At 43.9% G+C, this 280,992-nt stretch overlaps 16 protein-coding genes across 29 annotated transcripts in view; 6 read left to right on the top strand and 10 right to left on the bottom strand.

Moving 5' to 3' along the window:
- Window positions 1–28,643, bottom strand: part of NUP188 (nucleoporin 188) — a 30,262-nt gene extending 1,619 nt beyond the window's left edge. The window contains exons 1-42 of the mRNA XM_059828770.1: window positions 28,618–28,643; window positions 26,651–26,705; window positions 25,975–26,048; window positions 24,528–24,612; window positions 23,755–23,835; window positions 23,236–23,280; window positions 22,531–22,623; window positions 22,269–22,388; window positions 21,688–21,899; window positions 20,774–20,888; window positions 20,051–20,251; window positions 19,227–19,316; window positions 18,596–18,661; window positions 17,946–18,065; window positions 17,366–17,492; window positions 17,090–17,245; window positions 16,565–16,691; window positions 15,838–15,925; window positions 15,680–15,756; window positions 15,402–15,516; window positions 14,950–15,070; window positions 14,647–14,713; window positions 14,091–14,219; window positions 12,751–12,884; window positions 12,237–12,343; window positions 11,229–11,435; window positions 10,417–10,586; window positions 10,005–10,074; window positions 9,289–9,356; window positions 8,471–8,666; window positions 7,874–7,951; window positions 7,453–7,538; window positions 6,868–7,013; window positions 5,511–5,692; window positions 4,670–4,870; window positions 3,899–3,991; window positions 3,524–3,682; window positions 2,591–2,728; window positions 2,103–2,177; window positions 1,169–1,378; window positions 267–398; window positions 55–125 (exon numbers count right to left, since the gene is read on the bottom strand). Of these exons, the coding sequence (XP_059684753.1) occupies window positions 55–125; window positions 267–398; window positions 1,169–1,378; window positions 2,103–2,177; window positions 2,591–2,728; window positions 3,524–3,682; window positions 3,899–3,991; window positions 4,670–4,870; window positions 5,511–5,692; window positions 6,868–7,013; window positions 7,453–7,538; window positions 7,874–7,951; window positions 8,471–8,666; window positions 9,289–9,356; window positions 10,005–10,074; window positions 10,417–10,586; window positions 11,229–11,435; window positions 12,237–12,343; window positions 12,751–12,884; window positions 14,091–14,219; window positions 14,647–14,713; window positions 14,950–15,070; window positions 15,402–15,516; window positions 15,680–15,756; window positions 15,838–15,925; window positions 16,565–16,691; window positions 17,090–17,245; window positions 17,366–17,492; window positions 17,946–18,065; window positions 18,596–18,661; window positions 19,227–19,316; window positions 20,051–20,251; window positions 20,774–20,888; window positions 21,688–21,899; window positions 22,269–22,388; window positions 22,531–22,623; window positions 23,236–23,280; window positions 23,755–23,835; window positions 24,528–24,612; window positions 25,975–26,048; window positions 26,651–26,705; window positions 28,618–28,643 (4,913 nt within the window). The remainder of the gene's footprint in view (window positions 1–54; window positions 126–266; window positions 399–1,168; window positions 1,379–2,102; window positions 2,178–2,590; window positions 2,729–3,523; window positions 3,683–3,898; window positions 3,992–4,669; window positions 4,871–5,510; window positions 5,693–6,867; window positions 7,014–7,452; window positions 7,539–7,873; window positions 7,952–8,470; window positions 8,667–9,288; window positions 9,357–10,004; window positions 10,075–10,416; window positions 10,587–11,228; window positions 11,436–12,236; window positions 12,344–12,750; window positions 12,885–14,090; window positions 14,220–14,646; window positions 14,714–14,949; window positions 15,071–15,401; window positions 15,517–15,679; window positions 15,757–15,837; window positions 15,926–16,564; window positions 16,692–17,089; window positions 17,246–17,365; window positions 17,493–17,945; window positions 18,066–18,595; window positions 18,662–19,226; window positions 19,317–20,050; window positions 20,252–20,773; window positions 20,889–21,687; window positions 21,900–22,268; window positions 22,389–22,530; window positions 22,624–23,235; window positions 23,281–23,754; window positions 23,836–24,527; window positions 24,613–25,974; window positions 26,049–26,650; window positions 26,706–28,617) is intronic.
- Window positions 28,644–31,851: 3,208 nt separating this feature from the next.
- Window positions 31,852–33,783, top strand: DOLK (dolichol kinase). Its single transcript, XM_009808460.2, has one exon. The coding sequence runs from the start codon at window positions 31,949–31,951 to the stop codon at window positions 33,518–33,520; it is 1,572 nt and encodes a 523-aa protein (XP_009806762.1). The 5' UTR covers window positions 31,852–31,948; the 3' UTR covers window positions 33,521–33,783.
- A 2,266-nt stretch (window positions 33,784–36,049) lies between these two features.
- On the bottom strand, window positions 36,050–43,516 carry PHYHD1 (phytanoyl-CoA dioxygenase domain containing 1). Of its 2 annotated transcripts, XM_009808456.2 has the most exons (11): window positions 43,456–43,516; window positions 42,471–42,629; window positions 41,847–41,922; window positions 41,675–41,722; window positions 39,748–39,803; window positions 39,503–39,565; window positions 39,385–39,406; window positions 38,894–39,022; window positions 37,197–37,313; window positions 36,923–37,049; window positions 36,050–36,739 (listed from the first exon to the last, which is right to left on the bottom strand). In XM_009808456.2, exons 1-11 carry the CDS (start codon window positions 43,486–43,488, stop codon window positions 36,694–36,696), a joined length of 876 nt encoding a protein of 291 aa, XP_009806758.2. In that variant the 5' UTR covers window positions 43,489–43,516; the 3' UTR covers window positions 36,050–36,693. The 2 variants fall into 2 exon arrangements, with proteins under 2 accessions (XP_009806758.2, XP_009806759.2); XM_009808457.2 differs by lacking the exon at window positions 39,503–39,565.
- A 3,884-nt stretch (window positions 43,517–47,400) lies between these two features.
- On the bottom strand, window positions 47,401–70,564 carry LRRC8A (leucine rich repeat containing 8 VRAC subunit A). 2 transcript variants are annotated; one of them, XM_059828727.1, is made up of 4 exons: window positions 70,542–70,564; window positions 68,725–68,850; window positions 56,362–58,525; window positions 47,401–52,975 (listed from the first exon to the last, which is right to left on the bottom strand). In XM_059828727.1, exons 3-4 carry the CDS (start codon window positions 58,516–58,518, stop codon window positions 52,700–52,702), a joined length of 2,433 nt encoding a protein of 810 aa, XP_059684710.1. In that variant the 5' UTR covers window positions 58,519–58,525; window positions 68,725–68,850; window positions 70,542–70,564; the 3' UTR covers window positions 47,401–52,699. The 2 variants fall into 2 exon arrangements, with proteins under 2 accessions (XP_059684710.1, XP_059684708.1); XM_059828725.1 differs by lacking the exon at window positions 70,542–70,564 and adding an exon at window positions 70,449–70,479.
- A 3,297-nt stretch (window positions 70,565–73,861) lies between these two features.
- KYAT1 (kynurenine aminotransferase 1) lies at window positions 73,862–85,172 on the top strand. 2 transcript variants are annotated; one of them, XM_009809495.2, is made up of 14 exons: window positions 73,862–73,926; window positions 75,916–76,037; window positions 78,513–78,571; window positions 79,539–79,689; window positions 80,003–80,152; window positions 80,527–80,613; window positions 80,719–80,847; window positions 81,180–81,300; window positions 82,005–82,081; window positions 82,329–82,418; window positions 82,790–82,976; window positions 83,198–83,274; window positions 83,578–83,664; window positions 84,095–85,172. In XM_009809495.2, exons 2-14 carry the CDS (start codon window positions 75,954–75,956, stop codon window positions 84,161–84,163), a joined length of 1,368 nt encoding a protein of 455 aa, XP_009807797.2. In that variant the 5' UTR covers window positions 73,862–73,926; window positions 75,916–75,953; the 3' UTR covers window positions 84,164–85,172. The 2 variants fall into 2 exon arrangements, with proteins under 2 accessions (XP_009807797.2, XP_059684936.1); XM_059828953.1 differs by lacking the exon at window positions 73,862–73,926 and having other exon boundaries at window positions 76,008–76,032.
- Window positions 85,173–85,960: 788 nt separating this feature from the next.
- On the top strand, window positions 85,961–91,764 carry SPOUT1 (SPOUT domain containing methyltransferase 1). The gene is made up of 12 exons (XM_059828954.1): window positions 85,961–86,002; window positions 86,083–86,125; window positions 86,333–86,452; window positions 86,783–86,942; window positions 87,578–87,667; window positions 88,002–88,051; window positions 88,294–88,424; window positions 88,858–88,930; window positions 89,301–89,399; window positions 90,085–90,187; window positions 90,751–90,898; window positions 91,080–91,764. The coding sequence occupies exons 1-12, from the start codon at window positions 85,961–85,963 to the stop codon at window positions 91,170–91,172; spliced, it is 1,152 nt and encodes a 383-aa protein (XP_059684937.1). The 3' UTR covers window positions 91,173–91,764.
- Window positions 91,765–91,853: 89 nt separating this feature from the next.
- On the bottom strand, window positions 91,854–94,465 carry ENDOG (endonuclease G). The gene is made up of 3 exons (XM_059828955.1): window positions 93,953–94,465; window positions 93,270–93,379; window positions 91,854–92,591 (listed from the first exon to the last, which is right to left on the bottom strand). Exons 1-3 carry the CDS (start codon window positions 94,448–94,450, stop codon window positions 92,306–92,308), a joined length of 894 nt encoding a protein of 297 aa, XP_059684938.1. The 5' UTR covers window positions 94,451–94,465; the 3' UTR covers window positions 91,854–92,305.
- Window positions 94,466–94,855: 390 nt separating this feature from the next.
- Window positions 94,856–107,675, bottom strand: TBC1D13 (TBC1 domain family member 13). Of its 2 annotated transcripts, XM_059828855.1 has the most exons (12): window positions 107,653–107,675; window positions 107,456–107,529; window positions 106,771–106,811; window positions 106,212–106,273; window positions 105,816–105,915; window positions 104,337–104,419; window positions 104,022–104,181; window positions 103,009–103,216; window positions 102,155–102,318; window positions 100,442–100,602; window positions 100,153–100,210; window positions 94,856–99,130 (listed from the first exon to the last, which is right to left on the bottom strand). In XM_059828855.1, exons 1-12 carry the CDS (start codon window positions 107,673–107,675, stop codon window positions 99,065–99,067), a joined length of 1,200 nt encoding a protein of 399 aa, XP_059684838.1. In that variant the 3' UTR covers window positions 94,856–99,064. The 2 variants fall into 2 exon arrangements, with proteins under 2 accessions (XP_059684838.1, XP_059684839.1); XM_059828856.1 differs by lacking the exons at window positions 102,155–102,318; window positions 103,009–103,216.
- Window positions 107,676–111,632: 3,957 nt separating this feature from the next.
- On the top strand, window positions 111,633–125,614 carry ZER1 (zyg-11 related cell cycle regulator). The gene is made up of 16 exons (XM_009821629.2): window positions 111,633–111,752; window positions 113,680–113,943; window positions 114,795–114,945; window positions 115,248–115,684; window positions 117,269–117,445; window positions 118,553–118,667; window positions 119,181–119,327; window positions 119,568–119,741; window positions 120,442–120,657; window positions 121,344–121,385; window positions 121,705–121,824; window positions 122,298–122,413; window positions 122,545–122,733; window positions 123,703–123,800; window positions 124,198–124,300; window positions 125,414–125,614. Exons 2-16 carry the CDS (start codon window positions 113,786–113,788, stop codon window positions 125,469–125,471), a joined length of 2,301 nt encoding a protein of 766 aa, XP_009819931.1. The 5' UTR covers window positions 111,633–111,752; window positions 113,680–113,785; the 3' UTR covers window positions 125,472–125,614.
- Window positions 125,615–132,937: 7,323 nt separating this feature from the next.
- On the top strand, window positions 132,938–137,412 carry ZDHHC12 (zinc finger DHHC-type palmitoyltransferase 12). The gene is made up of 5 exons (XM_059828837.1): window positions 132,938–133,022; window positions 133,446–133,582; window positions 134,587–134,673; window positions 135,931–136,097; window positions 136,690–137,412. Exons 1-5 carry the CDS (start codon window positions 132,938–132,940, stop codon window positions 136,997–136,999), a joined length of 786 nt encoding a protein of 261 aa, XP_059684820.1. The 3' UTR covers window positions 137,000–137,412.
- A 2,793-nt stretch (window positions 137,413–140,205) lies between these two features.
- On the bottom strand, window positions 140,206–159,542 carry PKN3 (protein kinase N3). 2 transcript variants are annotated; one of them, XM_059828686.1, is made up of 22 exons: window positions 159,522–159,542; window positions 155,824–156,106; window positions 155,113–155,261; window positions 153,489–153,618; window positions 153,224–153,375; window positions 152,651–152,846; window positions 152,152–152,343; window positions 151,787–151,896; window positions 151,147–151,290; window positions 150,103–150,178; window positions 148,928–149,114; window positions 147,724–147,835; window positions 146,780–146,856; window positions 145,232–145,298; window positions 144,540–144,631; window positions 143,997–144,173; window positions 143,845–143,907; window positions 143,226–143,302; window positions 142,493–142,635; window positions 142,142–142,249; window positions 141,490–141,570; window positions 140,206–140,579 (listed from the first exon to the last, which is right to left on the bottom strand). In XM_059828686.1, exons 1-22 carry the CDS (start codon window positions 159,540–159,542, stop codon window positions 140,367–140,369), a joined length of 2,850 nt encoding a protein of 949 aa, XP_059684669.1. In that variant the 3' UTR covers window positions 140,206–140,366. The 2 variants fall into 2 exon arrangements, with proteins under 2 accessions (XP_059684669.1, XP_059684670.1); XM_059828687.1 differs by having other exon boundaries at window positions 155,113–155,272; window positions 155,826–156,106.
- Window positions 159,543–164,976: 5,434 nt separating this feature from the next.
- SET (SET nuclear proto-oncogene) lies at window positions 164,977–172,958 on the bottom strand. The gene is made up of 8 exons (XM_059828799.1): window positions 172,731–172,958; window positions 171,239–171,296; window positions 170,070–170,212; window positions 169,256–169,359; window positions 168,969–169,082; window positions 167,260–167,430; window positions 167,019–167,165; window positions 164,977–166,017 (listed from the first exon to the last, which is right to left on the bottom strand). The coding sequence occupies exons 1-8, from the start codon at window positions 172,801–172,803 to the stop codon at window positions 165,994–165,996; spliced, it is 834 nt and encodes a 277-aa protein (XP_059684782.1). The 5' UTR covers window positions 172,804–172,958; the 3' UTR covers window positions 164,977–165,993.
- A 16,011-nt stretch (window positions 172,959–188,969) lies between these two features.
- On the top strand, window positions 188,970–197,120 carry DYNC2I2 (dynein 2 intermediate chain 2). Its single transcript, XM_059829061.1, has 9 exons — window positions 188,970–189,242; window positions 190,008–190,262; window positions 191,026–191,135; window positions 192,905–193,062; window positions 193,500–193,609; window positions 194,383–194,550; window positions 194,991–195,223; window positions 196,019–196,176; window positions 196,762–197,120. Exons 1-9 carry the CDS (start codon window positions 188,970–188,972, stop codon window positions 196,998–197,000), a joined length of 1,704 nt encoding a protein of 567 aa, XP_059685044.1. The 3' UTR covers window positions 197,001–197,120.
- A 47-nt stretch (window positions 197,121–197,167) lies between these two features.
- Window positions 197,168–249,625, bottom strand: SPTAN1 (spectrin alpha, non-erythrocytic 1). 5 transcript variants are annotated; one of them, XM_059829056.1, is made up of 59 exons: window positions 249,596–249,625; window positions 246,377–246,427; window positions 240,733–240,972; window positions 239,983–240,108; window positions 237,315–237,455; window positions 235,999–236,145; window positions 235,244–235,377; window positions 234,363–234,507; window positions 234,114–234,268; window positions 232,726–232,861; window positions 232,061–232,162; window positions 231,148–231,285; window positions 230,589–230,699; window positions 230,085–230,162; window positions 229,756–229,911; window positions 229,174–229,378; window positions 228,862–229,043; window positions 227,790–228,033; window positions 227,342–227,464; window positions 226,340–226,557; window positions 225,501–225,593; window positions 224,994–225,128; window positions 224,328–224,476; window positions 222,934–222,993; window positions 220,463–220,661; window positions 219,092–219,196; window positions 218,260–218,283; window positions 217,817–217,852; window positions 215,935–215,982; window positions 215,174–215,265; window positions 214,722–214,866; window positions 214,423–214,604; window positions 214,144–214,243; window positions 213,809–214,006; window positions 213,542–213,688; window positions 213,212–213,315; window positions 212,912–213,074; window positions 212,416–212,430; window positions 210,516–210,647; window positions 210,022–210,159; window positions 209,546–209,650; window positions 209,119–209,327; window positions 208,163–208,283; window positions 207,884–208,005; window positions 207,196–207,328; window positions 206,881–206,979; window positions 206,440–206,599; window positions 206,135–206,211; window positions 205,752–205,961; window positions 205,191–205,487; window positions 204,595–204,707; window positions 203,725–203,742; window positions 201,865–201,927; window positions 200,500–200,554; window positions 199,794–199,990; window positions 199,337–199,390; window positions 198,708–198,854; window positions 198,221–198,368; window positions 197,168–197,493 (listed from the first exon to the last, which is right to left on the bottom strand). In XM_059829056.1, exons 2-59 carry the CDS (start codon window positions 246,407–246,409, stop codon window positions 197,368–197,370), a joined length of 7,533 nt encoding a protein of 2,510 aa, XP_059685039.1. In that variant the 5' UTR covers window positions 246,410–246,427; window positions 249,596–249,625; the 3' UTR covers window positions 197,168–197,367. The 5 variants fall into 5 exon arrangements, with proteins under 5 accessions (XP_059685039.1, XP_059685040.1, XP_059685042.1 ...); XM_059829057.1 differs by lacking the exon at window positions 222,934–222,993; XM_059829059.1 differs by lacking the exons at window positions 201,865–201,927; window positions 222,934–222,993.
- Window positions 249,626–251,894: 2,269 nt separating this feature from the next.
- Window positions 251,895–262,903, bottom strand: GLE1 (GLE1 RNA export mediator). The gene is made up of 16 exons (XM_059828706.1): window positions 262,808–262,903; window positions 262,033–262,257; window positions 260,848–260,973; window positions 260,498–260,646; window positions 260,045–260,105; window positions 259,517–259,771; window positions 258,525–258,753; window positions 257,787–257,902; window positions 257,525–257,594; window positions 257,026–257,168; window positions 255,965–256,155; window positions 255,379–255,508; window positions 254,956–255,060; window positions 253,890–253,972; window positions 253,653–253,716; window positions 251,895–252,955 (listed from the first exon to the last, which is right to left on the bottom strand). Exons 1-16 carry the CDS (start codon window positions 262,901–262,903, stop codon window positions 252,887–252,889), a joined length of 2,112 nt encoding a protein of 703 aa, XP_059684689.1. The 3' UTR covers window positions 251,895–252,886.
- A 1,441-nt stretch (window positions 262,904–264,344) lies between these two features.
- Window positions 264,345–280,644, bottom strand: ODF2 (outer dense fiber of sperm tails 2). 5 transcript variants are annotated; one of them, XM_009815914.2, is made up of 19 exons: window positions 280,497–280,644; window positions 278,962–279,087; window positions 278,168–278,338; window positions 276,510–276,676; window positions 275,332–275,461; window positions 274,909–275,040; window positions 273,859–273,933; window positions 272,817–272,888; window positions 272,119–272,235; window positions 271,774–271,959; window positions 270,829–270,938; window positions 269,968–270,103; window positions 269,170–269,280; window positions 268,406–268,510; window positions 267,684–267,842; window positions 266,694–266,794; window positions 265,984–266,146; window positions 265,507–265,632; window positions 264,345–264,732 (listed from the first exon to the last, which is right to left on the bottom strand). In XM_009815914.2, the coding sequence occupies exons 1-19, from the start codon at window positions 280,602–280,604 to the stop codon at window positions 264,559–264,561; spliced, it is 2,469 nt and encodes an 822-aa protein (XP_009814216.1). In that variant the 5' UTR covers window positions 280,605–280,644; the 3' UTR covers window positions 264,345–264,558. The 5 variants fall into 5 exon arrangements, with proteins under 5 accessions (XP_009814216.1, XP_009814217.1, XP_009814218.1 ...); XM_009815915.2 differs by having other exon boundaries at window positions 273,859–273,930; XM_009815916.2 differs by having other exon boundaries at window positions 273,859–273,930; window positions 279,019–279,087.
- Window positions 280,645–280,992: the final 348 nt, after the last annotated feature.

Here is a 280,992-nt window from a genome sequence, read left to right as displayed (position 1 = left end):
AAGCATTAGCTTCTGCTCCCTGGCCATGACTAAATCAAAGAGCTCAAAACTTACTTGAGGGTTTTGGTTCCCTCTTGCATGTTCAGCCCTGCAGCCTGAGGGAAAGGTTCCTTCTTCTTATCCAACTTGAGAGGGGAAAAAAGACAGGCATTAGAGACAGGAAATAGAAAAGAGGATATACTCCTACTCTTCAATATATCAGCTGAATGAGCACTCGGAGATCACTGCAACTGCTGTGCTCTCCCAAACAGAGAAATGGCTAGTACCTCTCCCAGCATGTTAAGGGCCACATTGACTGTGGCAAGGAGGGTCCCAAATGAAGGTGCGACATCTGAATCAAAGGCTGGTGTGGTGAAACTCAAAACGAAGAGCACGTTGTACTCAGCAAGGTCCAGTGACTGTAGAGAAACAGAAAGAGCTGTGACCGACCCCTGAGGCTATGAGTATGCTATCGTCCTAGTAACAGGAATACCTAGTCCCTGTATCACCCTTTTTGTATGGAGAACTAAAGCACTGAGGTCATTTCCCAAATCTCAAGAATACAGATGCAGCAGCAGAGAGCATTCCGTACAGTACTGCACAATCAGACTATGTGGATCTCCTCACATGAATGAACCTTCTCCAACTCCCAAGCTGTACAGCTTGCCACCAAGTGGCAAGCTAAAGTAATGACTGTTTCCAGATTGTTTTCAAAAGCCCAGGTGTATATACCTAGGGGCAGAGGAAAAGGAAGTTTATCCAGTTAGCAGCAGGACACTGCCAGAATCAAGGATTAAACCTTCCTTTTCTGAACTTGGCAACCAACCATCAGATCACACCGACACAGGACAGTAACAAGAGGATGTCTTTTCTGAAGAGTGACATACTGAGGATATAAACCGAGCTGGGTTATTAGTCTGCTCCAGTAAGGTTACACGAACACAGTGCTGTGCAGATCACACAAAAGTCCAGCCAAGCCTTCCTTTCACACTGATCAGTGCCTGATTCCTAAGGGGAATTCCTTGTGTCCTGCCTTCCTGCTTTGTACAACAGAACAGCAGACAGATGTATGGTGGGGTCACTGCCTCAAGCAGGACAGACAGAATGTGCTTCACTGCATAGACCCAGAACATCACTTGAAATGCTGGAAACCCCTCTTCAGGAAGCAGCATCTCTCCCTTTTCTCTACCTGATCAAGGAGGATCTGGCAGACATCAGGGGTGAAATGGCGCAGGGCAGCAAGAGATTTGCTGAGGATTTTCAAGAGGCTGTACTGCACTGTAAGCAGTGCTTTCTGCTCTGCTGCTTCTGACTCAGGGCTGGTATGTTTGGAGGAGGCTTGGGGATTACGCTGCACTCGTGGAGTCACACTTGATGGAAGGGAATCACCATTTTTTGTCTGTGGAGAAAGAAAAAAAGAAAGTCTTGAATACAGATATGATTATTTTGCACTACTTTCAGAAAAAAAAAAAACAACGCTGTGAACAAAAGGAATGAGGAAACAAAGCACCCAAAGTCTGTCACCTGCTAAAAGCATGAGAATCTACACTTAGCGTGCACCAGGGGAGGCACTGCATTGCAGGGAGGCAGCTGCAGAGGCTATTTAGATTCCACATTCCGGAAAAAGAATCTCGAATCAACACACCAAGCCTCAGCCATGCTGAAATAACACATCCGTAGCAATGCATCTTCTCTACCTCATGAATCTAAGGATTTCCCAAGAACAAGAGCTATCTCTTAAAGAAATTACATCAGATCAAGGACACCAGGTCAACAGTGGCTTAATTAATGGCACTACAGAGTACTACAGCAATGCAGCTTTCTTGCTGCAGTGTAGGCAGCTATAAAACAATAACAGCACAATTCAAACACAGGCTGCTGTTTCTCTAGGACTCGCTTTACGCAGTCCAGAGTTTTTAGTCCCAACTACTCTTTGCACATTTTTTTGCTGTGGAGAAATGCAAATCCTAACTATTGATGACTGCCAATAATCATCCCTAGGATTACCGACAATCAATTCAATATTCAAGAGCCTGGATATTGAACAATATTTGCCTTTTAACAGGGAGCATGGCCATGCAATACTCCTAACTTACAGTTTGGCTTACAGTCTCCATCCTCACCTGCAGGTAGTGCTGGAGCATTTTGCGGCTGTGCAGGAGGGAGGTACAGGCCTGACACAGGTAACACAGATTCACCTGAAATAAATAAGGTGAGGAGAAATCTCTTAAAAGCTCAAAACCCATCTATTCACTACCCTTGGTGGAAGCTAGAAAATCAAGTTAAACACAACACTGTGATCACAAAGGATCAATGCAGTCTCTTGATTTCCCAGTATTTTCTGAGAGTCACCTGGCACTGAGAACTGAGAGCAAGACATTGAATACCCCAGGTTATTTTTCCAAGCTACCATCTGTCTGTCCCAAACAGTTATCTTTCCTCACTCAATTCAGACAAGGTACTGACAAAACAGACATTTAAATGACCTCAGCAATAGTTCCTATTAAAAGAACAGCAATATAAAGGTGATATAGTGCCATTTTCTGTTAACACATGCAAATCCCTGCGCTCCAAGGCAATGTATTATCCACAGCAGTATCCTGATTCCTACCTGCATGTCCCTCATAAGCTGTGGCAGGTGGAAATGCCACTCCTTTGTGAAATTCGAGAGCTGAAGAATGAAGCCAACAGTGTGATCAGCCTCTTCCAGACAGGCCAAGCTCTGTACTGTCCGTACTGCATTCAGGCACTGGAAAGGAGAGAGAAGTAAATCAGGGCGATTACAGTTAAATCACAAAAAGCCCATTCCCTTTTCTAGAAGGAAAAAACTGAAGAGGCAGAGGATGTGCCCTTCAGGACAGAAAATGCATTCATAAAAGCAGCCGCACAGCACACAGGTCAGACTCAGACCACTTTATATTCTTAGTCAGATGTCAATGCATTTTATGAGCTATGCTGCCATATGAGAAGATAGCTATTTGTCTAGGGAACATGCTTATAAACAGGTAATTCAGCACCTGTGTACAAACAGGACTCTTCGGCATGTCCGCACTGACACAGTGCAGCCAGTACAGGTATTTCAGTATTGCAGGACATGAGAGCTTTCTGACCTGAATGGTGATTGAACCCTGACCACAGCATTTTCATTATTTGAGCAAGTCTGAGTTGAAGCCACCTCCAAGAACAGCCCTCTCATATTTCTTTCCAGAGCAGACAGCCACAAAGTGAGTTCCCATCAAACTCTCACTTCTGCTCCTGTGTTGAGTAGGCATATTTAACACCTGTAGCGAAGTTATAACCCAAAGAGTAAACAGGATGAACAGATGGTGACTTCCCAGCTCTAACAAGTATCATAAGAATCATCCCTGCCTGACCGCGTGGCTTGTGTATTCTATCCTCCTTCTCCCACTATTGAATTATTTCTACCGTAAATCTTTCTGAGGCAGAAGCCTCTTTTCAATGCTTCTGCACTTTCTGACATGTTTCCACTGCTGTTGCAACACAGAAGCCAAGCGAACCATCACAGAGGAAGTATGTGACATACCTGAAGAATCCTCTCTTGATGGACACCAACAAAGTCCAGTGCTTCCGTCAGGAAGTTGTATCTAAGTGTTTTAAGAAGGCGTTCCATCAGTGACATGGAGAGACGATAGACCCCAGGCCAAGAGGGGGCATCCAGAGACTTTCGAGATGAAGCAGATGTCTGAACAAATCAGATAGAAAAATAGATGAGTTTTTTACACTGCTGCCCAGTGTGGCACACACCACAAACCCTTCACTCCATTTTCAAAGTCTCCAGGCTCTAGAGGTGGCTGCTGTCCTTTCCAGACCAGGAGGGCTCCGCTCCAACCGCAGCCCGCAAGGCAGGGCATGGCAAGCTCTCCTGGTGCATTTCCACCCAAAAGGAAGTAGCACCCACCTGAATGGCTCCATTAGTGCTGAGCTGGTACACGCTCAAGAGGGGCAGGCAGACACTCTGTGTGACACCAGCTCCAGCCACTGCTGCTGCTCCCTACAAGACACAGAACAAACTACTGTTAAAATTTGCATGTCTCTCTCCTCTCTGAGACTAAAGAGACTTACTTTGCATTAGATGTTTCTTGTCCTTTGCACTGTCACCACCCTTTTAGAGAACTTTCATCTACACACACTTCTTCTATGTTGTTAAAAATTCAGTATCAAGACACGCAACACAGTTCTTCCAGTAAAATATAACCTGCATAACTGTACCATGAATTCCATTTTGATATCACCTGGTTTGGTACACATATAATCTTTGAGAAGGGCTGGCTTTGGAATGACGTTGCTTTCACCTAAAGCCCCACACAAAGTTGAATTTGTAATAAGATAAATAACGCTTTATTACAACTAATGAGAAGGACAGTTCCAACACTTCATGCTGTTTTAACTAGGGGGGATAATTTGCATTGCAGAATACATCCAGTGAAAGTGCCTGCTCTAAATTACAGGTCTGCTCTGGCTGGCTCAGCTCTTCATCCAAGACATCCCATTATCAAGAAGACCAAGGCAAACTAGGCAGACATACATAGAGAACCTACTATTTGCCAGCCTCTAAAAAACCCCTCTATCTACAGATCATTGTTCAGCTGCATCGCAGACAGACTAATGAGATAAACAGTTCCTCTTAAAAATGTATAGCTATATGCTCTCATTTCTCTGCATCTCTCACCTGTTGAGTCCTTGCTAAGGTCAGCAGTAAATGTAATGAGGCCTCTGTGAAGTGAAGGTTTTGTTTAACTCTCAGGCTGATCTCCAATGCAGCAAAGATAGTAGGAAGCACAGGGACTTTCCTAGTAATCTGTAGCCAGTAGTCTCCATCTTCATCAACCTCACAGAGCTCTTTAGCCAGATGCAGACCCAGAACACACACCTGCAGTGACAAGGACAGGAGAACGAGGTATAGGCTTGACATGGGTACCAAGATGATCTTGAAAGCATTTACTAACACAACCTAAAGTTCATTCTCAGAATCATAAATTAAAGCACCTGGTATCCCTCATATTATACTCTGCACACTTCCTGGCTGTATTAGCAATTGTGACACCGTTTTTTAGAACGGATATGAAAGAGAGGCAGCAAGAGCCAATTTCCCAGACTGATGTGCGCCAAAAGACACGGAGTAATTCTGAAATAGAAACTGCCGAAACTTCAGGACAAGAGGAAACAGCCTCAAGTTGCGCCAGGGGAGGTTCAGGCTGGGTATTAGGAAAAATTTCTTTACTGAGAGAGTGGTGAAACACTGGAATAAGCTGCCCAGGGAAGTGGTGGAGTCACCCTCACTGGAGGTGTTCAACGAACGTGTGGACGTGGCATTGTGGGACATGGTTTAATGGGCATGGTGGGGTTGGTTGATGGTTGGACTTGATGATCTGACAGGTCTTTTCCAACCATAGTGATTCTGTGATTCCTTTGAAGGCAGAAGGCTGCAAGGGAAGTTGTTCCAAGCACACACAGAACTTTTGTTTAGAGAAAAGAAACATAGCTGCAAAGCAGATGAACAGGTCCTTTACCCCATCTCGCTGATCCTTGTGTTTAACTCGGGAGGCATCATCTGTTTCCATGCTGTCCTTGTCGTCTGTAGCATCTCCCAAGGTCAAGCTGTGTCGAGTCTGATCAAAGAGCGCAATGACCTCATCTTGGAGTGTTTCACACACGCTCAGCACCAGCTGGGAGTACTGTGGGATCTCATTCACTGTGACACACACAGAACAGACAACAGTTAACACACAATCCTTGTACTTAGCTTTCCACTTTAACTGATAACATCACTGGGCCACATTTCTTGGAGTTAGTATTTATTCTGTTTTCATTTCAAAACCTACAAAACAGAATGGGAGGAACTGTGACTAAGTTAGATGATTAAGCCTAGGAGGATATAATAAGGGATTAGACGGTCATCTGGATAATAAAAACATGTAGTTTTCCCAAGAAATCATATAAACTCATGACATTTCAAGGCACAAATCAAGCACTACTATGGACAGATTATTCCATAACTGCTCACTACAGCATGTCCTACCCATTTCTCCAGATTGCTGGTACTGGCCCATGCAGATTGGGTGCAGTCTATGTTCTGTGAGTCCATATAAATACTACATTCTTATCAAATCCATTATAATAAATTGCACCACCTTTTACCAGCATGACTGGAAACTCAAATTCAGCAGCAGAGAAAAACATTTAAAAATAACCCACCCTCCACTTTCTATTTATTTTCCAAAATATATGGCCTTGCAGGGCCCAAGCAGTGGGACAAGGAACATACAGAAAGGTAAGCTGCTACAATTCTGAACACCACAGTTGCCTTTGTATGTGGTGTACAGAGAAATAACGCCCAGATTCCACTGAGGGTCTTCAAGTGCTACTGCAACGTAAGATGTCCGACAAGTGACAGGGGTAATAACCAGACTACTTTCTCCGGTTTGTAACAAAATGTACCCTCAGACTTTCTTGTGTTTGGGTCTTTTGCTATCTCTAACTAGAAATTCATGTCAGAATCTAAGCTCTACAGTCACTCTGTGAGATGGCATTACTAGGGTGTCCCTTCCCACACCTGCTGAGCTATTTTCAAAAGCACAAGGGAACCCTATCTTTTCTCTATCGAACTGATCAAACACAGATTATTGTTGGGGAAAGACAAGAGAAGGGAAGACGTACACATACTGTGAATGACAAACCTCATGTATTTCTAAAACTAGCTAAAACGAGTAAGAAAAAAGCAGAGAAGTCCCACAGGTTGGTGACTATATTCAGCATCCTGTACTAATACTAACACCAAAAGCATTTTTATCTTGGAAACGCTAGAGTGTTAGGGTGTATTCAGCCATGGCAGCCTTGCTCTTGACACTTGTACATACACCACCTCACCTTTCATCTCCTTCATTTGCAGCACAGTGATAAGAGCTGAGAACACTTTGGCTTTGGTTTTCTCCATCATCTGCTGATCTGCCTGTAGTACTCCCTCCAGAATCTGCGTCAAGGAGTTTATGATTTTATCCACAGAACCCAACTCGCTGACAACAAAAAGGGAGAGCTCTTCAGATTAGACAAGATCCCTCAATAAATATATTGGCTCGACTGAGCTGTGTGTATCATAAGTTATATGATCCACATAAATAAAAGCAGTTCTTCAAAGTAAAATTTAAGTCACCACCTGGATCTCACTAAAGACATTCCACAGTACAGTGAGGATGCAGGACTGACTATCACAAAAGACTTTTTGACATACTTTTCACCAGCAAGCAGGAAGCCAAACCATAAATGTATTACTACAAGAGATTTCAGCAACAACCTACAGACATTTGCCATCCCAGAAGAGAATAATTCTGCGACAAGGTTTCAGTTTCCTCCCCAAATCACTAAAGGAATCTCACTAGAGCAAAACACTTAAACATTATCTCCCAAGTTTTTGTATTTAGTAGTGACTAATAATTATCCAAACAAAATACCTACCTCTTCCACTGTTTGAGCAGGATCAGAAGAAGGGTACAGAGCATAGACCCCAGCTGCAGGCAGGATACTGACATGGGAACTAGAAGCTAAGAAGAAATACCACAAGAATTACAGTTGCAACAGTCACGTGTAAGAACACTTAAGAAATCCTCAGCCCAAGCATCGCCATCAAATGACCAGGTTTGTTCTTCAGCAGCTAGCTGCATTGAGGGAACCAGAGTCAGGACCCTCTGCAGGGTCACTTAGTGATGACAAAAACAACACATACAAAATAAAGATTTATAAGAAGCTCATCGATTCAGCCCAATTTCACAGATCTGAAAAAACTATGATGGCAAGCAGCTGCAGAAATAGAACTCCTCGTAGTACAAAGGAGATGAGCAATTGGGAAATTAAAGAACTGACAGGAAGCAGCACCTACCAAAACCTTGGTCCCATTTAGCACATCCAGAAACAACTGCTGATGAACGGCAGAATCAGTCAGATGCATTATATCCGCCTACGATCCACAAAGACAGAGATCAATCAAGCACAACAAAAGATGCACCTTCTTAGCAGTCTAAGATCAGGCTACTGTTTTAATTTGTTACTTTAAGAATTCACCAAATTTTATAGCTGCTGAACGATGCAGTTTTACAGAAATCACTGAAGTATTACACTAACAGTTGAGAAGAAGTCAGCAATGACTACTTTCCCTAACGGTGCATCCCTGCCTCACTTGACTCAGCAAAATCTTTTCGGGATTACAGAATTACTTAGAATTGCTATAAAAATTACTTACTACCTTCCTCCTGCTCAGACAGACAATATTCTTACTTTGATCAAACAGCAAAACACCACCTACTCTAACCTCTTGTACCATGCTCGTGCCAACTTGTGTTGTACACATATATACAAGTAAATTGAAAGAAAAAACAGTCAATTCTTCATTATTGCTTAGGTGGCCCTGAGAAGGTGACACTGTATTATTCAAAATGTTAATTTCAGATTATCATGAAAGATAAGAGGTAGCTCTTACATGGCTAGTAGAGATTATCAGCAGCATCCGCCAGGCTGAGATCAGCATTTGATATTCTGTCACGGAGGCACAGCTGCTACCCTCTGTCTCTGCCACGTGATATGCCAGTAACTTCACGTATTCTGACCAATAGGCAAAGCGCTTTTTGGTGGAGAAATTCTTCAGCGTGTCTTTCAGGGACTGATCCAGTGAGCCCCTGACCAAATCAAGAGGAGAAGTTACCTTCATTTATTCTTTGGTCAGAAAATATACTTCTTCTGAGATTCAGGTAGGAAAGCCAAGGACACAGCTTGCAAGTGAAGGTTATTCCACATATTAGACCTGTGCAGGGAATCCCACTTTTTATATCAAATGTGAAGGACAAACACGATCCCTGAAGAAAATCTATGATTTTTTTTAAGCAGAGATTTTAGTTAATTGTGACTTTTCAACATAAATGACAGTTATGTTCAGAAAAACAAAATGAGTGGGAGAAAACTACTAAAATGTTATTCAGCAATCAGTACAGTAGGTGTACTTAACTTAGTTTACAATTAGTTTTAATAAATACTGTATATTCTCATTGCAGAGTACAAGGAAAACACTAACGTTCTCACCTACAGGCTGCAGAAATACTGTAACATCTCTTTCTGCAATTGGTGATTGCAAGAATCTCAAATGCACATTTGTGACTTGTTTATAAATCATGTTCCTCCCACATTTTCACAGGATTACATGTACTTTGTCCCTCAAAGCCTGCATGGTCTATCAAGACTTAACACACACAGTTTAGATAATTAAAAGGTACAGGAACAAAGGAGAGACTACCAAAGACTCACTTGACAACATAGTAGATCTCCAAACAGATTATTTTCATGATTAAGGCACAGGTATCCAAGACACTGAGCTAGAAAGACAAAAAAAAAAAGCAAAATCTGAGCACCTAGCTCTGCAGGGTGAGTAGAATTCTGATTTATCCCTACTCATCCACTTGCAGTGACTGATACTCCAGTTTTGCAGGAGACTTGTTTCTCCCACGATAGCAATAGTTATGTCATTTGACCATGGTCTGATGATAATAAGGAAAGAATGCTGTATTCAAAGAGGCACTCTGAGTGAGAGCACAGGACTTTCATAATGAAGGGGAAAACTCCCACAGAAAGGAATAATAACAAGAACCGTATCGATTCCTCTGTGATGCTAGTCAGCCTGAGCTATGCCTTAAAAAAAAGGAGAATTTCTTGTGCCAAACAGGCACAAGGTGTAGCATGGATACACTACAGACAGCATACCTTCTAAAGAGCGTTACCACATATGCTAGGTAAGATCTATTTTTGTTTCATATGTGAATAAAGAGCAGAGAATTTCAAAAGACAGTTCATGGCTGTACAGTCTCTGCAAAGCCAGAAAGCATTCACTTCATCTCTTGCCTGTGTTTAAACCACTTGATCGTACTTTCTTTTAGAAAACTGCAAGCAGAGGGAAGAGCCACATCACTTAGAACCCTTTTCTGAGAAGTACAAAACTACCTTCATTTTGTTTGTATGTAACTCACCTCTGACGATTCCGAAGGTGGAGGAAGGGTCCCAAAGAGGGGATTGGTTAAATTTTCCCAAAACTTTGGCCTAAAAGATATATACAGAAGTAAAATCAGTTATCTCCCCCACACCACATGCCTAGTAGCATTTTGACTGTTCCAAACTTCATAGGAAACATGCTTTAGTAAATACAAGCTTATATAGCTTTGTATAAAAGAAACACAACAAAATATATTTGCTTCTGAACATGCACATGCAGGCTTCTCATCTTCTTTCCTGAGAGACTAAGTTCAAAGCCCATACACTGCATACCCTTACCAGGGCACACAAAGACTAAGATGCAAACACCCCTGAAAAGTCTGATAAACCAAAGAAAAAGTGTTTTGGAAGAAAGGAAGGAAAATGCATTGCAGAAAAACAACAACTCACTTTGTCCTCAGAACTAGCATGGCGCTATCTCGACGGTCCTGCCACAGAGCATGCAGGAAGGCAATGGCAGCACGATGCAAGAGGGGAGGGCACCAGTACCTCTCCTGTTGTTTGGAGTCTATCAGCTCTAAAACTACTTGGAGGCAACTCCACTCCCCTAAGCTGAATTCCTAAAGCAAAAGGAAATGAGAGAGGTTACATCGCCACAGAACCACTATGTAGGCACCTATTAAAACAGAATGTGCTTGATTCCACTTGAACCATACACAGACAAATAAATCTTGAGTACATGATGCCATCATATATTTTGTATATAACTACAAGGAATGTAGTCATAACACAGGAGAGAAAAAAATATTTATGGGGAATAGAAAATGAGCTAAACTAAGACTTAGTAAGACCGAGTGCCTTCAGAACGTCCCAACCCACGAAGACGTTGAACTGCAAAGCACCAGAATGGGTATTCTGGAAAACTGGTATTGTCCATTGTACCTCAAACTTCAGTGTTCTCACTGACTGGCCACTGTCAGAGTCAAGAGGGTGGGCCACAGGGATCTTTGATCTGAGCCAGTAGATGTTCTTACGTTAACTCAGTATCTGCCTTGAAACATTGGGGAAAGTTTCTCTTTGGCTAGAGGAAAAAGTGAAACTGGGATAGCAGCACATCCATCAATTGCAAGCGCGAGCTGCATTTATCTTTACATCATGTTACATGTAAGAACTATCAGATTTTAGAGCCTAGTGCGGTAAGACTGCTATGAATGCTACAATAAAAGACCAGTGAGTCCTTGGGCAAATGTCTGCTATTCTACCTTTGACCCGTCACTGCCATCCTTCACTTCCAAGTTCAGGAACAGCTCAATGAGCCCAGGTTGTGTCTCCACCGCAACTGTGAGGAATTCCAGTATCATGACCTTAATACGCATGTCCTCAATCTTGCTCTGCAGGCGGGTGAGGAAGGCATCACGGATGGCAGCAGCATCACTACCAAGGCAAGCATAAACAGACATGGGAGCAACCTGCAAAAGGAAAGAAACATCAGAAGCAAGAATAACCAAACTCTACAGAATGCTTCTTCTCTATTTAAAAGGTGATTTGCATTCCAAATTGAAACTCCAAAATATTTTATATTGAATCTACAAACATATGCGAGGGAACTCAAAAGTAAGTTGTTGTTGTCATTAAGCAGGAAGAAACTTGCAAAGCGATCCAAGCTCTCCTCTTTGGCAATTCTGCTCTATCCCTCGCCTATTTCTCAAGGGTTACAACAAAGAGAAAAACAGTTTTGGAATAATGTGTCTTGAAATAAACAAACCCAGAGCTGGATTTATATGCTTTAATAAAACTGCAAATACATTCTCAGAAGTTTAGCAGACAAAAAGAGTAAGTCTAAAAGGCAAAGTTGAAAGCTCCCCATAAAAACTTACATAGGATCCTCTTCTCAGTAAGATGTTAAAGTGCCAGTTAAGAAGGTGTAGGAATTGTATGACTTGAGTGTGACTTGAGAAAGTTGCTCAAAAAAGTGGAAAGAGATCAACTGGAGGTGCAAATACTTTGCAGAAAACGCCCCACTCATGTGAAACCTCTCAGTGACTGAGTGACTTCTGAAACAGCAGAGGATTACGTTAAAAAACTAAGGGCCCTTTACGTGATTTTTAATGTGCTCTACCTTACAGCTTTCAGTCCACACTGTCTTCAACTGACTTGCATCAAGCTCCCTGACACAAAACAGACTGACGAAATTATCTTGAAAGAATTTCAGCGGTGGAATCAGTCACAAGGCGAGAAGCAAAGGAACTCTTATGTGAGTCTCATCTTACCGTAGCCAGTCGTTTGAGCAATTGGATAGCCAGGCGTGGAAGTGCAGGGTCATGCTTGTGGTAGATGTATTTGGCCAAGACTGCAATAAGATTGTTTCCATGAGCACCTGGATAGAACACAATTAAAATCAAAGAGAAGAAACCGCAACAAGATGTAACTATTTACCAAATAATGATTCCCATAGCAGAAGGTGAGAACTACGTCAATCTTCCAAAAGAAGAAGTCATGGGCCCAGCCGGAAGTACTAATGGCAGCTGATTTACTATATTCTGTAATTACACCCATCTCATTACAAAGCAGCAAACAACAAGCCATGTTTGCTTAATACTTCAGAAGCTGTCCCAGAGGAGAAGAATGCCTTAGAGGAGGGAGAACAGGCCTTCTGCCATCACTAGAAACCACTTTTTGGAACCTTGAAATCTTAACTACTGTTTGTAATGAGACACACACTGACTATTTGCAAATAACAAAAAAGCATAGCTGTCCAGGCTGTCCCCATGGAGAAATACATACCATGCTGAGTAAGTGCTTGTTCTAATGGAGATACCACACTAGAGGGGGGTTTCAACCGGATGACATTATTGGTAACTGAGAATGCCAGCTTAACTGTTTGGATCAGCAGTTGACCTTGGCCTTGTGATTCATCACTGTGTTTCCAAAAAGAAACCAAAGTAAGTAGCTGTGTTGACAACTGACACTTATTATTTGCACAACATTCAGTGAGGAAATTCTACACTCTGTGAACTGGGGGTTGTAAGACATTTTTACTCAGACTGTCACACCACCAGTAACAGCTGCTGAAATACAAACCCCCACATAGTCACAAAAAATAGTCTACCCAGCCCTGAGTTTTCAGCATCAAACAAAAAAGAAAAATAGCCCGACAGCCTATTGTCCCTTTTTTTCCCCTCTTTGGGACACAGAGATTTAAAATATGTTAAGACAGAGGAAGAAACTTTTACAGAACCAATCTCACAGAAATTACAGCGTACCGAAACTGGATGAAGAGATAAAACTGGCTCCAAGTCTGGTATTTTCCTAAAGCTCTCCTTATCAGATAAACATTCTAAAGAAACACTAAAGCCAAAAAGTTTTCTCAGATAGGTCTCACTTTCTCCTTAACAAGTCTGGATTCCCTTCCAGACTTGTTTTGAAAAAAAAAAAAAAAAAGGCAGATTATCAGAAACAACCTGCTAGCAAGTTTGATTGGCTATGTGTCAAGTAAGGTGGGCCAGGAAAAGAGAACAGAGGAAAGGAGAGAGATTCAAGCCTCAGTGAGAAGAGCCACATAAGGAGGTTAAGGCGCTCAACACTGGAGACATCTTCAATACTTCCAGAGTACTTCAAGCTGCCTTCAGAACCACCCTGAAAAGACTGATCATCCCTAGCACGTCCAAAATTACAGTTCAAGCTTTATTACAACCTATTCATGAGCATAGCTTCACTTGAACTATTGTGTTACTTGAAGACACAAAACTTCTAACATTGGCTCTAATCTTCTCACTTCCAATTCACTCATGCAATCTTATAAATTGGATTCAAGTGAATTCTTTATTAAAAAAATGTAACTGCTAGCAAACTTTAAACAACTGAGTACATTTACACCCACCAGCATGCTCCAAGTGTCATTTAGAAATAGAAAACTAAAACAACTGCATGAAATGGATAGTGCACAGAAAAGACTATATACAGATCTGGAACAAACAAGGCTTGTTCCTCCAGGCCATACAAGGCAGGCTGTCGCGGCGAGCCGCTATGCTGATTCCCCCTTAAGTGCAATCAATTAAAGCTACATTTCAAATATTATCATTTGCTTCTTTCCTCACACTACTGAAACGAAACACACGACTCACCTACTAGACTGGGAGGCCATTACCATATCAATAGTGTCCACACCAATTCCCATGATGTTAATGACAGCTTGCCCTGCTTCAGTGTTGGCCAGGCTGAAGATGCACAAGGACTGAAGGCTGGGGGCATTGCTGTGAGACACAAACAACACAGGACATCATCACTAGGAGCACCTGCAGTATTTTCCCACCTAGCACTTAGAAGACGACCACAAAGTAACCTCTTAATTTCTACACCCCCACTGACCACTACTTCATTCTCCCTCTACTTTCTTCAGAGTGGATACACCAAATAGGAAAGTGGATGGCAGTCTGTCCCAGGAAATCAATTTACTGTTTTCTCTTTCTTCACCAGGTATTCTAAAAAACAATGTCCCTAATCTTTTTCTACCCTTCCTGTACTCAGTAACACTGAAAAGAGCTGAAACCAGCACTACACAACCGTGCCAGTTCATTCCTAGTCATTTACATTCAAAAACTGAAACAAAAAGATAGCAACAGAGGCTTCCTGCACTGTAAGCCAGACTAGTGCAGATCTGAAATCCATCACCTGTCTTACCTGCTGCGAGGATCCATTTCAGGGCATAAATTCAGTATAGCGTGGATCAACTGCAGAATAAGGCATCCTAAAACAGAGATGAAATGGACTACTCAGTTTTCAGGAAGATCTGTTGCCTAGTTCCCATTATTTTCAAACAAATCACAGCATCTGGCAATACTGGTATATGTACAAAGCAAATCCCAAACAGCTGCTAGAAAAGGTATGATAAAAAAGGAGTAAAAAGTCACACATCCTCTCTGAGAAGACAGGTGATCCTTTTTACCCCCTCCTCCTCCCTCTCCGCGCCCTCGACATCCTTACCAATTTTCTCTCTCACTCCATGGGAGTTGTAACGCCATTTGTGGTAATTTGGTAACATCTCCTTCAGGACAAACACAATGCAGGGCACAAGTCCTTGGCTCTGGGTGCTACCAAGTTGTCCCTAGGAGAAACAGAAATGTTATTGTTCACCTTCTGGTTAAAAGGACAAGAAACATTTTGCATTCTCACACTTTAAAGTGTGAGAAAACTATTGAGCACGGGGACACAGATTCACAAGCAACTTCTATTCTTTTGTAGATCAGATTAATCAAAACAATTTTTTGAAAGAATCAGACTACCAAGAAAGCACAAACAGTAGTGCAGAAAGGAGTTTCAACCAAGGATTCTCAGAGACCTGTTGCACAGGGGATCTCAGACACGGCTGTATTTCACTGTCCTATCACACCAGCCTACAGCTGACTTCACATGCAGTCCATTCCAGAAGCACTCACCCGGACAAGAGTTGTGATCAGGTTCAGGAAGGAGATGGTAACACTGTACTCGCCCTGAGGCTGTTCTATGCTCATCAACAGGTTTCCATAGCCGCCAGCATTCATTCCCTCTGCGCTGTGAAATGAGCAAGAGGGTTTATTACAGGAATAGCAGGACTCCAGCATGAGTGAGAGATGTCAGATGCATAGATTACACATTGGCAAAAAGTTCTTACGACAGGTTATGAATAGGTTAGGCTACAAAAAAAAAAAAAAAAGGGCTGGGGGATCACGAATACCTAATCATGTGATTCATACTGGACACTGGATTGGCAACAAATGGTAAGAACCCGGTATGGTGAAGGTCAGTCCAAACCTGCAACAGAAGTACAGATATTCCCTCTCATTCACATATACATGTCTACTAGTTCTCAAATCCAGAAGGTTATTTCCTCACCTTGGCTGGCATCCGAGCAGCCAGTACTGTCAAACAATTGACACAAGAAGCAATAACATCCACAGGGGGAGAGATTACAGTTGTTAGCCTAGGAAAAAGAAGTATTATGCATAAAAAGCACTGCCATCTGTGGTCTAGCCTACATACTGTTGTTTTTATCAAAAAAGCTTCTCTCCCACTCAAGCACACAAGTATAAAACCTAACCAGGTAAATACAGACACCAGAATCTGCACTTTCAGTCTAGACTTGCCACCTCCCCCTCACACCTGAGTCAGATCAATTTACTGCAAGAGGCAGGGCTGGCAAGACAGCAGACTGTCACAGCGAACAATAATTACACAGCAGAATATCAATTCCCAGGCAGTTAACACTGAGAGGAGAGTTAACAAGTACAACTGTTTTAACACATGGAAATTACTGCTCTAATGATATGTTTTACTCCCCTTTCATGTAAATATAGCTACCAATAAAAAATGCCTTTAAATGGATAAAATTGCATGACATTCAGGAAAGACGTGGAAGAGGGGCCATTCTGCTGTATCAAAGCATTAAACAGTGTGTAGCCAAACAGTCTTGAGAACTGAACACTAGCCTTGGGGAGTTCAAGCACTGAGACACACTTCTTGCAAAGCTCTTGGCAAAATTAGTAATTAGCCATTCTTCCAGCTCATTGTATCTTCTCAGGTACCTCCACTGTTAGTGACTTCATGCCGGTCAGTGACTTACCTCTGCAGGAGCATGTAGATTCGCGACGTGATTGGCAGAAGGCAATCTGCTATCGATACATCAGTGCTGATGACTTTATGAACCAGATCAATTATTGGCTTGACCCTCTGGCAATGCTGAATCACATCTGGGTAAAGAAAACTAACACTAGAATGCGAAATCATACTTAAGCAGTAAACAAATCTGGAACAACGCACATTAATCTTACCACACATCCCCATGACCACTCCCCATACCAAAAAACATTTATTTTATCTATCTCAACTTTTCCCCCATCTAAAATTTATCTCATCTCACTGCATGCTTGTGGCCTTTTGCAGTGAATTTTACAGAAGAATAATAATAGTAATAGTGTAGTAGTAGTAGTAGTAGTAGTAATAATAATAATAATAATATCATCAGGTTTCTGGGAAAGTATTCCATGCTCTTTCAAAAATATTCAGAGCTGTTCCATCCTACTATTAACCTCAAATTGATACTGATTAACCATTATTTATTCTCTTTTATACTCCCAGTCTATCTCACCTGCTGTTGATACAACATGGAGCAGCATCTCAATCTCACAGGTAAACAGTGTCCAGCTGCTGTAGGAATACTCCCATCGTACCAAATAAGCCCGATCATCCAGCATCACTTGTCCCACTGTTCCCTGAGGTATCCGCAGATTTGTTTGACCTAGTCCTAAAGATTGAAGAAGCAGGTGAAATACAGTCACAAATTTACCCATGAGTTAGAAGTCAGATAAAGACCTAAATTCCCCAAAGCATTTCAACCTTTCCTTATTAAGTGCAGTTTCCTTACCAAGAGGATAGAGGAGCTTTGGAGCCTGTCTTCGCCAAAGTGTGCCATCTTCATGAGAGATCACATCAGGAGGTTTATGCTTGTATAGTTCGATATAGAAGGACATTTTATCCAGGAAACTGTATACCTACACACAGAGAGAGCTTAAACAACACAGTCGAAGAGCCAGATCTTCTCAAAAATTAATCAACCAGGTCATTTCCAGGAATAGGCAAGTTTTCTTGTCGTGGACAATATCCTTCTAATATGTCAACCCTACTAAAACATCATTAGACAGCCCACATATCCAGGCAAGTCTGATGTAATGAATCAGGAACTTCTTACAAGTAAAGTACAACCTAAAAAATTAGACAGTATCTTAATCTTCAGCCGGTAGACTTGAAGAGTTTTCTAAAAGCCAGAAAACAGTGTCCAGCAACAGCACAGGACTAAAAAGGAGCCCTGTCTACTGCTCTTTGACAAAAGCTTGATGTCTGTTATCTAAGATTGCAATTGAGATAAGCACATGTAATGGAAAGACAGAATCAGACAGCATTATCAGACAGCATGTTATCCCAGAGTACCCAAGAGAGATCTGTACCTTTTTTGCTGTAGATTTATCTGACACAAGGGCTTGGAGCAGCTGAAGGAGAGGAGTAAGAAGATGGGGGAACATCCCACACACACTGTCCAGGATAATGCCCAGACCCGCAGTAGGTTCCTGGTAGTGGAAACAGAAAACAAATGTCCTATTACTAAAAAGAAATGCTAAAATGGTCTCAGTACAGCACAAGGATACAGTTCCTTTTTAAGTTGTACATTTAACATTAATCATGCACAAAAGTATCACTCCAGTCCTTGCACAGACTAAAGCATGAGGCAGTGTGCAAGTATAAGGCAAGAAGTAAGACTAATGCATTACGTATCATCCTAATTCTGTGACAACAAAAAAATAAGCATGATGCTTTTGCCAGCAGTTAGTTCAATCCTTGCAACCCCAGCCCTGGTTTAAACTATCACCTATATTAAAACTTGTTCCAGTATCCTTCAAGAGTAAAGCCAAGGCTGTACCTAAAAGGCAGGAAAGGGCAAAAGTAAATCAAAGATAGGTACAAATGAACACTAGCTCCTCAGGCCCTCCTAGAAACTAACTAAATAAATACAATCAGTCTGTTCCTTTCCTAAAAGGTGATCTTTTATCAAGTTTTAGTTATAAGCAAGGTAGGTCAAAGAAGTTGCCAACACACTCACCGTCTTCCAGAAGAGCTGGGGAATGCTAGACGCTGCCAGAACTTCACATGAAGCATCAATTATATCCTTCAAAGGTAAAGAAGATGGAGAAAATAAAAGGTTTTTTACACAGGGGTATTTCATCCCATACAAGTTCTGCCACATCTTTGGAACTTAAGTTTCCGTATTTACTAGCCAAGATGTAACTACTTCCTCTAGTCAAAACAGAAGGAAACACCCAACACATCCAAACCCAGAACACACAGCCAGCCTAAAGCCATGCTCCTTATCACAAATGGAGTGGCCAGGACAAATATGTCCACTATATCTGCATGTCTTTTCAAACTTGGAAATTGAGTACGTATTATTTCCATTGCTTTGGAAATAACACATCAACAATTAGTTTCAAATCCATAGGACCTGAAGTGCAAGATATGCTCTTTCATTATTAATCAGCCAGTCTGCAGAGGTGTTTACTAAGTTTGCACTGTGTACATGCAGTAGGAAAAACGGCAAATCACTCCTTTAGATCTAAGTCACATAAAGTTTGCAGTCTCAAATGCAGGATTACAATTTAACAAAAGTAATTAGCATCAATTATAACAAGTTATTTTAAATTAGGTAACAGACACAATGAGCCTTGGATGCTTACCTGCTGATTGCCCAATGTATGTAATTCCAGTGACGTCAGGACAAAGGAAAGAAGTCCATAAATACACATACAAGCTGTGCTGGCAGTACACTGGAAAGAAAGAATACACAAGTCCATTATAGGAAAGACTATGAATTACAGAACACATTGTAACTGTACTCAGTCTCCTTTACAAACTGTGGGCACATCTGAGTAACTGCCTCTTTCATACATCCTTGCTGCAGTCAGCAGAGGGGCAGCAAAACAGGAAGCAGTCATTAGTTAAGCTCTGCATTAACATGAAATATTTCACCAAAATGAGAAATCTTGCAACTACCATTATCATTAGAAATGCCTTTTACATCAAAAAAAGAAGCACTCCATGTTCATAGAAATCAAAAGGATTTGCTTTCACTGGTTTCTGCCTACAAAGTAGTTTACTCTTATACAAGGTATTGTCCAATGAAACCATATACAGAGAATATTGTAGAGTTAAATCATCTAATACTCAAGATCCACAATGGCAAGCACACTTATGGAGGCAAATCAACAAATGTGATTAAATGCAGTCTATTCTGCTCAAGAGATGTAGTTCCTCAACTGACAAAGCTCTTTTTTTTTTTTTTTATTCTTTGGGCATAAAAATCTGTTTCATTACAGCTTGATTTCTGATCTTCACTGAAAGAAGGTAAAATGATAAAACATGATTTACTGCATGCTCTGCTTAAAACCAGATGTAGTTTGAAAGAACATTGGTTCAAAATCATCTGCTTCCCATCACACCTTTACATCAGTAACAGTTAAAAACCTTTAAGAGCTTACATATATGATTGTAAGAAACTCACATTCTTCCCCCCACTGCTTAGCGATCGCAGAAGCTTTGTCAGATACTGGAAAACATTCATCTGGATAGCAGTGCTGCCCATTCTCCTGATGATGTTTGTTGACTCCTCTGGGTTTACAGTGTGACGGAGCAGAGCCCAGGCCAAAAGCACCAGAGCATGATGTGAGACATCCCCCAACTGCAGCAGCTGATTGTCCATCTCCTGCACAGAGACAATACAAAAGCAAAATAATTGAGATCTTCTGAAAGAAGCTCATACTCAGCATGCATATAACTGATTGCATCTGCTTGTTAACAGTCACCTTTCCCTTGCAGATAATTATTTCAAACATGCAACTAAGCAAACTACATACTTGCAGCCTCAGTTTGTTTTTCTGCATTGTTTACTGACTTACAGTTGGTCTAACCTCAGATGATCTCTGTCCCAGAAGCCCTAACACTACAAATCTTTCATTTCACTCTCTTCTGGAAAGTTCACACTGCCTATTTCTTGGCACACACCTTTCTTTAGAGAAAGGTCCAAGATAACCAAGGAAATGCAAGTGGGAGAGGACTTAATTCTTATTTGCCCCAGAATGTCATGTAGATGCTAGTTCTTACACTTGGTCAACAAACCCAAGGATTACAAAATTACAGATATAATCTTTAAACAGCACTGCATGAGTAACAACAGTAAGTTCTGCATTGTTAGGCCTGACAAGGGGTTACCCCGCCAGTGCTTTACCTGGTGGATGCGCTCATTGTTGGCTAACTTGTGCTCCTCTGTCCTGTCATCCAAAGCACGCTCATGAAGGGAGTCAATTTCCATGCCTTCCACCAAAATAAGAGCACTGAAGTAGCTACAAGCAGGAAAAGAATAAAACCAAGTAGGTCAGAAACTTTGTTTAAGAATTCAGGGCGGGTTTTTTTAATTATAAGTCGTTAAAAAACAACCTTTAGTTTGTTTTTGTTCAGCTGTTCTTTGAAGCAATAAGAAATGACGTGAAATTAACAGCAGGTAATCCAAATTTTGTCTTGAAATGCTAGTATATGACAGATTACAATCTTCAGAACTGCCATTTCTGGTTGAACAGACAAAAAAAGGTCACTGAAATTTGAAGATAGCTTTTCCACCTTTGTACCTCTCTGCCACCTGGCAGGATTTTCATTCGCCCTGGCTGCAGCTCGAGTTATGTCCCATGCAGCAAAATGAAGGTATTACCGCCATTTTTGTACGCAGACCCAAAATAGCTTGAACTCAGGCAACACAGTTACCAATACAGGTCAGAGAGGGAGTCCTAGCCTCCATGCAGGTAGTAGCCAGACTACCAGCATAGGACTGTGAAGACGCAATTTCACTTTACCACTAGACCATCTAAGAAGGAGTGGCACTGTGTCTTCATTGCCACTCGTACCAGAGGCGAGATTGTATACTAGATTAAAGCTAGAATATGGATACATCTCTACCTTGCAATCACACCATCATTTTGCCACAAACCTCCAATGTGACCAGAAAAGCTATTTTGCCTTCCTCACAATAAGCTTAGCTTGAAATAGCAGTGATTTTAAGAGGCAGCAGCAATAATTACAAGTACTTTTTTACTGAGGAAAACGATTGTTTTCTTCTATACTCACTTCACAAATACACATGATACTTACCCAATACGATCCACCAGGTGATCCATGCTCTCATCTACCAAATGTCTGTTGGTTTGTCTAGTGCCAAATCCCTGTTCTTTGAACATCCTTGCAAACGCCAGAAGCTCATCAGGTGCCATTTCAAAGTATGCATAGTAGAGGAAGATGACTTCCAGGAGCATGGACTGTTCACGCAGGCATTGCACAAACCAACGGGAAACCTGTCGTTCTGTCTGCACAAGGAAAAGTTCTACCATCATACGTCGAAGCTCACAGGTCAGTCAAAGCAGTTAGAAACTGAGAAGTGTTGAAGCATTTCAACAGCTTGTATAGTCAGCGGTTTGTGTCAATAGCAAGGAAATCCACTGTAAATACAGAGTGGATCTGTTAGCCTAGGGCTATCAATGCATTTATTACAGGGAACAATACATTCCATGCAACTCTTTTGTTTCTGAGCAAAAGTGTGTTCTGTTAGAGAGAAAAGAAATGTTAGGTTTCTTGGTCCAGGAGAAACATCCTTTCTAACTGCATCTGCACATACGCGTTTTCCAATACACTACATATAAGGAAAGTTTGATAAATAATAGCAAGAAACAAAATACCATGAGATTTCCATGCGTTTCCCATGTAGGAGCTTCTGCTTTGTACAGCGCTTCAAACTGTTTCCGGTAATTAGGAACTAGTTCCTTGTCCAACTTTTCAACACACTGGAAGTATTGTGCCTTAAATAAACAAATAAATAAATAAACTTCTCACACGCACCCTCACATGCTTTTTACAATCACAAGTGGACAATTACTACACAACTAACATATTTAGCCTATTTCAATGACATCACATCCAGAAAAAGGCTTCTATACTCACCGTGTAAGGGTGCCTCTCATCCTGAAAATAAGTGAGTAGATGGAGGACACAGCGCAGAATGCAGATCCTCTCTTCATAGTAATAGTCAGCAAGCTGTGAATATATAGTGTCATGGATATCAATTTGCTATAGTGTCCAACTCCCATACACTTTCCTCTCCCATACACTGTCAAGGCCTTCATCACAAGAATATATAGTGCTCAAAACATTACTACAGATGGAGTTTCAACTAAGCAGTTTTTAAGTTATCTGAAAAAAAAAAATAATAATTAACTTTACAGAACTCAATAAAACACACCCATAGGGACATGTCTATAATTACACTGCTAAGTGAGAAAACTTGGAAAAGAAAGGCAAAAAGACAGAGATGATCTCTCACTCCTCATCCCTATTATCCTCTGTCGGATATGATCATCAGTCTCCATTTCAGAGTTGTCACAATAACATATAAACCTACAAGCTTTGGAAAACACGGGAGCATAAGTCTGCCCAGCTAAATTCCCTGATATTATGCCTAAAATGTTCTTTCTGTAGCAACTATTAACACTGTTCAAATCTTTACACACATCCCTCTATTTCAGAAGCATTTTCTAAAATCTGTTCTTTATATGAAGCAATACTTCAATTATTCCAAGATTTTTTGGATCCATAAAGTCGGCTGTCAACAGATCTTTTCAACAGAAAATACAAACGGAAATGACTAACCTTCAGCATCAGAGCCTGACTCTGCCTTTCATCCTGAAGAACTGTCTGTAAGCAAAACACAACAAAATAAAGAATTATCTACCGCAGAAATACCTACTGACAAAATACATACTCACAAAAAAACCCTGCAATAAACAAAAGACAATTTTTCTTTCCATTTCTTTTGGAAAGACAGATTCCAAAAGTACAAAGCCAAAACACTCATTTGCAACTACATATTTGTTCATCTCCACTCACACTCCTTCACAAATCTGTAGCTTTCCTGTATCCCTGCGATAGAGAGAGGAGCTGAGTTTCTGCAGGGACATTCAAGCAGGAAGAAGTACTAGAAAATTAGGCCTGGATATCTGCTATCACATTTCCTTAAAGCGGCACTTGAGCATTGTAGGTTCAGAAAAGAAAAGCTACAAAGGCATTTCCAAATCAGAACTCAAACTCACATGTGACCATATGCATCAACAAACTACTGGTATTAAGGAAAGATGTGGAGTAAATAGAACGTAAATGGGAGCTATGGACCTTCAGGGAGTCCCTTGTTCCTCTGTAATCCTCTTGAAGATAACACTGTAACAACTGCACACTCTGCTCTTCATCCAGACCCTGAAAAAGAGAGAGATGCTCTGAAACAAATAAAAGGCAACTGAATTCATTAAAGATGAAGATTCTCTCCAAATATTCAGGCAGCTCTTCTCTTCAAAACAAAGAACTTCCAAAATATGCCAAAAGAAATTTTTTTTCATCAGGCAGATGCTTGCTTTAGTCAGCACTTCCGTTTAAAGCAAAATACATAACCTTTGATGTCACTTAGATGTAGCCGGTTAAACTTCAGCAAAAGGAGCACAACAGTGATTTAAAAAAAAACAGTACCGCCACCAGTCACCGAATTCCAACTCCTGGCTTGAAGGAACATAACCTTGCAGGTAAACCGACAGGATTTTCACACATGGCAACTGATTTAAGCGACATCAGTTTTTAGCTGAGCAGTTTCAGATGTCTTTAAAGAACCCAAGAAAGACCAAAAGTGGGTGACTGCTTCTGAAAAGCCGGGCCCTTTGCCGCAGGAGGCGGTGTTAACCAGGAAACCAAAGCACTTCGAGGTTACTAATTGCTTTTTTAAATTTTCACCTACAGCCTTAACATGTACTTCTAACATCTTCTAGATTATTTTGAACAGAAAGGAACTTAAGTTTGCCTCTTTTCAACATCAAAAAGCTTACTTAAGTAACAGGATGCCAATAACAATGCATTCCAAGTGCAGGGATAAAAAATAATCAGAATGCACCTTCACTCACCAAAAACTTGCTGACCCTCAGACCCAACTCTTTCAGTGGAGCAGCTACATCTTTATCAGCTTTTATTTTTTCTGCGGAAGTTGTACTAAAGAAAAAAGAAATTTTAGTCACGAAAAATGCATCAATCCCAGGGAATGAACTAAAGAGGCTCAATTTCAAATATCTCAGTTTTATCAGTTTAAACTGAACATTTGTGTTTTCCTCAATGGCCTTTCAATATTTCATACAACAATATTCTGTAATCTTCCCACCAGACAAAACGTAACATTGTTCACAATTATTACTATAATAAATGCAGGCTATATTCATTCCACCTTCTCCAATGAGGGAATCACAGAACCACAGAATGACAGGGGTTGGAAGGGACCTCTGGAGATCATCTAGTCCAACCCCCTAGCCAGTGCAGGTTCACCTAGAGCAGACTGCACAGGAATGCGTCCAGGTGAGTTTTGAATACCTCCAGAAAAGACACCACAACCTCTCTGGGCAGCTTGTTCCAGTGCTCTGCCACCCTCAAAGTAAAGAAGTTCCTCCTCATGTTTAGATGGAACTTCCTATGACCAAGTTTGTGCCCGTTACCACTCATCCTGTCACTGGGCACCACTGGAAAAAGACTGGCCCCATCCTCCTGGCACCCACCCCTTAAGTGTGTATAAGCATTAATAAGATCCCCCCTCAGCCTTCTCTTCTCCAGACTAAAAAGACCCAAGTCCCTCAGCCTGTCCTCATAAGAAAGATGTTCCAGACCCCTAATCATCTTTGCAGCCCTTTGCTGTACCCTCTCCAGCAGTTGCCTGTCCTTCTTGAACTGGGGAGCCCAGAACTGGACACAGCACTCCAGATGCGGCCTCAGCAAGGCAGAGTAGAGGGGAAAGGATAACCCCCCTTGCCCTGCTTGCCACAATTGTCTTGATGCACCCCAGGATGCCATTGACCTTGGCCCCAAGGGCACATTACTGGCTCATGGTCATCCTGTTGTCCCCCAGGACTCCCAGGTCCCTTTCCACAGAGCTGCTCTCCAGCAGGTCAGCCCCTAACCTGTGCTGATGCCTGGGGTTATTCCGCCCCAGATGCAGTCCCCTACACTTGCCTTGGTTGAATCTGGATATCTTTCTGGGATGACTGAGTGTCAAGAGGAGTCACTTCTCCACAGACTGCACACTTGCACATGACAGCCGCAGCTCAGCAGAGGCAATGGTTAAGAGCTACCTAACATTAGCAATGACAGCAGAAACTGCTGTTACTTCTTTCTGGTCTGTATTTCACGCCCAAAAACGTTATGTGGATTAAGTACTTTCTCTTACTATTCCTCTTCTGAAATCTCAAGTCATGCAAGAGGGTGAAAATCTATTTTTATGTAATCAGAGAGAAATATTCAACATGCTCCTCTACTTATTAGGAGACCTCATTTTAGAGGTTAATTTCTAGTATCAGGCAATTACTATACCTTGGCGGTTTATAGTATGAAAGTCCCTCTAACAATCTCTGCCAGTGCTTGTTCAATTCTGCCGCGATCTGTGCCTGAAAAAAGAACCAAATACTACTGAACAGATTCCTCAACTTACACTGCCAGGTATCAGATTTGTTGAATTTAAGCGAAGCAAAGAAATTCCACCACCACAAAGAGACAGGAACAACACAAGACAAGCATCTATGATTCAGACTGATTCAAGGTGCCTATTGTATGAGAAAGCTTGCTGCCTTGCCTAATCATGGGAAGGGAGAGGAAACAGGAGGCAATGGACTAGGTTCAGAAACATTTGGATTTCCAACCTCTGGGCAAATTCTTGAAAGCACGGGCTCCATCCCAGAAAATAAGGAAGCAGGCTGTACCACTCATGAATACCCCAGGCCAGCCAATCTAGAAAGTAGCACCTGTGTCCGCTCCAGAAAGGGAATCACCTTTTCACATACACCCTTCCAGGTAGTTCATGAAGCAGCTATAAACAAGGAGTGGAAGAATGAACAAGTAGCGGAAACAGAGGAACAAAAATCGCACTGAGGAAGAGGGAAAAGCAGCAAAACATATTTTCACTAATATGCAAACAGATGTACAAATTATATATTTGGCTACGGAGTCCATTCAGTGACAGGCAAACCTGCTTAGGAAGACACAGACTTACTGGTTCTCTTAAAGCTGATCTGCCCAGAAGAATTGTCCATAATTCTCTGCTGCTCCTGTATATGAAAAGAAAAGGTGGAGAGTATTTTAATGATGAACACTATTTCAGGCCTCCGTTCAGCTTACACCTTTTCAAACCTGCAATTTGAAACTCAGAGCAGATCACACTGCAGTATAAGAAAACTGATTTAAGGAACACTGGTTTTTAGCTGACCAGTTTCAGACGTCCTGGGAGAAACCAGGAAAGACCCAAAGAGCGTTACAACGGATATAGCAATGCTTGCAAACTCATATTAAAAAAGCATCACATTTATATCAGTTTATTAGCTCAATTTGATTTTGCTAATTGGATGCTTGAGGTTAGTAAAAAGAAACCTAATGGAAGTATAGAGCAATATTTTATTCAGTTACATTCAGTGCTCTCCTCCAAACAAATTATTCCATAACAGTTTCATCCTTCACTCTAAATGGAACATAAAACTGGGTGAAGTGGAAAACTGCAACACCTTTACATAAGGTAGAATGATTTGCTAGAGGTCTTCAGAACATTTACCCTTGGCTTCTTGTTTCCACCCGAGAACCCTGTAGAAAAGCCAATCTGCACTGTAAGGTATTACAAATCAAATCCTGGCCCTGGCATATGCACCTAGAAAAATGAGTGTCCCTACAACAGCTCTGAAAAAGGACGTTTGCCAAAAAGAATATTTCAGGAACTTAGACAAATGCTGATTTGATAGCAACATAATACAAACCAGGAGTTAAACACCACAGTTCCCCACACAAAGACTGTCTACAAAGGCAAAAACAATCATTAACTTAATTTTAGAATAGCATCATCAAAATAACTCGCTATGGCAGTGAAAGTCATCTGCAACTTCTGACACATGGTGCCACTTACATGATAAGACCTATTATTTCCAGTACACCTACCAGCATAATTTCTACCTGCTAATTCCTCGATAGTTAGGTGCGCCTCCCTGTGTAGACGCTAACGAACGTCCCCATGACTTGGTCAGCAACCAGCTGTGGGTGCAACCTCTCCCGCCCACACAGAGCACCGAAAGGCCACCGAATTTTACCACGAAAAGAATCACATTGCAGAACTGCGCACCAGCCTTGCAGAGCAAACCCTTCTACTTTTCATTCCCTCCTAACCCCTTCTGTGAATGAACAGACCACGGTTTGTTGCCAGTTCGTTAATTAGGCTCCAAGACGGCTAAGGAAGGAAAGCTCTCTTTATGCGATCACACGTAACAGTGGTGTTCTTGTCCCCATTAGGGCTTACAGACATTAATTTAAAAAAAATTAGACATCTAGGAACACTCCTGAGTCTAAAAATGTTACAATAAATGTCAAAAAAAGCGCTCAGGACAAACGAAGGCACCGATCTAAAGTGACGATGGAACCCGGCATTCACTGAATAGCTTCCCTTATACATCTTCACATCTCTATTCTGATTTTTGTACTGGCAAAGAGTTGTCCAAAAGGTGACAATCAACCCTGGAACGCTCTGCACCTGAGGAGAGCAACTCCGGGGCCTGGGAGGTCTGACAGACGCCTCTGAAGAGCCAGCGCCAACCGAGACTTCGGCCTGGCAAAAGCAACGGCTTCTGAAGAGCTCCAGTCAACGCGTCATCCTTTACAACACGGCAGAACAAAAGAAACGCAGATGCACTGGGAAGTCACTACCGACACCGAAATCTCGCCGCCTGGGGGGTCCCCGAGGGGCCCCTCAGAGACAGACGGGGCGGGGCCTCGCTGCGCGCGCGGGGGGCGGGGCCAGGCCGGCGCGGGCCCCGCTGCCGTTAACCCTCCCCGCCCCGCTCCCCCCCTCCCCGCGGGGCCCCTCTCCGCCCCCCCGACCCGTCCTGGGGAGGGGGGCCCGCGCGCAACGAGGGATGGGGCCGCCCCCGCCTTCCCCCCCCACACACCCCCCCCACCGGAGCAGCCGCCGCCGCATCCCCGCACCTCGCGCACAGCCCGCCCGCCGCCATCTTCGCTCCCCTCTCACGTGACCCGCCGCACGGAGTCGTCCCCACCCTCCTCCCCGGCGCCGGCATCACGTGGTGTGGCCGGCGCTCCGCCTCCGGCCTCCTCTCCGGCGGGTCGGGTCATGTGACGGACGGCAGCGCCAAGATGGCGGCGTCCTGTGAGGTCGGTGCGCGCTCGGCTCCTGGGCTGCGGGGGGGCGGGCGGGTGGGGAAGGCCGCAGCTCCTCGGCGGGACCCGGGGCTCACCCGGGCAGCGGCTCCGAGACCTTCCGGGGGCTGTTGCGGCCGCCATCCCCGCCGCGGCTTCCCAGTAGCGAAGGCCGGGTTGCAGGGGGCCGGGGCTGCGGGGGAGAGGGGGCGGAGGGCGGCGCGGAAGGACGAGCCGCAGCGCTGCGGGGGACACGGGGAAGAGAGGGAGGAGGCAGGTGCTGCAGCGAGGCGAGGGCTACCGGGCGTTTGGGAGCACGGCAGGGGGAAGTTTCCCCGCCCAGAGCAGCCGGGATGCAGCTTACGGATCGGGCAGAAAACGCTTAGTCCGGCTTGAAACGGGGGGCGATGGGTCCCGTTCGGTGTGAGCGAGCGGGAGTGCTGAGGAGCTTCACGTTACCTGAACGAAGGTGTGGAGGAGGGAACTGCAGCAGGTACAAGAAAATGAAATAATTCGGCGGTGAAACACATCGTGTTGCAACTCCACAGGTCAGCGGCTTTCGAAGCTGCTGCATTGGAGTAGGAGACCCGCGTTCCATGGGGTGAAACTCTTCCTCGGCCTATAGCCCGGCTGGCAGGCTGCCTGCTGGGGCAAGCTGGCGTCTGTCGTTATTGATGCAAGAGCTGGGTTGCAACCTTAAAGTTGCCAGGCTGAGTGGGAAGTCTTTTTCACTCTTTGGCTAGCGTGTGGTATTTACCCTGCCTCTTCTCAAATACGCCTTAAGCTTCCCCCTCCCCTGTGCTCAGAAAGAACAAGGAGAGGGACCCCAGAACCACAGCCAGATATTGCCCATACTAGTTCTGTTTTATTGACTATATGATTAATTCTTCTCCTGTTCTGTTTAAACAATTAATTGTGATGGCAAAAAGACTACACTTGGCCTGATCTAGCTGTATAGCAACAGAAAATGTAATGAAGTTGTTTGGCAATCCAGTATTGGCTATACAAATAAGGATGCCAAAAAGCAATCTATTAATAATTAAGAGTTTTCAGTAAAAGTCATAAATAACTAAATGCTCCAGACCCACAGTGTAAGGGAGTTTGATGGTACAAACTTTAATAGTTACTCTGTAATGTTACTACTGAGACCTCTGTAGGCTTTATAATCTGGTGACACCATTCAACACTGGATGAAAACTGAAAACAGAACTTTATTTAAAGTTCTAGTCTTCCATGAGGGAGCTAATGTAGATATTAGTAATGAGACTGGGGGAGCAGAATTCAATAAGTTTGCTGCCAATCGGCTTATGCATGGGCCAGAACAGATGAAGCAATCCAAAGTTTCAGCTGGAGATATCTTATCCGGCAGGGGTACGTACAACTGGGTCAGCCATTCTATTGCCAACAGAAATACAGAAACTGCTATCTTCAAAGGACCCAGAAGAGATGCCAGTATAATGGCATTTGCTTACATAAGCTAAGACATAACATCAGGTTATGGATAAGGAGAAATAAAGGTTGTTGGAAAGCAATAAATGTTGGTGAGAATTGCACAACATTGTGAATGCCCACAGTACTTCGAAGATGATAAGATATGATTTAACCTAATAGAGTCATTATGTGCATTGCTGATTATCTCAACTATTTATCTTATAGTCCAAAAGTTTAAAGGAAAGTTTAGTTTGCAGTGCAGCTGTCATTGGCTGGGAGCCTTGATTCAGAGAAGGCGGAGTGCTGTAAATGCAGTAAATGTTAGTAAGACAAGGGAGTAAGGGGATATAGAAAACAACGACAGCTTTAGATCATGACCAAGAATGGCTTACAAGGTTTACTTACTCTTGAAGAATTTGAGGAAAATAGTGCATAGCAGAGGTTAAACAAATCATAAAGTAATGATGCATTTTGGGGATGAGACTTGCGAATATTTGTGTAGTGTCATTAATGACTGACTAACATTAAAATATTCCACTTATTTGTACAGATCTAGAGTCTATGTAGAACAGCAATGCAGGGTTCTCGCTTGGAAAATGGGACTCAAGATAGCTGACAGGGGGAGGAGGCTGTGCTATGGGTTAAAGAGAAATGAAGCCAATACCTTTCTTTAAAACTAAGGAAGAATAAATCAGACTCATTTACTCACATATGAAGCTCTATAATAGTTAAATCCTATGGCTACAGCACATCCTAGAGTTGAATGGAATATTGCCAATACGTCAAGATGGACTAGAAGCATATTTTAGAATAGATATCTTTGTAACAAATATCACCCAGCAGTGCTGTAGAAGCAAAACAAATTAAGCTGCTCAATACTAAGGATGTGATGAACATCCTGTCATGGCTACAGGCAAGATGAGGTCTGTTCATTTCATTTTTCTGTGCTCTGATCTCCAACTTAGCTTATCTTGACAGTTCTGGTAATAGATCAAAATTAGATAAAGTATGTCATTTGGCAGGTTTTTTAACAATTGTGATGTTTTCTTTCCTAATTCTATTGTAAATACTATGTAGCGTTATAAAACAGCTGCTGCAGTAGTGGACATATTCAATCATAACACCAGTAACAGGAGAGAAGAGGTACGTAGGGGGTTTTACACAGCAGTGGGAGGAGAAATACTTAAAAGGAGGAACATTCTGTAAAAATACGGTGAAAACCACATACAAAATTAGGTTCTAAAATTACTTTTAAACTTTCAAATTAACTATATTTCAAATTCACACCATCACAATGAAGCCTTTTGGGAATATTTATGGCTTGTTTGTTTCACATTTCAATTCAAAGACACTGCAATAGAAATATTTAAAACTGTATCTGAATACCCCCATATTCAGTGGTTCGTTTCCGTCACTGCAGGCTGACTTCTCTGATTCTCAGAGGGGGATAACAGTTTTGGCTCCTCCATTACCTCAGTGGTTTTATTTTTTTATTCACTTGTGTGTTGACATTAACAGTTGGCACATAACTACAGTTTAAATTGAGCTTAAGAACAAAACAGCTGTGCAAAAACTTTAGCTTTTCCAATAGTTGCTTTAATTGTTTGCTTTTTTTTTTAAATAGGAATTGCAGTAGCATGAAAGGGAATTTTTCCTAATGGACAACTCTTGAGCACATCAGGACTCCTGAGAAGGATTTCAGAAGCTTGAGCCACGTTGGACTGGAATCATGTTAAACAAACCAGTGCTGGTGGAATCCCTGATCGTGTTCGTCATCGTTCTCTTTGTGCACACAGTGGTGTGGGACCGGTATTCCTGGTGCGCTGTTGCTCTCGCTGTCCAGGCTTTTTATGTCCAGTTCAAATGGGACCGTCTGCTCCAGCTGGGTGGGGCTGTATTCCAGTTCCGTACAGCAGCAAACAGTGGCCTCCTGCCAGCTAGCATGGTCATCCCCTTGTTGGGGATAGCAATGAAGGAGAGGTGCAAGTCTGCTGGCATTGTGTACTTTGAACGTTTTGGCATAGTTGTAGCTTCCACTGGCATGCTGGTTGCTCTCTTTCTGTCTGTAATAGCGGTTGGCATCACAAAACCTGTGCCAACCAACACTTGCATACTTACTGGTGTTGCTGGCAGTATAATTATCTATACTATGAAGCACTCTTTGACTGTTTCAGAAGTGATAGAGGTCCTAGAAGTGCTGCTAATTTTTGTCTACCTCAGTATGATCTTGCTGTACTTGTTGCCGCGATGTTTTACTCCTGGAGAAGCATTGCTAGTTCTCGGAGGTATAAGTTTTGTTCTCAATCAGCTCATTAAACGCTCACTGAATGTAATCGAGGGCAGAGGTGATCCCATAGACTTTTTTCTTCTGGTAGCAGTTGTTGGAGTTGTTCTTCTTGGGCTTTTTTTCACTGTGCTCTTCATTTTCATGGATTCGGGTACGTGGATCTCCTCCATGTTTTTCCACATGATGACAGCGGTGCTAGGCTTAGGGGTCATCATGCCTTGGCTGTACCGACTGATCCGGAGAAACCCTTTGTTCTGGCTACTCCAGTTTCTGTTTCAGACACAGACAAGAGTTTACCTTCTTGTATATTGGACCTTTTTGGCTGCTTCAGCATGTGGCGTAGTTTTCTACCAGAATGCTAAGAGATCATCCGAATCTAAAAAACACCAGGCCTCAACTATTACCAGGAAATATTTCCATTTCATTGTTGTAGCTACTTACGTTCCTGGACTAATTTATGACCGCCAGCTTCTCTACGTTGCTGCAGTACTGTGTCTGGCAGTGTTTATCTTCTTAGAGTATATTCGGTACTTCAGGATCAAACCATTTGGCCAAACCCTTAGGCATTTGCTGTCTCTCTTCTTGGATGAAAGAGACAGTGGACCTCTAATCTTGACTCATATTTATCTCCTCCTTGGCATGTCCCTCCCAGTGTGGTTGTTCCCCAGGTCGTGTGCTCCTAAAGGGACCTTGTCTGGGGCAGGAGCACTGGTCCCCTACTCTGGGGTACTGGCAGTAGGGGTAGGAGACACTATTGCCTCCGTTTTTGGTAGTACAATGGGGGAAATCAAATGGCCAGGAACAAAGAAGACCTTTGAAGGGACAATGACAGCTATTTTTGCTCAGATCATTGCTGTGGCTCTTATTCTGATCTTTGACAGCAGCGTGAATCTGAACTCCAGCTATGCCTGGATTCTGGCATCTGTGAGTTTAGTTTCTCTTTTGGAAGCTTATACTACCCAAATCGATAATCTGCTGTTGCCTCTCTACCTCCAGATAATGTTTATGGCTTAGAAGCACTTCCAGGAACAGAGGTTTCTCCCTTTCTAGTGAAAAGTGGTAACAGAACATGCACTGTAATGAGACGTCAAAGCTGATCTAAACACTGCTTTTGGTACAGCAGATAAAATTGTTAAAAACAGAAATGAAAAAGACCTATTTAAAATAAAGGTTTTGTTTTGGTCTTGTTTTTTTTCCCCTGTTCAAAACAGCACGAGTTGATCGATGTTCTCACAAGAACACAAATGTGACTTGTAAATTGGATTATTAAACACAAATGCTATTTTTATGTCTCTTCTGGGTGCTCAGAGGTAAAGGAGGTAGAGGAGTAAGAGGTAAGTCAATGAGAGGGGGAAAAAAAAAGGAAACCTCCCAGATTGCCACCTCTATATTTCATCAGAGCCAAAACTTGTTTTACTGTACTGAGCCCTGACATCTTGTATTACTGCATATGCAAACTCCTCATTTCTGTATAAGCACCATTTAAAGCATGTTTTATAATGACGGTGGCCACCATCTACACAGAGTGAATACAACTGTCCCAATATATCCCGTCACCGTCAACAAGAGCCATACTAATGCACTGCCATGTATGAACACGACTTCAAATTCCATAGCTGTCGTAGCTAAGTTTATCCGGGGCGGGTGCAGGAGGTTTGAGAATGTAAGAGACTGTTTATTCCAAACAGTACTAATAAGAGAGTTGCAGTTTTAGCCCTGGAGATTTATGCAACAAGAAAAATGTTTTATCTTCAAGATTTTAATCGCTAAATTCATTTGGAATAGCATTCAATATAGGGGAAGAAGATGTAAGCAAAGTCACAGAAAAAAACTAATTACACATTAATCATGAAAGCAGAAAGTCTGTTAAAGTCAATAAACTTCTTTAATACTACTGTAGTTTCCTACTTTTCACATTTTTTCAGCTAGATGTTTAATCAAATAATTTATAAAATTGCTTCTGTCAACAAATTGAGTAAAGCCATTTAATCCTGTCCATTTAATTAGAATTTTAACTACCATGTTGTGGCCAAAGCAGCCACCTAATTTTTATGTATTAAACACTTCTGTATTGACAATCTCTTCTCACCAGTTTCCTCAGTGTCCGTTAGAAGACGACACATCCGCGCGTCCTCCCTGCCTCTTCCCTTCCCCTGAGAAGCATCCAAGCAGAATAGTTGCATTCCAAGATTCTTGTTTGCAGGATGAAGTTAACTTTTGACACTTTTTATTCACTTTTGGGAACAGTTTTGTGCGAGTCCAAGATAGCTTACACAATACTCCGCTGCAGTCCTAGCCCTGAGACTGTGTCTTAGGAGTGAGAATAAGACTGGGGGTGGAGTGAAACTAATGCGCTGGGCCAGCAGACCCAGCCAGCGAAATTGGCCCCAGAATCTAATATTGTGTTTGTCCCTGTGACAAGCCGGGACTCGAATAGCTGAGAGGCAGCATTGCCCAATTTACCCCCCTGCCTGGGCAGGGCTCCTGAGATTTGATACTGCTTTTCCTGAGGATGTCAAAATTGCCCAGAGTCGGTTTTGGTTAATAACGCAAAAAATTGTCAGATACTCTTTGTAGGAAACCAAACTCGATAATTGCGCTAGACTGAGTTTCCTCCACATTTAACAGGAAATCCTGCAAATCCAGTCCAGCTTCTTGCTTTTCTGTGTGCACTTGAACTAGGCGGTTTTGTACATTGCAGGTAGTGGTGCGTATAATCAGAGGACAAACTATCACTCCTCAGCAGAAAGGTGCTATTCTAAATTATTAACTCTTCTAAGGGAGAGACATGGAAAAAGCTTCAGCTGCTTCCATCACGAGCCACAGGCTTCACGACTGACTCTGGTGCTATTTTATGACATGAAAGGAAGTTACTTTCCCTCCACCCCACTCACAGCTTTCAAACAAACTGTAGAAAAGGTAGGGGAGGGCAGCAGCTGTACCTGCAGAAGCTTTGAACTCAAGGTTACTGCTGTTGCCATGACCCAGCTTCCTAATTCCTACAACAGCCACCTGATCGTTCCCCTGTGATGAATTCTTTGCCGTACAGAACCTATTCTGCATTGCCCAGCAAAGCCCGAAGGGCTGAAAGGGAACTTCTTGCCGTAAAGAAACCAAATTTGACTATTTCACATCAAACAAATGCCAGAGACAGGCAATACTTTCGAAAGGTATGAGCCAGTAAGAGCTGGGGCTCACTCTGCCAGGACTCCGCACAGTCTTAAGGTTACTGCGATGTAATTAGTGCATTGATGATGCCGGGCTCGTGTCTCAGGGTTGCCAGTGGAATTACACCTACACGGCTTCTGCTCAGTTTAGGATACAGGCTTGAGCTTGCCTCAGATGGAACTTATGTTTCTTAACATTCTCTAGGTTTCACCTTGCTGTAAGCTGGTTTGGTTTTGTTGGGGTTTGGGGGATAGTAATTGTTCTTACGCACATTGAGTTCAAATGGGTCATCAGACAATTTTGCACTGGCCCCATCTGTTGGGAGCAGGTCACACTGCGTCTTCCTCAAAGAAAAGATGAGGGAGATGAAAAGGAGAATTTCTATTTTTTTATTTAAATGTTAGGAGTTTGATTGGGGTTTGTTTTCATAATTTCAACGTGAATCTTTAAGAACTGTAGTATTTTTTTAACAACACGCCCAGAGATCAAACACTCAGCTACAGTTTGCTTGAAATACTTAGAAGTTTGATTACAAAAGTAGACTTCCTGCTTCATTTTGCCCAGAATAGGATAATTTTTAATCACTATTATTCAAACAAGGGTAAAAATCAGCCATCTTCACATGACATGTTCACCTGCATTGCTGGGATCAACACAGCCAAAAAATGCACTAGGCAGGCTCTTGACTTAAACAGAAGAAAATAGAGTATCTGCAAGAAATATTTCTTAACTGGTCCCAGTCAAGGTGCAATGGTCTTTAATGGTCTATTCTCAAGACTGAAGAAGTCTCCTTACCAAAGGGACTGGGCAACTATTCTCATGGTCGCAGGGCTCATGCTGTAGTAGAACCTTCTGTCTAAATGCAGGTGTATTTGGCTGTGTCAAGGGTCTTCGTTCTGAGAAGAGGATAAATTAATCTTGAGAGCTGATCTAGTGAAAGTTCTATTTAAAGGGAACGTGAACAAACGATCAGAAAGGGATATTGATCAGCTGTTGACTCCAGAAGCCAATCACTAACTTCAAGTGTAGAGTGATGGAAAAGGCAGTTCGGGAGTTGGCTGGAGCCTAGGAAGTAAGGAAGAGGTAAAAACGAAACTTCAGAGGCTATTCCGGTTCTATGGGTATGAAACCAATGCTGACTGAGGTACTACGAACAGAAACACGCAAGACCACTAATAAAAGTTTATCCTGGCTATTGCATTGAAAAGCTCTAGTTTCCTCAGCTGCTTGTTAGGATGGCGACCTTACCAGTTCTCTTTGCTCCAGCTGGTGTCTTTGGCTTCCATCACATGGAAGGTGAACACATGGCGAGAAGACTCCGAGCTGTTCAGTTCACTTTTATGGACGACTTCACCATGGATGAGAATGAGTCCACCTGTTTGAAAGAAACATCCATACGGCTTTTTTTGAATTGTGAGTGCCAGCTTTAAAATGTAAGGGAAGCTGAAAGTGTTAAAATACAATTTTAGCTCAGTTGTTTTTCTTGAGCTGTAAAGCAGACTTGTTTGGGGATTGTTTTTACCTTTACTTATAGGCAGAGGTATGAACTGGCTGTCATCGTAGGCTGGCTCTGACCCTACAAACTCTACACATGTTGAGGTACCTGGAGCTGCACGGACCATTCTTCGGGTAATTCCACCTGCAAATCCACAAAATAAGCAAACGCACATAAAACCGAAACAGCTAGCTACATTCTGCACAGCAGAGGAACAATATCTGTGATTTCTCTTGGCAACAATAGAAACTTTATTAATTACAGTGTATTAATTTTTTTCCTTAGTAATTTGGGTAGGTTTTTTTCATTAAGCAAAGATTTAGGATTTTCCAGCTGTGGCAGAAACTGATAAACAACTGCCTTTTGTTTGCCTTTCTGGCTCTTTCTGTGCATTGCAACATAGCCCTTTAGGAACACAAATAGTCATACACTCATGCAAAGCCAACCTTTGGTCCATTTCTCCATTCTAGAAGAGCATAAATTGCAATTGGAGTGCAGCTGACTCCAGAATTTATGAGGGGTGAGTGCCTTAAAAGTCGTAAGAGAACTACGATTACACTCACTGAGCGAATGCTTAGGTGAGCAACAGTTTAAAGCGGATTAGTGTGACCTAGAGGTAGTGAAAAACAGGGAACTCTGCTGGTAATCCAATAGTGGTTACGCACACACAGCAACTACCATTGGTCACAACAGCCATTACACGACTGTGCTGATCTGGTTTTGTCCGTGTGTTCCCCTGGGACACTGACAGTTCGCCCATGGCTTGGGTGGTGTCCAAATGATCCTTGCGTAGACTTGGAGGCTTTCCTTGTTTACTGAAATTCAGACCAATATTTGACAGTTGTGTGTGTGTGTGTGGAAGAGGATTTTTATTCCCCTGACATAGCGCTGTCAAGACTAAATTTGATTGGCCAGGGCAAAAAAGGGGATCATTGTGGAGGGGATGCAACCTGGAAAAGAAACAGTTTTGTGAGTGGATGGGGAAAAGAAAAAAGAAAAAAGGGAGATTTCCCAGTGTATTCCTACTCTGGAAGGCAAAAGGAGGATTATTACTCTTTGCAGTCCGGATCAGACTTGATGAACGTTTTCAAGGCTGCAGTCAAAACAGTGAAAGGAGCACCAACATGTAGCAGTGACCTGTTTCACTACAGGAAGAAAGGACCCAGTAGTTTAAGACCTTCCTTACATCAACATCTTAATCTCAGTGGCTTAGCAAGGAAGACTGAATCTTGCAGGGGAAGCTTCTGAGCGAAGCTTCTCACTGAAGCGAAAAGAAAAGATTCAGGAGCAGTTTTAATGGGCCTCCCCTTAACAGGTTCTGGAGTAAATAAAAATTCAGGAGGACTGTCCCTCCTTGGCCCAGTACCCTGGATTCTTTGTTTCTAGGCTAGATATCAACTTAAAACTAAACACAGTGTCAGTTGTATATACTATCTATTTTTCGTTAGAAAACATCGTTAAGTTAGACTCATGTGATGGACTGGCGGCCAAGAGCAAAGCGAAGCAGTTAATAACCTGCTGAAAAATGTGATTGTAGATTTGACAACAGCACAGGGGGAGATCCTTGTAGTAAATAAAGTCATCCTTTCAACAAACAAGAATAGTAGTGTGTTTCTGCAGGCACTGCACAATGCAGAGAACATAACACTCCCCGTGTTACCCCCCACCCTTAATCAAGACGAGGGAGCGCGTTTCACAGCACGCACCGAACTACTGTGACTTACTGGTGTGGGAGCCGGGAATGAACCACAAGCAGCCGTTCTCCCGCGTGGCATCCTCCAGGGCAATCCAGAACCCCAGGATTCTGCCCAAAGGCTCCGTGTGCAGGAAGGTGGCATCCTGGTGCGGGGTCACTGCAACAGGACACGGCCGTTAGGGTCTTTTAATGCCTGAGGAATTCAGTGCCGCTAGAAGGAGAGCGGGCTGCTTCTCCCTGACTTGACCTGACCTACCCTGCCCACCCTTCTGTCACACACATTAAATCTTACGTAAAAATACCACCTTTCAGCCTGCTGCAAATCTAAAAGTAGCTCTTTGTTCAAGTTGCATATGATGTAGAAACATTTCTGGAAAACGTGGGTGCTTTTTAATAATTTTAAGGTCTGGACCACAAAACTCACAGGCTTAAGTCTGATTCTGAGCCTTTTTCCTGGTGATATTCCTTTCCTAAAGGAGTATTATCTGCAGTGTGATACAGAGATAATACGAATCTCACCTTCACCACCAATGCCAGGTTGCTGCAAAGAAAGAAAGGTGATGTGTGAAGAGTTTCACAGCTTCCCACCTAACAGGCTCTTATTTCTTGAGTGACGAGACGACTTGAATTACTGTACCTTGAAAATATACATGCTTTGCACAACTACTGGTCTCTCAAGGCCTAGTTTTCTTCCCAATTCCTGCAAGAAAACTTTCCAAGATATATGTTTGTTGTTTTCTGCACACTATAAAGTATTGTTCTTTGAAGATATTTAAATTTTCTTTTACAGACAAAATTACTATCCTTGGGAGCCTAGAAAATTAAGATTAACTACTCCATCATTTTTTTCCCAGACCGTTCTAGGAAACAGTAACAGCTCACCTGCACCTTGGAGCAGTGGGTGATTTGCTTGAAGACAGGATCATAAGCATGTAAAGCTAAGGGGAAAGAAAAGGCTCAGACTGAAGATTTCATTAACAGAAGGGAACTTGGCAGCTCTCAATGATGAGCTGCAGAGGTGACAGCCAAGCAGATAAATTGCAGCCAGAAACTTTCATCCCTCCCAAGAGTGGATATACAGAATCACAGAATCATTCAGGTTGGAAAAGACCTTTAAGATCATCAAGACCAACCATCAACCCCACCATGCCCACTAAACCATGTCCCGAAGTGCCATGTCTACACGTTTTTTGAACACCTCCAGGGATGATGACTCCACCACCTCCCTGGGCAGCCTCTTCCAGTGCTTCACCACTCTCTCAGTAAAGAAATTTTTCCTAATATCCAGCCTGAACCTCCCCTGACACAACTTGAGGCCGTTTCCTCTCGTTCTATCGCGTGGCTTATCACACCTAAGGCGATAGAACACTTGTAGATTTGTACAATCTTCTTTAGAAACCAAAAATATAATCACTCACTGGCCACAAGCTGCAGCTATACAAAAATTAGTGTTTAACAGAGCGAACAAAAATTGAGTATTATGTGATTAAGTATTATATTATGCAAATGCTAACACAACCACCACTATACATGACCCTGAGGCACATAGCTGAATTCACCCTTTAGAAAACACAGTTCTTAAGACCTATCAGAAAAGTTATTACTGCAAAAATGAGCTAAGGCTTATCTTTGGTGCCCTTCGCAGGGGCCCACAGCCTGCGGGTCAGAGCTACAGCCCAGCTCTGATAAAACCATAAAGCAAAGTCTTGGAATCGTGGCTCCATCTCATCATGATGGAATTTGCCCAGAGGACCCATGACCAGGTCCAGCAGAGGCTGCTCCTGAGCAAGGGATGAGACTACACTCGACCAAAAGGAGTAATTACAGAAAATAAGTCAAGAGAAGCCTTTTGAATTGTTAAGTTGCTGAGTCAGCAGGCATCTACAGTTGTTTTCACTTCCCCCAGGGAAAAGCTAAAGTATAACAGAATGGCAGGGGGTGGAAGGAGGGAGAGTGTTTTTCTGAGAAAACCAAAGCGCTGAGAACACTCGGTACTGAATTTCCAAGTTTAGCGAAGTTTAATCTGAACAAAGTTCGTGTGTTTGGAGATGCAGTGAATCCTGTTCTCGTTTTCCATGTATTGTTTGAAAACAAAAGGGATCAAAATGCAAGTTTGGTAGCTGGGAGAGAGGAAATAGGTCAAACTGAAACCAGTAAGAGTAAAGAAAAGGTGCTGGTGACACCAAAGGAGGGAAGACAGCTTCAGCGTTGGCAACCCACCACCGCACAGGATACGGAAGACAGTTTGATCTGTACTGAATATGACCGGTCTTAGGTGGTAAATTTGTTAGAGCAATCTCTTACATAAAAGAGACAAGGGCTGAAGTCCAAACTTTCACACGTCAGTGACTCTCAGCTATGCATAGCTGAAAAACCTCCTTGAAGGGTTTTTTTTGTAAAGGACCGTAACAGAAGATTTTGAAGTCCTTTGACAGCAGAGAGAGAGAGGGGCAACACGGAGAGAATTGCAGAGACAGTGACAGAGCGATGTGGGGAAAAGCAGAATGATGTGTAGAAATCAAGTTGAAGAATTTAATGCAGAAACCCAGGGTAAGACAGCCCGGGGCTGCGAAGACAGGAGCTGCACGGCCACAATGGCAAGAAGGGGTGAGGTTTGAGAGATTTGATGCAGTAGTCCCCAGGAGGCACAGAGAAGCAACAGAAGAGGGAAGAAGTTACTTCTCTGCTCAGAAAGGTTTCAAGTCAGATGGCCAAGGTTATTTAGAGCGAGTAGGTCTGGAGAAATCCTCATGTCTGAAAACATGTCCCTTTTGTCCATCCCTCTCAAAACCCCATTCTTTAAACATACCGTGGCCAATCTTGCTGATGGATTTCTCCTTTGGAATTAGAAAGTTACCTACAAAACAAGAATTCAACATTGTTTGCAAAGCAGGGATCAACCCTAAGCTAGAAACTGGCCCCTGGCCCCTCGCTCAGCCTTCTCCTGTCCCCTCCCTGCTGTAACTCAGGCCAGAGCTTACCTCTCTCATCCAAAACGCCTTTCTCAAAGAAGAATCTAATCTTGTCTCCACTGGTTAGGAAATAATCCGAGCTACCCTGCCAGGGATAAGAGCCCAGTAAAGATAGTATCCTTGTAAGAACATAAATGAACCTTTGATCAAAGCGTTAATACTCACCTGCATCTTTCTCGCATCAGGCCGCAGCATAAAACAAAACACAGTCAGTAGAAATCACTCGTACAAAGGCTTTCCACAATACTAAATCTCTTGGCATTGGTTCGGATTTTACAAGAATCTCTCGCATAGAGGCTACCCTTGCTTTTCTTTTGCTGGCTGCCCGGAAAATAACCTATCTTCTGTCTGCAGAACAAGTACAAAGTGATCTATGAGAGCTGCTTGTGGCTACCTGGGGCGTTAGCTGTGGGGGCTGAAAGCAGAGCAGAGCCTCACGCATCCTCTCCTCCTTCGCCCTTTGGCCACCACCAGACATTTGCAGAAAGCTGCAGAGCAAATGCCTCTCACAGTGTTATGTTCTGTTAGAAGAGTCATGTTCCCTCAGAGTGAATCCTGAGCAGCTATTTGCTTTTTCCTTTCCCCCTTCTCCTTCCAGCGCTCTGACGGGGACAGCCCTCCCCTTCTCGGTACCTGCGCCTGGAGCTGCTCCTCTTCCTTGGTGGAGAACTCGGTGCGGCAGTGCGGTGGCACTTCCATCTCCGCTATGATTCTCTGAATCTGGTTCCTCATGCTGTCACACTCCTCGGCGGTGAAAAAATGCTCTAGGACAAGGAAGCCATCCTTGCGGAACTGGAAGAGAGAGGGTGGCTGCGCTCCTCCAGAGTCCTCGGGGGAAGCAGCACAAAGCAAGAGAAAACAGTTCTGGCCCTTCGCTGTGCCTCAGCTCAGTGCAAAAAGCATCCCAACTTCAGCTCTGCAGCTGGACAACCTGCTCTTAATTTTTAATTTCAGAAGGGGTTTCTATTGTAAAAAAGATAGTTCATTAACAGGCTTAGATTCCATACAGTTAAGAATAACGCCTCAGTCCACAAAGCAGAGAAGATATGATCACTAGAGCCTTTGTGGCTTAAGGATATCTTATCTAAGATGAGCAACCAGCAACTATTAAATTACAAATCCTGCTAACATGATCAGAGCAGTCATACCTGGATTCCAAGTAAGAATTAGATTCTTTTACAAGCTGGAAAGCGTTGTTTTCTCTAAGGGAAAAATCCTTGGGTGATTTCTCACAGTTGACTACACAATCCCGCACAAAATGAAGTGAACTCTGTTGGCATTACTGTTTCTTTATATAGAACACCCTGGAGATTAGCCTTTGACAGGCAGATTTCGACTTCAAGGGTGAGAGCTGAGCAGCAGAGACAGAAGGGCACAAGCAAAATTCCTCCAAGAGCTCTGTGGGACAAGTTGCCCTCTGGAAGAGTTTGTAGCCATGACAGGGTCCTCACACACTCAAAATGAGTGTAAGATAAGAAGCTGAGAAGAATATAAAGTGCTTGTAAAGCAGATCTTTGCTAGACCTGATCAGAGGTTAACTAGCAGTGACCGTATCTTACAAGTAGTGTCACCCGCCTGCGCTACAGACATGCTCCTTCCCCGGGGTGCCGTTCCTTACCTTTTGGATCTGATGCTGGGTTACAAACGCCATCAGAGGCAAAAGCTCCCAGGATCTCACCAGCAACACCAGGCTCTGCAGGACTGACTCCCCGCCTCTTCACGTGATCCTCTTCCCAGCATGTGATAACAGCAAGCGCTGGGCAGCCGGACTCTTGCACAGCCAGCGGAGCAGCCTCGCAAGGAATTGTGTCCCCATCTCTGGCCATTTGTTCCTGGCAGGGACATTTGGGGCTGCGGAGTTTTGCTTTGGCTCTTGGTGCTACTTAAAGCGCAGAAAAAAGTTTTGCTCAAGTGCGATCACAAACTTGATTCACTTAACTCCAAGGAGGAATCACGGTTGTAATTAATAACCCAGATTTAAAAACAGAGCAGTTAAGACGGTAAGCAAAGCAGTAAAATAAGATAAGGGAGGTAAAATAAGATTCGAGTGGGATTAAAAGATCTAAAAGTTTTGAAACAAATTTAAAGTGGCAATTTAAACTCCTACAGAGCCCTTTTTGCTCTGTCAGCGCTTCAGCACACTCACCTGAAAGGGACTTCAGCAGCCCCGGAGATGGCAAACGTCAGACTAAAAGGTGTTAAAGCTAAAGAGTTTTCACTAAGGGTTTGGTAAAATTCATAGGGATCCTATCTGTTATTTTCATTCACAGCTGCTCTTGGGCGATGCACACCTTCACTTGCTGGGTTCTCTCTCCTGCAGCTCCAGATGTGCGTGTGAATAGGTGAACCCAAAGCCACAGCTCAAACCAGAGAGAGAAAATGCAGAAACTAGCTTGAAAAGGCAGAAAAGAGCAAAGAATAGATGCCAGCCCAGCAGTGACGCTCCCCGCCGACACATCCCTCCCATCGCACAGGAATCCCTGGGGAAGGTTTTCCTCTCCAGAGGGAAGAAAAAAAAAAAACACCAACGGTTTGGCTCTTGTGGGAAACACCAAACCCATCCTTTCAGCAGCACTCTACAAAGTAACAACATCATGGGGGCAGTTTTATGCATCACTCACCTAGCCAAAAAAGACACCCAACAAAATGAAGGAGAGCAAAATGCTCCTGGGAAGGTGTTTGTCTACAAATACATTTGCTAGCAACTGAAAATCTATCTTGAAGAGATATTATTAGAAAAAACAAAGACCTCTATTTTGTGAGGGAATCAACTCTGGATAAAAATCCCTCTTCATCTTGTTCAAGGTTGGCTTTGTTTTTTAATGAAAAGGGGAAAAATAAGTATTTTCTCTTTTTGAGTATTTACAGCTTATTTTCAAGCTTTTCTCTGCACACAAGAGGACGTGAATTCGGTAGTTTAAAAAGCTAAATTTTGCCGGAGAATTTAATCACTGGGCTACAAACATGGAGGGGAAACAATCAACCTCCAATGCTGCAAAACTCAAATAATCAAGTAATTCCTCCTTCCTGTTAAAGGACTCTCACCAACTGAACAAGCTGAAATGTTTTTAAGGTGTGTAACCAGTGGAAAAAATCCCTGCTGTAGCTATTGCCTGTAAGTTGATCTCGTGAGGACCCACCTCACCGGGAGGCAGCAATCCTGGAGAAACATGCCTTCTGTACACACTCCTATGCCACTCCTCAGTCCCTCGGTTACCTCTGTCATTCGTAATGTCATGTACTTCTCATTCCCAGTCTTTTTTTTTCCCCAGTAATTTAGCACGTCATCTTCTCCACTCCCCACCTTACGCACAGGCGATGACTTCAGAAGCTGTTTTAGTTCATACGCATGACAATAAACCACAGCTTTCCTGTTCTACGGATTGTTTTGAGCAATATAAACAGATCACAGCACACAACACAGCAAGAGCAGAAGATAACTGATTGCATAAACTAGGAGAGGCAACACATCTTGGTTACAGGAGCATTCATCAGTGCCTGTCCTTAGGAGTCCTCCAGTTCTTTGCCACTCCAGACGTGCTCCTATTTTGAGGCTTAGAAAGACCTACTCAGCAAGAGGAAAACCACCTCCGCCACATAATGCCCAAAAAAGTCAAAGAGAAGGATGTCATCTTTGTGAATACCTTCTCTGCCAGTAAGTTTAAATAAGGAAGGTAGAAAGTACTTGGACAAAACCAGGAAATGACCCCCTTTTCCTTCCCTTCCTCCCCCTCTGAGAGCTCTTTTGAAGACTATTAAACAACATTTTCTCCTGCCAGCTCTGCAATAAAAACTGCACTTCTGGAAAACTCCATTGGAGGCTGCCAAAGCCCATCCCATGTCTATATGAAAGGTACAGGAGTGAGTGACATCTGGAACATGGACAACCCTGCAGCAGACAAAGCACAAGTGTTTCAAATGCCTTTTTGACTGGCACAATTATCCTCATTTCCTCCTCAATAACAGTTCCTATTGAAACCATTTGGACCCAAGCCAGCTTGCCAGTTCTCCAGAGCCAGTTTAAGCAGCTCAGCACTCTCGCCAAAATTGCTGCTGTTGGAGCTGCCAGGGTTATTAGGTAAGCGAAGATTTCAGCTAGATCTCTTATCACCTCTCCTGAAGTCTTCAACATTATCGACAAGTGACGGAATATTTAATGAGAAACAAGGGGCACAGGAGCAACGATAACAATAACAAGTATTTAAATTGTGTTGAATAGCATATTAGTATTTAAAATGGCATAGGTACTTGAATACTTTTTGTTTTCCCTGTCTTGGCAGTCCTTTCTTTCAAGTCATCAGAAGCCTCAGAAAAGCAGTAATTTTCCATCAAGAGAATTCTCATTGTCATCAACAGGTACAAACAAGATGGTTACTTTCTTCAAAAATCAGCAAGGTAAAAAGCTTATGGTGCAGTAGGGCTAGAGGATTTTACCGGAATAAAACCAATATAGTTCCAGCTGCCTCTATTGCATCTTCATGCTTTTCAATGAGCTAAGTAGAAAACTTGGAATTATCAGGATTAAAAGTCTTTTTCCCACGAAGACAGATCAGTTCTTTACCCTTGGGCTCTTTCCCCATCACTGTGTTAGTCTTGCAGGAATCCAGCAAGCACCAGTTTTCTTTGATGGTGCCTTTCATTCCTTCCTTTTGCTCAGCTATTCAAAGAGCTGGTAAATCCTTGCCAAAAGGAGCTGCAGTCCAAGTAAGCCTTAGATGACAAGGTGTGTTGTGTCCTCCCCCTTCTTGGTTCAGTCCTGCTAAGCATTTCATTAAAACTCATCAATGCCAATAAGCAGCATCTGAGACTACCCACCTTTCACCTGTTTCACAGCCTGCTCACATTTTCTGTCACTGAAGTGGGGCCAACATCACTGGGGAAAAGTAGTCTTGGACAAAGGAAGCAAGGGAAGGCAAAACACAAGAGATACCTTTCTATACAATAAATGAGCTGCACAGAAACTCAAACTTCCTTTGAAAGTTGCAGGCTGATTCTCTGTAACACATCATGAACATGCTCAATTAAGAAAGACGCTGTCTGCCAGCATTTTCAGCTGAAGAAGTAGTGCGTGGGGTAGGCAGACAGCTAGGAGACACACTTAAATAGTTTGTTACCAGCAGTTGGCTGAAAACATTATTTCTATGGCAACAGGCAGTTTTCTCCATTGACTCCAGTCCTTATCCCTTTCCTAAGAAAGGGGAGCGCAATATGTATTTTGAAAACCCAGCTGAGTTTCTATAGGTCTACGCAGACAATACTCCAACAATCTTGTATTTGGCAATGTAAACTGTTTCAGCCATTTGTTAAAGTGTGGTGAAATACATAAGGCAGTCCAGGCTTGCCACTGTGCAGAACCTCTTTTGCTGTACATCTACTTTTGGCATATTCATAAAGGAATGTCATAATCCACAAGGACTCATGTGATGAGTAAAAAACCCAATAATCCTACACAATAGCTGGAATTATTAACATCTGTCTTCTGAAAAGCGAGATCATGAAAGGCTAAGTGTCTTTGCATACAGAAAACTTAAAAGAAAGCAGACATAAAAGGCAAATGCAAATTAAAAATTAAAACTTTTATTCTGTTAAAGTGTCCAGTCTTACAAGTCTTTCAGAGAAAACAATAGCAGCCTTCAGTGCTTAAGGTGGAGGTGCTGTTGATCAGCTGCCCAATCCCACATACAAAGTGAATGTCATGATTCTGAAATGTTACATCAAGTTGCAGGTCTCGGATGCCAAACCACAACCCTGCTTGTACATTTACAAAATGGGAGTGAACAATGTTTAAGCCATGAGTAGTGTCTTACTTAAATGGACATATTTGTCAGCTGTAAAAGATGACTCAGGCTCATTAGCCCCCTTCTCATTAAGTCTCTCTAGAAAAATTTGCCCCATTGTTCCATAAACTTCCTTTAAAGGAGACCAACAGGGAGGAAGGGTAATTCCAGAAATCCTAAATTAAGCCTTTCTTTGCATGATTTCACACAAAATTCACTTTTGCTATTGGGGTCCAGCAATTCAAGTACAGCTACTTTTGAAAAGGGATTTTGGAGATGAGATTTCTGGAGGATTTCATACTGCCAAAGCAGTTTAATATTAACCTACCACTGCAGCTGGAGGGATGGAGGGAGAAAGGCCCAAGTCAAACAATACTCTTGTCCAGTTCCAAGTCTGCTTCACGCACTGTTAGAATGCAGGTAGGACAGAAAACTCACCCTGATTTGGCACGTGCTTAGTAAAACTACAGGATCCACTGCATGGCCAAATGGTGGGGGAAAAAATTTCCTTTTAAAATGCAACGAGAGAAAAAAAAGTGAAGTTTAAGCAATAATTTTACGAGTTAGCATTCACACAGCCTTACCTTAGGTAACATTTCAGAGTAGATGACTCTACTGTTTATGGTATGACAATATTGTTTGTCAGCGAGAAGTCACGCCAAAAGTTAAGAAATCTCTCCATGGTTGAAAGAAAATGTCAGAGGAACAGCTGGCTTCAGGCAGAGACTACTACAAACACACTTGAAGGAGCAAGTGCCTCTGTGGAGAAGTTACATTAATGCATCTCTAGAGAAGGCACAGCTATTAATGAGAAAAAAAAGTTACTCCTCCCCAAAGGACTAAAGAAATTTAAAAAAAATCTAAAGAACTCAAGCCACACAAGTCCCTTTCCAAAGCAGGAAAAAAGGTAAGGAAAGGAAACAATGTCACAGCTGTTGAATCAATAATATTTGAAATTTTTTCCATACACCTCATCCTCTGCAAAGGATGCCTTATTGTTCTCAAAATTCCTAGAATCATTTGTTAGAGAGGAAAAAACAACAAAAAGGAGGACCTCAGTGTGGTTCAGCAACAGAAAGCCACTTAATACTATTTATGGTAATGAACACCAAGAACTTACTTTAATTAAAATGAAGTGAGCTAAATGGAGTGTATAAATGGTAATAAAAAAATAAAAAATGAGGTAGGATATTATCAGGAAGTGACAATTAATACCAAAGAACACCACATCATGAAAGATACCTGTAACAGCTATTTAACCATTCAGACTGGCAGAGTAAATTAATTCCAGCTGCTGAGTTACCTGGGGACCAAATAATAAAATAAGAAAACAATCTTAAAGAACAACTTCAGCTAACATTCCAGTGCATAGTTTCAGAGATACAGCAAGATTTAACACATTTAATAGGTTTGGTATTCCTTGCCTTTCAGCTGGTTCAAAATAATCAGTTGCAACTTATTACTTTTTGGGGTATTTAGCAGGAAAGGTAGAATTCCACTTTACTAACCTTCAGTCCTAACATGGGATGAGTGTGCTTGTGATCTACAGGGGCTGCAAGAACTCATTCAGCTCAGAAGTGCTATTAAGGAAACAGATTATTTCAGTTCAAGTTGTTGTATGGTTTAGCAGCTAATAAATAATCTGGTTTGCTACTACTAGAGTGCTTTGAAAAGCCTGTCAGGAGAACAAGACACTGACCAGACAGTTGATTGTCTGCTTAAGTTGAATGTTTTTTTCTGAACATACAAATCCATGTCAGAAATAAAACCTCTAAACTTCAGTTTGATGGAAAATTAAAGGAAAAAAATATCATATACACTGATTGAATACTTGCAAATGAGGAAGGATTGTTGATGTAAGCTCATCCCTCAGAAACTGAGCAATCCAGACAAGTATGGGAAGTGGATGACTCACTCTGCTGTGGGTTGAGTTTTGCAGGAGTCCTGAGCAGTAAACACATTCAGGACCTCATGGTTTAGACCCTATCCTTGAAGTTTTAAAGCTTCTTCCTTCTCATCATACGAGACTGATACTCTGGAATCAGTATCTATTTGAGGGAAAACCAAGAAGCACATATCAGGAGTAAATAATACATATTGCTGTCTTCCAGAGTGGCAATGCATTTTTGTGCCATCTGTGTTTCTGGTACATGAAGTTATCAGACTGCTCATCCCTATTTTGCCACACAGGAAGCTATCTCGAGCCCTAGCAGCCATGACCAAAAAAAAAATTGAGCTTGGAATATTGTAAGAGCAGCAAAAAAGCTAGTGTTTTCATGCATGATCGATACTGGCCTGTCTTACAATTGCTTTGTAGATCTCGGGCATAGGGCAGTCTCTACTCAGCAAGCAGCAGTATAGCTCTGTTATTTGATCAGAAGTTAGATATAGTCTCTGACTTCTGGCAGAATAGCCTATTGTCCACTTGTCCTATGGACCCAGCACTGAGACACATGGCAATTCAGGAGGCTCGCAAGCTTCTAGAAGCACTGCAGCATACTTTTGCTTATAGAAACTTTTAATGTAGCTGTGTAAAGTTTAGTTTGTATAACTAAGACCACAACTAGAATCAAGCGTCAAAGCACCTGCCTACAATGACCTAGACATACAAAAGAAATCTCTCTACTCCTGTAAGCTAGGTGAAAATCCTGTGAGCTGCTTTGCCCTTTCAGCCCTGCCTCGACGAAAATAGATGTGTTGTAAACCAGTTTACCCAGTAGCCTTGAATACAAAACAGAGTTCAAGCCTCTATTCAGTAGCCATTATTCTCCAGCGCTATCTTTTGGCACAGAGTAAGGGAAAAAAAGTTTCCTTCACAATCCAAACAGCCCCCACACCCACCACGAGGAACTGACTGGAAAACAGTATTACTGTAGCTAAGCCTGAAGCCATTCCCGCTTTACTTAAGAAGCATTAAGCCCACCTAGCAATTTCTGCCCTCTCTGTTGATACAAAACGCTTGTGCAAATAGAATGAGGACAGTCCAAGAAGCATCAGCATCAGTACTTCCCCATCCTTTCAGCAGTGGCCCCAACTCTTAACACAATTTCAAGACACTAACCCTGTTAGAAACAAGAAGAGTTTTTACAGTACCTTGCCTTCCAGATAAAGAGATTTAATTATATTATTCCCTGGACTGTTTAAACTTTTCATAATGAATGGACTAAGGGAAGCAGAATTTACATCTTTCTTAAAAGCAGTTTTATAAACAGATCTCCTGGATTTTAATGTAGCTTTATTTAAGCATCTGAACATCAACAAATCCAGAGCCCAGTTAACATTGTTCATGGTTTCAGCATGTTTAGTGTATATATTTCATATCTTACATCTGATGAAGAAAGCCACAGTGTGCCTTATTGCCCCAACATCCAAGGGATCACCACGATTTGCTAAGCCAGGGCACTCGCTGGCAGCTTGCCAGGAACCACTCTGGAGATGGCTGCAGCTTCCCCCTTTTGTACACATGGGAGGCCTCCAAACTTCTCACGCCTCTGCTTGCAGCAACTCCACCTTGGAGCCAACCTGTCCGTCTGATGCAGAGTATTACAACCAGGACCTGCAGGTCCTTGAGCCTCCTCTTCCTTCTGATGGAAAAGAGCAGACTTAAGGTGTATTGTAGGCACACCTTAACCATCCCACCTTATGGACATGATTATCAGTAGCTATTACAAGTTATCTCCCTCTGCCAGTGCAGAAGGTTGGGGTTTTTCGTCAAACAATACCGAACAGGTCAGACTTGTTTCAATAAAGACTGCTCTGCCCCAGGGATCTAGAGGAGCTCAGCCCACAGGGGATTCTCATACTGCTCCTTAGCGCTGAAGGAATGAAAAGGGGAAGAAATAGGAGGACAGGGTTCTTTTCCAGCACCAAGTTCAATCAGCATTAGCCTCTTATTTACATCAAGAGGTGTAACAGGAACTGACAGCTGTTAAAGTGAGGAGGACAACAGAAAGCAGCTCTGTAGACTGCATTCATGAAAAACACTAGCAAAGCATCTAACAACTTGGGGGGGGAGCAAGAGGTGCAGAGAAAACCCGAGTGTTCCTCTTTGCTAACACCACCAACCCCAGGAGGCACCCTGACACACTGGCCAATTTTATGGTCATATCTGATATATGACAAGATATCAGGAATTTAAAAGTAGCTTAAAAACTTTAAAAGCCAGATCCTGAAGCAACTCAATGCTTCTGGGAGAGTAGAATAGACAGTCCGACTGCTTTTTATCCAGATTTTTCTCCCACTTGCACTATAGCCATCCATTTCAGAACAGGCTAAAGCTCTGGAATTATGTCAGTTAGTGCCTCCAGCACATCAGCTGGAGAAGGATGCTATGTGATCTACTCATCAGCACAAGCAACTTGAAACTGTTAAAATAGTGCAATCTTAAATGAGTAGATAGAGTTGGGGGGGTTTGGCTCCTTCTCCAGGGGCAGAGGAAAAGGTGTAGAGTGCAAAGGGGAAAGACAATTAGTAAAAAAGATCCTGCATTCAAGCTGATGTCAGAGAAGTTTATCCCCCAAATCCTTAATGCCAGCATCTAGATGAAATCAGCTGTCTGTATCCTATCCCACCCCACCGTGGGGCCTCACTGACTGAATCTCTGAGTCAGAATCTCTAAGTCAGGTGTCATAGTAAGAGACGGAGCTTCAAGAGGTTTCCTAGTCTCTTGATCTCTGCTTGCAGGACACTGGACACTCTCAGTCCCTGACACATATAAGCCCCATTTGGAGCAATGCAGCAATCCCCACATTTCGTTTCCTCCTCCATTCAAAGGTCATTTCTTCTCACCAGCACCATCCACCTCACCCCACTTCCTGTCCAGAAGAACAGCAACACCGCTTACTCCCACTGGCCCTTGTTCAGAGGCCAACTAATCTGTCCTGATCCTCATCCTGATCCCAAGCTTCCCCCACCCTGCATCTGAGGCAAGAAGTCACCTCATTCAGAGTCATGTTTGTTCAGGGACTCCTTGGCTAGTCTGGTAGTGATTGGAGGGGAGAAAAGGGAGGATCTGGGGAAAAGGGGACTGGAATGGCCTTTTGTTTCCTTCTAGTTGGTCAGAGGCTTCTCCCTTTTTTCAAGGGTTCAAGCTTGCTCTTTGTCTGCCCTCCACAGCCGCTCTTTGACTTCCAAGGGCAGTGTGTTGAACAGGTCCTCCTCTACTACAAGCCCACTGCGTTTCAGCAGAGGACATTCTCCCAGCTCCACTGGCAGGCACTCCAAGCGGTTCCCTCGTAGCTCTATCTGCGATAGATTTGTCAGCTCTCCAACCCGGGATGGAAGCGACTGCAGCACATTGTTTCCCAGGTTCAAGGTTCTCAGCTTCCTGCACTGGAACAGCTCTGGTGGGAGACTCTCAATCTGAAAAAAAAAGAAATCAATCATAGGCAAAGTCACCAGCAAACAGGACACATGCTCATAAGACACCGACAAGCCCACACAATGCTTCAGGGTTTACAGAGCGCTTGTTTTCAATCATCCACTTCTCCCTTGAGTGAGCTCCTGCTTTCCACCATAAGGACCGTTCCCAAAGTAAAAGTCACTACACCGTGATTGTATGGATTCTTCTTTCAGACATTCTATTACATTAGTTACAAACGATCACCAATGACGGTGGCTAAAGCAGAAGACATCACCAAGGACACGATTAGAGGACCAGAAACCTGCTCCTTTACTATCCTATACTACTGGCCTATACTGTCATATGCTCCCGTCAGTACTAGCTTCTTTCCATCCCAAACCCTTTATACCGTCATTGGATCATAGCCCCTTTGCTTTAAGTAGCCATTGTACAATTGGTATTATACTAAACACCATTAAGACTGGATTTAGTCAGTACTCCTAAGTTTGCTGTAATAAGAGCAGAGGCTATGTGGGTACGATCTCCAGGCCCCGAGAACTAGGGCTATACTTTCACCATTTCTGCAGGGCTTTGGAATGTTGCAAGGACTTTCTGGGCTCCAAAGCACAGGTTTTTTTGACAGTGCCAAAATGCAACCAAAAAAAATGAAGCCACCAGCTGTTAGCTTTCCCACCACCACCTTCATGTATCCATGAGTCACTAATTTAATAAGGCTTATTTCTATTAAAGCCTTTTAATAGTCCAGTCCTCCCAAAGAATTTCTAGGAAAACAATATGGCTAAGGTTTAACAAACACTGGGCTATGAACTAAACATAGCAATTCAGTATTCTCCCCTTAATTCAAAGTCTCATCTTGGAGGCTATCATTTGCCTTTAAATACAACCGTGTTCTTTTTGAAACTTAAATTACGCATTACATCATTCATGGCTAAATTAGACTGTAATCAGTTCCGAAAGAGATTGAGTCCAAGGAAAAGCCAAGAGAAGACCAGACCAATTAAAGACAGTTCAATTCAGTCATCGTTACTGGTACTGCCGAGTGTTTGCAAACAGCAACATGCAATCAAATGATCACAGACTCTTGAAAATAATAGTGTTATTTAAGGGACAAGTATTGGTTTAGGAAGGAAACGGTGTGCTATAATACAGCCCGCTTCCCAGAATGGTACACTGGTACCAGCCAACTCCATAAGTCTCTATTTGCTAAGATTGCTGAGCCAGGAGAGGACATTTGAGATAATTCCTGGCCTTGGGAAATGCCAGCCTACCAGTCCTTATGTTTCTTGCTGTCACTGTTTACTGTAAGTAACCAGGCTGTCAGAGCCCCAGGGCAACTGTGGCCTTGCCCAGGCACCTGCAGAAATACAAACAGCTTAGCTGTTTCACTGGGTCCTCACCACCTTTTGCTTCAGAACACACTGGAGCAAAGACTGCTCCAGCCTTCCTGTTGCATTAGCATTTTTTCAGAGAGAAATGGGTGGTGCCACACTGTGCTGCAGAAAATGGAGCTGCCTCTTGCTCCTTTTTATCCAAGAGAGGCTCCACCCCAAGACTGCAGAGGATACATTGCAGATTAACCCTTGGAAAGCTGTGCTAGGAAGGCTGCCAGAAGCCAAATGGTGCAGAATTATCCAAGTTCTGAACAGTAGCGTAAGAATCTTTACAACTCCCTCATCTTTGCTTAATGCCATCCTCAGAAACTGCCCATATCAGCCCTGCTTGCCCCCATAGAATATTTTGGCTTTTAACTTAATAGGAAATGATGCGTACATACCATGAAGTTTACCAGAGCTTAAGCCACCTGTGCAAACAGATGCACAGCCATCCAGTCTCTTAGTGCTGGGAAAACTGAGCGAGCAGCTATTAAACTGGGATAGCTGAATAGCTGCTGCTTGTCTGCCGTTACTCTTCAGTGGCACAACAGACTTGAACTTTCAGACACCAACTTCAAAAATGCTGGCTGGAGTTTTAGGAACCCTGTGTAATACTAAACTGGATTAGCAATTAAATACTTGATTTGAGAGCATTTCCCCCGTGAAAAGCCAAACCACAGTAGAGCTGCGCTGTCTGCCTCTCACAGGCAATTTGACAGTGTTCAGTTATGAATACATCTTGCCAATAGCAGTAAGGATCTTTATGTATGACAGTGAAAACTAGGACTGCTCCAGGACAATTCTACTGCATGTTCCCAGAAGAACACAGAAGCCACTAATTATATCTGTCTGCAATTTGTAGTTATGTTAGAGCCTTTTGCAACTTCAGGTGGTAATAAACTCCAAGAGAAAAAGAGCATCCCAGGAATTTGCAGACAGAGTGAATGAAAGCTTCAAGACACTCAGCTCAGCACACCAGTCCACAGTCACAAACTGATCTTTGTGATACATGGTAAATGAAGTCTCCTTAATCCCAAACACAGGAGCAAAGATTCAGGAAAAAACATGGGTACCATTTGCTTTAAGTAAATAAACACCCTCCAACACAAGAAACAACTTGTGGTAATCAGGCAGCATAGCACACTTGGTCATCCCCTCTAACCTGCCCTGTGCTTAGACAGACTTAGACTTAAACTATCTGGGATATTACACAAGAAAACCCGCAGCCATCATACTGAGACATAGCAAAGTGCCATCATATTTCCTCCTCTCTCAAAGTCAAGGAATTGCCACAGCTCACACTTTCACATCTAACTGACTACCAGTTGATAAACCTGGTTTAGTTCACTCTGCCCTGAGTAAGGACACTGCAGAAGATTGCTTTGCTCTATCCAAAGTCACCTTTGCAGAACGAGACAATGCATTTTAGAAGTGACAGCTTAGGAACCATTTTTCATAAGTCTGTCCATATCCAGCTTCTCACAAAAAAATGCATGCTTTCAAGACCAAACTACAGAGTATTCCCTGGAAATGCAAACTACTATAAGCAAAGCTGTAAGCCACACACATACATGCCCTAGGTGGCTGCTGCCATAATGTATATACATGGCTGAAGTACATAGGCTTAAGTGCATAGTTCTAGATTAAGACTACAGTTTCTCAGATCTCCATTTTAAGCCTCAAACTGATGCCAAGCTAGAGACTACAAGCTTCAACTGCAGAGAAACAACTGACAGGCAGGATTTCTAAACAGCCTCCAATTGCCACTTAGTAGCAGTTTCACTGTTAAAAGAGGAAATGCTACAGAACAAGGGCTGTTTGAAGAAAGGCTTGCCCCGCAGTTATTCACCGTGTTTTGCCTTAGATAAACCCCTCAGGGAGAAACAAAAGCTTGAGAATTTAAATAGAATGGCAGTGCCAGGAGTATTTCACACACACCATTGTAGCATGTTTAATCACACAGATAACAGAAGTGCCAGAGTTACTTTACTCACACAGCGACACTCACTTACCCTGTTGGCTGTCACAGCTAGATTCTGCAGGTTTTGAAGAAGTCCAACATCTGGTGGTATGGAAGTCAGGTTGTTGTGGCTGAGATCCAAGTACCGAAGTTTTCGGCAATAGAAGAGCTGGGTAGGGATCTTTTCTATCTTGTTGCGATTCAGGTAAAGGCGCTCTAAATTAGTTAAGTTGCCTATTTGCATGGGGATGTAGGCAATGTGGTTGTACCACAATTTAAGGCAAGTGAGACGATGTAAGTGCTGGAAGCTGATGATTTCCTCAATGGTCTTTAGGTTATTGTCCTTCAGGTCTATTTCCTGCAGATTGTGGAGGCTAAAGATAGAGTGAGGAATGCGTTCCAAGTCACAACGGATCAGCTCAAGCTCTGTCAAGTTGACCATTTTCTTAAGGCTGTTGAGAACAATGAGCTTGGTGCCCTCATTGTTGATGGAAAGCTTCTGAAGATGCACACCAACATCTGTCACCACCTGTGGCAGCTTGGTGAGGTTACTCTTCAACCTTAACACCTTCAGCCTCTTCAGCTCTCTCAATCCATCTATCACAATGTACCGGTTGTTTTCGGCACTCAAATTCCCTGTCAGATGAAGCTCCTCCAGTGTCTTCAGGCTATAAATCCAAAGAGGAATCTCCTTGATGTCTGTGAACTTGATGTGCAGAGATTTCAAATTCTCCCTTAAGAAGGCAAGGGCTGGAGCCTCAATTTTGGCAGCTGTGTGGTAGAGCCACAGTTCCTTAAGGCTGGTGAGCTGAGCAATGCTCGGGGGAATAGTGACATCGGGGATAAGCTCCAGCTTCAAGACCTCCAGCTCAATGAGGTCAAAGACCGTGTCAGGAATGCCACTCAACATGAAAAGATGCAGTTCCAGTTTATCCTGGGAGTTCTTGGTGATCCTCTGGCGCAGCTTCTCCAAAGTCCACTCATTGTTGAGGTTCAGCTGCCGCAGTTTGTTCTCACTCACCTCTGACAGAAAGACAGCAAAGCGCTTGGAGTACAGGGGGTCATATTGATCAATTAGATGGAGCATAAAAGCAAAGTCATTTTTCACATCAGGAATATCACTGTAACTGCTCTCCTCCCGGATAGACTCAAAGGAGTATTTCTTCAGTGATCGCCTCAGCATCCACCAGAGTGTGTACATGCAGATCAAGCCATAAAATATCACTAAACTGATGTAGAAAGATGCCAAGATTTTGAAAAGAGTAGCCAAAGGATGAGCACAGCGGTACATCCTGTAGCCAGTCAAGCTCTCAATGTCCACTTTACAGTCAACATCAAACGTTATGTTGTTGACATAGTAAACAGTATAGCAGATGATCAGAATGAACTTGATCACTTTGATGATGGTCTGTCTCATGTACAGGCGATAAACTATATCCCCCTCTTCCACGTGTGTGCGGAACTTCTTCACTTTCTCAAAGAGTGCCTTGGCCTGTTCACCTTCCTTTTTGTCCAAGACACCAGTCTCAGACCGGTCCACAATCCCTTGCTCAATTCGAGACTTTGTTCTCTGCAGCATGGGAACAGTGGCTTCCACATCCTCACTGACTGTGGAGGATTTCTTGTCCATGGAGCCATTCATTTTCCCAAATGCTGGCTTGGTATCACTCTCTTCCACCACTGTCTCAGATAATGCCCTCGTTGTCCATGGAGAGTCAAAACACTTAAGCAAAATAGACACAAAATGCTCCAGCTTGGAGCTCGTCCTTGGGAATTTGAACCAGAAGTTGCTACAAGCCAGGAAGATGAGAGTATGTAGCAGCACCAGATAGGGAAAATACTTGGCAAACCAGTGAAGACGGTTCTCGTAACACACCGCATCCACATAGTTATACTGGTGCCGATCCAAATCATATCGGATCCCCGTAGGCCCTGTATCAGTAGAGGGAACAAGACTAGAATTATAGTAGGTACGCTCTGGGGTTGTGGCTGTCCAACCTCTAACTGAGTCATTGCAAGAGTCTTTGGTAACCCATTTACAGGGCAAACAAATCATTTTGTCCTGGGTGACCTGAAGTGTCCCTCCAAACACTGCAATCATCAGCATCACTATGGAAATGTAGTCTGTGAAGACATCCCACCATGGCTTCAGGATGCGGTATGCCGGCTGAGTGTCAGCAAAGTAGCGCAATTCAGTGACTGGAATCATGATTCACCTGAAAGGAAACCAGAAGCAGCCATTACTAGCTTAAACTGTTTTGTTCTGCTTTTCAAGAGGGCATCAGGAAACTCATGTTTTACATGCTGGCACAGCAAGACTGGTATTAACCGAGGCCCAATTTCAAGTCACTTGGAAACAAATAAATGAGGCTTCCTGTGAGTAATTTGCTACAGCTGAGACTCCTAAGTAAGTTTGTTGCTGTCTTCCCTGACAGATGAATTGTCACAAAACATCAGAACTGCTACTTATCATTAGCAGTCTGTGGAGCAAGACATTCACACTTAAACAAAGCTCACAGGACAGACTGAAACTACCATGCCAGACCAGTATTTAGAAGTTTACTGTTTTATCTAGGGATTTTATTTCAGGGATGAAGGAATTCACCAGCACTGTTAAAAGTGATAAAATCCACACACAGAGCATATACATCGTGAGTTTGTTACTGTTTTTACAGAGCTAGAAAATAATAATTCTGCATTTGTGTTGTTCTCAAACTGTAGGGGCAAGGAACAGGATTTACATACAATACAGCTATATTTCCTAGAACCACTTCTTTGATGCAACTCAACACCACATTGATAAAGCAAGCTGGAAAAAAGAACAAAGTTGGCTGATATCATGACTTTTCCTTTCATATAAGGACTTTTGGCTTCCCCCCTTTGCATTAATTCTCCAAGGAAAGATTAGTTACTTGCCCTCTGATAGATTCAGTACTGAAATCCTGTAACAGCTGCTCTTTGCCTTATTAACTTCAGAAGTAGAAGGGGGAGACATACTTAAAAGAAGAATTCACTTCCTTGACAAACCACTCCCATCTAGAGTTCATCTCAGCTGGGATTTAAGTGTCACAAAGGAAATCAAAAGGTTCTGGGAAGCAGAGGCCTTATAGCAGTGCTTGTTCTGTCCTTCAGACTTCCAGATGAAACTTCGAGCACATTCTTCAACAAGCCACAGAAAGCCTGGAAGCCTGACTGATCCATGGATAACTGAGCTCTCAAAATTCACCTGACAGGCAACACAAGCAAAGAACATGAAGTCATCATAGCTTGTTCTAATGACGGTGAAAAAGCAGTAATATCACCTCATACTTGCTAGCAAAGTTCAGGAATAGGACAAGCACTAATCTTGCAGTCATTCTGAAACTCACATGAATTCAATTGTAAAGGAGAAAGAGCAAAAATTCAATCATGGTTCCCCAACCCATAAGATAGCATTGGTACAGAGAGTCTCAACAAGTCCTGGGGGACTGCAGGGTCAATAGTAAGTTTCTACACACCACTGGCTGAGAGAAAGCTTTCTTTGACAAGCAGGGTGCCCACACCACTTGTCTTGGTAGAACTCAAGTTCTTATTTAAAATGAACTTCCAGCACAGAACTGCAAAGGAAGCCCTTTCTAATATGAACTCAAAAAGCACCACATTCCCTAGAGACACTAAATACAGAACTTTATTCCCTGGTTTGCTGCTTACAACAATAAATGGTAAAATGCCAGCTTTGATTTAGTGCTACTTGGGAAGGCTCCAAGCAACTAGAGGTGGTAGATTGAAAGATGACAGCCATCTCTTAAGAAGTGATTGCCCTTCTGCCCATCCAGTTCCAATACTACATTAATCCATCACAAAAGACAGACTGGGGTAACTCCACATGCAAATTTTTTTTTTTGAGTGGGAAATTTTGAGACACAAAATGGCAGGACCTGTTCTAGAAGTCCAGTAAAACAAGGCAGAACAGCAAATCTATTAATTTATCAACCAGTAAACTCATGCAATCCTGGCACAGGATGCAGAAACAAGGGATGAAGTAGCCATTTACAGCACTGTCAGAAGAAACTACTGTCCTGTTAGGCTGCAGAGCACTAGCAAAGCAGCTGGCATGTCTCTGCAGAATGGACTGCACTGAGCAGATTAAGTCAAGAGGATTACGCATTCACAGGGACGAACAGTCAAAACTGAACATCTTCTGAAGAGCACCTGAGCAGCTAGAATAAGAGAAGCAACAAGGTGTTCAGAGCCCCACTCCTAGTCCTGTTGCTAGCTTGCTGCAAGGCCCTAGGCAAGGCATTTCAGCCATGCCTCAGCTTCCTTCTCTGAATACATCCACCTCAGGGAGAAGAGAGTCCATGTGCAAGATACATTTGAGAAGAGCTGCCTGTGCATACTACAGAAATATTAATTCCAGGATAAAACAGGGTATGGAAATTTTCTTTACACCCCCTGCACTCCAGGACACCTCAGACAAAGCCAGTAGTCAAACAGCTCCCTGAATCACAGTTCCTGGTGATGTATGTCTCTTCAGTTTGTCTATACAGACAAGAAAATTCAGAGTCAAAACCCATTTTATATCTGTATTTTCTGCAGGAGAATCTATAGCTCTGACAGAGGCCTTTAATCGCTACTGACAGAAGCCTTATACTATCCCAGACCCCTTACCCATACATTCCCTCCCTCCTCAGAAGCACCAAACAGGACACATACCTGATTGGTTTTTTGCTTTTTTGTTTGGTTGGTTTTGTTAGGACCCCTACTACACCAGGCTAGGAAAGCAAGACAATTCCTGGAGAAACTAGGAAGTTCAGCTACCGAAAGGTTTGAGAGCCAGGGCAGGACCACTAACATACTGCTGGACCACAAGGGAAAACAAGCAAGACAAGAACACACATGCCCTCCCTGTCACCCTCCGCATCCCTCCCACCCTAATCAGACTGAGGGAGCAGAGTCCTGCACTTCTACAGTCCAAACAGGAGAAAGCCTGGAAAGCTTTGCGAAAGGGGAACATCAAAAGCTACTGCGGTCATCTGCTGGAACAGTTATCTCTGACATGGCTTAGCTTCTGAAATCCAAATACGCTTGCAGGTGAGCACAGCTTCAATTCTACCAGACTCATAACCCGGCGGGACTTCGAGAGCTAGAGGTCTCACTACATACCACCCTAAGGCTCCAAGAGAGTCTAATGGCAGTCTCCCAGCAAGCACACATCTTAAAGCACTCTTGCCAGATGTAATGGAAAGCTTTTGTAGTGACTCCTTCTAAACTACATTTAAGACGTAACACAAATGCTGCCATATCATCCCTTGTTCTCCATAAATGCTACATAAGATCCTATTCCTCTTTTCTTTTCAGGAACATGCAGTGAAAACACTGATATTGCTCATAAAATAATTGCTCCCTATTTAAACAACTCCTTACTCCTCCTACCCCGCACCAAGGAAAAAAAATATATTTATCTCCTTCCCTCTCTTGCCTAGATACTACTTCTCACCAAAGATCCTTCCTCCTCCCTCCAGTGCTTCATCACTCCTGGTAGAGAAACTTTTGCAGGAATTGTCAGGCCCCTCATAGTTACCCCTAGTAGGCTTATGAAATAGGGAAGATCTCTTTTCAGGAATTGGGGTCTCATGGCTAAGGCATTTTCAGACTTGACTTGTGGTGCTGGGTTTTGCCCAATCCAGGAAACACCTAATTTCTTCTCACAAGAAATTAACCTTGTGCTCACTTTGATTTGTACCTCAAGATAGCTAGGAAGGAAACTAACAAGAGATTAGCACAGCAGGCCCCCTAGTTCCATTTACCAGTTACCTGGGGTAGGAAGTCTCCCTTTACATTGTGCACCTACAAGACAGCTAAAAAAAAGGAAAGAATCATCTGAGTCTCCCATGATAGTCCATTACAGCTCAGTGTCAGCAATTAAACCCCAGTAGGGTGGAGCAGGAAATCTCCTGCTTTCCAGTAACAATGACAGGGTCACTGGAGGAATAAAAGAATATTTATAGCAAGTCCCCACTCCTCCTGGCAGCAGTGGAGACCCTGTTCCAGTCCCAGAAGAACAATAAAACTAGGGACCACCTTTACAGAAGCTGGAATTTGCCATGTCTTATCTAATCTTACTCCCAGCACCTGCAGTAAAAGGGAAAATTGCCCACCAAAACCTTAAGAAAATAGGTGAGAAAGTTGCATCCCTCCTCACCCAGATTTCCCATGCACGTAATACATCTCTAGTTCCTGAAAGACAGTTCTGCATCAAGATGCAAACGTCATCTTTATTTTGTGGACTCCATTTTGTAATCATTTTAGAATGCAATTCTTGTTGCAACACACTCTTCTGGATTAGAGCAAGCAGTTTTGCTGCTGGGGTTGATGACAACAGCAGACTAACTCTGAGAAGTCAGATTCTCAGGGGCCATCTCTGTCACCTGATGCTCCCCTATGTGGTAGGATTCTTCCCATAGTGACTGTGATTCCAATCACTATATAGAAACCAAGCGGGTAGCTGGAACACAGACTCTCCCAACAAGTACACAGGCAGCAGAACAGGATGATTTACATGGAGGACATTATTCTGGCATAAGACTAGGAACAATCCTTGCATGAAGACAGCTGGCCAAAAATAAAGTTACCTCCCTTGTGACCAAGACCAGACCAAGCTCCACAGGACCAGCAGGCAGCAGACTGCAGAGATTTCAATCTTCTGCTCTTTTCAGAAGTTAACTCCAGTATGCTTTGTCAGCAGGAAAAGTGTTTACTGTGAAGAAGCTTCATTTGCTAAGTCAGTTTGTCATATAGCCTCACTGAAGGCTAAGCACAGAACATGTAAACTGAGTGAAGGAGTTTATAGACAGGAACAGTCATAACTGGAAAGGAAGTACTATGTCAGAGCAGTCTTGGTGAAGAAGGACCCAGGCTCCTTCATATATACTTCAAGTTGCAGAACCTTCCAGTTGGAGCTCAGAAACAGGTAATTTGCTTACAGTATAGTTACTTCTGCTGCATGGAAGGCATCAATACTAAGATTTTGAAAGAGTGTTTTACTAGTTTAAAGGCAAGTTGATTTCACAAAGTTTGCATAATCTGATAGGTAGGAACATCTCTGCCTAAACTCCTGTCAACTTATCAGAAGCATAAGGAAGTACGTTTTCCAAGGGTATAATTAAATAGGCAGGCTTCAGGTACTGCACACAGAGCGGGAAAAATAAAAAGTCTTACAAGTATCTGTCTCAGGTGTTTCAGCTTTTGCATTCCGCAGTGCTATCCTAGCTACCACACAGTCCCTGAGCAGTCCGTCACCACCCGCCCCCCAAGAAATTACTTTACCTTTGACAGTTTCAGCTACACCAAAGCAGCACTACTTTGAGCACTACAATTCATATCCAATATAGAACCACCTCAGGACAGTTATATAGCAGCAACATCTGAGATTGTACTGGGAAAAATCTGTATGCTAAAACGTCATTATCATACAGCAGGATCAATCCAGCCTAAATAAATACACTCCTGAAATCTTTGCACATTCCACATTTAGATGCTACATACCTCTTCAGTGCCTGCAGATTCACCTGGATCCAAGTTTGCATCCCACCGGGGACTCCTTTTGCCAGTTGATTATCCCTGCCTCAGCCTCCTGAGCACCTACATACTATGTGCAGCACAGCCTCATCATTAATGCTGAACAGGCTGATACAACAGAAGAAACAGCAGTTTCAGAGTTACATAACCAGCCTGCCAAACCTACCCAGACTTCAGCCAACCATAAGCATCACCAAGTACTAATCCTATGTTTTACTAGACACACCTGGAGAAGATAGATAATCACTCATGTTAGAAGAACAGGGACATTCTGAGCACACCACACCTAAATAGTAAAACCAGTCAGAAACAAGATTAAACATATCTAGCTAACAGAGGCATCATAAAGCAGCATGCATCTTACTAGATAAAGACTGACAGAGCTGAGAGCATGAATGCTTTCCACAAACCCCAGGACCCCTGCGATATTTAACAAGTTTGAGGTATTAACAGAGCAACTGCTGCAGAAGCAAACATCCTCTGATTTGGTCAATGCCTCTATCCAAAACCATCCAACCTAAACAAGTGAAGATTGACTTATTGTTGACAGACACCTGGCTGAGCAGCACTTGAAATTCCTGCCTGCAACTGCTGGCCAGCATTATCCAGCTAGGGACAAAGTAAACAGAAACAACATCACTGTTCTGTTTCACTGGCTAGTTTGTCAGGCCAAATATTCTATCCAGCCTCCTCTTTCCTCCTTTCTGTAGGCCATTCTGTTACTAATGGAGCTACTGGCAAAATAGGACTACATGCAAGATCTCATCACCTGCACAAGAATTTAAGTTTCCACCCTTTACTTCCAGGACCTCCCTGAAATCAGGGAAGTCCTCTCCTCACTTTTAGTGGCATGCAGCTTTCAAGTGATGCAGTCTCATAATACAGTTTTAAATAAGCAGACATGGATGCATTGTATGTTGGATCTTGCAACACTTTAGTTTCCACTATACATATTCTTAATTCTCAGTGGATTTCCCTCTAAGACTGTGGACTGCAAAGCAGAAGTCAAGCACTGGTGACAGAATTTCTCACTTCTCAGAAGCCCAGAGAAAGAGGGAGTTGTTAATGTGCCAACAGCAGAGGTAGAGAAGGGAAAGAAAAACCTTGATGCTGTTAAGACTATAGCCCTGATTATTGACGAGCTACAACACGTTACAGTAAGTTTTCAACAGAGCAGAGCTTCCCTCCCCAGCATGCTGCCACCTGAAATCCTGAAGAAGGGCATGACACAGAGCCCTTTGTTCAAAAACCAGGAAATGTAAGAGCTTTGCTGGTCAGAAATGGGACTGGGAATTTACATGTCTCCTCCCCCATATTTATTAGACACAGAATTAAAAAGAAAAAAAGGAGGCTGAAACAGAGCTGCTTTCAGGCACCTCTCAGAAAACGTTCCAAATACAAAGACAGCCATGTGATCAACTGGAAAAGTCCAAGACATGAGATGGAGCAACTCAAGTGATTTTGTCCTTCACTGTTCAGAAATAAGCAGCAGTGAAGCCAGATGACAAAGCCCTGACCAACCATTATCTCTATATCAGGTCCCTTCCGCATTCAAAAAATAAATCCCTCCTGTGGGACAAAATGTCTTCTGAGATAGAGAAGTGAACATGTGAAGTTTAAGGGTCATTTATGATTTAGACTAGAGGATAGAGTAGTGGAACAGCAGCTGCCAGAACTTACGCTCTTTGCTTCGTGGGTCAGCCAGTGAACTGAACACTGAGAGCAAGGTAAGCTGGTTTTCACACCACCATCCAGCAGCTGCATGCAACATGCAGCCCCACCCAAGCCACAAGATACAGCAGGATGAAATGAACTGACTGTGTCACAACATCTTTACTGAAGCTCACGAAAAAGAATAATCCACCAACACTATAGATAGCACTTTGTAATCTTTACAGCTACCCCTTAGTTGACTCTTCGTGTCAGATGCAGGACTGACCTTTTCTTAACAGCCTAGCGCAACAGCTCCTATTTACCGTCACACAAGCAAGCCTGTCCTAACAAGTACAGGGAAGAACATTTGCACTATCAGAACAATCCATGCTGGAGGCCGGGCTCAGCCTGCCACATCTTCTGACTTATGACAGCGTTTTGCCCCAGCTGCACAGAATTGAACATAGTCTGAAGTTATCAGCATCACTGACACTTGGAGCAGGGACTGTATGTCAGTGTCATACAGATATGTAAATTTAAGTGCTATCAGATGACTTGCAAGAGTGATGCAAACCAGAGAAAAATGTCTGTGTCAGCTTATAAATTATGAATGTACATGGTCACAGGCTTCCTATCCAAAATTAATTTTCTCTTTGCCATAAAAAGATGCTTCAAGGACAGGGCATTGGAGCTCATCTTGGAAAAGTACAACTGCCTTATTCCAACAGGACACTATGAAACACTCCCTCATACTGACTAACGCAAGTGATTGAATTAATTCTGTTAGTAACTACTTCAGACAAACAGACAGCAACAGCATTAACTTGCAACAACCAGAACAGCTTCAAGCACCTCATCAGCTGCAGGAGAAGGCTTTTCAGCATTTAATTCCAGCATTGAGAAGAGCCATACAAGAAAAGGTAACCAACTGTTTTCAGCTAAAGACAGAAATGGTGGACAGAGCAAAGCTTTGACATATCTAACAACAGATTAAGAAATCAAGACACTAGATTCAAAGCAAGTAAAAACTTTTAAGTAAGGATAATCTTGATTGTTGACAGACTGTCACAACATGCACAAATCGATGGGTGTTGCCACAGCTGTTTTCAAGCTCAGAGAGATGAGCCAGTTAAGATGAAAGAAGATGCATATGAGAGCAAAGCAAGATAAGACAGACATCAACTACCAGCACAATAATACTTAGCCTCAGTCTGAGGAAAGAAGAGGAATAAGTACATATTCACACATTCACCATATCCTATGAGCCTTGCCTTCAGGACCATGAGCTCCGAAACAGCTACTATGACATCCAGCTCAGAACATTCTCTGACTACATTAGTTGATTAATAAGGGATGGGCCACCTAACCTTTGATCACCAAGATCTGATAAAACCAAGACTCTAAAGGAGAACCTGTTAACTAGTCCAGTACACAGCTTTACTGTGCACAAAGGTAGACTGTAGCTACAGAAGCAGCTTGCATATTTGTCACGAAAGAGGAGCTTTGTGAACTGCCAAAGTCATTTTGTAGCAAATGTTAACAATTCTTAATACACAATGAGAAGGAAGCACTACTATTTCAGCGGAGACCTCATGACTGAATAGCTTTTAGTTTCAATTGCAGTTTCATAGCAGCAGGAGGGGTATGTATAATCCAGCTATATGAACTGGATTTCAAGTTGCAGTACAAATACATGCACCACGTCAACAGTTTAAGCAAAAAGCTGCTTGGAAGCATTCAAGATACGCTCTTCAAAGCATGTAGACTGTTAAACACCTGTTCAGTATTAGTGTGCATATCCTAAACTGAGGCTGTTTTTGAAAACACTTGGAAAAAATGCACAAAGGCGGCTCACCACACTGCAGCTGAATACGTTAACTTTTAAGCATTACCAAAACAATATCTAGGCATCCCCCCCCCCTCATATTAAGGAGCCCCACACAAAACTCCTAAACCCTTCTCCTCTGTGCTCCACCAGCACTCACCTGACATCGCACCTCTGTTTTCCTAGACACCAGTTAGGCTCAATCTAGCAATCTAACTCCAGAAGTGAATTTCACTTCCTTTATAAGTACTCTGCTGAAAAAAATCCTTCTTTAGGATGTAGAAGAATTACATGAAGGCCTCAAAATAAGCCTGCTCCAGTCACACATCAATAACACAGTAACTTACACATTTGACATCCACTGCTTATCTTAAAAAAAACAGTATCAAAGAACCCCAAACCACAGACCATCTTTCTGAATGCCGGTATTTACTAGAACATAATCAACTCTAAGCATTCAGGAAGTCATCACTGGAAGGCTTCAGGCACTTCACATTTCAAACATGGAAACATTAGCTTTTAACACATGGCTTCTAGCATACTTTAAGGAAATATTTATGCACATTGTCTTTGACCTACATGAATAAAGTTAGGGTTTCCAAATACCATGAGAGGATCAGTACAAAAACCAAATCAGTGAACTGCCAGAACACTAACCAGAACATCAGACAAGTCTTAGGAATACTTGTATTCCAGAAGCAACAAACTACACATCTCGCTGCGCAGAACACAGCCAATCTGGACAGCATTTCTCATCTTGAAGATAAGCACAGAATTCTGCAATACCTTTCATCACTATCCTAGTGAAAAACCAGGGAAGCAGGGAGTTTCTTGCAACTAGTTTCTGTCATTGCCTAATTGACACCCACACGGGTGACTAGCCAGTGTACTCCTAAGAATTCGCTGTGAACAATTGCCTAGGAGATGGCTGTACAGCAATACAAATACCACCCTGCAGGAAGTGGAAGAGCACCTACCAAAGTGAACAGTTCTCACTACTTCTCAGCTGCATTCTGTTTAGGCAGCAGTCACCAACCCATTTACTGGACAGCCTTCAAATATTTACTGTTTAGTGCAATGAGAAGTTGGGGTTTATGTGGCCAGGAGTTAGATGTATGGGTGAATATATAACGGTTACATTCTACTTTGGACAATGGTGAGTTCTTTTATTCTTTTTTCATCTTCACACTGACTAAGGGCTCACAGAATTTAATTAGCTTACCACCACTTTCCCCATATCAGCCTCTGATCAACCACCTTTCCTCCTTGCTCCTTATCAGCCACCTCATCATTGCCCTGTGCTTTGCAACTGTGTTTAAGTAGTATCCTGGTCATTTTTTTGGCTTTACCACTCAAGAGCTGGCCTGTAGCCCTTACCCTGCAGCTGGGTTCTGCTATCTGCACTTCAGTTCTCTGTGCTGGAAGTGGATGATGTTCCTGCGTGCTGGATCCTCAGCGGGTGCTGAAGCGTTGCATTCCCCACACTCCATGGGAACAGCTTCCCTGAAATGAAGCAGAAATTATCAGCAAAGAAGAGGGGATCAAGTTCACAGAGGGACCATGTTATGTAAAAGCTTCGTAAAGGATATCTAAGAAGAAAGGAACAACTCAGAGGGTCACTGGGAACCAGAAAGAGACAGCCTGATACCTGGAAAGATGGTCAGAGCTCTAACAGCTAAGTAACACTCTTAAGAAGGAATCTCCAACACCTGTTATTCCCACAGAAGTTACCAAAAAGCAGATTTTGCAGACCCAGACAAAGGAGATGCTGAATATTAATATTACAACTAAGTCTAAACTGGTAGGGACAGATTAACCTTTTGGAAGAAAAAGCAAAAATTTTTAGATGGGAAAAAGAATTATATAGCTTTACTACCTACTTTCTAGTCTGAAAATGTTGATTTTTTTTTTAAATGTTATGATCAGGAGTATCTGAAAGTGTCAATCACCTTTCTTTCCATTCTGGATTCAAGCAAATGTCCCCCTTCCTCCCAACACATATCTACCAACATGAACCTTTCTAAAGTGGCAGCAGTTTAGCACCATCAACAAGAATTACAACAGCTTTTTTTTCCTTGCTTCCTGCATGTCAGCATGGGGCATGGGAAAACAGACAAGGGAGCAAACCTAGGCTTTGAGAGATCTCTCAAGCGTCCAGCCTCCTAGCTATGTAGGAGAGGACTGCAAAACTTCAGAAAGCATTTCATCAACAATAGGGAAAAATGAAAAGGAAGAGACATCACTGGGAAAAAAAAAAACAACCCCATAATGGTGAAGATGTTCAAGAATACATTCCTCCTGACCCCAAAGTTACCAATAGGGCTGACAGGTTTTGAAGCAACCCCCTCATAATCAAAGCTACTCTATTTTAGCTGTGACAGACTGCAGCAAAGGAAGCGTTTAAAGGAGAGGACTCTCCGCCCTTCTCCCCCCCCTGCTCTCAGGCGACGGCCTCAGCACCAGCCCGGAGCCCGAACACCTCGGTACCAGCTCCCGCACAGGCAGACTGCGCCCCAGCCCCGTCTGCCCACAAGCCTGCCACACCACCTCAGCTTTCCAGAAAGAGAAAAGACACCCTCTATAAGATATAAATAAAAATCCCAACCAGCTTCCGCCCCCAGCACCGCTGCCAGGTAACAACCCCAGGGCTTCTCCCCCTCGCCGCAGAAGCAGGGTCCCTCGGAGGGGACACCCAGACGGGACGGCCCCGCCTCGCCCCACGGACGCGGTGGGGGGCCCACCTGCCCCGGCTCCCCGCCAGCCGCGGGATGCCCCGCCGCATGACAGGGCAGGGACGACGGGGACACGGAGGAAACGAATTACTGCCGAATTAGTCAGCAAATCCTCCCCGCCGCCCGGGCGGTGCGAGGGGAGCAGCTCGGCGCTCAGGCCCCACCCGGCCGCTGCCCTCCCCTCAGGCGCTCCCCGCCGCCGGACCCCAGCGCCGGCCCCAGCCCTGCCTACCGCGGGGTCCGGTCCCGGTCCCCTCACGGCCGCCCCACCCGGAGGAGACGTCCCCGCAGCCCCGCCCGGCCAGCACCCGGGCCGCTGAGGGGAAGGCGGCGTGAGCCGGGCCGCAGCAGCCCGCCGCCGACACCCACCTGGCCGCCTCAGCCCCCACCCTCCCTCACGCCGGCTCCGGCTCCTTTTGTTCGCCCCTAACCGCACCGCGGCGGCCCCACCCCGGAACTGACCTCAGCTGCCCGGCATGGCGGCCATCAGCCCGTCCCGCCGCCGCCGCTGGCGAGGAGCGAAGGAGGGCGCCGCCATCTTGGGAGCGGGCGTGACGAAAGGGCACGCCGCCATCTTTGTGCAGGGCGCGGTCAACCCCAGTGGGTGGGCGGCATTTATAGTGGCGGGGGGATAATGAAGAGAGGGAGAGGCGGGGAGGGGAAACTGAGGGCGGAGGCGCCATCTTGGTATGGGGCAACGCGCAAAGTGGTGAGCGTCTTAAAGGGGCCGCCAGAATTCCAGCCTCAGTGCTGAGCAGGCGAAGGGGAGGGTGGGGAGCTGAGTGCCTTCCCCTGCTGTGGCAGGACAGCAGGAGTTTGGAGTCCAGAATTTATTCTTTTTGTCAAAAAAACCCACAAGATTTACCTCTTTATTAAGGTTTATGACCCAATCATGATCACGCCTTCTGTCATTATTTCATTTAATGTCATTCTCAGTACAGCAACTTGGTCTCGCAGCCTGTGGCGCTGAGGGACGGCAGCCTCTGCCCCTCGGAAAGAACAGGGAAGAAAGCCAGGCCTGCCAAGGACCGCTTCAGGCTCTGATTCAGTCTGGTGTCACTGCTGTGAAAACACAGAAGGGTAAAAAATGATAGCTGCCATGCCCTGACATCGCATTGTTTCAGGTTTAGCCCCTCGGCATGGTTCAGGCCCTGCGGAGCCCTGAGAGAAGCGTCCGCTCAGCGGTCTGGGCCTGGTGCGAGTCACCTCCAGGCTCACAAAAATAAGGAGGCTGTGTTCCTTGTCCGGGCCCTACCTCCTCTCCGGTGACATTAAACCCTTTCCTTAGCTCCTAAATGGTTAAAATCAGCTTCACCTGCCTCTCTTTGTGGCTGTGCTCTGTGCAGGAGGAGGGATGGTACATAGCCCAGGCCTGACCACCCAGTCCTCCTCTCACACACCAGCGTAAAACTCTGATGCGCGCCTGGTTCCCATCCTTCAAATCACCAAACAATAACCGAGGCCACAGACATCATCCGTATTTAGGGACCACGGGCACATGGTCCAGATAGGTGGAGAAAATCTGGTGAACATCTCACCGGATGCCTCAAATAAAAAATAGTGGATACACCTAGTATGAACATTTAAGGCTAGTTAACAATAAGAGAATTAAAATAATTTAAATTGCAGCTTTTACCACTTTTTCCTTAAGAACCAACCTATGTGACATTTCTAAAGTGGCATATTTTGAAAACCCCATTCTTTTTCTCTAACAACAGCTCACCAGACTAAGGCCACTGAAAAATACAGCGTTTGTTTCCTCACAGCAAGATTAGTAACAGCGGTGTGTTACGAGGATATATCCAACAGTAATTTTGTGGTACCTGAAAAAGGCAGGCTGGTTCACTAATGGTTATTTTCATTTGGCTGACTCATTGGAGGGCACTGGGCAGCATCATTTTTTTAAAAATTCATAAAGGATGGTTCAAAGGCATTCATTATCATTTCGTTAGTGTACAAGAGGCAATTCTGAGTGCTTAAGTGCAGCCAATTTTAACTTGTATACACCCGTGATCACTGTTATAGTAAAATAAGCATATCTGTGGCTTTCTAGGAACATGATAGGTCTTAGCATCCTCCTGTAAACCATAGGCACAGGACCTGTACCAGAGGAGCTATGAACCTACCTGCCAGGGGACAGTGTTGTAGGCGTTCACCAGCCTAGGGCAATAGCTAGATTTAAAAAAAAAAAAAATCATTAAGAAGAATTGTCCATGTCTAGATGCACTTGTTAAATTAAAATGACTTGAAGAAAGGGAGGCTCTAATTCTCCTTGACTTTTACGGTACAAACTCCAATAAGGTCAGATAGTGTCCTTTTCCTTGTTGGCCACATGCATATTATCCACCAATTTCTGCTGAATTTCAAGAGGACATTAAGGTGAAGTTACATGTTACTGTTAAACCAATATAAAGGCCAAATCCTGCCAAAGAAGGTGGGGGCTCATGCTCTTGTCCATCCCTTCTTCTCCCCACTCCTCTCTGCTCTGGTCTCTACCCAGATCTCTATTTCCTTGCGGTGCCTTTAGCACTCACACCCACCCTGCCCTGAGCCAGTTCAACTCACGGACCTTACAGAAAGCTGTCCACTTTTCTGCCAGGTTGGCTTTTTGCTAATTCAGCTAGTCAAGTGAGCTCAGCTCAGAGGCAGACCAGGGAAGGTGCAAGGCTGGCAGAGGAGGGGGCAAAGAAAGCATAGCGAGGGGCAGCAGGAGAAAATGACATTGAGCTGTTAGATGGCTCAGGATGTGCTGTGTGCATTCTTACGGAAGCAAACACAAGTTTTCCTTCCATCTGTTTGTTTCAGTGTTTGAGTTAAACAGAAGTTTAGAAAACAAAGAGTTTGCATCTGCCCAGACTGACATTCCCTCCCGCTTAGTCATGGCAGGGATGCCCAGCGGTTGGACGTCAGGTTAGGATTCGGGAACATTTGGCATAGCGGACATCAGTCGCTTCCTTTCCCTGTGGCTCACTTTTTCCTTCTGTGAAAGGGAGTCATTACTCACTCAGGAGAGCTACATGACCTGATTCACTGGTGCATGTAAAGCCTTGTCACAAAAGGAAGAGGGAAGCCAAGAGGGGACAATTTGCTCTCCACACCTCACTTGAGCAATTGTCACCTTTCAAACGAGTGATGGAGTGTTCAGTTCCTGCATCCATGCACTGAAATCCTCCTCTGAGGCTGCTGCCTGTCTCCCTGCCCATCCACAGCCCCAGGGTCGGACGATGCTGCAGGATCCTGCTTTAGGTTGTATCATGGACAGTTGGTCATTATCCTCTGATGAACCTATCGCTGACGCCTTCACCTTCTGTACCTGTGATCCATTCTCTTCTCTAATAATATTAAGCCTACGGGGTGAAATTTCTGAGAGTGTCTGACTGACAAAAATTCATTTTTCAAAATGACTGAAGGCTTCACTCAAAGGGAAATTCCCTGCCGTTGCCATGCCAAAGTAATAGCCATACCACAAAAATTATCCCGCTATAATTATGCCAGTATGAGCCTCCATCTGAACAATATGCTGGGATATTTTCCTAGGCAGCGAAAATCCTCTGGCAGCTCTGGCTCCAACCCTCTGGAAGGAAGGGACCTGCTCCCAAAAGCCCTCTCCTCTCTCACCCTGGTGCTTTAGAAAGTGACACGAGATCTCCCGTTCCCCGGTACGATTTTCCGCATCAGAGTGTTGTAGCTCGACTCCTGCCTTCCTGCAGCCTCTCCGACTCCTCCCAGGAAGTCCCAGCTGCAGATGAAGCATTTCAGAGCCAGGGAGAGGGCGGCATGTGTGCAAATCCAGCTCGGGCAGTTGTGCCAGACTTTCGCAGCGTAAGGCAGCGTGGTCCAGCTTGATGTAAGTTGATTTTATCCCCCCACCATCGCTTCTGGGAGCTGCCTTGCGCCTATGTGTGTGCACTTGCTGGCTGTTGCTGCTGCATTCGCCCGTGCTCCTTGTGTGGTGTTGCACCCCACGGTGTGACGAGCTCAGGGGGGCCCTTGTCCCCAGACCCCTTTGGGTGCACCTGTGAGCGGCCAGGCTGGCCAGGACCGCGGAGGTGCTTGGGAAGCACCAGGACAGAGGAGACGGCTCGTGCCCGCAGGCTGGAGGGCAGGAGGTGGTGAGTGACCGGTCCCCGCGGTGACCTTTCAGCTGTCACCTCCGAAATCCTTGGTGTGCTCTGTCCTGTGCACCCCGCCAGGGCGAGCGGTGCCCCAGCTCCCTTGCAGGGAGTGTATTTACAGCACAGCCTGAAGTGCTTAACCAGGTGAGAGGCTCCCTGAGGCTTTCCCAGGCTTTTTGACTCTCCAGTGGCTGACCACACTCCAAAATGTTGTCCAGGGCTGGGGAGGTGAGGCAGAGCGCTCTGCCCTAGCCCCGGTCGGCTGCTCCCACCAGGAGCAGCACCCTGACCCTGGTGCTGCCTCTAGCTCTTTGCAGGAGCCTTGTGCACAGCTCTTACACCACCTCTGTAGTTTTCTGTAACCCAGTGAAGCCCTTTTTGCTGTCACACTTTTGTTTTGTCACCTGCAAGGTTAGTCCCCTCATTCCAGTACTCATTTGCTTTGCACCCCAAAGCAGTGTCCCCCCACATCTCAGTGCCTGTCCCCGACGTGTAGCCATCCCGTGCACAGGGACAAGGTGCGTAATTCGCAGTCCCGAGCAATATTATGCTGTGACTTCCCGTTTTTCCACAAATTGTGCTGTTTTTTCCCACCTGGGCAAAGAGATGTAAACCCCACTGGTCTCAGCTGGCAGCCCCTTTACACTTTTGTTAGAAATAACACAAAATGCAAACAGTGGGGACTCACATCCTGAATGGATGGAAGTACACCTAGCAGTACTGAGAACTTACCTGTGGGCTGGCCAGCTTCAAACCTGTTTTAATTTATTTTTTGGCAGCTGGGTAAATTAATCCATGGCTGGTCAAAATAAAGGCACATGCATCCTCCAGACTCACCGCTTTTATCTCAAGTACCTAACATAACATTAACTTATTTTAGCTTAAATACTGCATGTTTAAGCAATGCTGTAGAATAGTTGAGGGGACCTGAAGTGAAGGAACAGGCTGCATCAAGCACAGAAATTAATTTGTTTGAGGCCTTGAAGGAAAGGTGAACATGAAAATCACTTTGGATATGGAAGCTGACATGTTGTTAATCAGAATAAAATTTGTGACTAAACAGCCTGGAGTTGCAGCAGCTGAGAGGCCAGAAATTCTCAAAAATAGCCGCACTCTTGCTTTGATTTTTCTTTTTTGTAACCATAAGAACGTGAAGAAAGAGGAAGGGGAGGATTTGTGTGGAGTTGCTTTGCCCAGCGTACATCCATAAGGCCCCTTGTTTCCCTTGGCAGCCCCAAGAGGCAGGGTGTCCAAACAGCCCTGCCAAGGCACAGCCCCGTCGGCGAGGAAGTTGGAGGTGCTGCAAGGGAAGAAGGGCAGAGGCAAGAGATACCCGAGATGAATGAAGCTGGATGGGAAGCTGATGTTGAATACCGAATTCCCAGAGGATGCCCTCTCACTGGTGTCTGTACTGCTCCTCCCAGTGCAGAGGAGAGTGGGGGGAGCCTAGAACTGGGGAGAGAGGAGACAGAGCCCATGGTTGCCCTTATAATCCTGACTTTGTGTGTGTCATGCGCACAAAGTACAATCCCAGCGCTCTTTGACATTGCAGCGACAACACACAAAGCAGCTCGTTCCCCCTTTTCCTTTCTGTGGCAGAATAACCACAGCTTTTGGTCTGGATCTGCACTGCATCCCCAGGAACACAGCGCATTTGCTTTGCCCCTGCAGCCGTGGAGCAACTATCTCACCCCTCTGTTTTGTGTCCGGGGGAAATGCAGGTCCATGCCCACAGGAGTGAGACAGCAGGAGCCGTGGCATGCTCAGGAGAGCAGGACCGTCTCTGCGTCACTTCTTGCTGGAGGGGAAGGCCAGCGCTGGATATAGCTCGTACTCCAGTGAGGTATTGAATGCCCAGCGTGACTGTTTTTGGCCGGCAGCCCGGGTCCCTCAGGCTCAGGCTGCAGCGGTGTGGAGCCCGGGGGAGCTCACTGCCCAGGAGCTAGCCTTGGCAGCAATGGCAGACAGGGCATGTCACGACAACCCACACTGGTGCAATCTCCTCTGTACCTCCTTATTTCCATGTAGCCTGTTTAAAGGGAACATCTCATAAGCAAGAGAATATTCTTCATACAGACGAAAGCTCATTGTTCATGGGGTTGCTTCCACTGATGGTCTCTTCTACTAAAATCTCTTGGGTTGCAAAGTACTTGGGAAATATCAGCATCCCTCTTGGAGATGCAAACATGCAGAGCAAGGAAATTAGATGCGGCAGGGAGTCAGTGGTGGAAGGTTGTGGCCGCTAAGTCTTCTACATTTGCACTCAACTACCCTGTTTGGCTGCCAGGCAAATTGCAACTGGAGAAACATCATTCGATCTGGGGTGCAGAACAGGCTGAACAGATTTGGGGGCTGCGTGACCCCGAGCCTGTGTTGCTCTCCAGCCTGATGGGCAGCCGCCCATGGCAGCATCACGCAGGCTGGGGATGGGATGGGATGGGATGGGATGGGATGGGATGGGATGGCATGGCATGGCATGGCATGGCATGGCATGGCATGGCATGGATGTCAAAAGAAGAAAGTATTTGTCATTTCCCTTCCTGAAAGGGCTGGAGAAGACAAGGCCTTTCCTCAAAACTGGGATTTTCTAGGGTTAAGGCACCTTCTTCCCACTGACCCCCATCACACTTGCCAATGCTGTTAAATTCTCTGAACTGTGGCCAGCACCAGCCCCACCACAAGAGAATGGTGCTGGAGCTGTTAATATTTCACCTCCAGCTATCTTTTATTTACCAAGCCACAAATCCTTCTACTCCCACCAAAATCAGCTCAGGCACCGGGTCTTGCTGACCATAATATCCACGAGCTTGTGCAGAAAGAGCAAAGCAGGGGGCTGGGGGAGAGGAATGGGGCTCCCTGAGACCCGGGGAGGCAGCGACTTCTGCTCGCCCTTGGCTGCCTGCCCAGCACCACGGGGGAGCACAGAGTCCACCCGGTGCCCTCTGAAACACAGGGCTCCTCAGCAAGTTATTTGCAAAGATCCCTAGTGAGGGCTAAAGCTGTATGAAAATCCAAAGACCTCAACACAAAATATCACTGGGGCACTTTTCAAATTCTGGTGCAGCCCTCTGGGAACGTCAGAGGTGAGCAGGTAAGTGGGGAGTTACCACTGCAGCAGAACCTGGGAAGGGGGACTGACCTGGTATCCTCCCCACCATCCCGGCACGGCAGAGCACAAGACCCTATCCCCTCACATCCCAGCTCTGCATCTCATATCTCAGCTGCTCTCACGTGTCCTCCTTGTCTCTGTTCAAATGTATTTTATTTGCCGTGGTGATGATTGTTTTCTTGGCTTATTGCTTCAGAGACGCCCTCCTCATGTTCCCACACTGGCTTTTCTTGGTGCATTGAGCATCGTTTGTCTCTGGTTTCCAGTCCCTTCACTGTCTGGTTACCTTTTCCGTGCACTGTTGAGTTATTAAATTCTGCCTCTGTTGCTTTTCATCATCCTCATGATAAATTCCCCATCAAGCACATCTAAATTTCTCCCACTGTGTTTATCTGACTGGTAGGAGAATTTTGCTCTCAATGATTCCTACTGACCTTCTTGCCACCCCTGCTAGCCATGATGCATGTGGAAATCTGATATCCGTCAGGCAAATGGTACCTTGGTGTCTCCGTACATCAGACTGACACGTGTGCTATGCTCTTCTCTTGCCTGTACCCCGTTGCTGCCTGGTTTTGCCATGAACATTAGGTGCAGAAAACAGTGTTTTGTTTAGGATCTAGAGCAACTCCCTTCACCAAGGGCTCCAGTAGGACAAAGGAGTAAATACTACTTCTGCTAATCCTTAGAGCAGTGCAGAATAGAAAAGTTTTTTCTTCTAGGAAAAGGGGATATTTTGTGGCCTGTAGAGAACAAGGAGGTCCTTCCGATAGAGGACAAGAGAGGCTATGGAAGGCAAAAGCCTGAGGTCTGGGGTCATTGGCCTGGCTGTTACAGCTTGGCTGAGCTCATTTGACCCCATGATTTATTCCAGCTGAAAATGAGGTTTAAGCCACTGCCAAGTCCCCAGTGAGTGTACACACACTTCTTTTGTTCATTTGTTTTCTCAAGTCTTGTTGAAACTTGTAAATGAAACATCCTCTTCTGCCAGCTCTTGTCTGATTTTTCGTAAAAAGTATGTGAAGCTTCTTCCAGAAGCCACTGCATCAGCATTACTGCTCTAAGGTCGGTCAGCAACAACCCATGAAGCAATACTAAAGGGCACACCTTCTGTTGGGAAAAACATACCTGGGGCTGCCACATTCCCTTCGCACATGGCCCCATTGCCATTAATAAAAGCTTCAAACTCACTTTCTTTCTCTCTCTTTGCAGGCAAAAATGTCAAAGCCAGTGCAAGCTCGGAGGCTGGAGGGAATAGATAAGAATATCTGGTGAGTTAAGAGAATATCTGGTTTACCCTGGTGGTAGATGTGGTTTTAGGCAGCCTAACACCAGATAGAAACCACTGCAGCCACACAGCACAGAGCAGCACAGTCTCCCTTGGCTGCTTTGCATTTGTTCAGGAAGCGCACCAGGGCAAGTTTGTCCCGGGAGACTTTACCCTGGCTCAGCTCTGTACCTGCTGCTCACACTTTATCAGGTGTCCCGCACCATCCTGCGGGAAGACAGGCAGGAGCACCTTGTAGTGCACTGCACTCCATACGACCCCTCTGCCCAAATGATCCCAGCAGCACCCAAATCCGAGCCAAGTCATCGCAGCACATTGGCTTCAGCCCAGTGTCTGCTTCAAGCCCACCCGAGGACAGTGCAAGCAGAGAGGCAGGCGAAGGGATGCTGCAAATGCCGTTCCCAGCCCACCAGGCACAGGCATTGGGAAAGCTGCATGCTTGCAGAATAGATTTAAATGGGCTTTCACCAAAGCACTGCTATGCCTGCTTTCAAGGTACAAACTGCCGATGAGACGGCTTTTGGGTGAGGCAAGCACTGAGTTCAGCCTGCTTTTCCCTCTGCAGAGGCCTTCATGGTGTCTAGTTGCTAAATTTTGCAGAACTGGTATGAGCTTGAAAACTTCCGAGACCTCTCCTGCTTGGTCTGGTCTGATCAGAAGCAGTGCGCGGCTTCAGCTGCGACCACACACCCAAACAGCACAACGGCTGTTTCCTTCGAGAACAAATTAAAACCACCCCCCAGTGCAGTCGTGGCTTAACCTTGTTTTAATTGAAACGGGTCTGAAATGACCTGTGCTTTGTCCTGTCCACCTGTGAGCAGCGGGATGGCTCCACAGAAGGACACCAACCTCGCTCACTTCCAAAGGGCTGCTGGCAAGCAGAGCCAGTGCCAGCATGCTGCCCAGACCCTCTGTAAATGCTTGTCTTTCTCTCCCTTTCTTCTCTCCAGGGTGGAGTTTGTAAAACTGGCTGCCACCTACTCCACGGTGAACCTGGGCCAGGGCTTCCCCGACTTCCCCCCACCAGACTTTCTGAAGGAGGCATTAGTGAAAGCCCTCAGCGGGGAGAACCACATGCTGCACCAGTACACCCGTGCCTTCGTATGTGGACAGACCCCCCCTCCTCGGCAATACCCCCTTCACTCCCCATTAGCGTGGGCCACTTCAGGGCTCATCAGGCAGCAATAAACAGGGCAAACTACATGAAGCAAAACATGCATCCAGCCTCAGGCTGGGTCCCCTGTGCCCAGGACTGTAACACCCTGCTTTACCAGGGCGTTTGAAGCAGCCGGGCTGGAAGATGCCCCACACACTCAGTTGCAGGGTGCTTGGCTGCCCAGACCCCTTCCAAGGGCTCATCCACGTTTTAGGAGGCTTCTGCAACCCAAATTCCACCCCTCCTCTCACCCCACAGGGCCACCCACCTCTGGTGAAGATCCTAGCCCAGTTTTTTGGGAAGCTGCTTGAACGAGACCTGGATCCTATGACCAATGTGATGGTGACTGTGGGGGCATACCAGGCCCTTTTCTGCTGCTTCCAGGCTTTCATCGATGAAGGCGATGAGGTAACCCAAGATTTGGGCTTGTTGCCCAGGCAGCCTTCCCCCAGGAGAGCCCTTCCTGGCTCTAGGTCTGCCAGGGGTAGGTTTACATAGTCCTTCTGCAAAGCAGAAAAAGTTTTATCCCCATTCTCCAACATTTGAGCTTCCAAAGGAAAAAACCTCTCTGCTGCAGGGCACTGTCTCATTTCTGAATAAGCCAAAATAACCCTTTTGCCCTAAGTGATGTTGTTCTTCCCTGACACTGCCCACTGGCAATGCAGGTTCTCCATTACAGTAATTCAGGGATTAAAATCTCCTGTCCCTCCCATTGCCCTCTGCACCCATCAGGGGAGGTCTGAGCAGGGCCAGGAGGTTGCTGACATGTCCCTTTCTTCCAGGTGATAATCATTGAGCCCTTCTTTGACTGCTATGAGCCGATGGTCAAAATGGCTGGTGGGATGCCTGTGTTTGTCCCGCTCAGACCGGTGAGTGGGTCAGAGCAAAGCTGTCGAGGAGAGAAGAGATGTAGTGAAGTGAACGAAGAGGTGAGTGGTAAGCAAAGTAAACAGATTCCCCTCTGTTCTCTCTAGAAAGCTCCAAAAGATGGAAAATTGATGTCTAGTGCAGACTGGCAGCTGGACCCAGCTGAACTGGCTTCTAAATTCAGTGAACGGACAAAAGCCATCGTCCTGAACTCACCCAACAACCCTCTGGGCAAGGTAATGTCTCTAGCCTTGCTGTGGCTGGCCCTGAAAGCAGCTGAGGTGCTACAGCTCACCCAGCCACATTTGCAGTGTAGCAGTGACTTGACCTTCCTTGCACACAAGGGAAAGGGCTGTTGTGGCAGCACTGCATGCTGCGCTCACTCTTCTGGTGTTTTTAAGCCTGGTCGTTTGTGCCAGCAGTGGCTTTGCCCTGTTAGACCATTGCAGCCAGCTCCTGCCCACCCTGGCTTGGGACACGGTGCAGGCAGGGCACGCAGCCTTTGCAGAGAGGCAGGGGCTCAGAAGTACGCCTGCTGCATCTCCGCTCCACTCCCTGCTTGCTGCAGGTATTCAGCCGAGGGGAGCTGGAGCTCATTGCAGATCTATGTGTGAAGCATGACGTCCTGTGCATCAGCGACGAAGTGTACGAGTGGCTGGTCTACGATGGGAAGGAGCATATCCGCATCGGTATGGAGAACGGCTTGGCTGAGCTTGGGTGTCTTCTCTGGGTACAGCATCTTCAGGGAAGGAACTGGTGACATAGCTGGGGTCCCCTGGCAATTACATGGGCTGCTTGCATGCACAGCTCTACCAGACTTGTATCCCCATTAGAGGTATTTTGCTGCACTTCAGTCTCAGCCTTCAAATCAGGACTTAAACTGGAGCCCTGGCTTCCAGAGCTAGTCAGAGGAAACAGAGAGCTGGCCTCGCAGCATGAGATCCAGAGCAAAGAGCCCTTTGGTTCCGGTGAAACTGAATTTTTTTCCCATACTTTGTAAAACCACAGTTTTCTATGTGTCTCTAGCTTTGGGACATCCATTTCAACATGAGTTCAGAAGCCTGTTCTTCCTGTTGCAGTAACATGCAATCACCTTGTTGCAGGGTGAAGGTGCTTGGCACCTCTGGGAACCCCTCGGGCTGGTACATGAGTGTAAAAACAATTACAAAGAGATGCTCTTGAGAAACCTGGCTGCCTGCTTGGGATGTGCTTTGAGGCTCATCCGGGTGAAAGATGTGCTGTGAACACAAAAGGTCACCATGGATTATGGTGGGCAAAGAGCTGCCACCGTGTCATTAATGCAGCCCAGAAGCAAGCACACCGAGCTCTGCCATTGTTGTTTCTCTTTTTTTCTCTTTTTTTTTCCTTCTGTTTTTTTCTGTTTTGTTGCCAGCCAGCTTGCGAGGGATGTGGGACCGCACCGTGATCATTGGGAGTGCTGGGAAAACCTTCAGCGCCACTGGATGGAAGGTGAATTCCCCTGTGTGGCACCTCGTTGTCACCCCATCCCCATCCCTTTGCTCCAGGGCATGGGTCCCATTGCCACAGCATAGCACTGGGGACACCGCTGCCACACACTCAGCTTTGAGTCAGGTCTGAAAGCTGCTTTATGATAGCCCTGTCTGGAAAACACAGTGAAGGCAGCACAGGCAAATAAAGGGGAGCCCAAGCAGGTACCCAGAGACTTACCTCCTTCCTCCTCCTCTCCTGGCCGCAGGTGGGCTGGACTGTGGGACCCAACCGGCTGCTGCAGCACCTCCGTACTGTGCACCAAAACTCAGTGTACCACTGTGCCACGGTTGCCCAGGTAAGGCGGCTCTCTGCAACTGGCCCTGCAATTCCCAAACCCCTGAAGTAGGGGTAAGAGATGGTCCTTCTGCCCACAGCTGAACTGAAAGACACAGGCAGGGTGATGCGTGGTGCCCTGAAGAGGCTCCTTCCCCTCTCCCTGCAGTCGCCCCATGCCTGGGAGGAAGGGGAGAATCCAGCCTGCCTGGCCTTATTTTGCATTGACAAATCCAAGGGGCTATTTGGAGGGGCTGGAGGCAGAGAGCTTGGCTTGGTGCAATGAGAAACCACCCCCTGCTCCCTAATCACCTGTGAATTGCATCAGAGCAAATACTCTGGTTCTCAAGCAAGCCTTGACCATCTTCCCACCGGGCTCCTCTCTTCTCACAGGAGGCCGTGGCTCAGGGTTTCCAGAGGGAGCTCAGGCTCTACGGGAAACCAGAAAGCTACTTCGTCCAACTGCCCAAGGAGCTGCAGCAGAAAAGAGACTGGCTGGTCCAGAGCCTGGATGCTGTGGGGATGAAACCCATCATCCCTGAGGGCACCTACTTCTTGGTGGCAGACATCTCCCAGTTCAGTGAGTTGTGCAGCTGCGGTTTTGCTGAGGCAGGGCTGAGTATGGGGGGCCAGCTCGGAGTGGTACCACTAGCAGGGACAGGAACCTGCATAAACCACCACCAAAGCAGGGACAGACAATAGCGTGTTTCCCATCCAAGCTCCCAGAGGCCGTGAGTTTGGGGCTTGGCTGAGGCACACGGCAGCAGCCCCCACCTCCACGCTGCTGTGCTTCTCCTGCAGAATCTGATGTCCCTGATGTCCCTGATTCTGATGAGCCCTATGACTCCAGATTTGCAAAGTGGATGGTCAAAAACAAGGTAAATGCATCTGGCCCTTTCCGCCACGTTTGCCCTGCATGGGTTTGTGCCCTCCCTGCTGGCTGTGTTCACGGGAGCCAGCAGCACAACACCACTGCCGGGTCCGGCAGCTCATCCAGGGGGGTGCTGGGGGTGTCTGTCAGCAGCTGGCCTTGACTCTGGAAGCCTGAGTTTGAGCAGAGTGAGCAGACAGGGCACTAAGGGCATCTACAAGCCCATCCGTGAGACTTGCGATCAATAAGTGGATGGCTTTATGCCCACCCAGAAAGAGTAACCTCAACTGCACGTGTTTCCCCTTCCCAGGGACTTGCTGCCATCCCGCTCTCTGCTTTCTACTGTGGGGCCCACAAGAACAACTACAACCATTTCATCCGGTTCTGCTTCGCAAAGGTGAGATACGTGGCAGCATGAAGGAAGGCGAGGTTGGGAGTAATAATCAGGGCTGGTTTAATGAGATAAATGCCAAGAAGAAATGCAGAGTGCCTTGGGCATTAGAGCCTGAGCGTGGCATCACAGCTGGTCCAACCCCCTCCTGCAGGCATGCGAGCGGAGCTGGGGGCAGGAGGCGTGCGGGTGCCAGCCTAAGCTTTGCCCCATCAGCATCCCACATTTCTTGCTCAGGGCAGGGAGTCTTCTGGGTGCACGTTTAACTGCCCAGTGGCTATGCCTGCCCTAGAGATGCTGCGCCTGTCTCATACTGAACATGGGGCATTTGCGATGTTCTGGAATGAGAATGGGATTTTTATATGAATCATGACTGCAATGAGGGGAAAGGGGATTTGGCTGGAAGCCACTGACTGAACCTGCATATTTTTTTTAGGAGGAAGCCACACTGAAGGCAGGAAATGACATATTGCAAAAATGGAAACAGGAGAAAACTAGTCCCTGAGCATACTGGAGAGAAAACCAGGATCTCCTTGGTCCTCACCTGCCACAACCACTCTTCCTCCTCTTCCTTTGCTTGGCTATAAACTTTGATCCATCCGTATTTATGCTCAACCGCATTTTCTGTCAGATAAATGGGTAAGAGGTTTGCCATGCCCAGGGTCTGGGGGACACTTTCTGTCACTGTGAAATGATTGCACTGTTCCTTGCAAAAAGTGAGCCTTCACATGCGCTGCCAGTATTCGACATTTCTTCTTATTATGTTTAAAGACTTTGCTAATCAGTTCTGGGATGCATCCAGCAAGACACGAGGTAAGGATGGCTCCTGGGGGTTTTTCCATGACCAAATTCTGAAAAGGTGTTTCAGGACCTACCTTTAAGACTATGCTGGGGGTTACTGTGGCTTGTCTTGCTCCACATACCCACTTATGTACCCCAGGGCGGAGGACAGCGTTTCCACCAGCACCCAAGTTCCCCACGGGACTATGCAGTATCGCCACCTGTCAGTAGGTTGATTCCTACAATCCTGAAAATTATAAACCCAGTGAAATGCTGTTTCCCATAATTAACAATTTTCCTATTGTTTTTTTTTCTGTGCATCTCTGGGGAAGGTGACCACAGAATCTGGCTCCCCCAAGGAAATGGGCTTTCATAAATAGGCCGGCTATTGCCAAATCTTCCCCGTGCACGCCCCAAACCACCCCTGGCACTTTGTCAGGGTTTGGCAGCATCGTCCAGGCTGCAAAGCAAAACCTTCAGGCCTTTGACAAGTGCACACAGTGGCCGGGGAGGAAGGGCACAGTGGCCTCCGGCTGCTGGTGGCCCCTGCAGCCTCCCACCCGCCGGGCTGGTGGGTGGTGGGGCAACGTGAGCAGCATTTTGAAAGGTAATTCTTGCATCATTCTTGATTTCAAGCTGGATAAGAATGTAAAACAGCATCATCAATCACGCAGGAGTTATGTGCAACAGACCATGCGATAAGTATTTGTGGCGGTTAAATTATTAAAGATGAATTACTGCAATTATTGAAGAGTAAATGTCTCTGTAATGATTACAGGGCTGACGCAGCTCTCCTGAAGAGCTTGCTGTCACCCGTGCAACATCTGCGTTGCGTCTGGCGGTGGTGGCTGCCCGTCTCACCCAGGCTCTGCGGGTTTGCCGTGTCGGGCTGCAGCTGGTGGCACCGACCCCCGTGGAGGGGAGGGAGGGAGGGAGGCAAACACCCACCGCCTGCCTTCGCCCACGGGAGACGCGTCCCCTCCCACCTGCCTGTGCAGCCTGGGTGGGCGAGGGTGCTGCTGAAGGTCCTTTTGCACCCACACACGTGCCAAATGCTGGGAGCGCTGCAGTCACTGAAACAGATGAACGGCTGTGAGGTTAGATTATTAGCATAAAGATTAATTGCAACATCCCCCTGCGTGTGGGCTCTTGCTCTAGGCCATGACGCACCCCGCAAGGGGCAAGGTTCGTGTCCCCATCCTCCTCCACGCAGGCGGTGCTTGTGCAAAGACACCCAGTCGCGGGTGTCCGGATTTCACACCCGTCCCCGGCGAGGCTGAGCTACGCCCGCGCCCGCGCCCGCGCCCTCCCACGGTTCGCCTTAGGTCACCCATTCTCCCTCAGAACGAATCGGCCCCTGCTTAGCTTGACAGCCCGCGCCGGCGACTTAAACACTGCCCCCGCCCCCTGCCTGGGCATTGGCTCACGTGACGCCGGCCTCCGCCCCCACCGTGGGCGGGCACCGGCGCCCTCCGGCCAATCACCACCGCTGAGGGGCGTGGCCGGGGAGCGTGGGAAGAAGATGGCGGACGGCGGCGCGGCGAAGCGGCCCAAGGGGGTGCAGGTGGGGCGCGGGGCGGTTGCCCGGTTGCCGGGGGAGGCCCCTGGGGGCAGCCCGGCGGTAACGGTCGCTGTCTCCCGCAGGCTGAGGAGAGGAAGGTGGACTGGCGGCGCTGGAAGAGGGAGAGTAAGGCCGGGCCCCCGCGGGGGTGGGGGTGGGCAGGCGAACCGGGGCGCGGCCGCGGGGAGGCCCGGCGGGGTCCTGGGAGCGGGAGGAGCCGTCCCCGAGCGCTCCGTGCCCCGGCGCGGCCCTCCCCGCGGCGTCCAGGCCCCCCAGCCGCCCTGCTGTGAGCGCTCACGGCTCGTTTAAAGCGCGACACTCCTCTCCGTTCAGGGAAAGCGGAGAAGAAAAAATGGAAGGAAATGAAGCTCCTGAAGAAGCTGGAAAAACAGCGGATGCGGGAGCTGGCAGAAAAACAAGCTGAGAAGCCGGAGGAGCAGAAGGAAGACAAAGGTGGTGCCGCTATGAGCCGGTGGGGAGGCCTGGGTTGAAAGAGCTGGGAGAACTTGGTCTTCAAAAGTCAGTCAATTCTATGTATTGATAGGAAAGGTGACACTCGGCTTCATAGATCTGATACAGATCAGTGCACACACATAAACAGTCATGAACACGATGCAGCAAGCGCTACACAAGAGACCTTTATTAAGAGAAAACCCGTGGTTAAAATCTAAGAAAGAGAGGTTGCTTTGTCCCCCACCACAATTGCAGTTGAAGTAGTAACTAAAACGCTGTACGTGTGGTTGTCATGCTGTGGCTGTCTTCTGATGGCGCTCTGTTCCCCAGGGCGTCACTACACGCTGAGCGTAGCCCTGCCAGGCTCTATCCTGAACAACGCCCAGACGGTGGAGCTGCGGACATACCTTGCTGGACAGATTGCTCGGGCCTGTGCCATCTTCTGTGTGGATGAGATCGTAGTGTTTGATGAGCATGGAGAAGATGTAAAGTAAGGAAGAGCCATCCTGTTCTGCAGAAAGCGTTTCCTCTCTGCTTTCTGTTTCTTCAATCTCTTATTAAGCTAACCAAGACCAGGCAAGAACTGCATGTACCTCAAGCAAATGTTTGAGCCTCTCTCAAATGCCAGGATTACAGGGACCGCTATACCACTGGGCAAAACTGGCAGCTAGGATCGTTTATCCCAGCATGGTGATGACAAAGCAGCAGGAGGTGAAGTTTTCCTGTACTCTTAAATCTTGCTGTGGAGGGACAGGGCATGCCTACATCCTTACGGAAGATTAATTCCTGTCCTTCAGCTTTTCAGCCTGGACCTGCATCTGTATTAACTGGCCAAGCCATGCAATCCTGTAGCATCCAGCTCAGTAGCATCCAACTGCCAGGTTGTGTCAATGCACAAAGATCAGAAACAAACTGAAAAAGATACTTGGCTTCCAGAGAGAGTTCCAAATATGATTTGTTAAGTCTCCACCTCTGGAGTAGCCCGTTTATAAGGCAGCCCATTTATTTCTTAGGGGTGGAGGGTGCTGCTATTTTCAGATTAAGGAGCAAGGCTTGGTCTTCTGGAGACCCGGCCATTTGGGGCTGTGCAATCTCATGTTGAGTTCACAGGCTGCTCTCTTTCAGGAGCGTGGAAGGGGACTTTGAAGGAATTGGGAAGAAAGGCAAGGCTTGCGTGCAGCTGGCTCGGATCCTGCAGTACTTGGAGTGCCCTCAGTAAGTCCACCATGGTCAGACTGTACCTCAGATTTGCATCAGAACTGACTACCATGCTAGAGGTGTGGGGAGACAAATTCTGTTTATAATATTGCATAATTATGCAAGAACCCTGGATCTAATTGTTTTACACGTCTGGTTCAGGACTTTAACTAAAGGAAGAGTAGTGAATGCAGGATACAGCCTGCAGGACACGTTAGAGGTAGATCAGGGACTTGAGGGAGCTAAGCATGCTTTTCTCTACTCAGCTCCTTTCAGTCAGAACAGGGCTAGAACTGAGGGTTGGATTCCTTAGAAACAACTGTTTTCACATCTGAACCTTCTCTGATAACAGGTACTTGAGGAAATCCTTTTTTCCAAAACATGAGGATCTGCAGTTTGCAGGTAACGATTCAGTTGTCTCTGTCCCAAGCTGTTGGCTCCCCCTTCCCAAGCTCTGGCTTTTGTTTTGCATGGGATGCATAGAATTGAAAAAAAACTTTTCCCCACTTTACAGCACAGGCAGGGTGCTGTGCTGTGGTATGTGGGAACAGAGAGGGAGAGGGCAGCAGAGCAGTTGTACTTAACCTGTGTTCCCACAGTTTGTGTCCTCTCCTTAGCAGCTGCTTTCCTCTGTGCTGTTCTAGGGCTGCTCAACCCCCTGGACAGCCCCCACCACATGCGTGTGGATGAGGATTCAGAGTACCGAGAAGGTGTAGTGTTGGACCGGCCAACTAAGCCAGGCAAAGGCTCTTTTGTTAACTGTGGGATGAGGAAGGTATGTCTGTTACCCACAGATGCCAAAACAGTTTCCCCTGTCTCTCTGGCAGATTTGAAGCAGGCAGGGTGGGTACTGCTGAGTTTCTGAAGACCGTAGCAGGCTGGCATGGGGTTTAATGCTGTTGCTATCTTGTCCCTTCTGGCTTGTTAATGGTTGTAGCTTCCCAAGTCCTAGCAGGGCTGCCCATTCCAGCACATCATTGCTTCACTGCTGGAGGTGAACCTTTGAGCAGCAAAGTAAGTCTCAGACTGCTGACCCAGCCACCCTGAGCCTGCTCTGCACTGCATGTGCCATACAGGCCCTGATGGCAGAGCTCCTCATTCCTGCTCCTGGCCAGAACAGACCCCCACTTCCTCAGAGGGTTCCCTTCCTTCCCCACCTTCCCCAGTACTTCCAGAATGCCTGATGCTGATGGTGACTGTTGCTGCAGGAGGTGCAGATCGACAGACAGCTGAACCCCGGTCTGCGAGTCACTGTGCGCCTGGAGGAACCCCAGAAGCCAGGTAATCCACTGTTCCATTAGCATCGGTAAACTTCAGTCCTGCAGGAGTTGGTCCTTCCCTATGACAGCCTTCAGATTACTAATGTTTGAAGGTACCCAACAGCTCTGCGCATTCCCTTCACTCCATGCACAATTTTAATAACACCTTTACCATACCTCCCTAGTTAACTGGAAAGAACTATCAGCTCTTTGACCAACAATAAACAGCCCAAACGTATTTGCACACTTTCCAGAATGTGCTCAAAAGGGCGGTTCTTGGTTGCACACCAAGTCAGTGCCCAGCCCCAAGAGAAACTGCCGTATGTAGCTGGTCAAATCGAGCTCTCACTAGGAGATCACAGGGGTTGTTAATCTCTTTGCTTCCCTTCCAGAAGCTAAAGTGCGGAAAGGCACCGTGGTGTCCTCACACCACCCTCGGACAGTCTCAGGCTTGTACTGGGGTTACAGCGTCCGCCTTGCTTCCTGCCTGAGTAAGTACTTGCAGGGGCTCTCCGCGCTCTGCCATGTCTCTGCCTGGGCTTCCGCACCAATTTCAGGCTTACTGGCAGCACACATTAACACCTCTTTCTTAGAAATCTCTTTTGTCTCAAAGGCAGCTTACACATGCAGCTAGCAGGCATGTGGCAGTCACATTTAAGGACTAAAGCTAGGGGCGTGAATCACCTCAGTCGCCCACCAGTACTCTGCCCTGTACTTCTGCTCACCGTTGCGCCAAATGTCCACACTGTAGCAGGAGACAAGACTTGGTGCTCTCCATCTCCAGCCAGTACATCTCCATTTCCAAATACCTCGTGCTCATTCATATCAAAGCCAGCAGTGACAATTGAGCTCAAGAGCCCTGCAAAATCCTTTTCCTGTCTTCTGATTGATTGGATCTCCTAGGAAAACCATAAGCCATTAGTAAAGAAATGGCTCCTGGCACCTGTTTGAGCTTTGAGGAAAAGGTACTGCAGTTGAGAAGGGTGCCAGAGACTCCTGCAGCAAGGGAATTATGTAGGAAAGAGGAATCATTCTTCTGTCTCCTCGTGCACTAGTGACACCAAAAAGCGATTCCTCCTGCTGCTACCACTCACCTGTAGAGTGTTTCAGCCTGTCCAGAAGGCACACAGCATGGGCGAGGGCACCATATGAATAACCCGATACTGTGTTTCCCAGGTGCTGTCTTTTCGGAGTGCCCCTTCAAGGAAGGCTACGATCTCTCTATTGGGACCTCAGAGCGGGGCAGCTCCGTGGACCAGGCCACTCTCCCCTCCTTCAGGTTGGTGTCCTGCGTGCTTGGCCCCACTCAGAGCTCCCAGGGAGGCCTGGTGCAGGCAGCAGAGCTGCACTGTGGCCTTGGTGTTCTCCCAGGCAGGAACACTCCTAGGTATAAGTGCAAGACTTGGCTGCAGGCTCCCTCCTGTGCTCTGCTGCTCCCTTTAGCACCATTGCACATTTCTCAGCATGACAGAAGCTGGGGGAGGTATCCCAGGACAAGGCCAATTCCTTTCCTGTTTCTCTGGAGTTGGTAGCAGGGACTGTCGCAGTGACTAAGTGCTGTGAGGCTTTGTTAGGGAGGCAGTTGCATTGGGCATTGTCAGCAAGGGACACAGCTTCCTGCTTCAGCAGCACAGAGGAGCTTGAACACAGACCTGAACAAAAGAAATAAGTCTGCTTCTTGCAGATCAAGTTAAGAGAACTGTTTATGTGACACCAATTCTTAATCCACTTGAAGGTCCAAGGCATACGAGCAGCTCTCCTATGTAAAGCTTGTAGCATCTGCCTTGGTACAGGGCTAAGAGCCAGTCTCCCCTCTCACCCTGTCCCTGTGCTCTCGCCTAGGCATGCCCTTGTCATGTTTGGAGGTCTTGAGGGCTTGGAAGCTGGGGTTGATGTGGACCCAAACCTGGAGGTCACCGACCCAAGTGTCTTGTTTGACTTCTACCTGAACACTTGTCCCAGCCAAGGCAGCAGAACCATCCGGACAGAGGTAGGGCAGGCGGCTAAGGGGTGCGATGCCTGTGGGCACAGAGCAGTGCTGTGTTTCTGCCTCTGGCAGTGACACATACAGCCCATGTGTTCCCCACGGTGATGCCTCAGCAGAGAGCGGCTGGCTTGCCTGGTGCTGCTCAGAGAGCAGCGGTTCTGACTGCTGCCTGGCTCTGTTCCAGGAAGCGCTGCTGATCTCTCTGTCTGCCCTGAGACCCCACATCGATGAGGCTGTGAAGACACCCAGTGACAACAGAGGGAAGGAAAACCACTGACCTTGCCATCAGCTGAGGACTGCCTCAGGGAAGCGGCTGTTCAAACATGGGTGCTGGGCAAATCATTCCAAGAGCCTGGCAGGGCCAAGACACAGCGTGACTAAAGCTGGCAGCGCTGCTCGACCAAGTGTCTGGCTGCTGTTGGGACCAGCAAGTCAGTGCCCTCCTGCCTGCGTGGTCCAGCCAAGGGCTGGTTGCTGCCTCTGAGCAGCTGGGACAAGCCTGGCAGCAGACTGGGTCTCAGCAATTCAGATATCTGGGGTGGGGAATAAAGCAGTATGGAACCTCAGCTGCCTTGAAGTCTGTGTGTGAGTGCCTTGGTCTAGCAGATGGGCACTCAATGTCCAGAGATGCTCCACGTGCAGTGCCTCTGGAGCCATGTGGCCTTCAAACTTAAAGGAAGTTGAAAGTTAATCCTTATGCCAAGAAGCTGTTCCTGTCTCAGTTTGCCTGACTTCCCCCAGCCCCCCCTTCAACTCCCAGGCTTCATCCTTCCCAACAGCAGGAAGGGCTGGAGCTTCAGTTGGGCCTTGTTACAGTTTGGCTCCATCTATGATGCCTTAAGCTCTGCCTAGAGCAAGCTCAAACAGGAAAGCAGCTGGAAAAGTTGGCTCTATCCTCCCCCCTCCTGCTGACATATTCAGAGCTTTGGTAAGAGCCGATAAGAAACAACCAATACTGTGGATGTTCAAAGCTTTACTGCTAAAACCATCTTCTGAAAGAAAACAATCATACAATCCTTTGGCTGTAGAAAGGCAGGAACCGCTCCTTTCCTCCCCCTGTTCCCATCCTTCCCTGCTAAATAGCAGAAATTAAGTAACTTCCCTTTGTGTCTTAATGAGCCATACACAACTCAAAGGGAGCAATTACAGGAGTATGCTCGGTATTGCAGATTAGAGGCAAATTTTAGAGCCCTGCTACAGTGTCAAGTGCCCAGGAGCCTTCTGCATGACTGCCCTTGAGACCTGCCATGTGTGCGTGTTTCACTGTTACACAAAACGAGGCAAAGGGTAAAGAGAAACACAGGTTTGATTCTTATTTCCTACATTTAAAATTGCACAAGGAACTATTATTCTGCGGGTGACTGCTGTCAGTCCCTGCCCAGGGGCTACCTGGATTTGTTTAGTCAGGGTTCAACGCTTGTTTCCAGCTGTGATGGCTTTCAAGTTACTTGTTCTCTTCAAGATGTTTGGGACAAAAAGGAGCCCCGAGGCTCGCTCAATGCTCTCTATGGGAACCAGGAACCGTTCCAGGGGGATTTTCTCATCCACAGGGCTGTTGGGCATCACATACGAGCGCAACTCAATCTCCCCGCTCTCCTTTTCCAGGATGAGCACCTTGAAGAAATGGGTGGGGACGGCCACATTGTTCTTCCCGATCACCTGATACTTGACGTACATCTTCCCATCGGCCTCCATCCTGCACCAACAGCAACGTCCCATGTTACCTCCTACTCTGGTGCCCCATCCGCCCCCTCAGCCCTCCACCACTACCCCTAAGCGAGCCCCTGCCCCACAGCATGGCAGGGAGCAGCCCTACTTCTGCGGTAGAGGTGTAAAACACTGCTGAAACAGAGGCTACATGACACGGTGAGACTGAGCTGCGTATTGGGTCTGCTCCCCCCAAATCTCTTCCCTGCTGTCTCTAACAGCCTTTCCAAGCCATTTACTGCTGCTGAAGAGATCTCAACACAGGACAGCTGCTCTTCAGCGCTACATGAACATCTTTGCAAATAAAGTCATGCTTTTAAGTGGAGAAATAGTCCATGAAATAAAACCTAGAAGCTTTGTTCTGCAGGGAAGGGGTCTGCAGTCTAATCTGTTAATCTAGTAATCTACTACTACTAGATTGTTAAGGACTGCAAACAAAAGCAGCTTGGTTATGTTGTAGCTCAAGAAACCCACCTTAACTCAGGAAATAATCAATTGAATGGGAAAGAGAGAAACTAATCCTAAGAAAGCCCCTTTCCACAGAAGCTCTGTGCACAGCTGGTATCATCTACTGAGCGGGGCCTTAGCAGATCACTCCTGTCTGCCTGCATTCCTTTCCCAGCACAATGCATCTCGAGCATGGTCGCAGCTTGGCCCTCGTGTTTACCTGGGGAGGTAAAGGGGTCCTGTGCAGACATAGACGTTCTTGTTGTTCCTCGCCAAGCTTCTGCTGTACTTCTCAAGGTTATTCCAGGCATTCTGGTTTAAATGAGGATCCTAGAAACACAACCAGGGCAACACAGACGGCAAAGTCAGTCAGTGGGGAACTTCCTCACTGTTCAGAGTAATAACACTCGCCTTTTCTGTAACACGTCTCACAGCATCCCGGGCACTTTCCAGAAGCGATCTCCTCTATCGCCTCCGCTCCGGACGCTGCGTACGGTCAGGTCCTGGTTTGCAACGCCCAGGAACAGAACCCACTCACCTCAGACCATGATTTTTGCAAGCATCTGTCCGCCCGTTTAACTTCGTTCCTGCAACGAGCTGCACTGAACGGTGTCTCTCACAGCTCCAGAGGAACGCGCAGGCAGACGCCTTTGCAGGACCGCTGGCGGTAAGTTTAGCGGGACATGCAGCCCCCCCAGTGCCTTTGGCCACTTCGGGCCCTCTCTGCCTGAACCACTACAGGGACAAAGCCACGGAAGAGCCAGAGACTCTCCGAGGCGGCTTCCAGCGGGGAGCAGCGTCCGCCCTTGAACACGGACCGCTCCGGTTCCCCGCCCCGCGCGGGGCGAGTCTCCCCGCGGGCCCCCGGGGCTGCGTGGAGCCGGTGCCGGCGGCGGGTCCTACCTGCGGGGCGACGTTGCTGAGGTAGAAGGTGTCCCGCATGGCCTTCTGGCTCCACTTGTGGTTGGCGGCGGCGGCCAAGTGCCCGCGGTCGAAGCCGCTGCCGCGGTAGTCGCCGTTGGTGGCCCGGTGGTACTCGTGCACCGAGTCGTCCTCCTGGAAGTCGCAGGCGGCGCGGTCGGAGGTACCGCTGAGCGTCTCCCGGTTGAGCTGTTCGACGACCCAGAGCGCGCTGCGGCTCCGCGGGTCGTAGCACAGCACGTAGGACTCGCGGCTCCGCAGCTGCGCCAGCCCGGGCAGCCCGTACTTGGTCAGCTCGGCCCGCCCCGGGCCCGGCAGCGCCGGCGGACCGGCGGCCGCCACGGCGGGCACCACGGGCAGGCGGCCCAGCAGCCCCTCCGCCGCATCGTCCTCGGCCCGGCGGCGGGCGGTGAGGGCCGCCCCCAGCCCCGCGCCCAGCGCCAGCGAGGCGCCGGGCAGCAGCCACCGGCCCCGCAGCATGGCTGTGCGCTGCGCCGCAGGAGCGGCCGCCGCTTAAACGGGCCGCGGCTTCCCCGCAGCAGGCCTCTCCCTGCGCGGCCCGGCACCCGCAGGAGCATCGCCCCTTTAAGGGCGAGAGGGCGCCGCGGCGCCCAGCGCTCCCCGGGGGGGGGGACGTCGCCGTCCCCCGGGACCCGCCGGCGGCGACAGAAGCGGCCGCGGCACCGGTGTGCAAAGGAACCATTTTATTAGGACAAACGAGAGAACAGCATTAAACGGGAGTCCCGGAGGCCACGAGCGCGGCTCGAAAGTACAAAAATAAAGAGCGGAGCAACCAACGAGGCGGCTCTCCCCCGGCCGGACGCCACAGCGGCCTCCGGGCCCGGTCGGCCCCCGCCCCGCCGGCGCCGCTCTCCCCCGCGCCGAGAGCGTTACCTTCGCCGTGTCTTTCCCTGAGGAAAAACCACCGCTCCCCCGGCTGGCCCCACTCCAGCCAGGCAGCGGCGAGGCGGGTGAAGGCGAAGCAACACCATCTTGCCGAGGCGGCGGCGAGGGAGGCAGGCCTGTACCCCCAAACCCACAGCGCTGCGGGGCTCCGCGCCACGGCCTGCTGCTGCTGCTGCGGCTCGGTGGCTTGGCTCCCCCGGCCACGGTCACAGGGCACGCAGAAGTCGGGTAGTCAGCAGCTGTAGCAGCACTGACTCCAAGCTCAACACGGTGAGTCGCGTCCCCAGGAGACGCTTGCACAAAGCCAGCCGTTTAGTTCAAGGAAGCGTTATAAAAATAGTGTTTAAAAAGAAGCATAAAAGGAGTTTTAGAGTGAGGAAGTGTTCTCTAGACCCTGTGCTGGCAATTCTTTCCAGACAAGGTAAAAAAAAGAAAAAGTGTTACATGTTCCTCTCTTTCAAGGAAAGGGCATTTCAGAGTGCTCCAAATGGCTAAAACAAAGTCACTGACACTCCGTAAGGGAAAACAGCCTCTGCTTTCCCAAACACCCCAGACTCCCCCAAAGCAACTTCTGGCCTCCATTCTGCTCACTGCCAAAGTGTGAATAATTCTAGGTTAGGTCACAAAATTCAAACTCAAAAATCAATGTTCCGAGTGACCACCATCAATGATTTGATCTCTAGTATCCTGTTGCTTCTACCTCACTGGCAAAGCCACAAAGTTTCCTGAAGCCTGAATCACAGCCAGGTGCAGGTAGAGCAGAGCTCTTCCTCCCAGGGGAGGCTCATCTCTCCCCACATCCAGCACAGCGTCCTGTTTTTCCTCCCAGTTGAAGATGGGTACCCCTTCCCCTGCCTGGCAGTAGTCCTGTCCACAAAGAATGCGTTGCACGAGCTATTTAAACATCCTCTGTTTAGGCCCCTGTGAAACAAGGGGTCCCCAAGGCACCTCAGACTAACACCTCCCACCCAAAGAACTGCTGCTTCAGCCAACCTTGCTGCTCCTGCAGCAGATTAGGATTGGAAGAAATCAGAGGTGGAAACGTCTCAAGGGTGGAGCAGTCACTACTTGGCCACACAAGCAAGGAAGCACTAGTTAAATAGCATCTGACCTCAACAACAACAAAAAAACCACCACAAGCCTTTGAGGAATGAAGCCAAGGAAACTCATGAGGGAATTCAAAAGCTGGTAACAAGACTTTCTTTTCTCCCCTCAGAAAAATCTGGCTTTGCTTTTAAAGAAAGGAGAAAGTCTTGGAATAAAGAAACGCATGCCCCAAGTAATTGAAAAGTACAACTCCTTTCAACAGCCCTTTTCAACAGCAGGACAGAAGTCCTACCACACAGGAAGAAATAAGGAGGGACATAAATAAAACAGCTTTTCATGTAGGAACCAGCCTGCCTGGGTGTATCAAAGTTGTTACAAGTTCTCCCTGAAGAAGAACTCAATCAGTTCAGCAGCCATAGCCTGGATAAGACTACAGAATTTATCCGAGAGAACCTTTCCAGTAGCCAAAGCTCTCATTGCATCCCATTAAACCACTGCAGACTCCTTTTAAAAGCATTCACCATCACTCCCTGAAGAGAAGTAAGACAGCACAATGTAAGTCCTTCGGCACCCAGGCAGGGAGGAGACAGCGTAACACCCGTACCCAGACAGCCGCCTGCACTGCGACTTGAGTACCCCCCTCCCCAGCGTCTTCCTCGAGTGTTTGCAAGGCTACAGACCAGCACCTGGCCCAGAGCTGGGCAACGCCACTGCCGGAGGTCAACCTCAGGGCCCAAACGCTACTCTGAAAGCAAGCGGAAGCTCATCTACAAGTAATGCTTTGATCCCAATTTGCCTGCTGCCTTCTCAGTTTTTTTTTTTTTAAGGAGACTTCTAGCTATTCAGACCAGGAACCCTCATGGATGCTCCTGTTACCAGTGAGAAAATACAGCATAAGGGAACCCTGCACTTGCCAGGGGGACCCAAAAAGGACAGCCCAGGTATTTGGGGAGGTGAGAGCAGAGCTGGTACATGGAATGTGAGAGAGCTACAGCAATTTAAAGCAGTTCTGAGGAAGTGTTTGGAGGAGGTCCAATTCTACTTAAGAGTTTGACCCTCTGGTTCTACATTTGTGCCTACCAGCTGGCTGTTTGGCCATACAAGGTCTGACTACTGGCCTCTCCAGTGCAGGGTACCCAAGAGCTGAGACCATGAGACCACCTGGAATAGCTCAGTGACAGAAGGCAGGAAGAACATCCATCCAGTGGTTAGAGCAGACAGGATGCTTCATCACACAGCTGTCCTGGTCTATCAGTTCCATATTTCTTGGAGGAAAACTCTACCCTCTAGAAAGGATTGCAGCAGAGAGGGATACTGTTAGCCACAGGTATTAATTACAGATTGTTTTTAGTCTTCAGTTGCTCTTGCTCCACCACAGCAGCAACACCTGGCTGCACCAGTGTCACTCAAGCATCTTCTGAAGAGGCAGAGAGATTGCCTGGGATTGCCAATAAGAAGGTTGGTGCATGCATCAGCCTGTCCTCCCATCTCCCCATCCACCTTTGTGAGAATTACAGTAGCCTGTAAAGAACTGGCCTTCAGTGAAAGAAATAACACTAGTAAAAAAGCTGAAGGCTGACAACATCCCTCCTGCTAGGATGATTCTAGGCCATCAGCAGCTTAAGCAGATCTTACAGAGAAGACTGACCTTTAACAAATCAATACCCATAAATACCGAAAACTGCAGTGTCAAACAGCTATGCAGAGGTGAGCCAGCACAGCACAGAAAGAAAGGGAAAAGCACGCTGGATTAGTGTTCACTCAAGAGCTTCTGCACAACCCAAGCACCTGGGTGCTGGCAGTTTCGCCCTCCAAGGATTACAGTTTCTCATCAGCTTGCCGCTGCCAGCAGGTTAGCAGTTCTCTCCATAGCTTGTAGTAAATGTTCACCTGAGCCTGCTCTACTGTATTTGAAATGCAGCAGTTTCCCCTCTCAGGAGGGAGAGGTGACCAACTCAGGACTGTGACTCCAACAGGACTGGTACACAGAAAAGCGGATCAGCCCCAGCAGTCAGCTAACGATGAAATGCTTGCATGCCCACTGGATTACACCAGAAAAGGACTCTTACTTGTAGGTCAGACCTGTACCATGTCTTCCTGGCAAGAAGTACCATGAGACAGTATTGACAATATCAAGGTTAGTGTGACCAGAGCTTATGCAGGGTAGTATTATGCAAGCCACTGAGGCAGAAAACCCCAGTGCCATGCCTGTATAAGTCTCTAAATACAGCTGTCTTCATTGCACATGACTAGATGCCCATTTCTTGTATTTCAGAATCCTGATTGTAGCTGGATATGCTCCAGTTCAGAGCCAGGAAAGCAGTTTGTTGCTGCAGGGAGGCCTCAAGCTTCTGCTCTAAGGCTGTGTGTAATAAGGCTTGACTTCAAACTATGCTTCACTCACTGATTAAAACCACCAGAGTCTTGCTTTCAAGGAGACCTTGTTGATAAGGCGATTCTGGATTCAAGCAGTTTCAGTGCACAAAGCTGCCAGCTGTAATCGTGTCCTCCCATCTCAGCTTTTCAAGGTCTCTTTCCCAGGCAAAGGGGTCCAAACTGCCAGATGTCAGATGACAATCACCAGAAACTGATGCAATTATCTTCTTTGCACACCCCGTGGATGGCTAAGCGCAGACACGAAGAAGAAGAATCCAGAAGCTACTTGAATGGCAGGATGTGTGACTTCATTGGAATACATTCTATTCACAGGAGGAAGATCCTTCTATACTGACCCACCAAAATCCACTGGATTCAGCTCGTCCCTTCCCCATCAGAAGTCACTTCACGTGAGCTACTTCCATGATGCAGGAGTCCATCCTTCCAGGGATGCCCAGACAGATGGTTTCTTTCTCCCCAAAATTTAAGTCATTAAAAAAAGATACAAAGAACTGCTTTTGGCAGCACAGAGGCATTTGAGATTTGAAAAAATCTGGAGTGGAGGATCCAAGTAGATAGGGAAGTAATCAGTCCTTGACCTAATAAATAGAGCAGGAAGAAGTCTTCAAGGTGGCTAGTAGCCCAAACACAAAACCTGAAGTCCTGCAGAGACCCCTAGGAGCTTTAATGCGCCACACTGCATGGGCCATCTCCTGGGATCCACTGCCATACAGTTTCTCTGACACCTTTTGTTAGGCTCATGGACTATTTGGAATCTTGAAGTTCCTTTGCCTTCTTCAAAATCAGGTGAACATCAGAGATAGGATAATCCTATGTCAAAGAAACAAGTGATGTAAGTGACTACCTAGCGTATCTCGTACACATTGTTTCACTTAAGCAAGGCAAACCTTGACGACAGCATTCTTGGCCTAGTATAACATACAGCCACGTTCAGTTACTCCCTTAACAGCTAGCAGTTTCCTGTTTTGTAACTGATCGAGCCTCAATACCCTTCAAGAAGATTTTTTTTTTTTTAAATTTGTCCTCCAAGGGTACAGTAAGCTGGCTTGCTACAAAGGCTATCTTCATGCCAGAAAGCCTTATCAAAGCCAGTATCTTGCACAGCCCAAAGCAGGAACTGGCAGAATCAGAGATATCCTACTGTGCAGTGCAGGAGTTTTCAACCTTGAGCTCTCACAGACCTCAGAACTAAACAAAAGCCTCCGCCAATAAACTTAACACTGTTACACAGGGTTTCACGTCTTTGCTGGAAAAATACAAATTTTTTTGCAAACCAAAAGCTGTTAAAAACCTCTAGCCTATGATAATTTCTCTGTAGGCTAGAATGGGCGCCCAAGCAAAAGAAGGCTTTATTTCAATGGCAATACTGAGCTCCAGACAGCAGCACTCTGTCCCACCAACAGAAGATCAGAGAAGGAATATTATTCTCTGAAATAGGACCCATTGCTACTGTAGCACTAAAAAGGGGGAGGAAAGAGAAGAGATCCATACAGAGCTAGGACAACAAAACAGAGTGTACAGCCACCCTCTGCATGTGGAAGTGAAAACCCGGTTAGCAGCACAAGGAGCAGAGACACCACCACCAAGGAAGTTAAAGTAGTCATTTGTCAGGAGTTCAGTTTCCCAGTGGGTGGTGGGGACCACAGCATGCAAAGATTCATACTTCCAGTAATGAGCATGCTGCAAGATCCACCTTAAGATTTTTCTGCATGCAACTATCAGAAATCTGGTACTTCTATTCAGCCATGCATATCCCTGCTATCACCCTCTCTCACAGGACTATTTCAAGACTCTTCAAATTACTCCCTATGCCAACTATATTTAATCCTTACCTGCAGCAGCCTCATGTTCAGAGTGAAGTCTCCTTCCAGCAACTGGTCCCGGATTAGTCTGAAAGATGGACATTATTCCAGCTACTTTTGACTCTTTACAGAGGAACTTTAAAAGCAGACTACACTGTGCCCTTATAGAGGCCTTTGAAAACACTTTTGCTACCATTGTAACAAGTGACTATAACCTATTCTCCAGATGCCTTAACGCACGCCTACAGGAGGCTCGCGGATCCACAGATTTAGGTAAAGGAGGGAAAGAAAAGAGGAGGAAGGCCACCTCTGTACTTACGTCAACATGGCACAACAGACGAGCAGAAGAAAATCAAAGCGCTTATCATCAGCAAAGAGGGAGTCCCAGATACGGATGACATCTGGCAGCAGGAACTCTTGGGACAAGAGCAGCGTCAGCCAGCGGAAGGCAAAGAACTGGGGTTTGATGTTCTGTTCTTGCTGTCAGACATGCACCAGGCAAAGAATGAATATGTGCTCTCGGCCAGTTCCCTACAAGTAAGAGATGCACCCCATGTTTCCATCCCCATCTCCACCCTGATACTGCTCTAAGCTGTCAACTCATACTGCAACCGCAGCAAACCCAGTGCGTCCTTTGAAGGCTCTCACATTCAAGCTAGACTGAGAGAGATTTTAAGTGTAGCCACGCTCCATGTCTACAGACAAGCCAGAAAATGCTCCTCTGTCTACAACATGAAGTAAAGGAAGCTTTTCTTACTACAGGCACTATTTGTGTTAGTTCCATCAAACTTGCCAAGTAATTTTAATGTTCCCATTTGAACAGCATTTTATCTGCAAAGTCGCAGCCCTCCCCCACCAGCAGAGACACTGTTTTGTCAGGATTTCCTCTCCTTTCCAGAAGCCCCGTATTTATCAAAAGGTTTACTATTCACAAAAAGAAACAAAGATGGAACAGAGTTCACACTGATGGTCAGTAAAACATACTGTAAGCACTTCTAGCCTCAAGCTTCCTTGTTTTCTGCTGCTAAATCCAAGGGACTATAAGTTTAATCAAGATCAAATGAGTTCAGGATCCTACTGATATTCTTAAGGACCAGCTGCTGCATGGCCAAGACCATTTCCTGCCAGCTAAACTGTAAGCAATTTATTTTCTCCCCACTGAATCAGCCACCAGCCAATGCTGTGGGTCATGTCACTGTGCTAACAAACCATCTTTTGGATTATAAAAAAAAAAATATATCCTGATTTCTCTAAATGCAAAAAAAAAATCTCAGTGTGATTTGGTGAAGGTTGGAGTACCAAGAGCAGCTTTCCCTTCCAAATTCTCCTTGGACTTTCACACTAAATGGTCTATAAGACCTGAAGATGTTTTCAGCAAAAGCTGCCTTCTAGATGCTCTACAAAACCCACACCAACCCAAGGCACTCTGAGACCCTTGCACAAAAAAGGGTGATAGAATTAGGTGAGCGGGATGGACCAGCTTGCTTGATTTAAGTTTACTTCCTGAATGATCTCCATGCAGTTTAAGTTAGTGCTGTCAGGGCATCTGGTGGCAACAGAAGTGTTGGGAGGTGGATTGTTTTTTGTTTTGTTTTTAAAGACGGAGACACAATTCCTGTAACCTTAGATTCCAAGGAACTCTACAGCAAAACTCATGTTTTACCTGGTGACTAGAAGAGAGTAAAGACTCCAGCTCCAACTAGGTCTCAACCCAGGTGACCAGGGATCGTGGCCAAGTCACTTCGGACTCACAGCTGGCAGCTTTGCAACAACTATTGTTTGCTTCCACAGTCAGGCAGGGGAGGAAAGCCCTGCTGTGTCAGCTCGCTCTAGGCTTACTCCAAGGAGAGGTTGTTTCAGCTCACAGATAAGAGAGCCTCTATGCCTTACAGGCAAAGCCCTTCATACACTCTCTCAACCTTTCTATTCAAGCACAGTAACAGTTTAACAAAATTGGCTGACATTGAAACGCACTATTAAGCTCCACTCCTCACATTCCAACCGAGACTGAGAGAAACACCTAGGTCCTCACCAGTTTCAAATACAGCTCCACATCTTTTTCCTTCAGAGTGGAGTAGACCTTCTCCATTTTGTAGGTAATACCACACTGAGAATCATCCAGGCTCTTAATGAAGTTGTCCCGAATTTCGGCCATTAGATTGGTAAAGCAGAAAAATGTGTCTGCTTCAGCATGTTCTGGAAAAAAAAAATTAAAAGAAATGATGGGGGAATAGAGGAAGCATTACTGACAGAGGCACACAGACTTAGAACTGTTCTTGCTCCATAATCTGGTTGCTGTACTGGATTCAAGTAGCAGATCCCACAAGATCTTGGCTTGCTTGGACTGGGACAAGACTAGATGCTTTTTTTTTTTTTTTAAAACCAGAAATGTCTACAGAGCCACTGCAAATACAGCCCCTGTGTGCAACACAAGGTCTTCATGACATCAGGTCACAAACCGGTTATCTATGCCCAAGAACACCATCTGCTTTCCCCACCATCAGCACACACCCTCGGAGCTCCTGTGAAGTAGAAGCAACAGGCAAAGTACTCCCATTCCATTCTTTTCTTACCAGGTATATATAGCACGAGCAAACAAGAGCTTCTAAAGGGATTTTAAGTTTCACAAAGTGCAACTTAGATCCATGCAAAAAACCAAACAGAAATCCCTCAAAAATCCTCACTTCCCATGTCCTCTCCACTCACAGCCCATTCAGTTTCTATCAATTTGCTGTGGTTCCCAGAACTCCTCATCTCTTACTGTATTTGCTTTTTGGCCCAGTCAAAACAGAGTTGTTTAAAGAGAGTCTCATTCCCAAACCAGTTCTTTACACAGAGAGCATGCAGTACAACAGCCATTACTGAGCAGTCAAAAGAGTCTCTCACCTTTCCATTCACTGTTAGGATCTGTAGCAAAGGTGTAGTAAAGAGGCCCTACGATTTCATTCATCCCCTGAACGTACGCTATCCCGGGGTTCAGCTTGGCATAGATAAACAGGATTCGCTCCACTACTTCCCAGTGAGCTTCACAGCCGTTGGGTAGAACTTCATACTCGCTCAGAGAATTAGGAGTTGTTTTAAGAGGGGAGCTCACCTGAAGAGCAAGACAAGACTAGGGCTGATTCAGGATAACCAACTGGCACAGGAAGTTTTGTACACGTGACGAGCTTGGCTTTTAATACACATAGGCCCCCAAAAGATTTGGGCAGCTTATACCAAGCAGGCAGGTGTTCATATAAACTTGGGAAGCACAAAGGCACTGAAGTCCTAGTGCTGGCTATCCCTGAAGAACGAAGCAGTCTGTAGTAACAGACAGTTGCCCTGAATCACTGCACCACCTGATCCCATGCAGTAAGAAACCACAGCAGTTCCACTTCTCTATTAGTAGTATGAGGAAAAGTATAGATCCGTTGTGGTAGCAAGCCACCTTCCCCAACAGCATGTGGCACTTGTGCTGTAACACTTGTGAAAACGTAAAGAGACAACACACATTTCAGCAGATACCCAGCTCTTCTCCTAATTGCAGGTTTATGAGATCCAGTTCTGTAAGACTATGTAAATTCAACTTCAGTAAATTAACCCTTCAGTGTTTTGTTCCCATACAGAAAGGCACATCAAGCATAAAATACTCGCATCTTCCTGCAACTCCAACTTCCACCTGAAGTCAGGAAAAAATAATCCTTAAAATTAAATACACCTGTAATTCCCTACTAACTGTCAGGCACATCAGCTGGTTCTACAAAGCTGTCTAGCCACCAGAACACACAGTATATGCTGGGGTATTTGCCCAATTCCACCACACAAGCAGAGAGAAACAGAAAAAAAGCCTGAGAAACACCCTTCTTCCTCTTATCAGCTAAGATGCCTTGCCCCATGGACAGCCGCCACCGAGATCTCACATTTGTAACCCCGCTGCGGTTTCGCGCCACCGTCTGTGACTTGAGTGTCGTCTGCTCCACCCGCTTGCGCAGCGTCTCAAACTCATTTTGGGGATCCAGGATTAAAAGGCAGGGGTAGTCTGTTGGGCGCTGGAAGAATGCCATGTCAGGGTACAGCCTCCTAGGACAGATACAGAAAGAAATCAGGCATAAGAAGGAAGTACATACCCCATGTTGAACAGGAGGCTCAGTTTAATATTAAACTTCATTTTCAAAGTACAAAGCGTTAACCAAACCACTCGGGTTCAGAAGCCTGAATCATTATGCCTCACACACCTGACATCTTTGTCTATCTGGAGAAGCACTTCGTTATCCTTGAAGTAAGTATTCCATCGGCTGTCTGGGTTTGGATTGAGAGGCTAAAGAAATAAACAACAGAAACGGAACAAGCATGTTTCACACATATCAAAATCCTCAGTAAATATACACTGATTTAACATTCCTGCTGTCCCTCTGTCATCTAGTACCAGCATGCTCTTAACACATCAGATTTAATTTTTTCTCTCATTAGCTACATTTAGTGTTGTTTTTTCAGACAGCGTGCAGGAAGCAGATCAGAGCTTGTGAAACGAGTGAGCATGCAGGATCACTTAGAGAGGCAGAAGCCAATATTTCCAATCCCTTTTCATCTGCCTCTTAATGACTTTGTTCCCAAATCAGCTATCCTGTCTTGTGTCAACAAGATTCCTGATTGAAGCTCCAATCTATACTACAGAGATAGTCTTTGTACTTAGGGTAAGAGTTACCCACCCACACAGTACTTAAGTGTTGTGGTTATCAGTTACAAGTATCCCCCTCTATCTCAGCTCTGAGAAAGCTGATTAAGCACCACCATTGTGCCCAGGAAAAAGGAAATACATATTAATATGAACAGCCTATCCTGTAGCTGACCAGTTTTCCAGTATGACAAACTTAACTACCCCTCCACACACACTTTCCTCTCTCCACATCAAGATCCACACAAAGTTAACAACTAACTGAGAGGGGGGAAAAAAAAAAAAAAGCAACGTTCCAAGAGATTCAAAGATCACTGTAACCTGCCAACGTGTGGAATGTTACAAACATGCTAGTTTTACAGCACCAAGGCCTCCAGAGATCACAGCGGCACAGATGACTGTATGCTAGCAGAGAAGTTAACATTCAGGACCAGTCATGGAAGCAGTTGTATCATTTTACAGTCTCTTCTGATCAGTTACTTCATTCCCTCCCCCAACACATATACTCTTAACAGCACTTTCAGAGAAGGAAAAAGCCAAGGGATGCAGGAAGTAGTAAATTAAAAAAAAAAAAGCCAGCAGCAGAACTAGAAATAAGTGAGTCTCTTGCCTTCCACATCATAGTCCAGCTTCACTCTCCTGCCTCTTTTATATGCTCTTTTCAGAGTAGCCTGTTGAGTCCACTCATGGACCTGACTTCCCAGGAGAGCGTCTCTTTGCTAGAGGTACCTCTTGTGAGCCTCTCCCTTTCCCTAGGAGAACCGTAGCCTGGGCAGCTAGCCCCAAAGGAGGGGAAAAGAGATTCGCATAGCTGAAAACAGCTCTCTTCAGAACTATTGGTGCATTGCCAGTAAGTCACACTGAAGGCTACTAAGACACACGCACCAGGCTGGTACCTAGGAACTGTCCCTCCTGCTAGCAGGGCAAAGTTCTCTCAGTCCAACAACAGAGCCAAGAGCAGCCCAGGCGTCCAGGCTCCGGAACAACAGTTTATAGCTCTGGGGAATTTTCTGCAACACAAAGACTTAAGAGCACTTACGTGATCTTCTAAGGTGACATCTTCCCTTGAAACCCCCAGGTTGGCTTTGGCTATCCCAGGCTGGATAATCATTTCCTTTAGGAACTGGGAATACAGATCCCTTAAGGAAGAAAAGAGGAATTTGTAATGAAGCAGAAGATTAAGTCAACATAAGCACCCAGACTGAGTTCAAACAGATCTCTCAGCACCACCCTGCTTAGCCAGAATGCATCTGATTTTCTCTTCAGTTGAGTTCAGCTGAAGAGGTCAATCCACCTGACCCAGCAGACAGCCTACAGAACAGTGCATTCCACACAAGAACAATTCATTTTATGAAGGTACTTAATTATTTAAGGAACTATTCTCCTTCTCCGCAGATATCATTAGAAATAAAGGAACAAGCAGCGATGTCCTCACCTCTGTTTCTTCAGCAAAGAGCTCCATAAGGCTTTCTCTAAAGGGAGGTAGTTCAGGAGTATCTGTACAGAAGACAGACACACACAAATCAGTATTTGGAGAATGAGCTATTATACCTGTAAGATGAGCAAACCAAACGCAGCAGCTAAAACTGGCTCTCTGAAAATACCGAGAGCTTTCTCCAGAAAGCCCAGTACTTTGCCAAGTGACAGTCAGGAATATTTCAGGGACTGGTTTTCAACACAGACCTATTTTTAGGATTGATCAATAGCAAACCTGACTGAAATGCACTCCTAGCTTAACACTAAGGGCTGTTCTCATGCAAAGAGCAGACAACCACTTTCTCTCATCCAAAGAGATGGTTGTCCTGGGTCAGTAAATGCTATTGCAATTGTGCCAGTGCTGATCTCCACAAATTACTGCCAATTTTGAGTGGCTTTTAAGCTCAGGAATTTTTTGTTTGTTTGTTTACAATTTTAAGTGCCCAAAAATACTACGTGTATTTAAGCAATGCAAAGCATCACTCGCAAGAAACAAAAGCACCCCAAGGAAAACCCACCTTCCAGCACAGGCAGCGCAGCCCACCATCAAAGGGAATTCCTGTGGAACATCAGGCAGAGAAATAACTACGTTAGCCCCAGTTAGCCTCCTCGCCGTGGTTTACTAACGTCACCGCACACACAGGCAAAGGCAGCACCGCTCCTCCCCAGGGGGCAAGACATTTTCACAGGGACGCTCTGGAGGTTATATTATACACAGCTCCAAACGTGCCGCTGCCTGCCACGGGGCTGGGTGCCTGCGGCAGGCGTTGGGAGCAGAAAGCCGGGGAGCGTGCAGGTGATGGACAAGGCACAGCAGAAGCAATGAAACCCACAAGCACCTCCGAGAGGGGGAAGGAAGGGTTTGCCTGGAAGTTTGTGGCTGTGCTCAAAGGCCGGGCGGGGACCGCTGCAGCCTGACGGAGCTTGGGCTTGAAAACACAGCCGCCAGCCTCGGGTTTCCAACACCCGCCGCTTCACGGCAGCTCTAGGAGCGGAGTACTTGGCGGTAGCTGAGGCGGCCTTCAGCCGTCGGACACCCCGGGGCCGCACACCCCGTGCCTGCGCCTTCGGGCGTCCCGAGCCCCGCGGGGGCGGCTCCAGCCCGGGCCCACCGCCGGCGGGAGCCCCACCGGGGCTGGGGCCGTGCCCAGCGCCCTCCTCCCCAGGCCGGGGCCGGTCCCCGCCCCTCCCCGGGCCACTCACCGCTGAAGCAGAGATCGCGGAGCTTGGCCAGAGCCACCGTGGGTTCGCCGAGCACCTCCTGGAAGTCCGCGATCCTGAGGGGAGGGGAGCGGAGCCGCGGCCGTTATAACGCTTGTTACCGGCACCCCCCCGACCCCACAGAGCCCTCCCCGCGCAGCCCCGGGAGGGGAGAGGAGCCGACGGGCCCCAACACCGACCTGCTCTGGTGCAACCGCGACATGGCGGCCCCCGCGCCCCTTCCCCGCGCGCCGCATAAACGCTCCGGCTGGAAACCCTGCCCGCGGGGGGGTGGGCGGGGGTCGGCCAAACCACGCCCCCGGCTCCGCCCACCACCCCACCCACCCACCCACCCACCCCCTCCCCGCGGCGGCGGCTCCGCCCCTCGGGGGGGGGGGGGGAGTGGCGGCGAGCCCCGCCCCCGCGGCCGCCTCAGGCCGCCCGTGCGTTCCTGCCCGGCGGCCTTCTCACCCCGGGCCGCCCTCCCAGCTCCCTCCCGGGGCGCTGAGCTGCCCGGGGGCTCGGCCCCGGCCGCGGGTTGTGCCCTCTCACGGCACCCGGGGCCTGGTGGGGCCCCCTCCCCTGGCACCAGGTGCTTACAGCTGCCCGCCTTGCCCGCCTCAGCGAGGGCCCCGCAGGCAGAACCCCCCCCCCGCCCCGCCGGGGCTCCCCGGTTGCAGGCCCCGCTGGCGCTCACAGCACTGAGGGAACCCCGGAGGCGGTCGCGCCCTCCCAGGCAAGGTCTGGCGCCTACGGCCCCTGCAAGCGGCAGCCGTGAGCGAGGCCTGCGGGAACGGCGTCCGCGTGGGCAGGCGGGGGCCCGGGGCTCGCGCTCGCAGACCCTCTGGGCGGTGGCGGCGGCCGCGGCCCGGGCAGGGGGAGCCCCGGGGAGGCCCTGCGCGGCCGCCGCCGCCAAACAAGCCTTTGCGTGGTGGCAGCCTCGCGCGCTGAGCCGCGCCGTGACATCGTGCAGCAGCACAGCGCAGTCAGCGCCGCTGCCGTGACGTCACCACCACCGCACCTGGTGACGTCACGTCATTGCTGCGGGAGGCGGTGAGGTCAGTGCGTGTGACGGGGGCGGGGCCGGCAGGGCCCCGAGAGCCCCGCGCTGCCTTCCGGCTCCGGCGGGTGCCCGGGAGGGGGGACCGGCGGGCACGGCCCGAGCGTTCCGGCCTGGCCGCTGTTTCCGGGGGGGGGGAAGCGGCGGCGCTTCCGGTGCGGGCGGCCCGGCTGGCGGAAGTGACGGCGGGGTTTGTTGACAGCGGAGGCCGTGGCGGGGGGAGCGGGCCCGAGGAGGACGCGGACCCCCTGCCCGCCCCGGGGAGCGGCGCCGGGACGAGCCGGGACTCCCGCCGCCCCCCATCCGCCGCGCCGGGCGGGGGCCTGGCGCCAGGTGAGTGCCAGCGTCCCCCTTCTCCATCCGACCCGCGGGGCTCGCCCTGCCCGGGGGCACCGGGCCTGCCCGCCGAGGGGCGGGGAGGCAGCGCCGCCCCACGCGGAACCGCCGCCCCCGGGGAGCCCCCATCCCCTCCCCGGGACTACCGGCAGCAGCCGGGCCCCGCCAGGCAGGGCCCTGGGCCGCGGCAGCCCGTCCGGGAGGATCCCCGGCGGTGCCGGGCGAGGTGACCTCTGAGTGCCTCGGGAACGGAAGGTCGCCCCATGGAGCGGGGCCGGCGCCCCGTGTCGGCAGAGCCAGGGAGGGTTTGGGGTTGTGGCCAGACCTGCCTGCAGGCTGGTGAAAGGGCTCGCAAGGCTGTCAGAGACCATCGCGGTCTGGCGGTGGCGGATCCCCAGTGCCCGGGGAGCGGTAACCCAGGGGCTCCCGGGGGTGTCCTCGTGGGCAGGTGACCTTTTGGAAGGAAAATCTGTGATACAATTCAGTGAGCCGAGGGAGCACCTTTACTGCAGGCAGGTACAAAGATCAATATGTTTCTCAGCTAGCATGAGACGAGCATTTGCAATGTCGGTCTCGGCAGGCCGACAAGTTTGGAAATCACAGGCTTTGCTGGGCCGCAGAATAGTTCAATCTACTCCTACTTCAGCTTCCCTGCTGTAAGGCAGCGATGGTATTTCCCCGCACGAGCTGTGATGACCCATCAATTAATAAAAACACAGTGATTTGCAGCTGCATGATGCCAGCTAAAATGACAGTGCAGTTTTCCTTCAAAATGTAACCTGTGCCAAACTCTGCATTTACATTAAATTTGTTATTCTAAAGTCATCATAATCAGTTCACATCAGTGCATATTGTTTGCCCTCTCCTTGGACAAGTCCCTGATGCTGGAAAAGTCAGCTTTGCCAATCATTTTTGTAGCAACAGCGTAAACGTTATGCCGTTGGCGTGGAGCCACGGTGAGTCAGGCTTGGCTTTGGGCAGCCGCCTGGAGAGAGAAACTGGGAGAGAAGATCGGTCTGAAGTCCAAGGTAGAGAATATTGGCACGGGCAGCCCCAGGAGTGCCAAGAGCGGTCCCAAGCTTCGCGTGCCGGTGCAGCCTGAAATGTTGTAACAACATGGATGTAGCCTACAAATAAGCAATATTTGCCAAAGAGGCTGGCAGGACCGGGAAGGCTGGTGATGGGGGAGAGTGAAGCTGCATGTACTGCGGTTTCCTTTGGGTCTGTGGATGGTGGGAGGGTGCTGTTACTCCACGGAGAGGGCTACTTCTGGGGGCAGTTGGGTATACAGGCTTTTATATGCCTCCTCCTGTGTCTGCAAGGGATTCGATTGCTCCATGCATTAAGATGGAGGCAAATCTACTAGAGAAATAAATCAGAAAAAATATTGGCAGCCATGGTTCTAGTCACTTTTCGATTCCTACACTTGAATTTTCAGCATGTTTCACATACCTGTCTCTGACCCTTCAAAAACACACATGCACTAGACAGCTCATGGCCCATCATTGGAAGGCGCTGGTGACAGCCTGCTAGGCCGGCAGCTTGCTGATCTATTGCCTGAGGAAAGCTGCCTGAGGATAATGATTAGGCAAATGTTAATGATTTGTCAGCGTCTCTAGTTCATTTATCACTGAGTTTATAACTAGAGACAATATTGATCAGTGCAGCTATTAACACTTGTACTTCCATCTCACCCTGCCCACATGCCATGTCTTGAGTCTAACTGAGGAGGGAGAGACTAGGTTGTACCATGTCTTGTACAAAAGGTCCCAGCAGCAGCTCTGGGTGCTACTCAAATATCCATAATAAATCATGAGGATGAATGCTTTTCTTTGGTGTTATTTTACTGGGATGTTTTAACCACTTTCCTCTATATTAACCTTCTGTATGGGATTTTGTTGGTGGATCACGGGGAGCTCAGAAGTTAAAGGGCAGCTGATCTCTCCAGGGCTAGAATCAACCGGCTACATTGTGCTGGTCTCAGCAGAGGGGGAATAGAGGATTGTCAGAGCCACAGGAAGGCAGTCCTTGTCCTTTAGTGCTCTAAGCTGCTTGGACAAGTCCCAAGCACTGGCCATTTCCAGCTGCACGTGATAATAGATTGTCAATGAGAATTTGTTTTCGAGTTCTCTGGCCATCGGTAGTAAACAGTGGAAGAACACTGGCTGCGGGGACCTCCTGTCTGATGGCACAGGGGAACTGGTAGGGATAGCAGAACACGTTTCCCTGCTGGTTCAGAGCTTCCTGTTGATCTTGCCTTTCTGGAAAGATTCTCTCAAGCAAGCTTCAGGCAAAATCTGCGAGAGGGACTTGTTCTGGAGTTGAAGTGGATTTGTCTCCAAAGCAGACACAGTGCAGAGCACAGGACAACTTCCTCCCACCTGCATTCCCTTAGCCGGGACCTCACGGCCAGTGAGACAGTACTCTGCCTTCAGCAGCCCACTTCATCCTTGACTTCTCCCCTGACTTAACTGCAAAGCAGAGCACTGTGGATTATGGGTTGCCTTCTTTTTCAAAATTGAAGACCCACCATTTTACTCATTTTTGTTGTTTGTACCACATGTATCTCAAAGGTCTCTGAGCTGTTGTGGCACCCTTGAGGAGTCATAGTTTTGTGTTATTATGGCCCCAGCTCAGCACTCTGTGACCCAGAAGAGCAAGTTGCACCCTTCAGACTATCTCTTATGAGGGTGTTAAGTACAATTTTTGTGATTGCTGAGTTTTTGGTTTTTTTTTTTTTCCTCAGCATCTGCTTTTCCTTGGAGACCTTTTGCCTCTTGAGCCAAAACCAGCAGATAACCTGCCCGAGATCCCCACTGGAAAGGCTATTGGAAGTTGTAGGTCAGAACACAGTGGGTCAGAAGGAGTTTGGGATTGGAACATGATCCTTCCAGTTGCCTGCAGGTATAGTTCCCAAAGATGCTTATAGGAAGGAGAAACTGTGATCAAATTCAAGTAAAGCCAAAAGACAAGTCAAGTTCATTACCTGCGCCTGCTTTTGCCTGTAAGGTTTTGTCCACTTACACTAGAATGAGATTTGGCCCAGGGAGACGAGGCCCAGGGTGGGCGTACCGCAGGAGTGATCTGGCACAACCATTCCTCCATTGCTGAGCGAGGAGCAGTTCTGATGATCTCCACTTGCTTTTTCAGAGTCTCCTTTCTGTGTTGGGTTAATTCCTTGGCCAACTCTTTGGACCTGGTGCTGAAGCATGCTCTCAGAAAAAGAATTAATGAAAAAGAGAGGGAAGAAAAGAGCTTTCATTTCCAACTTGTGCTGCCTTCATGTTTGCATGGAAATCCATTCTGCAGCACAGGGAGGGATCAGAAGGGCAGGAGCCCAAGCCACCGGGCAGGCTCAGTCACAGCTGTGCTCTTGTTACCCATAGACACCATTTGGTGCCTGAATTTGAAAGGTTACATCATTCACAGCCTTAACTGATCCTTTGTACAGGTGTCATGGCCCAGGCAGTGGCTGAACAGAGCATCTGAAAGGGGAGGAGGGAAGGTGCCTGATCCACCCTGGGTGCCTTTGGGGGTAGTGATTCAGGTGAGGAAACGGAATTAAACTCTTCCATCTTGTACTGATACCGCAGGAATGAAGGAAAGAGAGAGCACCAAAGGCTTTAGAGAAGCAGAGAGCTGGAGACACAGACAAGTGTCCTGATCTTTGCAGCTGCAGGATAAGGATCAGAAACAGAATATAGTTAAGGATGTTTTGCAACAACTTCCCCAGCAATGGCTCCTCAGCTGTGGCACAGAGGACCGCAGCACTGGTGTTCTTGCTGCCAACAGGGAAATACTTACTGATAAGATGCAGGTTTTACATGAAAAATAAACATTTCAACACAATTTTTGTGTGAAATATGTAGAAGGGTGCACATTAGGGTTGCTTCTAATGTGATTCGACCCTTTGAAAGTGAAATGGCGTTGTTGGTCTTCAGTCATTTCTGCTAAACACCTCCAAGGCTCTAGCAAGCCCTCCTTCAGTGCCAGTGAGCGAGTCTTAATACTAGAGCCATGAGATTTTTCAAATAAGAAAATACACAGGAATGGCTTCCCCTAATTATCTGCCTTGCCCATCCTTCTTTATCCTGTACTAAAGATGAAGGAGGGCAAAAGTGTCTTGCCTTTTTCCGGGTCAGTCGCTCATACTTTTTTGTGACAGATTTGAAATGGTTTGGCTGAGTAAGTCCCACGGAGCTCCAGGTGCAGACGTCCAGCACGTGCATAAACCTTGCTTTACACTGCACTCAAAGGGAAGCCAAACCAGTCCGTATGTTTCCCTCTGGCTTCTGATCCACTTCACGGTCTAGTTCAAGGACTTGCGTGAAGCTTCTGGCTTGACGCTACAGAAAAATATTTAGCTAGAACATGAAATTTCACTTGGAACGATGGCAAACAATTACAGGCACGAGATATGGGGCCACCAGATCCCACTGGGGCTACACAAAGGATTGTCCCAACAGTAAATTTTGTGGTGGTTTATCCAGCCCACTCTATAGGAAACCACGCAATGTGGTTTCTGCCACTTCCCTTACAGAGGGCCTTTGTCAGCCAGATAACCCCTGCAATGAGGAAACATTTTCTTGCTGTGTAGCCTCATTTCCAAACATGTTTCATGTTAACTCATTCCCACAGTGTCTCTTGGGAGCGGGGATACCAAGGAATTAAGGGCATACTGCCAGAGAGGTCAAAATGCTGCAGGTTCTTTTGAGGTCAGCAAGTGATGGGCTGTAAATACAACTATCAACATCCTGCTGGTGCAACAGCTTTGCAGGACACTTGCCAATGTACTTTTCTCAATGCATCTTTTCTTCCCCTCTGGTTATAGCTGTCCTGATGTCCCTGTAAATTCATCCTGGAACTTCATTTGAGGAAAGGATCTACTGAATCAAAAGCTTCCTTCTGCTCTTCCCCTTCCCATAACTTCCCTCAAGATGGCATCCGATAGCCCTGAGTCACTAATGACCTTGTGCACAGATTACTGCCTTCGCAACTTGGAGGGGACTCTCTGCTACCTACTGGACAATGAAACTCTCCGGCTCCATCCTGATATCTTCTTGCCAAGCGAGATTTGTGACAAACTTGTCAATGAGTACGTTTCAGGCCTGTGGAGAAGCTGTTTTCTGGTTTGGGAAGGAGCCGGGAGCTCAGGGAAGGGGGAGTATAGTTCTCTAAGAAGAGTGACGGGAAAGGATAAAAGGCGGGGGGGGAAGGGGGAAGAATTCATAGGGCTTTTTTTTCCAATTGATCCTCATATTGGAAATAAGGATTTGCATTAACTGCGGAAGGAACTATCCCCAAGGGTTATTGTACTGCTGTATATCCGTCTAGTTTCTGTGGAAATCACCATTTCCGCATAGGTAAACCCTTCTTCTTCCAAGAACATCAATAAGCAGCAAAGGAGCCTTCCTATTTCCCACCACTGAAGCATTACAACTCTCTCTCAAACCAGAGAAATAAGAGTGCAAAGTGCTAACAGATGTTAAATTTTAAGGCTGCTGTTCCCATAGCTTTACAAAGCGACCTGTTTCCAGGGATTTATAATTTGGCTATCACAGCCTTTCTTGGCTGAACTCCTGCCCACAAAGTCTGGCAGAGAACTTCGGCCAGCTACTTTTCTGAAAATGAAAAATCAAATTACTAGCTTTAAACAGCTAGGGAAAAAAAATAATCCTGGAGTCTGTGCTTGCCACAATCCAGTTTGCTCACACACACACACGACCTTGCACAAATCTTTGCTTGAAGTTTTCCTAAGGATTGTTAGTTCTGTGCAAGAAGAGGTAATGGGCCAGCTCCAATTACCCCAAAGGCTATTCTGGATGATCAGGAGGGAGTTTGCGTGTGCTTACGCTCTTTGTCACATTTTCTTCTAACCGGTGAAGGTGCTAGAGCTGTAGCTGAGCCTTTGTGTCATGCTGTACTAATGCCATTGCCCCAATACAGGTATGTGGAGTTGGTGAAGACGGACAGCATCTTTGAACCCCATGAAAGCTTCTTCACCCTGTTCTCAGATCCCCGGAGCACCAGACTGGCTCGGATCCACTTGCGGGAACAGATTGTGCAGGACCAGGACCTGGAAGCCATCAGGAAGCAGGTGGTATTGCACTGACAGCCTCCAGCTGCCTCTTCGCATAGCAGCATAGCTGCATGGGCACCAGCTAGAATCCCAGGCACCCAGAGATTTCCCAAGACTCCATCCTTCACCATCCAAATTTACTTTGGGAGAACCTCAGCTTCTCCCTGCTCAGCTCCCAAAGCCACTGTAGGGAATGCAATGGGGACTCTGTCAAGTTCGGTGATACGTGTTCTCAGGCTCTCCCAGTGGGAGGTGATGTAGCAAACAGGGTGGGCACTCTACCTGCGAAATATTTTTAACTTTCATTTCCCATCTTCCAGGATCTTGTTGAGCTCTACTTGACTAACTGTGAGAAGCTGACAGCCAAGAGTCTGCAAACCTTGGTGAGCTTCAGCCACACACTTATCTCCCTTAGCCTCTTTGGCTGCTGTAATATATTCTATGAGGAGGAGAACCCTGGAGGCTGCGAAGATGACTGTTTGGTGAACCCCACTCGCCAGGTCTTGGTCAAGGACTTTACTTTTGAAGGCTTTAGCCGCTTGCGCTTCCTGAACCTGGGCCGCTTGATCGAAGGGGTGAACGTGGAGACGTTGCTTCGGCCTTTGGCCTCCCTTGCAGCTCTTGATCTCTCTGGCATCCAGCTGAATGATGTGGGGTTTCTGACCCAGTGGAAGGACAGTCTGGTTTCCTTAGTGCTTTACAACATGGACCTTTCAGAGGAGCACATCCAAGTGATCGCACAGCTTCGCAAGCTCAGGTCAGCAGATCTGTTCTTCATTGTTTATCCTTTTCCCGCTGACAGGGAAAGGTCTTTTAGGAATGGTCTACTTGCCTGTTAATGGAGAGCCACCCACTGCTGGTTTCAGGTTATAAACCTTCCCATGAACAGGCTCACTCATTGACTCACTGTGCATGTCTGACATGTCTAAAGACAGTCTGCATTTTGCTTGCAAAAGGACATCACTTAGCAGAAACTCCCTCTTGGAAAAACAAAAAACACCACCACCCCCCCCCAAAAAAAATCCACACACCACAACTGCACACACCAAAAAAAGAAAAAAAAAACAACAAAAAACAAAGCAAAACCAACCACTCCCCCCCGCCAAACAAAAATAACAGTTGAATACCTGAGAGATGGCAAAAAAATTAATACAGATGTGTACATATATTAATACAGCAATAATCACACTGTGAAACTCAGTCCTCCAAACCATTTGTGAAACCGGAATGTCCAAAGTTTAAGCCTGGCTCTGAGATAAAACTAGGAAAAAATCTCTGAGCTCAGACTGTCTACTCGCTGCGCTCTGTGGAAGCACACTGGGCATGGATGGTGCAACCAAGGGAGAAAGCAGTGTAAATAAATAGGCACTCCTGACCTAACAGTGTTGACAGTGAAATGACTTCCTGAAACAGCGTTGAGAGAATTGCTATTCAAACTGCACAGTGGTATCGGGGAAAGGGATCCAGGACTTTCCAAGCCAGAGAGGGGCCTTACTATTCACACAAAGGATACTTTGCAATGGCTTTAGTATCATCTCTACTGACTGCAGACACTAGAGGGTACCATGTTAACATATGACCTAGGAGTCTTGGGAAATGTCCTCGATAACATTTTCTAAATCCAAGTACTTTAACTCCCAGTGACTTGCAATGAAACTCGGTCTGCAACAGGTAGAAGACACTTTTGTGAGTGGGATGTCAGCTCCTGTCTTAGGCAGTTTAGAAAAGTCTCTCGCGAGGGCCTTCGCTACTGCTTGGCAGGCATGAGCAGCCCCTGTCCTGTCAGGGACCCCACCTGCACATGGTGGCTGGTCAGTTTGTCCCACCACTCCCTTAGCATCAGGGTTTCCCCAAAGCTTAAGCATTTAAATACCTGAAGATAAATGAAATCAGGGCATCATAATAGCTTGGGGTAGAAAAAATAGGAGATTGGGGAAGCAGACAAAAACTTGTGTAACTTAATTTGTGGGATGAGGCAACATATGTTTCTGGGGATGCAGAGATCCTCTAGTGCATTTTAATCACCAGACAGAAATGCCCAGGTGGCTGCTGTGATGGAGCTTGGGAAAAGCAGTTCCTGAGCCTGGAGCAATTTCCTTCGTGGTGTGTGGCCAAATGATTCATTGTGCTCTTTTGTAAGTAGACCTCTACCAGATATCTGTGTGCTTCGGTTAGACACAGGGCCAGATACTACAGAACCACATTCCTGTATCTTGTGAAGGAAATAATAACCATAATAAATAAATAATAATCACACTTGGCTTGTCATCTTCCTCTGGTAGAGAGGCAGAAGCCCCAGCTAATGCTTTCCAGGCTCTGAGCTCCTCTCTGTCATTTGCAGGCACTTGGATATCTCCCGAGACCATCTGTCCAGTTATTACAAATTCAAGCTGACCCGGCGGGTTCTAAACCTGTTTGTGGAAAACTTGGTAAACCTCACTTCGCTCGATATCTCAGGGCACACCATGCTGGAGAACTGCACTATCCCAAGCATGGAGGAGAAGATGGGCCAGACAAGGTAAGGAAACAGCAATTACTGAGGTCTGCTTGGACAGATAGATCAGTCAAAGATGAATTAAGAACAGTTCCCTCTTCTAAGTTTCCAAATTCTGTAGGTCTAATTAATACTAAAAAGCAGGATACAGCTGTTGCTAGTTTCTCCTGATGCTAAAGACTGGTATGGGAATCAGCTGAGATTCTTGTATGTGACACATGTAAGAACTTTTAAGAGTAATAAAGAATTCATCCTATATGCCTCCCATACATACCTGAAGAAGTATTTCACTTCTTCTCCACACACATTCTTCCAGGGATCTCTTGCAGTGGTCTGTATTTCTTCTGAAAGGACTCCAAAGCCCTTTACACATTTTCTACGTGAAACATTCTTACCCTCACTGAAATCCAGGCTCTTCTGAGATACAGCATTTCTACACTGAGTCAGTACATCAGCGTTCATAGAAGGGCTGAGTGTTTTAGGAACTTAGAATCTAAAGGCGTATTTTCAGATTTGACCTGGATGCTGAGCGGATCAACCTTTGAAAATCCTGGTGCACCTCAGTAGGGGCATACCTAGAGGTCTGGTTTTCCAGATCAGCCAAGAACTCTGCCTTCCTATTCCCCGAGCACTTACTGAACAAAAGCAAACAAGTGGGACAGTGTTGGCTTCTTTCCACACGTGCTGGTGAAAAAAAAAATACTGGCTGTTGGTCAATAAGGAACACAGCAGCAAAACTAGTGTTCTTGCATGATCACAGAAGCAGACTAGCATGTCTATCAGGTGACATGCAGTCCAGTTTGCAAATAGTTTGGATCAGTGAAATCCACAGCCCTTTCCTAAGAGGAAATGTTCACCAGGACAAATTCTGCCTGGGAAAGCTGCATTCTGTTTGCATGAATTCTTACTGCTGTTTCTGTTGACACATTTAGCCCTTCACTCAGGATCGCCTGGGATGAATGTCTAGTGTTACGTTTAGAAGCTGACTGGCATACAACTGAAGTGTAGCTATTACTCTAGTTATGGAGCAGTACAGAGTGAATGGAGAGCTGATAGCTGTCTCTGTGGCAGGAGACACCTGAAGAAACACAGTACCAACATGAGTGATCTCTTTGTTTTTTTTTTCCTCAGCATTGAGCCAGCAAAGAGCAGCATTGCTCCCTTCCGGGGTCTGAAACGACCGCTCCAGTTCTTGGGCCTTTTTGAAACATCCCTCTGCCGCCTGATGCATATTCCAGCCTACAAGGTAATGAGGCTGCAAGAATATTGGCAGTAGGTACTTGGTAGAAGTTGAAAGAACATAAAAATTACAGTAGAGTTGAGATCTTAGGGTCTCAGGTGCAATAACTGAGCTCTGACCTTTCAATAGCTACTTGATAATGCAGGAAAGCTGCCAGAAGGCAAGACCTGTACCCCACATGGTTTTTACAAGGGTTAAAAAACATGCCTCTTAGAGAAGGGCATGGAAAAATCATCCTGCCTGAAGGACCAGGATGTCTGTGACTACAAGAAAAGTATTTAAGACAATAGGAGTCTTGCTTGTGAATAGCATCCTCCTGCCCCAAAGGTGCCATTTCTTGTCCCTCTGGGCTGAGAAGTGACGCAACCTCTTTGCTCTCACCCTGGGCCTAATCCTACTAGCAGGGCAGAGGGAAGCTGTACCCTTCGACCTTCCAGATCTACCCTCGGAGTTCCTTTCTCATGTTAGTTTTCCTTCTTCATCATTTCTTCCCTGACTCGTCTTGTTCCTCCGTGCCAGGTGAGTGGAGACAAGAACGAAGAGCAAGTCCTGAATGCTATTGAGGCTTACACTGAACACCGGCCAGAAATCACTTCCCGGGCCATCAACCTCCTTTTTGACATTGCCCGTATCGAACGCTGCAGCCAGCTGCTGCGAGCTCTTCAGGTAAGCCCCATGCACCGCACAAGGGAAATTTTGCAGTGCCAGTCTTTTCTCCCCATTCTGGAGAAAGTTCCAGTAGTGCAGTGGAACTGGGTACCTTCATTTCATAAGCATGTTCCTGCGATGCCCGGGCCATACATTCCTCGCAGGCTTGTACAGTCTTTGCCCCACACAGCCATAACAGTCACTCCAAGACTCAACAGCAAGTCAGCGGCACTGAAGTTTCATGTTGCTTCTCCGCAGCTGGTGATCACAGCCCTCAAGTGCCACAAGGATGACAAAAACATCCAGGTGACAGGCAGCGCGGCGCTGTTCTACCTGACCAACTCCGAGTACCGCATGGAGCAGAGTGTAAAGTTGCGGCGCCAGGTCATCCAGGTGGTGCTGAATGGCATGGAGTCCTACCAGGAAGTCACAGTAAGAGCAGCCCAGCCTCCTTTGGCTCCCATGGTCCTCCTTCCCTTAAGTCTTTAGCCTGGTGTTAGCATCTGGGTCTTCTAAGCCTACAGGATGTGAGCCAAGGCAGACACCAGAGAGGTTATTGCCCAGATCTGCTCCTTGCCTTCACTCAGTGATGGGGATTACATGCAGGGTGCTCCTTACCCACGCAATGTTCTCCACGGCAAGGGGAAGAAAGTGATGATAGCAAGGCTCCTTTTTATCTGATTACAGTGGTCAAAGGGTGTGTACAACACACAGCATAGATGTCCAGCACTGACTGTGGGGTGAAAAGAGTGTGGGTGTTGGGCATGTTGAGTCAACAGAAAGAAACATTATCCCGATAGACTGTATTGGAAGCTGGCTGACATTGTACATTACGATGCCACTGGGTTGCAGAACGGTGACTGCTGCGTAGAGAGTTACAGGCAGCAATGAACTGGCTTGGAAAGTGATGGGCTTTGGGTGATTGTGTGGCCACGTGAGACTAGAGTGAGAGAGAAGAGGATACTGATAGAGCATGGCTAAAGCAGAATGCTAGATAGGAGGGTAGCAGAAATTTTAGTGGTTGTAGTCAAGCAAGAAGATGGTTTCAGTACCAAGCAGCAAAGGAACGTGAGGTGATGGGGTCCATGTTTTCTTAGCTACCTGGCCCAGCATTTCCTTCCTTTTGACCCAGGTACAGCGAAACTGCTGCCTGACACTGTGTAACTTCAGCATTCCTGAGGAGCTGGAGTTCCAGTACCGCCGAGTCAACGAGCTGCTGCTGAACATCCTCAACCAGAGCCGTCAGGATGAGTCTATTCAGCGCATTGCTGTGCACCTCTGCAACGCTCTGGTCTGCCAGGTGGACAACGATCATAAAGAAGCCGTGGGCAAGATGGGGTTTGTCATGGTTGGTATGGTCCCAAGGTGTCTACTTACCCTTAACCCAGGCTAGCACAATTCCCTTGCAGTGGTCCACCAAACCCATCCAACCTTACAGTAGCACGGGAGGGAACTAATGTCCCAGCAATGCTAACATCTCCTGGAACCTATCCCTCCATGTGACATCTTTTACTGGCTTGCCAGCACTGGAAGTCATGATCTCAGAGATAGGCTGCCTGTAACAGCAGGGAAGCAGCCTGACCTTACACCTTCCCTCTTCTCTTCACCACACCATATCATTTCCAGAACTGGTACCACCTTGTGACTAGCTCCTTCTGCATCTCCCCGAGCTTGCATCAGCTTCCCAACTCATGTCAACCCATACCCCTCATGTTTTCAAAGAGCTGCGGAGGCCACTGCTTCAGTGCAGTTATACCACATTCCAGGCTCTGTCATACAGATCAAAACGGACTTGACTGCAAACTCAACAGCTTGGGGACCGTGGCATACTTCAGCTCTGTGAATACTTGCAACATTGAACATAACCCAGTCCCACTGGTTTAGAGAGAGAGATACCAAGTAGGTTCTCTACAAAGGATCAAAATTACATATGCCTGCAAATTGGCTGTAGCCAGCCCTGCAGTACTACAGCTGCTAGTTTTAGCTCTGTGATTCTTTTAACTGTTCTCACTCTTCCCCTTCCTCTGCCCACAGACAATGCTAAAGTTGATTCAGAAGAAGCTGGCTGATAAAACGGTGAGTGTTTCCCCCCAAAATGTACAGAGTATTTTCTCTTCAGTCTGACTTAGGCATGGAGATCAGTCCAGAGTGCCAGCTCAGCTTCTCTACCAAATGAGATCTCGGCTAGTGCTGCAGGAGTGGGGGCATGTGACAGGGAGGGAAAAATATTAAACAAAAAAACCTACTTGCTGACAAGTTGAAAGTGAATAACAAGGTTGTCTTACCTCTGGAGCCATCTAGGGTGATACCAGAGAGGAAACACAAGTAGTTGGTTTGCACTGGGCTCCCACGTTAGTGAAGATCTGTTTCTGTCCCTTTCTCTTCGGCTCTGTAGTGTGATCAGGTGATGGAATTCTCCTGGAGTGCCCTCTGGAACATCACTGATGAGACCCCTGATAACTGTGAGATGTTCCTTAACTACAGTGGCATGAAACTGTTCTTGGAGTGCTTGAAAGTAAGTATGTCTGGTTTCCTCCGGAGAAATGCTGACATTAGCAGTGGAGATCCAGGTGCCTGGGCAGGATCCCTGGCTATACTAATCTATAAGCAGTACTTGTTGCACAAACAGAAAAGAAAAACAGAACAGAAAAGAAAAAGCTTGCATGCTTTCTTCTTTCTCACATCCATCCACTCAACCAGTAGAAGAACAGAGAAACTTACACTCAACACACCTTCCTCTTTCCCCATCTGGTACACAGTCCCCCTTAAGTAGACCAGCAGCGAGTAGTGGGCCCTGGCCTCCAGTCTCTCATTTCACTTGTATCTTGAACACTAGAGATCCCATTTGGCATCTGCTAAAGAACCGTTGCTGACTACCCAAAAATGCTCAGCCTTTCTAGACATGCTGTACAATCTTTCTCCAGGGTTGCTTGTTCTCAGCATCACCATAGCCCTACTTTTGTTTAATCCTCTTCTTTACTTGCTTAGGAATTCCCAGAGAAACAGGAGCTGCATCGCAACATGCTGGGCCTCCTGGGCAATGTAGCAGAGGTGAAGGAGCTCCGCCCGCAGCTCATGACCTCCCAGTTCATCAGTGTGTTCAGGTGAGTGCCTGGCTAACGAACAGCTGGGCTGGGGCAGGGTGAACACTCTGGAGCTCTGCTCCTGAATCACCTGGAGACTTTTAAACCTTTGGTGCGTCAGCACCTCTAAATGATCTCTTCTCTCTTGGCAGCAACCTGCTGGAGAGCAAAGCAGATGGGATTGAGGTATCCTATAATGCCTGTGGTGTGCTCTCCCATATCATGTTTGATGGTCCAGAGGCTTGGGGTATATGCGAGCCCCACCGAGAGGAAGTTGTAAAGAGGATGTGGGCAGCCATCCAGAGCTGGGATATCAACTCCAGGAGAAATATCAATTACAGGTGAGGAATAGAAAAGTTTGGCCCACTCACCTAGGAGCCAGGATTGTCACAGGAAGCGAGCAGCAACAGAGAAAAGAGAAGAGGTATAGTCCAGCATGGAGGCTCTGTTCCGGATGAAGGAGAAACATTCTCAGGGACATATTCTTTAGTGAGGGTTTTATATCTTCCTTTGAAGCATGTTACACAGACATCTTGCCTGGCAATTCCTATGGGAGAAGGGTGGGAGCCCAACAGAATTTTTCTTGCATTTCTGGTAAAATTGCGTAGTTCAGGAAACCCATAATCTGACTATCTGGGACTGCCTAAGCATTTTCCTCTGAGACTGCTCTCCTTTGCACCTCTTTAAGTCTGTTTGCTTCTGAAAGGCACACAGATTGCTGTAGCTTTCTCTCTTCTCTGCGGGATATTTAGACACAGTTCCCAGAAATTCCTTCAAGGGTTAATACAACTGGTGGAATCCTCCAAAGCCCTTCCTGTAAGAGGGTATCAGGTACTCTGTATTCCCATAGTGCGTGGCAGGGATCCAGAACAAATGGCATTCCAGTGCCTGAGCTACAGCATAGACACATCACTGTTGTCAGAAGAAACACAGCAACCTTTGCACTTGAGCAGCCAGCTTTGGCTGGGTGTAAGTTTGCTTTGGTCCCTCTGCAGAAAGATCAGTGCTGCTGGGCTTCAGCTGTCATGACAAAATGACTGACAGCGGATGGAAATCAGTTCTTCGACTCAGTTGCATTTGTTGCAGCTATTTATCTGAGCAGCATGCTTATGCTAAAGTGGTGGGGCCTGTAAGCCTGCCAGTGTTGCTGTGTGACACGGACTTAGTCTTTGATGCCAGCATCTTTGACATGCCAATGGATTTACTCCTATGGTATCTATGAGCACAGAGTTTGTATTGCTTTGAGTGGCAAAGGTGCTGAAAGTAGCAGCTCTTGGATTTTTAACAACTTCTGCAATATTTCTGTGCAGGTCATTTGAACCAATCCTTCGACTTCTTCCACAAGGGATCTCCCCTGTCAGCCAGCACTGGGCTACCTGGGCACTGTATAACCTGGTCTCTGTCTACCGTAAGTTCCCTTTTTGAAATCACATCCACCGCGCTGTAAAAGTTGAGGGTGTGGATCTGAGCCTCTTAGCTGAAAAAATCTTCCCAGCTTAGCTATGTAGGTAGAGAGAACCTTCTTTGAATGATGCAGGAATGTCCAGGCAGCACAGCCAAACAAAAACCAATGAGAGTTAGTGTGTAGGAAATTCCTTCAATCCTTCTGGCCATGCTCTTATGTTCTCAGCCATTTTGTGTCTGTTGTTTTCACAGCCAGGGCACCCCTAGCAGGCTGGCTGGCTCCATAAAAAAGAAAAGTTTTGTGGCTTCTCAGGCCACAAGTTTCTCCTTCCCCTCCTGCCACCCTTTAATACCGCTCCTGTGAAGGTTCACAAGGACCTGTTTTGTTCTTTTCTCTGCAGCTGACAAGTACTGCCCACTGCTGATCAAAGAAGGTGGGATTCCCCTTCTGAAGGACATGATTAAAATGGCCTCAGCACGGCAAGAGACCAAGGAAATGGCCCGGTAGGAAGCCAATGCACTATCATCAAACATTCCATTTAGCTTTAGTTTAGTTTTTATTCTTCTACATCAAGTAAGGCTGCCAAAGAAAGGCCCATACTGATGTGTACGAGGGGTGAAAAGTGAACACAGGAGAAGAGCAGGAAAAAGAGGATGAAAACAGAAGACTAGAGAGGTGTTTGTAGGTGGGCAATGCACACAGGTCATTCAGGGTTGATGGATGCTGGGCAAATTGGTTATAGAAGTGGCTTGTTGGACAGGGGAGCCACATGGCTAATTGGCATCTCTTACACCGATAGTCTCCAGTCATCACTATTCTCCATGCTTGTGGGGGCTCTCTGTCTCCAGAATCATATTGGCCTGTCAGTAAAATTGCTGACTGCACAGTTAAAATGAGAGGATTTTTCAAAAGGTGGAACGAGTCCATCACCTTTGTGAGCTTTCCTAACTTACTTTGTTATGTGACCTTCCTTTGGAGTCATTCTTTCAGAATTTTAAAAGCCAGCTGCAGTTTCTAATCATTGCCAAACTGAGAGCTGTAATTTCATACCTGCAGGATGAATACAAAAGAGAGGTAGCGATCGGCTGGGGATAGGTACCTCGTGGGTGGGCAGCAGGCATTCCCCATAGCTGAGGGGTTGCTAAACGCTGGAGGTGGCTGAAGCCCGCAGAAGATGTGCACAGTCAGGCAGATTGTGTCTGGTGATGGGACAGTGCCAGAATGCTAAATGAAAAGAACAGGAAAAACAGGGAGAGGTGACAGCAGAGTGAATGACAAACATTCCATATGCACATGTTTCCTGATGTGATTCAAAGTTATCTGACAATTTGGATACGGGGGTGATGAATGAACGGTCACATATGGCTCTGGATGTATACTAACATGACTTGGAATTCCAAGGGGATGAACTGTGAGCTCTAAGCTGCTTTTGTGGAGTATACTGGTTTTGACACAAATACCGGTTGATTCATATCTCTGAAGAGACTGCCTGCAGCAAATAGTATACATTTACATAGAGATCAGGCTGTTGGACAGTCCTTATGTTATTGTCCCACAACTGTCGTGCAATAAGCATTGAACTAAACCCTCTCTCCTTGTCCTTGTTTTATCCATAGGAAAGTTATAGAGCACTGCAGTAACTTTAAGGAGGAGAACATGGACACTTCCAGATAGAGGCAATCATCTAATGCCCCTGGCCAGCACTGTATCCAGCTTCTCTCTAATTCACTGTATATAGGGAGGACTCTTTCTTACCAACTCGCCTGTTGGAAGGAAACTTTATGTGTGTGTGTGTGTGAGACCCTCAGTAGATGAAGGTGAACAGGGGAGGGGGGGAGGGACTTTTTGCACAACAAAATGCTTTCCTTAAATTAGTGGACTTTTTTGTTATGAAGTTTCAGGTTGAAGTTCTGTGTGTATGATTTCTGTATAAAAAGAAAACAAAAAACAAAGACAACTACATTATGTATCTTTTAACCTTTTTATTTTAGACCACACAGAGAGCCTCAAATGATCATGAGCTTGAAAACCTAGTCGTGTGATCGCTAGTGTGACATTTTTATTTCCCACTTTTTAGAAAATTCCCTTTTGCTGTATTGCATGAGGTCCTGTAATGTCTGCAAGAACACCAGTCCTGAATCAGTATTGGCTGCTCAATGGGGTTACAGGCAGCGATGAGTTATTTATTTGGTTAGAGAGGTTGGGGGACACAATACCAGAGATTTAGACCAAAAGAACTGACCTTTTTAGTGATATTCGTAAAAGGAGGAAATGGGGAAGAATGATCTTTAAGTCAATTCACTCCCTTAAGGTTTTTTTTAATACAAGACTCACATTAATGGAAGCATTGCTAACTGTATGTGGGTCATTCAGAAGTAAGACATTCCCGTTAAAGTCAAGAGGTCTGTTTTGTCCCCTTTGGCAGTACAGTAGGATCTGCCTGCCCACCCAGCCTCGTAAGGTCAGGGATGACCAGTAAAACCAGTTACGCATCCTTGGCAACACAGAGCTTTTCTCTCTAAGGGAGCCTGTGCAACAAGGAACAAGGTTTGTTCACAAAGGGCTACACATCTTCATTCCAGTTCTTCAACACCTTTTTAGTTGTGTTCTGTTTTATGGGGAAGGGCTACAAATGCCAGAAAGCCTCTTTCCCCTCCGCATAGTAAGCTCTGCTAGGCCCCAGTCCAGAGCGGCTTGTACCACTTGTGTGAGTCCCAGTAATGGACTGGAGCTGTTCTACTCTTTTTCAGTCTGCATCAGTGCAAGCCATGCTCAGTGGCAAAGTAATCTCCCTTTATAGGAAGCTCACTGCAGCACAAATGCTGTAATTGGAGGTGCTGAAGTCCTCTCGTGAGACTGGGGAGTCTCCAGGCACCCTTTGGAGGGTGATCCCATGAAACAGCACCTCTTGTTCCACCCCAACATCTTCCCCCTCTTCTGGGAAGCAGAAGGCCTTATTCTTACCTGACTCCCACTAGCACTTACCAGTGCAGTCCCACTCGCATCAGCAGCATTACTCCAATTTATACCATGTAGGTGAGAGGAGGGTCCCGCTAAGGTGGTCTTCACCTGTAAGACTCTAGACCTATAAAGGCTCACAAACCCAAAGGCCAAGGTTTGCCTCACAGCCAGGCACTCAACAACACAGCGTGCAGTCCGTGCTTAGAGCCCTCTGCCTGCCACAGTTCCTTTGCAATTCACAAAGCTTCCCTTAGAAGGGATTTGGAAAAGATTTTATGTCTAGTAGTAGTAAGAGGAGACAGCGGCCATGTGAGTTAGGACATTTCAGGCCTCTGAGCACAGCCTTGCTGCTCTCTTCCCTTCTATACATTGCTCTCAAATTTGACTCGCTGCTATGAGGTTCTTCTAATGCTCAGAGTTAATGTTGTCATTGCTGAGCACGTTATAGACGGATCCTAGATACACAAACTGACACTTTAAATGACAGAACACAGCTGCCCTGGAGAGGTTTACTTTTTCTGCCTATATGGTGTTACTCGATGTCTTTCTTCTTCCTTTTTAACCATACGTCATTTGTTTTGATATTGTGAGATCTGTACTTTTTTCTTTAAGTATTTTTCAAACTTATATATATTTTTGTGTCACTTTTGAATTGTTTTCATATGGTTTGCAAAACTTGACGAATTATACTTTTTTTGCAGTCGTTTGATTGATTGAAATGTATTTTTCTCTTTCTTATTCCTGTTCCCCAAGAATTTGTGTCCCTATGAGCTTTGAGACAGGGAAGCTTATTTCAAGATCTATTTTCTGTGTAACATTTGCTAATCTTCCTTCTAGATGCAAAACTAAGAGAGGCTGCAAATACTGCCAGCCAACCTCGGAGCATTAGGAGAGTCAGGCTTTGCTCATTTAATTCTCCATTTAGTGCTACTGTCCTCTTGAAGTTGTTTCACACAACAGTGGCACCCACTAGGCTTTCTTCCTTTCTAATGCCCATATAGTGAAAGCTACCACTAAAATCTTGAATCACATGACAAAGAGCACTCAAGATTCTGACTATGTTGGCAAGGTGGGAGTGGAGCAGAAGGGGACGCATCACAGATGCGAGAGTTATCAGAAACCCATGTCCCCAGAATGCAGCTGCCACGTTGGGGAGGCAGCCGGAGCTCAGAAACTACTATCTCAGCTAGAGCAGACCTCAGCCTTGGATTGTAATCAGAGCCAAACAACCAGGCTTTACACTGAGACTTTGGCACAGTGACATTAAGGTTAATGAACAACTGATGGCTTGATTCCATCTGCCTCAAGACCCCAAAGGTTTGGGCTTTTCAAACCAGTGCTCCTATAAGCTCAGCTATTACTGAAGCCTCACCTGCTGCAAGCTGGACCATGGTATCCAAACTAACAAGATACAAGCTGCATCAAACCTTTGTTTTGTTTCAGATTCTAAAGATAACCTCTGTCCTCACTGCTCACATATCCTCATCAGCTGTACCTGAGCCTGAACCAGAATAAAAAGATTTAAAATTCCCAGCAACACGGAGATTAATGGAGTCAGGCCAGCCTGCCAGAAAAGCTTAGCTTTCTGAAATCCGTCACTGATCCCAGGGGGAAGGGGGAACTAGAACAGGTCTGTTACACCTAGCTACACATAAGATTTTGAGTCAGGCCACCAGCAAGGTAAATTCCTGAGACAGCATTTTAAAAGAAGTAGCATCCCTGATAGAGTAACATGAGCTTTAGCAACAAGCTTCAATGTCTTCAAGCCAAACTTTGTGAGCTGAAAAATAACATTTACTTTCAGTAAGGAGCAAAAGAGAGAAAGGTATCATCGGAACACCTGAGTGTAATCCAGGGATTCCTGCACTGGGGAGTTTGAAACTAGGTTGTACCTGTTTCCCTAACTGAAACAACAGGAGTTGTTTCACCCTAGGCATAATGCATGTACCATGACCTGAAAGCACTTTTTGGAGGCAAAGAGGAGTTAATGAATTGCTGCTGTAGATCCAAGGCTCGGGACAGAACAGGATAGTTGTCTGCAGATGTCATACCAATATTCTGCAAAGGAGGGGAGGGCAAAGTGGCTAATTTTTTATGAAGGTCTAATGTAGAAGGGGAAGTTGGATACCCTGAAATGCTTGACCATTACAGAGAAGCCTCTCAGGACTTCCAAGTTTGCTGGAGCAAAGGAACGAACCAGGAGACTTCAACTCCACACAGAATTATAGAGCCAACGACCAACCCTGCCCAGAAAACTAGAACAGGGTTCTGTCTGTCAAATGAGAATCCAGCTGGAGAGAAGTTCATAGTGTGTAAAGACATAGCAGAGGGGCTCCTTGTGCTCTGTAGCTGTTGTCCCATTCAGACTCTTACTCATGTTTTCATTACTATATTTCCTTTAATATTCAAAAGCTTGGCAAGCAGAGCATGAACACAACTCAGTAGTTCTCTACAGAGACTGTGCCAACAAAGGAACCCTCTACCTTGACTGTTTGTAGTTTCCTTCCTGGCTGGAGGATGCCTCGTCATTCAGTGGCTCAAGTCAATGATACAGCAGTCCTCAGCATGCCGGGTGTCAGCTGTCTGCCATTTTCTCTGGAATAGATAAGAGAGCAAATTGGCAGGCAACTTTCCACAAGTGCTTCCATTTTACAAGATCTGTGGGAGGAATTGCTTATAACGATTGGCATCTACTTGTATGATGCGTTACACCCAGCAGCACTAGACTTTCTCATCTAAACCAAGCCAAGGAAGTTTAGCACTGATGTTTGTGGCAATTAGTAACATTGCAGATAATTGATCTGCCCCATCTGCATCATGGCTGCTATTACCCTGCACCTACCTACTGGCTGAAACGATATCTATTCAGCGCTGAATGCTGCCCAGCTTGTCACCTTGGTTGGGCTTCTGCTGTAGTCACTCTGGTCTCCGCAAAAGATGAGCGGGAAGAAAAGTCTTGGGGCTGTGAGCCTATTCCCCTCTCATCACTTGAAGAAGGTAATTAATTAACAGTAGAGCAAGAGCTATAGGGGCACCACTGCATTCAGGTGCTACTCCACAGAAAAGATGATTTCTTGAGACTGTTTTGGGAGGAGCCTGCCACAGCTCAGGTATCAGAGGGTAGCTTGTGCTGGAAAAAGAGAGTTAAAAGTAGGGAAACAGCTGGTCTCCACAACAACCATGTGCATGAAGCACAGAGGGTAATGGTCATCAGGAATGGATGAAAAGTAACATGGGGGCTGGATGAGAAGACAGCACTTAAGAAAAGGAATGAGGGAGATTCCCTGCTGAACTGAAACACTTCTGCTTTAGCAGACCATATTTTGATTTCATATAATTGTCACTGATTCTCTCTGTAATTCTTTCCTTGTTTAAAAAAAAGTTTCTAAGCTAACCAAATATATATTTCCTTGTTTTGCTTAAAGAAAATAATCTCAGTTATAATGAGCAAGCATCTGCTTTTACTCTGTCCATTGACCTGCCTAATGTTGAGAGGCCTGGTTCAAATGTTTGTACATGGTGAAACCAAGCAAAAAAATATTAATGCACAACTGTTGCTTCCTTACAATTCTGAATGAATTAACTTTTCTGTTGTATCCATTGGATACCCGCTGTGTATTAAACCTAGTGCTTAACAATGTCTTCTTCCTTTGGTCTATGAATGTGGTTTATTTAGGTACATTACTGGTCCATTTGCTGTCATATATTTCTTTAAAAATGAAAGGAACTGCCATGTGTTGATGATGCAGTTCAGTGGCTTTTCCTTTCATCACTCCAAGGGATACAATACTTTTTGTCAATAGAAAAGAGGCGTGGAGGAAGAGAGTATTGTTATGAAATTATGTGAGAGGAGAAAAAAAACCACAGAACAATATTTGACTGTACAGCTTGCCTCTGAACTCTGTAATGGATCTGCGGCTTGCATTCCACAGCCTAAGCTTTGTAAGTGGGCAGAAGCTGAGTACGTAAGAAAAGACTCCAGCTTAAAACAGTGAATCTGCTTTAAGGCCAATGTGACTTTCTTCTTAAGACTCTGGTCCTGCAAGTGTTCAACTGCCAGTTAATTCAGTGGTCACTGTAAACTCTAAAGGATCAGACTCTAGGTGGCTGAAGTAGGAGGAGGAATCATGTGAAACCAAACTGCCTCTAGGAAGCTGAAAATGTACCACATTGTAAGAGTACAAAGAGATACCTTAGGCTTCCAGCAGCATGAAATTCCTAGCTGTAATGCCATAAGAATCTAGATTCTCTACTCAGAAACTTGCTAGTAGAGGCTCTCTGGAACTAAGCCTATTTCAACCAGTCATTTAGGTTGGAACCCTTGAGACAGAGATAAGCTCTGATGTCTGTAAGACAGGTTTCAAAGCTGTAAGAAAAGATAAAAAGCATAACATGCACCAAATTATTCTAATCACAAAGAGAGCAAGAATACATTCCTTAGGACAGATTATTCTATAATATCAAAATATTTCTACTTTCAAGTAGGTAAAATTGTTACTACTCAAATTGCCTTCATTAAGCTTTAAAATTTACACCTCTGCAAAGAACGGAAAGACACTACCCACCTTTTCTTTGTGTTTCTAGACAGAGCCTGATGTTACTGTTCTGAGCTTCCTACTCTTCTGAAAGGCTTCCTTTGCAAGTCAAGGAACAGAAAGATCTTCAGGATATTTAAAGCAGGCAGAGCGTAGCAGGGCCATCTCACATACAAACTCTGTATGTGAGGTTTGACAAGCACTGATGCAGTCTATGAGGTGTCTGAGGGAGGATTTCTGTAGGTTTTGCATTTACCTAGACTAAAAAAAAAAAAAGCAAAAGGATTTAAACGATTGTTGGAATTTTAGACTACAATTTCTATTAATGTTTCAACACAGCTGTCTCAGGTAAACCATTTAAAAGTGACCTGTGCAGCCAGGTGCTTTCCTGGAATCAGCAGGTAGCCACTGAATCACTTAGGCAAGACCAAAATAATCAAGAACACCCCATTTGTGGTGAAACGATACCAAGGAATCAGCTATTTTTCAGGTGCTGGAAGATAAATTTGCAAAGAATGTGATTTTTCTTTCCAAATTTTTACTGAGAAAGGCGGTAACAAAAGCAGCAAGATACATCTATGTTAAAACTGAAAAGAGTTTAACAAGAAAACACCGATTTCAGAACTTTTACAGGCCTGTGGTAAGATTCATCTTCCTTAGACAGATGCTCAAAGGATAAACGTGTACATCTAAGCTAGTCATCTTGGCTTCTTTTATTGTTAGCAAAAGACAAAGACGCATCTAGGGTGCAATTCAACTACTTTTAGATGTCTGCTTTCAGATGAGAAGGTCCATTCTCTAGGCCTGCCTGCTTCCCTCTGCTGCTGTCGGGGGAGTCTAAGGACCTCGCTCAGATACGAACACCTTCACTGCAGACATCCAAAGTCACATCAAATCCCACCCCGGCAGCCTCCTACCAAAGTTATGTCAGACATTTTACAAGCTCCGATGCATTAATAGGGCTGTCCAAACGTGTTCAGTCAGGCACAACCCTCCGCGTTTCTCCCTTGGGGATGGAAATCAACAGATGAAACGATCAAATCGGCGAGACCAGAGTTAACGCACCGCGGTGCAGCGTCTCACCCAGACAGCAGTGTGAGTCCTCGCCTTGAGGTCTCTGCAAGACCCCTTCTATCGCTCGCATGTACATTTAACAGTTTTTGCCTCGGGTGTAACTGCGATGTGCAGCTTTCCCAGCAACGCTGCTGTCAGGGGGACCCAGCCCCGCGCTCCCGGCGATCCCTGCTGAAATGAAACACGGCCGAGGGGCCGTGCAGAGCCCGGGGGGGTCAGGGTGGGAGGACAAGCGGGAAGGAGGGCTGCAGGAAAGCGCCTTTCTCCTGGGAGAGGCCCCCGAGACGGAGGGCCAGCATGCAGGGCAAAGCACGGGCAGGCGCTCTGAGGGGAAGCAAGGAGGCCCGCGGGCTGCAGCCAGGCTTCCCCCTACAAACGCAGGGCGGGGAGGAAAGGGACCCCGGTTCCCGCGCGGGGGGTGCCCAGCCGGAGGTGTCAGCACCCGGCCCTGCTGCGGGCTGTCGGCCCCCCTCAGGGGGCAGCCCAGCGGAGCCCCCCCCCGCCGGGCCGAGCCAGCCCGGCCAGGCCCCGCCTTCGGCCGCTGCCCGCCCTTCCGGGCCGGCGGGCGCCATGGGGGCCGGCGGGCTGTGGGTGAGGGCGGCGCACACGGCCCTCAGCGGGGGCTTGACGCTGGGGCTCTTCCTGCACCGCACAGGTGAGGCGCGGCCGCCGCGCCCCTCCCTCCCTCCCCGCTGGCCGTGGGGGGCTGCCCGCCCCGGGAAGGGGGCGGCCGAGGGCCGGGCTGGGGGCGGGCCCGCCCCTGGGGAGAGGCGGCAACCTCCTCGGCTCGGGCTGTGCCGCCCCCTGCGCCCGGGCAGCGGGGGAGAGCCCGGGTGTTCCCCGCGCCGCCTCGGCCTCTGGGCCCTCCGGGGTGCCCTGCGGGCAGAGGGGCGCTGTGGGGCCCTCGGGAGCCCCTCCCGTCACCTGCTTCTCCCCTTCTCACCCCACGCCCTCTCGCTGCCCGGTTTCTCCCCGTCCCCCTTCCCGTAGGTGCAGGGCCCCTTTGTTAAGGCCAGAGAGAAAAATCCTAAACGCTTTACAGGGAACTACTGCTCTCTTTTTTCGGGGTACCTTTCAGATCTGCAAAAGCAAGAGGAGCGCGGAGAGCTGCTGCAGCTGCTGATCTTCGTCTTACTGGTTTTGTGCTCTGTCCTGCTGTACTTCAAGGTGTCTCTCATGGATCCCGGTTTTGTTAAGTCTGAAGAGGAAGTGAAGGTATATCACTTCATGAATGAAGGAAAGTGCTAGGGCTATAAAATCTATAGGCTTATTTCCTTTTCCCCACTCTGCTAGATTAGAACGATCTGAAACAGTGTCTGTTGCACTTGGCATAAAGGAAACATACACAGACCATTGGAAATCAGGCCTAAAACTCTCCGATTCATATTCTGTAACTGCCGTAGAGTTCACAGACTTTAAGCGAGTCTTTTACAGCACACTCACATTGTAAGCGCACTGTGCCATTTGAGCGTAAGTCCTCTCTTGCATCAGAGGCTGCAGTACCCTATGGAATGTATACATGAGCTATGTTATGCTAACCACCGCTAAGTGGTACAGGTGCAAAAAACCCAAATTGAACGGCAAGCTTGGAAGAAAGTGCTCTCTACAGCTCTGTTTATCGAACTGTTTATAGATTTGTTGCCCTCTCAGAGGACATGTACACAAACAAGTTACAGTGAGGTAAATGGAGATGCAAAGTTTCATTAACCGAGAGGTAGTCTACTGCAGGTTCACAGCCTTACAGACTGTGTAGGACAAAAGCATTATCAATTTTAATCATCCATCATTAACATGAACATTGTCTGTGTTATGAATAAGTAGCACTGCTTATACTGAAAAGACATCATTATTGTCTTCGGAAGTGAAGTCTAACCTTGCTTATTTTTGTCCTAAAGCATATTGTTGGGATTGGTGTGGTATGTTGTCCACAATTATTTCTGCCTCTGTCCCAAATGTTCTTTTGATGGTTACAGTAGCCTGTTCTCTCTCAATGTACCTTAACTGTCTGCAGTGGAATTTCAGGCTACAGTATTTATATAGCAGCGTCTGTAGGAATTCTGAGGAATTATTTTAACTTTCCTAATGATAGCCAGCACCGTGTAACTGTTAAGTAAAAGGATCCAGACAGCTCGGTCATGACAAGTGCAATAATAGCTGCTGTACTTCAGACAGCAGCAAACAAAACCTCCTTAGTCACTCCCTTTCTCTTTTTTTTGTAGGCAGGCAAGAGTGAAGAACAAAGCCTGGTGATACCCCAAGTTCCAAGTAATATTAAGATGCGGCGTTGTGGTTACTGCTTGGTGAAGGTAGGCATTCACAACACACTAGAAGAGGATGGGATGAGCAATTTGCAAGCTTACATTTTTTGGCAACATCTTTGTTCAGCTGCTATTGCCAGTGTTTTTCTGCTCTATCATTGCTGCTCACTGCTCAGTGGTTTGGAGGCATGGCGGATCTGATTAATTCTGTCATAGGGTCACCCTCCTGCTGAAAAATTCACAGAAAAAGTAAATACAACTAGAAAATTGAATTCCTGAATTGAAAAGTGATCCAAGTGAACTGTGTAGCTGAAGATGTAGTAGTGATGGACACTGGCACATATGCTAGTTTTCCAAGGGTGAAACAAGTCTCTGCTGGCTCATAGAAATGAGGATCTTCTTTTGCCATGGGAAAATTGTATTCTACATTCTTCCTGCCATGTCAGTCAGACCTTACAGTATTGTCAAAAAGGTTATTTTGAAGATATCTTGATAGAGAGTCAGAAAAGCAGTTGAGCGTGACATGTAAGAACTGCTGGTAGCTGTGAGCTTGTTTGGAGGCCTAAAAACAACAAAACATTAGCCTGAATTGTAAAAGATAGTATGAAGGAAGAATTAGAGCAATTAAATTAGCTCTTAGAACAGTTTGCCTAAAGCCTAGAAAGGCCTGTTTTCAGAGTGTTCCTTATCAGTTTAATAAAATCCAGCATTATCCCAGCTTCCATAAATTCCTGAAGAATATCTACCAGGAGAAGTCAGTTCATTGCAAGAGCTGGCAAAACATATATATGCTTCAGGGAACAAATCCTAGGAGGCATACTCATACTACTTTCCTGAGCCAGATCTTTCATCTTTTCTGTTCCTGGTACTTGAGCTGCTTTCCTGTGCAGGTGTCTTGTAGACACTTCCCCTTTCTATGCAGTCCCATAAAGACATCCCATCCCTGCACACTGTCTTCAATAGCGGCGGTCCTAGTTTTTCACCTCAATGCTCTGCTTGTGCTTTCCTGAGTAGAACAGACTGGCTCTATCTCCCTCCTTTGCACACTGGACTTCCTATAAATAGGTAGATAATAAAGAAAATACATAGATAGAAGTAGCATGGGAGAGTCATTTAATTTGAATCTCGCTCATGATCCCCTTTAGTTGTCTTCGGAATCTTTATGTTGTGCTGTTATCTCAAAATGGAGTGCTTTTGGGACAGTACTGCTGTGGAGGAAGACGATATTGCATGATGTTCTCTTCTACCAAACAGGGAGTTGAACCAGTGAGCTATTGCTAGTGTTTGTTTGTTTTTGTTTTGCAGCAACCAATGCGAGCCAAGCACTGCCAGCTGTGCCAACACTGTGTACGGCGTTACGACCATCACTGTCCCTGGATTGAGAACTGTGTAGGAGAAAAGAATCACCCTCTCTTCATAGTCTACTTGAGCGTGCAGCTTGTAGTTCTGCTGTGGGGAGGTCACATTGCTTGGTAAGGCCTGGAGGCGGCACTTTGACCTCTGAGATTGCTAGAAGTTTTGGTGCTCCTGGAGCCCAGCTGAAGGGTTTGTAGCAGTGACTGGATTGGCTTTGTATCTTCACCCTCTTTTGCATCCTGGAGATCAGCTCTTCTGAGCTCCCTAATCTGCTGAGGAACAATGTAGCTGATCAATAGTTGAGCAGAATCTGATAATTTGGGTTCATCTTTGTTTTAAGCTTAAATTAACAGAATTAACAACAGTACAAAAGCTAACTAATTTTGCTTCAGTTACTGTAATACGATCTTTGTTTACAAATCCAAGTACTGGGAACTCCAGTGGGGTTTCAGCTGTATGTTCAGGAGAGGACTTAACTGAATGCGATTGTCTCTCTCGGCTGTCAGGGGAACCAGCATCTTTTAAACTTTTTAGATTGTACGTCACTACTAGTGCAGTCTCTTAAGATTTTACAGTATATTAACCCTCTGTAGTAAGTGATTATCAGAAGCTCGCTAGTTATGAATCAGAAGTGCCATCAAGTTTGCTTGGCTTATGTAACTAGTTCTACATCTTTAACCGAGAATTTATTTCTGTTTGAATTGAAAGGTCAGGCCTCTACTTTGAGCAGTCCTGGGACTGGCTGCAGCACAACATTCTCCTCCTCATGTCCTTCCTCCTGATAGTCGTATTCACCATTGTTGTCCTGCTGCTGCTTATTTCACACCTCTATCTGATCTCGTGCAACACCACCACCTGGGAATTCATGTCACACCATCGCATCTCCTACCTGCGACACTCCGAGTTGGAGAATCCCTTTGACCAAGGAGTAGTCCTCAATCTCTGGAGATTCTTCTGTTCATGCCACCTCACTGCATGGGAGAAAATCTATTTTCACAAGAACAATGAGCCTGTCTAGTCACGGTACTACCTACCTGGTAGAGTGCCAACACAGCTGCAGGTTGCTGGGTAAAGCTTTGCTAATGCAATTGCTGCTGTTTCCTTGCACGGAACTTCAGTAGTCATGAACTATGCAGCCTGTTCCACAACCTGTTCATCCTGCAAATTACATTTCAAGGATAGTCAGGGTTATTTTTTTTATATATGAATAACACTGTTAAAGGGGAGTCGCTGGTTCTGGGAAGGCCAGCAGGGCTGATTTCTGGACTGAGCAAAGGTATCTCTCTAAATTTACTTCCTTTTGCTAACTGCATCCACATCTTTCCAGAAGAGATGCAAGAATAGTGTGAGCATCCATGTTCACTTCTCTTCCCCAAAGTTTCCCTCTCCTTTTGCTGCTAGGGAACAGCAGCTATTACAGACAAAACCAGCCAGAAGCAATGTCATTCCTGGGGCCTTTCCTCAACATAGTTCTCACTGTGAGAACTGCAGTGCCTTTTGTCAGTAGTGTTGGGCATGTAATAGAAATATTTGACTAAATATTTGGACAGTCAAAAGCAAATTTCATTTTGACCACATGCCTCAACTTAATGCTTTTCACAAAGATTTGAGGCTTAATAGTGTTAATGTGCATGAGAAACAGCTGTAATGCACCAAATTCAGCTTATGAGATAATTAGCCTGTACTTTGTGATGCCCCAACCAGCTTCCTAACAGTTTTCTTTAAGTTGATGATGCTGTTAACAATTCACAGGCTATTTTGAATCAAGTCAGCAAAGAATGGTACCATCCGCTTTTCTTTGGACAGAAAAGTAATACTTGCTTACTGAATTACTTCTGCAGATAACTTCATGCTCAGGCTTTTCCTGTAGCTCATGGGGAGAGAACCAGTAGGAGAGGTGGGTACGTGCCTAGCTCAAGTAACACTGTTGGTAATACTACTACCTCAGCATACTAGTAAAATTTTAATAGAAGAATACAAAGTTTCAATGCATGAGGAAAGATTCTAGGTCCTGTTTGTTTCATTGAGATGAGGGGGTGCCAATAGCTTCTAGGATAGCAGCAAGTTTACTTGTTTTCCAGCGTAATAAAAGGTCATACTTCAAGTTTCCATGAGGAATTAAAAGCAGTTTGGGATTACCAATTTTAGCTTTAAAAACAGAAAAGGCTGTGGTGTGAATTTTAGTCCTGACCCTTTTCTGTTTAAAAAAAACCAAAACAGCACCACAACAAAACCTTAGTTAAAATTATTTTGTGCCTTAATTGCCTTGGCTCAGGAATTAACACCAGCTCAAGAGCACATCTGGCAAGCTGGTAGGACGCACTCAGGGTTTGAAGTTGATGAGCACTCACGAAAGGACAGTATAGTCACTAATACAGCACAATAGTCCAAAAACAGCAGAAGCATCCCTTTTTTGACCAACTCCAGAGTTTGTAATCTGTGTCCAGTCTGCTTTGTTCAGGGTAGAAACTCCTATCAGAGGGATATCAGAACACTAAGAATTGTTTTCATAACAATGGTATACCATCCAGAAAGAATTCTGCAGTTTGTTTGCATCAGTGTGGTGCCTGCTAAAGCATGGCTCATCTGCCACATAGCAATTTCTAGTTCTTCAGGTATCGGTCAAACAAAAATTTGTCAGCAGGTACTACAGCTCAAAACACACAGTTTTACTCTGTTTGGTAATTCTTTTTTAAATGCACCAGGATGGTAATTTACAGTCTCTTTACTTTACTATAAACTATGAATTAAAAGATTAAATATGCCTTTTTTGGTTCTTTATGCCTCTCTCTTTGAAACCAAGTTATAGGTTTCACCTGTGCTAACAATCCACTGTGCTATTTGCCACTTCACAGAGGCCTTGACCTTAAGAAAAGTCACAAAACACACGGTAGGAGCCAACAGCAAGCCAACCATTACTATTCAAACAAGGGTGAGGAAAATGTATATCCTGCTTTAAATGGCCCATTACGCTGCAAGGCAGAGCAGGAAGCTGAAAGGATATTTGTACGCGGGAATTTTCAGAAGCAGTTATACTTGGCTCTGAAAAAGGAAATCTAGGTTCAGTGTGAATTATTTCAGTTTTGCACAAATGTATGCTCTTACCTTGCTGAATTCTGAAGCACTTAGACTAGCCTTGATTTAATAATGATGACTCACTAGCTGCACCCCAACCTTATCTCCAGATATAGCACAATTGCGTTTGTTCAACTTCTGTCTACTTCTGTTGAAGACAAACTGAAAGAGTAATAGCTGTGTGTCCCTATTTGTCATCAGTGTGATGCATAATTTCTAGATGTACTTCCTTTTTTTGCCCAACAAGCTAACATTATGAATTTAAGAGAATAAAATTTATCTTACCAAGTATAATTACAAGATATGTTACCAGGCAAATGAAATCGCCTTTAAGTTACTGATTTTCCAATATTAACACTGTCATTATTTAGCTATCCCAAAGAAGATACTGGATAAATATATTGATAAAATCTGAGAGAGACAACTTGACTGCAGTCATTTGTATGTGACAGCTGATGACACCATGCAATACGTACATAGACGAGTGAAAAGGAAGGAAGAAAATAACTACTATTGACATTTACAGAGAAAAATAAAATCCTGCCTGTTGAGCAGAATATGGTTAGCCCTGATCTGAAACATTCAGCTAACACCAAGGAGATGAAAACCTCAAATTTCATTATAAGAAAAGGTAGCTTTATTTTCAAAAAAAAAAAAAAAAAAAAAAGCCTGTGCAAAGCTGTGGCTTTTTCATGTAATTAAAAACAATAGCTAAGATTTAGCATCCTCAAAGAAGTAGAAAGAGACTCCTTTTCCTTAAGATGTATCAACTTGGATCATTATCAAACCCAAACATCATTACCTTGGTTGTGTTAAAATCCATTCCTTCTCTGGCATACATAATTATGAGTGGGAATGGGCATAAAATCATTACAAAGAGGGAATGCTGCATATCTTTTCTAGAAAATAGGTGAGAAATGGCCATTCCCTGCTACGATGCAACTTTAAAAAGCTGCGCTACTTACTTAGGCTTTTTGCAAAGAGTAACCTGGGTTGCAGAAGTTATTTGATTTCATTAAATTAAGTCCAGCTTAAGTTCCCAATTTCCATCTATATTCAATGGCAGCAGAAGATACATCCAGTCAAATATTAATTGCTCCTTACAGATAATTGACATCCAGTATCCCTCCAACAAATGAGGCTGAAAACACCCACAGTAGGTTAACTCAGCTTGCAGGGCACTCTTATCCTGGGGTCATCAGCACTAGCAGTTCTATGAATTCTGTTGACTTTTCCATTGCCTGTGCCAAGTCCTCGCTACACTCTCTCAAGGTGGTAACAATCTGTTCATGTTTCTTATAGCACAGGAATCAAACATCTAAAAGGTGTCTGGAGACAAAGTCAAAGTCCTTGAAGACAGCCTGGTCCTTACGGGTTAGGACAGCAACCTCCTCTGGAGGAGTAAGGATTGGCTTTTGTGATGTAAACTCTTCATCAAAGTTGCTAATGTCGGTTGGATCTCTTAAAGTAGGCACAAAAGGGGGCTTCAGAGTCCTGGCAAACAAGGCAGCCCAATCAATTTCCTGTAAGAGAAGGAAGTGAACCAGCCAGATTGACATTATTTATGAAATGTGAAAGTAAGAGGGAGGATTGCAGCCTCCCTTCCAGATCATTTGCAACATGTCTTATTCCTACTAATTAAAAAAGGGGGGTGGGGGGGGGTGGGGGGTGGGCGGAAAGAGAGAGAAAATTGGAAAAAAGGCTTAAACCAAACAGCATAGTGGGTGCAGGCCAGGTAGTACAGAGATTCCATACAGTCTGAGGCTGTTCTTTAGAACACCAAGAAACAAAGCTACAGCTCAAACTATATTTAGGAGGGACAAAACTGAAGTGCAGCTGTGGCCAGGTGGATCTGTGGACTTCCCAGCAATTTCTGCTGACGTCCAAATTCTTTTCTTACTCCAGTGCCAAGCCAGCCAGAGGCTGTAAAGCTAATAACTTCTGGCAGATGGGTAACAACAAGGAGGAATGGTAACACCTTTGCCTGAAACAGACATATACCCTTGACCCAAAGCGAATGTACCTTTAACCTCAATTTCTCTTAGGATTCATGTATGTCCTGCAAATGCAGGTGCCGTCAAACAGACTGACTGGCAATCACTGTCATCATTAGACTGCATCTTTGACGGCTACAGTTTGATTTAAAAGGGGTCTTTGTTGATGGCTCAAAAGGTAGGTGTATTTGTACATAGAAGTACAATCAGAAGTAACAAACTGGCTCTGGAAGCTTACAGATCCCAGAAAACACACTTGGGGGATGTCATTTCAAACATTAATTGAAACACATGTTCCTGAATACAGCAATGAGGTGCAACAGAAACTACAACTAAGATCTCACTGATAACTAATGGAAATATGCCTCAATGCCAACAGAAAGCAGATCACTCAGCTCAAACTCAAGAGATGAGGGGGAGGGATAACGTGAGTTCCTACCTTAAAAAAGGCCTGGATTTTAATCTCTTCTGCATCTTTTTCCCCTGCTCCCAGTCTACGCTCTGGACATTTCCGAAGAAGCTGCAGGAAGTATCAGTTCAAAATTAAACAACGGGAACAATGATGGACAGAAATATTGTTCCAGAGAGAAAAACAAAAGGAAGGAGATGGACTGACCCCTCAGTATCTTCTAATTTTCACCTTGCAGCAAGGTCATAATTTGCTAGTAATAGCTCAGACCTAGTTCCTTGTAAACAACTTGCCAACATCAATAAGATACCTGCTACAAACTGCATGAAGCATCTCATCTTAATTGTGCACCTGCGACTACTGGGTCACACTCAACTAAATCAAGCCATCTCCACTGAATGACTGACATTCTTGCCCTTGAATCAACACTTCTCCATTTCAGAGTTAGCAGCAACAGACCTCAGTAAGAAGCCTGCTTAGTCATCCTTAGACAGAAGAATAGCATTTATGTGAAAAGAAGGAAAGGAAAAATATGTGTAAATTTTAAATGTTTCCTTAGCCTGTGTAGGCAGCTCCAGATTACACACATGAATGCTATCCGGTCCTAATACAGTCTCTCTGGATGCACTTACACAGTAAATGCAAATTCCTCAGGCTCCCAGAGACCCATCAAGCCCATTACCTTACGGATTATAGAAAGTGCCTCAGATGAAAGGAATCGTGGATACCGGACTTCATCGTTGACAATACTGTCAAAGACTTCTTCCTCATCATCTCCAGGGAACGGTGACTGCAATTGTGACATTTTATTATTTAATCCACATAGCACCCACTCCTCACCATTAAATAGGGATGAGAATAGCAGGGAATTGTATGGATTAATTAGCATTTGGCAAGCACTACGAATAAGAAAAATGTAATTTAAGTACTAATAAATAATTGGCTACGTTCAGCAAAATTTTATCTCAGGTGGTCGGGTACTACTCTCCCCAAAACTGCTTAGTGAAATCCTCTTAGAGAAAGGTGGTCTTACCTCACCAACAAGCATCTCGTAAATGAGTACACCCAATCCCCACCAGTCTACTGCCCGAGTGTATGAGATGTCTGTCAGGACTTCTGGAGCCAGAAATTCAGGGGTGCCACAGAAGGTGTTTGTGCGGTCTCCAAAACCTATTCCTGTAGTAAAAGAACAATTTTGTAAAATCCAGCACACATTACTAAATGGATCACATGCAGTCTCACCTTCTGAAAGCCATAGATTATCACTTGATAGTCTAATGCTGTTAACTGGGCAAGGGCTCTCATCAATGCTTGTAAATGCCAATGAGGAAGTATGAAACCTGGGGGCCCTAAAAACTCCGAATATGAAATATACAGACAATACTTAAATAAACAGCAAAAACACAGAAACTTCCTGCAGATTCCATTGCTCATTTACTCAAGTATGTGGTTTGTAGTATCCTATATTCTGGCTCCTTTGAGCAAACAAGCACATTGCAAACTCCTTCACAAGTTTCCTGAAGAGTAAAGGACAAAGTATTCTTTCCAAGTTCATCATGGCCAGACAGGTAACGTTTTTTCATTGTTTAGTTTGTTGGGGTTTTTTTTTGGTTTTGTTTTTGGTGGGTTTTGGTTTATTTTTAAGATGGCAATGAATACAAGTTACACCCAGCCACCTCAGTACCTGCATTTGCAAACATTTTACTAAAGCCCAGATCCTAAACTCGTTTTGATGGTTCAATTTTGGCTTCAACAAAGTCACTCACCTTCCTTACACAATCCAAAATCTGCGATCTTGACAAATCCTTCAGCATCTAAAAGCAGATTATCCAATTTCAGGTCCCTGCAGGCAAAGGAGAGGAAATAAAATGGTGGATGAAGTCTGAGGATTGCCATCCAACAGCTTTTTTGCAAGAGGCAGAAACTAGATGTTAATAGAGAGAATAAAAGCTAAATTGAGTAATGTCTGCATTTTAAACGATGTATTATTTGGAAGATTCCCCTTAATTTATTATTTTTCTCTTAATGAAAGGCTCACAAAGCAGCTTAGAGCTGGGTGGGGCTTATTCATCTGGAAAAGAGCATCCCACAACAGCATGACAAATTACTTGGCTATCACAGTAAAAAAGAAAGCAGTGACTTAGAGGTGACCCCAGAATGTATTGACATGTCACAGAGGATGAATCACCTGCAACATGTCAAATGAATAACTTCTTTTTTTACTGTAAGCATGATGAACATGCTGATAGCAACAGGCAATGGGGAAAATACAGGTGGACAGAAAGATGAAACCCCAGCAAGATAGTGAGCTCCAGACATATAGCTACAGGAAAAATAAACTTTCAAGTTGCTGAACTGTCTTATACTTATTCTTTGCTGCATTACCTATAAACAATTTTCTTCTCATGCAAGAACTGGAGCCCCAAGACTACGCAGGCTGTATAAAACCTAAAAGAGACAAATAGTTATCAGGAAATATCTATGAGAATCGAGTTAAAAATTTATAATGCCTGGAAACTAGACTAATTCTAACTCACTGTGCCATACGCTCTGGAAAGACATCTTCATGTATACGCATCATAAGATCACCACCTGGAGTATATTCCATCACAAAACAAGCATGGTGAGGTGTCTGGAAACATGCAAACATGTTCACAAGGAATGGATGATCAGAAGAATTGACCACTTCAAATATTCGCTTCTCACAGTTCAAGCTGCCAAGATGCAAAGAATGAAAATGTCAGTGTTAAAACTTGGCAGAAAAACCTGTTTTGAGAAAGACAGGATGAAGAAGAAAATCTTTACATTCTTAAGTTAGAGAAATAAAAAGTGGGAGCTAATACAATATTTATCTTACATACTTCCAAACCTTGAGTTTTAGAGTGTTCTTCAGGTGTTATTCCAACAGAGGCTAGAAAGCTGTCAGAAGTTTCCGTATTCCTGATTTTAGTTACCCAAGCCTTAAGGTCACATTTAACCTTAATAGTACCACGACCAGTACACATCATACCTACTAACATTTGATTACAGGTGTGTTAATGTAGCCTCTGGCAATAGTACCATCTCTAAACAAAGCTCACCTATCAATTTCATCTCTCCTAATAATATCTTTTTTCTTCAAGGCTTTGATAGCATACAGCTTCCCAGTTGGCTTGTATTGGGCCAGCAGTACCTGAAAGACAACAGAAAAGCTGTACTTCAAACAAATCTGTCATTTCCTTATTGGGTTACTTTGACACCCATTGACACAAACTATTTCCATCCACTCCAGACAGTCATTCTCAAAACCAAGCTCAAGTAACTCCAGAAATGGAGCACTTTTTTTCTGCTCCTTGTGCCGCAGCAGTCCAGAAGGATGTCAGCGTAAGTTATATTCTTTTCACAAACAGTAGTATCACAGATGGCCAAGTGCTTTATGAGCACCTCAGAGCTCTCACAACAAGCAACCATGCACACAGTTTTTGGGAATGGAGCTATTCCACTAGTGATCACAATGATAATGAAAGGAATGGTAATTATGTGCTCTATGAAATGACTTAGCACTCCCTGGATGGTTTTCTCCAGGCTTTGAAGCCACAAATCTTAAGCAGTTTTGACTGTTAACAGGAGTTATCAGCTGCTTGTGTGGTTGGGTTTGGTTCATTTTGTGTATCTACATTGCAATAGATCTCTTCTGTACTGCAATGTTTCTATTCAGACTCTGAGGCACAGGCCCATCTTCACAACCAGAGCCCTACTGACCTCCTCCACAAGGTGTACACTTCTACGCTACCTTCCCGAAGTGGCCACGTCCCAGCATGGCGATGCAGTGAAAATCCTCAAGCTGAATGGTCCTCTTCCTGCAGACAAACAAAGAATTGCTGAGACAATACCCAAAAGATGCATAAACAGATAACAAAGGACTATGTATTTGTGTTAGGGGAAGAAGCTCTGTATAGCAAAAGGGAAAGCAAACAGCTGTGTCAACCACTCCTGACCTAGGCTAAAATCCTGAAAAGTTAGGCTTGCTGCTGCTGTTCTGCCACTGAAGAAAGGAGCAAGTAACTGTAAAGCGAGGAAACTGCTCCCAGTGGCAGCAGTATGACTTCCATCTGTACTGGTAACAGGAGCAACAATTCTGACTTTCCAAGGCTTGCTCTCTCTATTACTTCCCATAACAGGATTAGTTCCCCCTGACCCCCATCCTTGGGGCAGTAAAATTCAATTTCGCCTACGCTCCTTTCAGCAGGCTCAACAGCAATTCTGTTAATCAGACATGAACATGTATATCAAGTGCTAGTAGGACAAGGGCATAAGAAGAGAAGTTCTCACACAGGAATTGGAAATGAAACATGGTGAGACAACAGACATGTTGCTGGAAAAAAAGCAGCTGAATGAGGAGATGCTATAGAACGTTATGTCTGCCACAAGGTGTTACCAAGGAAACTAAGGTTGCAGAATTGCTTGGAAAGAATTTAAAAAAAAACCCCAAAAACCCACACCCTAAAAGCTTTAGTCCAGGATCATCTTTAAAAGACTGCAGACACTCCATACTCCTCCACTGAGTGAAATGAGGGGCTGAGGATCTATGCATGAAGGACTCAACTCCCTCCTCAGACTCCTCAGAGAGAGGGTAGGTAGGTGCCTGACTGCATCCTGACTACAGGGTTTTGAAGATGGGACCCCTCAAAAGTGATGACGAAGTCATGAACATAATTCTGTGATCTGAACTGCAAGATCAGCTTAGAGAGATTTTGCTATTTGTGCTTTTTTGGTCAGTATTTGTTCAACAAGATTAAATTTTTTTTACTTGTCCTGGTTTTGGTATATTTACTACTGTGTATCCTTGCTACATACAAATTGTGTATATATAACTGCCATAGACTACAAACAACTTACTGTTTTATGCCTCCCTACATAATGAAAGTGTATCTTGCATATCAATAGAAGAGTGTGAGGGATGCCAAAAGTGTTTCTGAAATGTATTACCTAGAATGCAGACACGTCTAAAAATGCTTCACCATAAAACTTCAAAGACAAGGAAGCACTTGAAAACAGTTAAGTAACTTTACCTTCTACTAAAGTAATCTATTACATTGTAGTGCACAATCTATCAATAGGCTAAGTATTGGGGTTAATAAGCAGATAAGGTGCAGCAGACATTTGGACAAGCAAAGCTCAGAGCAGACTTTCCATGGTATTGTCTATGCTCAGCACTAAGAGTCTGCTGCTGAGAAACCAAAGCATATCTTGAGCAGAATTTTAGTCTGCATGCTCAAAAATTTCAGCCCAGTGCCTCTTTGATCTGCGACCCAAGACAGCCCATGCTGTCCACAGTTACCTTGGAGATGCCTGGGTTGGAAATTCTGTTAGAGCAGAGCTGCAAGACTTCTCCTCAACATGCAGCCTCTTCAGACACTAGGAACAGAAAAAAAATTACAGTGTGTCATCCTCTGGAATTGCCAAGTCAGACCTGAACACCCACATCCAAATTTTTCCCTCTGTCATGATCCAGCATAACCACAGACAAGTTCTTACAGTTGGTCGTCGTCTCTGCTTGGAGGGAAGCAGCACGAAAACAGATTATTTTATGGTTACACAAAACTATTCCCATGTACAATTTTTTTATAGGGTCAAACCTTTTAAAATAAATTATTTTAAAAGTCTAGGATAAAACATTTCCTTTCTAGAAAAAAGGCATCTCATGTCCCAAAAAGAGTCACAATGATCAGAGAATGCAGTTTCCTCTATCACCAAAGCCAAATGAGAAAGGATAAGATGTGGTAGAATATAAGTCATTAACCATTATACTACTCAAAAAAATTTTCCTGCTCCTTCTGCCAGAAAAGTGGAGCTCTTCTTGGTTTTCCCCAGTTTCTTTAATGACAAAGAACTTCATCTGGTCCTAAAAGCCTGCCGACCCTCTTTCCCTGCTTTCTCTGTACAGTCATATGTTCCATACTCTTGCCCCGAACTCCCAATGCTAACCTACCTCCCATTTTGCTTCTCCAAGAAAAGCAACATGTAATTTAAAAAAAGAAGTAAAAAAAAAAGAAAGAAAAAAAAAAAAAAGAAAAAAAAAAAAAGAGGGGTGCAACGCTTTCATGAGGACTCCATGCCAAAATAGTTCACTGGATTCTGAATCCCTGGAGATCAGCCAGATAATGAGGAGATGCCTGTCTAAAGTATAGTTAATTTCTCCAGTAATAAACAAGTAAGAAGAACCGGGCCTTGAAAGAACACCAACCAACAAAGAAAAGTCTCCCTATTAGCCCAGAGGATTACCGGAGAATCTGCAGGAGACGGTGTTGATTCTTTGGAGTTGGCCATCAGAAAAAGGCGTGGAGGTTTGGGTGGTGCTTCATCAGCAAATGTAAGCTTAGCCACAGGAAAGTCACTGCATTTGTAACACAAAATTGAAGATTGCCTTAGGGCCGAACATTGTACACAGACACCTTTGCATCACTTTGCTATATAAGCAAAGTTTAGTTCAGTCCAATACACTGGATAACAGGACGCCCTGATTCACACAAGTCTGTGAAGTATCAACAAGACATATGCTCTCCTAAATGAATGAAAAGAAAACGAGCTATTAAGTTGGTGATGGTTAGACTCACATTGCAACACTAGCTCTCTGACACTATAACATTAATAAAACGTAGGTGTGTAGAAGCAAGTCACTATGGTCAAGAATTTAAAGGAAGTCTTGGTTTTAATAGCAACATAGTAGTTGACTACATTTTTTTCTTCTTTTCTACGTCTTGTGAATCAGTGGGAATAGTATCTTTCAGAGAATGACTAATTCTCTAAAGATTAATTCCAACACTTTTAAAAAATTGTTATTTAGAGAATTTTCTTCTACAGCCTATTTAAAAGCTTAGTTATGTACCTTCTGAGTGCTACATTATGCTAGTGGTTGTGGTACATGTAACCTCATGAAAGAAGAGTGCATTTTTACCACAACAGTCACGTTGTGATCTTGCATAGAGTTCAGTTACTATACTCGTGAAGACATTTAATGAGTGGAATTTTCTTTCCTTCGCAGTGCAGAACCAGTACATTTTTTGTGTTTATAAAATAACTTTTGAAAATCTGTTTTGTTTTTTTTTTTTTATTTTGTTCTTTTTTTTTTTTTTAAATCACAGTGTTTACTTATCACCACTTTTATGCCCACAGGTCTTACTGCAGAGGAAATGAAAGCTGCTGAAGTTCCCCTAGCTCTGGAACACACTGCTTGTTAGGACAGCAATTCTGGAAATCGGTCCAACTGCTAACAACAAATCAGAGCTAGCCATAGCGTATTGAACACCCCACTAAAAACACATCATTTCAGGCATCACTGGCTTTTCTTAAAATCCTGAATTAAGTTCCACAGATACAATTTGCACATCAATATCTTCCTCCGCCTTAGTAAGGTGCAACAGAGTTTTAAGATCTATTCTACACCCATTCCAGAGTGTCACCCAGCAACACTCAGAACATGACTTACCTACTCAGTTTGGACATTGAATCAACATGACTTTGCGGGGGAACTGGAGGGAAGTCTGTGTGAATGGGATCATGAAGTGGGGGACTCAGAGTGCTCATGGAACTACATGGAGGGAGGAAACTCATCATCAGGCGACCCCAAGCAGCAACATTTATGTTCATTTGAGGAGCTCGGAGAAATTCCTTCCCTGGAGAAGTCAGAGTCAAAACACCAGTGAGATTACAATGCACAAATTACAATCTCATGTACTGTCAAACTGTCTTTTTTGCCCAAGCACCCGTGGGTTACTCAAAAAGTTAGCCAACCCTAAGGAGAATGGGCTTTTTTCCCAAGGAAGAAAGTTTAATAATGATGATGATGAAACAGATATTGATGATGAAACTATTTCACCTAAGTTCAGCTCCATATAATATCATAACAATCCGCAAGTACAAATTGCATAAACCATTAAAAATTGATTTTATTTTAAGTCAGGTTTTCTTTTTCAACACTACATTTTAATTATGCAGCCTGTTAACAAAAAATTTCTGAAAATGTCTTAAAAAGAGTAAAACATTTGGGATGTTTTAATTATTTTTACTACTTCCTGAAGAATATAAATATAAAATCTCATTTAGCCCCACTGCCAGGAGTTCTCTGTATGTAAAGTGTTACTTTATTCAGCTTCACAAGAAAGAATCTGCAGACAAAAAAGAAAGTATGCAAGCTATTCCAGTCCCTAAACTATTAATCTGAGATGCCAGCTCTAAAGACTTGACAATCAGTAGTCTGTTCATGCTACAGTCTTCTATAATTCAGAGTTTTCCAGAAAACCTTCCAATATCTGTTCATCAGGAACAGCATTGCTGGTTAAATTAGTACAGCTTGAGTCCTGGATCTTGCTAAGTCTGTTAAATAACTAGTAATTATATCTTCCTAACAATCTTAATTGTGAATAGAAACGCCACAACAACATGACATTACACACCATGCCGCAGCCAGGCTGCCTGCACTTTTTGTGACTGAACAAACTTTCACATTCTAATAAAGCCCACCTACTTACACACAGTAATTAGCAACCATTTTAATGTCTCACAAATTTAATGGGATAGGAGTGCATGCCAGCCTGCTTGTGCAAACTCCTGACCTCACCTCCACACCCTAGATAGTAAGCAGTCAGTTCTCCAGCAGCTTACCTTTCTGTTTGGGGAAAATGCGTTGCTGTCGCTGCAGTTTTGGCTTTCTCTCAATGACAGGATTACAGAACATCACCTGTCAGAGAAGCAAAAGGGATTTGTCAGGATTCTTCATTTACACTGTGAACACAAACTTTCACACATGCCTGCTTTCTCATCAAATTCTCCCTTCATATCTATTTGGTAGGTTAGGAGTCACTCCCATAGACTCCAGACTGCGTTATTCTAGCTTCACTCTCTAAATATGTCTTACTTCAACTGTGGTTTTAGATGTTGGAATATTCTGCTACACGGAGTGCAGAAAACCCCCAGAATTAAGACCAATTCATATCCCAAACAAAATTAATCTAATTTGTAAAGCCATGCATAAAGAACACAGCCATTTGTAGGATAAAAAAACGTAGTAGTCTGTGGCACAGAAGTAAAAATTAAAAAACCAAAAACAACCCCCACAAAACAAAACCACAAAACCCAAGAAGAGTGGGAGAGGAGGCAAATTTTGGTACATGAGGTCAAGATCCTACTTTTGGAAAGATAACAACAGGAACTTTCATCACAACACAAAGGAGAAAGTACTGCGGCTTTTAAGGGATTATCTAGATGATCTCTTCATTGATGGTACTTCAAACTAATAATAGCCTCAGAAAGATGATAAAATAAGCATACCCAGAGGGAATTTGGATCTCTGATTCTACAGCCCCTGTGATTCAATTCCAACCATTAAGCCATATGTTTAATTAAAGTGTCACCGATGACTTATAATGAAAGCAAATAAAAACCAACGGACTTCACAGCACACACATATATAATTAGAGTGGAGCAGCTGAAGAGTCACTCCAGGCTATGGCATGTGTACATCTATTATATCATGTTGTTCCTTATTCTTAGATGTGATATTGATGCAAAAGGATTTCAGGAGTCATTCTACCCTTCTAGATTATTGCTCCTTCCATTCCTTGTATCCTGGGTTGAACAACTGCTTTCAGGGCAGGCACACTAAACAGACAGAGTTCTCTCAAAAAGAAACAAAGCTGACATTTATACCTCTGCAAAAAGCATTCCTTGGGGTTCGAGGGAGAGGCACATCCCGTGACGTTCATTATCAAGGAAATCATCCAAACGTAAAAACTTCACTGCGCATAGTTCTCTCCAGTCTCTCCAATGAATTGCAATTTCTAGCTCACGAGACTGGTGGGATGAGTGAGTGGTGGGGGAGAAGAAAAAAAAAAAAAAAAGCAGAAAAGTTACGTACTGCCCCATGCTCTGGAAATGGCACACACATGCTGTTGTAAAAATTCAGTAAACTAAACAGTATGCATAAGAAACTTCTTTAATCCTTCTGTTCCCTGCTTTCTCTGATGTTTTCAAATCTTCCTAGCTAAAGACCCTCTTGGATATGGCTGTATTGGCTCCCCATTTCAGAAATCCCTGTGAAAGACACTTTGCTGGTAAGATGCAATACAAATGCTCAGATAAGGAGAGAAGGACAACAGCTGCTGTTCAGGCTGAATCTCTGCCAGAGATGCACTGCCTTCAGAGGAAGACTAAGATAACTGGCACATAAAAGGACATGGGGACAGCAGCAACAGAGAGTGGAATCAAGTGGAACGGCAGCTACATGAGCAAATCAGGTAAGGTGAAATGGAAAAACAAATACAACACAGGGAATCTGGGGCAGACTTACCCGGTCCAGCTCAATGACAAAGCTCTGGTCCCATGCCTGGTTATTAACTGGACCCCAGTTTGTTTGGCCAACCACTTTATTGTCCACTTTGAGCACAGCAAGGACCTCATCTGGACAAAGGAGAAAACATGGATTATAATATTTTACCAAAGAAAATCTCTCACGCTGAAGGTGAATATCACAATCAAATGTAATTTCCAGGAGAGTACTAGGAGGACTAGGTATAATGCAATTCATTTTCTCTTAGTTTTGAAGAAATCAGGTTTCTTATAATTACACTCATACCAGGCTAACCTACTACCTTGATAAGAAGCCCCCACGCTCCCATATGCCCCTCACAATTCAGCAGAGAGCCCCATACTCACTACAAGGCTCTTCGTTCCGCAGATACTTTCCTGCAACACTACGGCCATGGATACCCAAGCCAACTCGTGTTCGGGAAAGGGACCTCAAATCACTCGGGCTGCCACAGATGGGAGAAGAACTAGTCATTCGGGAACGTCCTGGAACATTTTCCAATAGATCCTGACACCCCATCAGTCTCACTTCCAATGTTCCTGAGGAATTTTAGGAGAGTAAAGAATATTATTATGTAAAAGATGAAGTGATTCCAGTCAGCCTGTCCTCACAGGGATCCAAGAATTTATCAGATTCATGATTTCTTGGTTAATAGCTCAAATCTGTGCCATTAATAGACTGCAAATCCATATGATCAGAAAGCTCTGGCTGGCCTAGAAAAAGTAAGTCCGGTACCTAGAAAATCAAATGTCCATATAACAAGAGGCATTACAATGATGAGAAGAAATGCAACTCATTTTTCCCTCTATCCTCCTCACAACAACATGCCATGCAGAACTTACATACCTGTAAGGGCTGTAGGTTTGATGACTGAAGTGGGTTGGATGCTGCCATGCTGAGCTCCCAGGGAGGAAGTATTTACTAGTTCCTGCTTGATGAGTGCTCTTTTTGGGTGATCAGGAGAAAGCTCAGTAAGCTGATGTTCCAAGGACAAGCGCAGCAGGTCAATCTTCTGAGAGGACTCTTGCAAACGACCCTGAGCCTAGCAATATGAAGTAGAACAGAAAGCAGGCTGAAATTTTCAATGTACAGCCCCCAGTCCAGGTACTATTAATCCTTTATGAACTACTAGAGTAAGCTTCAAAAAAAGACCAGATAACATCTTACTAATAAAGGAACAAGATGAAATATTTTCTCATAGATCCTGACCACCAGTGTCACTTCCGATGTTCCTGAGAAATTTCACCAAAGCAAGGAATGTTATCCCTAGAAGGGAAAGTGATCCAAATCAGTCTGTCCTCACAGAGAGACAGGAACTTCCCAAACTAATAACTCTTGGTTAACTCCATTCATTCATGCTAAATCACTAATGTTGAGGCATGAAACCACCCTCTCAGGAAGGCCTGAATAAGTGCTTACCTCAGCCAAAAACTTGCGATCCTGTACCCGACTCCCTCCTAGGATCTTCAGCACATTTTTTGCCCCCTCAGCGACAGCAGCTTCAATGCGCAGGTGATGTCTCAGCTCCTCGATACGCAGCTCCAAAGCACTGATGGTGCTGCCCATCCTCACTGGCCATTTCGGAGGTAAAATATGACAAGAATGAAAATTGACTGAGTATTCTGGATCTTGGATCTTTGGATGCATCTGTTATAGGCTGTATCAGTTACTTAAAATACCTTACCTGATGGATCCACTGTATCTTCCACCCCTCCTGCTGACTGAGATACTTTCACAATGTGCATGCGGATTATTTCAATCTTTGTCTTGCTGTCCTGAAGCATCTGCTGAGCTGTAGCCAGCAGCTTCCGCTCCTGCCAAAAAGAAAGCATATGCAGAGAGAGAACCATGCTCATGAAAAACGTATTACGATGATGTGTTCAAATATGAGGATGAGGTGATACCTGCAAGAAGGGTCATAAATGATCCTGAAATACATAAGCAGTTATGTAAAGGAGACACCGCTGAGGATCAAGGACTTTGAGATCGCTATCTCCATTTGTAGAGGGAAAGGACAGGTCAAGGACATGTCCAGTTAATATCAAACCTTGCAGTCACTGAGACTTGTGGTTCACTGGCCAACTGTGCTTACAGTGTTTCGTGAGCAGAGGTTTCGAACAAATAAAAACATCACAACCTTCTACATTGCTGGTCTTACTGAATTAAGCTTCATAATAAGCTTGGATTATTTTTTTTTATTATCCTTTGACTTTTAAATATGATTATACCAAACTCAAAAAGTGGGATGAATATGAAAGCAGTACACCTCTGAAATTTTTTCTCACATAAAGAGATACCACATGCTGTGCTCTATCCTAAACAATCTAGTGATATCAAAACACCACACCAACTCAGTGTACATTACCAAAGCTTTTTAAACTTTCTTTCCTCAAGTCAGTGACTGAATGTACCTCTTATACCGCCCTCACTATGTTCCCAGGCTTGCAACTGTTTTTCTGGAGATAGCACTTCTATCACACCACTTCCTATGAGATACTTTTCTCCGCCTCTAATCTAGAGCCACTATGAGTGTTGAGGTTAGATGCATTAACATCTTTGTGTTGGCATTCAGCCAGCTAAATTAAGCATCTAGACCGAAGAAGTAATGTAAAGTCTGTAGCTGGTAGGGAGAGGTAGGTGTCTCCAAAGGGCCATTCATCTGTTCGAGAATGATAACACAAGCTACTCTCTAGGTACCTAGCACTTTCCACTGAGACTACAAAAGGATTTACATGGCTAAGTTAAAACAACATGATTCTGAACTCTATCATTAATACTGCTAAGCAACATTCAAGAGCAGAAGCACAATCAGCATCTGCCATGTATGAACTGCCAAAAACATCAAAACTGCCAAACTATGCCCGTCTGCCCGGTCTAATAACTCCCCTCTAACAGTGATCACCACCAGATGCTTTGGAAAAAGGCACAGGCAACCACATCACAGGCCAAAGTGGAATAAACTACACTTTCAGAAAAGCCTTTTCCTAACATCCAGTAATTATAGATTGGCTTAAGCTCTTGACAAATGAAATATGTGCCATCCAGTTCCTTGTTGATTCCTGCTAAACTCCTGAAATCTCTAACATGCAAGTCTAATGCATAATTGGAGCACTGGTTGCCCTGTGCAGTAACATGACATGCTGTCACTATGGTGAGCACCAAAATGCAGAGCTAGGATTCAGTCAAGCAAGCTTTGCAAGTGAATTTCTTTCACACATCAATTATCAGAGAGAGTTTGTATATGGACTTTAAATACAAATTTTGATCCAGTAATCCATGTTCCCAAATGGTTGTTTATTCCTGCTTACCTTGGATGTTGAATACATTTGGATCATGTTCTCAGCTCCTTGTTTCACTTTCATTTCAACATGCAGCTGCTTTTTCAGTGCTTCAACCTTCCTTGCCATGGGGTCCGGGTTTCTTTCCCAGAGACAAGGATCTGGAGATACAGATCCATCTGTACAAACAATACAATCAATACCATTAGTCATCTTTTCTTGTGTCATTCCACTGGGTTATAGATGGGTGACTCTGTAAAAGAAGGTTAGGCTATAAAATAAGGTACAAAAAGGTCTTGTCTACAAAACTGACTGCAAAACACTGTTTCAAATGAAGCTCTAGCTCATATCTGTAAATATTTCTTAGTTTATCAATGAAGCCGTCCTAACAAGCGCTCTTCCATTTTTCTACTCGTTCATCTTGTAAGATACTTGGATGCTCAACTACCTAGAAACTCTATTCAAATCTCTTCAGTTCCACCTACAGTGTGCTTCTGAATACTGTCCATGCCCAGCACTGTCAGCTGGTCTTCTCCCTACACCAATCTCTTGTGTTGCCTCCTTTCACCTTTATTGCCCCGTTCTCAACTTTTTCCGCACAGATCACCTCATCAGCTAAATACCAACAGGAGAAACTCCCATTACTTGTGAGCCCTCAACAGAAAAATATGTCAATTCAATATATATAAATATTGAAGCACTATAACACAATTTTCCTGTCAATCATGACCCAAGACCTACCTGTCTTACCCTCCTCTTTGTCTGTTATTACAATCCTTGCATTAAGCTCCTGAAGTTCCCAATGCAGTTGCTCCAGTTTTCGGTTGGAAGATTTCAGCACGTGCTCTATATGAACAAGATTCTTTTTGTCTGTTGTCGCTTTGCGCAGGTTTTCTGCTCCCTCTTTAATCTTCAGTTCTTTCTGTATAGCGCGACGAAGTAGTTCCTTCTCACCCTCCAGTTTTTGCTGGAAGCTTGGATCCATTAAGTTCATGCCACTGCCAAGCTGCAAGAGACAGCTGCCCTGCAATCAGGCAGTGTTGGGCGAGAGGATTTCAGAGATAACACAGTTCAACCATTTTTATGATATAGCAATACCCTCATAAGATTCCACTCCTTAATTTCATTTAGAAACTGGGTCACACAAATTCTGGAGCCAACATTCTCACCGAATTTTCAAGACAACCAGACCTACATTTAAATTGCAGAGGACAGAATACAACTTTGATCTGAACATGCCTTAATTTTGTTTTAAACTCTAGTGGAGAAAAACCTTCATCTTACTTGTCTCCTTGCTATTTAATGTCTACACATGTCTTTGTTTCCCAAGTATCAAAGCCCAGCCAATATTTGCCCATGTTCTGATCAACATTAACTTTTACTAGTAAGATGTAGTAGATACAGATTTTTATCTGAGTATGTCTTGATGCTGACTGTTCACACATCTCAGCTAACCTGTTAGAGCTTCTTAGGAATGTCACAAGCATGCATTAACTCTCAGCTGTTATCCCTGAAGAAAAAAAAACGTAAAACCTACAGCTGTTTCTACAAATGAGCAAGCAAGAGAGTACACTTAACTTTCCGCTGTATCTGAAAAGGTAAGCAGACTGTTTTCTCAATCTCTATTCTGCCTGTGATTTACAGGCAGTAAGGCCGCTTTAAAACATTCATTATTTTGAGTTGCTTTAGTGGTATTCAAACTTGTTCTGGGCTTTGTTTTACATCATTTTCAACACTACTTGTTCTAGAGATATATGCCTCACCAACAGCTCTGGACAGAGATGCTCTGTTTACAGACTCAACATACACAGTATAGGCAGTAGCAGCAGAGGTATATCTCACTGACCAAATAAGGACTGAACTCAGACAGGAACTGGGAAAGCTTTATCCATAAGGATGCTACCTAGCACCGTAACAAACAGATCCAAGCAAGAGGTTATGCTTTTCGTTTCAACAGGAAGAGTGGCTTTAAGGCTTTCAGAGCAATTAATATACTAATCACCTAACATTACCGACTCATCATACTCCCCACTTAAACCCAAAAGAAACAGTTGCACAGTCAAGCTCCACTGCACTGACTTAATGTCACATGGCACATCAGTGACTAAAGACAGAACTCAGGAATCCCGACTTGCTTTCACACTCTTTAATCGATTGACCACACTTCCAACAATAAACCACATTGGGTTTGTGTTACTCATGTACATTACTGCACTTTAAGAGTGTGCTGTGTATCCAAACCCCACGCCACTCACACAGAAACAATTATTTAATCGTATTAGAATATTTTGTAACGCACCTTAAAGACCCAACCAAACATCCTCCATCAGTTTTTGCTACTATTTTAGTCTAATAGAAAAATAATTAAAGAAGGAGGAAAGAAACTCTATTTTAAAGTTGGCCTAAAACCAAGCTGGGTCTGCAACAGATACACAATAGCCAAAATAGGAGTTGTTCAGATTGGTAACAAAACAAAAAGGTTCAGATTAACATCCTGATTCCAGGAAGTTCTCGCCCAATTAGTAAAGCCAGGAACTAAGCCAGAGCTTTGAAAAACATCCAAAGTTTTGCGAGGAAGAACTTGAATCATGGAGTTCCTGAGTCACAGGCAACCTTTACCAGCTCTAAGTTGGAAAATCAGAAAGCTCTTTATCCAATCTGTAGCAAGTGACTAAAAGGAGTTCGCTGGTTGCAATTCTCATTTAAATAATTAGAAAAAGCATACAGATTTATTTTCTATCCAAACTATGCAAATGAGTGTAAGCAATCCACCCCCTTGATCCGTCCAGAGCAACGGAATGAGTAGTGCTGCAAGAGTAATGCCGATAAAGGGTGCTGAATAGAGGGACCTGGGTATTGATTCAGAGAACAGGTACAGTCTGGGCAGTTCTCAGGTCAATTTTCCTCCACATCACTCTCTGCCAAAACCTAGTCGGAATACCAATTAATGCACCATGCTAGTTTTCTAGATATATTTAGAATGTGAGCATGGTATGTTTTACTGGATCCTCCTTCCCCTCTACGGATCAGAGCATGCTATAATATTGACATTTTTTGCACCAGGAAGATAAAATATTCTATTACTGAGGAGGATGGGAAAGCTGCATTTGCATTTGGGTTGATCCATTTTGCATTCTGACTCAGGAATTTTGGTGGGGTGTCGGGATACTGCCACAGCCCGTGCTGCAGCTGTTCTTGGGTTCCCAGGGAAGGTCAGTCCTTCAGGGTATGTCTCCAATGCAATCCCAAAACACATGTACAGCTTGTAGAGAAATACCCACACTAGCTTAAATTAGCTTGCTTTTGGTACTTGTAGTGGGGCTACCAGAACTCACCCAGGGCTTCCGCCGGACTCACGTTGTACGGCAGTGTCTAGACCGCTTCCTAACTAGCAAAAATTTCAGCAGTATCAAAGTTGCACTTAGTCCTTTGGATTGCAGCCCAGGGAGATCCCATCCCCTCAGTTATGCCCAGCCTGGCAACGAGCTTCACCTGCACAAAGCCCAGAGTAGCCCTGGCCCTTAGAGTTTCACCACTGGCACAGAAATTGATCTACAATTCAGTGAGCCAGCAATGAGGAGGCCATCCCCCCCGCAGACCACGCGTGTTCACCAGGACATTTTAAATCACATCTTTCACAGCAACTTTGTGCTGTAGGGACGAGGCCTGCATCGGACAGACTCCGGCCAACCACATTCACTCTTTACGAGAAAAAAGCCACTGCAAGGTTTGGAAAAAGGCAATTGCAATCCTGTCTGGAGCCAGTCCCCTCTCCACCCCCGAGCTGCTCGAGGGCTGGTAAGGGTGGGGAGCAGCGAGCTCAGGAGGCACCGAGGTGGGGAGAGGCCGGTGGGGCCGCAGCGCTGGCGGCGAGCGCTCTTTGTGCCGGTGTCTCCATCCCTTCTTTCCCAGATTAGGCTTGAAACGCCTCAGGGAAAGAGGGCTGGGCACGTCTCCCACTCCGGGGAGCTTATTCCAGAAATGAATGTTTTTCCCAGCACGGAGGCTGGCTGCCCTCCCCCGGCTCCCGTGTGCCAGCCCCAGCAGCCGCCCTGCCTCCCACACCCGCTCGATGCCGAGAGGGGATTTCCTCAGCGGGCACCAACTTGGCCCGAACCCCCTTTCCCTGAGGCGAGGAGGGACATTTTTTGTGGATCCCACCTGCTTCGCGCAGCCTCTCCCACCTCCCCGGGACGCGGCCACCACGGGAGGCGGAGGAGACAGCGGGAAGCCCCGCTCTCCCCCCCCCCCCCCGCCGCCCCCTCCCCGGGGCCGGGGGCTTCCGGCGGAGCAGAGCGCTGCGGTTTCCCGGAGAGAGGATGGAGGGGCCCCCGAAGGGCGGAGGGGGCCACCCAGGAGGTGTGAGCCCGCTCGCCTGAGGCGAGGCTCGCCCCGCCCGCCATGCTGGCGCCTCTCCGAGCCCTCGGCGCGGCGCTCACCTGCGGGGTCCCCGCCGCCATTGCTCCGTACGGCACGGCCAGCAACCAGCGGCACTTTTTCAAACTTGAGCCTTCCCGGGAAGCGGCGTGCCGGCGCCAGCGCCCTCTCGCGGGGTGCGGGCCCGGGAGAGCTGCCGGCGGGCGGCCCTGAGGGAGCGGGGAGCCTCCCCTTCCCCACACGCCGCCCAGCCCTGCCCCGCGGGGTCCTCGGCCAGCCGCGGCTCCCGCCCCTGTCCGGAGGTCGTCCCGCTGCCTTCGCCCGCCCTGAGGGGAAATGCGCAGCCGAGACCTGGCGGCGAGGTCCCGCAGCGCGCCCGGGATGGCGGCGGGAAGGAGAGAGGCGCGACAGGCCGGACGCTGAGGAGACTGAGGTACCTCCCGCTTCCCAGCGTGGACATCGCCCTCCGCGTCGGGCCGCTGGGGAAGGAGAGGCTTTAGTGGGTCAGTGTCCTTTGTAGGCACAAAAATTGTGGGTTCGTGCCAAAGGGACGGTACGGGGACATAGGCAGTGACAGATCTCCTTAACTCGGGCCCGGCTCGGCTCCTGACACCTCCTCGGGGAGCTGTGAGGAAAAATCCCTGCGGCTGGCCCGAGTTTGCTGTGCTGAGTCGATGAGGTGGTTTCCAATTTTAGTTCTCGAGATTGACTGGTAACTGGCATTTGTTGGTAGGGGAACAAGCAAACTGCAACTCTCCTTTAGGCAGGATGCTTTCCTGGAAAGGGGGCCATGCTTGTCGCCAGTGCTGCCTTTTAACTAACTTTTTCTCTGGAGGACGGCCTCTCTACATGTAGGATCTGGGGTTTCAGCTGAATATTTGAGTGAAAAAATAACCCAAATGCATTGGCAAGGCTGGCAGTAATCCCCCAGCTATGATGAGTGAAAAACCACCATGCTGCTGTGCTGCCATTGTGTCATGCAGAACTGATACGCAGTGTGTCATAGGCCCAGCGTTTAAAACAAGTGAGAAAGATACTTATTGCTTTCAGGTGGTGAAGACCACCACTTGTAAGACTCTCCTCAGCAGTGTTGCGTAGTATTATTACAGCACTAATACCCTTTTTCACTCCTGGAGCAATGCACAACTTTGAGTCAGAAGGTGTGCAGAGGTGATAGTATTTCCACATACAGATTTAGAAATATACTAATAAACAGAAGTGTTTTCCTTTTATTTAATTAGAATAGTTTTTTTCTAGCATAAGCATTTTGTAAATGATCTGCAACTGAATAATTAGTAAAAGGAAATCACCAGAAAATGTAAAATTTAAATCTAGATTAACTGAGTTGAATTAATAAAGCCTTAAACTTCTGTAAAAACCTTTGAACATGCTCCTGTTGTTAATAAAGAGAGTGCATTAGATAAACCTTTCTGGAACCTGTTGCTATTTCTAACATGGTCCAGACTCTGTTTAGCGTTTAAGGAATTATTTTAATTAGATTGTTCATTCAGTGGAAATACTGGCAAGGGGGAAGTCAAACTAGTCGGTGTGGATTGAGTTTCGGAGGAGCAGGGACACTACCATACCTTCAGTGGACAAAGCCTGTCCCAGCAGATGGGGATCAGGACTGTGTTTGGCTCGGTCAGCTGGAGAGAGGTTTGGTGGGAGTGCTCCGTAGGGCTGAGGTCGATTTGCCCACGCTGCCCTTGGGGTTCACGCAGGGGCTTCCCCCTCTTTCCTTCAGCTCTCCTACCCTCCAGGTGAGGCAGGGGGAGGGCTGGGGGGGGGGGGGGGGCAGTTCAGGGATCCTGGGGAACTGGAGCAGTTGGCCGAGGACCTTCTGGCTGAACGAACTCCCCAGCCTGGAGGGATGGGGCTGGTCAATGGCTGGCCCTCAGAGCGCGGGTGATGGAGGGTGCGTGCTCTGGCTTTGCAGCCCTCTGCCTTCCCCCTGGTCAGAGATGTCCCTGGCTACCCAGCATCCCAGCTGGGGTCTCAGCCCATCCCACGGGCATGGTTCAACTGTCCCCTGCAAATCCTGCGGACAGAGGGGACCGGCGTGTGGAATCAGCAGTTCCTGCCCACCCGGCAACCTCGGTCCCACGGGAAGATGAGTGTCACAGCTGGGAGCACGACGTGCCTGTCCAGCCCTTCCAGGATCCCGCAGGGCACGACGGGCCCGGGCCAGCCCTCCAGGTGCGGCTCCTGCCTAGGCGGTATCACCGCCGGGAAGGGGGAGCCTGTGACCGGCCCGGGGGGCAGGCGGGCCGCGGTTTCCGAACCGCGGGTCGGGGCGGTCTCGGGATCGAGCTGGGTGGTCTCTTTCGGGCGCCTCCCGGAGGGGGTGCTGGGGGTTGAGGCATATGCCCTGCCGTTGAACCGGCAGCCCCTGTCCTCTGCTAAACCCGAGAAGGGACGTGTGCGGCACCGGCTTGTAGGCGAATTACGGCTCCGGGAAAGCCGCTCACCGTTTTGCCGGCGGTTATGCGAGCGCTAAAAGTCGGGGGGAGAAGCGTGGGGGAAGGATGCCCTCGCTTCCCAGAGCCCTCCGCCTTTCACCTCGGTCAACTCTCCCGTTTTACGCTCCTTCCCGGCCAGGGAATACCCCTCCCGGGTCAGCACGCAGGAACACCCAGAGGGAGCTCTGCTACAGCCCGTGTCGAGTGTTGCAGAAATCCGCCTGGTAGCAGCGAGGCTGCCACAGCTCCCGGGCGGCACGGAGCCTTGGGGAGCCGGCCCCAGCGGGCACGGCTGTGCCCAGGGGATCATAGGAGCCCCACCGGCTCTGCTGTGCAAAGCAGCTAAGGCTGCTTAGCAGGCACGGGGAGTTCTGTCTTACAGGACTCCCTCCACTAGAGTACATTCACCCAGAGGTGATGATCAAGAGGAAAGTCTTAGAAGTTTCCATTTTTAATCCAGGAGAGGGAGGGCAAGAGATTAAGCATAAATCTGTTCGGGGGAGGAAACAAACATCTTGTTCCAGAGTCACTTGTGACCTCCTGTCACTCTTATCGCACTGGGCACCTGATATCCGTAAAAGAGAAGCAAGTACTATCAACCTCACCCATGAAAGACGATGCCGAGTTTGGGACTAATAACTGATTCTTTTGAAAAAGACTCTTAGAAATGGTAACATCAAGTAACAGTTCAATGTACTTTAATTCCTTCAAACAGAAGGATATCGTGAAGGTACATCAGAGAAATTATTTCATTGATTTCAGTCTCTTTAAAAAAAAAAAGCATTGCTTCAAAATTCAGGAACAGTATCCAATAAACAAAGTACTATCATTACGCACCTGTTTTAGAGTGTGGTACAAAGAGAGGCTTACAGATTCAAATGAATGGCATAAATGACTGAGAAATCGATTCAGATAATGCTTGTTTACAGGGACAAAAACTATGTTGACAAGTATGAATAAGCACACATAATCTGTTTAAAAAAAACCCCAAACCTTTCTAACTGTATTTACACACACGGATGTATTTGCTTTCCTTTGGCACTAGAAATTACAGACAAAAGATTCCATTTTATAGCAATTAAACTTCAAACTTAAAATAAAAATAACCTTTGAGTCATTTAAGTCATACAGCCCCAGCACAGCACCTTCACCTTTATTAAAATGCCACCAACTGTTATTGCAACCCTGGAAATTCAGGCCACAAAGCCTGAATTCAGCTTCCACCTGTGACAAATTTCACTCGGCAGGATTAACTGGATGTGAGGAGCTCAAGCAGCCATGGGGAATTAATGAGATACAGACATGTTTAATAAGAATGAATCTCCCATTCTTATCCAAGGTGGATATCCACCTTTAAATGCTCTTTATACGCATATACAAATTAGATCAAGTTAAAATGGACACCCATTACATATATTCAGCCAAATTAGACATTAAGTGAACAGTCAGAGCACACGATGGCCATCTGTAGTATTTCTTCAGTGTTGCAGACAGATGTATTAATCCCTACTCATTTCCATTGCTAGGAAAAAAAAAAATTAAGATTACACTTAACAAATATGGTTTATTCTTTTAGCATGATAGTTTACTCTTTAGCCATTGCCAGGAGTAAACCCTTAAGTTTCACAGGAAATTCAGTATTATCAGTACAGTAGCAAGAGTGTTTTGGCACCCTGTAAAATCCTAAAGAATGTGCAAGAAAAATCTCAGAAGTAGCATTTCCTTATCCAGACTTCTCATTTCTTGTTCATGTTTGACTTTACAGAACCTGAAGCTTTGATTACTTTCAAAACAGTTTTTATAGGTTTTCTGCTAATAACCAACAGGGGTGTAACAACAATGGCACAGTATTTTTCCTAAAGCATTAAAGACCAGGAAAAAATTATTTTCCTCGAAGAACTACAATCAATTAGGACTACATAAAAATTAAGTAACGAGGCATCAGCGCAAGTAATAGCACATCGACCCTCTGCCACAACAGGAAGCGGTTTTCCATCTTACAACAAAAAGGAATCAAATGAAAAAGAATCTAAAAATTATACACTTAGTAGGTTTTGCTCCTTCTCTCTCTAGATGGTAAGAAACCATTACTAATTAACATTTTACTTTGCTCTGCAAGCAGGATCAGGGCAGAAGCTTTTGTTGAGATGGAATAAAGTAAATGGTTGCCTTATTTTTGCATTGATCACATGCAGACTGGACGTTGTATTGTCTCTGATAACTGGATTGAATCTAAGCTGGACCAGACACTTAAAGAATGTTTCCCCCACACAGGTTATTTGGGCATGTCTCAAATAGAGATTAATCTTGTTCTGCTGAGTGTATTCTTAAGCATCAAAAAAAGCTGAATTTGACTACAGCAAATTCTGTGAGGAAAAGGAATCAGAGAATATAACAGCAAGTCTTCCCAGAAGACAGTCTTTTCTACACATCCAAAGAGAACTAGCCATTTGAATTTTAGATTAGCTGATACAACATTTTTTTAAATATTTCAAAAGCACAGCATGTTAAAACAACTTTCATTACACTTTGTGGAATACCAGTACCAACAACCTCTATGTGAAATTGTTACAAGCTACTCAAATGCAGTCTCTTAAAATGGAAAAGAGTACAGTATATCTAAAGCATATATACATGCTGCTACCAAGGAAAGAAAGCAGTGAAGTAGCAACTTTTTATACATAAGCTTTGCTAAGAATCTTGCTCTTTGAAATAGCCCAAAAATTAGCTTGCGCTTAAGGTTTATTTTCAACTGAAAAGACTTACAAAAACACCCAAATCTTAATTATAAGACCCCTTGGTCTTTTTATTCTGAGCTTGCATGTTATTTTCATGAAAACTGATTTACTGGAGATACAGTACTGCAAGTTACTACTTTACAAAAAAAAAAAATCTAAGAATCAAGTGATTTTTCTTTTTGCAAAACATGACTATAAACCTCTGTCTTCACACAAGGCATATACACCTACTGCCCTGTCTTACAGAGTTAGGTAATTCCAGAAACTGAATGTGTGGTAGTAACTACCAAATGAAATAGTGGAAACTATCTGAACTGATGATTATCAGTCCACACAACCACAAGGTTGCATTGCCCTACATAAATACTGACCAAACGCCCCCAAAAATGCCAAGAAACTACAAGCAAGTTCAAAACAGGATATTAAAACTGTTTCTTTCAGTGAAGACCAACCAGTCCCTTTGTGTACACATTTAGTTTTATTGTAACAAAGCAACTTGTACACTTTAACGTTTAAAACTGAGCATCTTTCTTTCCTTTCCAGTGAAACAAAAAAAAAAAGAATTTAAAAATAAACAAGAACAAAATTACAATAGAGAATGTCAATTCCAAATAAGATCCTACAGGTTCTGCTGATTCTCCATCAAGTGGCAGGGCTCAAAGTCATCATTAGGAGAAGATTTTATTTTAAAAGTGTCATCTTAAACTGCAAGGATGTTTGTTAAACATCACAATTAAACATGCCAAAGGAGAAGAAGCCATGTTGTCAAAATGCCCACTTAACCCACCCAAACATCTGAAACCCACCCCGGCTGACCTTCTATAACCCCATTTTATTTTTTTTTTTTTAGTTTTTTCTTTTTTTTAAACAAGAGAAAGTAGACAGATACATGTTGGTAAATGCTAACTGTCCATATTCACATAGAGACACAGTGTAATCTCTGAGCCCAATATACAGAGAAAGAAGGAAAAAAGCTAGATTCTATGCACTACTACACAGGGGCCTAGCACTCTTCAGCTTCCAGCAGAGTGAAGGGAGCAGAAGGTTTTCTTTTTTCCCACAGAACATGGTGTGTTGATTCCATAAACAGTTTTTGTTTTGAGACAGAAAGGGATAAAAATGAACTTGAAACAGAAACTGGTAGATTCTTTTCCACTGTATTCTGCTCAAGGTATTTCCCCCAAAATAAATTGTGAACCATGGTGTAGAGGAGAGAAAAAGAGACCTCAAGAGAACAAGGCGACTGAGCACAAGAAAAAAAAGACAGCAACTTGCTCCCAGGGACTGGAGAAAAATTAAAAAGGTAAAAAGGGGGTTTGGAATCCATCAGTGTTCAATTAGTCATCTTCTCCTTCATCCTCCTGTTGAAAGACAAGCAACAATTAAAAAAATCTGATCACTAAACTTTGGACAGCACGAACTTTCAAATGCAATAACCAGAATGTTTTACTACCCTACAGACTATAGTTACTCATAGCATGCTGTATGACTATCTCTCTTTCCCTCTTCACGAAGGAGGGGTAACACTTGCCGTGAGTACCTATCTACATAGAAATCAGTTAATACCTGGATGTCCCAATGAAAAAAACCATCAGGTTTGAAAAACTACCGTGACTTAGAATCACTACAAACATTGACATAACTTTAACATTTAGAATGTGAAGGGGTCATCTTTTTTCCCCTCGTTTTAAACTCTGAGGAGTAAAATGCTTCAACTTTCAGATGCTAAATTCTAGGTTACATAATACAGCTCAGTAGTCTGGTGCCCACAACAGCCCTCCTATCCCAATACAAGTAATTTTTTGCTGCTGAAGTTCACACACCACGCCCAATTACGAGAAACGAAGACTTTCTAAACTTCTAAGTTACCAACACCCTGACTGCAGTCCTTGTAATCCCACTTGCTACTAAAGGAAATTTCTAAATCCTGAACCCAACAGAGTCTTCGCTAAGCTGGCCATAAGCAGAAACAAACCAACAGGTGGAAGGATGACAGAACTGGATGCATCAACAAAAGCTATTTACAAGTAAATCAGTGAACATTCTATCAATGCTTAAGAAAGAATTCTGTTATGCTACTATCCTAGTTCTAGAGCACTTCCCTTACAAATTTACTAAAACTATTAATTTGCACTGTCTCTCATATACACAAACATACTTATTACTACACTGAAACCACTCCACAAGTTAAGGTAATAACACTTCTGCTTCTCCCCTCCGAACACCTTGTCAGTGATCATATAGAAAAGACCTATTTTACCTTTGTAACAATGGCTCAGTATTCTCACAAGATCCCCTCTTATAAATTTTCTCTGATTCTCATACACCAGAGATGGAAGTTGTAAGGGGTAAGATTACTCACCTCTCCTTCCTCTCCCTCATCATCATCTTCATCTTCCTCCCCCTCATCTTCATCTCCTTCTTCGTCAATATCCTCCAATCCTTCTTCCTCTTCATCATCATCATCATCCTCCTCTCCCTCCCCTTCTTCGTCATCCATATCAGGAACCTTAAAAACACATATGCAACATTAACTACACTGATCAAATTCACTTTCACAGTGCTATTACGGGTATGGATCAACAACTCAGTGCTATACTTACCAAGTAGTACTGTAATGGATTTGGCCAGATGTCATCCTTGATGACTTCTCCTAGTTCATCAGCCCCTGCATCGGAGTGGTCAGTGAACCAGGTAAAGAAACTTTCTGGCTCTTCATGCTGCCTCTTCCTACTGGCTTTGTTCTGTGTCTGGCTTGAACGTTTTGTCAGATCCTGAAAAGAAAGTTAAGAAGCTCCCTGAAGAAGTGGTCTTTACAAGGCCTTTTAAAAATATTTAAGTAAGCACTATTTAGAAATTTACTTGTCTAAACAACCACAAGAAGTCACTTACTACTCCCTCTTTCAGGAAGAAGTCTTTAAGAAACATTTGGAACCCAAATGACTCACAGAAAAATATACCACTCAGCCACCTGCATTTCTCATGAATGTGAGAAAACAGTAAAACCACCTGTTTCTTTTAATGACCTCCACTGAAATACTGAAAATTCACAGGATCTTGCATTTGATTTATGCTTCCCTATCCTAGGGAAGCATAAGCATGACAAGTGTTTAATGACATACTGAACTTGAAAGATCTCACAATAGCTAAACGCTACTCAGAGTAGCTGTAATAGTAGCTAAATGCTACGACTACTACATATGCACAATTTAAGAAACACTCAGTCTCCACACCTCTAAGTGTCTCTAACTTGAGATAAAGTACTGCCTAGCCTTCTTATACTAAGATTTCCCACTTTGAAGTCTTCAGGCCATTCTTTGTAGGAAGTGAGAAAAAATACACTAACTGCTAAAACATACAGTCACAAGAACATACATGAGTCCTACATCTACCACCTTACCCCAGAAGTTTAATAAGTTTGCAACAATCTGTTTGCTAAGTCTGAAAAGAAAATTACTATCTGCTATTCTTTCTTTGATCATATCGTAATTCCAAACTTTAGTATTTGTTTTCTTCATAGAATCACAACATTTACAGGTTTAGACTGTTTAATGAAGAACAGTATGGAAATTCACATTGGATTTGTGGTATATTGTAAAGATCATTCGGTTAGTTTGTACTGGACTGTAACTTGTACAAGAGGAAAAGTTCTAGTTCTAAATGAAAAAAGATTAAGTTTTCTTCTCAGTCTGAGGGTGACAAAACAAGCAGTGACTTAACTGCAACCCTCAATTCTACTTTTAAAAACTCATTTCAAAATCTTCAGGATAATATGAAAGCGTTCCCAACTTTTACAGAAACTAACTACAGCAAATTATGTTTGAATACTGTCTGGATGAAAGACATGCCCACATTATTGTGGGGCTGCAGCTTCTACAAAGATGTAGTGTCTGGAAATGAAGTTGAGGAAATAAAGAGGAAAAAAAATTCATACACCCCTATCTGACCCCCCAAAACCCTGCTGTCCTCGGAATTCCTTATTTAATAGTTATCTTAAGAAAACAACAAACCACTGAGTCTAGATCCATGCCAAAGAGAGACAAGCATTAATGCAGTTGTTAATCTCTCTATCTGGTCATACTTGTACTTTCACTGTTTTAATGGCGGTGCTCATATGAGCAAGAGAATTCACTACAGATGTAAAAGCGTATTCTGAACCCGGCAAGATAGGCATGAGCTATGTATGTACAGAAGTGGAAAGGGGATTGAGAGGGGAAGGGAAGACAAGGCAGCGTCAATGGAAAGGAACATCATAAAAATGATGGTATCACACAAGGCAGCAATCATCTCTCCCAGATGCACAGATACATACCTTCCCAGATTTCCATTTGATCTCAGTTGATTTTGAAGATGGGTCTCCACTTTCATTGAGGTGAAACTCTTTGGAGAGAACTTTATTTTCAAAGTATGGATTCTCATCAAAATACTGCAGAGTTGAAAGCAAAGAGTTAGAACCCACATAATTTAAACATGTGTCACGTCAAACCTGGTACTAAATTGATAACTGAAGAGATTAAGTTACAAACTACAACCCAATATGCAATTACATTAAAAGAACCCAGAAAAATCACAAGTGAAGGAATTATTTAAAGTACTTACAAAATCTATTCTGTAACCTGATTTGATGTCTTCAAATTCTGTCACCTCAACTCTGGTCAAATAATGCAGCGCTTCCTCATCTTCTTCTCCCAGCAGTGCAGATACTAAGACAGAATTAGGAATCTCTCATTAACAAAGCATGAAACACATACCATGCAGGTGAAATACAGGAAATTGATAGTAAGTAAGGTTTGAAAAGCAACACATCTGTCCAAGCCAACTTCTTGTGGCCCATTTTTTTCAAGTTACCAGCCAACAGACTATTAGCATTTGTGTGATTTGCATCTGCTGAGGTGAAAACATTGCATTTGCTTGTTGTAGTTCAATGATAAAAAGCAGGAAAAGCTATCTGCATACATCCACCCTTCTCTCTGAAACAGATTTTCACGCATGTAGTTTGCCCAAAGCAGTCTACAAACTTGTTTTGTAGAAACAGTTTATTGTCCAGAGTCCTAAGGAGCTCACCTCCAATTAAAAAAACCAAACAAACTAGAATCCTTTTTTTTTTCTTTAAAGGACCCAATTAACTGAAAAAAGTGGGAAACTTGTAATTTAAAATGCAGAAATAAAACCACCATGGGGTTTTAGTGAACAAGATGTTCCTTTGGTCAACAAGTGCAAGAAATAAAAAGCTTATAAAATGCACTCTAGGACAAAAAGGAAGCGTTTGCATATGAAGCAGGCTTCTGTTTAAAGGTATGCCCAGCAACAATTCTAGAAAACCCTCAGAGCTGCAAGCCACGCACATAACACGCAAGCAAACACTGAATTTACAGGGGGGGAAAAAAAAAAAAGAGGGCTATTAAGAATATACCTTGTGGGTGGTTGACAAATGTTGTTACCCAGAAATTCGGTATTTTGGCGATCAATTCTGACCTCTTCTGGAAGAATGGTTGGCGGAGTTTGTTGTATTTCTGTTCTACTTTCAAAATTTCCTCACTGGCTTGTTCATTCAGTCTGTAACAGAAAGAGCCACGTTAACCACAGGAAAGCAAACTGAAATTTCAAGACGCATCATCAGTAGTTAGCTAAAAACTGGATGGGTCTGATTAGACTAGTCTGCCATATTCAACAAGTAAGGTCTTTCAGACAAGAAACTGAGGCCCAAACCTGTAACCACTATTAAGAAACACACTACCAGAAGCAATCTCACTGATCTTAATGAAACGTTCTTAACACATTGTATGTTTTGCAGCATTACATGAGGGATGGACCCTTATTTATGCAAAGCAAAGTAGTATCTTACCTCTTAAACATTTTGTTTGCAAAAGACCTGAAGATGGATAACACGTAACACTAGCACCTGCTCTTTATAACTATTGGGCAGGCAAGCAAGCTACAGCAAAGCAATTTTGCACCCCACACAAGTAAAATCTAGACGTGACATTTAATGGGTTTTGTAAAAAGGCAGAGCCCTGATACTGCAACAGCTTCACACGGGCAGAACCTCAATAGCACCTGCAGTCTTTGTAGGACAGTGTGCATGGAGAGAAGATCCAAGCAAATACTGACTTAGAAGCCAGAGTTTTGGCATATTAAACTAATGTTTCAGTGACACTTTCTACATATTACTCTACAAGCACATGAATATATTTAAAAAGTTATGTATAATAAAAGCTAACTTCTCAACCAAGTTTTTGGTTCCACTGACAAACATGAAAATACTTTTGCAAAATAGCATACACATTAACTTGAAAAAAAAAAGTAAATTTCTATTATCAAAACCATCACAATTTAGAATTTTAAACTCAAGTTCTACCTTTTTAATTATACACAATTAAACAAGAAACAAGGATACTTCTCCAATTTTTTTATCATACACAAATACTGCTTACATCTAATCAAGTCAGAACACAAGTATATCTTGGTGGAGTTTAAAGAGAGGGAGAACTACAACTGAGTGCTTACTTACTAAATATTTTTGGTTTTGAAAGTTACATTTTAATTTCTGCCAAAACATTTTAAAAGTTTATTAACATTTACCTGTCTATTTCATTCTGTACTTCATCAATGTGTTCAATTGCTTCCTGTTGCTCTTTTTCTGAAAAACAAATGAAAAGGCATCAAAATCCCTTCATTCTCAAGTCTGACAAATCACCTGGGGTTTTCACTTACGACTTTTTCTAGTCATCTACTTTAATAGAAATATCTGTGTACTTCTAAATGTCCTAAGTGTTACTAGGCCTTAAAGCTTCAGCTACTTCCAGGGTGTACTATGGCTGAAGTGCAAAAAAGTTGGATGAAACGACACTCAAAGCAAGTTTACCCCTAGAAATCACAGCTCACATTCCCCTACACAGTTTTACAAGTCAACTTAAATGGTAAGTCAATCATGACAGATTAATAACAATTTAATTAAAAAATTGTAAGCCGTATCTGCTAAGACCAACACATCTGAAGGAACGTTAAGTAGTTTAGAGAGGACAGAAATAGCAATAGATATAGCGTAACTGGGAACGCGCCACCTTCCAAAAACCAAAAAAGAACGCTCGAAAGCATGGCTACAAGCAAAAAAGACTTAAAAGTCGCCGTCTGGCAGATGTTCTCTAATCGGAACTTCCCCTCGACACAGTCTGGCGAAGGTCTCGGTTACAGGAGGACTGTTTACCTATCGCGCTGGGAGATGAATGAACGGCAGCGGGAAGTCGCTGGAGCAGCGCAGCGCGCTCACTCCTCCCCCGTAAGTTTCCCGCACGGCTCAGCCCGCGTTAGGGGACAGCTCTCCCCGCTCCCCAGCTGCGCGGGTGGATGCGCTGCCTCCTCCCCACGACGGAGGAGCGGCCGGGTACGGAAAGCACGTGTGTGACCGGAGCTCGCAGCGGGCGCAGCACCGCGGGGCGCAACGGCGGACTTGATGGAAGGAGGAAGGAGAGCGCTGCGCCCTTCCCGCGGCGGCGGCCGCCGGCAGGAAAGCCACGGCGCGGCGACCTTTAAAAATCCCGGAGCTGCCGCGATCGCACGTGGGGACGGCGCGGGCGGCTCCATCGCCGCGCCGCCCGAGTACCGCGTGGCTCCCCGGGCGGACAGGCCCCGGCAGCGGCGGCGCAGCCGGCGCCGCTCCATCCCCGCGCGGCGGGGCAGCACCACGCGGCCGCGGCGGCGCCGAGACCAAGAGGCGGCGAAGCATCATGGCGGCGGCGGAGCACAATGAGGCTCCGCGGATGCTGCTCCGGGAGGGGGGGGGGCGGGGGGGGGTCCCGCTGCTCCGCCAAGGCCGCAGCGCCCCCCGCCCGGCCCCGCCTGCGCCCGTGGGGAAGGAGGCCGGGCCGGGGAGCGGAGACAAAAGGGCGCTAACATGGCCTCCTCCTGCTGCTGCTGGGGCCTGCACATCCGCCCGGCCGACCCCGCGCTCTTCCCGCCTCCGGCCCGGCCGCGGCCCGTGTGGCTGGGGAAAATGGCGGTCGGTGCGGCGCGGTGCGAGGCGGAGGCCGCGGCGGCTGCCGCCATTCCCTTCCCGCCCCCGGCGCGGCCTCACCTGAGGTCTCGTCGGCCCCATCGTGGTTGGAGTTCAGCTCCTTCTTACTGACTTTGGCCGCCGGCGCCGACATGTTGGTGGCTGCGGAGCGGAGCGCGGAGGGAGGGGGGCTGTAACGGGACTGAGCGGAGGGGGGGGCCGGGCACAGACTCCTCCTGCTACTGCTGCTGCCACCGCCGCTCTGGCTCCCTCCGCCGCCGGGGCGCTCCCGCCTCCTCCGCCCGGACCTGGGGCTCCCGGATAACAGGGGGCGGCAGCGGCGCTCGCACTGCCTCACGCTCCCCACAGCCAGAATCACCACCACCGCCGCCTCCTCCTGCTGCTGCTGGCGAGGGGCGGGCAGCGCGGCGCGCAGGCGCAGCAACCCCCCCTCCGGGGCACTGGGGGGACGACGGCTACAGCGCGCAGACGCACCAAGCTCTCCTCCCGAGTGCTAGGCAGCGGGCGTCAGAACGCGCAGACGCGTTCTACTCCCCTCCTCGAGAGAGGGCGAGCGCACTGTTCTGCGCAGGCGCCGGCCCCGCCTCCTCGCCGCGGGCGGCCCGCGCGCAGCCGCAGATAGGCTGCTCACCAGCCCCGCCCCCGCCGGCCGCCCCACGCCGGGCGCCCATTGGCCGCGCCTTGCGCCCTCGGAGGGAGCGGGGGGCGGGCCTCGGCGCGGAGACACAGAGGACGGCGCGAGAGGCGGGAGAAGGGCGGGGGGGGGGGGGCGGGGGGGGGAGTAGGGCGGTGGCGCGCGCAGGTGTGCGCGGGGGGTGGGGGCGCGCATGCGTGCGCGCGCCGCGGCCGTTGCCTGGAGCACGTGGCCGCGCGCCCTCACGGTGGGTGCCGCGCTCGAGGCTCGCGCGTCCCCTCACGGCTGTCCCCGCCCTGTGTGGAGACGCGGTCAGTGACAGGGGCGATCGCTCTCCTCGCGTGGGGGTGGCCGGGATCCCCCAGGAGAAATGGGGGGGGGGAGGGTGGCATTTGGGACCACCGGTCCCCAAACGATCCCAAAGCGGCAGCCGTTCCGAGTAGTCCCACAGCCTGAGGTGGCCCCTCCGGCCGGGCCCCAGCACCTCCTGTGCCTGGAGAGGCTGCGTGAGGTGAGGTCGCATTTCCACCCTGCCTTGCTCAGGGAACATGGCGACCCCCATCGCACTGCACTGCCTCCCTTAGCTGGAACATGACCCAAAGCAATAACGTCAGACATTAACATTGTAAGGGCACAGAGGCCCTGTCGGTCACATCCAGCCCACTCAGTTAATGTGGGAGCACAACTCTAGAAGGTCATGGAGCCCAGCCGTCTGCCAGCACACCTGCCACTGCACCAAGAGTGAGCAGACTTTAAATAACCCTTTCTGTCCCTTTCCTGTCCACCTGTCATGGAAGAGCTCACTGCAGCTTCACAGCTACAGCTAACTGTTCTGCTCTTAAAGTAACAGCCAAGCCATGCTGTTCTATCAAAATACACAGCGTGTCATTCACAGATGAGTATTACGATACAGATCAGGCTAAGGAGCAAGTACAGCTTTAACGAAGTAGGAACTTGCCCTTTGTGTTTGCTTCCCAGTCACACAATATTCTCACATTCTCCTTGCTTGTTTCCTTTTTTGTCTCCTCTTCAAGTTGCCCTTCCAATGGACTTACTCAACAAGGCCGGGATTAGTTCCTGCCTCCTCAGAGATCTTACTATAGTTTTCCGATTCCTGCTCCCACCTGTTGCTTCCAAATCCCAATTGCTTTTTCTTTTGTATTCCCAGCTGTCACTTCCCACCACCTATATCCTCGCCTCCATTGCCACCCACAGCGGCTGCGGCATGTCCACAATTTGTATTTTGCTTCACCGTGCAAACAGCAGGCAAGAGGAGCTGCCATCCGTTAGCCCTCTGCTTTCACGTACAGCAATGAGCTCTCTTTAACTGCTGGGCACAAAAGGTAAGCAAAGATTGCAACTTTATAAATGTAAGATTATCAAATCCTTCCCCAGAGGGCTGTCTCAAGGCCTTCCTGAAGCCCATCACAGTGAGATAAATTACCTCTGTCTGCCTCTCCCAAGATCAATTAATATGGATATCTTCACATTCAGACAAGGTAAGCTCATGTGCGTGTCTTGTTTTTCTTCCTTCTGTTCCCCTTGAGTCTTTTTACTATGCAGTTGTAGCTGCTTGATTTTTTTTTTTCCTCTTTTTCTCAGCTGTAATTTACTATTACATTGTCTTTCTCTAGAATAGCCTTTGAAGGTCCACAATTTGAAAATACGGGCCCTATGTTTGAAATCCAGTTCCAAGCAAGAACATGGTGATGCAAGTGGCATCTGCCTGCTCCCTACTAGAATCCCTTATTTAGTCTATAAATTACTAGGTATTTCTGAAGTACATAATTAAGGTGTTCCGTTAATGTAAAGTTACATAATTGTGAATTTTAACTGCTATACTGTTAAAAACATTTCTGTGATGTTTATCCTACCCTAAAACTAGCTATTATGCAAGAAAGCAGAGTATATATTAATTATATAGATTAATATTAAAAGAGTCACTTTTTAAGTAGATTGAATTTTGAGACACAAAATACAAACTTATGCTTTCATGCGAAAAGAGAAAGCAGAGAGTTTGAAATTCTTTTTTTTGAGGAAGTAGTGTTCTTTCACATAATTAACTTTCCTTTTTTGCTTGCTTTCTTCACTTCAGTGCTGGTGATGTGCTGTTCCCAGCTTCCTAATAAACCTTTTGTCTTAACTCTTCCTCAGTTCTTTTCCTGTTAGAAAAGCTATGTTAACATCAGTACTTTTTCTCCAGTTATAGATCCTTTCACTCCAGCTGACGGGGTACAAATGCTTTAACAGCCTGTATTCTCTGCTTTTCAAAAGACAGCCTCACTTATACAGTTCAGCTGCGGTCTAACTTCTGGGTACATTTCATAAAAGGTCTCAAAACAACAGGTGCTTACATGCTTCTGGGGCTTGGCTCAAAGAATTTGACAAAAATCCACAGAATGATGCCGTCTCTGCACTCTCCTCCTTGCTTTAGAGAGAAATGAAGTAGTAAAACTAAGCCACTGAGTTAAGTAGTTGTTGAGCCCTAGGAAGGATGAAAGTAGAGCACCTCCAGCAGCTTTTGCTGCTGAATTGATTTACTGTTTGTTCTTGCTGCATTGTTAACATGTATGCTCAGGAGGAACAGGACTCAAATATTTGTGAAGAAGCAAGTAGCAGCACAACTCCAACTCAGTCTGAAACCATTCCTCCGTGTAGGTACCCCAAACCCCACGTAGTTTCATTTCAAAGGAAGGAAAATGGTACCTAGGTGGTACAAAGCCTTGTTGTTACATGAGTTACCTGCTGTTACACAAGATTTTCAGAAATGACATGTGATGCTTAGACCTAATGTGTAACTGTGTGTAATATCCCTGATACTATAACAACAACAAAAATACTTAGAGGTTTAATTGATAAACATTTAGTTACCTCCCTTCACTTCTTTCTGATGTTTTTCATTATCTGTAACTAACCTCTAAGGCAGTTTTAGGCCTTGAATAACTGTTGGGGGGTTAAAATGTATAGTTACAATCCTGTGATATAGGGTGTGTGTGAATGTATTTAGAGAAGGTGATGTCCTCCTTCTTTCATCTTCTTCTAAGACCTTTCTCAGCTCTGATTACATCAAATATATAATACAACAGTAACATTTTTTCCTGAACTATACTGTCCAAGTAGCTATGCTGCCTATATCACAAATAGCTCTTTTCCCTCCGTGTTACAGAGTTAGTATTCCTGCTTCTGTTTGAATTTCAGGTTGCACGGTTCAAGTTGCAAAACTATACTGTATGTGGCATCTTTCAAACTCAGTGCATGAGTACTCTGGTGTTGACAAATAGGCGAGTTAGATCTTTGCAGCCTTCTGGATGGCAATGACTTTGTCAGGCAAATGAAGAAAATTTGTGTTAGTTTTCCTTTATGGATATTTGGATATATGGTAGGGTTGGCAGCAGCTGATAATGATTAATGGCCTTACAATTTACATAGAGTGTAGCAGTAACTGCACGTTTTTCTCAAAAATTGAATAAATAGAGCTTCTTCGTAAAGACAATCTCATATTTGCTCCTTGATGTAAAAGTTCGTATCTCCCAATATTTCTTTCCTTAGTTAGGTATGTTACTACAAGACAGAGACATAATTGGTAATCATGCTTAGTTTCTGGAATGTCAGGTCATGAATCCCTGATTGGCCAAGTGAAATCAGAAAATGTGCTAAATCCTCTCAAATACAGTGTAATGATGTGTGAAAAAGAAAGAACAGTACATTTCCTTCTAAGTATTTCTGCAATGCAAAATGGGCATACATAAAATCATGCAAGTCAATATAAATAATAGCAGCTTACATTTTTATAGCCTTCCATCCCAAAGATTCTCACAGCCTTTACAGAAATTATTGTAGAGAAATATAAAACAAGGATCATTTTACCACTGCTGAAATGCAACCAACTGCTTAACAATTGTATATCTATGCTGGGAGCCTGGTCTTCCACAAAGAACTTGCAGACTTGAGCTCTGTATTAGGAACAAAGATTCCCCCTTGGAGTGCAAGACAAAATTTTTTAGAGTGTATGAAAGCTTTTAAATTACTGAGTACTCCAGGGAGTTGAAGGCTGCACAACATCTCAAGCACACATAAGCTTGTACTTGATAGTAAAGTCTGACTGGCATATCAGTGCTTACTCTAAGCAGCAGGCAGAGACACACCAGCCGGTTTGCTGCGTGTAATCAGTTTGACAGCCCCCAGGAATTGCCGAGTCTCCATGACCCTAGAAAGACAGTTTGGCACATACATTAAACAGTCAAATACCTCCCCTCCAACTGTTTATCCATCTCCACTAGTCACAGACTTTCCCAGTCGAGCGCTCACATTAGAAATGAATGGTTAGATAATGATGGAAGAATCTTCCACGTGTCCTCACAGTTGTTGCAGTTTAAACCCTCGGATGAAAATATTTCTGGGCTGATAAGTGCTTTTGAAGCAGTATGGTGGTTCAGTAACACAGACGACAGGGAGTGACTAATAGTATGTAGTTGAATAAATCCAGTGATTGTACTTGGGTTTTTTAATATTTTTATTTTTGGTAAAGTTCCCGTTAGACATTGTTGCTAAACCTGTTTTTTATTTTTTCCTGTACCAACCTTTTTAACTTACCAGAGCACTTGCTTGTAATCTGTGAAGAGCTGGATGGTCACGTAACACTTGTGCTCATTCCCAGATACTAGAGAAGAAGCAGCAGTCAAAATATTTTTAAAAGTCTTAAATGACATTCAAAGTCAATGAAACCTAACACGCTTCTGAACACGAGATATAAGCTTTTCAGATATGTGGGTGTTTAAGAATGTTTTGCTCCTATTTTTCACGTAAGGTGTACAGTTGTGAATTTTGCAGGCAACTGAACTGACCTGTGCCTTCCAGAACATTAGGGAAAGTTGTTTGTTGGAAAATTCTCTTGAAGTTACATTCTGCATTGTGAAATTAAGAGTCCCTGCCCAAAGAAACATTTGGAGGAGTTTCCTGCCCTTCTGGTCTTTCATACAGATTTTATATCTCAGGCATTGTTGTTGTCCTGTTCCTTGACTTAGATGGAGCCCTGTGGCTGTTAACTACCGATCCACTGTGCCAAGACACATATATAGATGCTGTTATAAATCCAGCACTACCGAATTGCATTTTCTAAAAGCAAAAATGTTTAAATATCAACTTGCCCAAATGTGCTACTACCATTTCCAGATGTGACTATCTATCTCCTTTTGCCTGAGGAGTTCACAGTCCAAGATGGGATCTGAAATGTACAGAAGTTTTGTTTGAAGACATGTATTGGCATATGCAAACCTGTCTCTTCACTATCTGCAACACCTGCAGGGTGTTACAAGGGCAGATACTTAGATTTATTTGTTGCATTCACACCAGTGGATGTTCAAAAGCTATCTGTAGGAATACACAATTAACTAGTTTCGCAGGACAGTATTAGAGCCAATCCATCCTGCACTGAGGCAATGGAAGACTTCAACCAAGCTTAATACAGCTACAGTTTCACAGCAAATGTGTGAAAACCAAGATGTTTATTTGGAATCATCTGGTGATTAAATGATACATGTTGTGGTTCACTTTGTATTTATGTTTAAGGCTTTCTTTTACTACATACATTCCTGCGTAATGAAAGCTCTAAACAGAAGTTGCTGGAAAAACTGACCACTTACAAGAAGTATTCCTAGGTAGAATGATCAATCACAAATAAAGACACTTTCAAACTGGAATGCTGCAGTATTTATACTGGGAGTTATTCTGGAATAGATGTGCCAACCAAATTTTTATGTAGAAGGCCCTGAAATAATTCACAGGGGAAGCAGCTGCTAGTCTTTGATTTCCTTCAGTGGTGCTCTGTCTGAAGAAAGGCTATAATTCCCTCACAGCTAGGGCAGAAGCTCTAGTGCGAAATAAAATCTTTCTAATGAGACACAACAGATAGGGATAACAATTCATAGAAGTTATAAATTTATATGAATGCTGAATTGAAGTTTTAGGATAATCAAGCAGTAGGGGTAGAGCACTGTTGAGGACTAGGAAAAACTATACTTTGTGTTTCTGTGGGTTCCCCTGCAAGGAGACTTTCAGATGATCCTCTCCCTCTTCTCCACTCATGGGAAAGTTAAGAGGGAGCCAACTTTTCTACAAAGAGAATTTATAAACGTTTGCTTTCCAGGATTTTAACTCTGGCCAATTCCTGAAACTCTTTTATTTATCATCTCCTCAGTCCTACAGCAGGAAAACTCTTGCTGAATCCTAAATAACGTTGAGTAACACTTCAAGATTCGGTCCCTTAGGAATAGCAGTAGAGACTAAAATTTTACACTATGTGTATTCCATCCATTGTCTTCTTACCAAGTGGCAGCTGTTTTTGTGGGAATCATTAAAAACTACTCTTGTTATGTAGAGCACTATCGATATTTGAACTCTCTGGGGGAGTAACCTCTGTTTCTATCCAGAAAATATCAGATTAAAAGAAACACATGCAACATTGCTCAGTGAAGAGCGAGTACGTTATTTAGAATTCTGTAGTTTCAAGTTGGCATTATTTAAACATTTGCAGTGTGTCTTGAGTCTTGTGTAGGAGTATAGTGACAGGAAAGGTGAAATAAAAAAGAGGAAAATATGTAGGGATCTGTCATATACAGTGTTTGCTATAATAATACGTTGTACACATTATTCTTTTCATCTGAGAATGTCAAAGCTCATTAAAAAAATCTAGTGAGGAAAGTAATTCTTTTATTGGTAGGTTAACTGAATGCCAGAGTTATTCAGAGTTATTCCTCATTAGAGCTCAAGACAGAACTCAGGAATAGAACTAGTCTCCAACTTCAGCTACATAAAATGCTGCACGAGTTGCCAACAATGAAGATCTGCAAGTGGAATTTGGTTAATTGTGTCAGTCTGTAGGAACGCTTATTATTTTTTGGTATTACAATAGCTCTGAGAGTCCTACGAGTTCTGCGACTGTGATTCCTTTGCGCAAGGTGCTATCTGAACACAAAGCAGAGAGGTGGTTCTGGCTTGGAAGAATGTAAAGTCTTTCAGGACATAGTTTGACAAACTGTTTTTTGGTAGAAGTTTCTACTTATGCATTCCCCACCATGCATTCCTCCCCTCTTCGCCTTCACACTATCCCTGAATTGTGCCAGTGCAGGTTTTTTTGCGTAGCCCCATGTTAAATTGAATCAGGAAACTGGTTTCAATTAGAAATAGTCCCCATAAAAAACATTTATTTTTAACTCAGACTAGCGCTCTGATCTGGTTCCCTGGTGCAGATGCATGAACAACGTTACAAGAAAGAGGGTCCCATGAAGGCAGGAATGAACAAGGCATGGGTAAGGAACATGTTGCCTAAGTCTTGCTTACTTAGAAGAGGTGTTTGTCAATCTGTGCCCTTAACTTAGCCTAACCATGACAAAGTTGCAATTGTAACTGATGTGAAAAAAAACAGCAATATTTTTTTTGTAAGTTTTGTTTACATTAACACAAGCAAGTGGAATATATCAATAAACAAAATAGCAGATCTGCCACCTCAGGTGATACTGTAAAAGTTTTCAGAGTAGAATTTGAGATCATTGACAAAAAGTCATCCTTCCCCTTTCGGATTCAAAAATAACGTCTCTCAAAAACACACAAAGGAAATAACCTTTAAACTCCATGTTTGTTTTTGCAGTGGTATGACTGGAAAATAATTTCATCTGCCTTTACAAAAGGGGGGGGGGGGTGTAAAACAAAGTAGAGACCATTTCCCTCCCACCACAGTCGTACATCTATTATCTGACTCACCACTTCTGGGATTCCTTCTGGCAGCACTGGTTTTATTGCACTGAAAATTCAAGCATGTGAAAATATTCCCTATTTTCCAGTTACTTTGTTCACTGTTTCGTTCAGGTCAGTATTCCTTCCTTTAGAGGTTTGGAACTGAACATTCAGATAGTGCTGGATATTGCTGTTCTTAAGCCTTGTGAGAAGGACCAGCACAGAGGAAAGGAAGGGGGGAGGGAAGGGAAGGGAGAAATGAAAGGGGAGGAGAGTCCGTATCTGAAGAGAGACTCCAGACTAGCGAAATTTTACTGACATCCATTCAGTATCCAGCAGGGTCTCCTTCAAGGGCTTTTACTGAGATCCAAAGGCCCTTGCAATTCTCAGAGGCATTTACATGCAACGTTGCCCTCTGGGAGCTAAGGTATAACTGTACTCCTGGATAATAATAACAAAGAATACTACCAGACTCCTATTGAAATGTCAACCAGGCACTACTGTTGTAGAGAGTAACAAAGAGATGCTAATATAATTAATTATGAAGCCTCAGTACCCTCATTAACACATCTTTAGTGCCTAGATCTTTGAAAATCAGCTGTATAAAGTGACTGTCTGAGTTAATTCCTTATAAATTGCCTCCTGTCACATCCCAGCACTGCAGCAAGTTCTCTCAGGCCTTGTTGATGCTAAGAAATCTGGGGGTTTTTTTAGTACTGATGCTGTTATACTGGTGTTATTAAGGGTATAAGCTGTTGCATAAGCAGGAGTTTGTCAGGCTAGAATAGAGCAAAATAAAAATGCCTTTAGTCAACCCAGCTTCCACAACTGGTAGCATAGATAGGAAAAGTTTGAATCAATTAAATGGAAAACTAAGGACAAAAGAAAAACAGGAATGAAAGGTGTCACATAATTTGGCATTAAAATGTTTCCGGACCTTTTTTTAAATTTGAGGATCGCAGCTAGTTTATAGCTCTCCCTCCTCCTACTGCCTTTACGACAGCATTTCAGCTCCAGGCCTCATTCCAGTGCATCCTCCCTCCCCACCACTCCCGCTTACAAATATATATTTCAATAGACTTAGGCTACATGGAGTTCCAAAACCAGCATGTAATTGGTGCAATTGTCTTTTACACTTCTCCACAGAGAGCCACATTCATGCCTTCTTAAGCCCTGTTTTGTCATGTTTTCACTCCTTTTTAAGTTAGACTGGCGTCAGTGCTTGTGTTGGGAACCCTACATACACACTAAAGAAAAAAAGTTACACAAACTGCCTATATTGGTGGTTCATTCTGTTATTTCTGAGTACCAGACTACTACCCTGTCATTCTCCTAAAAGATAAAGGTGCCATCTTATAGAGGCAATAAAAAGAAAGTGATCATTACAAATCACTTGGCATTTTCTGCAGCAGTCGAAACACTCACACTGACATATCCAATTTGTCTGTACAAGATACTCTGCTTCCCTTAATCTTCCATGTGCTTTTGAGAAGATGATAATCTTTCTGCAGTGCATAATTTTATAAAGTTACCTCTGTGTGTGCTTGTATAATATGTTCCCGGAGCCTTTAGGATCCTTGTTATACTTGGGATAACGGACCAACCAAAATTTATTTGCCATTTCAGAAGTGGCTTTCACACTAAGTGTAAGATGATTTTGCTGGTCTAGCTAAACTGGCAATATGCAAACTCTCTAAATGGAGGTGAATTTTATATCAATAAAAGGAGTCCTTGCAAATCTGTCTTTCCTACTCTATTAGTTAACATCATGGTAGGACCATTATTTTATTCTCCACTCTTAAATTACATATCCGTACCCAGTAAAGCTGTGATGTATTTATTGATCATTCAGTGTTTGTAGAAATAATGTATAAGAAATTAAAGTAGCTAAATAGATTTCTGAAGAGCGATCAAGAACTATCATGCAAATTCTGCTTGCTTTACATGAGTACAAATCTGATGGTACTGAGTGGAATGTAAGTACTTATTTCTGAATGTCCTTTTTTGAAACAACGCTTCTGCAAAGGATAGCCAATTCTATTCAGATAAGTAATACCTGTTTGCAGTGCTTTTTGAGATAGCCAGCTGCTTTATACATATTAATTAGAATTCCAACAACTGTTTGAGATACTATAGACATAGTATGAGTTGATGAAGTGATGTACAGAACAGATAAATAATTTTTAGTCATGCATGGTTACTGAATATGGGATTAATTTAAGGGATCTCAGCGTTTTCTTCCATGTTGTCAGCACTGCAAAGGGTCAGCTACCTTTTAGAGTGGCATGCCAGATTGTACTTTTATTTCTGAGATTAGACGGTGGGCATGCTGGTACAGACTCAGCGGGAACTGGAGGCTGCTGAGTCTAAAAGGAGAGTGACACTGCCAATCACCTTGTTGACAGCATCCAGCCTCTGTCCAAGGCAGAGGCTCCCAGCTGCCACCGAGTTCGGAGCACCATGACAGCCAGGAATTGGGATCCTCAGCCTTTCACAGATGCCTCTTTCGATATGCCATGGCTCTTGGCCCTCTGCCAGCTCTTGCTCACCATTCAAAACCCGCCGGCATGGTGTCTTTGCGCCCCTGTGGTGATAGCTTGCTGACACCTGCCACAAAGCAAGCTTTCCCTGTGCTCCTTCCCATTTTGGTTACAACTGACTAAAATCTTTGTCTTACCAATGTAGGAATGAATACAGGATAGGCAATACCTGCACAGTGCAAGAAATCATACCCATAATATTTAATAAGGACCCTCCCCAACTCCTAATTCTACAAAGCATAATAGAGCTATGATTTTAATGGAGATGGATTATTTTTATAATGTATCATGTCTCTAGGTGTAACAGAACTTCAGAAATGAGGCAACGTGTTTTCCGCCTAAATTGAAAGTACAGTTTTCAAAGCAAAAAGGGCACAGAATTTGCAGGGACATTTGGGAGGGGGGACAGGGAAAAGGAGGTCAGAAATTAGAGAAAATGCTTGAGCCCTTTACAGATGGCACTGGAGAAGAAATAGCTGGAGGATTCACACAGCTTGAGGTAACACACTGAGTCCACCCAAGAACCTGAACCCTCATTAAGCTATCGAGTATCTGGCTGGCTACACAGACGCTGTGTTCTCACCACTGAACAGTTGTGACGTTTCTTCCCTTCAGGTTTAGTGAATGTGTGAATACCTGTTGTTTTAAAATCACAAATCTCTAACAAAAAGAATAAGACGTGTACCTTTGCAATGCATCCACAAAATATGTATCAGATACAGTTGAAACACCGCTTTGTAGTTTAGGAACTTTGGTCCTGTTCTTTCTTGTGCCATAAATTCCCAGCATGATTTGGCAAGTTATCTAACCCTTACACCTGAAATTTTCCCTGTCAAAAACTGGCATCAGCAGTCCTCTACCTTGCAGAGCTTTGGCAAGGGTAAAATAAATGCTTGTGGTATATTCTGAGTATGAGATGAGGAGTGTCACAGGTAACACTGCAGAGATAAACAGACTTCAGTCAACTCATTACTTCTCGGTCTTGCAATTGAACTCCAAAATCACCACCTACAGTAGTGTGATAGGGTGCTGCTGTTGCTAAAAACTTTCAGGAATGAGCTACACCAGACTATTGCTGAACCTGAAGAGGTGTCCTTTTAAATAATGCTGCAGATGTAAGAGGCTTTCCAGTAATTTTCCTTTTGGGTAGTAGCTCGATTACACAAGACCTAGTTCAAAGCTAAACAGCATAGGAGTAACTGATCTGGTATTGTCTGTACCCAAGTAACAAGCACGAAGTATCAGCATAAAGCCAGCTCAAACTCTATATTGCATACTTGGGGTAATTTAAAGGCAATACAATTAACTACCCAGGCCTCAGCCAAACCAAATTCGTCATGCTAGGCAATACAGTAGTGCACAGGTTTGAAATGAACAATTGGGGAAACAGAATTAGGTCTTGCTGGTTATACCAGCTGGGGAGACAGGTAGAATCTGGAGCGACAATTCTTTGATACAAACCCTTTTTATTGTTTGAAGAGTTTTGTTGTTTGGCTGCGTTTCGGGGTTTGGGTTTTGGGTTTTTTTTTAACAAATATGTAAAAAGTTCTGTTCCTCTGAACAGAGCCATCAATCAGTAAAAGGCAATGCCTTTGATGCGATTTCAAGCCTCTCACTGTCAATCTAAGCCCCAAGAGCTCTTTCTCATGGCCGGACACTCCATTCTTGTTTGAACGATGCATGTTGTTCATCCTTACTTGCATCTGTTTGGGGTGGAGAAGTGGAGGGGAAGGTGTAAAAGGGGCATGCTCAGTTATGTCTCTCTGATTTTGGGTAGACACTGCTGTTTTGGCTGCCTGGAGCCTCAGCAGAACTCAATTGTTTAATTTATCACAAATAGAGGGCAGCTACTGCACCCACTAGTGGGTGAATTTTTACTGAGATGTAGCTTAGAATATTTGTTTTGTCCAGGTCCTAGAAATCATACCCCCCGTGTGCACACTTACTGTTATATCTCATTCTTCTTTCTAATACTTTCTCCACCAGTGCTTCTTGTCACAGTGCTTTCTCTTTACCTTAGTCTTCTCTCGCTCTTGTTTTCTGATGCCAATTTGCTCTACTATGTGAAAGTGAAAACTTACTTTGTCTTATGAAACACTAAGAAGAAAAAGCACAGATCAGCACTGTAGTAATAATAGCTACTTTAGAAGGACTTAGCCTCAGGCTAGTAACAACCCTCCCCCAATTATCCCTGATTTTACCTTATTTCCAACGTAGTGTTACTCTGTTAAAAAAACATGAAAAATTAATGTATCTGTTACTGCCATGCCAGAAAGAAAAAGCAAGATATGTTTTATTGAAATACTGTTGATATATTGAAACCCCAGCAAATCAGAGATATTGGAATGAAGAAGGATTAAACTACAATTACTTAGAACAGTAATCTTCTGGAGCTGTTGGCTCCTTTCTCATCCTCAGGAAAGAAAAAGTCCAGACACGCACCACGTTATGGGGAACGTGTACTACATTTGCAGTGACTTTGCATATTACTTGCTGAAAAAATTGTTGATTTATTTTTGGTCTGTTTCACATATTCAAATTCCAGTTTTCTTATCTCACTTCACCATCTCAAAAAAACACAAACTTTTCTCCTTAGATTCTCTCTGACAAGTTACTTGAAGTTTTTAAATTGCAGTGTTGGCACTTAGCATTTTTATTATGATGCAGACCATATATAAATTCACACTTGTAATATTTACTCTACTACCAAACAGTAATATTCCTTGGCAGTTCTAATCATACCAATTAAAGATAATTTAGTGATGACTTAAGAAGATCTATTTATAGATGATAAATCTTAAACGTTAAGAACCTCTTAAAAAACACTCGGCTATTGGGTTCAAATATTTAGTATCGGTTATTCAACATAAGGTAAATTGAGATTAAAAAATCCCCCTACTTCCTGCATTTAACTATTTGCAGTAGAAAAACTAATCCAACAACGCTCACTTTACATACTTTTAAATATATTTTCTATTCAAATTCAACAGCCCTATTCTTTCACTCATTAAGGGACAGATTATCTTGTCACTGTTTTGCATCTTCAAGCTGATCTCTTAAAAAATAAGCATTTCTCAGCAAGTGCTGTACTAGGATTTCACCAATAATAGCAGCAGAGCACTGTTTTACGATCTAGCAGTCTAGTTCTTGAATTAATACACTGAGGCAGAACACCAAGTATTTCCTCCAGAAAAGGGACTGGAACCCTGCTGTGACAAAACCAATACACTGTTTCCAATACTCTTATGTCTTTTAAAGCTGCTTTCTAAATGGAAGTCTAAAACAAGGTGGAAACAGAAAGCTGGACGAGAGATAAAGACGGTAAAGTAGTCTCAAACCCACAGCTGCAGACACCTGGTTGAAAATCTAAAGAGTTCTAGAGCTGTGGCTTTTGAGATGTTTCACTTGTGTTAAAATTGGTAGAAAAGGACAGCAGACTATACTTGGTCATTAAGTATTGTGATTCACGTCCTGACATTTGACCTGTTAAAAAATAAGCCATACCACAAAAAGGACATAAAAAAATACCCTTCTTGGTCAAGCCAATGGTCCAGCTAGACCGTTATTGACTGCCATATGGCAGTGACCAAAAGCGAGGTGCCAGGGGCCTGCCTACAAGAGAAGTGGACTATGAAAGTGGTCACTCGCACCCCGTCACTGAAAAGCAGTCTCCTACTGCCGCTGTTAGAGCTTCACAGGTACCAGCTACCTCCCACTGCAGGAGATGCCGAGCTTGAACTCTGGAAATGCAGATTAACTCCTGTGCTAACTGGAGAGAGACTGGGGGGACTAAAAGCACCATCAGTCCAACCCAAGAATGGATTTATGTTTTTAGCTGTACTGTGGGGTATCATGAAGGTCCACACAAGCCAGGGGAAGAATCACAGCAGATACACAGTACAGGGTCTGAAATCAGGAGGCTTCAGTTCCATCGGGACTTTTTTCCTTGCTTTTGAAGGAGGTGCCACTTAACCTCTTTCTGCTTCAGTTTCACTATCTGTAAAATGGCTATAATAGTTCTTTGTCATGAGTTTTAGGGAATGTTATTTCACTATTATTTTTAAAGTACTTTAAATTCCTCAGAAGAACCGTTGCACTCGGCTCTGACATAAACCAATTCACATGTGCTAAAGCGGCGCTACGTCCGTTCTTACGAGCACCTACTCTGTATGCTGTAATCGAGATTCTCACATACAGGCCAGACGCCTTCCCAGCAACAGCAGGAATAACTCTGCTGAAGTTAGTGCATCTGTGCCTGCTTATGCCAGCGCTAAATTTAGCCTGTGTGTTCATCACTGAGTTCTTCCAAAGGGCTTACAATTAGAAAAAAAACCCTGTAAGCACAGTCATACCTGTTAGGAATAATTACTTAAAGGAAGCTGTGACACCAGTCGTTTCTGCAGACACAAGGAGCACGACTGTTACCCAGCTGTACCCGCACCGATGTTGTACCAGGTTAACTACAGCTCTCCGGTGCTTACAGCTCCGGGGAGGAGAGCTGCCCAGCTCCGGCAACCCAGCCGGCGTGCAGCGAGCGCGGAGCGGGGTCAAATAGTAATTCGTGTGCAGCGAGCGCGGAGCGGGGTCAAATAGTAATTCGTGTGCAGCGAGCGCGGAGCGGGGTCAAATAGTAATTCGCCCGCAGCGAGCGCGGAGCGGGGTCAAATAGTAATTCGCCCGCAGCGAGCGCGGAGCGGGGTCAAATAGTAATTCGCCCGCAGCACACGTTACCCAATTCCCTCATCAAAACCAACGGACGTAAAACCCAAGGCAGTCAGAGCGCAGACCAGGCTTGACGCGCACATTTGAAGTTGACTCCCCTGCCCCATTTCCTCAGCAAGTGCGCACCCTACACGCTCACCAAAGCGGCGTACTTAAAACCACGTTCCTGGCACTACTACGAATTCCTCCTCCGGAGGGTGGAGGGCCCCGCAGCGCAGCCCCAGCCCTGTTCCCCAGCTGCACCAAGGCAGCTGTCAGCGGCACTCGGTGACCGACACCCGCGGCTCCCGGGCAGCCAGAGGGATCGCAACTTGCACCGCTGAGCGCTGCGGGATTTTTGCGCCGCCAGTCGCCGAGTACCAGATTTCTCCTCAAACACCGTTTCCCTCACAATGCGGCGCGGCCTCCCCTCCTTCCCCTCCGCCCCGCGGCTCCCGCCGCAGCCTCCCCACCCGCGCTCGGCGCCATCTTAACTCCTGGCAGCCCCTGCGCCCGCCCGCCTGTCCTGCCGCTTGTGCCCCCGGCGGCGCGGCGGGACCAGCCGGGGCCCAGCGCGGGTACGGCTGGGGCGGCCGAAGGGGAAGGAGAAGCCCCGGCCGGACCTACGGCATTAACAAAGGCACCGGCCGAAGCACCCGTCGGTGCCGGGGCCCGCCCATACCCCTCTCCCACATGGAGCCGCCGCCCGCCCAGCACGAACCCTCCATGCCCTTCCCCAACATGGCACCCGCCCGGCTCAGTTTACCGCCCGCAGGCCAGCGGCCCCGTCGCTCGGGTGACGTCATCCCCCAGCGCCTCGCCCGTTTCCATGGGAACCAGCGGAGCGGGCGGTGGGAGCTCCTTGGGCCGCGACCTCCACTCGCCGCCATGTTCGCGGACGGGACGGCGCCCGGCGCCGACGTGGAGTCGCTGTGGAGGAGCGCCCGGAGCGCGTGCTGCGAGGTGGTGAGAGACCCCGGGCGGCCCTCGGGGCGGCCTCGGCCTCGGTCCGCGCTCTTATACCGCCGGGTGGGGCCGGGCCGGGCCGGCTGGGCCGGAGGCGGCTGTCAGAGCCGCGGCGGCCTGCTCCTTCCTTCCCCCTGCCCTGCTGAAGAGGCGGCCGGGCCTCGACTCGCCCCCCCGTGCCCGTCGGTGAACGCCCCGCAGGTCCCGCTGCTCCAACTCGGCCCGGGTCGGAGACCTTCCCTGCAGGGGGTTTGCATCCCTGCCGGTGCCCGGTCCCGGGGCAGAGCTGGTGGCGGATGGGCCCGTGGTGCCAGTGTTTGCCTTCTGGCTCTGCCCCTTTGCAGCATTTTAGTAATTTAGGCCCTTTATACAAATTGGCAAAGAAATGCATGTGCACCTGCCACAAAGCTACTAGTTTGAGAGCTGGTAACAGTGCGCTTGTCATTGTATTCAGTGTTTGCTGTTTCCTCTGGATGCTCACTGCCTTTTTGTGTTTTCTCATCCTCCCCATTCCATGCTGTAGAGCATGTGGCCTGAATTCGGCTGGCGTTCAGGCATCTCTCTTATCAGATCATGTGAAGGTCACAAATACATCACGGACACCTAGATGGTTACAGAGGCAGTCTGCTTAACCATGATCCAGAGGTGTGCAAGTGTGTTTGAATGTCTCCATGAAATGCCAAAAAAGGGGAAGATGCTTTGAAAGTTTTGTGCAGCACACTTTTTTTCTGTGTGGATTGTAGAATGTCTGCCTTCTTTTACTAGAAAAGCTGCCAGACTGGGACAATTTCAACAGCAGAAATTGCAGTACAATCTCATACTAGCCGAGATGCCAGCGTGCAGACAGATCAAAGTAAAGATGCTGTCCAAGACTTCCAGCAAGAAGTCCAAGTAGATTACACTAGCCTTCTATCATTCCTTCAGAGAGTGGAGGATGCTGTTATCAAAGAGCTAAATAAAAACTGGAAAAGCCGTGCCTTTGATGGCTTTGAAGTGAACTGGAGAGATCAGAACGAAACAGTAAGTTGACAGAATTCAGATCCTTGTCATTACTCAAACAGAGCTGGTTGCAGTGGCTCTAATTCGTTAGTTCTGTTTCTTACTGCTGTGATTGTTTTTGCCAGATTCTAATAATTAGAAATTACTAGTTGGTTTTTCCTCCAGCTTTCTCCCTTGCTTGTGGCTTGGCCTTGGTTGGTAAAACTGTCCTTCCTGCTAGTGACTGTGTTGCAGCAGCTTTGTGAGAAGGAAGCCTGCAGTTGGTGTATGCTTATCTTCAGCTTCCAGTAGCCCCTTTAGAGCATGCCAGTCTAGCAGTTATCTAGGAACAGTTGCAGTCAGTGATTTGGCAGCTCTTCCCTATTTAGATTATATTTGTTTAGTGTACAGTGCTCCAGAGTGGAAGCAATTTGTATCAGTCAGTACGTGTTGCTACAGTTGTCTTCAGACCATTGCTCGTGAAGCTTAGCGAGTGCTAGACTCATACCTGGGGGGCTGTTGTAAATCCTTACGGCACAGCCTTCCAGAGTTGGTGCGCAGCCCCTGAAGCATGCAGTCTGTGAGAGGTAATTATGAAGCAACAGTTGGTTTGGTAGGATCATAGGCTTTGTGGGGTTTTTTCCCCCTATAGGAATTCAACAACTTTTTCATGTATATCTATGTGCTGCTTGGACAGAGGGGAAGCTACGCTGTAACCATACGATCATATGCAGGGGCACGCACAGATCTCATTTCTCTGTGTTCGGAGGTTATTGCTTCAGTGCTTGAATTTGATCTCTTCCAGGTGTTGTGTTTGCATACATTGTCATACCCGGAGGCTCAGGATCAAAACCTACAGGTTACCAGTGTCTCATGGAATGCAACCGGATCCGTTGTTGCGTGTTCGTATGGCCGGTGAGTATCTGAATGATTGAGAGCGCAGCTGAGGGTGATGTGACATCTCAGGCTGACCTGAGTTTTAGATATGTTTGCTTCCTCTGCAGTAATAAACTAGGCATAGATATACACTTTATACAAGTTAAATAATTCATATTCAAAGAAAAAAAGTCTCAGGGCAGTCAAGTTATGGCTTTTATTTCTTCTACCTTCCCCCCTGCCCTGAAAAGGGATACATGTACTTTTACTGATTTGTTTCTAGATAGATTCTGTTTGGAAAGAAAATGTAAAGAGCAGATGCACTTGCAAATATATGTGGGTGAGGTTTGGAAGTAGGTGCTTATCTTCACTGAAGATCGTGTTGTTTTAATGTGGTCTCCTAGCACCCCGGATGAACCTGACAGCCGTTCACACGTGCGCCTGATGCCACGGACATGTGCTAACAAACGTTTAAGAACTTCTGAATTGAGGATTGGACAAAACTTTCATCTAATCCCAGAAATGTCTCTAGCAGCCTCTCCTTTCTGTGCCCTGCTGCTACCCTTATTCCTTTTTCCTTCCACTACTGTTTCCTTAGATTAAAAGCCCCAGCAAAAAGGGAATACATGAGTGAATGCGTAGGGAAAGTAAAACAGGGCAAACCTGTATGTTCCTTGCCCCTTCTGCTCTCCCAGTCTACAGCTGTTTTCAGATTAGAATGCAGTTTCTATGTCTGTGGTTACCCTCGGTAGAATTCCCTTCCATGAACTCACACAATCTCTGTGAATCTGTGTAAACTTTTAACATCTACAACATCCTTTAATAAGGAGTTTCACAGATCAACTATGCATTGGATGAAAAATTGCTCCTTTTGTTTGGTCATATCTCTTCCAATAAAAGAATTAAGAGTATCAAATAAAGGCAGTAGAAGGCAGGCTCAAATTAATTGCTTCCTGTCCTGTCCACTGACTGTTCTGTAGATCTCTGTCCTCCATATCATCTCCTTGCAGCAAGACAGGATGTCACACTGGTCAGTGTGGTGCTAGTGACAGAACAGACGTAACACCTTGGAAAGCATGTGATGAATGAAACTAATAGAAATAACAAAGAAAGTAGAGTGGCAGGTGTCTGTTAGCATCCTAGAGTAATAATTCATGAGCCACTTGTGGCAAACAAGTGTGATGGGCAGAGGACTGGGTTGAAATCTCCAGAGCTGGGGTGCATGGCATGGTTTCTGCAGGATCAGCAACACCATTTGGTGGTTGTGAAGAATGTTCTCTGTTCCTGTGGAGGCACCTGGACTTCAAATCATGCTGCTTATCTCAGGCCAAGCAAGACTCAGTAAGTCTTTTCAGCCCCTATCAGTCCTCCAGGTGAGATATTTCCCCACTGTGTGTTCTCAGACCCTGGATCTTTGAGTGCTTGCTTAGAGGAAACGTGGCTTGCAACTCAGCCAGTTTGCAAATCAGCAGCGATTTCGTCTCCTTGGATTTTCATTCTCAAATACTCATAGCGACTTTCTGTATGTGCGCTTTAAATTGTTCCCGTTATTTGAATGGTTAGTAGGTCTTGGAAGAGTGAATCACATCTGAGATTTACTTGCAGGCACTTTGTTCTGTAAGTACAGACACGTACTGTATATATACTAGCCTGCAGAGAAGTTTCATCACCTCATGATCCTTTCACCTCAGTTTTCCTTCAAGCCACAAAGCAGCACGTTTAAATGACGAGTCAGGCATATCAGAGCTCTGCTAGACTGGGATTCTCTGAGGAACAGACAAGGCAAGACATAGCTTTCTCTTCTTCAGGTTGGATGGTGGGGACTGGAGCACAGAGAAATCCTACGTCTGTACCTGGAATCTGGATAGAAGAGGGTTGAATCCACAGCGCCCTGACCTGGTGGTGGATGTTCCCAGTTCTGTCATGTGCCTGGCTTTCCACCCCTCCCAGCCTTCACTGATAGCTGGTAGGTTGCTCTTACCTGAGATTCTAGCTGAAATGTACCCTTATTTCCTTCAGTTTGGATCATATTTTTTCTCTCTCTCAGCTCAGCCTAAGATTTCTTGCAGAAGTAATGGTGTTGCAGCGCCTCAAACTGAGGAAGTAATGCTCACCAGCATCGATAAGTGCACTGTTGCTTCTGGACTGGGACTTGCTGTTTCAGTGACATCTGCCTTTATATCATCTCCTCAGAGAGGGATGATAGAAGGAAATTCAGCCCTGGGTGTAAGTGGGAAGAGTGTGCTTATTTCAGTACAGCTGTATTCTCCTACACCAGAGCTGACTGTGCCCTGTATATAGCTGCCAGTCCTTTGAAGCTGGCGGGCCTGTTTCCACCATACCTTCATTTTTGCATTTGTTATGAGCTATTAGACCTCAGATGTTTCATCTTTGTCCTTTCAGGTGGCCTGTTCAGTGGGGAGCTGATGGTGTGGGATACCAGCAGAACAGAAGACCCCGTGATGTGGAGGACGGGGATGACAGACGACACTCACACTGACCCAGTCTATCAGGTAACAGAGAACATCTACAGCAGGCACGGCTGGGGGAGGCCAGAGCTGCCATTGCTCTGTTTCGTACTTTCAGTTCTTATTCACCTTACTGGTGCTTCACCTGAAGCTCTCAGGCAGGCCGCTAGATTTCAGTGGTTATGTTCTCCTGTGGTTGGCTGGTTTTCCCCAAATCTGGCTACTGAACAGGCATTTGCTGAAGTGGATACTCACCCGGTAAAAATAACTTCTCTCTGTTCAGGATAAATGAAGAGTAGGCCTGTTCCCATCCTGTAACTGTTTATTGATGCAGATGCAGCCAACAATACTTGTAGGCGTTTAAAAATGTAAGCAGCAAAGTATCACTGATCCTTAGTTGGAAGCTTAAAGCTACACAAAGGGTCCTAACTTGTCATGTAGTCCGGCTTCCTAGTGGTTGTTTTTTACCATGACTCTGGGCAATATCTGTATTTTCTCATCTGAAATTCAGGAAAATGCTGCTGTTTATTTATAGCTGGGTGAAAGTGCTATAAATACCACATCTCAAAAGTAATGGCAGGTGAGCCACAGAAACTGCAATACAGAATTTGGCCCTAAGCACCTGAACGCATTTCTCTCCTAGCATCTACGTCTGTGCGCCAGCTCCCAGCAGAAGCTGGTTTGGTACCAAGATCACTGGCTGCTGCCTGGCTCTGCTCCCGTGTTGTCTCAGCGGGTCAGGGGACCGCAGGCTGCTGAGCGTGGGCTTGGCAGTCGTGACAGTCCCCCTCGTCATGAGCTTATGGCGTTTGGAACAGGTTAACTGGTTACCTGATGCCAAGCACAGAAACCACTCCCAGCTGTTGAGCGTGTCGACGGACGGAAAGATCCTGGTGTGGAGGGAGGAGCGAGATGGTTGGCTGGCCTTGGCCGAAGGATTCGCCATGGTGGCTCAGCAGATCCCTCGCAGCACTCAGCTGAAGAAGGTAAGTTTAGCAGTTCAAAGAGGGCTTATTTCACAAAAGCACTCTTAACTCTAGAGCCCGTGTGGCAGAGCTCACCCTTTACACACGAAGGGCCAGGAAAAGCTCCTTTGGAGCGTATGTGCTAACCCTTGATCCCTATCTCCTTTCCCATACTGAAATCACTCCTTGGAAGACTGGCAACAGCCAAGGTTGTGCCATGCTCTAAAGAGAAGCTGCTGGGATGGAGAAGAGAACTTGTCTGTAACAATACTAATTCACATTAATTCCCTTGTAGGATGATGCTGCAGAGGTTAAAGGCTGAGCAGTGCCACAAACATCATGGCCAGTGCAAGTTGTGTAGTGAACAGCTCCTTGGGTCCCTGGTTCATGCTGCTCTAACCACACACGCATTTCACTGGACCCCCCAGCTCTCACAGCAGCTTTGTACCTTTTTCTTCCAGTTTGCCTGGGGAGAGGCAGCCGTGGGTGTGACCTCGCTCTCTTTTTCACACTTCGATCCCCGCGTGTTCATTGTCGGTGTGGAAGGTGGCTATTCCCTGAAGTGCTCCACTGCAGCAGAGACACTGGCTCTCCATCGGACAGGCGGTTCTGTTCCCCTCAGGGCACCAGCGGAGCTCGCCTTCTCCCCGCACGGTGGGCCGGTGTACTCCGTGAGCTGCTCGCCCTTCCACAGGCAAGTGCTGTCAGTTGATGCCAGTGCTGTGTGTTGGACACAAATTACTGCCTGGCTGTACACGTGCATTTTTCAAATAGCCCCCAGGGTGTGTGTGTGTGACAAGGTCCGACAAAGGGTCACCTGGCATTGGGAACTTGATCAAGTAACTTCCCGTCGTAGGAGAAACAATGTCCGTTGGCTCTGGTGAAGCTGCCCACTCAAATATGCTGTGTGTGGGCATGAGTAACACAAAGTAGCGTTTGTACTCAGGCCAGCATAGAACATCAGCACCTTCTTTAGATCATCCTAGACGTTAATATTAAAGAACAATTTAAAGACAAGGGGAGGAGCTGAAAAAGTCATTTATTTATCCGTGCTTAAGTGATCTGCCCATCAGAAATCTTACTAGTAGCTGCCTGAATTTTAAATCAGAAGCTCACATCTCTGTCTGCGTTTACCCACCACCCATGGAAGAGGCCCCAAGCCATGTTTCTATGAAACATGATGGCAGCCCAGGTTTGCACTTGATTTGTGTGAGACAGACTCTAACACTGCCTGTCTGATCTGCAGGTCTCAGGCATCCCTGGCCCTCGACTCACCAGCTCTCATTAAACTTAATTGAGGGCAGTAACAAGGCTGTGTCTCTGCAGCCCATACCCTGGGGTGCAGCTTCAAAATAGCCACTTCAGGAAACACATTCAGACCTTTGCAAAGCAGTAATAGTATCCCAGGTCATGCTCCTTGACTGATTTTTGTTCTGTATCTTTAGCAAGAAAGTCAAAACAGTTGTTTCTTGCATCCTCCCTCCCCCAGGAATCTCTTTCTGAGCTGTGGGACTGATGGACAAGTTCACTTGCACTCCATGTTGCAGACACAACCCCTCCTTTCTCTTCAGTTATCACAGAAATACCTCTTCTGTGTACGCTGGTCTCCAGTTCGACCACTGGTCTTTGCAGCTGCGTCTGGGGAAGGCAAGTAACTGCAGGTGCCTGTTCTCAGACGTAAAACTAAGATTGTGCTGAGTATTAATTAGTACAAGTCAATTGCACTGGGTAGCGTTTCCCACAAGCAGAGAGCAATGCTGTTGTTTGCACTGTGCGATTAGTGTAACGGAGTCATTTCTAACTAGCGAGACAACTTCAGTCACAGTTATTTCTCACTTTTGATGACACCTTTACTTCTGTTGCCACAGCCATTCACAGGGCTGTAACATGGCAAGAGTACCATGGCTAAAACTTACTTCCAGCTTCTTTGTTTTTGACATTTACTTCTAGAGCTAATGGTTTAAAACAAGTTTTTCCCTAGAAAATTGCCCAAACATTTTTGACTTATGGAGATATCACAGCATTTGGCAAGCTGGTTTCTGGCCAGCAGAATAAGTCTGCGCTGTCTTGCAGTGATGTCAGCTATCTGTCACAGGCTAGACACCATCAGAGGGAAGGGGAAACAGGTTAAAAAGAAAAAACTGTTAAGTTCCAGACTAAGCAGATACTCATCTGCTGTTAAATACAAAGTCTGTTGCCATAAAGCTGCAAATAAATGTTTCTCTTTTATAGGAGATGTGCACCTGTTTGACTTTGAGAAGAGCGCACGGAAGCCTGCCGTTTCCATAAAGCAGGCTCCAGGTGAACGCCCTGTGTACTGCCTAGAATTTAACATCAAGCAAACTCAGCTCTTGGCAGCAGGGGATGCTGCCGGTACGGTCAAAGTCTGGCAGCTGAGTTCTGACTTCACTGAGCAGGGACCCAGGGAAATGAATCATCTGGAGCAGCTGGCAAGCGAGATCACGGACTGAGGCAGCAGCACAACCAGCTGCGTGAAGCTTGTTACTACTCTGACTCCAGGAAAAGTTGCCTTCTCACCTCTTCCAGAGCATTGGCCTGTAAAACACACGTAACTATGACAGCCAGATTTCATCCACGTAACAGTTAAATTTGCATTTAGCCATTAAACACAAGACGATGTGGTTCGACCAGTAACTTTTATTGAAGCACACTGCAATATGTTTGTTTTCCCTAAGAGTTTTAAGCTAAGCAGTTTAAGGTTACATCATAAAGTAACATCGATTATTGTAGAGCACAAAGAGAGAGAGAGACACATGCAGAGCTATAGTCAGCAAATGTGAGCATGTTCATTTCATCTTTTGGTACTAGTGTTTTAGATCAATTCACAAAGAGTGAACGTGTAAATTCTATGTAGTCATAGGCAGACGGAAGTTCTCTGCCCTTGCCGTCCATGTAGGGCTTCATGTGAGAAATGCAGTAATCGGCTTGCTCCCGGGTCAGGTTCTGAAAGACAAAGATAGCGCGGAGGTGGAGCCGGGCACTCGGGCTGCGGATGGGGCGTTCACAAGCAGCTCTCCCGCTGCCGGGGGCACACAGCTCGGGGCAGAAGCCAGAGCAGCAGAACTACACCCGCCATGGAAATGCTCTGGCTGTTCACACTCTTTGGTTAAAGGTTGGAAGGTCTGACCTGAGTCTTCCCACCAAAGAGAAGATAGAACAGGTAACTGACAGGAGGAAGCAGCGCAACCTCTTTATTTCTCTGCCAGCTGGTGGGATTCAGACAGGAAAAACTTGCTGTCTTGGCAGGGCCCTGAGAGGGAGGAGATGTTCATGGTGTCTAAGCTGAGGCTTAAGTTTCTCCTTTGAATCGCTGTCTGGAGAAACATCTCCCTCTAGTCTCCCAAATGATTAAAGGAAAGCATGAGCTTCTGAGGACAGGTACAGTGAATGCACTCCCTTCCCAGGCCTTTGAGTAGCTCTTGTTTTACTCAGCCTGAGTAGTTCTTTAGCAGTTAAAGCTTTTCCTCTTCCTCTATAGAGCGAAGAAAGCAACTGGGTAGGGCTGCTACCATCATTTCTGTGTTTGCTGCAGGGGTTACCTCTGCAGGTTCAGAACTGACTCAACTACAATGACACGAACCTCCAAGCAGCGAGTGCTGGTCTTTGTTAGCAGTCTGTAAACCAAAAGCCTCCCTCTCTTCCTCCCTGGTGGACCACAACCAGTACTCACTTGGTAGAGCTCCTCCTTGGTCACGTAAGGCTTCCCCTCAGAGCTGAGGGCGCGGAAAGCGCTCTCGATCTCCTCACTGGATTTCACATTCTCCGTTTCCCTGCTGATCATAAACGCCATATACTCCTGCAGCGAGACGTGTCCATCCCTGCCGGTGAAACACAGCCTGTGAACACTGCTGACCATTAATCCCCAGAGCACAGCGCTTCCGTACCCTCCGGAGACGGGCTTTAGCTTTTCTGAGAGGAGTGAAAGTCTTAACGCAGGAGACTGCCAACACCAGATCATTTTCTGAAGTGAATTTCTTCTTCATGAGTGTCAGTCTTACCTTCATATAAAGGCTCTTTTACACGAATTGTAGTGAAAACAACCATAGCCTCTCCGCAACAGAAGTAAGCACAGCTCTCAGCCTGAGAGACCTTCCATCCAACTCCCCAAAGGATACTGATACAGCATTTTGCAATATAAAAAGGTCCAACCCACGTACCTGTTGGGATCTACAGTGTCAAGAATAGACTCAAACTCTGGGTCTGGTTCTCCTTCCTCTACCATAGGCAGATCGTAGCCAAGAGAACGCAAGCAAGACTTAAACTCCTGGTGATTAAGTCGTCCAGATTTGTCCTTGTCAAAGTGCCTAAAAACATAAAAACAAAAGTCCACATTTTTAAGTGTCAGTTGTTGAGTACTGAAAGCTATGAAGTGGGCTGAGAACTAGAACAGGTTATAACTAGCCCACTATTCTGGAAAAATGAGCTTGAATCAATAAATAGTTCTATCTAACATACATAAAAAGTGAGCACAAATTCTTTATGTTACTTAAAACGCATCCAAAAAATGGCTGTATTCCCAGCTGGAATTCACTGGCGCCCCCAGTTCCTACACCAGTGTGCCCACAAGTGAGTGTGTGCAGGAGAGGCTCTCGCGCGGCTGCACCCTGCCAGCAGTGGGTGTCTCTGGAGGCTCCTGCCATCTGGCAGAGATCAGAGCAGCTCAGCACAACATTGGGCAGACAACAAAGGAGCTACAAACAGATCAGAGAATCCTGGGAACAGGAGCCATCCACATGCCAGAAATATCTCACAAGCATTCCTCTGGCACGTTTTCCCTGCGACTCACTTGAACATCATGCTGAACTCCTTCAGGGCCTCCTCGGTGACTCCAGTCGTGTTTCTGAAAAGGAAGCAGCAAAGCTCGTGAACAGTTCCTAAACTGCAGAACTCTGCTGGAGTCCACCTGCCCCAAGCCAGCGTCTGCATCAGAAGGTGAGGACAAATGAGCAAACGATACATTACATCACCACAGCTCAACAGAATAAACCAACTCCTCTAAGATCTCATCGTTGCTAATGGCCAACAGGAACTATTTCCAAAACTGCTAACTTCATCCCTCCGAAGGGAGCCAGGAGGTGGTGGGGATTGACGAGCTCACTACACCCGACAGTCAGAGCACAGGAGAGGCTCATTAGCACGGGTCATGCACAGTTTGGTTTTGGACGCAGGCAGCTGCGTCTCCTATCTTTTATGCCACCCCCCAAGTTAGACACGCTTTACACTGCGCGTGGGGTAGGCAGTACCGAGCTTGAATCTGCTGTTCCAGATTGTGCTGCATTCTCATTCCCAGCTGGTCAAGCTGGTCCCACTGCTGTGCCAGTCCCACGGTGCTGTGTTCCGTGTATTTGTTGTCCAAGATAAGTGCCTCTTCCATGGCTGCTCCAAGGTCCTCAATCTTCTTCAGCTGGCTCCTCATAGCTCGGATCTCCTGGTGCTTGCGCTGTTAGGAGGGAGTAAAGAGGAGAAAAATCAAGGAGTGCAAAAAACCCCTTAAGTTAGAACACAGGCTGGCAGGGGAGGAAGGGTTATACTCTTCTTTTTCTGCTGGGATTATATACACATATACTGGGATTTGTAAAACAGTATTCAAAACAACGTTCCTCTTCATGCATGCTGTTGGAAACCAACAGGGCTTGCAAACCAGTTCTTAAGACAAAAAACTCCTCTTACTAGGAAATGTGCTGGAAATACCGTATCCTCTCTGCCCTACCCGGCTCGTTTAGAAAAAAAGAACAAAAAGGAAAACCACATCAGAGTGTTGTTTAATGGCTTGTGATATAAGCAGACATCAGATTCCTAAATAGATAATCCCAAAGGTCTCTTCAGTACTCAAAATGTGTAAAATCAATTAAGATTTTACCTTATAATTACATGCATTTCCACTCCCACCCTGTGTTCCCGAGCCATCAGTTGGGAAAGGTGTTTTAGCAATAGGGGAGCATTGCTTACTTTAGTAGCTTCCAACTGCGATTCCAGTGTTCCCGATTCCTCCACCATACAAGACCTAAACACAGAATCACAGTGAGAAAAAGCACTTATCCCATAAAAAATGGCAGGTGGGGCTGGAAATTAACAGTCCTTCCTTGAAATTAAAAAAATCCTTAGACCAGTATCATTCTCCTGTAGATATTTAAACATTGTTTTTGTGTTTTGTTTATTCTGACTCATCCTATTTCAGACTGACACATGTACATCTTGTTTGATTCTGATTTCTTTATATAGTTAATTTCTAGCCCCATTTGAAAGGCAACATGATCAGCAGCCACACTTCATGCCAGATCCAAAGCGCTCGCTTTACTGGACCTAATAAAATTAGAAACTCGGTGCAGTCCCACCCCACTCCACTGTGGCCAGCACACACACGCACACGCGAACTACAGGTGATTCACTGGACATGGGCTGTATTTGCCAGTAAGGAACAGGAGCTCTACAGAGCTGTGTTACAAGAGGGTAAAAGGGGGAAAAAGACCTTGAAAACTATTGGTTTGGTTTAAAAGTAACCTTAACATGGCATAATCACTGCAGAAAACTATAGACCTCTCCTACCCAGCAGTGGTTGGTGGACAGTTGCCTTTCCCAGCCCACCTCTCCTATGCTGCACCCAGAGAAACTGAGGCACAGCCAACTCCCCTCAGTCTGATTTCCACACCGAGCTTCTAGGCACACTGCAGCCCCCACACCAGCATATACAGACCACCTCTGTGGTGATGGTGTCCAAGATCTGCTTCATATGGACTAGCCACAGAAAGTGCCTGGACACTGCCTTCCCCCCCAAGATCCTACGCAACCTTTAAGCAGCAGTGTTTAAGAATCTCTGTCCTTCCAACACGGATGGTGAGAGTTCACAATGAACAGCCTGTGCATGGATAGCGAGGCTGGGCGCTGTGCAGCTGGGGCTGTCCTCTCCTTTGACTCTGTGGTGGTTAAGTTCCTAAAACTAAAGTTGCTGGTATTTAAGTCACCAAAATCAGGTTTCGTCCCCACTGAAATCTATGCTCCTACATGCTTGTGAGCTTCCTGAAAAGGGGATTTCAAATGCTGAATCACTCTGTAGCAATGAAAATGCACCAAACATCTGGGTGTTTCTCACCACAGGGTTAAGGCTCAGATTCAATGCACGTCTAAAGAGATGAAGCGCACGCCCAGAACCCTAGGCAGGAAGCTGGGGACCAATCGTGGAAAGGAAAGGGTCAACAGGGAAACAAACCTCCAAGCATCTCTAAGCCGTGAAAGTTAGTTGGAAGGAAAGCGAGCCTTGGAATTAAAGAGTGCATTTGAAAACCAAAGTGAGGTAAGAAAATAAGAGGAAAAAACCTTCCAGATAGATCATCCCCAACTTCATACTGATAGACACGAATGACACGACGATATGCTATGCTAGTCAAAGAAAAGAAACCAAGTAAATTCCAAAAAGGAAGGAAGAATGAACAGAGGAAAGAACACACCCAAACACAGCCACTGCAGTGGAGCCACACTCCAAGCCAGCACCACCTTGCAGCAAACACAAGCAAGTACTTAATGAGAGAAAACTATTCAAATGCTGGTTGCACATACACAAAAATAATCTGTTGTTATTTTCATGTAAGTCACAAAAAATTAAGTCTCACTAAGAGACGAATTGAAGTCTTGCAGTTAACTCATCTACAGACTCTTGAAAAGCATTCTTCTTCATAAACTCCAAATTCTTCTTTCTCCCCTCCCCAAAGAAAACCACCTCCAGGCAGCACTGGGTGCATACAAGCAGCTATGGCACACTGAGAAGCAAGGTGTACGCATGGCAACTCTTATCTCAAAACTTCTCTGAAGCTCTGCCTGACCTCTTGCCAAGGAAGGCTAAGCACAGCCAGTGCCTCTCTGAGCTAAATGTGCATTTTTAATCTATTCACGCAGAATTAAGGACAAACGCTGTCTGGCATATCAGCAGCCTTCTGGTAATTTGTTCAACAAAAGAGCTTGGCATGGCGATCTCGAACTCTGACCCTACGTCTTTTAGTAAATGGCTCCTTGCTGTTCGCTTGTTCTTGGATACCAGAACTGATCTACAACACTACTTTACAAAGGAGCAGAGACTTCAGCATCCGTTCCAGGAAAATCTGCTCAGTTCCATTAAACTGTACAACAAAAACGGGGCAAATTATTTTTATCTGGCAGAAACAGCAGAACACAAGACACTGTGATCATTACAGAGCAAATAAGAAGCACAGTTATCTGCAAAGATTCCACCCTTTTATTATGAAAAGCCTTCTCTCTCTATGAGAAAGGCCCCCGCCTCCTCTCCAGCACTTTAACGCAGGGCTGACACGCAGGCCTCTGCACCAGGCCATACACTATTTGTTAGCATTTTACATTATCTCTTATTACAAAGCTTCCCTCTCAGAGGGTTTGGCAGTCTAAAGACATTTAAAAGATTTTATTATTTCTTTTCCACTTTCTGACAAAGGACCAGCAGGCATCTTCATCAGGAACTACTGCCATGCAGACGAAGTGGACTAAAAAACAGCAGGCATCAAACTGCCTGCAAACCCACACAAGTTCATGGGTTCACGCTGGAAGGTTTTGTTTTCTCCTATCCAGAATATCATCTTTGTGGGGCACGGTTATGCAGCAGACGAAAAAAAATGGGCAGGTCATATATGCATACTACAGAGTTTTAAGATACGTAATTTCAATAAAGCCTCTTCACAGGAATCTTCCCTCCTCCTCACTAAAAATGGTCAGTGCTTTGAAGCTTTAATTGTTCTGAGAACAGTTATAGTGGAAAGGGTTATTTCACTGAGCAAGTCTCTGAATGCTGGAAAACTAGGAACATGTCAGCGGTTTTCCAAAGGCAGACTATTCCATGTTCTCGCGTATCTCATCAGATTAAGAGCCTTTTCTTGTGCAAGCCCTCAGAGAAAGCAAGAACGAAAGTTGGGACTTCCATGGTATGCCAGTGGCTACCCATTAGTAATTTCTTCTGCTTTTGACTAGGAAATTGTTATGTTTCTACTGGTTTATACTTAGTCTACTCCAAAATCTTGTTTCCTGTGTCTGTGCATCTCAGCCACAGATTGCTGTTTTCAAATAAAAGGGGTTTCAGCGCAGCTTTCACAAGCTATGTAATGATAGAAGAAAACACACAGACAGAGCACAGCACATCACCAAATTTTTAAAGATATAAAATTCAATACTAACCCATCTAGCAGGTAAGTCCTGTAGAATGTGAGGATCCAAACATCAGGCAGCAGGACAGAGACAAGACAGTAAGAGAGGGACAGAGATTTGGGTGGGAAGCAAACATCAAAAAGTTAAAAATCGTGTTTGTATTTCATTATTTCATGAAGACACATACAGAACTATTTGTAAACACAGAGAGACAGAGAATCACAGGATTACATCAAAACAGAACTCACCTCCTCTGAACCACAACCAGAGTGTGTCAGAATTGGCTAACAGCACTGCCTGAGCACGGTTACCTCTGTTTTCTAGAAACATGCTCTTCAGTCCACTGCAATTCTTGACCTTGAGATTTTTTATTTCTAACGCAGTTGTTAAATCTTTACTCCCTCTCCCCAGGCAAGGATATTATTAGACAGCACCCCAAGCAAGTGTTTACAAAGTAGTCTTAAGCTTTTTTCACAGCTTCTTTCTCTCTTGAAATTCTAGTGAGATTTCTAATATACTATTCAACACAAAAGGAGCATTAACAGAAACACCACTGGCACTTCACACAGTCTGCTTCGATTCATTTGTTCCCCACCCTCCAACTGTGCTGCAGACTAGTTCAGGAATAACTGGAGAAGAGTGAAGTCCTGGATAATTGGAATTACTGCAGGAAAATTAATTCAGAAACATTTTTTAAAGTCTGCTGTTTCAGGGCTTTCCTCTTCCCTGTGGCTAACAGGGCCTCCCTCAAATCCCAACTGCAGGAAATGAACAAGTCGTAAAAAGCTGTTTTTTTGGCAAGAGACATTTACAACTTAGGCAGACCGAAGAGATGTAGGATGGATACAAATATTAGCTGAGGAATTCTCTAAGGGCAGCTCCCAGGAAGACAAACTATACCTGGTCTCCTGAATCCACTGATGGAAGGCATTAGCATGTTGAGCAAATTCCTGGCGCAGCTTGTCATTTTCTTCCTGCCTTCGCTGTTCCTTCTGCAGCTCTAATTCACGTTCCTGAGAAATGAACAAAAATAATTTCAAACAGAAAAATAATGTGATTGTCCTCATCTTGCAATAAAACCCAAAAACTAAGAGCTGCATACCAGCACAGTTCTGAAGCTCAAAACAAGACTGAGCGCTCAAAGAGTGCCCTGGATATCTAGACAAAATCATCTAAGACGACAACACAGAAGATTCCTACTGGAGTCTTGAGAATTCGAACTGAACCAGCAGTTACTTTACTGCATAGCATGGACATTAAACATTGTATAGTTAGGAAGCGAGGGACACATGCTTTGTCTTTTGAAAGATTGCAAATGGAAGATCATGAACACAGCTTTACAGCTAATGGATTTTTTTTCTTTGCTCCCAAATTTTGAGGTATTTCCATCTGTAGTGTAGTGACAAACTCTTGTACTGATTATCTTGGAGGACAGCTTCCAGGGAAGACTTGAAAGGTCATAAACTATGACAAGAGTCTTTCTCTCTCTCACTTGCCTTGATAATTTTCTGCAGATTCCTCCAGGTTTCTTCAAGAGCCTCCATAGTAAACCAAGTATATGGGTTGGAGGCTACACGGAAGCTCTTTATCTGGCGATCAAGCTCTGCCAGCTGATTGAAGTCAGCTTGGGCAGAACTTAGTGAAGAACGGAAAGCATCATGAGCTTCTCGCAGTGCTTTGATTTCTTCCAGCGAGTTACAGCGCACAGGATCTGTCAGGTCCTCTTCAGCATTCTCAAACCAACTGTTGAAGGCAGACGCCTTCTTTGCAAAAGTCAGGAACAAATCCTCAACCTTGAAAAGAGAAAACAATCCAGTTGTTCAGTTATGCAGTAATGCAAATGTTCTATGTGAGTTGATCTGGAATTAACATGCATCAGTGATAGTTTGCCTTTATTGCTTATTTTTTGCAAACATCTAAAAAATTCTTATGACAAGTCTCCAGGATCTCCATAATCATTAAGTGCAAATGAAAAAGCTGCAGAAGTTGCAAGTGTTGTATGGTTTTTTTCAAAAAGAACAATCAGATTTTTGTAGCCCTATGGTTTGGCCACTCACCTTTCTGAAATGCTCCTGAGCCTCCAAGAGTTTCTTTTTCCTGGCAGCAGAATTAGCAAGTAGCTGATTCCAGCGTTTCATCAAGGAAGCATGCCGAGCCTCAATGGCCTTTGACTGGATATGTTTGGCTGCTAGTAGCTGGTCTTTCAGGGCAGTGATGTTTGCAATTCCCTCCTGCTGGAAAGCCTGAAGTCCAGCATCAAAAGTTTCCTGAAGCATTAAAAAAAACCAAAACAAAACAAAATATTTTAGATTGTATTTTTATTTAACCATTCTGATATCCTGCATATATTTCAAACATAAATACCAGATCCTTGTGTATTGCAGAAGAGTTCACTTGTTCTCTCCATCACTTACAGGGTTGAAGCAGTATTAGCACTAACCTGTTTGGTGAGTAGTGTTTGCACAGAAGAGAGGTCGCGTCCATAATCATCTGTCTTCAGACTGTTTTCCTTCTCACCTGGAAAATGAAACAAATTCAGTAAAAATGTCAACCTCTATCTCAAACATCCCCTCTATTCCAAATCAGGTTACCTCAAAAGCATAAATCGGGTAGAGCACTGTTGACTACTTTGGGTTTAGGTCTGCTCTTTATAACAGCAAGCAAGAGCTATTTCAGATCTTTTGAAACGGAAGAGCATTTCAAATTTCTTTGTGACAGGGTACTGTGCCCCAATACAGAACATACCTATCCATGACTCCACTACATCTGCTTTCCAGTTGAACTGGAGGAAGGCAGAGTTCTCATCCAACTTGGCTTTCCTCTGAGCTGCTGCTTTCTCCAGATCTGACACCTTGCCTCTGAGGCCCTTTATCTTGGCAGTAATGTTCTCCTCGTGGTGATTGTTCTACATGCCAGGAGAAAAAAAGAAAATGCACACCATATGATCTTAAGGTCTTCCAAGGCATCCAGTAAGTTGGTGACAGAGCAAGGACTTCAACTGAAAGATTTTGTCCAAGAAATAGCTTTGAAAGCAGTTAACAGCAACAGCTTATTCAGCCGCAAAAAATGAGTAAGAGCTCTTTTCAAAGAAATGACAAATCAGTCCTCAGAGAAGACTAAGTCTACTTTGACATGAAAATGTCCCAAATAGCCTTTGGAGGTTTTTCTCTACCAGTTTATGCTCACCTTTTTAATGAGATCCTCTCCATTAGCACAAACATCGTTCACTCTGTCTTTGTGGACAGTAAAATCAGTCTCGAATGCTTCGTGCTTTTTCAGCAAGCCCTGCAAATACGAGACACAGTCGCTTATTTAAAATAATTTCTCACTACTTATTTGGGATGCTTTTATAAAATGAATTCTGGTTTTTTACAATGTAGGCCTTCAAAAAGAACAAACAATAACCTCTAAATTGGAAAGACAGTTAAAGAAAAGGTTCGTTAAGCTCTAACCAACAATAATGCAGCAAGAACAACAAAGAGCTGACAACTTTCTCCATACCTGGATAGCAGCAAGGGTGTCCCCATAATCCTCACTGGCTACCAATGTCATTTTCTCATTGATCCAGGCTTCTTCTTCCTCAACGTTTGCTACAAACTGCTGGTACTCCAGAGACTCCTCTAGACGCTGACCCCTGGGTGGGAGAAGAAAGGTACAATTAGTCACAGTGTTGCTTTATGGCTTTTAGATCTAAGATGTAAAAACAAATTATAGCATCAGAAAACCTAAGAATGTACAGAGACTGAACCCTAAACACACCATCATTCACACTGCACTTCTCCAGCAGCAGACTGCAGTACCTACAGCTCTAGAAATTCACTAGGCCATAAAGCCTGCAGCTGTTGAAGGACTAAAATGAATCATTTTCTCCCAACAGCTTCTATTCAGAAAAACATCCTGGTAGTGGATTAAAGCCAGTTAATGTCAAGTCTATGGTTTCCAACCAGTACAAGTAAAGGCTAAACACAGCATACCTCAAAAAAAGACTCACATTTCTACTGAGGAACATTATCACAAAAACTCTTTTCAACAGTCTCCTAGAGCCTGTCATCAGTGACACGTGCTATTACACGATACTACGGACTAACGACCCATACCTAAAAACCTGAAATTCAGTAAATCCGGTCACTATGAGTCCACATAACTGTTTAAATGAATATTGAATTTTACAAAAACATGTCTCACACACCTAGCAGCTGCCAGCTGTTTTAACTCTTTCCAGTGATCCACAAACTGAGCCAGTCTCTGCTGTATCTCCTCCTTTCCAATTGTGTTATCATCTGAAAGCTTCTTACCAGTGTCTAGAACACCCTGCAAAGCAGAGAAACACATGGTTAACGGAACATCACTTGCTCTCTTCTGACGCATTCTATTTGGATTCCAGCAAACCTGTTACTGGCTTTCCTATTTGCCACAGGCAAGAAAGACACTGCTTATAGAGAAATCAGTCAAAGAGAGAAGCATTTACCTGGATAGCAGGTTCATGGGCAGCTAATTCTGCTTCTAAGCGCTTGTGTTTTTTCCTAAGGTTCTGCACACCGGTTAGGTCTCTGCCATAGTCCTCCGAGCTAACCAACAGTTTCTTCTCTCTAAATTTAAGAGAGAAGAGAGAGAGATAAAATTTGAAAATTACTTCTATAGGTCAAACCTAACAAAAGAAAAAAATAAAGCCCACTGTAAACAAGGAAATGCTCCTCATAGCACAAAAATCTTGTCTGTAAAAAAATCGTCTACATGAGTTATCAGCAAACAGCAGCTAGCTCCTGGCAGCACACTCGGGAGTAATGTGTGGGGGAAAGAAAGAAGGCGTCAGAGGGCCTATCATTTCTCTCTGAAGGACAGAGTTTCTCTGTACTGTTTTCTTTCTAAGAAGATAGATACCGTTTGTAAAGTTTACCTGCTGTTGCCCAATTTTATTTTTTTGTTTTATGAGCATGACAAAAAAAAGTGCTCTAATTTGAATGATTTCAATCAGGCTCACTTCTTTCCCTCCTCCCAATATACTAACACCACTATGGAAAGAGCATTTGATTAATTACTACAACTGGCTAGAACAAACAAACAAAAAAAAGTACTTCAGACTGAAAAAGTAAGGTTTGAATTTTTGCTAGGAACTTTCCCAAAAAGAGTAGAGTCAAATTTTAGTTATCTGGTCCAGGTCTAAACAGCATTGCTTTTTCCAGTACAGAACTTTCCTTCTTGAGGTTCGACCAAAGAAAACTGCAGATAAGCCACACCCAAGCTAGTGCTGAAGCCGTTTTGAATATAGTTTTCCTTGACTGAGGGGCAAAGGTGATTTCTTGTAGAGACACATACTTGTGCAAAAGGCAAGTTACAAAACCATGCTAGACTATGAATGTTGTTAGCGAGCTGGCAGTAAGCACAGGCCCCCATGCCAGAGCCTAGAACTTCCAAAATACACACTTGATCCAGGACTCCTCATCATCCATATCACGGAAAAACTGATGCAAACGGTGGGACTCGTTCAGCTTTGCACGGCGAGCAGCTGCCATACTCTTAATCCTCTGAAAGCGCCCATTAATGGTCTCACGTTTATCCTTTACTTGGGATGTATCAAAAGCACTGCTGGTCATCAAACTGTCAGCCTGACTGTTCAGGTCCTTCAGACGATCCTGGAAACGTGGGTGAAAAAGCGTGTGAATTGCATGGATCTCATTTCTGTGTTTGTTATGTTGGTATAAAAATAATAATCTGACTGCTGTGCAGTCACAGTTTTTATTAAGAAAACATTTTTCAACAAGGATATGACTGCAGCGTGTATTGAAGTGGTATCTATAGAATTTGCTGATTACGATGATTTATCTTCCAAAACTAAAAGAGAAAGCAATACCTCATGAGCAGATATATCAGCTTCCAATAATTGGTGTTTCTTCAGAAGGTTGTTAACTGATGCCAAGTCCTTCCCATAGTCTTCAGATGCCAACAAAGCCTCCACCTGGGGGTGGGGAAGGAAAAACGGGATGGAGAACAAGTTGTGTTTTCACAAAACCCTTGAAATTATAATGTCTTTAAGATTGTGCAAATTAATGATTTTCTCATTTTTCTACAGTGTGGATAAACCTTTGCCTCATCACCTGTTTAATTCCTAACAGATTCTATGCAGATAGGCTTCTTCTCACCTTATTGTTTATAAATAATAACATAAAAACATCCACAAGATTTTTAGTCATAATAAAGGGGTTTTTTTCAAAATAAATCTAGACTTCCTCACAGGTGGACTGTGGTCCATAAAAATCTAACGTCAGCAAAGGCAATAAAAAATTAGAAAAACAAGTCTTGCAAATAAATAATCCCAATCTCAGTTACCTCTGAAAGCCAGAAATCAAAGTCCTTGATTCCAGTATTGAAATTCTGTTGCTTATTAGCTTCTTTCAGTTTCTGACTCTTCTCTGCAGACTTCTGTACCAGGAATTGCCACTGGTCAGCCAGGGCAGCTAGGCGTGCCTGTTATAAAATGGAAAAGATAAATGCTACAAACTAAAAACGTAAGTTCTGATAAATGCAAAACCAGAGTAAGGTACAAGTTTGGCTGCTGATTCCAGGTATGCAAATTTCACAGTCACTATTTCATGCTGCCTAGCCATAATTCAGTTCAACTTTTACATCCCCATCATAAGATCTGAAAACTTTTCACCCTTGTGAACAAAACAGAATGATTACCCTGATTTCTACTGCATAGTTGAAATAGAAGAGTGTCTATAAAACAAGATTTGGTTTTGAGGGTCAGTCTCCTCCCCGAATTATCCAAAGAGTTCTCAAAGCAAAAACTAAGCAAATCTTCTAAGACTCGTTGTACCTACCTTCACAGCATCCTCACTGCCAGCACACGCGCCTCTTTCAATCAGAGAGTTCCCCATATCAATGACTCCGCGGATCCGATCTGCGTTGGCATGGAGCTCAGCTTCAAAGGCTTGGTGTTTCTGGTGTTTGCTCTGAATATGACAAAAAGCAAAACTGTAAGAGACTGGACAAAGGGCTCCTAAATTGTTCTCATGGGCCCAGAGGACAGCACAAGAATTGTCAACATACATGAAGAGGTTTGTATATAGCCTGATCTAAAGAAGTTCTCTCTCTCAGTAAGAATACTTATTGCTCACTCAAATAGTAACTCTTATTCATCTGAGTAACCATTAAGCTTTGGCCTAGCAAAACTGTCCGTGAACTGATATATACAACTCAGGCAACATCTTCTGCATTTTACAGATGGCCATGCAACATTCCTTGCATTAAGCTTAGCTGTTATCAAGTAACAGCTTTCTCATTTTCAGTGCCATCACCTTTGAAAAGCAGCAATTATACATACCCTAAGGAGAAGCACAGTAGATCATCCTTTCCACTCCTATAGTAATTTCACAAATTTCTATTTCGCTTCTTAATCTACAGGTAATTAAGAGAAATCACTGCTGAAGCTACTTTCTGCACAGTTTTGATATTAGGCAAAGTCATATGTAACCATGTTATATATTAAAATCGTGAATTAACAACTATAAACTCTGTAACTGAATTATTTGTCAAAAACATTTCTCTGCTGAGTTGAGAGCACCATGAGAACAATAGGAGCCTTGGTGTGGGAGGAAGTATGCAGTTCTCTCTCATACATACATGATCCATCCACCCACGAGGAAGATAACAATAGCACAAAAACGACAAGACAGAATTTACAAGTATTAACTGGAAATGCTAGTAACGCTGGACATGGGTATACAATGCCCTGAGAGAATGGAATGAAAGGAAATGTTAGGCTAAAAATAAAAGACGGAAAACACTATAGCGCTGGCATGAGAAATTCTGCATGAACTGCTTTATTTCGGGAACTGTTAATCCTGAATGCTGATTATAAAAAACATATCCTTCAAAGCTAGATTTACCAACATGTAAAATTCAATTAAAAACCTGCCAATTGCCTATCTCCATATAATTACCATGACCACAAATCCAAGACAAGCCCTTTTGATTAGTATAAAATTCTAATTTTTTCAACTAAAAAAAAAAAGTTTCATTTACCACAGCCTAAAGCTACAAACAACTATTCTTTCCTTTCTTACTCTAGCTAGCCTCCGCTTTCTTTGTTCTGTCTTCTCCTTCCATATATTCTCATTTTACCCCACTTCATGGATTCTTACAAGTCCTGTCAGCTTTCCATCTGGTATGCATCTTTTTCTGGAGTGTTCCTTCTATATTATTCTCTTCTACGCTACTGCTGCAAGAACTAAGCCATCTAGGTCTATCATTTTATTGAATCCTCCATCTTCAGCATTTGATTCTACAAACACAAGCTAACAGAGTTGGCATTATGTGTCATGTGTTAAATCATCACCACTCTAGATCCAGACAGGAGGATGACAGGCCCAATAGCCAAATTTCTGAAAAAGGAGGATAGAAACCCGTTTTTCTGTGGGCTAACTCCTAAAAACCCCCACTAAACTACATCACTAATGCACCACAAATTAAACAGATCATGCAGAACACCTGCAAAACAAATACATAAATAAATGATGCTGAATATGCATTAACAAAAGCGCCACACCCATGAAATGAAGATCAATAGCTGTACCTGGATGTAGGTCAAGAGCTAATACAAAACAAAGAGATTGCATGAACTGATGGACGGAGCAACAGACTGCAACCAGACCTTGTGCTCACACATAAGCTATACAAAGAAAATGAATTCACATACCAGGGCTAGTCCAAACTACTTACCAGCAGTTTGGAAAGCTATAAAACAGATTGAGAGAAGTAGTTCAGTGCATTCATACTACTTCACAAACCAGTATTAAAACATTAGAGGCTACCTTTAATTAATTATTTCTTAATACTGAAAAATAAATGAGACTTCACATTTTAGAACGTAAGACAGAGATGAGACCAAGTAACGCCATTTCCTTATTTTATGATCTAGATGCTGGGAGAAAGACAGAATAGCTACTCAGGGGTTTCTTCAGGAAACTTGCTGCTGCAGATACCATATATCTTATTAATTATATGCATCAATAATTAAAGTGAGTTCTATTTTGGGTCTCCTTTCATGCATAATGTAGTTTCCATTTTCTGCTTGTTAAAACGGAGACCATATCCAACACGGTGTATAATTCTGTTATCGCTGAACAAGAATTCCTGAGCATATTTTTTCAAACCATAGTATGCTTTGCAAAGCTAAAAATTATATTTTGATTTTTGAGCTGAGAATCATATTCACCTGGATATTTGTGGGATCCTTATATGACTCATCACTTGCAGTTTGGAGCTTTTCACTGATCCAAGCTTCTATTTCATCCACATCACGACTGAACTGCTGGAGTGTCTGAGATTCTCCTAGCTTTGATCTCTTTTCAATCATTTGAGCTTTCAGGCGAAGCCACCTGTATGCAATTAAATACATACATTGAATGAAAAACTATGACTGCACATGGCATCACATTTAACAGCCTCTAAACATTGCCAAAGAGTATTCTCTTTTACTCAGTATCCACATCCCATCTAAGAGGGCAATACTGACCTGTCCAGAACCTCATTGCGTCTGTTAGCAATAACTCCTTTTGCATAATGATCAGCAGAGATCAACTGGTCAGCAAAAGACTGTAAGACAGCAATTTTCTCTTCCTATTAAAAACAGAAGCCATAAATTAGAACTGTAGTTTCTTAAAGTCAAGTGATGAGCAGGGTCTGGAACAGAACAAGCTTTCTTTCTTCTTTAAATACACATTATTGTAAATGTGACTCTATGAAGAAAGACTATCTTCTACAGGACTGGTAGTAACTTCTTTTGCTAATAACCTCCATAACAAAAACTAAACTATTTTCCCCTTACTTCAGCTACACTTCTCACCTGGACATTGATTGCCTTATCAAAATCTTCATGTTTCTTGATGAGTGCCTCCACACTGTCTAAGGAGTCTCCTTTATCTTCTGTATTTAGGAAAGCCTCTCGGGCAGCCATCCAGTTTTCAGCTTGTTCACAGTCCCGATGAAACAGCTAGGGAGAAAACACTCCAAAGCATGAGAAAGACAGACCAAGAGCACTGCTCATCACTATGAAAGAATAAACTTTCTTATGAAAGGAGGAATTATTTTTCTTTTTAAAAATGCAGAGTACCTGTAGTTCTAGGCACTGGTCTAGCATCATTCTGCGCTGGACCCAGGCCTTCTCTAGGTCTGTCCGTTCTTGATCTAGAATATCCAGTTTCTCCTTGATCTCTGGGCTGGCATAGTGTCCATGAGCCAGAAGTTGTTGTCCAAACTGTTCAAAGGCCTGGAAAGTGCCAGCCCTTGCATCTATTTCAGTGCGGTGTTCCTGCAAGGTACAGAAATGCGTTATTACATAAATAAGACAGCAGAGCTGGAACTGATCTATTTTTGGAACCATAAATGGAAAGTGTCAAAAAAGAAACATTTTTTGATGTTTATGATACACACTTATCTTTCACATACCTGGTGCCTTTCCAATAAAGCTTCAGCTCCAGTCACATCCTTTGCAAGTTCATCTGAGGAGACCAGGCCCCGGATTCCATTGATCCAAGACATAAGGTCCCTGTGAACACACATTAATAGAGAATTTTTCCCTCCCTCCATTGAAATAAGTCAGAACAGGAAAAACAGCCCTTTTTTGAACCCTTCCCAGAAACATCCCTGTGGAACAATAAGCTATATATACTTCGCTAATAATATACCAGACAGACAAATTAGGGGGGAGGGGGATAGCATCTTTACCTGAAGTCACTGAGGAAACGCTGCAGGTCATGAGAATCTCCAAGCTTCTCTTTGCGCTGGTCAGCACGTTTTCCCAGACTATTCCAAGCCTGATTCAACTCAGTACACTTTTCTTGGAGATCTTCAGCAGATTCTGGATGTGACTGGATGAGACGCTGGGCAGTTTCACCAAGAGAATTCACCTAGAATTAAAGAAAGAGACATAAACACAATGAAGGCAGAAAGAATCTTTTCTATCATTCAATAATTTTTGCTGGACAAAAAGAAAGCTTTTGGTTTTGTCCTCCTCGCAATCTCACCTTATCTCCAAGAGCTGCCAAGTCTCTCTCGAAGCCTTCATGTTTGCGCTGCAGAGCCTGCACACTGGCCAAGTCATGTCCATAGTTGTCTGTATTTAATGCTTGATTCTTCTCCTCTATCCATTCTTTTGTTTCATCAGCATCTCTGATTTGAGTGAAGGGAAGGCAAAACCAGAATTAAAATGGAGGTCATACTAGGATCTCCATTACCTAGTAGGTCCCCAATTTCCAGAGAAGCTCACATAGTTGATGGTTCTATTTCATGTTAACAAATCCTTCTTTTTCTAGGAAGGATATAAGGAATTCTTGTTGGACCACTGGTGGTCTAACTTTCATGGAACAAGCTGGGGGTTGAAGTATGATTTGTTTAGAATAGGTCCCCCTGTGTTTTAGAACTCTTATAGACAAAGTATTTCACTGAATTAAGACCAAATATGATACAAACACCTCACCTGTGGAATCTCTGGACTTCATGGGCACTGCCCAACAGCTGGCTTCGCTCCTCTGCTAACTGCTGCAGAGACCTCCAGCGTTCATTCAGTTCCTTCGAAACAAAAACAAATGAAAAAAACCCCACTGATATTGCAGACCACAGTTTTATAGCATTTCTGTTTCCCCAAGAAACTCTCATGCTGGACTCGCTGAAGCTTTATGGTGTCAAACAGAAAACTTTAGTAACCAGTAACATTTTGTTCACTATGCTTACCTGCACCTTCTTCAATCTGCTGACATTTGCAAATATGCCAACAACCCCTTCTTCGCCTCCATTCTTATAAGCTTTACATTTCAGGAGTCTACTGAGAATACTGATAGCAATGCTGGAAGATTTCCTAAAATAGCTGTGCTTCTTTCTTTTACAGTATATAAACTTCATCAAACAGTCAGTAAGATAAATGAAAAGTCAAGATGGGCCTTTCACTACAGGTTAAGGTTACTATATTCTACTTAATTCCAGAAGAACGCACAAATTCAAGTAGCCTAGTTAAATAAAATCATTTTAAGGGTTTCTCCTGAGATTTAAAACCAAATGATTTTATGTATATAATAAGATATTTATGTAACCTGAAAAGCAAATGCTGTACATGTCAATACTTCTTTCATTAAGTTGATTCAAAAGGGTTTATAAAGAGTAATGAAAGACAAAGACTATGGAAAGGGAGGGTAAAAAACATTCTCAGCTTTTAAATCAGCCCAGAAAAAGTTGTATTATTACCTTGATTGAGTTAAAGGTTGCCACTGTGTGTACCATCAAACGTGCAGACTGTATGAAAAGGCAGAAATAAAAAAATGCAGCATTAAAGTCAACTCTAACCAATCAGAGCCAAAAATCAGACTGAAAGAAAACTCCTTAAAAAACCGTAATGACTTGGCCTAGGTCAAAAATACAGACTTTGTAAAATACAACTCTACACAGTGCAGGAAGAGAGAAACACCCTAGCTTTTAAAGGTTTCAATGAAAACCATTGAATTCTTCAATTTTTATATACTTCTTTAGAACAGTATTTTGAACACACTGTTGTTTAAGATGAGAGAGAAACAAGCAATAGGAAAATTGATGCAAGTAAATTACAAAAGCAACTAAGAATAATCAGTTGCAATACCTAATGTATTATAGATCAGAGTAAGAATAGTTAGAAATTTACTAGTGAGTACTATCATGTTAGTGTAAATTGAAACAAACAATAGTAGTCTTAATAAGGACAGAAAAGAGAAAGTTTAAAGTCAACATTCAATAAGTGAATTTAAAAAAAACCCCAAACCCCTAGTCATGGGGACAGAAAATAATCGCCCAAATGGTTTAACTCTTCGCTGAGTTTTTGGCAAAATCAGCTTTGAGCAGTTAATTCAGCTATTTATAGAACATGATCAAAATTGGTGAAGGCTAATTAGAAAAATAATGACCAATTCCCTCCAACGTGCAAACTACTTCTCTGACAATGATGGATTACTTGCAAAATTCATCTCTTTGCAGATATGCACAGAGAAGAACTTATAGTTTGCTAAGTTACTATAAGACTGTTAGGATTCACCGTACATATGTACCATCTGTGTGAGGAAAAAAAATAAATCACCAATTCTTGTTGACATAGCTGCATTTTCTACAATGCTGTCAAAATACTGCATACTTATCTGTTTTTCCCACATTCACACAGCTTAAAAGATGTACAAGCAGCTTTAAGTCTAAGAGGGTGGATGTAAGACATGAAATGTGGGAATGAAATACTAGAGAAAAGCACAGTGTTGGATAATGTCAAAAATATTCAAGATATTTTTGTGCACCAGCAGGTGACAGCTATTCCCTTGCAAGCCACCAATGAATGGAGAAAAGCTTCTTCTAACTATGTAGAAAATGAGCTAGAGATGAATAGTGGAAGAAAAAGATACTGCTATACACATACAACATATTCCTTACTGAAGGAATATTGACATAAATGGCTTTGACTTTCAGGAATAAAAACATTTCATTCTGCTGGATACATAAAAAAAGAACTCATGCTAAGTGAACAGGGACTATTTCTCATCTAGTCGCTACATAATACCTAAAAACATTAGTATAAAAACTGGCATCAGTCTTACAGTACAAGCTCAAAACAAAATGCAGTTTCGCAGCAGAGAGGGAAAAAACAGACTGTCAGCAATTTCTATGGCTAGAGCAATTCTGTTGGAAACCTGTCTCAGTTATTCTCATAATCATACCTGCAAATAGAGAGCTGACATTGTTACTTGACTTTGCCTAGATGGCTTTTATAACAAAGAGTAGTACCTATATGACATCTTTATATATTGATAGAATCTGTATGCAAGTATATGAAGGTGAATTCCTGCTGAATGCTCAACAAGTTTTTGTAACATGCTTGTTGACGTAAACAAGCAAAGTGAAATGGAAGTCACTAACCCTAAATCAATACCAATCCAAACACCTGCTGAGACTAGGACACCATTAAAATCACTTTGTCAAAAGTCTTTAAAAAACAAGGGGGGAATAAAAAAAAAAGAAAAAAGGGCATGTGAGAAGGTGTATGGTCTAAAAAAGATGATGTGCTGTAGTTTTTGGTTTACTTCCCTGTTGTGTGCTACTAAACAATGACACCTACCTTCCAAGGAGAGGCTGTCTTAGAATCAGTTTCATCCTGTTTGAAAATGTGAAGAAACAGCTTTAAATAGGAAGCAAAATCTAAAACTATCAGAATATATTAAAAATCTTTGAAAGTTCTCCATGTTCAATCCTTAATAGAGTACATATGTTTTTACAAGTATTTGCATCATTTTGGGTTATCCTGCTCTGCACTGTTTTGTGGTGTGGGGTAAGACACTCAGGAAATAAACGGATCAAAAATGAGATAATCTTTTTATGTCCATTCAAAGTCATTATTGAGTTCCTTCATGGAAATGGACTACAATTATGGCTGAACTTCTACTTCTACATCCCAAACCTGGGATATAATAATTATATAATATTATATATAGTTTTATATATATAATATTAATATAATTATATAATAATAATTGCCACACTGTCTCAGAAATTAACACTTACCCTGGGCATCATACCATAGACTTCCTGCAAAGGAAAAAGGACAAAACAGAAACAAGTTGTTATTTTCTAACAGAAAGAAAGTTTTTACTGGTTTTGAAAAAGGGAAGATAGCAGAATATATGCTTCCATCCTTCTACAAATTTGTTACCAGCATGTCATTAAGCCAAATAGTGCTTGCACAACCTAAACGTGTAGCAGAAATGGGAGTTTGACTACTCAACCATCTACTGCAACACATCATCTTCAAGCTCAGAAAATAAACAAGCTGCTTCAATACTCTGTTGGCACCGGATAGAATTATTTACAGAAATAGCACAAGTATGTAAAAAGCTTGGGAAAAAAAAACAGGTATGTTACTAAAAAAAAAAAAAAAAACAAAACAGAAAACCCACAAAATCCCTCCCACTGTAAGTTGAGCTCGATTCTATTTCTCTTTTCCCCTAGCATTCCCCACCATTTTTCCTGCAAAGAAATGAAGGCTGAAATTTCAAATTTATATGAAGTAAAACAAATGTATGCATTCCCTGTGACTTCTAATACTATTTTAAAGACTTTCCATTCCTAAAAAAACAAAAGAAAAAAAGCTCTAGATGATGCAATTTGCTACAGCACTATTTAAAAAGAAACAATTCAAAGGGTACCCTTGTGATGGCCACACTACAGAACAAGTATTAAGTATTGCTGGTTAGAATACCAGTATTATCAGACCAGAGAGCAAAAATGAAGAGCAAGAATCTTGCAATGGCACACAAAGCAGAAGACAACAGACAAAAGAAAGGAATAAAGTCTTTTGGTTCTCAAGAGGATTACACTAAGTCAGAAAAAAGTCGACCTGTTGCTGTACTGCTTGCACTTCATCCGCCATCAACCCTTCTGACTCCAGGTCATTCGCAACCTTGTTGATGTCCTTCAGACGTGACTCGTTAGCTTTTAAATCCTGCACAGAACAGTGAAATATCACAGCATTAACATTCACACAAGCAAAACATGTGGAACAAGTTGGCAGACCATGGGTGCCAAAAAGTACATTTTGTGAGCAGCAGGAATTCACCACACTTGACCTTTACAGTTACCAGTGAATATACAATGCATGAGAGTCTATGCCAAGAAACCACAGCTGCCAGCACCAAGCATCAATGGAATAAAGAAACACACTATGGAAGGTTTCCCTACACAAAGTTAATTAACAATCAGGAATGGAATACACTTTTAAACTGTCAGGTATACAACGTTACCAACATGAAGATCAAAAGCTATCAGCCATATTAACTGCATGAATAAGCTAAAAGGCCAACTTAAAAGGTAATTTCACTAAGATGCTTACATGCTTCCAACGAAACAGAGCTCTCCAGCAGAGAGCTTTCTATAAAGCAGAGAGGGAATCTGGTTTAAAAAGTAGTAGTGGAGAACTTGTACTTAAAATTTAATAGGTGACACATTTTCATTTCAACCATCAGCTTATTCTTAAAGAACCCAAACCCAGCAACTGCTATCATCTTCTCACCTACAGTATTAGGTTGGCCTAAATTGTTTGTTAGCCAACTTTCAAGCTGTAAACATGATAATGTCCACAGAACTGTTGCATTACTGTTTTTTCCAATGTGCAAGGTCAGGCATCTTTGCATTTCAGTGCTCAGTATCTTACCAAAGTAGACAGAATAAATATATCTGCCCAAGCAATTCTTTCACACCTCATGCAAAGAAAAAAATAAATAAATAAAGAAGTGTTGCAAAAATTGGGAGAAAAAAATAAAACTGAAAGGCTATCAGCATTTTGAAGCAGAGAATTATTTTTTCATATCTTAGAAAACACTCTACAGATGGAAACTAAACCGCATCTTTCTTTCAACAAAAAGGAAGAGGAATAGCTTAACTGAAGGTTATTCTTTACACAAAACAAAATTCTTCCAAAGTTTGGCAGGTTCTATACTTGAATGTGTTGAAAGAGTGTTTCAGTTCTCTGGGAGCCAGGAAGCTTGTAGCAACCTGGAGACTGTAAGCAAACTGAAGACTTTTGAACACGGGATTCTCTCTATCCTCACAAAACAAAACAGAAAAATGCATATATACCTTTTTATTTCCCAAAGCTATGTTCTCTTCTCAACTATACTCAGCTATGAAAAATTATCATGGACATATAATCAGAAAGCCTGAGGGGAGAGACCAAAACCAAACATGTACATTATGCAGCATTACAACATACCTTCTGAAAATCATCAAATTTCTTCTGTAGCACCTCCACCTGCTCCAGATCAGCACCCACTTCCTCATTTGTGAGTGCAGCTTCTTTCTCATTGATCCACTGCTGAAGTTCATTAGCTTCACGGAAAAGCATAAATTTTTTGCAGCTTTTTTCTAGCATGCCTTTACGTTTTTCTCCCAGCTCAAGAAGAGAGTGATACCTGGAACAAGCAGAAAAGGAAAGCAGGTGGCAGTCAGATTGAACTGAGCAGAGTCCGTAATTTACCAAGTACGGGTATCACCAAAGATGTGGTAAATCCCTGCAGTCTACACACTATTCTTCTACAGAATGATCTACCTGTACATGATTAGGTCAATGTAAACTGCACATGTTTCTCCTCTACGTGGATATGCACACCAAAATGAGATCTCCCACACGCAACACTTCACTGGGTAAAAGCAAACCCAAATCACAGCTTAGGCCAGGGTACGCTCTTAAGCTACAACAGCATTGCAGTGCAGGAATGACTCCATAGGGTCTTACATTCTGAGAAGTATTGTCCTGTAGTACATCAAGTTTGCCATCAGATTATTAAAATCCATTATCCTCCCAGCTACTGGACATAAATGTCTTACCTAGCCATTATTCAGTGCAAAATCTGCTGAATATTTTAAAAAAGGTGTTACTTCTTTGATAATACAATTATATTCAACTGCAAAATCCATGAAACTCATTTCATACACTGTTTTTATATCTGTGGAATTCCCAACAATATCAGTGAAATTACTCCTCATTTACATTAGAATAAATGCAAAGTAAAACCTCCAAAGTGTTTAAATTGGTTTGAACAGGCAAATAAACCTCGAAAGACCAGTCATTTATTTAAAACCACAAGAAAACTGATGTCTCCTATCTGATTCCTGGTAACCAACTAGACACAGAGGATCCTACAAGACCCTTCCCAAGCTGTTGCTGAAAAAAGCCAATGGAAGTTTTACAGTCATTGATAATGAATTACAGAGCTCTTCAGCAATGCATAATGCCTGTTTTTAAAGAACCTGCGTTCAGAAAAGCCACAACCTTAACACACATTCTTACTGTGACCCTATTTTAAGTCTTCCGGAAGATGAGATGAGATATTCTAGCTGCACCTGAATGTTTTTTTTATATCCTGCATCGCATCAGATTGCACATTGGTCTACTGCAGTGATCAACAGCAGCGCTGATTCTCATTATTAAGCCATGAGGATATCCATTTTGATGTTATTAAATCAAATAATGTAAGACACTGCTGAGATACCTGCAGGGGCCTCAAACAGGGAAAGGGCAGCCTTACAATGTTTTCATTTCCCACCTTGGAGCACACAGGCAAATACTGAGCAATTACACCTCCCAACTCAAAGAGTTCAACGATGTAGCATTTTCCTAACCAATAACTCAGAGGTGACAAAGTCTGTTGAAGAAAATCCTTGATACCCTGGGCTGTAATGCCTACGCGTCAAACTGATAGTCAACTCTAAGTCTTTCCATGGAAGCAGAGACTTTGTGGTTTCCTGTCTATCCTGGTTTAAGGCTGGATGGAAAGGAACTAAGAATCTTTCTTACTGGGTTTGAATGGAAACGTTCTACCCTGACTTGAGGAAAACACTGTTTTAAAGCCTGCCCCGACTGCAGATGTTTGCCTCGGCATACAGTTTTAGGTATTAAATACCTGCGAATCTCATAAAGGATCTGGGGCAAAATTCCTTTGAAGCAGACCTTCCCTTAAAATTGCTTTGCAACACCTTCAAAGATTAACATAATACTTTCACTTTTGATTCTCAAGAAATATATTCTCTATGAAAAGACAGTCAGGCACAGCCAGTGAATGCTATTACTTTGGATCTCCCAGCAACTTTCAAGAACATAATGCAAACTTGGTATTTTTTTCCCAGAGACTTGAATACAAGTTTGAAAATTATATTAATGTTGTAATTAAAAAAAAAAAAACCACCCATATAAATAAACTAATGCTTTTTGACTACCCAGCATGAATGTTACTTTAACTATGATAACCCCACCCTTCCCAAACTCCAAGGTATTCATACATGATGTAATACTTGGTATATATATTTTATATATATTTATATAAACAAACTAGTATTTCTATCTGCACCCCAGAAAATGCAAGATAACGCTTTTTAAAGAAAACAGTCTAGATATCACTAAAGCCTCATTTGGTAAGCAAAATCAGTATAATGGAAAATAACATCATCAACCAATTTAGCAGCACAGAGGTGACTGACAAGATAAGCAGCTGGCTGGATGGCTGGCTATAAAGAACATGAAACACATACCACGACACTCATCTAAACTAAAATAATTCACATTGCAGAAATTGCTTCCTTCACATCTCTTTGAAGCAGCTTTCCCAAAGAAAGAAACAAACAAAGGGAGAATGAGCAGTGACAGTATGGAGACAGCATGGTTTAGAAAGGGCTAATCCTACTCACAGTTCTTCGACCTGTTTCATACGCAGAGATACACTGCCGACTTCCTTAGTTATGAGAGTCCTGCACAGACAGAGGGAGCACAGCAAATGCATGCAAAAAATTAGTCAGATTAACAAAAATAATGAAAGCAGCAGCTCCATCCATGGGTCGTCTGTGGTAGGAGGTGATTAAGAGTTTACATTTAAATGGAGAAAATTAGGTGTCGTTCAGAAGCAAACAAAGCAAATCAGACCAGGATTACAATTCACATAAGGAAACCTCAGCAGTACAGTTGAACTCTCTCTATAAGGTCTCCTCATTTCCTGATCATTGTGCCATGTGATTGTAAACTAAAGGGTCGTCCCCTCTCCTTGGCTCTAAATTAAGGCATCCCCATTCTAGTTCTTAAAAGCAAGACGCTAACCCATAGAGAAAGTTACACATTATTAAAATCCTGAACAATGTGTCACAATTTTCCAGCATCCTTTCTTCTCACTGGTACAAGCTTTTTTACTATTTTTTGGTTTGGTTTTTTTTAGGGGGGGGTTGTTCTTTTTTAATTCTAGAGCTGAAGCTAGTAATTATTGTATGTCACTGTAATAACTGGTGACTCAAAACAACTGCGTGGGAAGAAATTCTCATGTAGAATGACAGTGTAGCTGTGCAAACAGATGGGAGTATGCATAAAACTTTCAGCTTTGGCTTCCAAGTGGCTTGATAAGATGAGCCAGTAGCTCACAGCTATCACCCACAGCCCCTGCTTGAACTAATCTATAACTACCATGTGCTTTAGGAGGCCATTACCAAGCAACCATACAGTTTTCTCTATTTGCAATGGCATGTTCCTCTTTTAAAAGAAAAAAAAAAAAAAGGAGAGGGGCACGTTTTAGCCATGTAATGGCAACAAATAATGGCACCACATTTCAGGAGAATAAGTAATGAGCTAGCACCAAAGTAGTCACAGCTCCTAAGGAGGTCACCTCCAGAGGTAGCCCTATATAGGGAGGGTACTGTACTTTATGTAACCAAATTTAAGAAAGCTTTTCAAAACAGATCACACATTAAGAAGTGACAACTACAAATACAAGAGCTGCTTAGGACAGATATAACTCACAAACAAGTTTAAGTTGTTAGGTACAACAACAAAAGGAACACATAAAATACTGAAGTCAGACAGCAAGTTGAGCTCTAGTGTCATGAGTTTTACAGTTAAAAAAATGGGAAAAGCAACAAGAAAATCTAGAATAAGAATACAACAACTCAATATGGTGTCCCTCGTAAAGAAGCCCCTTGTTTTGCTCCAATTAATTACTCCCTAGTCTAAGAGGCATCAACCTAAACTTCTGGCATATGCAAGGCAAAGGCCAAGCCAGCAAATGCTGGATGGCTGTCATCTCTCATCAGTTAGATCTTACTGGTTGTCAATTTGCTCCTGTCGCAATGCTATGCTGCCTTGTTCTTCCAGGAGATTCTCTCGGGATGCAGACTGGGCAGGATCTAGTTTTTTCACATACGCAGCTGGTACAAAGCCCTGACGGTCATTAACTTCAACCTTCCACCAGTCCTGGAAAGAAGAAAGGAAAAAAAAAAAGAAAAAAGAAAAAGCAAGCACTGTGAGGCAACCACCAAGCATCAAGTATGCTGAGCAACTGAAAGCTGCAAATTAGAGGCTTCTACTAATACAAGAAAACCAGTGATGGTCACAACAGTTTGCTAGGTTTATGGAGATCATTTCAAACAAACTGTCTCTTGAGACATCTAAGTCTTACTTCCGTGTCTCCCCTCGTGTTTGGTCAAAAATTCCTCAACAGTAGGGAAATAAGTTTTCTCACAGACACATCCCCTATAGCCTATGTTGTTCAGTTGTTTATCTGACTTAGAAAAGTTGGCAGCTGTAGAGGAGCCATGAGAATAAGCTGAAGAGGTATGCTAAGGTGCTGAATGGGAGCATGGACTACATGTGCCAATTCTTTAACTTCTTTGAATGCTCTTATTTAAAAAAACAAAACCAAAAACACTCCACAGAACAGAGAACACCAAGTGAGCCAAACAGCTCAGCAGAACAGACAGCAAGAGCATACCTTGTTGGTGCTGTTGAGTAAGGTGAGGATATCTCCCTTCTTCATAGTCACCTCCCGGGGACTCTTCTCTTGGTAATCATAGAGTGCCAGAACAAGCTCTTTTCCAGTTTCATCATCTGTGGGAGCAACTTGTTGCTAACAAAGGAGCACAAGAAAAATGAGTTGTTCCATGTTTATTACAATCAATGTACTTGTCCTTAAAAATACTTCCGCCTTAGTTAAAGCTACTGCAGTGCCTTAAAATGATTCTTGTTGAAATAAATGTAATGCAGATAGACTGATTTTAGGTGCTGTCTGGGCTCAAACCTTGAAAACCACCACATTACATTGTTTTCTTCCAATGCAACACAGCTGCCTGTTATGATTACAGCAACAGACCACTAAATTTTTTGAGAAAATCTAGTACACTTTGCAGTAAGTTCTCAAAACCAAAACCTATTATTAAGCTTTGTCTTTACCTTCTGCTGACCCAAGAATTTTAACAACACGATTAGCATCTTTTCTTACCCTGCATGACTGGGCCTGTTCCCTTAACGCCTGTATGCTACTGCCATAAGCGGAAAGATCAGACATCAAAGCCTCATGTTTCTTCAGAAGAGCCTGAAAGCAAATGATAAAAACAACATGTACACCTAGCCATTTTACAAATACTACTCTTCTTGAAATATATACTTTGGCTCCATACACAGGGAATGTGTGGGTTTTTCAGAGCTGCCAGTCTTGTGACGTTCATGAGAATAACTACTTCTATTTATTCACAGGCTAGATAGTGGTCCAAATGCTTCTTGTGCTTTTTCTCTACCTTATCTCAGACACATTCTTTTGTTCTGACCAGGAATACCACATATCACTCTGGAAATAGTGTGAAGCTTGAAAGTATGCCTTTAAACTGCACTTCATTTTGATGAAGTGTCAGTCAGCAGCGTCTGGGATACAGTGTTTCACCACAGAACGATACTAGTAAAGTAACTCTAGACAAAAAATTACTTCCAGACCAATGAACTACTCAAAAGCAGACTCATACTGAAATGCAACATCACATGAGGAATTTGCTGATATTAGTCTTGTTATACTCTTCAATAAAAAACCCTATAAAAGAGTGAATACAAATATAAAGTTTCCTTGCAATTGGTTTAACATACCGAACAGCAAAATTTCATGTGCAGTAACTAAGACACAGGAAAAACTGTCCTCTTTTGGCCCTGAGCCAAAATTCAGCTTGATGTAAGAATCTTCTACCTTTTTTCTTAAGAATCCTGAAATTAGCAGAGCTCCTCATTTTTTTACCACTGGAAAAATCCTCGCTGTGTTTATGCAAAACTGATTCAAACAACAATCTCAAATACCTCAGCAGAGTCTTCATCTTTTCCATAGTCTGTACTGCCTACAATGGGCTCCTTTTCCCTCATCCAGGATTCTGCCTCATTAGCATCAGCAAAGTACTGCTGAGCTTGCAGGGAATCCTCTAGGTCTTGTCGACGCTGAGATGCTTTTGCTTTCAGACAGTCCCATTTTTGGTTTAGCTCATTCAATTTGATTTTCACATCCTCAGCTGCAAAATGTCCTAGGTAACAGAAAGAGAGGGAACTGAAGGACATAAGGAGACATAAATAATACACACTGAAAGATCACTTGTACTTCTTGAAAGTCAAAGTAATTAGACCTGTTTAAACCAATGTAGCCTATTTTGACTAGAATCATGAAACCACAACTCAGCTTGTCCTTTTGCCTCAGACTGGAAAACACTGTACCTATCAAACTGTACAAGGAATATTGAATCATGAAGAAAAAAACAAGCCACATTGTAACATTTCTTGTCAATGATGAAACAAGAAAGGTCATCTCTTTCCAGTGGCAGAGTTTTGACAACAGACAAATATCTTTCAGACCTGCATTCTGAATCCTGGAATCAGGGAAGTTTTTTTTCAGTATTCCGGTGTTACGAACACCCAGTCAGAAATAAAAACGCATCCTTACTTAAAAGCAGAAATTACTCTTATTGTCTTTGTGGAGGATCATCTCTCACATCATGATGATGTATCTCCGATACAGGCCTTTAATAGGTTTAAAAATGGAGACTAAATATCATAGGCTTAAAGCTGTTGAATACAGGGCTCATCTGTGTTTGTCAAGAGCAGATGGAGATCTGTGAAAATTGTGACAGGTTTCCATCAAGGAATCTATTTTTATTTTCAGGGGAAAGAATGACCAGAAGTTCATCCTGCTAGCAGGTACCTGTCTATTGCCTGGATCAAAACAATTCTTAATTGTACAGGGCCAGAGAACAAAGTCCAGCACAAAGACTTGGATTTCTGAAAGAGAAAGAGTTAAAAAACATTGAGACATACCCTCTTCCACCATAGCATTTCCTTTTTGTGTGACTGCTTTAATGCGGGGCTCATGGCCTGCAATTTCTGCCTGCAAAGCCTGGTGCTTCTTTAGCAGATTCTGGACACCAATTAAGTCCTTGCCTGAAAGATGGAGAACAGTTAATCAGCTAATTCAGAGTCATCAGACTAAATAAAAATTTCAAGCAAGCTGCAACCAGTGCTAGACAAACTTGCAGAATAAGTACTATCACAATGAAAACAGAGCACTATGAAAACTAAGTTACCCATTGGAATTGTAGAAGTAACATAACCGTTACAGAACCATGGGTGATGGCAAATACTTAACTCCAGGAAACGTTAATTACAATAAACTTTTCAGAAATTTCCAGGGAACGGTCCATAAAAAGACAAGTTCTAACAGAGCAATTCTGACATCTAAATCCTGGGGATATCAGGATGGACCAACCTCGGTTTGTTGAAGCTGCAATAGGTTCTTTTTCCCTAATCCAGGTCTCTTCATCCTCAATGTCACGGAAAAGCTGCTGCAGGCGAAGAGAATCTGCGAGTTTCTGCTTGCGAGCTACCATAGGATCCTTTAGAGCTTCATAACGAGCTACTAAAGCTTCTTGTTTCTTCTTGATATTGTCAGCATCAAAGTGTCCAGCATCTTGGAACTGGCGTGCCTGGATGGTAATGCCATCTATACGATCCTAACATTAATTCAGCAATAGCATTATGTCAGAACCTCTGTAAGATGGATGCAGTGACTAAAAACATCAGAAGGCTATTTTCTGGTCTTAGCTAATAAGTAATGTTGTGACAGAAGAGAACCTTGGCTGCACACTGCCAGGGCAATAATTCTGGTAATAATTATGTGTTGGATAATATTCAACACTTTATGTAAATGTAACTGGTTTTAATCTGTCAATTTCATAAAATAAGGAAACAAAGTATTTTTGAAACTACATTAACTTTACAGATGTGCTACTTTAGATGAACCACTTTTCAAGTGTTAACAACTGATAATTCCAGTTTGGGAACCCAGATTTTGTTGATTTTCTTGCTGTGGATTTAATTCCCCTAAAGATCATTTGCAAACGTAGGAACCATTTCCTGTAAAGTTCTACATTTAAAAACTGATCTGTTCTCTCTCCCCTCCCATTTCTTAGAGCTATATGAAAACAAACTTAACAAGAATAAGCTGGTTGCAAATGGAGCGTGTAAGGAGAATTATTTCCTACATAAAGCACAGTACATCTTTTTAAGTTGGTATTCACAGCACAAAACAATGCTGTGCTGTCAGCAGGTCACAGTATGGAATCATTTTACTTTTTCAAAAAGCTAATTTTGTCCAAGTCATGAAGATATGGTTCTTCGAGACATACAATTTACATTTCAGTTCAAAATTTTTTCTGATAAATAAACTGTAAAGCCAAAGCTACAAAAATTATGAAAATACAGACCTGCTAAGGTCTCTGGAGTGAATACTTTTGAGTGAGGAGATCTGAAAGGGCAGGAAGAAAAATTATTTCCCCTACCTGATGGGCAGCAACATCTGCCTCTAGCAGGGCATGTTTCTTCTGAAGATTCTGAACATTAGTAAGATCTTTTCCATAATCATCAGAAGCCAAGTGTCCCTCTACTTCATACAGCCACAGCTCAATGTCTTCCACATTACGATTAAACTGCTGCTGTTGATTGGCTTCGCGCAGTTTTATACCTGAACGAGAGAGAGTGGCAAGAGGAAAAGATGACTTAAGTTTTCAATGTCATTTAAACTAACTTCCTGTCTTCTCCAGGCTAAATTCTCTAGAAAAATAATTGCCCGTATTCTTCTGAGAGAGTCGTACCTTTGAGCTCAGTGGCCTCCAGAAGTTTCTTCCACAGGCTGATAACTTCATTCATGCGAGCTGCCACTTCGTCAGATGCATAGTGATTGACATCAATCAACTTCTGGCCAGCTTTCTCCAGTGCATCAATACGACTCTGATTAGCAGAAAGCTCTGCTTCAAAAGCCTGATGTTTCTGAACTTTACCTTGCAAGTTTGATGGATCCTACAGATGAAGAAACAATAAAAACCTTTCAATCCAAAATTAGTATCTATAGGTCTCTGAAGAATTTTTAAAGTTAGACTACATTCATATACATGCCAAGATGTCACAAGAGGATTTTGTGCCAAAAACATGCCTTTGAAATCAGAACATTTAAGCTATTGAATAAGCATGATTACAGCATGATGGTAAAATCCCCCTCGGGGTCAGCAAGAAATTGCAATTCCTCCTGTTGCCATTAATACTGCCTACATTTTGGCTGACACTGCTTCATATCATCACTGCCTACATTTTGGCTGACACTGCTTCATATCATTGGAGTGATTAAATTAAGCCCGGTATCACCTTAAAATTACTCTAACATTTATGTTTGTGTTTACCTTGTATGCCTCATCTGTTGCAGTTTTCATTTTTTCATTAACCCAACTCTTTAGCTCATCAGAGTCTCTGAAAAACTGCTGCAGATGGAAAGAATCTGCAAGTTGAGCACGGCGGTACATAGCTCTTTCATGAAGGGCATTTCGGCGGCTCAGCAGCTGAAAAAAGAAATAAAGGTTTTTAAGTTCTTCAAGCTTGTAAGAACCACCACTGTATCTGTACTTTTGGGAGAGCTCCACTGACTTATCCTATACTGCAGTCATACCATTTAAAAATAATAAAGCAAAACATGATTTAAAATCTACAGTCCAAATCTGTTTTAGATACTTACAGCATCTCTGCGTGTAGCAACATCATCCATGGCATAATGGTTATTCTGAATCAATTTAGTAGCAAACTCATCTAATGCCTAAAGAGAAAACAGGTTTCCATTTACTTGGTGTAATAGAAATTGTTTGTGCAAAGTATACTTAGTAGATTAATTCTTAAAAGTTTATCACAGTAAAACTAACAGAAAGCCATTAAGATAGCTATTGTTACACCCTTTTTTTATCTGTACCATTATCCTAAATGTGTAAGAGCGCAGATTTTTGACAAATCTTCATTCACACGTGTGCTGGCAGCAATTGAGCCCTATCCTATCTTTTCCACTACTTTCCATTTTAGAGACAATACACATAATTTAGAGGTAATACATCCCATGTAACAGTGGATCATTCTGCAGAGCAAACCCCATCCTCTTCTGTTATCCTCCAGCAGACTCTCCTCCCCAGTCAACAAATTCACTTGTTTTATTTTTTGCCCATTTAGTGATCACCTAATGTAAATGTCTTACTGTGATTTTCTCCTCTTGGGCACTTAAGGATTTCTCAAAGTCTTCATGCTTCTTTAGAAGAGCCTCCACACTATCCAAAGAATCACCAAGGTCTTCATTCAGCAGAAATGCCTAAAGTAAGGAAAGAAACACATTTTGATGCTTCCACGCTCAGCTGCTCTAAGTCAACTCAAGCATGGCCAGTGATGTTTCCTACCATATGATATCACTGAAAAGTAAAGGATGATATACTGGGATGGTGTTCCCTGTACGCCTCTAACAGCCAAAGGTTCTGAATAATTCTTTTAAGCTTCTTATTGAAACTGCATTTTACAAGAGTTAACACACGTAACAGCAATCTCAAGCCAACTTGTCACAACTAATAGCTTCAGCATTCGATGGAAACAGTCATTGTAGCAGCTTGGGCAGTCAGATAAGTAACTGCACAGCACCCTGCTCACTAATGCATGTTTAGTGGCAGTCACTGCCACTAGTAAATACCAAAGACTGTTTAAGTCTACAGAAGACTAGCCAGAAATGAAAATCAACAATATCTGGAGAGTTCAAGATATGCACTCACTTCTTGTTTGCTCATCCAGTTGTCAACTTGTTCAGTATCTCTGTAGAAAAGCTGCAGGTCCATGCACTGTTCGTACTGTTGTCTACGAAGCTCCCACAGTTCTAGCAAGGCAGATCTTTCATCTGAGAGTATGGTCAGCTAATGGATTGGGAAGAGGAATATATAATGATTTTATTTAACAGTCTGGTTCATTTCCACCTCAATGTAAAAATCAAGTTGTGACTCTAAAAAAAGTGGTTAACACTGGACTAAAAATGACCTCCTGTGTAAAGAATCATTCTTTTGTTACTGACATCATCATCCTTATATAGGGCAAGACTTTTCTCAGCTTATCAAGCCTGCGTAGTGGCTACAACCTTCTGACTTCCGTCAGAAACCTCTCCTTTTCCAAATTAAATCTACACAGAGATATTCAATGGATAACCGTTCTTTTTGACTGCAGATCTATTCTTAAGAGAAGCTCTTCAGCAAACCATCCGGCTCTCTCAGACTCTGAAATGTCTTTGGCCCGCTCTCACTTCCGGTATTTGAACTGTCTGATTGACCAATGTTTCAATATGTAGACTTCGTGAGAGGCCCCAATAGTTTGAAAACCAAAATTTAGAAACACTAAATACTTACTGACATTTCTGATAGCAAACCTAAACTTAGATAAAACAGATAACGCATTTTTCTTTTGGAGGAAAGATATACTAACAGTTCCTAATAGTCCTAATAGTCCCTACTAACAGACAGGCAGAAGCTGTCAATTTGAGAATGAAAAGCACACATTACTTAAATACATGAAAAAAGCCCTGTATCCTAGTGGGATGATACTTTACAGCTTACGATCTTAACAAGAAATGAACTTTTAAATTAAGGGACGCAGAAGAAAGAGACAAAATTCTTGTAGGAGCTCTTGCTCGCAACTTACCTTTTCTTTAACTTCATCAGAAGCATAGTGCCCAGCAGCAAGCAAAGCCTGGCCAGACTCATCAGCAGATTTGAAGCTATCTTCATGGGCATCAATTTCTCCCTATGAAAGGGGACATGAATAAGCTGTTACCAAATTTTATCTTAGAATAGAGTGTCAGAATGTGAAAACTGCTATTGAAAATAACAGAGACAACAGTCTGGCCACCTGAATGATAAACATTCAACTATCTTTAAATACATTACACTTAACATGAAAACTAGAATGAAAGGTATTACCTTACAATGCAGATAAGGTAGGTATAAATTCATATGTTAAAATGAAACTAAAGGTTGGTTTTAAGCTGCACTCTCTTTCTGCTTACTTATAAGAATTCCTCATGATGGAGAAATAAAACAATTGTTAGTCCAACTGACTGCTATCATGTCTAGTTTTTTATAAAATGTTATCATGAGCATTCTTAAATACTTATTCATTAGCATATATCTACTATTAAGAAACAAAGTGAAAATATTAAATCAGGACAGCAATCTAGTACTGTGTTAGCTGCATGATCAAAGGATTCTAATGATACAACATCAGCAGTTCTGACTCAGAGACTGTGTTAGACATACAAATTAGTTGTTGAGGGTTGCTGACTGGATTTGGCTGTATAACCATTATACCTTATGTTCCTGATGTCTGTCTAGAAGGGCTTCTGCTCCAGCCACATCATTGGCAAGTTCATCAGCATTTATCAGAGCCTTCATCTCAGTCACCCAGCTGGTGAGGTCTCGGAAGTCCGCAAGAAAGCGCTGCAGCCTTAGGAAAGCAAAAGAAAAAATGGTTGGGAATAATTTGCTTGCATAGTTTCTCCATCCTTACCCCAACAAAAGTGTTACAAACAAAAAAGCTGTTCCTCAGATAGAAATAAAACAAGACAATACCAAAATGGAATCAGGCTGTTAAATAACTAAATATGCTCTCAATCAAAAAAAGAAGCCCTTTAAGTTAGGAAAATGCTAGGTTTAAAATTAATTTCTCAAAGACATGTTTTGCATATAACTTATATTGGAAGTAAAAGGAATATTCCTAACTACAAGTCTGTATGTTGAAGACAACAGAAATCAAAAGACTGCTTCTGTCACAACCACAACACAGTGTATGTGTGTGTGTGTAGGAACTGATAGCAAGTTTCAACTGCACATGCCTCAGCCTTAAAACAACAAGCAAACAAATTCTCAAGATTCCTTTCAGCATGCCTTTGCAGTTATTTCCTTTGGCACTTGCTTAACACTTATCAGCAAAAGTGATCAGTTTCTGTTTCCCTTTTAAATTTGCTGTTACTTGATCTGAAGAGATTATGACAGGGAAGGCAAAGGAAAAATTATTACTTGTGTGGGTCTCCACCACCATAAATCTTGCATCATGGGAGGGAACAAACAGCAGAAAAACAAAACCAGAAAGGATGTAAACTAACCACTGTATTAGGATAAGTTTCTTTTTAGTATGGCTTCTCAACAGTGATCTAACAGATTATGTTTCATAGACAACCAGGCTAGTATAGAAACAAGACTGGATGAAGACAAATCCCACAGCAACAAAACAACTATCACAAAAACAGGTACTTCATTGAGTCTAGGACAATACATCAAACAATATACCATACTTCAGTCTTCACATAGAATCATAAGGACTCCATAGTGAAAAGATTTGTAACATGTGTATTTAAAAAACCCACCAAAACTAAAATAGTCAGATGATGTACTCCAAAATGCAGATATCAACTCAGATGGGAAAAAAGCAAACGTCCTAAAACATCAAGATGTCTATTTTCGTAATTGATCCACATCCAGAGAATGACCAAAAGCTGTAAGTATTTATTTATCATATTAATATTTCTTTCACTACAAGAAGTTACTATAAAATATAATTTTGGTGAACAAGACTGCTTCTGAAAACACCAGAATCATCCAAAAATTTTGGAAACAGCATCCCTTTCTTCTCCTCCCAAGAGCTCTCTGTCAAATCTGACTAAGGAAGAAAGGTCATTTCAGCATGATAGTATTCCTACCTGTAGGAGTCATTAAGGCGAGCATGCCTCTCTGCTGCCAGAGTTCGGATCTGTTCCCAGTTGGCAATCAGCTCCTCCCGTTTCACTTGAATTTGAGAAGCATTTATTGGATGAGACTGCTGCAAACGGTCAGCTTCTGCACAAAGGGCCTTAACCTAAACCCAGTCACAAACAGTGAGTAAGCTTCTAGCCTTTTACAAGCAGGTTACCTCATTTAAATTGTAGGTAAAATGCATCTCATATGGGTACCTTATCTTCCAGAGCTGCAAGATCTCTTTCCAGGCCTTCATGCTTACGCAATAAAGCCTGCACACTGGCTAAGTCTCTGCCAAAATCGTCTGAGGCCATCAACTGCCCTTTCTCCTTAATCCAGCTGATTGTTTCATCCACATCCCTTCAAAACAAAGCACAAATTGAAAGCAGTCTATCTTGTATGGAAAAAGGAAGAAAGCAGGATGTTTTCCTGTATGTATGCCAGACGTACTGGCATACAAACCGATATATATATATAAAAACACTGTAGCCAACTATTATCATCCTTTAAAACAAACAAACAAACCAACCAACCCCTAAAAATTAGACTTTTTTAAAATCTCAAAAAACCCTTGAAGCATATTGGCAGGCCATTCTTCAGATAGTGTCACCAGATACGAACAAGGAATTATAGCACCACTGAGCACCACCACCTAATAGGTCCATTTCCCACTCTGGACCCTTCTCCAACTTAATTACAGCAAATCTCAAAATGCTGTAGATGGAGATGAGAATCGAAAGACATTGCTCAAAGACCCCCAGAACAATTGGACTGACATCCATCTGACAACAAAACCCCATCCCTTTTAAGGCTTATCTAGGACAGAACTGGGAGAAAAAGCACTCAGATGAAAGGAAGCAAAACTGTCATTAGCAAGAATGAACAAAACTGCCAAGTGCTGAAAAGCTAATTCAGAATGACTAGTCTAAGGTAATCCTAGAACAACAAGGTACTCATTCAACAAGTCATGAGGAAGAGTAAACAAAAACATAACAGACAACAGTTGCTCTTCTCATAATAGTGTCTGCAGCTGAATGCATCACTAAACATCCACAGAAGTATAACATCACTTCAGCAGATCCAGCCAAGATCATACCTGTTGAAGCGCTGAACTTCAGCTGCCCCAAAGAGTTTTCCTTGCCTCTGAAGGGCAAGCCCCTTAAGACGCTGCCAGCTTGCATTTACTTCATCCTGTTTGGACTTTATCAGTTCCTCTTCAGGGTGTTGCTCCTAGCGAGCAAAGGAAAAATGAAATACTATTTTCATGTGTACTGTGGTTTTACATCCATTGACAAAACCTCCAAACACTGCTGTCTTTCATAAGATCAATTTATAAATAACTGCACTTTCCAGATGATCACTCAATTCAATAGTTTTCCTGAAACCTCACTGTGTAAACATTCAATGCTCTTGTAGTAGTTTAAGTTTCCCTATGTACTCATTAGTCAATGGGAAGAGGGACATAAACAGCATCTTTTTTTTTCCTGGAATGCAATACTTCCTGCCCTGTCTCCATTCTTGATCAAGCCCCACACGACATATCAGAAGAGAAGATATATCAGTCCTGGTTGTCCAAGGAAACAAATAGGACAGTTTCTCTTACTAATCACTACTCTCCACATTTTCAGGAACATTCTCAGCTGGGCCAGTTACTCAAGCTGTTCAGCAGAAGAACAAGTGAATCAAATGAGGACCATTTAAGATTAAGATAGCCAAGGATCTAGGCACATGTAGAGTAGAACTTAAAGATCTGCTACCAAGCCAGGGGAAAAAAGAGGAAGTTGCACACAAAAGCTTGCTGTGTTATACCAGACTTGCCAAGACAGATTTTCAACACACATGAACGTTTACCTGGATAAGTTTGCCAGCAAACTGGTTCACTTCATTTACTCTTTCCTCATGAGCTGCAAGGTCTGTCTGGAACTCTTCAAACTTCTTTTGCAAAACCTCAACATGCTCTAAGTCCTGCCCAAGCTCTTCTGAGGTCACTATTGCTTCCTAACAGATTGAGGAAAAAAAAAAAAAACAAACTTGATTTCAGTATAACCTATGGGTAATCACTATTAGAAATCAGGAAGCAGACTGTCCCAATTTTGAATAGGTCAAAGACAGTTACAACCACTGTGTTTAAAGTCAGATTTAGAACAACAATGTTTCCTCCTTTAAACTCCACTCCCCCTTGCCCCCAACATCTTTCTGTTATTGCAGAAAACACGCAAGATCACTTAGGATATTGTTTTTTCATCTTCCGTGCTCTTGTTCATTTTTCAAGTTATTGAATATAAGCAATTCTACTATCATAAGTGTTCTGCTCTGTGCACAATGATCAATGCTACAACAACCTAAATTACTCAAAGAAAATATGCACAGAAAAAGCATACTTCTAAAACTACAAAATAATAGCCCATGCTTTTTCAGACTACACAAGACGACTAGAATTTGTTTACATTTTTAGATTGTTTATGGGCATTTGCTGTAGGCTTCTGACACAAGATTCCTTTACAGAAAGTGCACTGTCATATCTAGTAACAGTTATGCAGGGTTTGCAGTTTGAACCCACAGTGACACAAAATAGCAAACCATCATTAAGAAAACCTGTATGATCATTTTGTGGCTTTTTTCCTTGATAGTGTGGTTTGTGGTCTGTTTCCTCAGAGTTCAAAGAATCAAGAGCCAACAGTTCTCCTGCAGCTAATGTCCTTACAATGTGTATCTAAAGATATTCCAATCATTAAGTAATTATGTACACACTGCTTGCTGGTTAGGCTGGCCACTTTCTATAACACATCATTTAGAAGACTCATAAAAACCCATTTGCTTTTACATGTTGCAGATTTCCCTTACATGAAACTTGAATTTGATTACTATGAGAAATATGAAGGTCTCCTTAAAGCAAAGAAAGAATTGATTATGTTTAACTATGCTCTCCAACAGGCAGGCTTCCTCCCTTAGTCTAGTACCTTTTTTTTTTGTGGCTGCAAAAGAAGGAGCAGTAGTTTGCATACCTACTGCTTATGCAATATGCATAACCTAAATAAAACTTTTATGTGCCTTTAAAAGCTCTCTGTGACTACCTGAACTCCAGCAACTGTATGTCGACAGAAAATTTCCACACAAACACATTAAATTTCCCATCAAGGACACAGTAAAGTCAGGTAATAATATACCTTGTCATTGATCCAGTCCAAGACATCTTCACATTCCCGTAAGTACTGCACCAGCTTCTGTGCTTGCAACAGTTTGACTCCCTTCTCTCTCATCTTCTCCAACAGTAACTCCCATAGTCGGTGCAGCTCCTGCAGCCGCGTCTAGAACAATAGGATGTCCTTATTAAAATCCTGTATCAGAGAAGATTAGATCTACTCCCTTCCTGACCTTAACAGAAGATTTTTTTTTTTCCCCCCCACAAAGCTGTGTATCCTAAACCTTACTTTAGACAAAAGGTGGACAAACCTCCTAACAATTTAGTCTGCATCATTTGGAAACGAATGACTGGAAAGTGATGTAACAACACAAAAATCAGAAATTACTGAACTGAGTATTTAAACACTTGCTATTAATTAATGAAGCTATCAAATAGCTATGTTTACATAACTGTGAGGTAAACATTTTGATACAAAATTTGATATAAATTCTATGCTAGTGTGAAGTCAGACCAAAAATTTGCTGCTGTCCTCTTCAAATGTTCAGGTTTTTATATGGAAGTCAACTCTCAATAAGTTAATCTTATCTTCATTTTGGAATTTAAGACCACACATTTTGTTTCAAGTCAAACTTGTGCCACTTTACAGTATTTTAACCACCTCTCTTAGCACTAGTCAGTTAATATATTTAGCCAACATTGTTAAGTAACATAATACTGAAATACTATGAGCAATTACTAGTTTTAATATTGAGTCTCTCTCTGGCTGCACTCTGCCTTTCAAAACTGTTGGGAGCAACCATAAATTTTACAGACAATTAAAAGAAAAACCACACTCCCACACAGAAACACAACTTGCAAAACAGGAAAGTATCTGCTCCACCCATCATCTATAACGCTTTGCTCATCGAGATCCGAAACTTGAAAGTCATGCTAGAGAAGCTTCTGAACATCTAGCATGGGCGGATACCCATTTAATCCATTTAGAAAGTTCAGTCAGGTAGGTTTCAAGGGAGGAAAGAGCTCACACTATTTCCGAGCACTGCCTAAAAGGATAGTGCAAACTGTCAACCAAAGAAGAAAGAAGACATTGCAAAAAGAAGTTGCACTGCACAGCCAAAAGTTTCACCTACTCGTATGTGGAAACCAACTTGGGTAGCTGTTACTATTGGGCGCTGTGCAGTCCGGTAGGGCGTGAAAGACTGAACCATTAAAAGGCGAATTACAACTCCAAACAGAACACAAATAACAATTTATATTGAGCAGCCAAGACACAGTATTATTTAAGATAACCCAACTGTAAAGTGGTGGGTTTTTTATTATTTGTGGTAAAGATTATATGACCACAATGAAATTTCTAAAATAATCATTACCTCAGGGTTTTTTCACTATATAACATATAAAAAAATTTCTGCTTTTCTTAGTCGCTATCTTTTCTTCGTTACAATGAAACGTAACATTGCACGTATCAGTTAAATTGTGATAATCACAACAAAAATATCACAAGATTTCTCCTTTTGAAAAGTTGTAACAGCTCACACCCAAAGGAAAAAGCTTTAAACAACTCTAAGGAGACTTCTTTGCATTAAAGAAAAATGCAGCCATAACCGACACTGAAACAACTGAGGCCCAGAAACAGAAGATTTAACAAAATGAGTCCTACAGAAGACGCTGGTATGCAGAACAAAAATAAGTGTTTACTGGTGGGGTATGCACGTGTGTGTGGGAATAAGAGAGAAAACACTAACATAACCAGAGAAAAATGAGAATACATAGGAGACGGAGTAAAAGATAACTGTCAAGTCATTACTTAAAATTTAGAGTTTGCTCAGACTTTTTAAAACATTGATAATCACTCAAATACTGTCAAATGTAAACCTATCTAGTGCAGCAGCAAAGATTTTAAAAAGACATTTCTCATTGCATTGCACAGATTGGGAGATTTAGAGAGAAATTAAAAAACAACAGTAGATCTCAGAAAAGGATTTGAAGAAAGCTTACTGCTTGTTATTGAGGAAGCAGCTGTCCTACAAGATGTTCACTGCCAGATAAACAGAGCAGACAAAGCACTGTACTTGGAGCTCACAGAAAAAGCCACGGAACGCAAATTCAAAGAGATTCAAACATGTGGCCAGTACAACTTAACCAGAAAGTAAAGATCACTAGAGACCTGATCTGAGCCAGAGCACATAGAAATTAGATGTCTGAAGTTTACTAGTATGGTTGCTTGTGTTACTTATAATTATTATTGCAGAAAATTAAAATGCTATCTATAAGAGAGAACAAAAAAAAAAAAAAAAAAAAAGAGTGGTCAACATCCCTGACACCAGGCCTTGAGAATTTGCTGCTTCTTGATATTGTGCCATTTTGGGAAGAACCACAAGTATAATTATTCATTTGCCTTGCAACTTTCAACACATCTTTGAATTACCAATGATTTTCCATTTCAAGTTCCTGGACTCCACTGGCAGGTAGTTCACCTCAGAACTGGATCCAAGAAATGGTATGAGCTGGGTGCTCATGAAACAGAAAAATATCTGCAAGCTTTACAAATACAAATTCTCTTGTGATTTCACTACTCAAGTACCCGTAGAATTTTTAAAAGTGTTTTAGAATGTAGAGTTATCTGTGCAATCTGCACAAAGTGTTTAAGGAAAAGCCTGTTAAGAAGCAAAAAAAGTTTATTAACTCACTCTTATGGTTTCAGATGCAAAATGTCCTTCATTAATCATCTGATTTCCAGTCTCATCCAGTTTAATGATAGCCCCTGAATTGGCCTGCACCTCAGCTTCAAAGGCTTGGTGCTTCTGCAGCTTCCCCTACAAGCAAAACATCAAAGAACATGACTGAGATTTGGTGCACAGCCCTTCTCCACACTTCCCAGCATCAAGATTTTTTAGTTTATTTTATGCATATTCAGTACCGACAAACAATAAAACAGCACAGTTGAAATCATAGCTGTACCATATGTTTCACGGGTGGATTCAAACATCCCAATTTTAGTTACTTCATTATTGTGTTTGCTTTTGTACACCGGAGTGTTCAAACATCTGAGAACCCATCAGCTAGTTCCACCCACACAAGTCTATTTTCTACAAATATCTTTTCTTGTGGAAGCAGTAAGAGTTAATTCACATTTATTTACAGAGCCAAAGTGTCCAACAAATTCTAGGATTAAACAAAGCTGGGTTTACGCTACATTGCACTGTGTAACTTTTTCTATGCTGATTTAGCATCTAATCCATTATTAGAAGTATTCCGATTACATCAGCAAAGAAACTAGACTTTTGAAGAACACTTTGCAAGGCTGCAGGTATTTGCATCCATCTTTCTTCACCACTCTCAGACCAGGTTACATTTATGCATTTGTTCTGACTATCCCAATCGAGCTGGTACGCCCTAATATTAATAGTACAGGAACAGAAAATGGCAGTAGGACTTGCCTGTAAATTGCTTGGGTCTTTGTAATTTTCATCAGATGCTATCTGCAGTTTCTCTTGGATCCATTTTTCAAGCTCATCTGCATCACGCTGGAAAAACTGGAATCGATAGGAATCTTCAAGTTTTTGGCGCCTTAGAGAAGATAATTCCTTGAACCTGTGATAACGGTCCAAAACTTGTTGACGCCTTTCTTGGATATCTTCTGCTGTTTCCAACACTTTTACACCACTCGGATCCATTTTCTGAAAGCCAAAAAAAATACATTTTGTTTGCATTACAAAACAATGTCAAGGTAGGAAGAGATCCATGAAAGAAAAGCCTGCTTTTTTAAACTCGCATGTGGTTTACTTACAGTCTTACTCTGCGTGTGCAGATATGTATGTAAAATATAAATATTATACGTATAAATAAAAGCACACTTCTAGCAGAAAATAATGGGAAAGGAATATTTACAAAGACATTTAACATCTACTTGTTTTGGATATAAAGGCCATGTCATCTCGAACTGTAGCATGGAACTGTCTAACACAAATGTTAAAAATGTGTTTCTGTGCACATATATATGTAGATATATAGACATAAAATGTTTCTCGTACAACACAAAATCTGGAAACATTTTATTTAAAATACTCAATATAGACAAACTAAAGTAAGAATATTACTGTTCTTTAAACAACAGCTAACTGGTCCACGTAAGTACATATATATACACACAGACATCTCGCTGTGTGTGTGACACATCTCCTCTCTGTTCTCTCAGACAATTAAAAAAGTTACAAACCCACCCTGCCACTCCCTATATAACCTTTCAAAAGCCAATACAGAGGCTCATAGTGCTTCACAGATCTGACCTTAGACAAGTCAGCCAAGAAGCATTTCATACGACTAGTGATCTTGCTCTGACCGCTTCGACTGAAAATCCTTGTACGTTGCTTTATATACTAAAACCTGTTATTGTTACCACAGACAGCAAAGAACTGGCTACTGTTCTGCTTTATCTCCTTTCTATTAGAACTGGGATAACCTTTAATTTTCAGTTCCTAAACTTTCAAAAAGCAATTTGATTTTCACTACGAGATCTGTGCATCAGAATGGAACTGTAACACAAACTGAAAAAGTAGTATTATTATTGTCATCGGAGTTTGGATGTTTACCCACTTATTTGACAACTCACGCTGCCTATCAACAAGCTGTTGCAACAAACACCCCATGCTTCAACAATTATGCAATTAATGTCTTGCTGTACAACTGTTTACATGTATAGCTCACTCGATGCTTTTATTATAAATTCTGTAAGCATCAAGCTAAATGTACTTCCCATCAATCCTATCAAAGACAGGGAAGAAACCCAGCCTACAGCTGCATACGGAAAGACACGGGCCATCTCTTAGAATACATCGTTAAATATTAAACTGTTACTTAGTCATTAGTTAGCCACATGCTTTAATTAGACACGCATCTTGCATAATTGTATGAAAAACTCCACAGGTTGGAAAGCGATCTATAAGGCCATGTTTTCTGTTTGGTCTCCACGCACTTGTAAAGGGACCATCTGACAGAAAGGAACATATGGGGGCGAATTCACACATTCCCGAGCTCTCTTCCAACAGCCCCACCCTGCAAGAGGACAGCCGTTTCAGCAGCAGTTGTTACTCCCGTGAACTCTGAGCCCCAACTGCATTGCGGCAGTTCAATTAAGGGAAGAAAATTCGGCTTTGTTTTCTCTTCCAGGCCTGGGCGTTTCACTTATTATTGTCAAAAGAGAGCAAGGAAAAAAAAAAAAACAAACTCAAAACAACAACCGGTCTCTGTAGAATGTACTGTATAAATGAAGTCCAGGTTTCATCTGGCAGCGGTACCAAAGGCTCCACTTGATTAGTGTATCTGAGTATTAAAAGATTAAAACCCTGAACATAACTTGAGCTCAACCCCAGATCTGTTTCCCTGAGAAAGCTGCTGGTTTTTTCCAGCACCATTTCAAACCGCCTTTTCTCTCCCGGAGAACAAGTTACCTCTAAAAACTTCCTTTCCTGTGCTGTCACACTGTGTTTGAATTCCAACAACACTCCTTTTAAACTGAATTGCGTTCCGGAATAACAAAGTGGCAGTTAGTCTAAATGTACTGCACGACTGCAGCCTGCCTCTCTGCTTATTCTGGTTATGGCCATTACGGGGAGAAAATGAAACCCTAGTTAGTCTTTGGAAGACTGCACGGTCTTTTGCTGTCAACTTATATTTCAGTATTAGAAATAACCTCTACAGCCCAAGTGATTTTAAATCACTTGAAATTATTAAATTATTTAAGTTATTAAATTATGCAAATAATTTAATTCTTTAAATTGCCCTTTAAATTAATTTTACATTTTAAAAAACCAAATAGTAGACCTCCTGTAATTTAGCCTGGTAGCTGGTTTGCCTCTCACCACACGAGTCTTGCAAGCTGGCTCATCTTTTTGCTGGAATTCGTTAAAAGAAAGGCTCCTTTTATAACTACAGTAAGTCGAGCTAGTCAATTGTAAAAGAAGTGCTTTGGTCTAGCAATAATAGACTGTTCTTTCCTGCAGCAGATCAGCTGACGTCAGCAAGTCTGTGCTCTGCCAGAGCGCGATCAGCAGTCACCAGGGAGCTCTGAACTCAAAAGTCATCGATGCTGCAGAACGATGCAGTCTACCTCTGACGTTTTCACGCTTGAACTGCAGTACCCCCCCTTGAATAGGAAGCAGTTCTCCAAGATGTTTCTAAACCTTTTTGCTTCAACTACATCATTCGAAGGCATCTACGATACACCCCTGCACCCCTAGCAAGAGAATCACCAACACGAAGTTGCGCTTTAGGTTTTTAACACGAAAAACATAGTTTATGTTGGGATATATGTGAATGCCCAGCCCGACCCCAGATAACGGGCCTCGTCCCCAGCGCTGTGCGCAGAGACAACATTCCCCACATCGCCACTGCCTTCGGCCCCTCCCGGTGCTGCCTGCGCCGGCTGATAAGGGCAGGCAGAGAGAACCTTCCAGGCGGTGCGGGCAGGGGGAATGGCACCGGCCAACGCCTGCCCAGAGCCTCGGCCTTCCAGACAGCCAAGGCAGGCGTCATCGCAAAGACGTCCCCAAACCAGCGGATCTTAACTGTCCTGAAGGCATTTGCCACTGTACCTTTATGCTGTAAGATGAACTTTGGAAAGCCACTCCTCGGCTTATGTCTAACTGAAAAAATAATAATAAATGCTTCCTCACACGGTGCCACTGTGGTGGTATTTTTACAAAAAAAAAAAAAAAAGCCAACAAAAAGAGGAAGTAAATTCAAGGCAAATAAAACCCCAAAACAAAGTTATTACTTTCACCCTTCAATGTAAAATGATTAGCCTTCCCCAGATGATAGAAATTATACATACGGGTACACTAAAATTTGCATGGGAATATACAACTGCAGATACTTATAGACACCGCAGTGCAACAACAATGATGTCAGCAACATCATTCAAGTTCGGGAAACAGCAGCATCGAGGTGGGTTAAACAGGAATTACAGCGGTGCCATCAGGGCAGACACACATAAGAGCTGTCAGCATTTCCCTTACCAAAACATGTTTTCAGGGATTTAAAAACTCACATGTGAAATACGTTCGGTGCTATACAGAAGATTTTAGCGTATTTTTAAAAACAATTACATGAAGCTTAGAGAATTAAATTCCCTTGCCTGAAAAGCAATCAGATCTCAGTATATAAAGATCACTATCTTAAGATGTAGTAAAATAATCACTTTCTCTTAAGACAAGTCCTGATGTGCGTTACATATATTCAGCATAGGCGACCCTAGTAATAGCCTGCAACAGGAGTACTTTCCCTATCAAAACACTACCTGCTTCCCAAGTACGCACACATGAGCAGCATGATGCGTTCTTTTGCATTTATCAATATTATGCGTCTTAAGTCTTGTCAAAAGAACATTTAGCTGATATAGGCTACTCCCTCCTGGGGAATGGATGGCTGATCTTTTTTCTTTAAGCAAAAAAAAATTAATTCTAATATTGGTTGTGAAAATAAATTTCAAAAGGAAAGGACAGAGGAAAAAAAAAATTAACGCACGCTTTTCCAACTTTCATTTCTTCCGTTCAGAGCTCCCTCAAAACGCTAGGGAAGAAGTAAGCCACTGCACATAGGTCTCAAACATAAAAACACCACGACTGCCTAGTTTAGTGCTAAATTAATTTGTACTAGTACTGCAGGTAAAGAAAAGAGAATCCTTCTGAAAAGTCTGTGCAGCACTGGCTCCTGCTCCGATGAAGGGAGCTGCAGGAGCACACCGTGTTACAAAAAAGTAACTGAAGGAGGGCCTATAATATACCCTATACTAGAGATTTAAAACACTACTGAGACTAAATTAATGCCCGGTCATTTGGTTTGTTACAAATCTAAATCTACAAAATAGAGAAATTTTAAGGGTGGACTATGTGCAGCAGAACCCTGCATCCAAATACTCCTGCCTTCTGTTAAGGAAGGTCACCTGCAGCCTCAAACCTCTACAAATTCCAAGCCAGAAAAACAAACACCCAAGATGCGGTGAAGTCACTGCTTAATGCCGTAGACTCGGACAAACCACAGCGCAGGTAAAATTCAAACAAGCCCCAAAATTTAAGTATGTATCACAGGGACACAAGAAACTGTAGCATTAAAAGAAAAAATAAAGGTAAATTATGTATGAATTAAAGCAGGCTGCAAAGCTAGTGATTTAGGCTGATTAGAGGGTTTGTGCATAGCCTTAACTATGCACTTTTGAAATACAGAAAACGATTAAAGACCTGTTCAATTTTTAGGCATTTAGTCCTAAAATTTTGATTCCACTATTCGAATAAGAGCAGCTCAATTGCCTATCTGAATTTGTTGCCTTTATGTACAAGGGGTTTTTTGGCTCTGTTTTGTTTTTTTAATATCACCACAGACCTTCGATAAAGCTATGCAGCGCTGGCAAGGACTGCACTCTGCTGAGACTCCTGAGAAAGCAAATAACCTTGACTGCATTGCAGAAATGCAGAGTTTACAGGTAATGTGATATTATATAATTAACCCCAGCATTTTCCATTCCCATTTGTTATCTTTTCATTGTACTTTTAATTGTAGTATAAACATTTACATTACTATAATTTCCAAATAAAATCTAGTTGCTTGTGTTACCAGCTGAAGTCTGGTCCATCCTATTTATTTTACCACCACTGAACAGAAAACAACACAGATGTATAAACAGTTACACCACAACAATAGAAGGATTAGAAATTTGTGCAAGTGGATGGAACAGGAACCAAAGCCAACTACAAATGCATAATGTTCTACAAGGTAAATATTAACATGGTTGATTTTTTAGATGCTGTAAGTAAAAAGATACTGCTCAAGTACTTTTTAAAACAACAATCTCTTAGAAGATTAGCAGCTATAACAACTACAAAACGTTCACACGTCATGCATAACAGACAGAGATTAGGAAATTCAAAGTATTAAAGGAAAGGCAGATCACACTCAACACTGAAGTACAAATAAAGCACCTGCTGTACAGAACAAACTCTCAAACGAATGGCTTTTTGTTACAAATAGGTCACTGCAATAAAGGCAGGCAAGTATGGTGCTGACACTTCATGCATTACGTAAAAATACCTGGACTTTGACTTTACGAAATGATGACAACATGATGGAGGAATGTAGAGTCTAAAAGGGAGGGGGGAAATCAAGATAACGTTCAACTAATGACTAGCGTAAGGACATGGCTTAATTCCTTCCCCCCCCCCCCCCCCAAATACATATTCTGTCACAGTACACATTTCATACTTTCCTTTTGGTTCCTTGCCACATACAACAATTTAGCGTTATTGTTACACAAGCTATTCTGAGTGACAGACCTCCCCATGCAAAAAAGGTTACAAATATCAACAGGAGAACTTAAAAATTAATTTGGTATGTACTAACCTTTCCAGTTAGTTAAAGAAGAAAAAAAAACCTACCATGATCAGAAGGTCAAAACAGAAAGTAAAGAAAGTTATCTGGACTTGGCAAATGACACTTCTTGCTACAGCATAATCAAGTGGCCTGGCTTAATTTAAAGACACAACCTCAACAAGAAGGTTTTGAATACGAATATCTACAAAGATGTTTACTTTCAATTACCACAGTAAAAAATGGACAAGTAGCAGCTGCAACAGAAGGTATTTTTTGAGATGGATAATTATGTAGCTGTTAAGTGTATCTAACTCATTGAATTTTTAGCAGGAAATTTCCTTGCCTCGCCTAACCCTGCATTTTCCCCATGAGTATGCTGCAATCCCTGAAGCAGTCCACAGACAACTGCAGTTATGTGCTTTTGTGCCTGCTGAAGATAGTGCCTGTCTCTCGTGGCATTTGCATAGCTTAATGTGTATCAGTTGCAGCAGCTAGAAGGCAGTTTGCCGCTCCATTTGATCCACGGTCAGTTATGGGAGCACAATGCCGGACTACACTTGGCAATCTCCATCAACGGCATCTGCAGTCTGCTCCACCCCATTTTTCTGCTGCCTACACTCCAGGGACAAATGGAAAAAACAAACTCCCACACTATACTAACATGCAGCGGAGAAAAGGGAGGAATTCATGTTATTTCCTCCAATACAGGGGAAGCAATTAATTGCCCCCAAAAAGCAATGTATTTATGAATAAAACAACTACAACCCCATAAATACATTAAATAGACAAAAATAAGGCAGCAAAGATACTAAGTTGTTTGCATTAAATTACTAAGGTTAGTTATAAATGTAATAGTTGAGAAATCAGAATTTCACATCAAGAGGTACCACCCTGTCTGAAGAGATTTAAGGCTTCTCCTACCTTTCTGCCATGCAGGAGAAAAACGTGTAGAAAACACTTAAAAGACAGTCTTTGATATTCAACATTTGTGTTATTGTTACTACCTTTTTTTTGTTATTTAAAAACCCAACCACAAATATGTCTGCTAACTCCATCAACTATGGATCTCATAGAAGCATAACATCTAAATCTGATTTTAAAATAAAATTTCTATTTCAATCTGACCAATATGGATTTCCCCCCCCGCCCCCCAACAGGAATGGAAATAAATTACTTCTTGTGAACAATGTAACCTGCTATCTTGGTTCAAGTATTTTCCACAGCTTAGCAATTCCATCACTACAGTTACAGATCCTGCACACAATGCAGCAGAAAGCAACCCATTTTCAATCTTTTGTTCATTATTTTCTCCACACAATTTGTAAGTAAGGACAAATGAAGACTCCATGGAAGAACTCATTGCTAGTTGCATTTAAATGCATTAAAAAAATAAATCACACAGTGGGATTTAATATTTGTTTTGAACAAATCTGAATCCCTGACCAAGGCCTTTCAGTGAATACAGCCACTGGAATATTCTGGCACTTTGCTGAAAACAAAATGCCAAAAGAAAATGGATTTTTTTTTTTTCCAGAAGGATACAGAACCATTTCAGGCTGGGTTGGTGGTTTTTTTGTTTTGTTTTTTCTCCCTAATGTGGTTCATTTGCCATCTCCAGACAACTGCTCTTCAGAACCTATTTAAATATGTATGAAAGACTGCTCAATAGTCACGTACATTTTAGACTGGAATACACAGCTGTTTTATGACAAAATAGCTACCAAAAATCCTAACCAGTCAACACAGACATGCTGAAAAAATATACAGTTGTAATTGCTTATGCTTTTCCTTAAATATCAGGGCAAATGATGACCCTATTGGTATGTATCATCTAGCAATATAGATTTATACCACTGTAACCAGATAAGGTGTATGCTGGCAAAGAATTGATAAAAAATTGACTGTCATTACTTTGATTTATGTTAAATTTTTTAAGAAAGTTAATCAGGGGAGCAACAAATCCGGATTCTTTTATGAAGGAAACCTTAGTGCTTGCCCTATACACCAGAATGACACATATATGAAAGGAACACGGGTTGGGAGGATTTCTTTTAAATGTCTTCCTGCTCGGCTGGACAACTCCGTTGTGCAAGCTACTGACGTGTTCGCGGTTTCACACAGCTATCTGTCTCCTTGAGGAAAGGGTTCTCCAGCCATCGCTGCACACCCAGCCCCTCGATCGCTCCCTTCTCTTCCCTGCCCTCACACACACTCTTTGCTGCATCTCCTGACCTTGGACAGGGCTGGGCTGGTGAGAGCTGAGGGAAGCCATTGCTGTGCAATGAATCCCCTCCGCCGGGTTACCGCAGAGCGCCAGGTTCCCCGTCTCCCCTCCCCGGGATTTCTCCCCGGGGGGGCGGCAGGGTTTTACCGCAAACCTTACCGGACAGGGGCGAAGGGAAGGGCGGGCAAGGCGGGGGCCTCTCGCTCTGCCCGCAGGGACGGAGATTCGCCGTCACAGTTATTTACTCGCCTGTTTATTCCCCTCCCCAGAGCGCTGAATGAAATTCCTGTCGCGGGTCGAGGCTGCCCAGGGCGGATCCCGCCGCTCCTCACCCGCCTGCCCTTTATCCGCGCCGCGCCCGGGGCTGCTCCCCCACCCTTCCCCTCCCTCTCCTCCCCTAAGGGCCGCGGAGAGTCCCGGGGCGCCGCCGCGGCCCGGCTCTGCGGCCGCGGCTTCCCGCGATAGAAAACCCCACGGCAGCAGCCGCAGCCGCCGGGGAGGGCGAGCGCGAGCGGCAGCCGAGGCGCCGCAGGGAGCCCCCGGAGGGAGGGCCGGCCTCAGCCTCCCCCGCGGCTGAGGGGAGCGCGCACCCGTACACCTGTCTCCGCAGCGGCGGAAGGCGGAGCGGGGGGGGAGCTCTATCTACCCGAGTGGGGTCGGATGAAGGCGGGCGCGGCCACCCCAGCGAGCGCGGGACCCCCCGCCCGCCGCCTCACCGGGTCGGTGTGCAGGTCTCCCCCGCCGCCTCTGCGCCCTCCGCCACGGACGGCTCACGCCGCCTGCGCCCGCCTTTTTATAAGGCAGCCCGGAGATGACGTCAGCGCCGCAGAACGGTCTCCGGGCAGGCGGAAAGGGCCGAAGGGCTTCGGAAAGAATCGGGAACCGGGGGCGGAGGGCCCCACCCACCCGAGCTCGGCAGGCGAAGTGCGGGAGCGGCGCATGCGGGGAGGGCCGGAGCAAGCCGAGGGGTTCCGGAAAGTGCCGAGCGATTCCGGAAAGAGCCGAGGCAGGGTGCCGGCGGGTGACGCCAGGGTGGGCGCAGCGCGTCTGTATCCTCCCTCAGCAGTGGCGGGGCGGGGGGGGGCCTTTGGCCGTTGCCTCACCGCCCTACAGCGACCAGCCTCGGAGACGAAAAAAATACACGGTAACACTGGGAATCAGTTAAAATCTCCGTGCTGCATGATGGCAGCTGGGTTTTCTGCCTCCTTCGCCTCAGGCAGGGTCAGTTCGGGCTCTTGAAGGTCAGAGCTGCCGCGGCGGTGGAGCGCAGAGGGTGGCTGAGAGGTTGTACAAAAGAGGCCAGACTCATTAGCTTTACATTATTAAAAATACATATGGGTAAGGCTGTCCTTTTGAAGCAGCACGCAGCGTCGCAATCACAAAGAAGCCTAGCAAGGACAGAGCATCAAAAGGCTGCAAACACTTGTCAAGAGAAGCCTATTTTTGAAAAGCCGATGCATAAATTCAAAGGAAAATGAGCCTTTAGTATAAGCTAGATGTTTAAAATAGACACGGCAAAGAAGTTCGTCTCTAATATCTATTTTTTTAATTTTTTTTTCGTAACGAGAGCTGGTAAGGCAGCGAGAACTTGATGGGATCAAAGTGGTGACTGGGTTTGCATTATTTTAGAGTTAATAGCACTTTTATTAAAGTACTTAAATGGGAAAAGTGCTTGCAGTGACATTGCATGGCAACCCGTGGGACCGCCTGGAACTATTGTCTCTGAGGAAGAGTATGACTCATGGCAATTTTCATGCATCTCGTTGTGAATGCACAGTATTTTCACATCTGAGATACTCTCCTTTGTCATATTTGATACAAATATGCATATGAAAATACCATGAATACATGCATAAGGACCTTATTTGCACTACATCTTCTTAACACGAAATGGCTAACATTCAAAACTGCTAAAACGACAAAAAGCAGAATAGCATAATAAAAGTCAACCATCAGTTCAAGCAGTAGATGCAACCTTAAGCTCCATCTAAAAATAAATATTGCTATGTTATGATTCTTTTGAAGTGCACTCATTATTCAATTAGAAATTCTTATTAATGTTTTTGAAATAGTATATAAATAACTGAAAGTCCTTACTGAGACAGAAAAGCATACCATGTTTGTTATTTATAAAAATATATCTACATTTCCCCCCCCTCCAATGTTAGAATACCCTAGTACCTGTCAGGAAAAAGAAGAAAGCCATTGTACCTTGTATATACCATCGAATCACGCCTTGTGTTTTGGCACAGGCAGTTGTTTCTAACAGACAGTACCAATTACTATCTTGGCAAAGTGAGTTTACAACATAATTGTAGATATGCAAGATGTAATTAAACCTCTCCACTCAGTATAAAAAACCTGAGCATTTTCAAGTATACTAATGAAAGCTGTACATTGCTTCAGTGTTACCTGGTAAAAGGATACTGGAAGATTTCCAGCATCCCAGAACAATCACCAGTAACACCAGTCTAAAGAATTCCAGAGTCAGTTTACAAAATACATACACCAAATACGAATTTAAATTATTTACCAGTCAATTTTAAAGTCAAGGTTAAAGGTTTTAAAGGCCTGAATTCTAAAGTACATGTTACAACCCTTCCTCAGAAATCTCAAAAGCTGTATAAAAATCAAATTCAAATTCTCATACAGCCTCAACTCTGCCTTCTACAGCTTCAGATTATGATGCCTCTAGGAATAACAAAAACCAGTCTGGTAAAAATGATAATTTTAACTTGCAACAGTGTATTACAAAAATAACACACTACCTTCTAGAACTCAGAAGCAAATTTTCTCATCTTGGAGGCCACCAAAATAGTTCAAGGACAGTGCACCATAAATCAGACAAATCTCCCATCACTCTGATCTCCCATACTATAAATCTCCTGTATTCACCAAGGAGCTGTAGATTTTCTCAACCGTCCCTCTCCAACAGAAAAAAAAAAACCCCTGCATCAGCTCCAGATTTAAAAGAAAAAAATCAAACTTTAATATTAAATTAAACAGATTTCTGGAATGAACTATTCTCAGAATAATCCACCATTGGTACAAAAGTATTACAGTACTTGATACATAAAATACCATAACATTGATAAGGAAAAAATACGTGCACATAAAAAGAGCCCTTATAAAATGCACCTGAGGTAACCCAAGCATACCATTTCTCCCTCAAACGATGGCAGAACATCAGCAGAAGTGCGAGAATGAATGCACCATTTTGCCACTTTTTTTTTTTTTAATAAGAAAATGGATTATTAGCTTCCATCCATCTTATGAACAACGGACACAGAAATCCTGTGGTTTCAGGAAATCTGCTCTTCCCCCGTGAAGTTACTATTAACCATGCAAACCTTTTAAAACAGTGAGTCTACCTCTTAAATGGAGAGTACTGCCTCTTGGAGCAAAGTTAGGTTCAACAGAGGTTAAGTGTCAACGCTGCTAGGCCAAATGCCTTTACCAATCTCACTGTAGTTTTAAGATGTTGTTGAGACAAACAGGATGCAAGTCAGTCAGCATAATTAAAATTGAATTATAAAAGATGTAATAAATAAAAAAATAAAGTTCTAGCGGTAAGTTTCCAAGATTGATTACTCTGTTAAGCCTTCATAAAGCTGTGAGGTATTTTCACTTCCGTGGACAGAACAGCACCACGCAAATTTTCAATCCAAGTGCCTTTAACCTCTGAAGCCCAGAGGTCATCAGGATACTGTATTTAAAACACCTTCCGCATGTTTAAACATATGAAGGGAAAGTCTTCAGTTTTCCATAATTTACTGTACAAAAACTTGTAAAAATCCAAAGCAAAGAACAATTTCCAATTATTTGCAACAAATTAGACACAAGTTTGTTCTGTCCAACATAAATCTTGATGAATTAAAACATTAACAGGTTGATGGAATATTTTCTCCTCATTCCTCTATATACAAAATATATTTATTTTGCCTTCACATGTAAACAGGAAGCCAGGTCTGAAAGCACTGACATCCAGGCAAGAAACAGAAACTGATTTACGATCTCCAAAAGGAAGACTGTAGAGCACCCTTTGGTAATGGAATTTCCTTTTGCTGTAGACATTTCTAGTGGAAAGAGAAAGACAAAGAACAAAGGAAAATGAAATGCGTATCTTATAATTTGCCATCTCTTCTCAGGGATTTTGACAGCTCTTACTGCACACATTCAAAGCACTGCTAATAAAATGTACCAAAAATTAATTTTGAAATGAACGTACAAACTCTGAAGCTATCGTATTTTAATACCATAATCTAAGTCAACATTCACAAACAATTTAAATAATCAAGTATTTTACAGTTTTGGAAGCTTTCTTTAAAAAAAAGATGCAGAATACGATGCTAAACAAACACTACAGAGAGTGGTTCAAAGTGTCCTCATGTATCTAATCAGGACAACAGGTAAAAATAAGCAAACCACTGATTAAAAATAGCTGTTACAGAAATGACTCAGCAGAATCCTCCTCAATCTGTACATCTCCTCTCACTGCAACTACTCTCACTGAACTTCATTTATAATCAAAATACATTTTCACTGAGAAAAATTAGATGTGAGGTAAGAAAGAAGCAAGATGCTTGACATCATAACTATCATTAAGGTAACTGAGTAACTGAAAAGTTATAAAAGACAGGTTACATCATAGTGATGGGTCTGGACTATCAGGCGCAAGCAGCGCCAGCCTCATTATCAAAATAATGCATATATCGAACGAAGGGGAAAAAACCCAAACCCAATACACTTGAAAACTTAAAAAATCTGCTTTACCTCCAAGAATTGCTTGAAACGCATTAAAGAGCCCATCTGTCGAGAGCTGGTAATTGCTTCAATTCTGCAGAAGTAACAGCATGTTTCAAAATCTACTTAGAAAGTTGGGTTTGATTTACAAGTGGGTGTGGGGGTGAATGGCAGAGATTGGAAAATCTGGACAAATCATTTAAGACTAAACATACGTGAAGTAAAAAAGCCAGGATTATTTCACATTCCTAACCACAGATACCATACCTTGGGAAATAGTCTTCTCGGATAAGCAACATCATTTTCCAGAACTGTACCTGATACTGTTTCATGAGAGCGTTGCCACATACCTACGGTACAGAAATACACAAAGACCAGATTCCAGAACTGGGTTTCACACCAGCATGACAACTTCACTGAACCTGTTCAATATCAACCACTTAATATTTTATCCAGACATTTAAAGAAATGTACCGATACCTACAACGCAACAAGCAAATCCTCTAAATGCCATTGCAGCTAGCACAATGACCTTTTTTTCTTGTTGACTGTGTGGTGGCCACTGATACCAGTTTTACATTATTCTTCCTCTCACTGCACTCTCCTTCCAAAAATAACACCCTATTACCATTTGCTAAGAGCATACTGTGGTCATTTCCCCACCTTGACTATCGCAGCGTGGATTCATCAGCTTTCTCCATACAGTTTACAGGACAAACATCCCTCACACTTCACCACTACTAACAGAATCCTCATAATGTATTTCACTTTGTACTTTACTTTCTCGTTTCTACTTTTAAAGTTCTTTAGAAGGCATTTGATAAGCATAGAAGCTGCTTGTGTTCAACAGTGTTTGTCTCCCCTGACTTCAGCCTTTAACTCTGGCTCTTATTTAGCACAGCCCTATATCGTAGGATATAGAATTAATATGCATCAGGCTCTGTCCTTTTCAACCTGAAAAACCCATCCTGTTTTAAGTAGTAATTCAGCTGGAAAGACCACTGGACCTCATTGCATTGTACGAACTGATGCCAAGTGCTTAGCAGACCTTATTCATGTAGGACGATGCAACTATTTTTAAAATACCAGGAACCTTAAACAGAACCAAATACAGCAACAGAAGTTGCATATATAAAAACTTCCGTTTTTAAATCATTCAGCTCCAAAGATGTATTTGCCAGAATGTGGAAGTTCCTTTCTGAAGGGAATAAGGACAAGTTAAGAAAAACCCTGCTGTTAAAAATCACAATGAACCTCACCTCAGCAATCCCTTCAGAAACTATAATGTCACCAATGCAGATCCCTCTAATCATTAGTAATTCACACCACTTACCTCCAGAAAATCAAAAAGAAGTGTAGCTGTCACATCTGCCAGAGGCTCCATATTCAACATCTGAGCAAGCCAGCGCCATCCATAGTTCAGCCCATGAGGATGTGGCTATAAAGCAACAAAAAAGCTACCCACCACTTGTTTTACAACTTGCAAAATGCTATTATCGAAACAGGCAGGTTTCTGATTTACTTTCTTCTTTATAAAGTTATTTTTCAATATCCTAACATAAAACTTGATCATTATGAAAATATAAAGAAAGGAAGTAAAGATCTACATTACCAATTACTTTCCATTGCATTGTTGATCATGGTTATGACCATCTCCCTTCAAATATATGGTTTAAGTTCAGCACACCTTAACTCCAAATCAAGTTTACAATACATTTAATAGACTAGGGATAGTTACAAGGTCATACACACATACCCCTTGTTTGTTTCCGTAAGGCCACCGGACTTGAATGATAGCAGCATAAAGACGAATCATTCCTGACATCCGTTTAAGAAAATGATCTTGCTCTTCCATCTTAGAATCCTTAACTTGATATCCAAGCAGCCTATGTATGAGGAGACATTCCAGTATTAGTACAGCAAAACACATTCACTTGAGTCCCTGCAGTTCTCAGCTTACTTTAAGTCAACTGTACTGAGAATACGGATACTCCAAAACCATAGAAGAATTATTGCAAAGGCTGATCATTACCCTCTGGATCATATGTTTCACTATTTTATACCATGTAGAATATTTAGGTTCTGTACTGGGTATCTCAGCTCGAATCAAGCTATGGCTATCAACTGTTCTTTGAGAAGGACAAGGAAGAAGAAGCAGAAGTGCACTTCCAAAGCTGAAGGACACAGCATCCTCCAGGAAAACACAGTCAGGGGAGCTGCACACTTTTGAGTGAATCTCATCACAGTGCCTACATAATCAGAGACGGGGAAAAGCAGAATTCACTCAGAAGAATACAGTCTTCACCCCTGCAGGGCTCATCCAAGTCGAGCAATAAATTTACCTCTGATACTCTTCCATAGAAGTCCCCTCTTTCAGTGCAGGGTAAAATGGCACAGAATAGGGACACTTTTTGTGCAGATGAGCTAAAAAGAGGTCTCCAACTCGAGGGTGTATTTCCCAGATTCCTGAGGCCACCACAGCAATTGGGAAAGCTGCATCACGGTGAGAAGATACTTCTTCTTCTCCTTGATTCTGGAGGGGGGAAAGGAGAGTCAGTCACCACCCCTTCAAGCCATTTCTCAGGTAAAAAAATTCTTCTTTTTTGTGTAGTTAGTGTCTACTAAAGGATCCTAATGCTTCCATGGCTATGTAGCCAACCACAAAAAAAGCTGATAAAGCCCTATGTCCTCAGCTCCCACAGACGATGACAATAAACTTTGGCTCAGGACAGAAAAAAGGGGTTAGCAATTACAGGCACAAAGTGCAAGGCTGCACAGATACTTTCACTCCAAACAATAATTTTCAAACGTTTACAAATCAGTCACAGTTTTATTCCATGGGCTAATTTTGCACATATTTGTCACTGCAGGGACAAAAGAAAGTTTTGAACACCCCAAATTTAGCAAATAAAGAATAGAGAAAAATACTGCCAACTTCAAAAAGCAACTTAAACAATGACACTTCATTTCTTGGGAGGTGCTAACTACACAGCAGGGACAGAAGTTTGCCTCTTGGGCCGTAGCTCCCCCCCACCCAATTCTGCCAAGATGTAAGGTTTTGAGCATATATACAGTTTTGTGATAGATCATAAATTAACTATCAACCTGTTTTCCACTAACACTGTACCTAACTAGTTCAAAATATGTGACGTGTAAGCTTGGAATTTAAAATAGTTCTTCTTCCTACAAGAGATAAAATAGAGGATGGGAGAGAAAGAGAGACTAAGTTCTTTCACTTTTTTTTTTTTTAAGCACTTTCTCTAATCAATTTGAACATTAATACATGCAAGCTAAACACCGAGTAATTTTGTGCTTAGTAGTTGAAGACAGGGGACAGTGTCCAAAATAACTCTTTAAAGCACTAGCTATCTTTGCCACCCCAATAAAGAGAACATTTCCTCACCACAAATTTCTCTGCAAGTTTGTAATAAACAAAATCCAGACCCTGTGGATGCTGAGTCACTGATACAGTTCGCCCTCCACTCTGAACAGACTTTCCAGAGAGCAGGTTATTGATCTTGTCAAATACTTCTCTCAGCTTAGAACCTGCAAATATAGAAGGAATGCATGGAAACAGAAAATTAGGAAAGAGCAGACAAGTCTTAACCAGACCACATCAACTTCACAAAAACTCGACCTACATCCTGAAGGGCAAGGCATCTCAAACTACTTGTTTGCTGTATCTGATTAAAGAAAGTTAATCATAATGAAGCAAGATGCCTCTGAGGGAAGCAACAGACCTCAAAACGTACGCAAACACTGTGCTGCAAAGACTTGGACTGGATGCATACCAGCTTTCTGCTGTAGGGATAATTATAGAAACATTGGATGTGTTATGTCCTACTAAAATCTTTACAGCAAAAGGTATTTCAGTTGGATTGGGTTCTTGGTGTTTTCCTGACCTGCTATTCTAGAGATCTGGCTCACAGGGATGGTAGCTGCTTTCTGCAACTCTGTTTTTATCTTCTTAACCTGCAGAACAAACAAACAACTTTAAAAACCTTTACATACAAGTAAACTACTATGATAGTTTGTATGAGCAGACTGTTAATAGAGGCTGCTAAGTTAGATTTTTTGTATTTATTTTTTTTAAATGAAAGCTGTCCTATTTCCCCTAGAAATTAAGACAATCACTTTTCAGCAGTATTAGTCATTTGTTCATACCTCATTGTTGTCTTTGCAGTTGCTGATTCCACTGAAAGAAGCAACACACTGCTCAGCAGCATCTTGAAGCTGCTGGTACCACTGCATAGTACTTTCTTCTGCCTTAACTTGGAGTCCTGATATTAAAATAAAAAATAGCAGAAGACTAAGAAAGACCCAAAACTCTAGAAAACCTTAAGAAAACTTTTAAAATAATTGCAAGGAACTAACAGCTGCATAAGTGCTCTTTTCCCAGAATTTAGTTTAGAAAGTTATGAACTTTCTAAAAGTTCAGAAAGTCTAGTTTAGAAAGTTATGAATGAACTACAAGTTTGCAAGCTATACAGTGAGTCCTCCTTCTTCAGCTTAGTAGCTTATATATGCAGGATATCTAGACTTAACTTACTCTCAAGAAGGAAGCCATTTCAGTGGTCTGCCTTTGTACGTTTTGTCATTCATTCATGACCCATCCACACTCGCAAGCAGGCACAATGTTACTCTCTAATATTCCAATATATGGCATACTGTTTAGGAAGAGCAGGTTTTGCTCCAGTTAACACAGTCAATTTATGCTGCATCAGTTTAATTTCAGAAGTTTGCTGCCAGCAGTTCTATACCCATTTTGCTAGTTGTGCTAAAAGTAAAGGCTACGAGAAGGTATGTCGTCACAACAGTAAGATTCCAAAGCAGTATTTAGCCTGACAGTAAAAGAGTGTGTAAGGAGGGAAAGGGGGGTTGGGGTGGGGAAGCCTAACCAACCTTCCTTCTGCTGCTTTCCCCCTGACTGCTGTGCAGGGGCAGGAGCCTGGGCCTTCATCTGCTCGTTTTTCAGCAATTCCTTCTGCTTCTGTCTCTCTTCCTCTTCATCTTTCCTCCTTTTTTCTTCCACAGCTGCAGCGATTTCTTGCTGCATGCTGGATATCAACCCTCGCATCTCCTGCAGTGCTCGTTCAGTATTGGCCACATCTACTTGAGTAGGGAAACCTCTCTGTCAAGAAACAGAGGAGGTAATATAGCACTATCTGTAGACCGACGGCAAGAGCAAGGAGCCTTTGAAGCATTAGCCTTCAGATAATCTGGAAGCCAACTACACATTTTACCCTCTTTGGTGAAAATATGTTTTTCTCCTTCATTTGTACATAACATTGGTCATTCGTAAATAACGTTAGTTCGTGACTAGATCTCACAAGATCTTGGACAACAAAAATTAATAATACACTTTGACAAGTATAAGGGAACCCCAATGCAAAGCCTAGACAGCTTCCTCCACAGAAAGCCAGCTGTGACAAGCTGGAACGGAGAATGAACCTTATTACAGTGTTTTATTTTTCAAGGTTTGTATCCCACCTTTACATAGAAAAAAAATTTTCAAGGAAAGCTAGTTACTGCAAAAAAGGCTTACGAGTATGGGAGAATCATAATGTGCTCAGTATTTAACAATTTATGAACCACTCTGCTTCCATGGTTGTCTCAAAAAGGAATTTTACAGCATCAAGAGTTTACAGCATTTTAATACTAAATCCTTCTCCTGTAGAAATCCTCATGCATTTTTATAAGCTGTTTTCAAGAGAACAGCTAAAGTACCATAGAAAAGAATTCTCCTTTTAAATTAGATGCTTTACAGGACGAGTATTAAAAACATTTCTGGGACATCTTTTAACGGCCTCATAACAAGCTGCCTTTGAAAACAACTACAGGAAGTTTTATGAAGGAATGACAACCAAAGTTAAGAACAACTCTAGAGCCTCTACCTCACTTGTGGTGCGGATGAGTCCTGACACCAGCCCACAGATCTGGTTGCCACGATTACTGTATGCAGAAAGATCAATTCTTGGCAAGTCTTTGTGTCTATAATTGGGATCAATCTGCTGGTTAAGCTGTAGCACTTCCTCCTGGATGGAATAAAGGCGACGCAATCTTTCCTGGCCCTCTTCCTTACGCAAACGCTCCAATTCTTCCTGACGCTGCCTCTGCTGCTCTGCCTCGCGCAGTTTTAGGTTTAATACCTGGGGATAAAAAGACACAAGAGACGCAAAATATTCCAGCTTTACAGGTCCTTCCTGGTCTGACAACTCTAGCTTTACAGGTCCTTCCTGCTCCTACAACACATGTGCCTTTTCTGCATTTCCACAACAATGCAGCAGGTGTCTAGGACAGCACCAGAAAATACATTCTCACTCCAAGGGTGGCATGTAAATACAAATAAATAAATTGGTCTTTCCAGTTCCCACCAAGTAGTCACAGTCTTTTATGAAAGACAACTCTTATAAGTCTCAGACCTTTGCTCTGTGCCGGTGTTCTTCCTTCAACTTCTCTTGCTGTCCCTGAGCCTCCTTTGAGCTACAATACACATAAAGACAGAAAAACTGTATTCAAGACACGCACAAGACAAAATACAAACAAATACACAGCAAGTTACTTTTCAAATAAGCCAAGCTAAAGGAACTTTAACTGTCACAAATGTAATCTTTTTCTAACCATTGAAACCTCAACAATAGCCAGAGATCCGCTCTGAAAGACAAAAAATAACAGGAGAGTTAATGTAAGAAAAGCAGCAGGTGAGATTTTCAAGCACAGTGACTTCCTGAAAAATAACAGGAGAGTTAATGTAAGAAAAGCAGCAGGTGAGATTTTCAAGCACAGTGACTGGCGTAGAATTGTCAGACACAAGAATTAATCCTCACTTTTGATCAAATGCGATAATATGTTAAGAATACCAGAGCTAATCTCACCTCTTCTCCATTACTTCTTGCAAATCTTGGAATTCCTGATGCTGCTTTAGCTCCTTCAGCTCATCAAAGCGCTTCAGTTGTTCACTTGCCAGGTCATACACTGCCCTCACCATCTGCTCTTGCTGCTCCTGCCGTTGCCTCAGCCCCTCCTGCAGATTGCAGAGGTGCCAGAAGCACCACAATGTAGCAGTCACCGGAATTTGGACAGAAGAAAATACAAATTAAATTGCCCAAAGTGGGCCAACATTTAGGATAACTTACTGTCCTGCTATTTTTACCAGAGCACTGTTACATCTGGTTATGTAGCTCTCCTGTGATTCATGTACACCCTCAACTTTTGGGGTTTTTACCTTTCCTTTCAACCTGTGCATCTCTTCATACATCCGAATGCAGCCTTCAACTTCTGTAACTTTAGATGGCAGAATGGCTTGAAAGACTTCTTGATCCATTTCCAGCAGACTAAGATCATCATTTCCCTGCGTGGTCAGCATATAAGCAAAATCAGTGACTGAATAAAGTATCAGCAACTCATGGAGGAAACCAGATAAATCAAGTCTCCTAAACTGCACGTTATTTGTGGAGAAACAGAAAAAGGAGTCAACCAATGCACAACTTTCTAGAGTAGCTATATACCCCAGTACTGTAGCCTCACCATTTTGAGTATCCTCCAGCACGTATATGAGGTTGGGATAATTTCTTTTCCCAATCACTAAAACTGGGAGCAGAGATACCAAGAGCCTATAGGACATTCACAAAGGCTAACTGTCACCTAGAAAGGCTAGACAGACTCCCCACGTTCCCTTAATATTCAGTGAAGATGTTACACTGGAAAAAGTCAAGACAGGTTTATACTTTGAATCATTCTTCAGGAGGAGTCTTCAGACTCTCTCTTACAACTTCTATCAGATCTTGCTGCTTCATTAAGATGTTTTCCTCACAGTATATTTCTTAAGTCTAAATGGGGCCAAGATGATGCAAAACTTTTCTGCTCGGTATCATTGTTATGTGGTGAAGTCATAATTTAATGCATAGCAAGAGACATTTGTTTTCTTTTCAGGTGCTTCATCAACTTCATCACTTCCACAACTCAGCTGCTCATTACCCAGCTTCCCGCCCTTCTGCCATGTAGAAGAGAGCCATAACACATCTAAGCCATTCAAAGACTCCAGAGAACCCAAGGGAGTTACTCATGGACTCTTACAACAGGCCTGACCCTACTCTGGGACCTTATCCCCCTCCAAATGGATGAGTCCCATGCTGCTAATCCATGGAACTATATAGCTCCAACTAAATTTTCCTTAGTTACAGTGAAAAAGGGAGTTTGCTTTTAGCCCACTATGAAATGTTATGCTATAAAAATCTCTTTAATACCAGTTTTACCATCACCTGTTTATCCTACAAAAAGTTGCAACTAAGCATGTTTTTCCACACAAATTAACAGAGCACAACGCAACCTTTATCAGACAATTTATGGCAGCAAGTTGGCACATTTTTTCTCACAGCTGCTCACACATGGATTATAATCAGAGAGGTACCTTTGTTTCATTTGGCTCTGTAGATGAACGCGGTGAAGAGCCCTGGCGGCTACCAGACTTGATCTTCTCCCGAGACGATGACTGGTTTGTGAGGGGAGTGGATTCTTTAGGTGTTGAACTTCCGGAGGGTGCGACTTCTGGGGCTGATTGCCCAATCACTCTGTCTAGGACCCAGCCAGAATAAGGGGACAGCACAAGAGGAGACATGCATCCTTCCAAGATATCCTAGAGAGAAAACACTTTCTGTGAACGTGAAACGTATCAAAGAAAGCAATGAAACGTTAACACACATTGAAAACGTTTGGACAGATCAGCAGGTGCTTTATTATCGCAGCTCAGTACCCCATTTACCCATTTCTTTTGCTGTCTTTTCAACACTTTTTCCGGGCTCTCCTACTTTTGCAGGACAGCAGGACCGCCACGCTTGAACCTTCTCCTGTAACACCTCCTCCTCCTCCTCCCCAAACACCGCACTATTGAGCCAGTACAAAGGAGCCAGGACCCGGCCTGCTGGAAGGGGAGCTGAGGGGCCTCTGACACGCGAGGAGGAGCGGGCAGCAGAGGTAACACAAGGGCAATTTATGTATTTCCAGCCCTAAGGGCTGTTAACGAGATAAGGAGTCGATGTATCACCGCTGGGCCAGCGCTCGGAGGGCCGAGCGACGGATCCCGCCCCGCCTCAGCCGCCCACAGCACACACAAACCCCGCTGTGAGCAAAGTGGGAGCCACGGCGGCCCGGGGGCTCCCAGCCGCCCGCCGGGAGCGAGCCCTCACCTCATCCTGGAGCCAGCGGCGGCAGTAGCTCAGCTGGCCCTTGCTGGAGGTGCGCAGAGCCGCCAGGGTCTCCCAGCGGAGCTGCCGCGGCTGCATGGCGGCCCCCTCCGCCGCGCCCGCAACCGCCTGACCCCCCCCCTCGCCCTTCCGCTTCCAGGGCACCGCCGGCCGCGTCCCGCCCCGCGCAGGGCGGGTGAGAAGGGCGGCGGCTGCCCCCTGGCGGGCAGGCGGGGCCCTGCCCCTCCCCGCCGAGCGCCAGGAGCGCAGGTTCGAGTCCAGCCAGGGGCACCTCCCGCAGCGCGGGGCTGCGGCGAGGAAAGGGGCAGGGCCGTGAAACAGCGGCAGCTTCGCCGCTTTTCCCCTTATTTTGTGTATTCTCCCGGAGGAGCCCGGGCAGGGAGGGCTGGAGGCCAGCCTGCACTGCAGCACTTATCCCGGTTTGCAGGGGCAGGAGAGGCCACCATCCACAGAACGTCTGGAGCGTAGTTGCCTGCACCAACAGCCCTGGTTAAGGTTGTTTTTCCAGAAAAAGGGCTAGGAGACCCTAGATACAGCACAATGAAGAGGAAATCCCCAACGTAACCAATTTAAATGTAGTTTATTGTTTGTTTTACCATAGCACCTTTAGGATTTTTAAAGTGTTAAACCCACACACACAATTACCAAACTCTCAAAAGCAATTAACTTAAAAAACCTTTATGACACACTGCCCAATGACCACATCGCACATAAACAGGATACAGAAGAAATAAAAATGAAAACAGTGTTTATTTTTGCCCCCATAAGAACCAGTTACTGGAAAGAATAAGGGCACTAGAGAGCACATGAGTTTCAGGGACTCAACACAATGAAGACCTGATTTTCCTGGAGAAGGTGCAGGTTGGTGTAATGAAGAAGCTGAGTAACTGTAGCTGCTCCGTAACTGGCTTAAGACCAAGTCAGTATTTCATGCACACCCTGAATTCACATGGCATTCACACCAGGAAGTGCCACTGAGGCTAAACCGCAATCTTTCCTTTGAATTCAGATGGTTTTGGCTCAGTCCTGGGGATATTAAGGATCAGGAAATCAGGGTGAGAGGAGTAAAGCAACATTAGCATCACACAGAAAAAAACATGAGGATCAGAGACTATAAGAATCAAGTAAAAAAAAAACAAACCACAATCATTATTTCTGGTATAAAACTGTTTACAAACACTGTGGTTGTTCAGGAGATAATCTCTTGTAAGTGTAGAGCCCAGGCACTTAAGTTATTTTCAGCTTCACGCTTCTGGTGGGTGGACTCTCTCCCACCATCTTATCATCCAATGTATCAATACAATGTTCAATAGTTTAAAAAAATATTAAAAAAATGCACAAACAAAAAACCCCACATGATCTCCCCAACAAAGAAACAGAATAAAAAAAAAAAAACATGAAAAGAGCTCTTATTAACACACTCAGCAAAACACTGACAGGTCCATCAGGGCCTTACAGCATGAAAAGGACCTTTTCCATCACATGCAAAACCACCTGGTTTTGGAGCACAGTTTATGGTGTAACGCCAACCTCCATCACCAAACCGGTATTGCTGACACCCTGCACTTAGGACGTATTGCCACCATCATTTTATCATCTCATGCTGCAAGGAAAAGAGGAAAACGTCTCCTGACAGTGACCCTGACATGCCAACCTATTTTCTAAATAACATATGGCTTTGAAAGAGGGCTCCTTTTGTGCTTAGAAGCAGAGGTGCAAGGATAGCGTTGTCCTCACGGGGAAGAACGAGAGCGGCTGGGGGAGCCCAGCAAGGCACTTTCTCCAAAAACGTTGGCATAGGAAGACTTGAGGAACTGGACGTAGTTTTGCATGCTGCGGTTGGTGCTCTCTGACTGCTCCAACCGATCCTTTAAATCCTGTAGGCGGCTTTCATAGCGGCGCTCTGCCTGTGGGAAGAGGCACAAATCACAGGCTGAAAGGCAGCGACATTCATCCTACTGACGTTAAACTTCAGCTACTCCCAGAAAGTGCTGAAGACAGCGAGAATTAGCACAGCAGTAGATGACATTACCATAGATGGTGCTACGATATTTATAATTTGTTCTGCTCATTTCCAACCCCATTCAGCAACCCGCTGATAAAAACAGCAGACGACACAGCTCATCAGTTCAGCTTTTAAAACCGATTAGCTATAGCTATGGGGAATTAAACACACTCTTTTTCTGAAAAGCAACTTGACCTGATCCATGTGCCAGCCCAGTTCCAAGTAAAACTCAAGGAAACAAGCAAGGTAAATAGGTCATTATGAAAGATTCCCCTTCTTTCTTCTAGAAGGAATCCTTTCCTCTAGAAGAGAAATTGCATTCTCTCTCAGATAACCAAGCACAGTAAATGAAGTTGAATCTGTCCATGATATCTGGCACAAATCTCGTTTGAACATAAGAAAGGTCTGATTCTTTTCTTACACACACATAAGTTTAGAGCAAGTTCATTCAGATCACTGCTGTAAGTAAGAAGCAAATGAGAGTCTGCATTCCTGAATTAGTGACGTAACAGACATGTCATATCACACATCTGTCACGGACACATACAACAGCATGTCCCATTCAGACACAGCTCTGCATGACTTTTGCAGTGATCCATAGGACCTTGGTTTATGGACTCCAGTTGCTGCCAGGACACTGCCAGCACAGCAAGAGTATCCCTTGCAAGTCACTCACATCATCTTTGCTCCGACGCAATTGGTTCAGCTCCGTTTTATTTCTACTCAGCTGGGTCTCCAAATCCAACATCTTGGACTGGGCTGCTCTCTCTCTAGACGTTGCTCGTTCTCGAGTTTGTTCCACCTATGTGGAACAACAACTTTGTTAAAGGGTTTTCTATGGAAGAATGATTTTTCCCTACCCCATTGCCCACAAAAGCCCTATGAAGTTTAATTGGACACATTCTTATACATAAGCAGCAGATCAGTCTTGTGCTTTCCTCTCTCTTGTTGCAAACCGGAGCGCGGGGTTCAGTTTTTCAATGGTTTAAGTGCTGACAAACAGTACCAGCACATTTTATTACTTGTATTTCACTGAACATGATGATTTTCATTAATTTGGTCAAAGGCTGAGGAGGTATTTCCAGCATTCTCGCTGTTCCCCTTTTACAGTCTGGGTAGTTTTCGGAAAATTCAAACATGAAAAATTACTTACTTGTCTTTTGGCATCTTCAATGGCCATCTCCAACTGACGTGCCAAGGAGCTACATTCACGGGTCTTCTCCTCCAACCGCAGCTGACACTGGTGGATTGACTCCTCACGTTTTGCTATGACCTGAAGGAATTCTATGTTCTGGGCGCTCGTTGTCTCTAGTTTTCTAGGTTAAGACAATAAGGGAAGGAAACCTATTCATTTTAAATGGAGTGTGTTTCAGTCTGCCTTTTTGTCAGGTCCTGACTAGCCTGGGAATAGATTCTATTCCCCCTTGAAAGGCGAGAGCCCCAAGAAACACTTCTCCATTTCTCAAATCAAAATCTCAAAGATTGAAGGACATACAGAGTATTCACATACCTGCGTTCTCCCAGACATTGTCACTAAAAGGAATGTATAAACATGGGTAAAAACACTGTAATATTCAGTAACCTCAAAATTGTCAGACTAGATTGGACAAGGAGCTGGTTTAGCTGCTTTGTAAGCCATCATTCTTTCTAACAACATTTGTAAAAGGTGCTGCAAAAACCTATAATCCTCTCTCCGGTGGGCAGCTATGATTAGAGATCCTCATGGGACAAGCAAACGCACAGAATCCTGAAGGCACGTGGGGGACTGGAACAAGACTGAAGCTGTTTCAATCCCCTGAAAAAACAATGGGAAGAGGATGGAAATGGAAGGTTAAGAGAGCAAGAGAGCCTAATGTTTCTAACCTTTCTAGCTCCTCCACCTTCAAGGTGAGCTGCTTTTTCTCCTCCTGGGCAGACTGATACCTCTCTCTTGTCATCTCCATTTTGTCCCCCTGGAGCTCAATCTAAAAATTACAGTAAGTAATTACTTTACAGAGTAGTCACTACACACACATGACCAACCACCTAAAACGTATGCAGCTCTCCAGAAGGAAACATGCTCAATTCATAATTTCTGGAGCGCTCCAGAAAAGGAACAGTGGATAGAAAAGCAAAGCACTAAACATCCATTTTGCTGGTCCTTCCAATTAATATTTGGAAAGGTATGAGAAAATTCTTCTCTATTGCAAATGAAAAGCTGAGCCTGTAAACACTTGCATGCAGAGCAGCCACCTGTAAGCACAGCGAAGCACACACATTAAAAGCAGCCATATACATGACAGCAGCCTATAAAGGCATTGGAGCCCGAAATACCAGGAAGGTTTATAATTCCAAGACAATCAGAGTAAAGCAGTCAGACTGCGAGATCATTTGCTCTGTCTTGAGGCATAGTTGTAGAAGTCATGCCTGTCTGTAATTGTCCTACAATACCTATGTAGTCCTCCTGGGGACAAAAAACAGGGACTGGGAAAACAACCTGAAATCAGGGTGAGAAAACAAGGTTGGGCCAGCTCTATCAGCAGAAAACCACAGGAGGGAAAACTGGCAAGATGATGGAAGTAACTGAAGCGAGTGTTGGCATTAGCAAGTGTTACCACTGCTACTATTCAAGTCCCAATAAGGTTCTGCACCAAGGGATGAGAAAACTTTTAAATAGTAAGGAATGCTACTAGCTACGGCGCTAACTTCTTGCACAAAGACATGGCACACACCTTTATTTTGCAGTGCACGTTTAATCTTTTCAAAAAGAGACGAGAACAGAGACGAAGTTTGAACCTTCCTGTGATTAGAAATTCATCTTGGTCTCAGACTTGCGGATTGCAGTGCTGCAGGTACTTTCTGCCAGTCCCTTACCCGCTGACGAAGATCTGCAATCATGACAGACAGGTCCACATTCTTCTTCTCGTAACTCTGAAGCTGGTCCTGACATTCTGCCAACTGAGTCTCTGTGATCTTTAGGATCTCAGGCAGCTTTTCGAGTTCAGCAAGCTGGCTCTGGAACTGCTTACGTGCCTATAATCAAAGAAGAGAACACGAGGAACTTTCAAATGTTCATAAAGTCAAGACTAAAAAATTTCTCAACTTCAATGAAGCTTTGTTAGTCTGCAACCATGATGAAACTGTGTGGATATTTGGGCAGTGTTGAGTTCAAAGCTTAAGGTCTTCTCCTACTCCAAAAGGTTTTCTCTTAGGATTTGGCATTCCCTATGGATGGAGTGAGAATGAGTATGTATTTTGGATCCTGGGCTTCAATTTTATTAGAATTACAAGCTCTTTTTTGAGGATAGCTGTTCCACATCAGACAATGGTGTAACCTACCTAGTCCACTGTTCTAAACCACTATTTGTGCAGCAAAGGACACACTAAGCAATTTAAAAACCTCTGAAGAACGCCATATAGTCAAAATCAAGCTGCTGAATGCTCAATAAGCTTTGTAGAATGAACAAGTCCTGAGAAAAACTAATGGCAAACTCAGCTAAGCCTTCTATCTCCTATTCACAGCTGTTTTTCACTACATTCAGAACATTAAGATCCATCAATGGCTACAACATATCAGTCTTTAGAGGAATAGTTACCAGTTCAATCTCTTTGTTCATTTCATCCTTCAGTGTCTTGTTCTCTTTATCACACTTCTCCAGTTTTGCTACCACATCATCTGCCTCCATTCGGGTCTTCAACACCTGGACATAGAAAAAAACCCACATACTTTATCTGTTTATATATAGTTTAACAGATGTGCAATGCTTTGGAGTAACTAAAACTCAAGCTCAAGGATCAGCAACAAGTTTCTTGACACACTAACCACCACCCCAGAACTATATTTGGAAGTTCACTTTCTGCTTCTGCCACCTGGATCATCTGGGCTTTCCATCAAATGTTCTCCCCTTTTGCCTTATCTTTATACTACCATAATATCCAAAATCCCCCCCAAAAAGCAGCCAAGGAGCAGTACTTGCCACACTAAAAGGCAGAAGAAAGCATTTCACTATTTTCCTTTACCTTTTGAAAAGGAGCAGGGAAAAGTGAAATAATTAAAACCAGTCATTTGTTTTCCACTTATCAAGATCTCTGCTGTGGGAGCCAGCTCTTCCTAATGACCAAGTTATCAGCACATAGTGAGGAAGGTAAATCTCCCACACTTTGGCATACAGCACATGGCAGTCTGGATGCTGCCATTTGAGAAAAAGTAAGGCTAATAGAGACAAAAGAACCAAACCCACACGAAACTGCAACATCCTTCAAGAACAAACAAAGGGTTAAGGCGTTACAGAATAAGCCACAACAGTGAAGGGAGAAAACATGTTTGTGCAAGGGCTGAAGGTTTTGATAAGATGCCTACCTGTGCCTTGTAGGTTTCAATCAACCCTTCATAGTTCCTGACAGAGCTCTTGAGCTGCTGCACTTCCATTTGTGCTTGGTTCAGCTTTTCCTCCATTGGGATCACACTAGCCTGAAAAAAGAAAGCATCTTCCATTGAGCGGTTGGAAGTAACTGCCACGCTAGCTGTCTAACATCGTCAAGACCGAGAAAAAATAAGACTTTTGTCAGTGTAAGTTATCAAAACTTTCCAGACTTCAGTGGATTGCCAAATTTACACCAGCAGAGCAGAGATTTGTGATGTATGTGCAATCTTTCCATTTGCCTGAATGAGCTGTGCTACTTGGATTGTGGCCACTCCTTATTTGGATCAATGCCTAGCTTTCCAAGAAAAAATTTATGTAGGTCACCTACAAGATCACCAGTGATAAGAAATGATAGGAGAAATATGCCAGCCATTTTTTTCACTCTGGAGATTACCATTCTCTCTGCATGAGCTACAGTTGTTTGTTCTCTGGCCAGCAGCATGAAGATGTAAGGACAAGATGTAAGATCCCAGCTGGAAGAAACAGTACTTGGACTGGAGATACTCCTAGCGAAAACACGGAAGAAACTCAGTTGTCCTAGAACGTTCACTTTCTTTCTTTATGTGTTTTCCCAGCAAACTTACCCTATCATACTCAGGCTATAGTAAAACTGGTTTGAAACCAAAGGGCAGCAATGGGTGCAATTCAACTCTGTCTTCAGAGGCCAAGCAACTTGTTATAATTTCTCCTTTTTTTCCCTAGCATTTCAGCTTCAAACCCCTAGAATAACTGACCTTTAGCCTTTCGTTCTCCATTTTGAAAGAAGTGGTCTCTGTAGCCTGTCGATGCAATTTATCCACCAAAGCTTCTCTGTCCTCCCGCATCTTGTCCTCCAGGGTTGTCTGCTGTTCCAGCAAGTCTGCAACACGGCTGCCATACAGAAAGAAAATTAATCCTAATTGACAAGAAAGAATAAGACTCCTAACCCTTGAAAATTGCTTCAGAAACATGGCTTTTCCCTATCCTTTCATCTTCCTCCTCCAGTCATGTATGCACACCTATATGTTACACTGTTCTATTACCTCAATCTTCTCAGCCTCCTGGAAATTAACTTAAGTTAATTAGTTAACTTCCCCTGGAGCTCAAATGCATTGCCTCCAATATACACAGGATAAAGAGGTACTTCTCTCGTCTCATACCTACCTATTTTTTCCTGCAGCAACAACCGTACTGCAGTAATACCAACACATTTATTTAGCTTCAAAACAAAATTAGCACAAAACTATACTGCCTACCTCTTCTAATCCCTTCCATTCAAGCATCTCAAACAGATCTCAAAAGAAAGATAACCTTGATTCTTTCAAAGCATTATAAAATGGCAAAGGAACAAAGAGTTTTAAGGCTCAGGAAACCCTTAGAAAGCCTGCCTTTGCTGTGGCAAGTTAGCAGCAGAAGCCACATCTCTCTCTCTCTCTCAATCTCTCCAAACTCTGCTCTAGCCCTTAGGCAATGCTGGTTTTGCTTGGATGTTTTTAAGCAATCCAATTAAATAATTTAATTTAATGAAATTATTCAATTAAATTCAATTAAATTATCCTTGAACTTAGAACTCATCCCTGCTCATGCTTGTTTCTCCACACTAATTTTATTTTAACCTGTTCAGCGTAACAATTTCCAGTTCGAGGTCACTCTTGTCCTTTACTACTTTGTTGTAGCGACTCCTCCAGGACTCCAGCGTAGACAGCGCCTCAGCAACATAACTGTCCTATTAAACAAGAGAAATACATGAGGAAAAGAGCCAGGGTGACAAAAATGTCACTGGAAGTGGGATATGCAGACAATATACAGAGATCTTGATATGGGTAAGCATGATATGTGCAGAGACTTCACTAAGCCTTTGAAAATATTGAGGACAAGTATTTATTTTTATTCTTCCCGATCCTTCAGAAAAAGGTGTTCTCCAACACTACTGTCAGCCAACAGACATAACAGCAGCGAAAGAAGAATCCTCTTTGAAGGCAGATGAACTATCACAAATACAAAGCATGGCTAAGATTATACTAGTGGCTCTGGTCCCTAGAATTCTAAAAACAATGGAGAAAAAAAGCAATCAAGTAGTCTGAAATCCATGTTCCCTTCTGATTTGTTTTAGTCCTGACTTTTCTATTTTTTCTCGATATCCTTCAGTCATTTTCAACAGGAAATTCCACTACACCTCTAAGCCTTTGTACTTTCCTGCTCTGACTAGTTTCTCAATTAACAACCAACTCCATTCAGAATTTTCAGCCAAAACTACCAGGCTTTATTTCACTGGGTTTTGTCAACCCTCAGATGGTTCTAAAGAACCAGACGAAAAATCAGATCTGCTAGTTTAGTATGATCTAAGTTACTGTATGTCCTAAGTTAAGGACATGCAGCAAATACAGCGACAGCTGAAAAAAATTGATTTGTTCTAAACTTAGCATAAATGGGCCAAGGCATCAAGACAGAAAAAAATCTCATTAGTTGAAAGCAGAGACTCTTCCCAGGGCTCCTACCAGAAATCAAAGATTTAGATGCATGATCTGAAATGAGGTCTCTCCTCCTGTATTATCAGGTACCTTTTCTGCTAGCTGAACAGTCAATTGCTCTGCATACTCTTCACTCCGCTCTGCCCGCTCTTTCTGTGCACGGACGGCTTTCTTCAGGGCCTCTTTATCACGGTCTGCCTTCTGCCTTAGTTCTTTCAGTTGTTCCATGATATGTTCCACCTCTGCCTTATGCTGAGCTTCACTGCGCTCCAGATTCTGCAGGCGGGAAGAAAACACACCACATAGAATAATGTCCGTACAGCTGCATATCCAAAGAAGCAACTGATTTCCTAGAAATGGTGTCCCACTGTCCCAGTCAATTCCGTTCATGAGAGTAAACAAAGAGACAATCCCCAGGGACCACTGAAAACATACCCGTATCTGTATACTCAGACGGTTGTTCTCAGCTTCTTTATTTCGCAGCTGCGCTTGTAAATGGCCTCTCACAGCCTCCATCGATTTGGAGAGCTCACATGCTGTCTTTGCCTGATCCTAAATAAGAAGCAAACAAGACACACACCTTTTCTCAACAAGGTAATAGAAGGAACACTTTCTAATATGTAATCATTCAGTGAAGAAATCTGATGCTATCTCCAGCCACCTCCACTTCCCTCAGATGGACCTTCACAGCTCATCTACTCATGGGTAACAAATGAGTAGCCGTTTATTTCACATCAGATGTGAATGACTGGCCTGAAGATTTGTTCTAGGGCAAAACATCCTTCATATCTGATCTCTTCCACTACATTTCTTTTTTACTTCCTAAACAGAGGAACAGACTGGAATTTGACATCAGGAACCAACAGGACCTTAAACAGAAAGGCAATTCAGTGATAAGCCCAAGCAAAGAGAATACTATCTATTCATCTTTGTGATGGATGTTTTATTAGCAGAAAATTGAATCCACAACTGTGTGTGAATAGGTAGCTGTCTGTCTAGTTTTATAAGCAAGCCAGTTATCTGATCCCTTAAAAAGTAATCGTCTGCAAGTACAAACCCATATTTTGGACTATCTGTGGTTCTACAGAACTGGAAGGTGGAGCATGGAAGGGAAAACAGAAAAAGAAAACTACCTTTTCTGCCTGTATCTGAATGGTAAGACTGTCCACTTCTTTTTCCTTCTCCTGAAGCCTCATCTGAAGTTGCTGAGAAAATAAACACCACTCAGAAGTTAAGTAACATACACATTTAGGTCGCAGGTGGAGGGAAGGAGGTTTAACTGCTTCCTTCCCGAGACCCTCTGATCCACAGCACTCTGTCTGGTACCCACAGCAACAGCACACTCAGCCGCAGAAAAACAGGCTGCATTTTCCTCAAGCAGAAAGCAAAAGCGATACATGTACGTTTGTGTAACAGGGCATAGGATACCCAGTCAAGAACAAGGACCTGACAGGACTATATACTTCACAGATGAGAAAAGGGCATTACCCATGTCTCACAGAAAGTTTTATAACTTCTGTCAATGTAAGAACTCTTCTCAGTTTACAGATAAGGAAATGAACAAAAACCAGCACCAGGTCACTCACTCATTCAGTGACAGGAGCAGATACAGAAAGTTTACCCTCTTTGTGCTTTTCTATCTCTAAGGATAACGTGATAAACATAAAGAAACAGTAAGATGATTTCCAAACTGAAGAATTCTATCCTGACCATCAGGGGTATTTTGGCAGCAGATATTTTTTCTCTCCCACCCTCAGAGTTTTCTTTTTAAAGAAACACGTAGTACAATTCTTGCTTTGTACATTTAGTACCATAAGAAAAGGTAAGCAGAATCACTTGTGCCTAAACGTAATAAAAACAGGCTTAAGTTATCCTTTATAGCTGAATACTGTAAATCCTAACGGTGCTCTTATGTGTAGGCCTTGGTTGTGCTATCCCCATTCTGAGCCCCCATATTTCAAAGGCTATGAAAATCTATCCACTTTGAAATGTAGGTTGTTAACCACAGGACCAGTATAGTGGCTCTGATTACCACAAAAGCCAAAAAATTTTTTATTGGTCTAAAAGGCATTACTGTAAGACTTGATGGCTCAATAAAAGAAAAATAAGAGCTTGTCCATTTTAGATCTCTCTCCTTTATCATTAAAAAAAAAAAAGACATTCTGGTTTGCTTACCACTTTCTCTGCATCTGAGTCAGCCAGCCTTTTCAGCAGTGCCCCTTGCCGGTCCAATATCTTCTGAGCATCCTTCTACAAAAGAAATACATGAGAAAAATTGTTAACTAAAAAGTCAATTTTACACAGATTCTTTAAATGGAACTGGGCAAATGAACCATTTCCTCCCAGTTGCAGCAGCAATTCTCGGATGATATCCAGAAGCATCAAATTTGCTAAATACTTCACATATCATCACCCATCTCAGAAAGCTTTTCCACTTCTCAGTCAAAGATTACAATAAAAAACATGATGGCAGTTTAAGATCTTTCCGAATTCTTCCACTACTCAGGGAGTTGACATATGGATGAGGCGCTTAGGGACATGGTTTAGTGGTGGACTTAGCAGTGTTAGGTTTACAGTTGGACTTCATGATCTTAAAGGTCTTTTCCAACCTAAATGATTCTATGAAGAACTCAATCCTTTTATCCAGTCTCACTGGTGGCTGAAAAAACTTACCATCAGCCTGCTTTTGCTCAAATGGAATATAAACTACAGGAGGAATAGCAATTTAATTTCTGTATCACTCTTAGAAGCAGCATAAAATTGTTCTCTACAAGCAGTACAGAACTGTTCACAATTTGTATGTTATTGCTCTTACAGCCTACAAAAATAAAGTTTGGAACATCCTTAGGCTCCCATTAGCTAAGGCCACATCTAGTCCTCAGACTTCAGGCAATGCAACTGGAGCAGTAACATACCAGACTAGCACTATCAGCAGATACAGCTGTATCCAGATGAGAAAAAGTTGGCAACACAGTAGTGCCTATACCTTTTAATACAGTCAAAGACTTAGATGCTCTAACATCCTTACAGCAGAAAAGTCAGTCTTAATCTATGACATAGACAGGGATAAAAAAAACCCCCCAAACTATCCATTCTTTATGACACAGGGTCAACAGCAGGGTTGGGGGGGGGGGGGGAAGTTAAAAGCTCTCAAACTCCATTTCAGTCCACAAGACAACACAGACTCCTGTAATCAGCCAAGTTCAACCACACAGCATTGCTCACCTCCCGGTTATGCTGCTCTCTGAGAAGTTCTCGCAGGGTCCGGTTTGTTTCTTCAAAGGTGCTCAACTTTTGGAGCAAAAGCTCTTTTTGTCTTGTCAGTGTGTTAATGTCCGAGCTGCTCATGTGTTTCTCCTAGAGGAAAAACAAACAAACAAAAAAGAAAATAATTGTTCATATGGAATTAATGTATGAAGCTGATACAAGCATGAGCAGTGCAATAGTCAGCACCATGTGTGCAGAAGGCAACTGGACGCTGCAAGTAAATACCCCACTTCCAAACAAAACTAGCAAACACCTTAACATGTTAAACCCCTCCAATTTCCTTACATTTTTCTGGGTCAAAAACGTAACGTTACAGTTGCTAAGACAGCCATGTAACAGGACAATGTAATAAAGGCAAAACCAAAAAAGGACAACACCTACAATGTTGAGTCTCCCAATTGTGTTTTTCAGGGCATGGATCTGCCTGGCTGCTGCTGCTCCATCCCTTTCTGCTTCGCTCAGCTTGGACATCAAACACTCCTTCTCATGCTGCAAGTACTTTTTCTGGAGCCTATAATGAGAATTCAGCCATCAGAGAAACAAGAAGCCTTTACAGCTGTACCAACCACTATTGATATACAGTTGATTGGGTTAAAACTCATAAAAGCCCTCAAATCAGATGATAAAAGCTCTAAACAAACACTACTTAAGATTTACCCTCTTTCAGTGTGGAAGTTGTTCCAATAGAAGTAAGTAGATACCAGGAGTTTGCTAGGGCCACAGCTATGAAACAGGAATTGAAAGGGGACAAATCAGGCTTATACCAAAGCCTGCACACACTACTAAACCCAAAACACAGTGCTGTGCTTTTCCTGGGCACTTAAGCCACACCAGAAATAAGACTCCAAATGGCTGAAGATGAAACAGGAAAGCACACCAAGATATACAGCTCAAAGTTTTTAGCCAGGGCTTGTAATCTCAGAAGTATTCACAAACTTTTCTGAAAAAGGAATACACAGTATTAACTCCCAAGTGATCTTTCTTAAGGAAAAAATAAAACTCTCTCTCTTAATACACTAGTGTTCCCCTGGAGCCACAAACTTCCCTAATTCTTTAGCTACAAAGCAGATGCAAATACATCAGACTTGGAGACCTTCAGAGTCACTAAGAAAAAAAACATGATTCAGTCCTCTCAGGGGCTGTCACTCCTGTCTGAGTGTGATTTTCGCAAAGGCCAAGAATTCTCCTCTAGTTTTCATCTCCATGTTTATTCATTTGTTGTTCTACCAATATCATTCCAATTCAAACAGCATCTCTTAACCTTCAAAATATTAACTGCAGAGCTAGGATGACCCTCCAGTAGGCCACACAAGCCAACTGCTCTCAGAGTAGCTTTTTGCATTCCAATAATCATGCTAGAGCCCTTCTCTGCAGCTATTGCCATCTGAAGTCCCCCTTCTAAAAGGTGACAAAAAAAAAAATCCAAGAACATCAGCTCTTCAGCAGCACTGCAAACCAGTGTACAAACTACAACCTCAAATAATGTTAGCAATAAAGGAGGTAGGTGCCCTGTAATTACCACTACTTGCAGTAACAATGGAGAACTGGAGCTTTCTTACACAGTTAGATCTTTCTCTTCCTTTATGCGCTCAATATTGCGCCTGAGCCGTGTATTCTCATGTTCTGTTTCTACCAGTTCTTGTGTGACCTCATTCAGTTCTTCTTTCTGCTCCTCAAGGAGACGCTTTGTCAGTTGTTGCTGTTCCTCCTTTTTCTGCAGCTTGGCCTGATGAAGATATTTAAATAGAACTTAAGACAAAGCAGGTGCTTTTAAAATTATATACAGAATCCACATCTCAAACCAGTGAACTATTGAGCTGCACCAAACAACAGAGGACCATGCATTTGGGGGTGTTTTGCCTAGATACTTGCAGGCTGTTCTTGTGCACAAAAGGCATAATTCACTTATTGCCTGGAAATACCTCCCACCCCCCCCACACAAGCATCCTGGCTCTAAGTCACATACCAAAAATTGTCATCAGCCACAAGACACGTGACAGCCCTCAAACATGGCAGGAAAGGAGTTCTGGGAGCCATCTCCAGCATGTGAACTGCTACCATTGCTCCACTATTGCTTTGCAAGATCCAGGGAACTGGGTGAAATCAACCTAAATAGTCCCTGGCATTTTGTCTCTATCTACCCATTTTGGATTACCCAGGATGTTCTGTGGCAGTTCAGTGTCACTGCTGGTAGTGTGATTGGAGTTGTATACAGACTGCTCAAGAGCTGAATGGGGTTCTGAAGTTGACTACTGCTCCTCATGAATGACACATGCATCCCATTTGGCAGTTAAGAGCACTACAAACAGTTGGAAGATGTGCAAGAAGAGAGAACATAGAGGGGGTTGAACTACTGTACCAGACTTGTTTCTTTTTGCAGCAAAAAAGTCACTGGAGATTCCCTGGCTTGTACAGAATCAAAGCTAGCAAAATTAATGTGATCTTACACCATGGATTTATTTAAGTGACACCACCAAACATTCAGATTCAATTAACTTATTGAAAGTATCAAAATTGATTTTTGTTTTACAATCATGCAAGTAATTCCATTAAATTTTGTAGCATAAATAAAAGGGAAAACGTTTAGTATAAGAATCTACTTGACTCAATCCCTACTCTTGTTCACTGATTTGAACTTCATGTAATTTTGAGTTAAATAATAAGAATACAAGTTTTGCTACCCTCAGTGTTAACTCAAAGTTAAAAATGCAGTTTTCCCCCACCATAGAGCATCTTATGAAATCTGGGAACATCTCCTACCCATTTCTTAAGTGGTGTCAAGTATGTAAGAGGCTATTTATTTGGAAAACACAACATCACTGAGTTGCACATTTTGAAAGAGAAACAGAAGAAACAACCTTGTTGAGTAAGTGGATTCTTTGACAATAAAAGATCATCACACTGTATTTTTCACCTTCTTGAATGACCAGTTTTCAGATTTTGAGCTTAGGCAGAAGACAGATTATTTGGAAACTGAAGCGCAGCAATACCTTATTAAATGGATAATGTTTTGAAATGTTTCATAGTAGGGCTTAGGATCTCGCTAGGATAGTTCAGCCCTTCTAAACAACTCAGATTGACTTTTTTTTTTTTTTTTAAGCAAGCTACCCAACAGCCTGGGTAGTCTTCCACTGCACCAAGACTTGACTCCAGCCTCCTCTTGCCAAACAATCAGCTTCAAAGCCTGAGTCAGCAGTTCTTTACACTGTCTCCTCACCTCATTCTTCAGCGTTCCTACCACATTCATCAGGCTATCTATCTTCTTTTCATATTCGTTCATTTTGCAGTAAACAGCATCCTCCTCATCTGTAGAGAGGTCACTCAGGCGCAATACTGACAGCATTTTTTCTGAATCTGGAGGTGTAATTTCTAGGCGGTGAGTTGGTCCCTGGTAGAAAAGCCATAAAGGGCATCAATTTTTTAGTATAAAGTTATAAACAGTATTCTAACACTAGCTCTGCCAAAACCAGAGACCAGGTCACATCACTGCAATAAGGCTAGTAACGAAAAAAACATTTGTAAACAGCTCTTTCACCTCCATCTGGGAAAGGTCAAGAACAGAAAGACTAGAACAGAAAAAGTAGAAAAAATAATTAAAGTTCAAATTCTCATCTAGGAAGAGCCAGGAATACGAAAGGTAAAACTATCAACCCATGAGAAAGAAAATATTACACAATACTACATAAATGCTCCATGCTTCGGAAGAGACTAAGAACAGCAGCCCCTCACTGTTCCTCCAGGTGAGATCTTGAAGGGGATTAATAAAACTACAACAAACAAAGAAATTTGTCTGGTTTCTAGAGGCAGAAAGGCATGATATGGCCTTAGGCTGCTAATTAGTTTCCAATTTTTCTATATTAAAAAGTGAAAAAGATTATAGAAGACACTTAAAATGGATGGTAGGTGACAGTAGCTTTCTTTCAGATCAGCCCAGCTCCCTCACTACACAACTGCTCTCTTCAACCTCAGATAAACCTGAAAGTTTATTTTAAAGAGCAAAATCAGCCATACCTCCCATTTGCAGGTGGACTCCCGGACAGATGTTTTGCCTGGGGGCATCCAGGGGGCCTTAGTTTTCACCCGGACAGCTCGGCACATGTTCATGGTATCCCCTTTCGTTTTCTGTTTGTGCTTTTGCTAAAGAAAGAGAAAATACAATAAATGACAGACTTTTAAAGAACCTTTTACAATGTTTAGTGATGCAAAACCAAATGAAAGTTCATTCATACAAAAATATCACATAATGTTTCACATGATACATCAGATCAGACAAGCCAGCAGCCATCAGAGGAAGCTAACACCAGCCAGAAGGAAAGGTTATTACACATTCAGTTGACAGTATGGATAGATGTAGTAACTTCTTGTTTATCACGTAGCAGCTCTGTTATATCACTGGGATACGTGCACTTGTGATGCGATGAGAGCCTTACCCATCAAGGCCAGGGGTGGGAGATTGGGGCGGGGGGGAAGGAAGTCTCCTCTGTATGGATATACACGAAAAAAATACCACAATACAACCTATTCACGTGAAGAAGAACAAACTGGGAGATCCCTTCTCCATTCCAGATTCACCTCACAAAAGAGCAGCTATATCATTTGACAACAGCACTGCCAGAGAAAAAATAACAGTGCAGTGTGATTGGTTATGAAAAGTGCCTAAAGCATTTTCCCTGCTTTGCAGTCAACTAATAGATCCACATTTATTTGTATTGAACTCGAGGTGCTTTAACTGAAGGGAAGTTGAAGTGGTTTTGCACAATTCTAACCTTAGAGAAAAATCAGATGTTCTAAATATTCCCTACAAGCAATTAATTAATACCAGTCATTGGATTTCACTGTCAGGCCCTAGCCCATTATGATATTTGCCATTAGCAACAAACACAAAATTAATAGAGAACTTTGAACATGACATCTGCACATAAGGAAGAATGAGCTAGCAAATTCCAGCACCTTTTGAAAACAACTTTACATAAACATCCAACTACAAAAAGAGGACATGAGATAGCTAGAAACTCAACTTTAGTATTGCCTTCTACCTGATGTGGATAAGGCTATGAAGAGATCCTCTTTGCTGCACAGCTCAGTGGACCGAGAAGGTGCTTAATGCCAGAAGATGGTTTGAATCCAGACTCTTTTTTTCTAAACACATTTATTTTAATACAATCAAGATGGAATTTGAAACGCCTAGAAATTACCTTTCCCCAAACCTTTCCTACAAAAATAGGGATGTAGCCAAAGAAAAACCATTATCAGGACACAAATCCAGGAAATAAAAGGAAAAAAAAAATATCCCCCAAACCACATCACATTGGAAGCAACATTCCTCACAATCACACACTTGAACATGAAAAGTAACTATATATTCTATACGATACTTAAATAACCTTAAACATAGAAAATGTGTTACTGAAAATTCACCACTGAATTAATTCAAGTCTTACAGTTCTAATACAACAGTGTAACAGACCTTGAGGTTTTGTGGTGCTTCTAGGACCATTCACCTTCCTCTCTGTAGCCCTTACAAACACCCAGCTACACACTCCTACCTGGCATTTTGCAGGTGTTGTTTTCTGACCCTTTTTAATATGGACATGGACAGGGGTGTTTTCATCCACATGGACGTGCAAAGGGGGAGATGAGGAACGGTTCTTCATGGCTCTTCTCCCACAAACGGGAAAGGGCAATTCAATGAAAGGAAACCTGTGAATAAGGAAACTGGAAATAACAACATTTCCCTCTGTGCCAGAGAGTGACAATGGCCAGCCTTGGTTAAAGTTTGAGCTTTCCTTCAGTGGCATCTGCCATTTTGAATTGCACACTATTTTGCCGTAAAGCTAGGATTAATACAAATAATTTCTCTGCTTCTGGTATTTTCTGTTTTTAACATGGTTATTAAAGACCAAATACAGTTGCACTGATAGTAAGGGTCTGTAAGAGTCATTGGAGTTCAAAGTCTTAGAGCAAGTGAGCAAACCAAGGGTTCCAGTAACCAACACAATCTGATTATGAAGAGAAACTTGAAGAGGGAAGGGGAGAAGAGGA

The sequence above is a fragment of the Gavia stellata genome, chromosome 24 (genome assembly GCF_030936135.1).
Source record: "Gavia stellata isolate bGavSte3 chromosome 24, bGavSte3.hap2, whole genome shotgun sequence".
Taxonomy (NCBI): Eukaryota; Metazoa; Chordata; class Aves; order Gaviiformes; family Gaviidae; genus Gavia; species Gavia stellata.
The sequence above is the reverse complement of the archived record's forward strand: the minus strand, read 5'-3'. Positions and strand labels throughout refer to the sequence as shown.

Bases quoted from the DNA above. Each gene is read 5' to 3' on its own strand.
- DOLK (XM_009808460.2), top strand. From the start codon at position 31,949: ATGTTAAACAAACCAGTGCTGGTGGAATCCCTGATCGTGTTCGTCATC.
- PHYHD1 (XM_009808456.2), bottom strand. From the start codon at position 43,488: ATGGCGTTTGTAACCCAGCATCAGATCCAAAAG. The intron at 39,566-39,747 runs GTGAGCTGTTAC...GTTTTCTTGCAG, and splicing joins CCCACTGCTCCAAGGTGCAG to GAATTGGGAAGAAAACTAGG. The intron at 36,740-36,922 runs GTAAGGTCGCCA...CTTACTTCCTAG, and splicing joins AGCTGGAGCAAAGAGAACTG to GCTCCAGCCAACTCCCGAAC.
- LRRC8A (XM_059828727.1), bottom strand. From the start codon at position 58,518: ATGATTCCAGTCACTGAATTGCGCTACTTTGCTGACACTCAGCCGGCA. The intron at 52,976-56,361 runs GTAAGTGAGTGT...TTTTTTTTTCAG, and splicing joins TAGCTGTGACAGCCAACAGG to ATTGAGAGTCTCCCACCAGA.
- KYAT1 (XM_009809495.2), top strand. From the start codon at position 75,954: ATGCTCAGGAGAGCAGGACCGTCTCTGCGTCACTTCTTGCTGGAGGGG. The intron at 76,038-78,512 runs GTATTGAATGCC...CTCTCTTTGCAG, and splicing joins ATAGCTCGTACTCCAGTGAG to GCAAAAATGTCAAAGCCAGT. The intron at 82,977-83,197 runs GTGAGTTGTGCA...CTTCTCCTGCAG, and splicing joins GGCAGACATCTCCCAGTTCA to AATCTGATGTCCCTGATGTC.
- SPOUT1 (XM_059828954.1), top strand. From the start codon at position 85,961: ATGGCGGACGGCGGCGCGGCGAAGCGGCCCAAGGGGGTGCAG. The intron at 86,126-86,332 runs GTAAGGCCGGGC...CTCTCCGTTCAG, and splicing joins GCGGCGCTGGAAGAGGGAGA to GGAAAGCGGAGAAGAAAAAA. The intron at 88,931-89,300 runs GTAATCCACTGT...CTTCCCTTCCAG, and splicing joins GGAGGAACCCCAGAAGCCAG to AAGCTAAAGTGCGGAAAGGC.
- ENDOG (XM_059828955.1), bottom strand. From the start codon at position 94,450: ATGCTGCGGGGCCGGTGGCTGCTGCCCGGCGCCTCGCTGGCGCTGGGC. The intron at 93,380-93,952 runs GTAGGACCCGCC...TTGTGTTTCTAG, and splicing joins TCAGCAACGTCGCCCCGCAG to GATCCTCATTTAAACCAGAA. The intron at 92,592-93,269 runs GTAAACACGAGG...CTGTTGGTGCAG, and splicing joins GGACCCCTTTACCTCCCCAG to GATGGAGGCCGATGGGAAGA.
- TBC1D13 (XM_059828855.1), bottom strand. From the start codon at position 107,675: ATGTCGCGGTTGCACCAGAGCAG. The intron at 103,217-104,021 runs GTGAGATCTCGG...CTTGCTCTTCAG, and splicing joins ACCGCAGCGGGGTTACAAAT to GTGAGCTCCCCTCTTAAAAC. The intron at 100,603-102,154 runs GTGAGGACCTAG...CATGTCTGACAG, and splicing joins TGGAGCTGTATTTGAAACTG to CAAGAACAGAACATCAAACC.
- ZER1 (XM_009821629.2), top strand. From the start codon at position 113,786: ATGGCATCCGATAGCCCTGAGTCACTAATGACCTTGTGCACAGATTAC. The intron at 114,946-115,247 runs GTGGTATTGCAC...CCCATCTTCCAG, and splicing joins TGGAAGCCATCAGGAAGCAG to GATCTTGTTGAGCTCTACTT. The intron at 120,658-121,343 runs GTTGGTATGGTC...CTCTGCCCACAG, and splicing joins GCAAGATGGGGTTTGTCATG to ACAATGCTAAAGTTGATTCA.
- ZDHHC12 (XM_059828837.1), top strand. From the start codon at position 132,938: ATGGGGGCCGGCGGGCTGTGGGTGAGGGCGGCGCACACGGCCCTCAGC. The intron at 134,674-135,930 runs GTAGGCATTCAC...TTTGTTTTGCAG, and splicing joins GTGGTTACTGCTTGGTGAAG to CAACCAATGCGAGCCAAGCA. The intron at 136,098-136,689 runs GTAAGGCCTGGA...TTGAATTGAAAG, and splicing joins TGGGGAGGTCACATTGCTTG to GTCAGGCCTCTACTTTGAGC.
- PKN3 (XM_059828687.1), bottom strand. From the start codon at position 159,542: ATGGCGGCGGGGACCCCGCAG. The intron at 156,107-159,521 runs GTGAGCGCCGCG...GCCTGATTGCAG, and splicing joins TGGCGGCGGGGACCCCGCAG to GGCAGCTGTCTCTTGCAGCT. The intron at 142,636-143,225 runs GTGAGTGACTTT...CTTTTACTACAG, and splicing joins TTTTGGATTGTGTAAGGAAG to GAATAGGTTTTGGAGACCGC.
- SET (XM_059828799.1), bottom strand. From the start codon at position 172,803: ATGTCGGCGCCGGCGGCCAAAGTCAGTAAGAAGGAGCTGAACTCCAAC. The intron at 171,297-172,730 runs GTGAGGCCGCGC...TTTGTTTTTCAG, and splicing joins TGGGGCCGACGAGACCTCAG to AAAAAGAGCAACAGGAAGCA. The intron at 170,213-171,238 runs GTAAATGTTAAT...TTTCTGTTACAG, and splicing joins GTACAGAATGAAATAGACAG to ACTGAATGAACAAGCCAGTG.
- DYNC2I2 (XM_059829061.1), top strand. From the start codon at position 188,970: ATGGAGCCGCCGCCCGCCCAGCACGAACCCTCCATGCCCTTCCCCAAC. The intron at 190,263-191,025 runs GTAAGTTGACAG...GATCTCTTCCAG, and splicing joins GGAGAGATCAGAACGAAACA to GTGTTGTGTTTGCATACATT. The intron at 196,177-196,761 runs GCAAGTAACTGC...TCTCTTTTATAG, and splicing joins TGCAGCTGCGTCTGGGGAAG to GAGATGTGCACCTGTTTGAC.
- SPTAN1 (XM_059829056.1), bottom strand. From the start codon at position 246,409: ATGTTGTCATCATTTCGTAAAGTCAAAGTCCAG. The intron at 217,853-218,259 runs GTAAGTGTTAAT...ATTTTCAAACAG, and splicing joins TCTATGGTATGATGCCCAGG to GATGAAACTGATTCTAAGAC. The intron at 215,983-217,816 runs GTAGGTGTCATT...CTTTTCATACAG, and splicing joins AGACAGCCTCTCCTTGGAAG to TCTGCACGTTTGATGGTACA.
- GLE1 (XM_059828706.1), bottom strand. From the start codon at position 262,903: ATGCAGCCGCGGCAGCTCCGCTGGGAGACCCTGGCGGCTCTGCGCACC. The intron at 262,258-262,807 runs GTGAGGGCTCGC...TTTTCTCTCTAG, and splicing joins GCCGCTGGCTCCAGGATGAG to GATATCTTGGAAGGATGCAT. The intron at 255,061-255,378 runs GTATGTGTGTAT...GTTGCTTTATAG, and splicing joins CTTACGGAAACAAACAAGGG to CCACATCCTCATGGGCTGAA.
- ODF2 (XM_009815914.2), bottom strand. From the start codon at position 280,604: ATGAAGAACCGTTCCTCATCTCCCCCTTTGCACGTCCATGTGGATGAA. The intron at 275,041-275,331 runs GTAGGTGTTGTC...TTTTTCCTCTAG, and splicing joins CAATTGGGAGACTCAACATT to GAGAAACACATGAGCAGCTC. The intron at 272,236-272,816 runs GTAGTTTTCTTT...CTTCTTATTTAG, and splicing joins TTCAGATACAGGCAGAAAAG to GATCAGGCAAAGACAGCATG.